At 42.0% G+C, this 261,562-nt stretch overlaps 2 protein-coding genes across 7 annotated transcripts; both read left to right on the top strand.

Annotated features, from left to right (window-relative positions):
• The first annotated feature begins 30,354 nt into the window (after positions 1–30,354).
• DENND5B (DENN domain containing 5B) lies at positions 30,355–193,439 on the top strand. Of its 5 annotated transcripts, none has more exons than XM_084617286.1 (22): positions 30,364–30,846; positions 98,211–98,276; positions 112,071–112,180; positions 120,577–121,243; positions 128,996–129,183; positions 134,531–135,067; positions 136,514–136,745; positions 140,116–140,266; positions 148,819–148,912; positions 152,488–152,619; positions 157,552–157,704; positions 158,208–158,286; positions 162,586–162,667; positions 171,193–171,321; positions 172,300–172,421; positions 175,558–175,703; positions 179,343–179,461; positions 186,782–186,969; positions 188,304–188,386; positions 188,541–188,667; positions 190,637–190,811; positions 191,983–193,439. In XM_084617286.1, the coding sequence occupies exons 1-22, from the start codon at positions 30,735–30,737 to the stop codon at positions 192,164–192,166; spliced, it is 3,876 nt and encodes a 1,291-aa protein (XP_084473412.1). In that variant the 5' UTR covers positions 30,364–30,734; the 3' UTR covers positions 192,167–193,439. The 5 variants fall into 5 exon arrangements, with proteins under 5 accessions (XP_084473416.1, XP_084473412.1, XP_084473413.1 ...); XM_084617289.1 differs by lacking the exon at positions 30,364–30,846 and adding an exon at positions 31,781–31,809; XM_084617288.1 differs by lacking the exon at positions 30,364–30,846 and adding an exon at positions 52,136–52,190.
• A 31,264-nt stretch (positions 193,440–224,703) lies between these two features.
• SINHCAF (SIN3-HDAC complex associated factor) lies at positions 224,704–245,669 on the top strand. Of its 2 annotated transcripts, XM_084642906.1 has the most exons (7): positions 224,704–224,859; positions 226,902–226,977; positions 237,438–237,585; positions 239,579–239,678; positions 240,584–240,710; positions 241,775–241,925; positions 243,051–245,669. In XM_084642906.1, exons 3-7 carry the CDS (start codon positions 237,458–237,460, stop codon positions 243,211–243,213), a joined length of 669 nt encoding a protein of 222 aa, XP_084499032.1. In that variant the 5' UTR covers positions 224,704–224,859; positions 226,902–226,977; positions 237,438–237,457; the 3' UTR covers positions 243,214–245,669. The 2 variants fall into 2 exon arrangements, with proteins under 2 accessions (XP_084499032.1, XP_084499031.1); XM_084642905.1 differs by lacking the exon at positions 226,902–226,977 and having other exon boundaries at positions 224,705–224,859.
• Positions 245,670–261,562: the final 15,893 nt, after the last annotated feature.

Raw genomic sequence — 261,562 nt, 5'->3', positions numbered from 1 at the left:
CTTTTCCCCAGCATACTTATCCAATAGCAAGCTGCCCCAAGTATCCATATAGCCAGCCAATCCAGTTCCCAGCTAGTTCCCTGATTCTCTGTATCATTTGTTAAACTATACATAAAGCTGCTTTATTCAGCATTGTTCTTCCATATCTGGCCTGCGTGGCCTTGCTTAGTTTCAGGCAGTCTGACTCTGCAACATATTGTTGCAGATTCTCAGCATAACTGCTGTGTGTGCCTCCAGGCGGGGGGGCCAAGGACACTTGGGCCTAGTACGCAGAACTGCTGCAAGTGCCTCCAGGCAGGAGGGGGGGCCAAGGACACCTGGGCCTAGTGCGAGGGGGCTTCATCGACACTCGTGGTCTTCCATCCCCTCGAGTTACCTAGCGGCCATGCCCCAGTGTCCCCAACAACAAGAACGTGTGAGGAACAGTGGGGGGAGGGAATAAACATGGGGAAATAGTTTTACTTTGTGTAATGACACATCCACTCCCAGTCTTTATTCAAGCCTAAGTTAATTGTATCCATGTTGCAAATTAATTCCAATTCAGCAGTCTCTCCTTGGAGTCCGGTTTTGAAGTTTCTTTGTTGAAGTCTCTCAACAAGCGTTCTTACAACGACAATACCCACCTGCTGAAGTGAAGAAACAGATTGACAGAGCCAGAAGAGTACCCAGAAGTTACCTACTACAGGACAGGCCCAACAAAGAAAATAACAGAACGCCACTAGCCATCACTTTTAGCCCCCAACTAAAACCTCTCCAACGCATCATTAAGGATCTACAACCTATCCTGAAGGACGACCCATCACTCTCACAGATCTTGGGAGACAGGCCAGTCCTTGCTTACAGACAGCCCCCCAACCTGAAGCAAATACTCACCAGGAACCACACACCACACTACAAAAACACTAACCCAGGAACCTATCCTTGAAACAAAGCCCATTGCCAACTGTGTCCACATATCTATTCAGCGGACACCATCATAGGGTCGAATCACATCAGCCACACTGTCAGAGGCTCGTTCACCTGCACATCTACCAGTGTGATATATGCCATCATGTGCCAGCAATGCCTCTCTGCCATGTACATTGGCCAAACTGGACAGTCTCTATGTAAAAGAATAAATGGACACGAATCAGACGTCAAGAATTATAACATTCAAACCAGTCGGAGAACACTTCAATCTCTTTGGTCACTCGATTACAGACCTAAAAGTGGCAATTCTTCAAAAAAAAAAAAAACAAAAACAAAAATTTCAAAACCAGACTCCAATGAGAGACTGCTGAATTGGAATTAATTTGCAAACTGGATACAATTAACTCAGGCTTGAATAAAGACTGGGAGTGGATGGGTCATTACACAAAGTAAAACTATTTCCCCACGTTTATTCCCCCACCCCGCTGTTCCTCACACGTTCTTGTCAACTGCTGGAACTGGCCCACCTTGATTATCACTACAAAAGGTCCCCCCCTCGCCCCCGGCTCTCCTGCTGGTAATAGCTCACCTTATCTGATCACTCTTGTTACAGTTTGTATGGTAACACCCATTGTTTCATGTTCTCTGTGTATATAAAATCTCCCCACTGTATTTTCCACTGCACGCATCCGATGAAGTGAGCTGTAGCTCACAAAAGCTTATGCTCAAATAAATTGGTTAGTCTCTAAGGTGCCACAAGTCCTCCTTTTCTTTTTGCGGATACAGACTAACACGGCTGCTACTCTGAAACCTGTCAAAATCAGAAACAATCCTTGCAGTCTAATTTACTTTTCACTCTTTGTGTTTCGCTCAACCAGGACAGTGAACGTAAACTAGTCAGTTTCATTTTCGCGTCCTCATGTCCTACCACAATGGTGCAATGTCTAGGGTGCCCATCTTTTGTTGGTTTTTTGAGACTGAAATTCTTATAATTCCATGGCCCTTCATACTTACTGATAACAAGCATTTCCCACACCAGTGTTCTAATTGGTTTTTAGTTCTGCATTTGAAAGTAAAGAACAAAATGAAACAAAAATAATTAGTGTGATCCAATTTATAGTTGATATGTTCCTGTAGGGAAAAAACCATCAATTATTAGTTATCTGTTATTTGGAAGAAATTCAACATGTGAGATAAAAACAAAGATAGAATTTGGTAACTGAAAACCATATTATTTTGAGATTGTTTTGCTATGTGAATAGTGGCTTCTAAGAAGTAAAGCGCTAAACCTCCGATCCTGCACTCACTACAACAGAACTACTCACAGGGTGAAAACCTGGCCCCATCAAAGTTAAGGGGGGTTTTGCCATTGACTTAAGGGGGGGGCCAGGATTTCAACCACAGTGCATCAAGTTAAGCATGTGGATAAATTTTTAAACGATCAGGGCCTGAATCTTCAATGGCTGATACAGGCTTTAACCACACTAATGTCATTGAGTGTAATAGGAGTTATCAATCTAAATTCCATCAAAGTGGAGTGGAAAGTGTAACCTAAATTAATGCATATGAAATATCATTGTTTAATGATATTGTATTTATTTTTGCTACTATTACTATGTTCTTGTGTTTTATAAGATATCTATATTCATAAAACTCAAACTTAGTCTCTAAGGTGCCACAAGTGCTCCTTTTCTTTTTCTCTCTCACAGATTCCCCTCTGCTTTCAAACTCTGTCTCCTCCACCTGTGTGTTTCCCTCCCAATGGATTTCCTCTGCCCCACCACCAATTTCCCCTAAAGTCCCCTCATCTGTCTTCTCCTGAGATCTGCTCTGTCCTCCCCAATCTCTCTCCCAGCACTGCCTTTGTGCTTTGAGACTGGGAAGAGGCCAGTCTCCAGGCATCCTAATAGGCACAGCTGGCCTGCAGTAGGCTGCCTGATTGGCTACATCCCCTGACTGCTGGGAAGAGTCAGCAGATCAGCTTTTCAGCCCAATAGCAAGCTGGCAGCTGCTCATAGCATTTACCCATGTCTATGATCTTGCCTGTGTGACTAGCCCTGCTTCACTCCAGATAACCTTGCTCTGACTCTTGATTTCTTACTCCAGTTCTGACTCTAGGCTCCCATTCCTGGCTACTGACTCCTGCTCTACCCACAAGGCCCAACTGCCCACATCTCAGTTACTAACAGGCAGCAGGCCTCCTCTCTTCCTTCCCCAGTCAGTCCAGCCGTGTGGTGGAGCGGCAGCTTCCATTTACCAATCCCCTTCTGTGCAACCCTAGGGTGAAAGTTGGACTCTTGTCTCTTGTTCCCCCTGCTGGCTGAATTTGGTGCTGCCTCCTTGTGTGGCTGATCAGCAAACCCCACCCCAGAGGAGAATGGAAGGAGTGGTGGTGCTGCAGCACATCAGGGCTCACTTGAGGCTGTGACCTGCCTTTTTCTACCTCCCTTCACACATGTGCATGCCCCGTGAAGCTCCCTGGTGATATGCTTTGGGAGTCTCAACTGACAGCCTGGGAATCATTGGCCTACATCATAAACTGAGTTGCTGAGTACAAAAGCACAAGTCTCTTGTTCTAGAATCCTTCTGACACTCAGTATGACATTTAGCAAACAGCCTTTTAAAGGGAGTCTTGCTTGTCCTCTGAAGTGACAACTATAAATCCCAAAGTTTTTAAAAGTAAGGCTGGTAATCGCACAATGTCCTAAACCTAGATCTGCCCGAATCTCTTAGGTTATGAGGCCATCTAGTGATCAGCTGGTTTAGTACAATTAAAGTGTCCTCTGATGTGAAAGCTTCTTACAGAGCTGGGAGTTTCATTTAAACATGGATGATCCTTTTGGATATTTTGGCAGAATGTGGCATGTCCTTACTGCACCTCACCTCTGTCTACTGTGCAGTGAAGCACAAAATGAGCAATTTACGATTGAGGCACTTCACTGTGGATGTACTTGTACAGGCAGATTTCATCTTGCAGGTCTGTTACTAGATGTGGCAAGTTAAAAGATTCAACATTCACATTAAAGCAAGAGGTTTAGCTACACATGAGATATGATCTAAAAATTCCTAAATGCATCCTTATAAGGAATAATACATTCCTACACGATATTATTCATTCTACAGCTGAAATGAAACTGCGGCGTTTTGCATCCAAACTGTTGAAGATGCTGCCTGACAATGCAGAAAGAAATTTGACAAGGAGGTCTTGCCCATTTGCTCAAACAACAAGAATAAAACAAAAAGAATGAGACAACTTCTCAGGTACAATCATCCTAAACTTCTGACATGAGGCCGCTAAGCTTCTATTTGAACCTTGGTGAAATGTTTTAACATCTAACACGCACGCTTCAATAACACGTTGTGGGAATTCAAAAATTCTTCCACAGTCACTATCATCTCTGTGATTGGTTGACTGAGGAAAAAGAGGATTGATGACACAGCTTCACAATACTGTCCAGAACTCACAGAAAGACTGTGTCTCTACATTTATAAATTTAGGCTTCTGATGTGATATAAATAAAACATCAAACACTCTAGCACATAATTTTTTAAAAATATATAAAAATCATAAGCTAACCAGCTGATGATCTCCAATAAAACTTCCCTAATGCATAAACATCATCCCCTATTAAATCTGTCCCACTCCAAAAGATCAAATAAACTGATTAGACTTTCAGGTCATGCTGAAAGACATTAGTCCTGGGTTATTTGGGACCAAGATAAGGAGCAGGTTTCAAAACTGATAGGCCCTCATTATCAGCCCCTTCTCACTTAAACTGAGATTTCATCTTGAGGGTCTCTGCTGATCACAGCTGTCACTGTATTTGTATTTAACAAATGTAACTATGCTGAAATTTGCACTAAGGATGAGGAGGACTTTGAGCAAAACATAGCACAAACTTTGTACACCAAGGGACGGTACCAAGAGACACTAAATTTACAAAAGCAATTGAAGGAGGTTTCAGAGGGATTTGTTGGATTACTGCCTGACGAGGAAATCTAGCTCAAGCTAATTAACAACAAAGAAATGGAACCACCATTAGGATGGAATAGTTCATTCCTTCTCTTTTAGAATTTAAAACTGAAGTTCCAGTTTTGTATCTCAAATCTATGTTTGCAAAGAAGGTTATCACAGTTTATTGCATCAAAATAGTAAAAAATGATGGGAGTAAAATCACAGGGGTCAGGAAATTTGAATTCAGAATGTTGCCAATTTTTAACAGACTTGCACTCTCATCCAGCCAGCTCCGAATAAGTCGATTGCGTTTTTAGCATATTAGGATCAGTTCAAATTTCATAGTTGGTTAGATGCTAAAAAAGCAGTAAATTTGCAAAACTATACTGGTAGCTAAAGGCAAATACAAAAGATCAGGGGGTAGACTAGGACTAGAGTCTTATGTTTTCTTTCATTTTACTTACAAAATTGCAAATTCCACACTTTAGACAATATGTGTCTTTCTGTGTTTTTGAGGAATTAATATACTGACATAGTGAACCACACAACACATGATGCATTTAATTTTGTGTTTCATTTCACAAAAGCTTTGTGTGTTGTCAGTATGCTTCATGCCCCCCACCCCCAAGAAAATAACAAATGAGTTCTAAAAAGTAAAGGAGTCCTTGTGGCACCTTACAGACTAACAAATTTATTTGAGCATAAACTTTCATGAGCTACAGCTCACTTCATCGGATGCATTCAGTGGAAAATACAGTGGGGAGATTTATATACACAGAGAACATGAAACAATGGGTGTTACCATACACACTGTAATGGGAGTGATCACTTAAGGTGAGCTGTTACCAGCAGGAGAACTCCTTTTGTAGTGATAATCAAGATGGGCCATTTCCAGCAGTTGACAAGAGTGTCTGAGGAACAGTGGGGGGCGGGGGGGGGAATAAACATGGGGAAATAGTTTTACTTTGTGTAATGACCCATCCACTCCCAGTCTCTATTCAAGCCTAAGTTCATTGTATCCAGTTTGCAAATTAATTCCAATTCAGCAGTCTCTCATTAGAGTCTGTTTTTTCTAGTAGATTATGAACATTTGCCTGAAAGTCTGAAGCAGCAGGGAGGGAGGGAACTTTTAGGATATGACTACGCTGCTAAAAAACCCCACCTGTGGCAGTGTCTCAGAGCCCAGCTCTCTTGGGGCTCCTGGCTCAGTGCTAAAAATAGCTGTGTACATGTTCCAGATCAGGTCCCAGAAGCCTGGTAGCGGGTGGGTTTCAGAACCGAAGCTCCAGCCCAAACGGGAATGTCTACACGGCTATTTTTAGCACTGTAGCGTGAATCCCACCAGCCCAGCTCTGTAGAACTAGGCTTGGAGATACTTCCGTGGCTTTGTTTTTTGCAGTGTAGCTGTACCCTCAGTGGGCACCAGCAGGGTCTACATGGGCCAATTAGTGCACAACATGTTGCTGTGCGTTAGAATTTACCTGTAGTGCTCATTCCTGCACCAGGTAGACCAGCTCTAAGGCACTGAGGAGCCTACATCTCACTGACAGTCAATGATATTTAGGCTCTTAAGCCACTTTTTAAAATGGAACTTAGGTTCCTAAATCCCATGGGGGCTTTAGACCATTTTATCCACAGTCCCATTCAAACTTGTGGCAACTCGCCAGCATGATTTTTGCCTCCCCTTGGGCTGACCATGGAGAGAAGAGACCACAGAAAATGATCAATCCAGGCAGCCAGCAAGCACATCCCTGGTCAGCCAGACAAGGTGAGACCTGTGTCCTTTAAAAGAGGCTGCAAAACATACTCCAACCACTCCTACATGAATTTCTTGCAGGTGTGGACTCAAAGTGCTCTCAGCTGCAGCATGGGGCTGTGGCTGTCAAGGAAGCAGCTCCAGACTGAGGCTTAGCCACTTCCATGCCACATAGCTACTTATACTACTATGCTGAGAGACATGCTGAGAGATTTCACTGGGAGAGTGAGCGCTAGGTTGCCATCTGGCTTCCCCTGAATGTACCTGTCCTAGCTGTATGGATTTCCCAGTCAGTCCTCCATTGACTCCATCTTGGTCTCCTGGGTCATTTGCAGAGGGTCCCCTTCCATCAGGCTCAGACTGGATGCAGGGGTGAAAGTGATTTAAAGGACTTACTGGTACGCAGGGCCGGGGCCCTGAGCAAGGGGGCGGGGCCTCAACCTGAAGAGGCAGGGCCTTTAAATCCCAGGGCCCTTTTAAATTGCCGGCCTGGGGAAGCTGCCCCCTGCCGGTATGGTTGGTTGTATACCAGCTTTTGCTGGTACACCATACTGGACTGGGTTACTTTCACCTCTGACTGGATGCCTATGTATCCAGGAGTTGCAGGGGCATTTAGTGTCACAGCAGTTTGCAGAAAGCAGCTGGTTGGGTGAATGGAGAAACTGCAACTCCCCCCGCCCCCACCAGATGAACATCAGTGCCCTAAACAAAGCAGCTCCAGCTGGAGCAGCAACAGATGAAGTGGAGGGGGGCTCTGGAGCTGGGCCAGGGAACGGGGGAGAAGAGCCTGGGGAAAGAAGGAGGCCTTGCAGCTCAAACTGAGTGACAGGAGGTGGCTAGTGCAACGGCTTCTGTGTAAATAGTACAGTACAATGCTGTGGCTGCAGCCACACCAATGCTTCAGCGGCATGATCTGTCCACACTGCTTCTACAAGGGGAGCTGTGCCCCTTAGGAGGCCCCTGAGGAAGGGAAAGCCTCTGGAACTTGGTGAAAGTGGGGTCTCCACGGGAAAGGAACATCTCACTGACATTGGAGCACCTCCAACTTGCCCTCCAGCCGTGGACTTGCCACCTGGCTTCCAGTTTACATCTGGCTGAAACGTTGTGAAATTTAGCCAAAAAACTTCACTATCTTTCAATCTGCTCTACTCCATGGTCTGTCACCAAGGGGTGCTCACACGGAGCACAGCCTGGCACTAACTAACCACATACTATAGGTTCCCTTGGCCACATATGAATGGAGCCACAAACTGGACTATACCAGCACCTGGTCTGCAGGAACAGGCCCACAACCACAAAGGATCCATATTCAGTGGTATACCTGCCAATGAGCCTGTAGTAAGGAATGCTTTCTAGGCCTTTGTGTTACAGATTTCCAGGCATGGCTTGTGCCTAGCAAGTTTTAAAATATTGTTGATTCTGTCTCCCGTTTCCAGACAGAACAGTTACCTCCAGCTGGCTCAGGAGGCAGAACGGAGCCTGAAGCAGTGTGGAAGACTCCATACACATCTTTGTGCAAAAGGGTTCATAGGGTTTGGGTTCATGTATGCTGTCCTTGACTCCAGGAACATGGCAAGCATCTCATGTTGTCTTTCAGAAGTTTTAACAATTCTGCACAAAAGCAGAGTTACTTCATAATTGGCCAGTGCCAGAGAAATACGTGGAATTTTTCAGTGCCTTTCTAGCTACATAGGGCCTGGCCCACAGTGGTCACCTGACCACTTGGTTTTTACCTTCACATCATAGGCTGGCAGCTATTCTGACCCTCACTGGGGCCTTCGGGCACAGAAAATGATAAAGGGTTGGGCCAGATGCAAGACAGGTGGCACCCAGTCAAAACAGAGTTACTAAGGTTACTAAGCCTTGCCCAAGGTGGCCAGTTCTAGTACAAAGTGTCTCCTTTGTAGGGCTGTGTTCACTGTTACACTGCTGGAGGCCTTTGAGGTGGGCAGGCCCATGAATCAGGGTTAGGCCATGACAGGGGCTCTGCTCTTGACTGATTTTCAGTGGAGTCCAGAAAGCATGGACTCTGATCATGCTACTCTAAAGATGGCAGAACGGCTCCATAGTGTCACCAAGCTAGCCTGCTTGGCAAATGCCTTGAAACTTATTTTCAGTTCAACCAAGCATGAAAGGGCTCCTGTTCATGCACATAGACATGGGGGTAGCCTTCTAACTTGCTCTTAATTTTCAGTGGTATTTTGCAAACCATTGACTTTTCTGGGGGTTTCTCTCTCTCTCCTGCATGCACGCCCCCTCCAAAAATTAATTTAGCACCCATTACTCAAGGATAGGGGCAGCTCCCTCAGCCTTATTAGCCCGTTTCAATGATGCACATGTTCCATATCCAAGCTAATAGGAAGTGCTTTTCAGGCTGCTGAAAGCTGATGTTCACCTAGACGGCATCTGACCGAAGCATCATATCTTATGTATGTGCCTCAAATGTTCCAGAAACTTTCATCCCAGAAAAACCCTCCAGTTCAAGTATGGATATGTAGTCACAGTATTGTTTTCTGGACATAAAAACAGACAACTGAAAGGAAGAAGGGTTCTCAATGGAGGATTTGAATTCACACTCTACATCTTCCGATGTATGCACTGGGAATATTAGATGTCACTGGTGCACCATGTGAGGTTGCATTGCATCCGTCCAGGCTACAATGAGTGTGCCTGTCAGTGAAAACCAGCAAGGAACCGGAATGAGCATCCCTTGAGAAGATTCAGTGGGAGTGTCTCAACGGCTGTACTGGTATGCTCCAGCCTTCTTCCCTAGCAAGTACAGCCACATGCCAGAAATCCAGTGGCTACTGGGAAATGAAGCTATTTGCATTTGAGCATGGGTGGAAGGTTCTGGGCCATAAGAACATTATGTTAGAGTATCTCAAGCTCTTCCATCCCAAAGGCATGCATTTGTCAAAGACTGGTTCGGACTTGTTCAACCTCAACCTTCATTCGTGGTTTAAGGAATTCTTAGCAATTGGTTTGGGAGAGGATGCACTAGCTGACTCCTGCTGGGTGTAAACCTTGCAGATTGGCCTGCTTGGGCTACACTACAAAGTCATAGGCTTGGTCTACACTACAAAGTTAGGTCAATGTAAGTTGCCTTGTTTTGACCTATGCCTGCATATGTCTAAACTTAAATTTGTCTCCAGCCAATATAATAGTCCTGTTACAGCAACACGGGAAAACCATCTCCCTGAATAGCGTAGAGCCATGGTCAACCTACTTTGGTCTACACAGTGTAAATGTAGACACTGCATGACCTATGTTGACCCCAAGAATTCTTCAGCCATTGTCTCACAATGCCGCAGTCCCATGACAGTGACAGCTCTGCTCACAGTTTTAAACTCCAGTGCCTAGGGTCATAGAAGCCCCTCCCACCCCTACATGTTTTTGTAATGCCTTTTCCTGATTGCCCACCTTGGCAAGCACTCCTAGTAGTTGAGCCTGGTTGTGTGCAACTGCCCAGCCAACTATGCTGGCTCCATGCACCAAACATGCTCCTGCCTGGAGCAGACAGAAAGTACTGGATCTCCTGAGCCTGTGGGGAAAAAGAATCAGTGCAGGCATAGCTATGACCAGCTGTAGAAACAAGGACATCTATGAGCAGATTGCACAGGGGATGCAGGAAATGGGGTCCGACAGAGCTCAGCAGCAGTGCCACATGAAAGCAAAGGAATTTTGCCAGTGATATCACACGGCAAGAGAGGGCAACAAGAAATCTGGTGCTGAGCCGCAGACCTGCCGCTTTTACAGTGAACTGCACACCACACTTGGCGGCGACCCCACCAACACCCCACAGACAAGTGCGGATATCTGCAAGGAGACCAAGACCGAGGCTCCTTGCTCTGAGCAGTGAGGAAGAGGAGGAAGGGGGAAATGCAGTGGGGGACTCCAACTGTGTTACAAACCAGGAGCTGTTTGAAACTCTGCAGGAGTCTAGTGAGTCCATCAAGCATGGATGAAACTGCTGATGAAAGAGCTTGGTTAAGGAAAGGAGCTTAGTTTTGTACATGCATTTTTCCTTACAATGTTTTATTTGTTTTTCCTTCCTCCTTCCCCCGGGGCATTTAAAGATGGTGCCTGGTCAATCTCCAAGTTTACAAGACAAAGGTATCAACCACACTGCTTTACTGGTATATTGTGAGAAACTAAAACGTTAGGAAGTAAATTCAAAACGAATTATTGACCCATAGTGACTGGGAAGTCCAGTTACACGGTCTGCATCGTTTTGATGTCCTGAGCTCAGGAAGAGGTGGAGTCAGCACTTGCTTTCCATTCCCTTGCTGGGCTTTAGCTGACGGAAGCAGAGGGCATGTGGAGCGCCGGGATGTGCCTTTTATCCCCTTGAGACATCTCCATTCAACTTCCATGGAGATACTCCGCAATCCTCTCCTGAAGCTTTCGAGGGATGGCAGCCTCCTCTTTTAGGGTAGGGCACTTTCCCGTGCCGCTCTGATGAGTTTGGCTGGCACCACTGCAGAAAATAGGCTAGCGCCACATGGGCCCAGGCAGCTTTGGTACACCAGTAGCAGCTGGATGCTCTGTGCTTTTGTGACCCCCCAGGAGCGAGAGATCAGCCAAAATCACCTCTGCCAGTGAACAATAGTGCCAGTATTCACTGCTATTGCCCTATATTTGTAGCCATGGATTGGGGGCCAGAATTTTACAGCTTCATGCAACAGAAAACCCTACCCAATCCCACCAGGCTGTGTTTACCAGGGTTGGAGCTGGAGTGTGTTGCTGTGCGGAGGTGCTCCAAAGCTGAAGTGTCAATAAGCATTTCTTGTTTAAAGTATTTAAGGGAGTACAGGCAGGAATTTTGTAACTTACTTTTCCCTTTCCGCTGTGACTATAAATCCAGTGATAAGTCTGTCTGTTTTTAACAGAAGCTTCTGGCATGGTGGCCTTGCAGAGGGCCCCCTCCACACCCACAGAATGCTTGTTCCTGATGAGGATGAGGGAGGAGAAGTTCTAGGAGTTCCTACAACCCAATGAGAAAAACAGAAAGGACAGGTGAAAGGCCTGAGAGTCCCAGCAGCACAGGAGGGGGAAACGCACCAGGACGTAATGGGTCCTCTTAGGCAGCACACTCAAATGCTGCAGACCCTGACTGACATACAGGTCCAAAAATCCTAGACTGCCCACCTGTTGAAGTCCTTGGAGAACTCCATGCTTGCTGCTCTCTATATCACCTACAGCATCACAGACTGCATCCTTCCCCTACCCTCCATGCTGGGGTGAGAGAGGGGCAACAAGGAAAACCAGAGCTTCACATACATGGACCTGTGAAAACCACAGATTGGTGCGTGTGTAGCCACAACAGACTACATTGGACTACCTTTTTGTTTACACAACTGGACATCAATATTTACTTACTTTTCAATAGGAATGTTAGAAGGTCATGACATTGTTTCTATGTACATGTTTCTTTGCACTTTGATTTTGTGCACTGAATTTTTGCTCTCAGATATCTTTATTAGTTCACAACAAATATTATAGAATGCATGGCAGCAGCCACGAAATCAAACGGTACTTATAAATGCATACCAAGTACCACAGACTTCATAGCATCAGGAAAACACCCAGCCATCTTCATAAATGTAAAGCAAGTGACCCCACCCAATTCCGGGCAGGACGCAAAGCCCCAGGCCCAGCAGTATTTATATTTTGCAGCAGGCGCAACAGAATAGATAGAGCAGGGAAAAAACCCAAAATACGTCATTTAAGTTACACAAGGTAGACACTATCTCCAGACAGAATGACTCTGGAATATGCTTTTGTAGAGTGAAGTGTTGTTAACATCGCTTACTCACTAGATTAGATCTCAGCGAGAAAAACATCCCAATGGTTTTAGCTGCATATTGTGTACTGCATAATACATTTTGCCTCTTCTGAGCCAAGAGCTGAAGCTTTCCTTGGTGCTGTCCAGATGGCCAATGCACAGCTTCATGAGAGAGTGGAGGAAGGAGTAGACTGAGTTTAGCATTTCCTCATCGCCAATTGTCATAAATATAAAGGGAAGGGTAACCACCTTTCTGTATACAGTGCTATAAAATCCCTCCTGACCGGAGGCAACATCCTGTTACCTGTGAAGGGTTAAGAAGCTCAGCTAACCTGGCTGGCACCTGACCCAAAGGACCAACAAGGGGACAAGATACTTTCAAATCTTTGTGAGGGGAAGGCTTTTGTTTGTGCTCTTTATGTGGTTGTTCTCTCTTGGGACTGAGAGACGCCAGACAGAAATCCATCTTCTCCAACCCATCCTAATCCAAGTCTCCAATATTGCAACCAGTATAGGTAAGCCAGGCAAGGCAGATTAGTTTATTTTTTGTTTTATGTGAATTTTCCCTGTGTTAAGAGGGAGGTTTATTCCTGTTTTCTGTAACGTTAAGGTTTTGCCCAGAGCGGGATCCTCTGTGTTTTGAATCTGAATACCCTGTGAAGTATTTTCCATCCTGATTTTACAGAGGTGATTTTTACCTTTCTTTTTTAAATAAAATCCTTCTTTTAAGAACCTGACTGATTTTTCCATTGTTCCAAGATCCAGGGGTTTGGGTCTTTGATCATTTTGTAACCAATTGGTTAGGATATTATTCTCAAGCTCCTCAGGAAAGGGGGTGTGTAGGGCTTGGGGGGATATTTTGGGGGGGAAGACGTCTCCAAGTGGTCTCTTTCCCTGTTCTTTGTTTAAAACGCTTGGTGGTGGCAGCATACTGTTCAAGGACAAGGCAAAGGTTGTACCTTGGGGAAGTTTTTAACCTAAGCTGGTAAGAATAAGCTTAGGGGGTCTTTCATGCGGGTCCCCACATCTGTACCCTAAAGTTCAGAGTGGGGAAGGAACCATCATTCTGGCACCAATGATAATCTGCCTGTTGGGGGAGAATGTCCCTGCATACAGCAAGCGCTCATGATGAGTACATACCGTGCTGATGCAGGCAGCCAAGTATGCACAAGCCCAAGTGATATGCCAACTTTGGTAGCTATACGCTGCTGTAGCTTGTGTCAGCCAAAGTTTGTAGTACAGACACGGCCACAATCCCTTTTTTGAAGGTCTGAGCTCTAAAGCACTGACTACTGATAACCCAATTCTGAAATCAGGGCATGAATTAAATAATCTAGTACAGAAAGTGGAGTGCAGTTTGAATTGCAATTGACAGTACTCTAGGAGAGAACACTAACCAGCAGGTATTTTCGGGCTAGTTCCCTACGAAGAGCATCCAGATGTCTTGGTATGGAATATGAATGGCTAACCTGATGGATGTTAAATTATTAGGCTATTGGCCAACAAACCATAGCTCTGATAGTAGAAGGGGGATGCGGTTGTAGAATTTATCTTGGGAGTTTTTTCTGGAAGGATTTGATGATATTCTTAAATTCCTGGGTGAATTGTGGTGTGGGGTCTTCTTTGAGTTCTTTATAGAAGGTGGTGTTGGAGAGTTGTCAATTGGCCTTGTTAACATAGTCATCACGAACCCATCCTAGGGACCTTCTAATTGCTTCCCAAGATGCACAAACACAGGAACCCATGATGACTCATCATATCTGATCATAGCACTCTTACTGAAGGAATATCATTCAAGACTCACAAAAAAAAAAATCCTCAAACCACTCATCGCACAAAGATTCAACTTCTTCCAGGACACAATTGACTTCCTCCAGAAACAACACAACATTAACAACCTTCCTCAGAATACCATCCAATCTCACCAAGCTCGTCAGGAGAAGCAAGTTTCTCACTAATCAGCACTCACTAACTCAAAGCAGCAGCAGAGCCTGCCATAACAACTGATGCAAAACCTGCAGACATAACACCACTGCTACCATGATCAGTACCCTACTGTCCCCGTCCCCCAAGATACCTTTCAAGATCCATGGGTCCTACACATGCCTACCACAATATGTGGTATACCTCATTCTGTGCACTAAATGCCCCAGTAATAACAATGTGGGTAAAACCAGACAATCAATATACTCTCAAATGACATCACACCAGAAAATTATAAAAGACACACAAAAAAAAACCCAACCAAAACCAAAAACCCAACTCTGTGGGCAAACACTTTCCACAACATGATTACTCTATATCTGACCTCTCAATCCTCGTCCTCAAAGAAACCTTTACAACCCCTTTAAAAGATGAGCCTGGGAGTTTATATTCCTAACTTTGCTAGGTTTCAGAGTAACAGCCGTGTTAGTCTGTATTCGCAAAAAGAAAAGGAGTATTGTGGCACCTTAGAGACTAACCAATTTATTTGAGCAGAAGCTTTCGTGAGCTACAGCTCACTTCATCGGATGCATACTGTGGAAAATACAGAAGAAGGTATAAAAACATCTTCTGTATTTTCCACAGTATGCATCCGATGAAGTGAGCTGTAGCTTACGAAAGCTTATGCTCAAATAAATTGGTTAGTCTCTAAGGTGCCACAAGTACTCCTTTTCTTTCTTCTAACTTTGCTAGACACTAAAAATCATGATCTTTCTAAAGACACTGAATGTATGGCTTTTTACAGCAATCTGTAACCCACTAACCTCTCCCTCCCTTTTTTGTCCTATGACTGCAGAAGTGTTAAAGGCCACTTGACTTTGAATGCTCACTTACAATATGTGAGAGACAAGGTGGGTGAGGTAACTTTTATTGCACCACTTTCTGTTGGCAGGGGAGACAAGCTTTTAAGCTTTCACAGAGCTCTTCTTCAGATCTTACAATATGTGTTAACTGCCTATGCTGAACAATCTGACAGTCTGAGTGCTTTTCCTAGAAATCATTTTGTCTCTCTCACCAACAGAAGTTGGTTCAATAAAAGATATTACCTCATCCCCCTTGTCTCTCTAATATCCTGGTACTAACACGCCTACAACAACACTGCAAATAGCTATGATAGTACAGTCAGAATAGGACGAAATCTTTAATCTGCCAGGATTATCTCTAGGTTTATAACAGTGTTGTTACAGTGATGTGAATATGTGTTTGCCAATTATGGAACACAGAATAAACAATGGCCTTCTGCCATTTGATTAAAAATACCATGTTGAGTATTCATTCCACTATGTTGTTCAGAACTTTCATTCATCTCATTTTTGTGTATTTGCTATAGATTCTGGGACTCCTTAGCAAACCTCTTGTGCTTTTGTAACTGTGCTGTGTTGCATTGTAATGTAGATGCCCGGCACTTCTCCTTGAAATCAAAGTGCACTAGTGGGAAGCCTGATCACAAATGCTGAAATCACACTTCAGTTCAATTTGCATCCAGACAGAAGGCATTGAGGTGGTCAATTTTTAAAAGTGCCTAAGGAGAACTCCTGTGTGACTCACTGATTTATTTTGTCCAAACTGCATGATAATATTCGGCTGAATGCTGCTCCCACTAAAGTCAGTGTATGCGGGATAGGAACTCTCTTTGGGGATAGCAACATGGAAAAAACATGTTTTAACCAGGTTGAAACACCATGTCTTTGCTCAGCTATACATGAAGGCTAGAATGAATTTTTTGATTTTTTAATTCCAGATATCCATATTGGCTGGCCTTATTATGTTAAACATTAGTTGTCCACAGCCAAATATAAATAGTCTGCACTTAAGCTTGGCTTAGAATACTCATTTTGATAGTGGGGATACTGCCATACTCTATTACTTCAATCTGAAAAAATATGCATGTCTTTGTTCCTGTGTCACAAGACTTCTGGCACATTACTGCTTTGGATCTTTCCCACAAAACCAATTCTGTGACATCAATGCTAGGAATGTCCTGAGGCCTTGATGTCAGAACTGTAAATGGTTATCTGTTTCCACGCCTACACCGACAGTAGTATATGTTAGAAACAAGCCATAGACAGTATACTCCTAACAGAAAACACGTGATCAGTTTCGGCCTAGATAGCCACTGGAGAGTCAGTATCATAACTAACAAACCTGAACGCATCCTAAATCCAGCAAGAGTTTACCTTCATCAGCCGGGAGCAATGCTGAAGTGCTCCTGAGGGCCCACATTGAAATGAATCAGCAGTGTCTGCCAACACCAAGGTTTAACTCAGGGGTCAGCAACCTTTCAGAAGTGGTGTGCTGAGTGTTCATTTATTCACTCTAATTTAAGGTTTTGCGTGCCAGTAATACATTGTAACATTTTTAGAAGGTCTCTTTCTGTAAGTCTATAATATATAACTGAACTATTGTTGTATGTAAAGTAAATAAGGTTTTTAAAATGTTTAAGAAGCTTCATTTAAAATTAAATGAAAATGCAGAGCCCCTCGGACGGGTGGCCAGGACCCGGGCAATGTGAGTCCTGCTGAAAATCAGCTCGTGTGCTGCCTTTGGCATGCGTGCCATAGGTTGTCTACCCCTGGTTTAACTTAATGCCAAGTAAAGGAAATGTCTGCATCATGGTAAGACAGCCGCAGGGTTCGCTTTACTAATAACTGTGCAGTGCACTTACACGGCACTTTAGCCGCAGATCTCAAAGCAGTTTCAAAGGTGGATATGCATCATTATCTTCATTTTACGGAAGGGGTAAGAACAAAGAGCTTAATGGCCTGATTTATGGGAGCTGAGCGTGCTCAATACTTCTGAAAATCAGGCCTAAGCAACTTGGCCAAGGTCACACAGCAAGTCAGTGACTCCGTCACACAGTGACGGACTCTCCACTGTGTGGGTGATTTTGGTTGATGCTCACAGAATAATGTCTCCATTGGTATGTGACAACGCTGGTGATCTGTCTAATCAGGATACTTGCAGAGGGTTTGTCTCACCGGTGGTCGCAAAGGACTTTAAATCTCCCATGACCTGAGCATAGGATGAATACTCTACCTGTCCTAGAACAGCACTTTGGTCTCCATGATTTGGGCACCAACTCTATTGGAGAAGGCCACTGGTCTCACATGGCTTCGCTCGTGAGTCCACTGTGTTCAACCGGATGGCCCAGTCCCCAGGCAGTGACAAGAACGCACTGCACAGACATATCAGATTTCATTAATCCTCAGCACAAACAAAACCTATAAGTACTACTGCAGTAGCACAAATCATCCTAACAGCAATCTCAGCTAAAGAACATCATGCAAATATTACTGGATGTGTCTGAAACAAACAAAATGCAATGAGTTCAAACTGGAACTGACTTTTATGAATTCGTCATACATGGAAAAAGCCACAGAAATTCTGGTAAGATCATTATAATGTAAGAGGTGACAATGGTAAATCACAGATAGAACAGTCATAATTTTTGAATGCATTATGTGTACCATTGCTCAATGAATAATTATGCCAGAGAAAAGCACTATGTTTCTGTTCAAGTTTAATCTTTTACAGCTATGAGGCTGGTACTGAAGATAAGCCATTCACTTGATTGGTATTATAATTTGATTTAGTTCAGAAAATATGCCTGCAGTATCTTCTTTCTCAGTAATTGTGAATTTGTGCAAGGGGAAAATCTATTAGTTGTGTGTTTATTCCTACCAACTTGGCTTATTCAGTTTTAAACTCCAAAAGCATACTGAAGTCTCCAATCTATTATTTTTAAAAAGTATGTTTGTTTCATGCACTTTGCCAACTCTTCTTCTCTTGCTACTTAATTTGTCTCCTCCCACTTTTGCCTTTGTGTTTTTCTTCATCTTTCCCCCTGTGCCTAGAATGATCTTACTCTGTCTTCAAATCCCTCCTTAAAACCAACCCACTGCTTTCAGCTAGCTTTCCAGTCGACTCCTACACTAGTGTGATCTATTTAATTTTCTCATGGTCAAATCTAAAAATCTGTTCTTTCAAGCTTTATACACATTTATTTGCATCTTATTTTCTGTTAGTGTTGTCCCTCCATCCCGTCTCTTATGGCACTATCTAAATATTTAGATAAAAATAATAAAGACTTTAAATGGAAAATCAATGTGGCCTTAGCAGATGCTGAAAATTCTATGCAAGAAATTCTGGACCAATGTGAGAGATTCAAGAGCAGTATATCACGGGGAACAGATGTCTTTCATTGAAGGATTCTGAAGCAAATGAAGTATGAGACAGCAGAGTCACTGACAAGTATGTGCAATATATCCTTACAACAGAACATTTTAAAAACCTTTCTCTGAAGCACTGGCCACTGGCAGAAGTAGGATGCAGGGCTTGACAGAGCAATAGTCTGATTCTTTATGACAAATCCTAAGAGGAAAAACTGAAAAGCGGTGTTAGCAGTTGACCCAGTTTAAAGTGACAGATTTTGAAAAGTAAGACTTGCTATGAGATTAAGGAAAGTGCAAGTAATGAAAGCAAGAAACGGTAATAACTTAGAATCCTAGAATATCAGGGTTGGAAGGGACCTCAGGAGGTCATCTAGTCCAACCCCCTGCTCAAAGCAGGACCAATCCCCAATTTGTGTCCCAAATGGCCCCCTCCAGGATTGAACTCACAACCCTGGGTTTAACAAGCTAATGCTCAAACCACTGAGCTATCCCACTTGAAACTGCTGAGAATTATCCATTGCGAGCAAACACAACTAACTGAAGAAAAGAGTAAACCTGCCCAGCCAAAATCTTCCCCTATGATGTCCCACAAATAAAAGAGCAACTGGTAGTGGGACAGAGCTGTCACTATAGGGGTGTGGATTAGATGGGGGAGGGTTCCATATTCTGCCTTGGGCCTGGTTCTCTATTGCCTTTCCCTTTGCGTAGTCATTTATGCCCATACAAAGTGGGGATAAAATGCTACTAGTGATTTGATCGTGTTGTACAGCCACTGTGCACAGGTGTAAATGACAACAAATAGTGCAAGGCAATGGAGAGCCAGGCCCAGGGAAGAATACAGACAAGAAAAGCTGGGCATAAACTGAATCTCCAGGCCAGACACTGACGTGAAAAAAGCTATTGTCACAAGATCTAAGGAAAAGCGTCTGGGTATAATTAGTACCCTGCACATTGCTAGCTGTGCTTGCTACTGAATATTTTTCTCATCAAAGATCTTCCAAAAAACCTACAGACTCCTATTAGGAGCCAGGGTAAAGAACAACGAGTAAATCACGAAAGAAAGCAACTTGCTGTGTCTCAAACTAGACGAGTCTGGAGAGAATCAGACTGGATAAGAACAACTTATATGGGGGGATTTGGACAAGAAAAATCCTGCCCAGAGGGGGCCATGTCACTACTTGCTAGTTCACAGACACTTGACCCAGTGAAGTGCTTGTGAGGCAGCTGGGTCTGCTGTGGTTACTGAGGATGAATTGAGTGGTTTTGCAAGGGACAATGTGAGGCCTGGGGATTCCTCTTTATTAAAAGAAGAAGTGAATACTCGGGTGAAACTCAGAAGGAAGTACCTGGCTCTTCTATTGGTTCTGTTGAAGCTATACTTACAACAACGGGAGGGAAGGTGTGAAGGAGGGCTGACCCTAAGGGTAGATCAGGAAGAGTACTGGTGACAGAAACCTGTGTGTGTCAAGAGAATGGGTTTGTTGGATATTTATAGTTACATTCTAAAGGGTTCTATTTTACAATTTTATATTTATTATTAGTGTGATTGAAATGTCTCTGTATATGAGTAGTATATTTGAATAAAAATTATTGCTCTGTGTAGGAGATGGCTAAAACACATCATTACAGAATTGCCCCTTACATAAGTGAAAAGTCAGAACTGAAAAGTTAAAGCTTTTGAGTACTTCTTTTGGGAGGATCTAATTCATATAGCTTTAAATATCCTGTATTTACTGCTTTTCAGGGATGCTATATAATACACTCATCTCCAGCAGAGAAGCCTGCAACAAAGGAACAAGTATTAGTATTATCTCAATAAAAAACAGTTTGGTTTGGATGAAAGTGAGGGCCTGAGTGAACTCTAGGCATGTGATCTAGAGCTGAATGGTCAAACAGAAGTAAGTTAATAAACAAACCAAACTACATAAAGTAACTTAGCTCTTGGTGAGATGTAGGGAAAATAAAAAGCCACTCAGCTAATCCTACTTAGAACTGGCAAAAATCCTGATAAACTCCATGCTGCAGACAGAGAAATGACGCGCACACGAGCAGATTTTAATTTTTTTCTGTTTATAGAAAAAAATATCTGTTGACAGTACATCAATGTAAGTAGCTTAAATGCAAAAAAAGGTGAGCTGGAATGCTCACCATTGAGAGATACTTGTGGCACCTTAGAGACTAACCAATTTATTTGAGCATAAGCTTTCGTGAGCTACAGCTCACTTATGCTCAAATAAATTGGTTAGTCTCTAAGGTGCCACAAGTACTCCTTTTCTTTTTGCGAATACAGACTAACATGGCTGTTACTCTGAAACCTGTCATTGAGAGATAGTTTGACACTGAGAGCAGATATAACTTGTGGTCATTAAAAAAGGCCACTGTAATTTGGGGCTGCTTACATACAAACATCAAATCACATCTCCACTTCTCCCTCTGCATATGGCTCTGGTGCTATCACACCTGCAATACTGAGTTCAGTTCTAGACACTTCATTATCAGAGAGAGATTGCTAAATTTGAGGGAGTTCAGAGAAAAGCACAGCAAATTATTAGGCAGTTGGAGGAGATGATTTATAAGGAAAGATTTAAATGTCTAAATGTAGAGAGCTTTTTTTTCTAAGTGAAAACTGAAAGGGGACATAGTGGTCAACAAATAATTGAAAGGTATAAACACCAGGATGGGAGAATATTTATGATGGTACAAGGACCATGAGTAATAATGGGATGAAATGAAGAAAGATAAATTATGTGTTGAGTATTGGGAGAAACTTCCTTACAAATAGATAGTTTAGATGGTGGAATGGTTGTCTAAGACACATTGTGGAAGCCTGACATTTTGAATATTATAAATTAGACACAATAAAACTCTAGAAAATACAGTGTAGGAAGCAGTCCTGCAAGGGTAAAGAGGGGGGCATATCACTACTGGATAATGGGTCCTTCAGTAGGTATTTTAATCTCTAATGTCTTTGAACCTCAGATTCCATCATCCAAAGTGGGTGAACCGAACAATTGACCTTCCTAAGATTTTTCAGGTATCATGTAATACTAAAACAAGGGGATTAAGGAAATGGGGTGAAAACCAGACTAAACTCATTCCTGGAACATGTCAGAATGACTATAAGCCTCACTGCCTTCACAGCAAAATATAAAACACTTCTTTATTCTCACTCTTCAGCAATAACAGTGCATGTAAACAAACCAAAAAATTCCCTCCTCCTAGATTCTATAGGCCAGATCCTCTGCTTTTGCAAATTGACATAACTATGTTGAAGTCAGTGGAGCTAAGTGATTAAAACGGGGTTAGGATCTGTTGCTATGCAGTGTTGCCAATCCCAAGCATTCAAAAATAATGAGTCAGGCTAAAAAAAAAAAAAAAAAAAACGTGAAATCCCGGCCTATTGAAGTCAATAGGAGTTTAAACAATCACTTCAATGGAGCCAAGATTTCATCCCATATGACTGCCTTAGAAAAATCATGAGATTTTTAAAATAGTACCATTTTTTATCCTTTTTATTTGCCTTCTGGTTTTTGAGCCTTTGGGGTTCACATGTTCAAGCTTGTCACCTCAACCATAAGGAATAAAAATGTATTTTTTTATATATTTGAATGAAAGATGAGCCTTTTACACAATCACAGGAATATAGGAACTGGGACTTTATGACAAAACAAAAAATTGTCTCATAAAATTTGTAAGGCATTCAAACAATACAGTGGTGGGCATACTATAAAACCCTAGACAAGAAAGAGAAGTTAAATAAAAATGTAGGTTAAAATCAAATGTATCAATAAACCTTAATTGTCATTTATGATCAGTGCAATCCCACAGAGGGTATATCACCATTTTTAAATGCAGTCTTTTTCAGGTGTACATGAGTACACTATCATTCTACTATGATTGCAACCTCATAATTAATGTTGTTTCTAAATTTGTACACAAGAATTTTTGCTAGCATCCTACCTAAATTTAATTTGGATAACTACATTCTACTGGCATACAGTAAATTCCTCTTTTTTCCCATATGGATATGATATTCTTCCCTTCTTTTCTTATGCTGTTGGGCTGCTGTGTGCTGCTTAGCAACTGCTACAAACTGCCACCCTACAGATGAAGTGAGCTGTAGCTCACAAAAGCTTATACTCAAATAAATTTGTTAGTCTCTAAGGTGCCACAAGTACTCCTTTTCTTTTTGCGAATACAGGCTAACACGGCTGCTACTCTGAAACCTATCTTTCAATGTTGACCTTAGTAATTCCTATATACTGTGCCACAAGGTGGGTGAGGTAATATCTTTTATTGGACCAACGTCTGTTGGTGAAAGACAGAAACTTTAGAGCTACTATTGAGGCCCAGTCTACACTACAGTTAGGTTGATGTAAGGCAGCTTACGTTGACCTACTTGTGTCAGTGTCTACACTACAGCCTTGCTCCCACCTATGTTAGTGCTCTATTACACCGACATAATAACGCCACCTCAACGAGAGGCGTAGGGCTTATGTTGGTGTAGACACTGCATTACTTACATCTGCTGTTAGCTGTCATAGATCATAGAATATCAGGGTTGGAAGGGACCTCAGGAGGTCATCTAGTCCAACTCCCTGCTCAAAGCAGGGCCAATCCCCAATTTTTGCCCCAGATCTCAAATGGCCCCCTCAAGGATTGAACTCACAACCCTGGGTTTAGCAGGCCGATGCTCAACCCACTGAGCTATCCCTCCCCCTAAAACAACTGTCATACAGAATGGCCCCCTCAAGGATTGAACTCAAAACCCTGGGTTTAGCAGGCCAATGCTCAACCCACTGAGCTATCCCTCCCCCTCATTCTTGTCAATTTCATGGCTCCCTTGCTGGAGCCCTGAAATTGACAAGAAAGACTGGTAGGCTACCTGCTGTGAACCCTAGGCCTGGCTCACAGCTCAGACTGTCACCCTGGGGACGGTGGGGGCTCCAGCTACAGCCCAGCTCTCCTTCAGGTTCCCGGCTCCCCCCTCCCAGCTGGGCTGCTGCCTGAGCTCCCTGCTAGGAGCCTGGCTGCCCCCAGTGGCTCCTGGTTCCCTGCTCCCTGCTGGGAGCCCTATAGCTGCCCAGGCTCCCAGCGGGAGTGGGGAACCAAGAGCCCAGGTGGCAGCTGGGCTCCTGAAGGGGAGTGGGGAGCCCAGGTGGCAGCGGGGAGCTGGCGGGCAGTCCAGTTCCCACCAGGGAGCTCCGCAGTGAGCTGAGAGCCCCGGCGGTAGCTGGTCTCCCAGTAGGGAGCAGAGCTGAGAGCCTAGACTGGGCTCCCAGCTGGGAGTGGAGCTGAGAGCCTGGGCAGCTTCTGGGCTCCCAGTGGGGAGCTCTGTGCGGAGCTGAGAACCCAGACTCTCAGCCCCCAAAACTGCTCAAGTCGGTGGAAGCGCTCCTAGTGAGGACGCACACCACCGACAGAAGGAGGGCAGTGTGGATATGAAAACAGCAGTAATTACTGCAGTGGCTGTAAATTGACCTAATATAGGTCGACTTAAGTTGGTAGTATAGACATGCCTGCAGAGCTCTTCTTCAGGTCTGGGAAAGGTAGTCAGAGTGTCACAGCTAAATAGAAGGTGGAAAGATTGTTTAGCATGAGGAGTTAACACATATTGTAAGAGACCATTCAAAGTCAAGTGGCCATTAACACTTCTGCAATCATAGGGCAAAAACAGGGGGGGGGAGTGGGTCACAGATTGCTGTAAAAAGCCAATAATTCAGTATCTTTATTAAGACCATGATTTTTAGTGTTTAGCAAAGTTATGAATATAAGCTCCCAGGCTCATCTTTTGAAGGTGTTGTGCTGTTTTCCTTTGAGGATAAGGACTGAGAGGAGTGATTGTGTTGTAAAGTGTTTGCCCACAGGTGATATGGGTTTTTTTGTCCTTTATGAAAAGGAGTACTTATGGCACCTTAGAGACTAACCAATTTATTTGAGCATAAGCTTTCGTGAGCTACAGCTCACTTCATCAGATGCATACTGTGGAAACTGCAGAAGACATTATATACACAGAGACCATGAAACAATACCTCCTCCCACCCCACTCTCCTGCTGGTAATAGCTTATCTAAAGTGATCACTCTCCTTACAATGTGTATGATAATCAAGTGGGGCCATTTCCAGCACAAATCCAGGTTTTCTCACCCTCCCCCCCCCCCCCCCAAACTCACTCTCCTGCTGGTAATAGCTTATCCAAAGTGACCACTCTCCTTACAATGTGTATGAAAATCAAGGTGGGCCATTTCCAGCACAAATCCAGGTTTTCTCACCCCCCCCCCCGCAAAAAAAAAACAAAACAACTCACACACACACAAACTCACTCTCCTGCTGGTAATAGCTTATCCAAAGTGACCACTCTCCCTACAATGTGCATGATAATCAAGGTGGGTCATTTCCAGCATAAATCCAAGTTTAACCAGAACTTCGGGGGGGGTAGGAAAAAACAAGGGGAAATAGGCTACCTTGCATAATGACTTAGCCACTCCCAGTCTCTATTTAAGCCTAAATTAATAGTATCCAATTTGCAAATGAATTCCAATTCAGCAGTTTCTCGCTGGAGTCTGGATTTGAAGTTTTTTTGTTTTAAGATAGCGACCTTCATGTCTGTAAATGCGTGACCAGAGAGATTGAAGTGTTCTCCGACTGGTTTATGAATGTTATAATTCTTGACATCTGATTTGTGTCCATTTATTCTTTTACGTAGAAACTGTCCAGTTTGACCAATGTACATGGCAGAGGGGCATTGCTGGCATATGATGGCATATATCACATTGGTGGATGTGCAGGTGAACGAACCTCTGATAGTGTGGCTGATCTTATTAGGCCCTGTGATGGTGTCCCCTGAATAGATATGTGGGCACAGTTGGCAACGGGCTTTGTTTCAAGGATAGGTTCCTGGGTTAGTGGTTCTGTTGTGTGGTATGTGGTTGCTGGTGAGTATTTGCTTCAGGTTGGGGGGCTGTCTGTAGGCAAGGACTGGCCTGTCTCCCAAGATTTGTGAGAGTGTTGGGTCATCCTTCAGGATAGGTTGTAGATCCTTAATAATGCGTTGGAGGGGTTTTAGTTGGGGGCTGAAGGTGACGGCTAGTGGCGTTCTGTTATTTTCTTTGTTAGGCCTGTCCTGTAGTAGGTGACTTCTGGGAACTCTTCTGGCTCTATCAATCTGTTTCTTCACTTCCGCAGGTGGGTATTGTAGTTGTAAGAATGCTTGATAGAGATCTTGTAGGTGTTTGTCTCTGTCTGAGGGGTTGGAGCAAATGCGGTTGTATCGCAGAGCTTGGCTGTAGACGATGGATCGTGTGGTGTGGTCAGGGTAAAAGCTGGAGGCATGTAGGTAGGAATAGCGGTCAGTAGGTTTCCGGTATAGGGTGGTGTTTATGTGACCATTGTTTATTAGCACTGTAGTGTCCAGGAAGTGGATCTCTTGTGTGGACTGGACCAGGCTGAGGTTGATGGTGGGATGGAAATTGTTGAAATCATGGTGGAATTCCTCAAGGGCTTCTTTTCCATGGGTCCAGATGATGAAGATGTCATCAATATAGCGCAAGTAGAGTAGGGGCGTTAGAGGACGAGAGCTGGGGAAGCGTTGTTCCAATTCAGCCATAAAAATGTTGGCACACTGTGGGGCCATGCGGGTACCCATAGCATTGCCGCTGATCTGAAGGTATACATTGTCCCCAAATGTAAAATAGTTATGGGTAAGGACAAAGTCACAAAGTTCAGCCACCAGGTTAGCCGTGACATTATCGGGGATAGTGTTCTTGACGGCTTGTAGTCCATCTTTGTGTGGAATGTTGGTGTAGAGGGCTTCTACATCCATAGTGGATTTGTGCTGGAAATGGCCCACCTTGATTTTCATACACATTGTAAGGAGAGTGGTCACTTTGGATAAGCTATTACCAGCAGGAGAGTGAGTTTGTGTGTGTGGGTTTTGGAAAAAAAAAAGGGGGGGGGGTGAGATAACCTGGATTTGTGCTGGAAATGGCCCACCTTGATTATCATACACATTGTAAAGAGAGTGGTCACTTTGGATGGGCTATTACCAGCAGGAGAGTGAGTTTGTGTGGGGGGAGGGCGGAGGGTGAGAAAACCTGGATTTGTGCTGGAAATGGCCCACCTTGATTTTCATACACATTGTAAGGAGAGTGGTCACTTTGGATAAGCTATTACCAGCAGGAGAGTGAGTTTGTGTGTGTGGGTTTTGGAAAAAAAAAAGGGGGGGGGGTGAGATAACCTGGATTTGTGCTGGAAATGGCCCACCTTGATTATCATACACATTGTAAAGAGAGTGGTCACTTTGGATGGGCTATTACCAGCAGGAGAGTGAGTTTGTGTGGGGGGAGGGCGGAGGGTGAGAAAACCTGGATTTGTGCTGGAAATGGCCCCACTTGATTATCATACACATTGTAAGGAGAAAAGAAAAGGAGTACTTGTGGCACCTTAGAGACTAACCAATTTATTTGAGCATGAGCTTTCGTGAGCTACAGCTGTATATTGTAAGGAGAGTGATCACTTTAGATAAGCTATTACCAGCAGGAGAGTGGGGTGGGAGGAGGTATTGTTTCATGGTCTCTGTGTATATAATGTCTTCTGCAGTTTCCACAGTATGCATCCGATGAAGTGAGCTGTAACTCACGAAAGCTTATGCTCAAATAAATTGGTTAGTTTCTAAGGTGCCACAAGTACTCCTTTTCTTTTTGCGAATGCAGACTAACACAGCTGTTACTCTGAAATTTGTCCTTTATAATTTTTGTATGAGTTCATTTCAGAGTGTAGTGATTGTCTGGTTCCACCCACATGGTTGTTATTGGGACATTTAGTGCACTGGATGAGGTACACCACATGTGATAGTTGTGTGTAGGACTCATGGATCTTGAATGGTGTGTTGTGGGGGGCACGGATCATCATAGTATTGGAGATATTGTCTGCAGGTTTTGCATCTGTTGTTATGGCAGAGTCTGGTGCTGCTTTGAGATATTACCTCACCATCTTGTCTCTCTAATATCCTGTGACCAACATGGCTACAACAACACTGAAAACTATTGTTAATAGACCAGAATAGTCCTGAAATGAATTTATGACAGTACTGTACACCATAGATTAATAAGTTCCTTAATTATTCATTTGGCAATGACTGTAGTAAGCAGACTCGTAGGTACTTCCAAAGGCAACCTCTTAAGGGCTTTTCTACACATACAGCACTGCCGCGACACCAATGCAGCTGTGTTGCTGCAGTGCATCTGGTGAAGACTTTCTATGTCGATGGGAGAGAGCCCTCCCAGCATAATGAAACCACCTCTACGAGTAGCAGAAGCTGTCCGTTGGAGAAGCTCTTCCGACAATATAGTGCTGTCCACTCCAGTGCTTATGTTGGTGTAACTTACATCACTCGGGGCTGGAGGGGGGTGGGGGAGGGTGTTATTCAAATCCCTGAGTGACATAAGTTCTGCCGACATAAGTTGTAGTGTAGACATAGACGGAGGTGATGAAGCAGCCATAGACTGCTAATGGTTTTGTGGAACTCTGGCTCATGCCTTATGGGTGCCAAGTGAAGGAGGACGGATAGCTCAGCAGCCACCTATTGATTTTTGACAGTCTAGTCAGAAATGTTTTTATACTGGCCAGTTTCCATAAATAGTTTATGGATTTTAAAGTAAATATTACTAGAATCCAAAATAATCTATTCCTCTTCCAATTCTAACATTATTATTCACTTTTAGTCTGCCTTACATTTTTAGAATGTCTTATAGTAGTTCTGATGGCTTCTGGTATTCTTATATCTGTGTTGATTAAATTTACTCTGGATGCCACTGGATCCTTGTATAATATAGGGCTCTCTCCAGCACTAGCAGCTGTGCAGTTGAAACAATGGTAGTACTGGTGGGAATTTTCCCTAAAATTCTCCGGATAGACAAGTCCCAAGGCAGCAATTGCATCTTCCTGTCTGTTTACATAGCATCAAACACACTGTCTGGGCTGTGCTCTGTACTCAACCCTCCCCTCTTTAAAATTCCTTCTGAACACAGACTTTTCCAGAAGCCTCACAAAAAACTAAAGCACATCAACATCCTGTGTACGCCACATAGGGGACACACACTCTGGATTCTGCAGCACTGTAGTGGAAATTCTGCAAACTAAATTTTAAAAATAAAGCTTTTATGAAAGTTGAATATTTATTTTTACATTACAATACTTTTTTAAAACACATTTTCAGTTTTTCACTATGCCAAATATTGTTACCTTTAGTTCCCGAGTCAATGGGTAAAATTCTCAAAAGCACCTAAGTTACTGTAGTGTAGACAAATCTAAGTCATCACTGAAAATGGGACTTAGGGTTTGTCTACATTACAGATGCTACAATGGCAAGCTATGGTGCAGCAACTGTAGTGCAGACACATCCTACAGCGATGGAAAGAGTTTTTCCACTGCTCTAGTTAGTTCACCTCCTCTACAGGTGGTAGCTAGGCTGCCAGAAGAACTTAATTCGCAGCCTCTGAGTGACATAGCTAGGTCAGCCTAAGACTGTTTCCTCATTAGAAACGCTGGGGTGGCACCACTGTAGCGCTTTGTTGGAGACACTCATTACAGCAATCGGAGGGATTCTCCCCATCGCTGTAACTGATCCACCTAGAAGTCTTCTGTTGACCTAGTACTGACTATACCTGTACTTAAGGCTACGACTAGACTATCGCCTATGTCGGCAAAACTTGTCACTCTTGGGTGTGAATATTCCACCCCCTTGAGCGACATAAATTACACTGACATAAGTGCCAGTGTGCACAGTGCTATGTCGGCGGGAGAGTTTCTCCTGCCGACACAGCTTCTGCCTCTCGCAGGGCTGGTTTTATTATGCTGATGGGTGAGCTCTCTCTGGTTTGCACAGAGCAGTCGTTCTCAACATGCGGCCAGCGGGTCGCTTGCGGCCCAATCAGCACAGAGCTGTGGCCCACGAGACATCCTCAGGGCCACAGAGATAGTATTGTATGTGGCCCACAATGGTAAATAGGTTCAGAACCACTGGCATGGAGTGTCTTCCCCAGATGTGCTGCGGTGGTGCAGCTGTACAAGTAGAAATTTTAAGGCTATGGCTACACGGGCAATTGAATGACAGAACTTTCGTCTTTCAGAGGGGTTTAAACCTCCTGCCGACAACACAAACACTGCTCCTTGGGGGTGGAAGTTTTTGTTGGCAGGAGTGCCGACAAACAAAGCGGCTACACTGCGCATTTTTAGCAGCACGGTTGTAGAGACACAGCCCTGTCGCTAAAAGCTGTGTAGTGTAGACGTACCTCAGTGTACACCAGGCCTTTGGCTCCAAAATCAGTGAGCTGCTTTTTAAAACGTTGCCAAAGGTCTCATTTGGCTGAATGGGACAGCTGGCACCTCCGGAGCTGAGCGCACACCCCACGCTGCATTGGCTGCGGAGCTTACGGGATTGTTTTCCCTCCCAGGAGAGCCTGCCATAGGCTTTTTCTAAAACGAAAGCTCAGACTGTGGAGCACAACCGGGCAGCCAGAGGCGAGCTCCAGGACTAGGCCGTGAACTGGGCCGTGAGTCTAAACAAACCGTGCTCCGCCTTCACCTCTCCACGGTCTGCTCTGGAGTCCTGCTGGGAGAGACCGCAGCTCCTTGGGGGCGGGGGGGGGGGCTCACGTTGTCAACCGAGACCTGCGCGCCGCGCCGCGCCGCAATACGGCAGCCTTGGGCTGGGGGGAGGGGGCCGAGGGGGCCGGGGCGGGAGTCTGCCGTGCCGTGATTTAAATGTCCCGCTGTGCCCGCCCCTTCCCCTCGCTCTGACTGGCTGCGGCAGCAGGGAGGACGCTCAGCCCGGCCGGCGCTTGCTCCGCTGACAGCGGCTGGGGCCATTGCACGCATTGCCACCGCCTGGGCGCTCGCTGCTGGCGGCGCGAGCCCTTCGCTGCGCTCTCGCGCCCGGCGGGGGTGCTGCAGGAGCGCGAGCCGCGGCCCGCGAGAGAGAGGCCGGGAGCGGCGCGAGCCGCGGTTGCTGCGCGCCGCCCCCGCCCCCAGTCGCCGCCTCCAGGACCCGCGCGAGACCCTGCCGCTGGGGATGGAGACGCCGCTGCTGTGACCAGCCGCGGGAGCGCGAGATCCCGGCCCGGCCCCCGCGCGCCGGGGCTAGCGCAGAGCAGCAGCAGCAGCAGCAGCAGCAGGGATGAGCGGGAGCGCTGCCCCCGGGGCCGGCCCGGCGCCTTGCCGCTTCGCTCACTACTTCGTGCTGTGCGGGACCGACGCGGACAGCGGGCTGGAGCCCGACGAACTGGCCGGTAAGCCGGCGGGGGTGGGCGCTGCGCCGCAGCGGGCAGGGGCCGCCGGGTGGTTCCCGGGCTGCGTTTCATTGCCCCTTCATGCCTGCTGCAGCCTTCTTCTGCCGTGTCCTCCCAGGCTGCGCCCTGGAGCCCCTTTCTCTGCAGCTCCCCCCCGGATGGCGGTAGCGTGTGTTTGCCCGCACTGTCATTGCGATGTGTTCTCCGCTCCGCAGCGTTAGCGGTCGGGGGGGGGGGCAACTGGGCGGGTGCGTTTGCGGGCTAACAGGTTAAGAGCGGCTATTAATATCCCGGCGAGAGCAGCGCACCCAGGGGATGCTGGTCCCGCGGGGGCTGCCTGCCTGTGTCTGTGCACAAGCCCCTACAGCAGGCCGGGGCACTCTCTGCCCTGCACCCCGAGGTGCACAGGCTGTTCGGCGTCTTCACTGTGTTCCTCGTCCGCTCCCGGGGAGTCGCTCTCAAGGGATTTGCCTAATAATCCGGGGGGAGGCTGCTTCTGAACTGAGATTTGGTAATGTCTCCTTGTATTGCGAGAACGCTCCCCACCCACCCAAGAAGCCTGAGTTCCAGCCACTAATTGCAGCACAAGAAACCCACTGGATGCAAAGCACGATTGCATTCACCGTTCTCTGAAAAGGCTTCCGGCTTCCCTCTGCCCACCGCCCCACTTTCAGTGGCGGTGCTTTATAGAAACCTGCTGCAGTGGCTAGGACTGGTTATGTCAGTGGGAGTAAGCAGATCACATTTAGATGTGCTGCTGTAATCTTATTACCGCTTGGACTTTATCCTTTAAGTTTAGCTGCATTTGCCTCATGCTTCAGAGGTTGCTGTGAAGATGTAATCAGTCAGAAACGTGTGCATTTCGTGGTAACTTGGGCTCAAAGAGCAGGAAAAGCTACCTTTGGACCTTCTGGCACTATGAAATATCTGTTTCTGTCCCTGCCATGGTTCTTCCTCTTGAAGGTTTGGGTTTTTCCACCATTAGTAGAAAATCAAAGTAAATTGTTTTGGAGGGTGTGAAGCACACTTGTATTTCACTGCAGGTCTGAGTTAGGAGGGGGTAAGAGAGGTAACTATTGGAGGGGGTGTAACTCATGTAGAGGGATACAGGGAAAACTAAGAGGCCTTCTCCATGGTGGTGAACCAAGAATCTTGGGCTGCAGTTGTATTTTAAGTTCTCCAATGCATTCAGCTTCAAACAGAAAAGGAAACATGTTTAAGAGGGTACTGTTAACTTACGTCAGTCCTCCTGTATCAAAAAGTTTTTCCTCTTCTCTCCTCCCCCTTTTCTTTTTTGGGGGAATGGGGGTGAGAAAGTGATTAAAAGTGTCTTTTTAAAAAGACACAACTTGTCCAGCCAGCGTGGAGGTGGTAAAATTGTGTTAGAAACTGGTTTATGTGGAACCACTTTATATACTGTTTCCATACTCAGTTTGACGGCCAGTGCAGAAATGATTAAAATGGGCTGTTTATCCATGAATCTTCCTGATGAAAATCAAAAAATCTGCATTTATTCACTGCTGGTCTGTATGTTTATAATGTACTGTGGCTGTGCTTCACCCAGTGTGGTGGGACTCCCTTAGGTGGACACAGCAAAAAGAGAATGTTTCAAATATAAAAATAACGGAATGTTCTATCAAATGTGACACCATCCCCCCTCCCATTTCCAATTTAAGTCAGGAATAAAAGAAAAAATCTAAGGGGATTGGAAATGTTGAATGGAGTAATAAAATGTTGGAGGGAGAGGGGGTTTGAAAGACTGGGTGCAATAAAGAATACTTTAATTACTCTGGCAGGATTTTCCCCACATTTTTCATAGAATCCAGGAGGGAATATCCCAGAGTAAAAGTGACAACATTTACTGCACATTTATAGAGACCCAAATTTTGACTTTCTGAAATAACTTTTGGAGATGAGGTTACTCATACTTGTTCTTAGCATTGAGTTGAATATCTTGGGAAGTTAATAGAAAATTCATGCAACTGTATTTCAGGATTGTACATTCAAATAAAGGCAGGTGAAGTTTAGGGAACAAATAATAAGAAAGAAAGTTATTAAAAATTGAATTTTAACTTTAAAAAAATACCAAAAGATTAAACCAATCACAGCTTTGTGTGAGGTTTAATTGCACATAGTCAAGAAATTCCACACTAGACCCCTAATTCTGCAAACCGTTATGCACATGTATAATTTGACTACTCTCATGAATAGTCCCCATTGCTGTCAATAGGACTATGTATTTGAGTAAAGTTACACATGTATGTAAACATTTACAGGATCAGGGAATAAGGTTGCTGTGGGAGGCTTATATCTGCCTGATGGTAAGCATGTGCTGCGGTATGGATTTTCATTATATCACAGATCTTGACATACTGGACAATAATAGAAAGAACTTTATTTTCTGAATTTTTTTAGTGAGACAACACAATTTGAATTTCATTCTCTTGATTAATGTATTTTAGACTAAGGTTCAAAATAATTGCATCTGTCCCTTTTGTATTAATGTAAATTGTGTAATCACATAATGAAAGACCCTGTGTGCTGCGCACTAGGCGAATAGCTAAGGTAATGCTGGGACTGTTAATTTAGAATTTCTTGGTTTAAAGTTGAGACTTTAATTGCACACCTTTTGAACTTTTTGCTTTTATTGTGTAGCATTGCTGTCATTTGCACATCTAAATTCTGCTCGTTTCAGTAGAAAACTCCTGGTTTATGTGGCATCTCACCACTGAAGGTGAACCGTGTACTAAATCTCTGAGTTGCATAATATGACCTTTTAAGGTTTTAACATTTGTCATTTCTTATTCCTATTTCTGAAAATAACTTGCTAGCCAACACTGTCTTTGGAAGAGTTTATCACCACCTCAGGTAGGAATTAGCTGACTTACTATGTGAAACCGCTTAAGTAGAAATTGTAAGACAAAATGAGGACTGTTCGTGGGTGAATATAAATAACATACTGTACTTCTTCGAGGTTTCACTTCATGTGTTAATTTAGTGTCTTCAGTTCACCAGTTCTAACACCACTAGTCAAACTTTTTTTTTTTTTTTTTTTTTTCAATAGGAAGAATTGGCATTGTCAGGTCAAGGACAAGATAAATATTTGTAAACAAATATTTTAATACATCCCCTATGAGTTCTTCAGGAATATAGTTGAAAACCTGAAGAACTCACAGGGGATGTATTAAAATATTTGTTTACAAATAAATGACTTGAAAACACTTTAAAAAAATACTGTCTTTACTTCTTTTGATAAAACAGGCATTAGAATAACTCCAGTTTTAAAGTAGTCCAATTCCAACAATATTGCTTGAGTAGGTGCATTACTGGTACATTGCTGTTTAACTTAGTAACAAAATGTGTAATGAAAGTAATATACTTTAACTCAATAATTATGTTTACAGTAACACTGTAAAAACATCCAAGGACTCCTTTGCCCCCCACCCCTGGCATACCATACTAAACAAAATTGTACGGCTAAGCAATAGATGTGTTGCTTATTGTGCCAAACTTGTTTGTCTCACTGTTACCTTGACCTTCCTCTGCTTATTTGTTGCATCCACCTGTTTTCTCTTGTCATGTGCTTTGACTGTAAGTTCTTTGGTGTAGTGACTGTCTAGTACATCTGTGCATAGCGCCTAGCACAGTATGTCCCAGATCCTCAGGACCTCTGAGTGCTGCAGCAATACAAAAAATGTTCTTCTGTAAACTGATCGAGGTTCTTATTGGACCCTTTGCATCTTATTATAAAGGTGTAATGAGAGCACAGTAGTAGGGATAATGTATCTTATTGCATTAAAATGTAAATTACTCTTCACATTTTTAATTAGATTTATGATATTGGAAAAATATTGCAAAGCCAGCAGCGTGGACATTAGTTTGATTACGGTCTGGGCAATGGTAATGGCTTCTTCCTTGGGTATGATTTAATGGCAAGTGAAGTGGCTTGTTGACTATTGTATGATGGAGATAGAGGGGCCTGAATAGCAACTTACTTTCTTCCTTGTTCATACAACATAAAATATGTGTGGACTGGCCTGGGGCTGTAGTGTAAATTAGACCTTTGAAGCAGTTAAAGAGAGAAATATATTCATCTCTATATGTATAGATTGTCATCTTCTGTGTGTATGTTTAAAAATTTTTTAAAAAATTAAATACTGGCGTAATGGGATTATGTAGCTTTGATCCGGTTCCTATCTCTTTGTTAAGGACTGCAATAAACCATAGGCTTCCAGGAGAAGGACAGTTACTCTAGTGACAGGAACACTGTCCCCCAATCCAGCAAAGTAATTAAGCACATACTTAACTTTAAGTATGTAAATCCCATTGAAGTCACTATTCACATGCTGTTAAGCACATCTGTAAGTGCCTTGCTGAACTGTAGCCTTAATAGAATTGAGTTATAGTTGAGAACTCAAAATATGTCAGAAATTGGAAGAGGTTAGCTCTCCTGCTATGTCAGTAGTACTGTATTTTTTTTCCCCCAAATGACTTTTGAACGGAATTTAGAACAATTCCCCCCTCCCCATGAGACTCAATTGGGATCAGCAGTGAACCGCAGACACTTCACTAAGTCATGGGGCTTACAGACTAGTTGCCAAATGAGTCAGCATTCCAACATCATCTGGAATTACATGACCTATGTGTTCCCTTCAACTAGGGATAGCCTTTGCAGTATACATTGCCTGCATTTAAACCTAAATTGGTCTTGTGTGTGTGAATTACTTGTGCTTAATTTTGTGGAGACAACCTAGTGACTTATTTTGTAAACAAGTGTTTATAAACAAGCTGTCTTGTAAATTAAATTTGCCATCACAATGCAACAATGTCTTATTTTGCTTAGTTCCTCTCTGCTCTCTTTAGTATTAGTTCAGTTTGAGTGCTTCTTTATCAAATAGGAAATGGATCCAATGCCATAATATCCAATTAATATTTTTTATCATAAGGGTAATTCTTTGGCAGTTGAACTTACTGAAAATGTGTCTCTAATTACCTGGCCTTCAATGTGTTGAACACTGGAGATGTTGCAATGTAGTATATATGTGGTTTCAAGCCAAGAAGCTACTTGGCGCTAGTACAAAACTGGTTTTGAGGCTGGAAGAAAATCTCCTCGTATTCAGAGTTTCAGAGCTAAATACAAGATTAAAGAGAGAGTTTTAGCATAACACTGTTACTTCAATCTTGTATTTAGCTTTGACACTCGGAGTACCTTTTCCAGAGCTGAAGAAGAGCTTCTTGCTGAAGAAGAGTAAGACCAGCTCAAAAGCTTGTCTCGCTCATTAACAGAAGTTGGTCCAATATGAGATATTACCCCATCCACCTTGTCTCTCAAGTATCACAATAAAACTTCAGAAAGGTTCCATTGTAAGCAAAAGAGTAGATTGTAAATAGGCCTGTCAAGCGATTTAAAAAATAAAATAATCATGCAATTAAAAAAATTAATTGCAGTTAATTGTGCTCTTAAATGGTATTCTATTATTGTTTTAATATTTTTGGATGTTTTCTACCTTTTCAAACGTTTTCAGTTACAACACAGAACACAAAAAGTGTACAGTGCTCACTTTATATTTTTGATTACAAATATTTGCACTATTGAAAAACAAAAAGTATTTTTCAATTCGCCTCATACAAGTATTGTAGTGCAATCTCTTTACTGTGAAAGTGCAACTTACAAATGTGTGTGCATATATTTTTTTTTGTTACATAACTGAAATAAAAAACAAAACTGTGAAACTTAAGAGCCTACAAGTCCATTCAGTCCTACTTCAGCCAATCGCTCAGATAAACAAGTTTGGTTACAATTTTCAGGAGATAATGCTGCCCTCTTCTTGTTTACAATATCACCTGAAAGTGAGAACAGGAGTGTGCATGGTACCATTGGAGCCGGCATGGTAAGATATTTATATGCCAGATGCACTACAGATTCATATCGGGGGGAGGGATAGCTATCGGGGGGAGGGATAGCTCAGTGGTTTGAGCATTGGCCTGCTAAACCCAGGGTTGTGAGTTCAACCTTTGAGGGGGCCATTTAGGGATCTGGGGCAAAAATGGGGGATTGGTCCTGCTTTGAGCAGGGGGTTGGACTAGATGACCTCCTGAGGTCCCTTCCAACCCTGATATTCTATGATTCTATGTCCCATCATGCTTCAACCACCATTCCAGGGGACATGCTTCCATGCTGATGACAGGTTCTGCTCGATAACTATCCAAAGAAGTGCAGACCTACACACGTTTATTTTCATCATCTGAGTCAGATGCCACCAGCAGAAGGTTGATTTTTTTTTCTTTTCTTTTTTTGGTGGTTCGGGTTCTGTTGTTTCTGCATCATAGTGTTGCTCTTTTAAGACTTCTGAAAGCATGCGCCACACCTCGTCCCTCTCAGATTTTGGATGATCCTTCAGATTCTTAAACCTTGGGTTGAGTGCTGTAGTTACTTTTAGAAATCTCACATTGGCACCTTCTTGTTGTTTTGTTAAATCTGCTGTGAAAGTGTTCTTAAAAGGAACAACATGTGCTATAACATGAAATGTATGCAGAACAGGACACCCAATTCTCCCCCAAGGAGTTCAGTCACAAATTTAAGTAACGCATTACTTTTTTAACGAGCATCATCAGTATGGAAGCATGTCCTCTGGAATGGTGGCCAAAGCTTGAAGGGGCATATGAATATTTAGTATATCTGGCATGTAAATACCTTGCAACACCAGCTCCAAAAGTGCCATGCAAACACCTGTTCTCACTTTCAGGTGACATTGTAAATAAGAAGCAGGCAGCAGTATCTCCCATAAATGTAAACAAACTTGTTTGTCTTAGTGATTGGCTGAAATAGGACTGAGTGGACTTGTAGGCTCTAAAGCAGGGGTGGCCAACCTGTGGCTCTAGAGCCACATGCGGCTCTTCAGAAGTTAATATGCGGCTCCTTGTATAGGCAGCGACTCCGGGGCTGGAGCTGCGGGCGTCAACTTTCCAATGTACCGGGGTGCTCACTGCTCAAGCCCTGGCTCTGCCACAGGCCCGGCCCTGCCTCCATCCCTTCCCGCCCCCTCCCCTGAGCCTGTTGTTCCCCTCACTCCTCACCCTACCTCCTAGAGCCTCCTGCATGCCACAGAACAGCTGATCGGGAGGTGCGGGGAAGGAGGAGGTGGTGCTGATCGGCGGGGCAGCCAATGGGTGGGAGGTGCTGGGAGCAGGGGGGTGGAGCTGATGCTGGGTTGCTGACGTATTACTGTGGCTCTTTGGCAATGTACATTGGTAAATTCTGGCTACTTCTCAGGCTCAGGTTGGCCATCTCTGCTCTGAAGTTTTACATCTGTTTTGTTTTTGAATGTGGTTATGTAACATATATATTTGTAAGTTGCACTTTCACAAGAAAGAGATTTCACTGCAGTACTTGTATGAGGTGAATTGAAAAATACTATTTATAATTTTTACAGGGCAAATATTTGTAATAAAAAATAATATAAAGTGAGCACTGTATACTTCGTATTCTGGGTTGTAATAGAAATCAATATATTTGAAAATGTAGAAAAACACCCAAAATATTTAATTTCAATGGTATTCTATTGTTTAACAGTGTGATTAATTGTGATTAATTTTTTTGAGTTAATCACGTGAGTTAACTGTGATTAATCGACAGCCCTAATTATAAGGTGAGATATTTTAGTAAGGAAACTGCCTCAATGTCTTGTAGGAATAGATGTTCAATAAACAAATGGAAAATCTTCCTTTACTCTGTGGGTTGTAAATTGAGTAGAGGGCCATTAAAATTCTCACTTAGTTTCCCAGTTTAGACACAGCCTTACTGGCCCTACTATAACATAATTTCACCATTACAGTTATGTTGGTATAATTCCTCACGTGGACCCCCACATTCAGAATAATAGTGGCCTTCTTTCAATTTGGTTTGTTGAAGTATAGTGATAATAATGCTGGTTAACTTCTTTGTGTAGACAAGACCATAGCAAGGGATCTTGTCAGAGTTGCAGTTCCTGTTCCTGAATTTTTTTTTCTTGTTAGAATTGTAAATGAACAGACAGTCCAAAGGCTTTCTTAATTCCAACTCTTTTTTTTCTTAAAATAAAGATGCAGAGTCTGGGGCCTTTGTAAATTTAACATGGAATTGTTAAGGTTAAACCATCATGATGTGACTTTGGAAAGGACAGACAGAGTAGCTTGGTTACTGACAACATACAAGTCAATTAACTTTTTCTTGCATCTCAAGAGCGTGGGGTTATGATGGAATTGTTTGGGGACTTGGAACTCCGTCAGAGCTCTTGGAAGTGATGGAGTTTTAACACCATCGCTTGAACAGAAGGGGACGCTTTCTCAAATGAAATGCTAGGAGAGAAGGTCTGCAAGAGGAGTAATGGGTGATCTCAGCAGGTTTTACTGAGTGTCACTCACACAATGGGGTGTACATTTGGATGGAGTGAATAGACTTTCTATTGCAATAGCTGATAAGGACAAGCTGGTGTTCACATAATAAAACACTATGTACAAGAAAGCATGGGGAAATATATATGGTAAACAGCGTTCCTGGTATGTTTAAAAGTTCTATCTTAGGTTTTTGTCAGTGTAGATGAGAATTGCTTTTTTTGATTTTGATCTACTTATGTGATCTGTCACCCGTCTAGTTAAAGGGAATATGGCGATACTCTTCACTTTCATCTTCTTGTGACAGTGCTACAAATAGTACATAAATGGGATCATGTAGCTCTGTTCCCCTGAAACAGCCTCCAACTGAAGGGTAGATGACGGCAGTAACACCTTGTTCTGTAACTTTTTTTTTTTTTTTTTTGCTATTAAATTACTCCTTATGCATGTGATAAGCAAATGCCCAGGCCCAATGAATCTAAGACCATCATTAATTCCCAAGTATTTTCAATCAAATTTAAAGAGACTGTCAAATACAATGAAATTAATTTGAGCCTATTCCACATTATACAGATAACAGCTCCTCCCGCCCAAAACGCCTTCCTCAAAAATGACCTGTTTTCTAACTGGCCAGTTGCCAGTAACTAATTCCAGAGTTACTGGGAGTGTCCTATGTCAATCTATTCCTGGCATAATGTGGCCGCTCATAACAAGAGTTAACAATCTCAATATCCTTTGACCCCAAAATCTGCCTATAATATATTTTTGATAGTGAGACCAATGGCCACTTTAAAGTGAAAAAAATAGGCAAGACTTTTTCTTTCAAAATACACAATCCTAGAATTAGTATATAATGGAAAGTCAGTGCACTGCTTCTTATAACTTTCTGAATTACGTAGTAAAAATATACTCCCCTAGGAAAAATCTTGATGCCAAAGGAAACAAGGGATCCTTTATTTATATTTGTCAATGTTATTGACAAGCAGAGAATCCAGCTACACTGGTCTCTAATAAGGAGACTGGCTTGTTTGGGTACCCAGCTAACTTATCACTACTGGTGTCACGATTCGTTGTACTGTATTAATTTATTCTAACCATAACAGTGAGTTCTTTATTTTCAGTTATACATACTGGGAGATGAACTCTTACTATGTTTGACCATATTTTTTCTCTGAAACAGTTTTAACCATTCACTTGCATTTGCCTATGAAAATAAATACCTCCTACACTAATAAAATTTTAAAAAGGGGAAGCTAAAAGTAACCTGGAATCATTCACACTACACAAAAGAGAACCTAATGTACTTCTCACCTGTTGGGTTTCTTTTTCAGTCTTTCTGCTTCACTCAGAACTGAAAACGAACAAGTCTAGTATCTTCAGAGTCTAGTTTAGTTCTGCTGCACTAGCACAATAGTGTAGTGTTGTGTAGAAAAATCTCATAGAAGAACCATGTGACGGACATATTAAAAGAACACTGTTGAACAGTAAAGACCTGGAATGTAGTTTGTATAAAGGCCAGGGGTGGGGGGAAACGGACTTGTAGACATTCCCACCCCAAAATTAACAATGTTTTCATAAATGGCTTTTTTTTAACTAGCTTAGGATACAGAGGTCCTTGCTAGGATTCATTTTAAAAAAAGAGAGCTCGAGGATGGTTGACAGGCTGAAAGAATGGTAAATGTTGTACCCTACCTGATATGTCTCTTTAATGTACCACTATTCAAGAGCTTGTTTACAGGGACTTGACTGCATTGGTAACATTGCTCAAGATAAGGTTATCCTTGGCACCTGCAGCAGACAGTTGGAAATAAGGATTCATCAAGCTTTTTCATAGCTGCCTTGTCAATAGTGATGTTCAGGTTGCATACCAAATCAGTGACCTAGTTGGAAACGGATGTCTCTTTACTATGCATACTAAAAACCTCTGTTATGTCACCTCTTAATGTAAAACTAAATCTTATTACTCGTGGATTTAATGTAAAAACTTCAGCACTTCAATTTGGATATTTGAAGTTTGAATTTTTGAAGGAGCATTCCCTGATACAGAAGTTACTTTTTTTAAAAATAAGCTTAAAGATCTTCTAGCTCTGAATTCACCCTGCTCTGAGTGATGGTGTAAAAGTTAATGTAACTTTTATCAGAATGTGCTTGATGGATCTGCAAAGAATATATATTTTAACACAAAAATAAGCTTTTAAAAACTCATATGAAAAGATGCTTCTGAAAACAAAACAAGAACCAATGCGAAAGTTCTCTAAAATTCACACTGGGGGGAAAAAAAAATTATTCACCTTGGAATATGTATGCTTAATTTCAGTTAACTAGCAGCTTGCTTGTCTCTTTTTTTTTTTTTTTTTTGTTTTTGTTTTTTTTAAAGGGGGACTGAAATGATAATGTGAAGTGTCTAGGGCTAGCTAATCTAATTATTTAACAGGTTTTAATTCAGCCATAAAATGCACCCTGCTTCCAGGCAACCTACATAATATTTTCAGGACTTCAGTGGACCTTCACAGTGGGGAAGCCAGAATGACTCCTCCTTGCCTCCCCCCTCCCCCCCCCTCCAGCTTTTCCCTATTCACTTGCATCCTGTAAAAGGGAGAGATGTGGGGAGGGATGAAGGATTTAATCTGCAAAGCCCTATAAGGCATAGTGACAGCCATTCTATGTTGACAATGGCAGAATTTTTTTTCTTCATCTGAGGTGTCATTTCTATACATTGGCTGCTGCAGATAGTTTTACCTGCTAGTGACATGTATATAATTTCCATTATTTTAAAAAGTAAGTATTTTGTGCTTATCTACACGTTCATGCATGTTAATATTTTCTTGCAAAAAATTACCAGCTATGTGTCTTAACTGCACACTTGTGCGTACAATTGCATGCCTGACTTCTATATGCTATTCCTACAGTCACACATCTCTGAAATTTGGGCTCTCCAGCACTAAAATGCTTCGGGATTCTTATCAATGAAAGAATAGATGTAAAGTGTTTATAGTAGTATCATGATGCAAAGCATTAATTTACTCAACTACTACTATCAATGAAATGTACTAAGATATTTATAAACTTGGTTAGGGAATGAGCTTTTAGTCTGCCCATTGAAAATTGGGAGACAGATGGAGCCTCCTGTAGTAGTGTAGGAAGAACACACATTGACCTTTTTTTCTTGATTTTTCTTGATTGGATCTTTTTGTTTTACATCATAAACTAATATAATAAGACCAATGAAAGCAGCGTGCAATTGGATAAATCTTTTTTGCTTTTAGTTGTCAGTGGGTTGCAAGAAAGGACTTGCTGCTCAATTATTTAATCATGTGATAGTATATTTTTTTTCTCTGCAGTCTCTAACTGCTAATCTTTTTTTCTTCCATACTAGGTGGTGGTATTAAACAAGTTGTAAAATGTTAGTTTTCAGAATTTTGTATTAAAATAAGGAAATTGATTTCTATCTCAGAAGCTAGCATTACAACAAAGTTATGAGTATAGCTAGTTCCCATGTATGAAGTCTTTTTTGTTAATCTGTATAAATATTAACTCTCACGACTGAGTACTGAAAGAGGGCAGAACATTCAGAAACGGCACAATACTGAGTAAAATGAGATGTTGATGGATGGAAAATGAAAGGATATTCGGAAGAAATGCAGAAGAGTGACCATTTTGACAGATTATCAGGAATGTTTTGTTTCTCATTGGTTCTCCGTGAAAATGCTGTTGCTCTACCTCTTAAAAACAAACAAATGAGTCTTAAAATTTCTAATGGTGTATTCTTGTGTGGTTTACTTATTTCATTATATTGTTAAACATGAATCATTATGAACAAGTTTTTAAATATACATAATGCACCACTTTTCATTTTGTGACCTTCGGCTGCAGTCACTACAATTATCATTCAACTAAGTGTTTGTCTACAAAGATCACAATGACTGGCAACTACTCTGCACAGATGGGTTGTGTGATCAGCCTTTTCCCAAGATAATACTACTTTGGGTGGATTGTCTACTCTACTACTGGCAGATATGTAGACTTTTTCAGGCTTTAAAGATGTGACACCAGATGTTGTGGAATTTTTAGTCCAAGCAGGAACATTCGGATTTAATATTGGATTTTTTTTAAACTGAGGAATGACTAAGATCTAAATATTCTTTGTCTAAGGAATGTTACTAAGCAGTCATATATATTGTAATTTAAATGTGGACCTCTATCTTGGCTGGCATAACTAAAAAGTGTTATGTCCTATATATAAACAGAAAGTGCCTGAAGACTGTCTCGTAAATCCTCTATCAGAGTAGTGACTTTTTAACCATATTGATCTTTAACCATAGCACTGTGAGATTCCAAGTGCATATTTGGTTGCTTGTTTCGTCTTTTCCTTTTGAAGCGCCTAAGAAAAATGTATTGTGCAGCATCCCGTGGTGTGTTGTGTACCATGAAATAGTTTTCTACTCTTGTACGTAATACAGGTTGGATGTCTCTCAGAAAAAGTTTTCCTGAACTACTCCTGTCCCCTCTTCTGTGCTCTTTTGTCCTAACCAGCAGGTGAAAAAGAGCAGAACTTTCCGATGAGGTTGCCCTAATCATAACCTCAGAAAGCTTAGTGCCCGTTTTTGTTCCTGCTGGCTGCACAACAGCTGAACTAGAGTGAGCCCATGTCTTGCATTGTGTGTTGCAGTCTGGATGTATGTGGATTTCCACACCTCTTTCCATCAGAATTAACGTGGTTGAGAGAGCTGGTATAAACTTGGAGCAGGAATAAAAAAGCATCAGTTCAGATCTCTTCTGTGGACTCTTTTTTGTGCTTCTAGGAGTTGCCAGTTCCCTTGCAGATGCTCAATTAAGAATTGGCTAAAATACGTCAGTTTGGTATTTCGAACTGCTCCATAACATTTGAAACCGTGATAATCAGTAATTTCTAGGGCTTTCAAGCAATTAAAAAAATTAATTGCAATTAATTGCGCTATTAAAAAATAGTGTGATTAATCACACTGTTAAACAATAATAGAATACCATTTATTTAAATATTTTTGGATGTTTGCTACATTTTCAAATATATTGAGTTCAGTTACAACACAGAATACAAAGTGTACAGTGCTCACTTTATACTTTTGGTTACAAGTATTTGCACTATATAAAAACAAAATAAATAGTATTTTTCAATTCACCTAATAGAAGTACTTCAGTGCAATCTCTTTATCATGAAAGTTGAACTTACAAATGTAGAATTAAGTACAAAAAAACTACATTCAAAAATAAAACCATCTAAAATTTTAGAGTCTGCAAGCCCTACTTCTTGTTCAGCCAATCGGTCAGACAAATAAGTTTGTTTACATTTGCAGCAGATAAGGCTGCACACTTCTTGTTTACAGTGTCACCTGAAAGTCAGAACAGGCGTAAGATATTTACGTGCCAGGTGCGCTAAAAATTCATATGTCCCTTCATGCTTCAACCACATTCCAGGGGACATGCGTCCATGCTGATGATGGGTTATGCTCAATAACAGTCCAAAGCAGTGCGGACCAACACCTCTTCATATTCATTATCTGAGTCAGATGCCACCAGCAGAAGGTTGATTTTCTTTTTGGTGGTTTGGGTTCTGTAATTTCTGCATCATAGTGTTGCTCTTTTAAGACTTCTGAAAGCATGCTCCACACCTCATCCCTCTCAGATTTTTGGAAGGCACTTCAGATTCTTAAACCTTGGACCAAATGCTGTAGCTATCTTTAGAAATCTCACGTAGGTATCTTTGTGTTTTGTCAAATCTGCAGTGAAAAGTGTTCTTAAAATGAACAATATGTGCTGGGTCATCAGTTGAGACTGCTGTAACATGATATATATGGCAGAATGCTGGTAAAACAGAACAGGAGACATACAGTTCTCCCCCAAAGAGTTTGGTCACAAATGTAATTTAAAAAAAAATGCGTTAAACGAGCATCATCAGCATGGAAGCATGTCCTCTGGAATGATGGCTGAAGCGGCCTACAAATGTTTAGCATATCTGGCACTTAAGTATCTTGCAATGCCAGCTACAAAAGTGCCATGCAAATGCCTGTTCTCACTTTCTGGTGACATTGTAAATAAGAAGTAGTTAGCATTATCGCCCGTAAATGTAAATAAACTTTTTTGTCTTAGCGATTTGGCTGAACACAGAGTAGGGCTGAGTGGACTTGTAGGCTTTGAAGTTTTGCATTGTTTTGTTTGAGTGCAGTTTTGTAACAAAAAAATCTACATTTGTAAGTTGCATTTTCATGACAGAGATTGTACTGCAGTACTTGTATGAAGTGAATTGAAAAATACTTTTTATCATTTTTACAGTGCAAATATTTGTAATAAAAATAATATACACTTTGATTTCAATTACAACACAGAATACTATATGAAAATGTAGAAAAACATCCAAAATATTTAATAAATTTCAATTGGTATTCTGTTGTTTAACAGTGCAGTTAAAACTCTGATTAATCGCGATTAATTTTTTTGAGTTAATTGCGTGAGTTATCCGTGATTAATCGACAGCCCTAGTAATTTTCTCCTTGGATTTCAGCTACTGGTAAATATTTTCTGTTCTAAATTCTACGTCACTGATTTTGAAGGAGTCCCGTGTATTTGTACTGTTGAATGTATCAACACCCAGTGGCTTTTAGACTAATGAATGGTTGTGTAGAAACTGAGTTATGGTAAATCTTAATTAACTTATATGGGAAACTATTTCTCACGAGACTATACTGAGTCAAGACGTATGCTCCCTCCTTTGTTTAGGAGCAATAGACCCAGTCCCATCCCCTCACAGGTGGAAAGGGTTTTACTCAAAGTATTTTCTTGTGCCAAAGGAGGATGAGAGGGCAGGGGTGCCAGAACGGGAGAGCCAGGGGACCACTGCCCTCCACTTTTTACCAGCAGTAAGGGTGAGTGACAGAGGGAGGGCATGGAGAGGAGCAAGCCCCTCAAGAGAGGAAGGAGTGGCACTGGAGGGCTGGGTCATGGTTCAAGTGCCGGTGGCCTCTCCACTTTTAGGGAGTTGCTGCTGCTCCTGATGAAGGATGGAGACCGACCTTAGATCTAAGACAACTGAGTAAATTTTTGAAGTCTTAAAAGTTCCACGTGGTGACTCTGGCAGCTATAATCCTTTCTGTAGAGGCAGGAGAGGTATCAGTCTGAAAACCAATTTCCATACGGCGATACATCCCCCACACAGGAGATACTTGCGCTTTGACATGGGCCGGAATCATTTTCAGTACAAAGTACTTCCCTTCAGCCTGTCTTCATCCCCCAGCAATGTTCTCAAAGATTTTAGTGGTAGTAACTGCTTACCTTCAGTGAGAAGCAAATTTAATCTTCCCATAATCTTGCCGGCTGGCTGCTCAAGGATCGCTGTTATAAAGAGAGACTGACTTCCACCCTGATTGCTCTCTACCTTTTCCAGGAGTTGGGTCTTGGCTAAACATGAAGTCCAAGTTAGCCCCTGTACAAAGAATATAATTCATAGGGGCATATTTGCTGGCAGCCAGGGCCTGCCTTCCCACAGATAGATTCATTACATTGTCAGATCTGGTCAGGGCAATTCAAGGAAGACCTGTATTCTAGCAAGGCACTCTTTGTGGCTTCTCGGTCATGTGACAGCTTCCACCTTCATTACTGAGCATGCAAGATTATGTCTCGGCTGGAGGACCTATTCCTCAACCAGAGATAGCTTGGACAAACAGGTTATGGTTCCGTTCCAGGTCAAGAACTCCCTTAATTGGTGGAAAGATCAATAAAATGTCTATACGACCATCCCTTTCATTCACCCAGCTTCAACAATAACTGAGACAGTGGATGCATCGCTGTTGGGGTGGGGAGCACACCTCAGCACACTCAGCTCAGGGCAGATGTTCACTTCAGGAAGCTCGTCTCCATATCAACTTGTTGGAACTCAGGGCAGTCAAGAATGCCTGCCTTCAGTTCCTACCCCTCAAGGGCAAATGAATAAGAATCATGATTCTTAATTGGCTTGTATGTTCTGTATCAACAAACGGGAGGCGCGAGATCCCACTCTGTGCACTGAAGCTATAAAATTATAGAACTGGTGTATAGCCCATCAGAATCAGATCTCAGCCTTCTACCTTCCTGGAGTCCAGAATGTCACAGCCAATATATTCAGCAGGTGAGTCTCCCAGGGCTTCAAATGAGAGATGGACTCTCCAATCCCTTCTTGGGATATTCCAGAGATAGGTTCACTTCGAGAAGTCCACATTTGCCACATCCAGTAACAGGAAGTTCCCCTTATCCTGCTCATGAGGAGGCTTAGGTCCCCTCTCTTTGGGAGACTCCTTTGTCCTTCCTTGAATAAAGGGCCTTTTCTACACATTCACTCCATCACTGCTAATTCTAAGAGTGATGAGGAAGGTCAGGCAGTATAAAGCCACGGTTATCCTTGTCATATTGACCTGACTGAGGCAAGCTTGGTACCCTGACCTGCTTTATCTGTGTGGCCAATTGGAGCTCCAGAATCTTACTGTCCCTCATCTCCTCTCCCAGGACACAGGTTGTGTGCTTCAACCCCTAATTTAGGGTGTCCTTCTCCATCTCCAAGCATGGGTTCATGGGGTTAGAATCCACCTGCTTGTCAGGAAAACAATAAGGTTATTAAACAGTAGAAGGGAGTCCACTCCAATTACTTGCCTTCAGAAATGGCAGAGGTTCAACCACTGGTGTCACCGTCACCATCTTGTGCCTGAATCCTTTCTGCTGTCAGCCGCCTTAGATTATCTGCTGGACTTAAACCTGTTTTTTTTTTTTTTTAAATATTTATTTTATTTTTAAATCCGTTAGCTCTGTTAAGGTTCATCTTGTTGCAGTATCAGCTTTTCATTCCTCACAAAAGGGTGTTTTTTGAGGTTTTTTTTTGGGGGGGGGTTGTTTTTTGTTTTTTTGTGCACACCCTGTGTCCTCGAGATTTATTAAGAGTCTGGGGAATCTTTCCCCCAGATTTAAGATCATACTCAGACTTGCGGTCTCCTCTTAAATACCTGTTTATGGGACCTCTGTTTGAGCATATGACCACCAGTTCCTTGCTCCACTTATCTGTGAAGACTTCCTTTCTAGTAGCTATCATGTTGGCTTGCAGGGATGGAGAAACTGTAGCCTTAGTGGCACACCTCCACCCCCCATTTATGATCTCTCCCCCCCCCCCCCCAACTCCCCTAGGACAGGGTCTCCCAGTGTCCACCTGCAAAGTTCTTACCGAAGGTGCTGTTGGATTTCCATCTTAACCAGTCTGTTCATTCACTGGGATTTTTTCCTAAACTATGCAAGTCTCAGCAGGAGATTTCCCTTCACATATTAGGTATATGGCAGGTATTGACCTTTTCTGAAACTGCTTGGTCCTATTAAGATAAATCACCTGGATGCTTTGTCTCCAACACAGAAAGATCCACGGGGTCCATGATCTCTTCAGAGTCTGAGATGGATCTCTGGGTTATTTACTGCTTGCTATGATGCAGCTGGTGCGTTGCTTCCCCAGAGGATTATAGCACACTCTGCCAGATCACAAGCAACTTCCACAGTATGACTCAAAAGCTTTCAAATGCCTGAGATGTTCAGAGCAGCTACATGGATTTCAGTGCACACCTTTTCTAAACACTGTGCCTTGGTCCACGCCATCAGATCTGATGCCGAACTTGGTTCTGCTGTACTGTCTTCAGTCTTGGACTTGATTCTGAAGTGTCCTCCCTGTGAGGATGCTGCTTAGGAGTTACCTGACATGGAGCACCCATAGGGACACTACTCAAAGAAGAAGAAAAGCCTACTCACCTTGTGCAGTAACTGTTTTGTTCAAAATGTGTGTCCCTATGGGTACTCCACTACCTACCCTCCTTCCCCTCTACTTCGGACTGTTCTTGTTGAATATTGGGATAGAGAAGAAACTGCGGGCGGTTCACCTATGTAGCCCTCTGTACCCTCTGAGCGTGGCACGAGGTTGTATAGAGTGCATGCGTGGGCTGAACAGATGCTGCTAAGGGAAAATCTCTGATCCCAGGCTTGAGGCACGTGTGCACCTGAAGTGGAGCATCCATAGAGGGATGCATTGGGAAGAACCACAGCTACTATATAAGGTGAGTAACCTTTTCTTTTGTTCTGGATGGTTCTGGTATAAAATTTCTAGAATTGTTTCAGAATTTTTTTTTTAAATTTGTTTTAATTGTAGGCATATGAGAGACGGAGTGGAAGGTGAGCTGAGAAGTGAGTGTTAAGAGGAACTTGAATGGTCTCACTGAGGCAGTGGTTCTCAACCAGGGGTACGCGTACCCCTGGGGGGGTACACAGAGGTCTTCCCACGGGGAAATCAACTCATCTAGATATTTGCCTAGTTTTACAACAGGCTACATAAAAAGCACTAGGGAAGTCAGTACAAACTAAAATTTTCATACAGGCAAAATGAGAAAGTAACCAATTTTTCAGTAATAGTGAGCTGTGACACTTTTTTTTTTTTTTTTGTATTTTTGTCTGATTTTGTAAACAAGTAGTTTTTAAGTGAGGTGAAACTTGAGTTAAGCAAGACAAATCAGATTCCTGAAAGGGGATGCAGTAGTCTAGGAAGACCTGAGAGCCACTGCTGTAAGGGATGGTGTGTGTGGGGGGGACAGGAGGGCGGGAAACTGGCTCAGACTTAAGTGAGGTCTGAAGGATTCAGTAAGGTGGGAGGAGATAACTGAGTATATTGCATGGGCCGAGATGAAGCAGAGAACAAGAGCGGCTACAGTGCTACTGGTGGTGCTGTGGGTGTTTATCTAATCCTGCATCTAACTCCTAACTCACTGGAAGGATTCAATAAGGTGGGGGAAGGGAGTATTGTGCTCACAGGGGAGGGTAAGTATAAGAACATACCCCTCAGTTTAATAGAAGAAATTTTATTTTCGGATAAGCTTGTGATTGGAAAACACTGCTCAAAAAATAAAACACATGGTGTAGAAATGTTTTGTGCCCTTTCCTTCAAACCACCTCCCCTCCCCCTCACCACCAAAAGCACTTTACTATAGTTTTAAATGTAGTACCTAGAAAAACTGTTTTTCTCTCAGACTCTTAAAAGATTGAGTCAAAATTAATATAATAGGAATTGCTAAAATTTCGGTAAGTGGTTTCAAGTTTGTGTTAAGTACATTTTTTGCTTTGGAAAACTGAGTTTCCTAGTAGAAAACATGAAAGTGAATGGCTAATCATGCATTATATATTTTCTAAATAAATGGCAGTATTCAACTGAATTTGTTTACAGAACTAGCCTTAAATATTACAGCCTTTTAACATTTAATCAAATTGTACTGCAGTAGGATATTGGTGATTCACATTTTTACTATCCACAAACTTCATAATGGGTACGTCCCCAAAATAAGTCTTCCCGTTTTACAGCAGAGCTCAACAGATGAGTGCCGTAATGAGCTCTCAAATTACTATGGCTACATTTAATTTGACAAAAATTTACCCCTTTTCCTACAATTGGACTGGCATAAATGAAATCTTATGCCCATGTGATTCCCTGTTGAAGCCAAGAGGACACTGTAAATGTGCAAGGGTCTACTCCATGTAGATCCAATCACGGGGATTCAGGCCTATATTGCTGAACATCTAATAGTGTAACTGAGGAATTATAAATTCAAGCTTAGTTAAGCTAGATGAATAAACCAAAACCGTGTAATTCATCAAATTTTGTAAACTGCTATGGTTGTACCAGTCTTCAGAATGAATTTGTCATGTTATTTTCAACACTTACAGTAGATCTTAATTGTCTACTCTGTTTCACTTCTTCAAAAACTTGGTTTGTATCACACAATTTGTATGTATATAGCATTGAAAAACATTTACGTATATCTTTCTTGTGAGAATGTCCCTAGCAGGCCAGCTGCATATTCTGCCTTGTCAGAGACCCTAAATTGTGGGTGTAAGCAAAAAGTCAGGGAATTCCAGTTAACAGTCTAGTGGTACTGTGCTTACGAATACTAAAATGTCTAACGCCTTTTTGAATTGATTCACCACCTCTATCTACTTGTCCCCAAGCATGGCTCTAAGGGCTTGCCTACGCTTACCGGAGGATCGATGCTACAGTGATCGATGCATCGGTGGTCAATTTAGGAGGTCTAAACCTGGTAAATCGACCACTGATTGCTCTCCTGTCGACTCCTGTGCTCCACCTGATGGAGAAGCATAAGGGGATTTGACGGGAGAGCATCTCCTGTTGACATTGTGTAATGTGGACCCCACAGTAAGTAGATCTAAGCTACATCGATTGGATTTACACTATTCACATAACTCAAATTGCGTAGCTTAGATCGACTTTTCCCTTTATTGTAGACAAGGCCTAATAGTTTCATGCTGAAGCAAAGTTCCTTAAAATAGTCTCGTAAAATAGCCCCTTTCAAATCTCTAATTGTAGCATATTTAAATTGTATAGCCTTCATCGGTGGGGTTGCGTGTTGTGGGGTGTGCTTAAAAAAACAAAAACCAACTCATTTCTCTACCTGAAAATGCAGAGTTCATCAGCTGTGAGAGACTGAGGTTACCATCTGTTGTCATTCATAGACTATTTGGAATCCTAATGGTTTAGAGAAACAAATGAACTTTCTGGAGACTTTGTTTTGCAGAATTCCTGCAAATTGTGGTAATTTTCTGAAGTGTCAGGTGCATTGAAGTAAAACAAGATCTCTCTTCTTAAAATAAATAAATAAATTTAGAGAACTTTCACTTTATGGTTATTTAAATAGATGTTTTCCCATAATAGTCCTGAAAACCTGTTATGAAGTTTTTCATGTCACCAGTTTAACCATGCTGTTTAAAATGGAAACTAAATCTTTCCTTCCGTCTACAGCTGCAGGTTTAAATAGAGCATCATTGTCATGTGATGAGCATGGATGTCAAAACATTTGAGAGAAATTGGTAACCTGAACAGTTCCTGTACATTAAATATTTATAGAAGAAAATGAACTCCAGAGCACCCTGCTGTGCAGGTAGTTATAAACTGTTCAGATACGCTGCTGTGTTGGTAATAACATGAACACCCATGTTATGGATTTAGGAGGAACATAACACACACAATTGTTCACTTGTGTTCAATTTTAATGGTGTACCTTTCATGCATCTAAAAGCTGACATATGAAAGCTTATAAAAAGGGAACTGAAAAAGATCCAAAACTGTAGAGAACCATTTGGTCTTCGCTAAACTAATTGCTAGTCAGCTGCCACAGAAATAGTCCATTATCTCTGCTTTCCAGTCCTCTGGTAGGAAAGCCATAGTAAAACCTTTAAATAAACAATCTCTTGCATGTCTAGTCCTGAGCTCCAGCATATCTCTGTTTCATGTCCTCTGGTACAAAAGAAAAGACAGTGAAGGGCAAACCATGTTAATTAAATCTAAAATTGTAATACAATAAAAATTTATTATGCTGGACTCTTTCAGACCAATGCACAATGGCCATGATTAATAAAACTTGGTTGTACGATCTTCATTTATGTAATAAGCTTGAGTTGTCAGGCAGGTAATATAATACAATGCTGTGATACAAGTGTCAAACTCAAATGTTTGATTTAAATGCCTCTAATTTCAGCTTCATTGTTGCGATTTCCTTATTAAATCAATTTAATGTGTAGGAAATCCAGTAGAGGGAGTTTAATTTCCAGATGAAATCTGTTTGCTTTACTGGAGGAGTCTGAAAAAAGGTCCAGCCAGTACATTACTGTGAAAACATGACACACTTCTTGTTTTTGTTAATATGAAAGCCCTAACTATCTCACCATTGGATCTCTTATGGCCGGGCTTATTCATGAGTATTAACAAAGACTTTCCTTTACAAATTAGTTTTTCCTTTCTGTGATACGGTTGCAACCAGTACAGATGTTTTGGGTATCCCTTGTCAGTCAAGTGGTAACAAATCCAGATAGAGCATTTCCATGCCAAGATTAGGTCTTTGTTTCTTCACCCTGCCCCCAGTCTCCGCTAGCAGGCTTCCATGTTTCTTCCTGCCTCGTTTGGAAGAAGTAATTAATGCCTTGATGAGTCACCATCTTCCTCTCCCTCCCCCCCCCCCCCCATTTTAGTCTAAGCTAAGCCAAAAAATCATGGGGAGAAAGAAAAGGAGTAACAAATTAGTCTCTAAGGTGCCACAAGTACTCCTTTTCTTTTTGCTAATACAGACTAACACAGCTGCTACTTTGCAACCTGTCATTAAGGGGAGAAAGTATTCCACATGTTAATTTTCCCTGCAGCTATTTATAAAGAACTTTTATCATATGAATTTGCTGCATTATCAGTGCAGCTCTGCTGCAAAACTGGGTGGGAGGGCAGAGACTAGATGTAGGAATGGGTCTAATGTGCTCTATAGTACACCGGGCCTTGTCTTACAGCTCTGGATGTGTATGCTTGACCAAATGGGCAGTATGGTTGACATACATTGTGCAGCTTCATTAAAGTCAGTGGGGCTTCATAGGAGGCAATCAGTTTTAAAGCAAAATAGTGTATCATTCCTGACTGGCTGCTCCTGAGAGTGAGCTTTAACTCTTCTTCAGTGAAGAATCTGTTGAGAACAATCTGCTTTGTAGTTTGGACATATAGAAAATCCTTCCCACCCTTTCCCATTAAGTCTGACTCACTTGTCTTTTTTAGCATTGTTGTAGAAATAAGCATAATGGATTTGTTAGGGTCAGTGCTTCACAATGTGACCATTGACTTCGATGGGCAATGGAACCTAGTTTGCCACTCTCTAGACAAAGGATTTGTAGGTCTTGCAGGCTGCCATCTGTTTCTGGAAACAAGTGTTTATGCCGGAGTGATGCAGTGTGCATGCAGAAAGTTTTTGCTTGAGGTATGGAGAGAACTACTGAGCCTTTGTATTCAGGCTTTTCATTTCTACAGGAAACTAATCCTAATCTATTAAGGGAGAGATTTTTTTTTTAAAGGCAAGTTGGACATCCAGCTCCACTGAATACTTCCTTAATTATTTGCTAAGGTATCTGAAATGTTTACCTTCAAATAGCTAGGAAAAGGGATAAAACCACTTAAAACAATTTAAAACGTAATGTCAGATTAGACTCAGCCTTCATGCTTTGGTTTATTGTTGAGCAGGAGCTCTGCATCCTGCTTAGAGTTTCCAGAGAGGAGGAGAGAGATTACATGCTCTGGAGAGTAAGGTAGATATTAATGATACCTAATTATGCCAATGGAAGCTTGTCGTGTTACACTGGTGAAATAACATCTCCATGTATTATAAAACTCTAATTATAAATGAATGAGGGATGCGCACAATCTTCATTTCTATTTATCAAAATGTATAGTCAGTTGTGTTGCAGCCCTCATTAGAAGCTGTGCATACCACTGAAGTTCTACTGCCTTTTTCTGAAAATAATGGACTCTGAGAAATTAAGCTACTTGGTATATTTCAACATTTATCTTGTAATCTGTTAATGTTGGGAAAATAAATGCTGATCTCCCTAATTTTAGTTTGAATTTTTTAAAATATACCAAAGTCTCTTGCAATACCATATGTTGCAGAAAATTAGACATGTGTAGTCCTTGAAAACATTGCCAATAAGTGGTGGGTTTTTTTTGTTTTTGTTTTTTGTTTTCTCTGCTCTTGGATAACAGTTGGGAATAATGTGCATGCCAATGGACAATTGGATGTGATCGATGTGTCAGTGAATCTTTGAAGTGATCCATATGCTGGGTCTTCTTTTCTACAATTGGATTTTGTCTTGTGTAAAACAAAAGAGCTGCTTTTTCTCTTACCTAATTGCTTTTAGACCTCATTCAGTTGGGATTACTTTCCTAAATTGACTTTATACTGTAAAGACTTGTTAATAAAATGGCCTGCCTATATGTAAGGCTTAAATACACTAATAAGCTAAATACAGTCCTTTCATACGACGTGTAATCTGGCTGCTAGTGGATTGCATTTCTTTGCATAGCTACACTAGATATGCCTGTCCTGCATTGTGAGGAAGACTCTGAAATCTAGGGTCACAGGACTTTAAAAGAGGACTATACAATGAATTTAATAAAGGCCCTACAATTCTTGTTCTCTCCAAATAAGAGAGTCCTGCCAGAGGAGAATGTGTCTACGGAGCTCTGGCTCTATGCATGCCCCTCTCTGTGGCTTAGCCAGTTGCTGGCCTGATGGAACCATGTGTCCAGGAATGGCTTTTTGGCCACCCGGTGGCATGGCAGAGAGGAGCTGAGATCTGGGAGAGTTGAGTCCACAGTTCAACTGCATTTGAACTGGGGCATGGATGAGGCAGGGGTTTGGAAGGTCATGCTCCTGTGCTAAAAGGAGGCGGAGCTACTCTCTCTGCTTTCCCTGATTTGGCTGAATAGAGCTTCCCCTTCTCTTTGGTCCCTGTGGTGCGAGTTTCTCCTCAGTTCAGACTACGTAACCACTGGATGTGACTCGGCAGACCTCTCTCTCATGTTTTTATCTTGTATGTTCCTTCCATGACACAATAGGAAGGAGAAGGCATTTTGATGGATAGAGGCCTTTGCTTCTCTGCTTAGCTCCACTTACGCCCCCAAGCTGCTGGTCTAGAGTTGCCTTTTCTGTCTGGTGTTCGTTACAGCAATACTGCTCTAGTCGCTTAGTGTAACAGGATGGCAGCATTGGGGATCCAGATTGGAGCTGGTTTGGGGTTGGAGATGGAGGCAAAAAGAAACAAAGGGGGAAGGTCGGGGGGGATAAATGCCAGGGGGTGTAGGGGAAGATAGCAAGGGAGATCTAAAAAATAGGGCTTCAACTTTCAGAATTGTATCTATGCTGTACAAAGTCACTTAATCTGTAACGTCCATGAGGGAATTGGATCCTTAGTTATAACCTAGTATTAAGTCAATAAGGCAGCCCCGGTACCGTTTGATTGTGGCCTGTGTACGCTCAGCAATACACATATTACAGTTGGAGAGCCGCTGACTTATGCTACAGTGCCACTTACAAGGGTTCCAATGTTTTCGACAGTACGCGCACACAGTAGACTGTGTCTGCCTCAGATACCGTATAAGCTGTACCTGTGATGAGATACAACAGGTGGATGAAATAATTAACTGGGGGATGGACAAGGTAAACCATGAAACACTGATCATTCTAATATGCAGCTGCTTACTTGGACACTAGACTCTCTTTAGCAGGTTGGGGAATCAAATTTTCCAAATAGTATCAGACTGGCAGTGGCTTATCAGTTTTAACATGTCTCTGCTATTGAATAGTTCTTCAGCTTCCTCTGAAGCTTCGAGATGTAGCATGTACAGCATTGCTCAGTTGTCTCCATACAACAGTCAGTATTGGGAGTGGCTTCTTGACACTGGTGCAATCTGCTTATCCTAAGCCCCAGAAAGAGGCGGTTGTGCAATATGTGGAGGTGGGGTACCTTGTCGGTAGAAGAACAAGCTGGCTTCTTGTGACAGCAGAATAGGACTAAGGTGCACACCCTGTCTCTAACTGGCTTTGCCATTTGTGCCCCAGCAATCTCTTTCTGCTGGGTTTGACTGGGGGGTGAGCACAAATTGTGTGAAGTTCACAACTGGCATGACTGACGTTTTCATGGAGAAGGAAATGCAAGATTGGTTTTGGGGAAGGGAGGAGGAAAAGTGTTAATGCTTCTAAAGGAGAGGCATTGTGGTCTGGAGGAATAAGCACATTGGTTGGGACATGAAACCTGAGTTCTAATCTAGTCTTGCCATTGACTTGCTTATGTGGCTTTTGACAGATGACTTTCACTCTCTAATTCCAGTTTCTTGTGCGTGAAACAGGGATTCTTGCTTCTCTGGCAGGGATATTCTGAAGGTTAATTGTTTTATATTTGTATAGTACTTTGAAAGTGTTAAGTGCAATTTAAATATTACTGTGCACACAAATTACAATACTTACTCTTTTTTTGGTAGGATGACCAGATGTCCTGTTTTTACAGGGATTTGCAGGGGTGGGGGCAGACCGCCTTTTCTTTATATAGGTTTCAGAGTAGCAGCCGTGTTAGTCTGTATTCACAAAGAAAAGGAGTACTTGTGGCACCTTAGAGACTAACCAGTTTATTTGAGCATAAGCTTTCGTGAGCTACAGTTCACTTCATCGATGAAGTGAGCCGTAGCTCACGAAAGCTTATGCTCAAATAAATTGGTTAGTCTCTAAGGTGCCACAAGTACTCTTCTTTTTCCTTATATAGGCACCCATTACCCCCACCCCCCCACCCCTGTCCCGTTTTTTCACAGTTGCTATCTGGTCACCCTATTTTTTGGTGAGGTATGCTTAAGTAAGGCACTTTGTGAGCCTTGAAGTGTAGAATACTGGGAACACTACCACAACAATGGTTATCGTTGCACACTAATCTATTGTATACGCAGAAGGCAGCTTAGTCTGGGGCTGGTATGAATGAACCCATTTAAACTGGGCCCATTTGGATTAGTGGACATAAAGAACTGATAAGTAGGGAGGAAGAGTGGCTACTTTTCTGCCTGATGAACCTATCCTACATGATAGGAAAGCAGCAGTTTGGCTCCAGGCCAGGAAGAAAGCTTTATTGATGCCTTTTAGATAAGAGTTACAAATGTGCATCTTCCACGAAAAATGTACTAAATGCAAAAGTTACCTACAATGACTACTACTGCTCTAATTTAAAGGTTAATCTGTTAATTTACTGTATGTACTGTATTCCTCAGTGTCTGAAGGAGACATTTTTGCACAGAAAAATTATATGCAGTGAAAAATGCTTGGTTAAAATTAAAAGGCTAAACCAAGCAGGAAGGGAGTGGATCTGTTCCTTTTATTCTTATATCTCTCTTTTTTTGTTTTGTTTTTTTGTTTAATTTTGTTTTGGGTCTGGGATTTGGATTCTATTTCTATGCACATTCTCACTTCCTTTGAGCATAAGAGGGAAATTATTTTATTTAACTGGCCTTCTCTGGCACTGTGAGTAATAATGTTTACTAGCAAGATTCTACTTGTGTGTGGCATTTATAATTCACTTGGTATGTTAGGAAACTGACTCAAGACGCTTTACTTTATAGTAGTAAAACAGCTTTATTTATTTAAAATAAAAAAATCCTTAAAAGCTTTTCATTTAATAAAACTGAGATCTTAAATCACTTAACCGAATATATGTGTAGACTTAAAAACTGTAAAATTATTTCCTGTCACTTGCCAAATCCAGAGATCATGCCTGTTGTGGGGGTTTTTTTTTGTTTTTTTTCCTCTGCTCTCCCTTTTCTTTTTTCTCGTACCTGGCTAATGTCATGGAATGCCTGTAGCAGTATAAGAAAATGTAGCTTTTTGGTCTATTTTTAGGTGGTAATTTCAGTTGAACAAAAAACAAATTTGAGGTGGAGAAGGAAACTTCAGGGCTCAAATTGAAGTCTTGTCAGGAAAGACTTTTCAGTGACCTTGTAAAATGCATGTTCCTTAATTTTTTTTTTTTATATTTTATATATATATATTAGAATTTTCTGGTAATATTAGTCAAAATACTTGTAGGTCAGGCACCCTGGTATTAGTGATTTGGGAAAATTTAATACTCTTATAAACCACATTTTTAGATAGAGGCATAGTAAGAGGTGGGGACCCAATTCATTTGTGGGTGAGCATGAATATGTCTGTATGGGATTCCCATTTGAATAAGTGGGAAGTATACATGGTTGGGGTCCATAGGAAAAGACTTGTTTTTTATAAGCAGTTAGCTGAAGTGAATGGGATTTTGGAGATTAAGAATGAGCGGATGTATGGAGCTCCTCTTCTAACTTGTACCGTTTTAAAAATTACTTTCAACTCCACATTCTTTGGTTTAAACTGGATAGGTGTGGAACTGAACATTTAAAGTACATTATAAAATTGGAATACAGAATAGTATTGGAGAACATTCAGTGCTTTTCAAACCGATGTCTCTTGGCCTAGGAAGTAAAACCCAGTCAGTACATAGCAAGAGGAAAAAATACTCCCAAGAATCTGGCCAGAGTTTACTGCTACCAATGGGTGTGCTATAGAGACTTTTACAGAGCTCTGTCCTTCTATTCCACCAAAGACAAATTTCAGAATAACAGCTGTGTTGGTCTGTATTTGTAAAAAGAAAAGGAGTACTTGTGGCACCTTAGAGACTAACCAATTTATTTGAGCATAAGCTTTTGTGAGCTACAGCTCACTTCATCGGGTGCATACTGATGCATACTGATGCACCCGATGAAGTGAGCTGTAGCTCACGAAAGATTATGCTCAAATAAATTGGTGAGTCTCTAAGGTGCCACATGTACTCCTTTTCTTTTTACCAAAGATAAAGGGACCCTAAAGACCATTTCTGATGTAATGAAGTTTTTGCGCGTTCTCAATATTGTAGTGGCTGAGAGATTCAAAGGGGTTGAATATCCCAACTCCTGCTTATTTTCATGTTATTTGTTTAGAAGCTCCAATTAATGGTGTGGGGGTAGAGGGACAGGAAATTCAGGTGACTAAAAATTTGCTAAATAAGTTTTAAGTTTCTTTTTCTGGAATGTATTTCTTCCAAAGTCCTGAAGCCTGAGTAACAGGACACCTAACTGCAACATTCCCCTATCAAATCTTGAGAAGATTAACATCTACCTTGGAAGAAATGGATTAGACAAGTGGGAATTTTTGTCCGGGTTAGTGGAGAAACTTCACTGTGTGGGTTTTTTGTTTTTAATTTTAAAATAAAATTTGCATTCAGATAGCAGCAAGTGAGGCTGAAGTTTTTTAGTGCTCATAAATGAGGTCCAAATGGATTTGATACTGAGCAAATAGTGGTTTATGGTCATTGGCTATTTAATTGTCTCCTTATACGCATAAGCTTACTCCACTGGAACCCTTGGATAACTTAATTTGATTTAACACCAGTGAGTGTGGAGTGGGCCTCCACAAGCAGGATTTCCAGAGACAGGTTTCCTACAAACCTTTCAGCACCTTTCACTTCCATTACTAAAGGTGTGGACATGGGTGACCAGTTTCTTCACTTTATCCCTCCATTATTAATCAAAAGTTCATGGGTGAGTTTGTGGAACAGCCAGGCATGCTGGAACAATTTGTGTAATGGGGGAACTGAGAGCCATTGACCCAAACTATGAACTCTGTATATCAGTGGTTCTCAAAGCCGGTCCGCCGCTTGTTCAGGGAAAGCCCCTGGCGGGCAGGACCAGTTTGTTTACCTGCCGCGTCTGCAGGTTCAGCCGATCGCGGCTCCCACTGGCTGCGGTTCACCACTCCAGGCCAATGGGGGCTGCGGGAAGGGCAGCTAGCACGTCCCTTGGCCCACAGCGCTTCCCGCAGCCCCCATTGGCCTGGAGTGGTGAACCGCAGCCAGTGGGAGCCGCGATCGGCCGAACATGCGGACGCGGCAGGTAAACAAACTGGTCCGTCCCACTAGGGGCTTTCCCTGAACAAGTGGCGGACTGGCTTTGAGAACCACTGCTGTATATGATGGAAACCAGTTAAAGTCAGTGGGTGCGGCAGCACCCATAGTTCCAGCACCCATGGAAACAACAGTCTTTTTTGGATCATCAAAATTTGGGCACGGCTTTTAAAATAAGACGCTGTGCCCAAGTCACTTTCTGTGTTTTTGAAACTATATTCATGGTACTTCAAGGTAACATTCTTACCTTAATTCTTCTAATACAAGATAAACATTTCTAACTTCATGCTAATAGGTGAGAAAATAAGAAAAGGCAAATGTGAAGTTGCTCTTTTCAAATGTTTCTAAGAGGATTTGTCGAGGGGTAGGTGTGGTACATGGGTTACCCCATATATTAATGCTACTTGACTGACTAATGCTAAATCTCTAGAGTAGGCTGCAATATTCTGTAAGTTGGGTTCTCAACCTTTTTCTTTCTGAGGCTCCCCCCCCCCCATATGCTATTAAAAATTCCACGGTCCCCCTGTGCCACAATAACTGGTTTTCTGCATATAAAAGCTAGTGCTGGCGTTAGCAGTTAGCAAGCAGGGCAATTGCTCGGGGCCCCACACCACAGGGGGCCCCGCAAAGCTACATTGCTTAGGCTTAAGCTTCAGCCCTGGGTAGTGGGACTCAGGGCCCTGGGCTTCTGCCCCATGCGGTGGGGCTTCAACTTTCTACTCTGGGCCTCAGTGAGTCTAATGCTGGCCGTGCTTAGAGGCCCCCCTGAAACCTGCTTGTGGCCCTCCAGGGGGCCCTGAACCCCTGGTTGAGAACCACTGCTCTAAGTGAATGTAGAATTTCCATTTCTGAATGGTATAGCATGTTTTTGGTTTTAAGAAGTGCCACAAACTTATTTTACAAAGGATTCATTTTCTGTTTCTGTGAATATACAAGTTCTACTGATCAGTATTGTACATCACCAAAATGTGTAGTAAACTTAAGAGTTCAAGGGACTCATGGTAACCTTGGCTTCTAAATCAATATATATTGTGTCATCAACCAAAAAAGTATAGCTTTTCATCTCCACGGTTATTTGTGTGTCATGGCCAGTCTCCACAGTGTGTCATATGGTTTGTCAAGACAGGCCGTCGTCGGACAAAAGTGTGGTCTGAAATAATGCTAAGGCTGCTTATGAGTTGCCTTGCTGTGGTAATCTTTGCAAAAAGGACTGAATCACCCACTGCAACATTAATGTATTGTAATGAGTGTCATGGTGGTAGGCCTAACAGTTTAGTGAGTGTAAATTATAATGGATTGTTTTAAAAAACAAACAAACAAAAAAAACACCCATGGAACTTAGCCTTCCCGTGTAGCTAGTCAGGAGTGGTCAGGCTCGTGATAGGTGGATATCATCGATGTTCAGCTAAATCAAAAACATAGCTGTTAAATCTAGCCTTTGGGAGCTCTGTATGGATTCTGACATTCTTCTGAAGGCTTGGGTTCAGAAATCAGTAAATGGATTACTTTGTTCCATAAACTTAGTCTTTAAAATACATTGACTGACCACTCTAGCCTTTTTCAGAACCTCATCCGTATTGGAGAATGTGACAAAATGGAAATTGATCGTACAAAGTGCGGGGAGATGGGGACATTGTCTTTGGACTCTCATAACATGCGGCATCTGGCTGATCTGCTTTGGAATATCACCTTGGCTGTGTCTGGCCAAAGCTTAGATGGTATTTCTTGGCCAAAACACCATGACATGAAGTGTTTTTGTGTCCCTGAGAACACATCCTAAGATACTAATCAATGTTGCAGTTTGCACTGATTGTGTGTTGTTACTGGGTTAGATGTATTTAGTAGGCTTAGTCCAAAATTAGGCTCTTATATTTAGGTGTCTGTCTGAGTCTGCAAACAATTAGGTCATGCCTAGGCTTGGAAAATAGGCTGTTTTTAAAAATCAGTCTTTGAACATGTGTGTTTACACTAATGTAGGTAGAGGTTTTTAACACCGCTTTAAAAACACATTTAGCTAGTCATGTTCAACACGTTGGCTTAGTATTTAGCAGTTTTTTAGTGCATCTGCTTGGAAAAACGTTACACTGCTTTCATTAGGATTAGCTGTGAAAGGATCCAAATGTATTCAAAACAATGGGGGTAGTACAGCTTGTTCATACGAAACAGTCGATGTTAAGCTGAGTTCACAGTGAGCTCTTTATCATGTGCGTGCACACATGCACAATATGGGCTTGATGCTAAGAAGTACTGGTTGCCCATTTCCTCAAATAAAGTCAATGGGAACTCTGGATATTCAGCACCTCTGAAAAATCAGACTCGGTGTGTAACTGTAAACCTCAAGTGACAACAGCTAGTATATTTTTACAGATGTCAGTCAAATACAAAGTTAGTTAGCTATATTCAGTTGTTTTTTTTTTCTGGCAAAAATCTGCAGCATGAACTTGCATGCTATAATTTATTCCAGAGCGCCCTCACAGAATACCAGAAGGAACTCGTTCAAATTTTAACAAAGTAACCCACCATCTGTGCACGTCCCCACCCCCCATTTTGTCCTTCTGCTGAAAGCTGCTCTTCCCCCTAAAATGGAACAACATCACATTATGCTATTTTGAACTTCTGTTTGAAATGGTACACCTGTTTCTCAACACATGATTAGTCAGCCTAAGAAGCCAGAGTCCTTCAAATATAATAGAAAACTTTTAAACCACATAAAAAAATCAGTAGACTGAAGTTTAATGTAATCACTGCGTAAATCAAAACTATCCTGCAGTTTAGCTTGGAGTTGGAGGACATCTGTATAATGACAGGGTAGCTCAGTCTGCTTGTTTTAATTTTTGATCATCCTGTGGAGTCTTCTGACAAAATGTTAAGATGGTTGCTTTTGTCAGGCTTGGATGGACATAGCGAAAACTTCCTGGGTGGCCTCACAAGACCCCTCTGGGCCATAGCAGGTTAAGCACAGATTCGATCTAATCTTTGGTTAGACATCCTGGCTAGCAGAGGGTCCAACAGAATTTTAATCCATGGTTGGGATGTGGGGTCGACCAATGTCAGAGTGAAGTCAGAGGCATCGGAACTGGGGAAGTCGCATAAACTTCCTCTCCATAGCACCATCTCCCTACTAATTTCCCTCAGAACCATTTTTTGACAACCTTCCACACGTGTATGTCCATGTGGACTACTCTATGAAGTAAGGCGCCGCTAAACAAGTGAAAGAATATAGGAATTTTGCCTTTTGTGAGGATTGTACTGAGTGTATTTTGAGAGAGGGGAAAACTTGACTTAACTTTCTGGGGAGGGGAGGAACAAAGTTTGCATTTAAACCAGTGGCCCCCAAACTGTGGGGTGCTCCCTCCCACAGGCAAGCCTGCGTGGGGGTGGGGAGGAAGCACACTCCAAGCTCTGCTCTGGCTGCAGCCCCTGGCTCAGCTGCAGCTTTGGCCCCAGCCTCGGCCCCCTTACCTCCGTCCGCGCACCCCCCTCCCTGGGGGCCACGGCACCGCTCCTGAGAGGGATGCAGACGGGGGAAAGCGGGGACATGACTGAAAAGTTTGGGGACCACTGACTGACCCTACTCTGAATTTTAAGGGATCTCTAGTATTCTCTCTACTTTTAAAGTGCACTTTAGTCACACTCAGTTTAATATGAGCATAAGCTTTCGTGAGCTACAGCTCACTTCATCGGATGCATAAAGAGCCACTTTATGCATCTGATGAAGTGAGCTGTAGCTCACAAAAGCTTATGCTCAAATAAATTGGTTAGTCTCTAAGGTGCCCCAAGTCCTCCTTTTCTTTTTGCGAATACAGACTAACACGGCTGCTACTCTGAAACCTGTCAGTTTAATATGGCTACCTACAGAAATTTTTGTTCCAGCTTTGGAATCTGTATGGCCACCTACCATGGGTGGGACTTGCACGATGTTGTACCTTTAGGGTGCATCCACACAGCAGCTGAGAGGTGTAATTCCCAGCTTGGATAAACATGCATGCATTGCTAGCACCAAAAAATAGCAGTGTGGCTATGGTGATAGGAGTCCCACCCTACCCGGGTAAGTACTCGTGCAGCTAGCCCAAGCTTCTGCCTGTGGCACCATGGCCATCCTGCTGTTTTTAGGTCCTTTTGTGAGCAGAGCTAGTGCACGCACATCTACCTGAGGTGGGAATTATACCTCCCAGATTCTGTGTTGATACACCCTTTGAATGACTGCTCTTCAAATTGCCTCGCTTCCTGTGGTCTAAGTACCCTTCGACATAATCGATATAAGAATACATCATCTTTCTTCCTAAAATATCCGCAGTCTAATACTTCTCCCTCCACTCATTTCAAAATAAATACTTAGTGCCCAATACTTAAGGCTGTATGAGCTATTCCTGAGCCCAAGAGTGTGTGAAATGACCTGAGAGTTGTGGCCTTCAGTACTAAGGTTGCTTATTGTCAAGTTTTTTGATATGTAGAGTACTGGAGATGATGCGTACAACTGAGTCTTTTATCTCTTAAACCTGAATAGTATGTTAAAATAGCCCCGGGGGAAAATGTATTGTATTCTATTACTGGCTTGAATATATCCTGTGCCTTGCATATGGAAGGCTACCTTAGGTTAAGTAGGCCAGCTTGAAGTCTGTGTAAGTACTCAATTGCATATAATTTCATTTATATAGTACACCTTAGTAGTTTTATGTGCAAATCAAGGTAATGAGAAATGAAAGGGATTAATCTTCTGACATTAGCTGCTGATAAAGAAATGGTAAATTAATTGGGCTAGTTTTTAATTACCATATATATATTCATAAGCCGAATATTTTTGGTTAAAAAAAAATGATGCATCAAAGAACAGGAGTCAGCTTATAAATGGGTCTGGCGCCACTTCCTGCAGCTCCCATTGGCTGGGAACGTCAAACCGCGGCCACTGGGAGCTGAGGGGCTCTGTACCTGTGAACGCTCCAGGTAAACAAAACGTCCCAACCTGCCAGCGGCTTACCCTGACGGGCCAGGAGCCAAAGTTTGCCAACCCCTGAAATATAGGGTCGGCTTATGAAAGGGTCATACAGTTTTTACTATTTTGACCCCCCAAGATGGATAGGTAGACTTACAAACGAACGGGCTAATGAACGAGTGTATATGGTAAGTTAGTCCTAACTTGCTTAGAGACTGAATGTGGATGGCTAAAAAGCCACAAAGCTTAGTTGTTAAGCTAGTGCATGAACAAAGATGAAAGAATGGAGAGAAGCAACATTTTCAGGTAAAACTCTGTCCTCTATCCTCCAAATACCTACACCATCTCTTCCCTAGAATGAATAGCTCTGTCAGGTGACCAGGTCTAGTGGGAACAGCTCAAAACACAAGTGATTAAAGTTCACTTTTGTCCTTTCCTTACCCCGAGTTACAAAAACTGCCAGTACAGCTAACTCAACATTCCAGGGAAGATACTGTACTCGTCGTCCAGATGGTTCTCCTTCTGTCCCTTGCTAGATACAGTGCTGTAAAGCTTAGTTGAGCATGTTCAGAAAGTAGTTGTCTGACTTCTTGATGGATATCGTTGGACAATATTACCTGCACACTGTTTTGCTCCTGAGCCTTTTCATCTTCTTTCAGTTTTCAAATGACCTTTTGTGTGTGTATCACTGTTTCTCAATGATTTACCATACCTCCTTCCTGTCCTTTGAGTCCTTTTCTGTGATGGCCCCTCAGTACTTTCTTCCATACCCTGTTTTCTCCTCATTGCAGACAAAACTGTGAGAAGACATAAGATTTCTCTTATAAACCATTACCCCATTACCTTTCTCACTGAACGGAACCCCTTCAGCTGAACAAGCTTTGTGGAGAAAAGAGTTTCCTGTGCCGCCTTTGTTGTTCACTGCTCACAAAACTGGAGAATGTTGTCTCAAATGTGAGGCTTTAGGGGGTGATCCAGGTGTTACAGAAAGAAATATCCTAGAAGGCTTTCATACAAAACTTCTTATTTGGAGGACTTTCTCAATTCGTTAATTGTATTTGCTCCTCACTGACCTTCTCCCTTAGTTCTGTTTCCAAAGGCAAAACATTCCAGTTTTATTATAATTACTCTAATCTTGTAGTAGATGGTTTTTGTTAATAGGCAGACTGTTTCAAGGATGAGTCCTTCCTATGATCTTTGGCTGCCTTTTTGGAGCATTTCAATAACTGGCTTTATAAAAAACCTTTTTTCAAGTTGGGCAAATCATTTGTTTCGTTCTGGATTCAAAAATACCTGCCATGTTTTTTCTTCAGTTCACTGGCTAGTACAGTACATTATGAAATATTAAGAGTGAGCCTAAAATCTTGTTATAGAAAAAGGTTAATTAAATTTAATTTAAAACTAGCATCGCTTGGAGCTCAGACGTTTTAATGAGGCAGCCATGTACAGTGTGCTTAATACAGATAGCAGTAGATCATGATGAAATATCCATGAACTGTCATAACCTTCCTCTTTTCTCCTCCTTTTTTTTTTTCTGGGGGGTAGGAGTGGTGAGCAATAAGAACTTGGTAAAGCATTAATAGTGCCAGTTAAAGGAATTCCACTGTTCTAGAGTCACTTAGTTATTTACATACCACATGGCATCTTCAAGCATGACCTTCTTCATCACCAGAATATTGTCAATGATCTGTTAGTGCATGAAGTAATACATAATTCCCTTACTAGAAGCTGTCAAAGACTTTATAAGAAGATTAGGCTTCACGACATCCACAGTGATGGATCCCTATTTGACAGATGAGCTGAGGCTCAGATTAAGGGTTTTGCCCATTTCCTTGGGTTAATCTCCTAGACCACACTCCCTCCATTACCTTACATTAAAGGAATCCTGCACAAATTTGGTAGGCTTCCACACATGGTGAATGGCTTTCTTGAGCAACCTAACAATAGCAGACCAATGTGTTTGTGATTTAAAGAGGGAAAAGACCTGTCTATCAAATAAGAGTTGGAAATTGAGTTAATCACACTTAAAAAAAAAAATTGTTTATATAAGGTAAATATGGGAACACCTCTAAAATATCTGGTAACTTCAAACTATTTTATTTTTTTTTAAACTTTCTCTAGAGTACTGAAAACAGACTAGTTTCCATTGTTCCTTTTTTGCTTGTGCACTAGCTTTGACGTTTTGGACTTTCAAATACTAGAAATGAATATTTGTTTACATCAAAACAAAACCGCTGTTTTAAAAACTTTTTTCTTTTTAATTAACACTTCCATTATATTGGAACTTGGACAAAATTTAAGTTTTGTCCAAAAAAAATCAGTGGTGGTTCTCTTAACAGTTTTAGGTGAACACTGCTGCCTTTTTCTCTTTTTTTCTCTCTGTATAATTCTTCGAGGTTTTAATATCAGAATTAACTCACAGATGTTTGGCATGCAAATTTAACATGCAAACCTGAATGCTGTGTGTCATTTACCATCTGTAAATATAGCAACTGGCGCTTTTCACCAGCGAGGAGACTAGTCTATCAAAATAAGTGTGAAAATGTGAATATGCATCAGATGGAAAAGAGGAGGTTCGTTCACGGAACCATTACTGGAGTAACTTAATTGATTAGTCAAATAGAAGGTTAATTGAATTATAAAATGTTTTTTTTTAGTTGAACAAGGCGTAGAATGACCATAAGAAATGGAACCAAAAAGTGAAAACTGTGGCTTTTCTGAAATTCATATTTTTTTTTGAAAACCTTGAATGGAAAAGCAAATCAAAACAGTTATTGTTAAATACAAAGTTTGAAATGTGTTCATTGCTTGGTGGCTGCCATTTTGCCTGTGGAAAAAGATAAATTGTGAGTAGGATCTTATCCCATTGACATCTGTGAGTGAAAACTCTTAAAACATTCAAAACTTTGAAGTAGTGCTTCACTAGTAACTTGTTATAAGCTTATTTACTATTGGTATTATAGTGCTACCTAGGGGCCTTGATCAGGCATCAGGGCCTCCTTGTGCTAGGCATTGTACAAACGCACAAAGGAGCTCTGAGGAAAAACTGGATTAGAACCTGTTAGTTGCAGGATAGGTGAAAATGTTACCCTTGTTAAAATGATTAATCTAGCACTGTGTGACTTTAAATGAGAATAGGAAAGTTACAAGTATTCAACAAAGCACTTTAAAAAAAATAAATTAAGGTATAGGTGGTTAGGTCCCTATTTTTTATGTTTGAATGCAGTTTTTCTCTCAGGCTAGAGAGAGCATTATCCTAGCAAAGCTCTCTAGAGCCTTCTTTGAGATAAACTTTATACCAATTGGAGGTAAATTATATTGAAGTCTATTGAACTTAGGCCAGACTTTCACAATACTCAACACTGCAGTTGGGCCAGATTTTTCAGAAGAGCTTAGCATCGAGCCATCTTTGATGGGATCTGCTGGTTGCTGAGCACTTCTGAAAATATGTCCCCTTGATTTGAGATGTTTCTAGAAGCTAGAGATAAGAGCAAATGAGTTGCAGTTACAAAGGTCAAGAATTAGTCTTAAAGTGAACCTACATGTTGGAAACAATGATCAAACAGCTGGTCTGGGCAAAAGTTTCTCACACCCCCCTCCCCCCCCGCGCAGATATCTTGGATAGTGATATAAAAATTATTAAACTAATTGTAAGCAAGATGAAAACTGATTAGTGCACTTATGCAAGGTTTAGAATACCTTGTCAAGTAATTTTTGAACAGTTTCAGAGAGATGGGTACTCCACAATTTTTTTTTTACCTTGAGAGCAGTGGTATGGATGCCAGAGACAACTGTAGCCACTTTTGCTACAGCTTCACCAGTTTAGATCCCCACCTGCTCTTAGATGCCTTGTCTCATAATGTCAAGGTGCATTACATTTTTAGAAATCATTTCAGATCTTATTTCAACACTTTTCCTTTAAATTGTTTTGCCGTGTACAAATGTGTAGATTTAAAGATGAATATAGAGTTTATCTGTATTCTCCTAGCAATCTGCATATACTGTAAATCTAGAAGTATTTGCTTTAAAGTAACTGCCATTATATTTATCTATAACCTCTGAGAATAAGGTGAGTGTTTCTAATTGACAAGCAATAGCCCTTTCTGGCAGAGACTGGCTGGGGGGCATGAATGTGTGGCCGCCTCTCTTGCACCAAAGTAAAAATGTATAGTATTTTAAAAAGCTGTTACTGGATAATCTGTATCGTGTGTCAAGTCTTAAATATGCATTTTGACAATTCTCACTGCTTTGTGTTTTAAAAATAGCTACTATAAATTCCTCTTGCTTTTGCTTACTTTTACTTTATAAATATGAACACTTTCTTCTTAAAGTCCTGTTTACAGGATTAACACACTTTTCATCCATCTACTTTATTTAGTTTTCATTAACAATGACATAAAAGTTCTAGGCTCTTCCACTGCTTCTTTATAAAATAATTGTAGATCATAGCTGGTTCCAGTTCTTTAGTGTACTATCCATTTAGTATATGTTCCTCTTGTTTTCTTTTGTAACTGGCTTCATATATCATACCCTAATTTTTGACTTAATAATAAATCCACACACCATTTTTACATGATTCCATGGTATACCTTTCTCAGTTCTGGAATTTAGTCATCTTTAAATCTTTTATCATATAACATTCAGGATTGAGTGCTAAATAGGTTATAATTGAATGTAACAGTTATGTTACCAAAACCTTGCCCTATTTGGGGTCTTGCTCTCAGTCCCCCTCCCTCCTGTCTGTAATATTTTGCAAAGCAATTAAAGGGTAACTATGGTAGTTAACAATCTCTCTCTCAAAATCAGAACTCTGTGCTGCTCACAGTTGTTTTCTATCTCTTATACAAATTGTGGTTGTATTCTTAATCTATTATTGTGCCTACTTGTAGAAACCTGTTGTGGATTTGTTTTTGGTTTGTTGGTGAAATGGCTTGAATGGGACTTGTCACTCTCCGACTCACTCTTGTGGCAGTTGATATAATGGGATAGTATGTTTGCCTTCTGTGGTATGATGAGACCTCCTTCAGTTAAGTCTGGTCTTTCTGGTGCTGTAACAGTGTTTGACTGTTAATGTTCTAGCTCAAATGCAATCTCATAATTTAACCTACCAGCAGAAGTGAAGACTCTTAAATTAGATTCTTCATTACAGTTTCTATGGTTACATTAGAGGAGAAACCTACTAAATGCAAGCAAGAAGGCCATAAAAAAATGTGCTCTGGTAACCATTGCTATCATTCTTGTCGCTTTACAGTTTCCAGTTTAATTCTTTAGTTTCTCTTTAAAATCTATTCCATTTAAGTGGGAGTCTGTATTTCTGAAGATGAGCTGCTGCTACTTCTAGAAAATATTTTTAATGTTAGGATTTAAGTTTTACAAACCAAACTGAGCATCTCTAACTAGTAAGCTATGGCAACAAAGATTTTTCTTGTGCTTTTTGAATAGATATTTCTCTAGCTGGCTCTGCAAAGGATAGTAGACTTGACTTAAATTGAGAACTGCTTTTTATGTATGATTGAATTGCTGATCTTCATTGAGAGCCAATTGTCTTTTTATGCTAGTTAAAACTGGTTTGTCATTAGTTCACATAACACCCTGTAAAAAAAAAATTAGCCCATGTTTTATCCACATATAGTTGCTTGTATTGGCTAACGTTAATATTTAATTTTTAAAAATCAGTACCTACCTCAATGCACACTATCTGCTTGAAAATTGGCTTTTTGACTCTTCTCCTGGTTACTGTTAGATGTTGCCCTCACTAAAATGACCTGTGGTGATAGGATTCTGAAGACACTCTTACAGAATGTAACCAGGCACTGATAAATAACAATAGCAAGAAAAAAATTAAAATGAAGTATTTTTCTCCCCTTGTTGCTTTGTGGATATGGGAGGAAAGAGGCCCAGTGGTTGAGGTACTGATGTGAGATATGGGAGACCCAGGTTCAGGTCCCTGCTGTGCCACAGACTTCCTGGGTAACCTTGGGCAGGTCACTTAACCTCTCTGTATCTCCATTCCCCATCAGTAAAAAGGGGGATGATAATACTTCCCTACCTCACAGGGGTCCTAGAGAAGAGATGGGCACTGTTGGGATGCTGCCCGCTGAAAGGTCACAAAATGGTGCCACTACAGCTAAGTCAATCGTGGAATTCATAAACATAGGTCTATGGCCACTTCTTGTCTGGTCTGGTCTGATCTGTTCTATCATTGGACTGTGGGGCTGGAGGGGGAGAGAGACAGATACTGGGCCATCATGGAGGAGGAGCAAAGAAAATCAAATTATTTTATGTAACATACACTTTCTGTGTGATTTTGAGTTATGAGTAGAGAATATGAATAAGCAGGTGGTAAAAATTCTAAAGCAGGAGAAAGGGGAAAAACATTGTGTAATATTATAAGGTGGTGGTGGGGGGGGAGTACAAACTGTGAATTAAGGATTTGTTTCCCACTCCTTTATTAAACTAATGCTGGAAATAATCAAAAGTGGCTGCAGACTTCATTTTAACTTGCCAGTAGTCCTTGCTTCTATTTATGTTAACATGCAAGAATAAATTATGTTGATCCAGGAGCGTAAAAAATGGCAATAAATAGCCAATGGGCAAAACTTCTATAAACCAAGCAATAGAGATGGCCAGGTCTACAGAATTCAATGTCCTTTTGAAGTTATCACTAAATATGCTGGGGGGGCACTGCTCTGTTTCTGCATTCAGTAGCATAGATCTTGATACATAAACATTATGTGGATTAATACAAATCTATTTCAATGCCTACTTCTTAACAAAGAGATGACAGAACCCTAAGCAGACTGCTAGTCCTGTATTAAATTTGAGATTTATACTTTTGAATAATATCTTTTTGGCAGAAGTGAATTTCAAATGCCATTGTAGTAAATAATGCCATAGCAACAAATCCGCTATGGAGTCAAATGTTTAATTGTGGCTGTTGACTACTAGATTAGTAACTGGGATTGGCTTCTTTCCACTCTGCAAACCTCTTCTATTTTGCATCAGCAAAATTGTCATTCTTGAAAGGTGGTCATGGTTGATTTTGAGATGGTTAAAATCTTCCACAGTACTTGCTTTTTATATAATTTATAAATAATTTGTCTTGGATATAAAGTTGGAGAGTTTCTCAGTGGTAACCACACAAAGTAGTGTGCAAACATAGAATTTAACTGAAACTTAGAGTTCAGGTAAATTTCTCTATTTCTAGGCTTTCTATACAGACACCTAGGTGCTCACTCTGATTTGCTTTGTGTCCATAACTGAACATGTGGCTTCAGATTTTGATCTTTTTAAACAAGAATTTCTTCTCCTTTCATTTTGCATCAGTGGAAGGGCTGGCCTTTTCTGTGTGAGTAATATTGTCCAGCAAGAAGGTTTGGTGGCAGAAGGTATCTTCAGCAGTTGCTAGGTCATTCTGCCCTGTCTGTGCTGCTTACTTTGGTGCCTCCAAAGCTAACTTCAGATGCCAGATTTCTTTGCTCCATAGCACCAGGCAGAGGTTCGAGGACATAGTGGAAAATGTCCCAATTCGTCTCCTTCCTTCCAAGATGCAAATTTAGGGCAGCACTATCCACAAGTAAGCAAGCAGAGAACTCTGCCAAACTCTCAGTATCAAAATTTCCAGTCATACCTTGTTAGGCTCTTGGGTGTTCATTTGTTTATAATCTATGTGACCCATACAGTTGCATTGTCAGGCTCTTGTCCTCTACCTTGGATAACTTCACCAAAGCGTGACACTCCTTCCTCCTTGGCAGACACCCAAAGGCTGGAGGGTTGAAGTAAAAAATATTGGCTATCTTTGTAGACAAGGTGGGTGAGGTAATATTTATTGGATCAACTTCTGTTGGTGAAAGAGACAAACTTTTTTGAGCTAAACAGAGAGATTCAGGATCTTGCATCAGAGTGCAGTGGATAAGACTGTATGCCTGATCCCTTATATACTGTTTTGAAATGCATTTGACGCAGCTCCTTAATTTATTCGAAGACTCTAATGGTAATGGCTCAAGAAGCATTGACTTGTCTTCAGAAATAACCCATGCCTGCTGATAGTGAGGGGGAGAGTCAGGGGAGCCAGTTTCACCAGTGTTACTTTTTCTCATAGATTCCAAGGCCAGAAGGGACCACTGTGATCATCTAGGCTGACTGCCTATGTAACACAGGTCATCGGACTTACCTGAAATTTCTGTTTGAACTAGAGCATATCTTTTTCTAAAAAGTCCAGTCTTGATTTTTAAAACTGCCAGAAATGGAGAGTCCATTCTTGTCAAGTTGTTCCAATGGGTAATTGCCTTCAATATTAAAAATTTGCAACATATTTCCAGTCTGAACTTGTTTAGCTTTACTTTTCAGCCATTAGATCTTTTTATACCTTTTGTCCGTCTGATAAAACGAAGAGTCCGTTATCAAATATTCGTACTCTTAGACTGATAGTCACCCCTTAATTTTCTATTTAAGCTAAATAGATTGAGTTCCTCAAGTTTCACTGAAAGGCCCATTTTCCAGTTCCTTTAATAATTCTTGTGGCTCCTATTCATACCTATCACTCCAATTTATTAACATCTTTCTTGAAGCATTGACCTTGGAACTGGACAAAGTATTTTGGAACTAGTGCAATCTTCGCAACCTGGAACAAAGAGGTAAATATGATTTTTCTCTATTCCTACTCAAGATTCCCCTGTTCGTACATCCAAGGATCACATTAAACGTTTTGATACAATATTGCACTGGGAGCTCATGTTCAGCTGATTTTTGGCTTTTCCTGAATACAGAAAAATATTCATTGCTTTAAATAAATAAATAAATTCAACCACTTCCATCAAGTAATGGACAAATACCATTGTTAGTATTCTACTTGTCCCTAAAAAATAAAACAAAAATTTCTTCTTGTCCTTTAACTTTATTGGCCATAGAGGTCTGTGTCCTTTTGCTTCCCTTATCAATTTTCTACAGTTACTAGCTTCTGACTTACATTTATTACTGTAAACTTCCCCATGCTTTCATCTGCTTTTTATTTTTATAGCTACATTTGCTTCGTCTAAGCCAGGTTGGTCTTCTTTCAAATCAATGTGACCTTCCTTTTTTTGGTTGTGGGATTGTGGATTTTTGGCCATCTAGTAAAATTATCATAAACCATTTCCAATTACCATTCACATACTCCCCCCCCCCCCCTCTCTTCCAGTGGATTTGTCTCAGAATTGCTGGCAACTTTGTGGAACTGGCCATTCTAAAGCAAATACACACATTACCAGTTTGAACTTTATTTCTATTTGCATATAAGTGTGATCAAGTCACAGGTACCTAAGCTACCACTAATTTTAATTTATAGCTGAAGCTATGACAACTTGTGCTTAAGTGTAATTCCACCTCTGCTAGGGGAACTTGCTATATTGTCACCTGGAATTTGTTCCATGTTGTTTCCTAAACTCTACAGATTAGATATGGATGCCTTATTTTATGTGGCCTTTGGCTACAGAGTGCATGCGTTAGTAGTCTCTGCACAGAAGGCTTAGTATGTGGTTTTTACCCAAGATTTCATTTGGTGTTACTACCTAGAGTCTAGGTCTCCATATTGAAACTTATCTTGAGTCTTCATAATTTCTTCTTCTTTGTTCCACCAATGTAAACTGTTCATGTTTTGGGTTATAACCAGTGTTTTTATATCTTTTGTGGTGTTGTGTTGGGATAGTTGATGAAATTGTTCTAACTGTTGCTAAATTAAAATTTGTGTGCGCATGTGGTGTGTGCATGTCTGGGAAAGGGAGTCCTTGTCGCACCAAATCTTACTGGTTTGTGTGCCTACACGTCTGTAGTGCAGAGCCTGGCTTATTATTGGAAGAAAACAAACCTAGGAGTATATGGCTAGACTTCCTCTTCTAAAGGTTTTTCTCAATTATTGGAAAGTGGGAAAATCTCCTTTATGATAGCACTATTAAGATTATATGTTAAGATTGCAATTACATAAAGTAAGTGTGTGTGTGTGTGTGGGGAGAGGCTCTGCTTGCTGACTTAGCAAGATGTACATAGTCTGAGGCAGGGAAAGTAGCTCATGTGGTGCATGGCTTTTTTTCTGGGTTTGCAGTTTTTTACATATGCTCAAAGAAGAACTCCTCCAATCTAATCAATTTAATGGATAAGTTCTTCAATAAAGCCTCTCTTCTCTGCTGCTTCCAGGCAGTCAGGTTCTGCTGTAACTGATTGGGAGGTATCCATATTTCTTGTCACTGGCTGAGTTTCAGCTCTGCATAATTTCTTCCAATGAAATGAGAGCGATAGGAGGAGGAAGAAGAGTCTCAAAAACCCTTTGCCTGCAAATATACAAATGACTATATTATTTGCCTAGCTATCGAAGTATGCATTCTCTCTCTGACCCCAGGAAAACTGCAGGATTACTACTGGAGAAGAGAATATGCTACTATAGTGAGCTGTCTGTGCACGTTGTACAAGAATAAAGGTTTATTGGGAAAGAGGTTACATTTTGGGGTTTTACCTTAAGCAACTAAAACTAAAGTTTTAAACTAAGTGGGTTGAGGATTTTTTTTATTTGCGGTTTCATAAATGACCTGAGCTCATGTGAAACTGGTGAATTTAAAATATTAGAGAGGAAAAAGAATAAAAATATGATGAACTATTTTTAACTAGGTCCGATACATCTGCAAATAAATATCAGTCATTTTTGTGTTCTCCACTCCACACTGGGGCCGCCTTATTGCTGATAAAGCTGTGAATAGATAGAAAAATCAGATGCAGCACATTTGGTTTGTGACTTATTGTCAGTGTGGCTCATTTTGCCTCTAATTTGATCACCCTGTAGGTGAAGGTCTCCATAGACTGAACTCTTCCTCACTCCCATGTCACACACTGTGGAGTGAGTGATGAGCAAGAATACCAGCCTCAGGGCAGATGGTTAAGAAGCCGGAGACGAGCCTCCCCCCCCCCCCAACTGGTTGTGAGTTATGTGCTTAGATTTCACCAACCAAATAACAAGTGTAAACTTTTCAGGCACCATACAGCTATAACATGGAGTCGGATGGTCTCCTTGGACATTCTGATCTATCTTGCCACCCAGGCAAGATGGATTCTGTGATAGATGGTCACTTTATGGTAAAGATCACAAAATATTCTGGTTACTCCCACCTCCAAAGGACCAGTCACTTACCCCAAGTCAATTTGCCCTTTAGAGCTCGCTCCAAAGAAACAGTTAGTTTTGTTACAGGATTGACTACAAACTAAAGATTTATTAACAAGGAGAAAGAAATAAGGGAGTTACTTACAAGGTTAAAACAGATAGGATTACATTTCATTTGTGTGTATGCTCAAGTTCAAAAAGTAATAGAAACTTCTATAACAAGTAAGCTTTTGTCCTTTGTGGCTAACCCAAGCCAAACAGCTTGGGGGTCTCTTGCTTTTGTTTAGGAATCTTTGCCCCTTAGAGTCTAAACAGCATAAAAAGACACAAATCCCTGATTAGAAGGAATCTGGATCACCAGCTCCCTAGAGCCCAAGCTGATGGGCTGAGCGTTTCTGCATATAACTTCTTCATGGGTAGGGTGGAAGGGAGCAACTGACAGAGTCTCTCTTCCACAATGGCCCGTTTGGATTCAATAGTGTTTGTGTTTTGGAGAGGCAGGAGATAACACCTTCTGTAGGAATCCAGCACTTTGCATTAGGTTAAGTTTTTTCCTGTTTGGTGAGGTGAGTTTTTGAACAAACATTTTACCATTGTAGAGCAAACACTTAAATGTTACCTTTATAGCATGGGATTCAGATACTAGAAGTAGGATTAATACCTGCAGCATCCTACAAGCATTCCATTAAGTCTAAACAGTCTTAGAACACGAATATCTATTTTAACTATACTAACCCACTGGTAAGCCAGACTGATTTCTAGCTATGCCCTTGCCAGTATTCAGTGAGGCTTGGGGCGTTAGCATGAGCTGGCACCTGATCTGCCAGCATCATATTCCCTTTCCTCCCTTCCGTTTTGAGAGTCACTTGGAGCAGTTGGGTCAATGAGATAAAGAATAACAAAGCTCATAATTGATTAATTCAACAAACACGGAACAATTTTCTACCTCCTCTCTGCAGTCTGATATAAAAATTAGCCAATGTGCTATGCAAGTTAACTCTTCTTTCCCAAATTGTTTTCAAGAGTGCTGAGGGAAAAAATCTGGGAGCTGGAAAAGTGAGGAAATGAGATGGCTACAGAGAGCCAAAGAAGGCGAATAGGAGGAAAAACAGACTCAGACGAAGCAAGTGCTCAGCTGAAAGAAACAAGCTTGGTGCTATGGGGTGGTGGGAGAAGAGGTGAGGTTGTTGGTGAACAAAGGAACAGTTGGTGGCCAAAAGGGCTACAGGGGTGTTTGTGATGAAAGGGCTCAGTGCTTTGAGCATCCATGGTCTTCTGAGCTGCTTTCAACATGATGCATTGGAACTAAAATACTCCAGTGTTGCATCCATTCAAACATGCTACAGACATTAATTTAAGATGATTAAAAGGTCATATGGTCTGGCTGTCTCATCCAGCTGCATAATCCTGACTTATTAATTGAACTATAAACTGCTGTTTGTGTCATCCCAGCATATGACTTGGGCAAACTAAAGTCCAAGTGGCCAAAATTCTTCAATCAGTTCCTCTGAAGAGGACACCAAGTTAGGATGGATTGTGCTATGGAACACACACTGCTTTGAAATTCTTATATATCGGTGACATTGTAATTGGTGTGGTGGGGGAGAAAGTTTCATTATTGGGGTCACGGATTTTAAGTTGTAGAGCACTTATGCTTTTTGAAGGGCTAAAGAGAAATGTAACAATCCTCCCGTTAATATATACTGCAGTAGACTGGGTAACCTCAATCATTTTTGTAAAGCTAACCTGGCTCATGCAATTTGGGTCTGCACATGTGGATGCATACTGTAAAGACTAAATTTGAATGCAGTAGTGCTTGAAGAGTATGATTGTAATATCTTAAAATCAAAAGATCTCTGCATCATTTCATAATTCAAATAACTATCTCAAAGGTAATATTTCATGCAACTATAACCCTTTTCAGAGCAAAGTGTATTTTTAAAAAACTAAATATTTTACCATGTTTGTTTCAACAGTCTGTATCTGTTTAGGCAAATGTCCCCTGTCACATATCTGAGTCTCACCTTCATTAGTGGCTTTTGTCTCTCAACATCCCTCTGATGGAGATCTGAGGCACAGGGTAGATTGAGTGACTTCCCCAAGGTCACATGATGAGGCCATGTCTACACGACAAACTTTCGTCTGCGGAACTTACTATGGCGGCGTTATGCTGGCGTAAGTATGTCGTGTGTGCTGCACGTAATCACGAGGAGTGCTTGTGTTGATGCAAAGCGTGGTGCATTATGGATAGGAATCCAAGTGTGTAAATCCACCACCCACCCATTGGTGCCATACAATTTGGCGTATTTTTGCAATGTGTTGTGGGGTGCACACAAGTTTTGCAGTGGGGCTGGGAGCAAGGGATCAAATTCCCATCATGGAAATTTCTTTAGCCAATAATGCCATTCCTATCCCATAACTTCCATGCCTTTTTTAAAAAAATCCCATAAACCCATATGGCACTTGTTGCTGTCTGCCATCTCTGACAGAAGCATGGAGCCAATACAGCTCTGCATTGTTGTCATGAACGTTGAAAATACAGGATGAATGATCCTCTGGTATTTGCAGAGCCACAGGAAGTACGACACAATGGGGGAACATGACCATTTCTTTGAGGGCAGATTGCTACCGGACATAGCAAAAAAACAACAAAAAGTTTGTTGGTGGCATTCACAGCGTAGTTGCACATGGTCAAGTGCTGCTTTGGGGCCTGAGAAATGAGCAATGACTGAGATCGCATCACAATGCAGGTTTGGGACAACAAGTCGTGGTTGCAGAATTTTTGGATGTGAAAGGCCACATTCCTTGATCTGTATGCTTAGCTCACGCCAGCCCTCCAGCATGTAGACATCAGAATGAAAGGTGCATTGACAATGTAGAAGCGAGACGTGATCGCACTATAGAAGCTTGCAATGCTGTTTTGCTACAGGTCAGTGGGAGATGATTTTGGAGTTGCAAAAAACACATTGAGGGCCGCTGCCATGAAAGTTTATAGGGCCGTTGATTGTTTTCTGTTCGACAAGAATGTGACACTCTGCAATGTGTAAGAAATAATGGATGGATCTTCAGTGATGTCATTCCCAAAGTGTGGTGGGGTGATAAACTGCTCGCATATCCCCTTTTTTTGGCACCAGCCCACCTTGTCACAGAGTAAGTCAACAGAAAGGGCTACTTTTCTATGGTTAATGCAAGTGTTGGTAGATCACCAGGGATGCGTCACAAAGGTCAGTGTGTGCTCATCAGGGAAGGTGCATGAGTCTCTCATCTTTAAGAACACACGACTGTTCAGGAAGCTGCAAGCAGGGACTCCTCCTCCCGCCCCGAGTGGCAGATTACCACTGGTGATGTTGAAATGCCAATAGAAAGACAGGAAAGCTATTACCAGCAGGACAGTGGGGTGGGAGGAGGTATTGTTTCATATTCTCTCTGTGTATATAAAGTCTGCTGCAGTTTCCATGGTATGCATCCGATGAAGTGAGCTGTAGCTCACGAAAGCTCATGCTCAAATAAATTGGTTAGTCTCTAAGGTGCCACAAGTACTCCTTTTCTTTTTAGGAAACGTTTAGCAAATGCAGAAAGACAGCTGAATGTGCTTTCGGCAGATTGAAGGGATGTTAGTGGTGTTTACTTGCTAGATTAGATCTCAGTGAGAAATGTATCCAAATGGTTATAGCTGCCTGTTGTGTCATGGATAATGTGTGATTCAGAGAGGGAAAAGTTGCTGCCAAAGGGAAGGGGGAGGTGGAACAGCTGTTTGCTGACTTTGAACAGCCAGACACGGGCCATTCAAAGAGCTCAACACGGAGCTATGGGGTTGAGGGAGGCCTTGAGAAGACATCTTTAATGGACAGCCACAATAACATATGGTGGACTGTGCTCTATCTGGCCCTAAAGTTTTGGAGGTTGTTAGGAATTGTACAATATTTAGTGTACATTTATGAATATCACATGATCTTTTATTAAATCTATGAACTATGCTGTGCTTACTGTACAGTTATGATTATTACATTGTTTTCTGTGATCCTGTTGTATTAGAAGCAATGCATACTTTGAGTAGCACTGGGCATTCTGCAGTATATGTTGTAATGAGTTTATTTTAAAAAAAAAAATTGCGTACCAAAAAGGTACAGAGCATTATTGTACAATTAAAAGCCCAAACTGTGCAAACTTATAAAATTAATGGAACAGAATTTTAATCTTAAAATGCTAGAGAACGTTCATGTCCATTTCAGCTAAATATAACCCTGACCTGTGAGTTCCACAGTTGGTGATGTGGTATGGAGTGGTAACTATGAAAGAACACACCCCTGTATTCACATCCTACATACTATTGCAATAATCTTTGTACAAAATATGCCTTGCGAGGGATCATCTGAAAACTAGTAACGCACTGGTCAATAATATCATGATGTGTGTAGTAACATTATATGTAAAGTTATAAACATGAGCTGAAATTAAGTTTGAAATGTGTTCAGCAGTCAGTTCTGGGTAAACCAGTTTCTCAAAGACAAGCTGATACCTCTGCCCATCAACTTTGATGACACCTGGTCTATCACCTATCAAGTGGCCCTTTTTTGGCAAGGAAGGGCCAAAGAAATGGTTTTTGGACTTTGGGGAATTTGATCAGCAGTGTTACTGGGAACATGTGGTAAGGGGCTTAAACTAGACTTGGTTCAAGATGAAGTTTTAGCACTAGGAACCATTTTCTTTGTTTCTCTTGTAACCATTTCTGACTTTAATGCCTTATACGTGTTCTTCCTTAAAATCTATCTCCTTGTAGTTAAATAAGCTTGTTTTATTCTCTAATCAAAACTAATCCAGTGTTTTGTGTGTAAACTGAATTATGTGGGTAACTCCTTTTAAAGTAGCAAACTGTTGGCTCTCAATCTATTTAGAGAGGCAATAGGCCTAACATAGCTTAACTGTCCAGAAAAGGACTAGACAGTGCAGAACACATTTTGCGGGGAAATACAGGACTAGGAGTGCATTTTTTGGGTCACCCGGCAAGTAGTAACCAACGCTGGTGGAAGCCGGTGTTGCTGGCAGGCTGCTGGGGTCAGAGCTGCTGGACTAGGGCTGCAGCTATACACAACACTCAGGCTGTGACCTGCATGCTTTTTGTGACAGACCCAGATTGGAAGCTACAGCAGCAAAGCATTGTGAGGCACCCCCGATTGCAGGGCAAGGGTGACACAGCCCCTTGCTCATCTGGATTGCACTCAGAAATGTCACAGTAGGGGTAGGGATGTGGCCCCAGGATGCCATATGGAATGTGGGGGGAGGCAGGGTGAAGGGAAATTGAGCTCTGCAAAGGGAGGTGAGCCTGTGACTGCTGGACCTGTAAGCATGCATGTGTGCTTCCTGAGAAGCCCCATTATGTCCTTGCGCACTTCCCTGCCCTTTTCCTATTGGGGCTCCTGGACCTTTCTCCTATCTGCTCTTTCCTTCTCCAGCCCATCTGCCATATTCACCCTCCAGACCCTCTTCTTCGTGGTCTGATGCAGCAGTAGCTTTCAGGATCTCAGTGAATGTCTCCCTAGCTCATGTCTTTCTCTCCCTCATCAGTGTCAGGTGTTCTCTAGTTGTGGAGGAGGCACTTCTCAAGGCTGCAATGGCAGCAGCTACAGATGTCTTATTGTATTTACAGACATAACAAAAAGTGAAAGATAAGCCTCAGAACTCCCTTCTCTTATTCCCAGAAGAGTTTTAAATAAGACATGCTTATTGACACTTCAGCCTTGGAATAGAGGAACTCCAAAGTATGCCAGACACACTAGCTGCCCCTGGAGTTGATCCAAATAATTCCCATTGGCTACTGCCAGCTCTAGGAAAACAGAAGGAAGGTGGTGTGGGCAGCCTCCCGCTTTTGTCCTTTAATATGTTAAATGGAATGCTGTGGGTTGTAAAAGGAGGTGAAGAGCTTGTATGTTTCAGCAGCTGTGGGGTTGGGTATGTGTGTTAACAAGACATTGTTGAAAGAGGGCAGTGTAAAGTTGCATGGGCAACCTTTAACTGCATTTCCAGTCTTTCAGAAGTTTGGTTTGCTCAACTCAATGTTATGCAAGGGGATGACATCCCACCTTAACTCTCTGCATTAATGTAGTTTTTTATCATTTGAATTTCTTAGGATTTTTTTAATAGGAAAAGATATGTTGCTGGGAGTTAATAGTCATTTAGGCAGTTGTACATACCATGACCTGCAATCTGCTTGTCAAGACAGCCACCCCTTTCTTCCCCGCCACATTAGCTGGGCCCCACCAACCGGTGCTGCAGCAGATCTTCCCAGCCATTCCTTGATCCATTCACTGCATTCCCCTCCCTCCAACCTGGATCCTCTCCACTATTGTACCCAGGCCCCACTCACTGCAAGGAGTAAATGCATCTCCCTGAAGTCTTTATTTTCTGGTATACAAACATTTCTCTTCCTGTTGCTTCCCCTGCCTCCTATAACCTGACTCATATGCAACACCTGGAGTGAAGGACAATTATGTTACAGCTTTCAGAGTAGCAGCCGTGTTAGTCTGTATTCGCAAAAAGAAAAGGAGTACTTGTGGCACCTTAGAGACGAACAAATTTATTTGAGCATAAGCTTTCATGAGCTACAGCTCACTTCATCGGATGCATTCAGTGGAAAATACAGTGGGGAGATTTATATACACAAAGAACACGAAACAATGGATGTTATCATACACACTGTAAGGAAAGTGATCACTTAAGATGAGCTAATATCAGTGCGGGGGAGGGGGGGAGAACCTTTTGTAGTGCTAATCAAGGTGGGCCATTTCCAGCAGTTGACAAGAACCTCTGAGGAACGGGGGCGGGGGGGGGAGATAACATGGGGAAATAGTTTTACTTTGTGTAATGACCCATCCACTCCCAGTCTCTATTCAAGCCTAAGTTAATTGTATCCAGTTTGCAAATTAATTCCAATTCAGCAGTCTCTCATTGAAGTCTGGTTTTGAAGTCTTTTTGTTGTAATATTGCGACTTTTAGGTCTGTAATCGAGTGACCAGAGATTGAAGTGTTCTCTGACTGGTTTATGAATGTTATAATTCTTGACATCTGATTTGTGTCCATTTATGTTACAGTGGAATTGTGTTCCTGCCTGTGTTTCAGAATGGCTGGAGGGTGGAATTTGTGGCAGGGCTAGCAAGAGAAATCACAAAGCATTTCTGTTCTGAACGACTGACCGTTTTGTGTTTCTCTACAAGAAATGCGGGGGGGAGGTGTCAGACATGAAACCTCAGATTTCCCCCCTCCCCCAACACTCAGTAACTTTCATACTGTTGCTGTAGCAATTGGTCTGATGCTCAGCCAAATCAGAGAAAACTATTGTAGCTCCTAGAAGCAAATCTCTGACATTGTATGAGGTGCACAGCAGGAATAAGGCCCAGATAATTTCTTCCCAAGTGAATCACCACAATGTCTGGTAGATCATAACCTCTTACGTCACCAGTTAAATGCTGCAGAGTGGGCAAAACATGACACCAACATAGGCCACCTCTCTTGACCCAAACCAGCCTGTTGTCAGCAATCCCCATGTTATGTTGTACCCCACACCTACGGGCTAGTAAAGAACAGATTTTCTCAAGCAACCAAGCCAAGGCTTGCCTACTACCAGCCTTTATTTCCCTCTTCTAGCAATCCCTCTCGCTGTCATCGTCCCCCACTCAGCTCCCACTCCTTGGTCTCCTCCACACTGATGCACCAATTTTTTTTGACTGTTGTGTTCACAGTGAACCTCCCAATAAAATAGAAACACACATTATAATCGAGACAACTTGTAGCAAGCCGTGTGAATTATTAAATCTTTGTTGCACAGGGGTACAAAGCTTCAGCCTAGAAATGGCCCTGGTGGGATGTTCACCGGTGTAGTAGTGGTTGTTTCCTTGAACTACCCATGCAAGTAGAATGGCTGCACATAAACCCTTGTGTTTTTTTCTTTATTCATGCATATGCACTGTAATCCTTCCAGACTATGCACTGTGCGAGTGAAGTGAACACGTTCTTAAATATCATTCTCCGTTTGGGTCCCCCGAAGATGTAGTGGGTGCCATGCAGTTCCTTGTGTACAACTTGACAGAATGAGACCATTTTTGACCTTCATTACATCAGTAGTTAATACCTAGATCTACGTGTATATATAAATGAAACAAAACAAACAACAAACCCCTCTCATGGAAACTTTTAAAAATGGCTCTTCTATTCAGGGCTTATATTTCTGTAACCTGTAGATGGAATGACCCCAAATTTGAGTCTCTAACAGTAGTCTTCATCTGACCTTGGCATACCAAATGTCAAAGGAATCCGACTAAGCATGTTGAATTTAGAGGACTTAGAATTGTTTGTTTAAACAGAAGTCGTGATGCAACCTTAACTACAGTGGCACTGCTGCACCACTATCATTTCCCAAGGTGTCCTGGGTCTTAAATTTTGGCATGAGACTTATTTTTGTTCTGCAGATCCCTTCAGTTATGCAAGACTCATTCTTTCTTATCCTCCCTCCCTCATCTTTAAAATGTTTTTAGTAAATATCTTGAATTCTTCAAAATCTCAGGGCAAGAGAAAGCAATCATCATATATCCTTTTAAATCAACCTTTCCTTGCATTTTTTTGCCCCAGTTGTGATTGTCCAGTTCTTTCTGTGAGCTGTCCCAGCACTTGCTAATGCTACTAACATTCTGTGTTCCACTGTCTTGGTGTAGACTCTAGTCAGCCCTGGGGCAGGGTAAAACATTGTGAAGTCTGTCTTCATTAATATGTAGTTTCATAGTTAGGTATAAAGTTTTGTGTTTTAATATTCAGGTGTATCTTTAGATAAAATACAGACTGGACGTGCCTCTATTCTTGTGCGGAAGATGCTCCGGGTGAGGGGTGCCAGTATAAAATGCTTTGATAGATGCTTTCTTAGACTGGAGCCAACTTGTAACTTCCCACAATATTTATAGTGATTCCCCCGCTACTCCCACAAGACTAGTGTGCTTATGGCGTTATGGGAGCCTGTGGTGCATGGTGGAACTAAACAACTGGGCCTATAAAGGGAAGAGGAAATAATGCATGCTTGACGTAAATCCTATGGTGGAAGTCACTCTTGCTTTGATAATTGAGGGCATTCCAACTGATAAGTTTTTGTTACTTACACTTGCAAGTCCTCTTTAAATAATTAAGGAAATAAAATTGTTCCAGCTTGAGGGTGCATTTGAAACAAAGCTTTTGAACATGCATTTTGTACTGCTTACTCTAGGGTTTATTTCAAGCCAAAAATGATCTCTTCCTCAACCATGTCTTATATCACACTTTTAAACTAAGCTAGGATAGCTGGTTTTCAGCAATTGTTTTATCCTTCTGTCTCATGCTGAGCTAATTTAGCCTCATCTTGGTAAACAAGAAAATGGTTTTCATTCGACAGATTTTGAGCTGGAGTGACTGCAGCTGTCGTCTGGCCTGTGTGCAAACCAATTTTGTTCATTCTTTGGCCTGGCAGGGAGCCTACACCAGAATTGTGTCAGGACTAATCAGCATTAATCCAATGTCAGGATAGCTGCAGAAAGCTTCCCTGCAGGGAGGCAATAGCAACAAGGCTTTTCAGACAGTATTAGTAGGAACACTGCCTAGACTACAGCTGTGTAAAAAAATCTCTGAAGTATTTCACTCATGACTCATTGTTAGGGATTCCTCGCCTGCTACAGAAATGTGGCTGCACAGTGGCTAATGCACTGAGGAATCTAGCATGATCTGTGGAAGGGAGTGAGAAATGCTGCAAGACCTATAAAATAGAGCTATTGTTTCAAAACTTGGAGCACTGGGTTTTTTTTCTTCTTGGGGAGTGAATTCAGTTCCTGGTGTCTGGCCAAGGGATGTTACTTGTAATGCTCATCCTAATCTTGTACTGGGCAGAAATACCGATCAGCTTTGAGTCAGAGATCACAGAACCTTTCCTGAACTGCTTGGATCTTGCTTTACCAGTTGCAGTTACTAAAACATACTTGGGCTCCTTCCTGACTTTGGCTGGTGGGGAGGGTTGCTCAATAAGGGCCAGATTCACAAGAGTTCAGGTCCCATCTAGGCAGAACAATGGGTAACCAAATTGTCAAAGGAAAAAAGGCGCATAGACAAAGAGTAACTTTCTTCAGTTGTGGCTGCTGGGTCCAGTTCAGTCCAAAGTGAAAAGAGACCACCTCAACAACCTGTTTCTCAAGGCCTCTCAGTCAAAAGTTAGCTCTAGTGAATCCGTCTCCACTATGCAGAAACCTACAGACTCCGCTCATTCTGGACTCCTGATTCCTATTGCAAATGGAGAGCACAGGACACTAAGACTTACTTTCTCCCTACTTGGACCAAGTTCTTTACAAGGTCTGAGCTGAAAAGTGAAAATGGTAGATCCAGTACAGAATATAGACTTTTTTCCAATGGCCTCTTGTGCTGGCAAAGCCCTCTCTACTAGAGAAAACAACTGCATACTTTCCTTGGCCCTCATGGTACTGGGTACTTGTGAGAGAGTAGTGCTTGAGAAAACGAGGGTTGGGGCTAGTTACAACCCAAATTGGGACCTTCAGGAGTGACGTGCGTAATGTGATGACAGGCTTAGGCCACGTCTACTGGGCTCTACAGTGGCATGCCTATAGCACTGTAGCTATGCTCCTCTAGCATTGTAGTATCAACTTTCTGCAGTGACAGAATGGATTTCTCTGATGTAGCTAATCCACCTTCCTGAGTGGCTGTAGCTACACAGAATTGGAAGAATTTTTCCATTGACCAAGCTGCCTCTACCCTAGGGCAGGGTGGGGTGAGGTGGGGTTGATATAACAACATAGTTATGGTAGCTAACTTTTAAATGTATACCAGGCATTAGATGCACTTTTTTTGATTCGTGGTGTTGTGCATAGTCACCTGCAATATTATGCACATTCATTCTGCCCAGTAGCTCCCCAAATTATCCTGAAACTGATGGCAACAGCTGATGGCTTACATAAGGCAGGCATGACCTTGTACCTTAATTGAGCAATTAACAAGTTTGAGGAAGGCCCTTGTGGGAAGTGCAGGTCACAGTTAAATGGGCACTGGCATGATTTCATTCTTTTTCTGGCCTAGTGGTGACCTAGGCTTTGGTCTCCCACCTGGAACTTGTTGCACAGAATCTGTTTCAACAGAGCAGAGAACAGACTCCCTTTATCCCTGGTGAAAGTGGCCGAGTTTAGTCACTGTGTGTCATTCCAATCCTAGCAATGCAGTACAGACTGAGGTTTTTACCTGCTGACTCCTGATACCCTGCCATGAGGTTATGTCCTGGGCTCCCTTCCACCCTGCATCTCCATCTGTTTACAGTGCTTTCTAGAGTCCAGCTATCAAGCATTAGGCAAGCCCTTTTTCATTCCTCTCCCCAAGCAAGACTCTTTGGTGATTAGTGGAGAGTTGCCTATTTAAAAAGGATCCTTGTGCACTGTAAACACCCATGCCAGTCTTGAAGTGAAGGGAGGGGGGTTCATTTAGGATGATGCAGGGACTAGGTCCTCTTCTAAGGAAAGAAAAGGAAGACCTGTTCATGCCCTAGAGCTCAAGACTGTGTGGAACGGGCTAGACTACATGATTGTAAAATACCCTAAGAAGCTACGGCGATGTTTACACAAGAAAGGTAAGTTGACCTTTATTAGGTCAAGGTGCATGTCCTCACTAACCTCCTTGGGTAGGTGGTGTGTGTGCTCACCAGGACTGCTTCCACTGACCTAATGGGCAGTGTAGGGAGCTGAAAACCCGGTCTCTCAGTTCCGCTAGCAGCTCCCTGCCGAGAGCCCAGCTGGCTCACAGGCTCTCGGTGAGTGCACTTGTCCATTCTGGTCACATGGAGGGAATTGTGGGGGGGCATTGGAGGACTGTCAGCACTTGAAAGACTTATTCTATGTCAACCTGCTAATTTCTCAGTGAGATCAGACCGAGGGAAAGTAGCATCAGCACTCCTAGCTATGCCAGCTACCCTGGGTTGGAAGCACCACTGAACTTGGGATAGAGGTTCTTGTGTGTGGACATACCATGACCTTATGAAAGGCAAAGCTGCAAGAGAATGTTTCCTAGTCTCCTTATCATGTGGTTACCAGGCACCAATGCAATGCCAGAGAGTTGAATGGCACATTTAATGTAGTAAGTCTGATTACTGAAATTAAGCAACTCACGTTCATCTACAAAACATAGTGATGAATGGAAAATTCAGCATTTTGAGGGTTAAAATGTACAGAATATGTAATATATATATGTAACCATAACAGTTTTATTTTTAACTGGTGTGAGGACTGTGAATTTAAAGCCTAAAAGGGAGCACTCCTTGTAGCTCTTAACAAGCAACCTCATTCAAATATTTTTTTAAAAAATATTTTACTCCGAAGCTTGACTGGTTTTGGTTCACAAGTGATAGTTTAGCTATAGAGTTTTAGTAGAACTCTAAATTCCATCAGGTCTCTTGAATTTTGTAGCTACAAGCCTTCTTTTATGTAAGTGCTCAGATTTCTTCACTATAGTAGGAATGCATGTATCCTTTTTTGATTTTTTTTTTTTTTTTTTTTGAAGTGGGAATTCTACTCCCGGTATGCACTAGCACAAATTTGCAAAGGCATCTGGCAATAACCTGATCTCATGATGTTTTTCCATATACCTGTGGAGCCCTTGATATCTTACTTTGTAACAACAGATGGTAAGCTGATGTTTAATGTGTCCCCTTCCAGTCTTTTTACCAAAGCTGCTAGCAGCCAAATAATGAAGGGATGGACGTGTTCTCAATGTCCTTTTGTCAGCTAGCCAGTTACTACTTGTTTGTCTTAAATACAACAGAAGAGTTGCAGATCTCAATCTCACAGCTGTGTGTCTGTTACAGTTGCTGTGGCTGACAAATATTTATGGTCTGAGACTTCCCTTTGATGTGCCTTTAAAAAACAAAAGGGGAAATCCCTCTGAAAATATCTATATACAGAGTACATTCATTTCCTCTTTTTACAATTTAGAAGTGTACACAGGTGTATATACCATTTTCCCTTTTTGTGTTGAGAAGAGCTGATATACGTCGGAGGGACCTTTTGGTTTCTTTGAATATTGCAGAATAATGAATAATACAGTACCAAGAAAACATGTTAATAAAATACTGTTTCCCTGCACAAATTAACTCTACAGAGTGTTATCAACTGGCTGGTAATTTATGATGTCCATATTGTAGAAGCATCCTTACTTTGCTTAATGTCTTCTCTGTTCTTTCAGAAGACTGAAGAACCTTGATTAACTGGTAAGGGTAATTTCTTGACTCGTTGAAATGTTCTATTACAGTGCCCATCTTTTTGGGAGGGATGTGTGTGTTACGTGTGCATGTAAGGTATCCCACAAGAAGTGGAAATGAACTAATTGCTTAGGAGGCGTACAAAAGAATGGCACAAGCATGCAGGGCCAAAATCAGAAAGGCTAAGGCACAAAATGAGTTATACCTAACGAAGGACATTAAAGAGCCTTCTTATTGCCTTTTAACACATTTGGAGCAAAAGAATGACCAAAAAAGTATAGTCCCATTACTTAGGGCAGAAAGAGAGCTAATGACTGACGACAGCAAGAAGAACTGGGGTGCTAATATCTCTCCTGCTCCAGTCTTCACTAAAAAGGTTAATGGTGACTAAGTATTCAACACAATTAATATTAACAACAAGAGGGAAGGAATGCAAGCCAAAATAGGAAAAGAACGGTTAAAGAATAAAACTTAAACAGAAACGTTCCAAGTCTGATACAGTACTGTGTGAGAGAAAACGTCAAGTCCACACTTACCTCAACTCTTTGTGTTTTCCAAGAGAAGCAGAGGTGGGCTTCAAAGAAAGGGAAAAAACTGCTGGACTTCTGGAAACCTGTATCGGGCATCTTTGCACTCTGTGTGAAATATTCATCTTTAAGATAACTGATTTTATTTATTTATTTTTAAGACAAAGAAAATGCAATGGATCAAATCTACCTGGGTTTCAGTAATAGTGATACAGTTGCACATGGGAAATTATTAGTTAAATTGGAGAAGATAGGGATTAATATAAGAACTGAGAGGTGAAAAAGGAATTAAAGGGGAGCCTATAAGAGGTCATGCTGAAAGGTGAGCTCTCAGGCTGGAGGGAGGTTGCTAGAAGAGTTACTCAGGTCCCAATACCAATCCCTATTTTATTTTAACATTTTTATTAATGACCTTGCCACAAAAAGTGGGAGTGTGCTAATACAATTTGTGGATAACACAAAGTTGGGGAGGTATTACTAATATGGAGGAGGACCAGAATATTATTAGAAGATCTGAATGACCTTGAAAACTGTAGTGGTAGTAGAAATGGGATGAAATTTAATAGTGCATAACTTTGTACTAACAACAAGAATTTTTGCTATACGCTGGGGATTTATCAGTTGGAAGGGACAGAGAAGAAGAAAGACCTGGGTGTATTGGTTGATCACAGAATGACTGAGTTGCCAGGGTAATGCAGCTATGAAAAAAGGCTAATGCAATCTTAGGATACATCAGGTGAGTTATTTGAAACGTCATCTGGAATACTGTGTGCAGTTCTGGTCTCCTGTGTTTAAGAAAGATGAATTCATACTGGAGCAGGTACAGAGAAGGCCTACTAGGATAATCAGAAGAATGAAAACCTACCTTATGTGAGGAGACTCAGTTTGGCTTGTTCAGCCTAACCAAAGGAAGGCGGAGAGGGAGATATGATTGCTCTCCATTAGTACATCATAGGGATGAATATTAGGGGAGAGAGAGGAGTTATTCATGTTAAGCACCAGAGTTGATACAAGAACACATGGCTGTAAACTGGCCAGCAACAAATTTAGGCTTGACATTAGATGAACAATCAGAGGGGTGAAGTTCTGGAACAGCCTTCCAAGGGGAGCAGTGCAGATGAAAAACCCAACTGGCTTCAAGATTGAGTTTGTTAAATTTATGGAGCGGATGGTGTGGTGAAACTGCCCACAATGGAATGTGACTACTAGTAGCAAATATCTCTGATGGCTGGTGATGGGGAGGGCTCTGAGTTACCATATCGAATTCTTTCCCAGATGGTCTTGCCAAAATGCGCAGGGTCCAACTGACTGCCATAGTTTGGGTCAAGAAGGAATTTTCCTCCAAGTCAGATTGGCAGATACCCTTGTGTCTTTTTTGCCTTCCTCTGCAACATGGGACACAAGTCAACTGCAGGTTTAAACTAGTGTAAATGATGGACTCTCTGTAGCTCAAAGTCTTTAAATCATATTTGATTACTTCAGTAACTCAGCCAGAGGTGATGGGCCTATTACAGGAGTAGGTGGGTGGGGTTCTGTAGTCTGCAACATGCAGGATGTCAGACTAGATGATCGCTAAGGGTCCTTTCTAGCCTTAAAGTCTGAGTCTATATCAAGTATCTGCAGGATAAGTACCAAGGCCCTTAAAATATCCAAATTAAAAAAAATACCACCAAATAGAGGTTTTCATTCTGAATGCTGGGCAGCTTTATTCCTCATTGTATAAAAAGTTCATTCTTCTACTATATTTTTTTGCTTTAGGGCTTTTTTTGTATTACAAGGAAGACATATTTCTTCTCCCTTCCACTTGCATAAAATACAAAACAAAACCCTTTCATTGTAGAAGACTTCAGCAGGATTTTCAGATTGGAGAATTCAGTAGGAAAATATTTCCTCCTATTTCCCTTTTAAAAAAAAAAATTAAAAAATGGATGCCTTCAGAAATCAGAAAAACAGATCTTGAGATAAAGCACTTAAGTAAAGCATGAACAAGTCCTTACAGAAGCTTGACTTTTAAATGTTTAGTTAGCAGCTTAAGTTTGTTGGCACTTGCAAAAAATGAACTTGGAACATTTCATTATGTTTAACCCAAACAATACAACTTTACGGTGAGCAAATCAAGTGCATGACTCATCTTTTGTTGTAAGGTAGAAACATCAAGCATCAAAGGAGTACTGTTCAGAATTCTCTTATGCGATGCAATTGTTCCGGAATGGGAAAATATAATGACGTATTATAATTTTAAAAAACTGAATCTTCTCACATTATGAAGAGCAAATTAAAAACTTCAAATTGCTTTTAAAAATAAATAAATAAAAAGTTCAAGTATAGCATGTTAATATGAAGACCTAATACTTAAATTTCTTGTGCTAGTACTTGCAGAAGAACGGCCATATTTGGTCAGACCAAAGGTCTATCTAGCCCAGTATCCTGTCTTCCGACAGTGGCCAATGCCAAGTGCTTCAGCGGGAATGAACAGAACAGGTAGTCATCAAGTGATCCATCCCCTGTCACCCATTCCCAGCTTCTGGCAAACAGATGCTAGTGACACCATCCCTGGCTAATAGCCATTGATTGACTATCCTCCATGAACTTATCTAGTTCTTTCTTAAACCCTTTTATAAGCTTGGCGTTCACAACATCCACTGGCAAAGAGTTCCACAGGTTGACTGTGCGTTGTGTGAAGAAATACTTCCTTTTGTTTGTTTTTTTACACCTGCTGCCTATGAATTTCATTTGATCATTCTTTATATTTAAAAAAAAAAAGAGAAGTACTTGTGGCACCTTAGAGACTAACAAATTTGTTTGGGCATAAACTTTTGTGGCCTAAACCCCCTTTCATCGGATGCATGCAGTGGAAAATACAGTAGGAAGATATATATACACAGAGAACATGAAAAAATGAGTGTTGCCATTCCAACTGTAACAAGACCAATCCATTAAGGTGGGCTGTTATTAGCAGGAGAAGAAAAAAAACTTTTGTAGTGATAATCAGGATGGCCCATTTCAAACAGTTGACAAGAAGGTGTGAGTAACGGGGAGGGGGAGGGGGATTAACATGGGAAAACAGTTTTTACTTTGTATAATGACCCATCCACTCCCAATCTTTATTCAAGCTTAATTTAATGGCGTCCAGTTTGCAAATTAATTCCAATTCAGCAGTCTCTCGTTGGAGTCTGTGGTTTTTGGGTTTTTTTTGAGAATTGTGACTTTTAGGTCTGACATTGAGTGACCAGAGAGATTGAAGTGTTCTCCGACTTTTTTTGAACGTTCTAATTCTTCATGTCTGATTTGTGTCCATTTATTCTTTTGCATAGAGATTGTCCGGTTTGGCCAATGTACATGGCAGAGGGGCATTGTTGGCACATGGCATATATCACATTGGTAGATGTGCCGGTGAACGAGCCTCTTATGGTGTGGCTGATGTGATTAGGTCCTATGATGGTGTCCCTTGAATAGGTATGTGGACACAGTTGGCATAGGGCTTTGTTGCAAGGATAGGTTCCTGGGTTAGTGTTTTTGTTGTGTGGTGTGTGGTTGCTGTTGAGTATTTGCTTCAGGTCGGGGGGTTGTCTGTAAGCAAGGACTGGCCTGTCTCCCAAGATCTGTGAGAGTGATGGGTAGTCCTTCAAGATAGGTTGTAGATCCTTGATGATGCGTTGGAGAGTTGGGTGCTGAAGGTGACGGCTAGTGGGGTTCTGTTACTTTCTTTGTTGGGCCTGTCCTGGAGTAGGTGACTTCTGGGTACTCTTCTGGCTCTGTCAGTCTTTCTTCACTTTGCAGGTGGGTATTGTAGTTGTAAGAATGCTTAATAGAGATCTTGGAGGTGTTTGTCTGAGGGGTTGGAGCAAATGCGCTTGTATCTTAGAGCTTGGCTGTAGACAATAGATCGTGTGATGTGGTCTGGATGAATATATTTATATTGACTCTCTGACTTGAGTTGGGAATGAAGAAGGGAGGGAGATAGTGAGGTAGAGGACAGAGTTGTAATTGATTTGGTTCAATCAAAGTGACAGCAGGTCCCTCTGTTGCTATCAGGCAACAGAAATGCTACAAGTTGAGTAGATCCCTTGCATGTTGTTTAACCTACGTATCGCAGAATAGGCGGTATCCTGTTGGAGCTGCTAAAATTCAGTGAGAAACTAATGCCTTGATTTTAATTACAGTCTATCTCTGGGTTGATTATAATTGGTAGCTTACTTTATAGTGTTGTGCAATACTGAGCTTCTAGGATTTTGGTTTTGGGGACTTTTTTGTGGTGCTTTATTTTTTGTTTTTTGTTGTCACAGCTTTGATTGGCAACAGAGTGCTGTGCAGACCCTGGGAACCTGCTAACTTACTGAACTTTCCTCACAAATTAATTTTGGTGCGCTTCTGTCCATTTTCTAATATTGGCAACAGAATTCATATATCGTTGTTTCAGCTGTGATTTTTATCAAGCTCTTTTATGTAGAGGTACTGGCCAAGACTTTACGTGACTAGTGATTTTCAGTGATTCAGTTTTAGGGTGTCCAATTTGAAACACCTTGAAGAGGCTTGACTTGACTAGGGTTCAAGTACATTCCCTCCTTCTCTTCCCCATGTCCACCAGAGGTCAGATTGTCTATATAAAGAATAATAGGCACTAGCAAGAGAAATGGAATACGTTGTCTCTACATTAACATGCTGCACTTTGGCTGTTTTCTTCCCAAGATGTCTACATCCTTTACAATATGGTAAAGAAGCTACTAAATGCTGTACCAATCCACCATACTGAAAGTGTATTTCATGCTGTATAAAGAAGGGTTGGAAAAACCTCTTTCTGCCATTGAGCAGCTACTCTATTAGCTAAGGGACAGATTTTGATGCGCCTCACTCCTGCTCTTTGATATTTCTGTTTTCCAGTCCACTTCAGTGGCACTTCTCATGGAGAAAGGTGCTATTCAATGAGAAGTAATTGTGTCAGAATCTGATCCTGTATTTATGTATGTTTAGGCTAGTGAGACATGGATGGGAGGTCGGAGTAAATATGGACTAAAGATGAGCATGGACTGAGGAAAACACTGAAGAACCAATTTAAATCCCATTGGCAAAATCAGTGGGACTAAAGCAGTGGTTCTCAAACTTTTGTACTGGTGACCCCTTTCACATAGGAAGCCTCTGAGTGCAAACCCCCCACCCACCACCACCATAAATTAAAAGCACTTTTTTATGTATTTAACACCATTCTAAATGCTGGAGACAAAGCAGGGTTTGGGGTGGAGGCTGACCGCTCACGACCCCCTCTCCCCCCCGTAATAACCTTGCAACCCCCTGTGAGGTCCCAATCCCCAATTTGAGAACCCCTGGACTAAAGCATGCACTTGAAAGCTTTTCTGAAGCAGGGCTGAAGACAGCAATCCGCATCTATTTTGGGGACTTGATCAAGTATGTAAAGAATGGGAGGCTAAATCCTTTTAGCTCAATATGCAACTACTTAAATAGCATGGTGTGCTGAAAGATGTCAGGAGAATGCATTCAATAATGGTGTATGAAGCTTAAGTTAAAATTCACTTAAATCTATCACTCAAACTCTGCTTTTCAAGCTAGTACAGATGCTTATTCTTTTTGTGGCTTCAAGGATTCAGAATGCTCACAAGCTTAAGCATAGGGGTACCTCAAAGGATAAAAGAGCAGCACTTTTTTGTTGTTGGCCTTTTAATGGGACAGACTAAAGATTTGTGTCCAGATGCTGCCTGTAAGGGTACATCTTCACTGCCCACCGGATCGGTGGGCAGTGATCGATCCAGCTGGGATCCATTTATCGTGTCTAGTCTAGACATGATAAATCGACCCCCAAGCGCTCTCCTATCGACTCTTGTACTCCAGCGCCACGAGAGGTGCAGGCAGAGTCGATAGGGGAGTGGCAGCAGTCAGTTCATCACAGTAAGTTGATTTAAGTACATCAACTTCAGCTACATTATTAACTTGTGTAGCTGCTTAACCGTCTGATTACATAAATCTTTGTACTTTGGTTATACACTCCAGGATTTAGATACATGTGTCCACAGCACATTGGGTTGCCCCATTTTCCCCGTTATCCTGTGTATCTCCATTCTTCTTGCTATCTCTTCCTGCTGAAGATAAGGCAGATAGTTTTAAAATTGTTGGTAGTTGAGAGCCTAACTCCCTTATGTCCATAGGGTATGATTTTTTTAAAAACTGTTTAAGTTAGGAGTTTTGATGGTGGCAGCCAATCAAAGCAGATACTTGTAGAGTCACTCTGGTTATTTATTAGTGTACAGTGATTAGACATCCTGGATTTAACTAAGAGAGCTTGGAGCACTGGGAATTTCATAACTGAGAGCTGACTGTGGTTATGTGTCTACTTGGACAGCCTCCTTGTGCTCTTCCCGGAATAACTGAGTTTTTAGAAGAGGCAAAGAACCCCCCCCTTCCCCCCCCCCATGGACTCTTCTGCCACTAAAGAGGGAGAACTTGTGGGCAAAAGAATCGTACGCTTTTCCTATCTGGTGGTCTCCCTAACTAATTTTTCTTCCTTTGTCTGACCCTAGGAATCCCCCAGGCAACAGGTTTTCTTAAGTCCTCTATTCTATTTAATGATTAGATTCAAATAAGTGTTGGGGTTTTTTGTTTTTTTTAAGGTGTCTCAGAACTTGGGAGTGAAATAATTTAAGGTTTCTGGAGTAGAAAACCATTGCTTTACAGGTTGTAAGTGTAACCAGTATGCTGTAACTGATGGAGAGAATTAGAACCCACTGTCAACCCGAGGAACAAGAAGTTTTCTCCTAAAAACCAAAAATTCCATTCTAGATCTCTTTATTAAAAGCACTTCTCTCAGTCATCTGCAGAGGAATGTCTTTCCAAGTGATAGACAATTAGGAGAAGCGATCATTCATGAATAAGGTTGCCAACTTGCCCATTTTTCAAAACTGAACACTACAGGCCACCCCCATTGCTCACTCTCCACTCCTCTCCCTTCCCCCCCGTTGCTCACTTCTCCCCCCCCCCCCGCCCCACCCCAGAACTCAGCTGCTGCCTGCAGAGCTGGGCTGGGCTGAGCTGATGCAAAGCCTGCCTGCCTGCCCACTTCGGGCAGGGCTGGGGGACCTCAGTCCCTGGAGCAAGGGTCTGGAGAGAGCCGGGGCCCTGGGACACTGAGAAGGTGGGATGGGCTCTCATGGGAGGTGAGCCCAGCTGCCTGCTCTGCTCCTCAAATGCTGCGTGCTGTCTGGATCCCTCCTCCTCTAGCAGCAACTGTGGTTACTCTGGTAACCAGACTTTTTTGGTGTCCGGTCAGTGGTGCTGACTAAATGCTGCACAGATCCCCTTTTAGCGGACTTTCTGATCGAAAACCGGACACCTGGCAGCCCTATTCATGGACTCTTAAGTTCCTGGTGCCATAGACAATTGACCAACAAGGAGGGCAGTAGTGCGAATCTGTTTTAATTCACTTTTTGGAGCCAGTTGAATTGCATTACAGCACTGAATTACAAGACAAATTTATATTTTGGTTTTGTGGATTTGATCTGCAGTTCATTTATCTAGTGCCCAACACATGATGATCTGTGTTCTCATCTTGATTTTTATTTCTGGGGTTGCATCTTTTTTACCTGGGACATGCTACTTACCTTTAAATATTTTTCAAACAGTTTTCTATGGAAGGGTAACAAAGCATCTGCTGGGAGAGAGAACATTTCAGTTAGACATGTTGTAAAAACTTTCAGAGAAGGGCTAGGAAGGAAAGATTTTTTTTCTACTTCACATTTTTGAGTTTTGTGTATCTTTTGTTTGTTCATACATGCTTTTTGTTTTTGTTTCTGTTATGTTATATAGTCTTATACCAGTGGCTAGAAGCAGATCGCCATGTCAAGAGCTCAGATACTGCAAACAGAACCTCAGGTAAAAAGGGGGTTTAAAAATCAGAACTCCATGCCCTCTGTGCCTTTTTTTTTTTTTTTTAAATATTCTCCATCTTATAACTTCCCTTGAATCAACTCAAATTAAGGATCAAAATTAAATATTGCACCTTTAGTCTATAACTTAACTTGAATCAATGGCTATTTAAATTTTATTCTTTCCCTAAAGCTCTCTTGGCAGATATGCTTCTCTCTTAGAAGAGAAACTTAATTTCCCCTGAAGTCTAGTTGGTGGAAATCCTTTCATGTATGTATTAGGTATATTTTGTCTGCTTAGTGACAGAATCTAAACAATTCTTTTATGTGAAGTTACTATATCAATAGATACTTTATCACAGATTCCAACTCTGCCTAATATGCAGGTATAAAGCAATGTTTTTGAGTGGTGTCTTTTCCCACTAATTCCTACTACAGAGGCTCATATGGGTTGCTGGGTTTTTTTTGTTTTTTTTTTAAGATCTACATTGAAAAATGTGCTTCATTAGATTACAGGAAATAGCATGTTTGAGGTTAACAATTAAAAATTTTCCAGACAGAGTGGAGAGTCAGATGCCCTATCAAAGAGTCGCTTGTACTCACTCAACTAGGATGTTTACGTATTTCTATTAAAAATTGGAGAGCAAGTGTTGCACTGAATATACAACCCCACCTACACACAGGCATCCTGTTGAATAAATTCATTGTATATTTTTAATTTTAGTTCTAGAACTCTTTATCGTCTGCCGTAGCCCCATCTAAAACAACTGCAAAGCAATAGTCTAACAGTAACCAGAGTATTTGATGGAAGAGGTGCCCTATAAGTATTCCTGAATATTGAATGGTTAATGACATGTCCCTAAATATAACGTTAAGAAGCTATGCACTACTGTTTTCCAGCTACATCCGCTCAGTTCTAAAACCCAGCAATTAACAGCATAGTTGCTCCCTTTCCAAGCATTACTCTTCCCTGCTTCCGCCCTCCGTTCAGCATTCTGTGTACTTAACTTCTCATGTAATGTGATACAATTGTCCAGTAGACTTTGGTTCTAAAGTTCATTCTACTGGGAGATAGCACAATCATTAGGACATGCTGAACCAATTTAATGAGAAATGACAGCTAACAAAGGTTGTCAGCATGATGTGCAGTATTGTGCACGCTCCCAGTAGGTCTCTCTAAAGGAGTTAGAATATATTTTTATTTCAGTAGTCATGTTCCAGAATTTGTAATCAACTACACAGTTAAAATTCCTCAGGCTACAGGGTGTGGAATGAGGGAACTTTGCCAATTTAATATGCATCTATGTATGCCTCCTCTAGCTGTGAGAGCTAATATTTAAATGTGTTTGTTTAAAATCCCAACACTCCTTGTTTTAGTTTGTGAGCAGTCACTCCAGAAATGAGACTGATCATGGATGACAGTCTAAAAACCTTTTGCCTTTCACCCAGGTAATTTTATCCTGCACCCTAAATGGACAATAATATTTTATGTAACCGCTTCATGGAGTCTACTTAACATTCTAAAATTAAATTAACACAGTTTCGCTTTATTTAGCAGCAGCATTCATCACCTAGCCCCTCACTTGTAAATCTGAACTAAACTACATTTAGCAGAAAAAAATTAAAATTTTATTTGTTTTAAGCTAAAAATTGCAGCATTATAATTCTGATACAAGTATCACTAAGTAGAATTAAGTATCCATTTACAGTGGAACTTAATCGGACATATTATCATTTATTAAAATATGCGAGATACTATAAATATTAATCTGATGTATTAACCTAATAGTTCAAGGGCTTAATTTAGGGCTAGATGGCTAACCTTGCTAACCTTCGTCTGTGAGTTTGAAGTAAATGGAATCTGTTGTGGAATACTGTGCAATTAATAGCATCAGTATCTGGCTCCTGGTGATAAGAAGCTGGGTTCCATTTTAAAAGCCAGGCTCAAATATAGTACCTTCTGCTAATGACAGTTTAGAGATGTTCGCCTGAGAGATTCCAAAAAAATTTACATGCTCATTCGATTAAATCATAATTCACTTAGTGCCTGAAAATACTGTCAAGGTAAAGTCTCTCTCCATGCTTGGTGTGACTCAGCAGTCCAATACCACCAATGGTGGGAGTTCCTATCATAAAGAGCATTTGTATTCAGATGGGTTTCAGAGTAACAGCCGTGTTAGTCTGTATTCGCAAAAAGAAAAGGAGTACTTGTGGCACCTTAGAGACTAACAAATTTATTTGAACATAAGCTTTTGTGAGCTACAGCTCACTTCATCAGATGCTGATCCCTCCATGTTTGCCAAGAAGGTTCTGCCTGCTGTGACTTACCTTTCCCGTTTTCTTTCCAGAGTGGATTTGATTATTCTTTCTGATTCTGTCATATCATTTGGGTGGGAGTTCCTTTTTGTAGGTTGATTAAATGATGACATTTCACCCTCACAACTAAGAGCTCTATTAGAAGGCAGAATCCCAGACATGCTTCTGCTGTGCCCTCCTCAACTTAATTGAAGTTACTTATAAATGTCCTTGTTCAGTCTCTCTGGTGCCCCAGAACAGCCTTTTGTGGAGGGTGCAATGTTCTATGCTCTGCCTTGCAATTGATCAGTCAATGAAAATGATTTTGGTGTGGCTTCTTGGCTGCTTCCTTCTGTCTTTCAATTCGTGGCTAAGAAAACTGTATGTTTTTTTTGCTTTAAAAAAACAAAAACGTTATCCTAATAAATTGTAGGCATTGCAGACTTTTTTGATAAAGGTAAGTTTTATCTGTGCCATCCATTTTCCTGGGTCATATGGCCTCAAAGTCTTCGATTTCTGAACATTTCTATGGACACTGACTTTTTGAGAAACTGGGCTTTCATACACACAGATGGCTTCAAGAAGCTCAGGTTTTGGCAGCAAAAATGCTAGGCTTCTTCATCACTATCAATATGTAAACTCTATCTACTTCCTTAATAGACTGGTTAAAAAAATCCTGAGCTTTCATGATCCACTTGGTTTGGACAGAGGCAAATTAGTGTTACCCTTCTCACTAGCTTCTGATTATGTTGGACCATTGTGTGCTTCAGACTGTGGAAAGGAGAACTTAAAAAAAAAAAAAAAAAAAAACCCTGTGGTTCATTTTTGCTGTTGAGTCCTTCAGAAGTTCATGCAAATCCTCAATGACAGAATCTCTTGGTTATTTCTGAAATAAAATTGATAGCTATATTTGTTCCCATTTGTTGGGTGGTGATGGTGGCTTGGTAAACCTTTTACCACCAGAGAAGGAAAGAATATGTGGTGTTCTGGCTTTTTGAAGGAGGAGCATTCTGCGATCATACCCTCCACCTTCAATGAAGGTCCTAGTGTGGCTCTTGCCAGCTGAGGTGTTGAATGTTGCAGTTTTGGACTCAATCAGTGCCGCTGTAAGCGTTGGCCAGAATAGGATTTTATGGTGACGCTAGGTGCCTCTACAATAAAAGCTGGGTCAATTGGATAAGGACCAGAGCTCAGATCTGTCTAGTAGGGAGTGCCTGAGGGAAATGAGTATTACAGTACATACTGTATGTGTCAGATACCTTTAAGTAGATAAATAGACACACAGGAAGCCTTCTACCTGTAAAATGTCTTGATAAAATTAGGTACAAGGTGCTTCAGAAGAGCTGTGTATTGCTCTTTGTTCCAGGACTGGCAGATGTCAATGTATCAATCGTTAATTAACATAAACCTCTTAGCTACAGAATTGGGAGGTGGTGTATCTTCTGGAGATAAATCCAGCTCTGGCTCTGTTGATATGGTTAGCCATGTGTGGCCTTTTCTTGTAAGTGACAGATCCAATAGCCTTTTGAGGATGCTTCCGAGTTACTACTCGGAATCCAAGGAATTTAAATATATGGTTCTGCAAGATACAATGGATATTAAAACGGACACTTTCTGTAGCACAGATCAGGGAAACACTGTCACAGTGCAGAGAATGGGCTGAAGCTGGCAGATATCAGGACTATGTGAGGAAAAAGTAATCTGATCCTGGCTGTGTTAATAAATTGTGTGAGTATCAGTTTAATGTGGCTTCCCTTATTCACATATTTTCATCCCCATCTTCTAAAGGCTCACTCAATCAATGGCTCAAAAGTCTCTAATTCATTCTACTTGTGGCAAATTTCCTTTATAAAAACGTTTTATACTCTTTCATTGATGACTACTACAGGAAACACTCTATTAAATGTTAGACAACTTTCTCAAAAGATACAGGGACTGATCTTTGAGGTGCTATAGACCAGTAGCTCCCATTTTGAGTCAGTGGGAACTATAAACATCCAGTACCTCTGAAAATCATGTCCAAATTTTTTTTATTAAATTGGCATAATATGGTCTGTATCTTCTGAATCATTTGGAAATCCCAGTTCAGTAGGATTGCTAGTTGTTGTGACCACAGATTTATACAACTAAATAAGTTTCCATATTCATAACTAGTTTCCTCCAAGTATTACTGCTACTTGTAAGCCCAAAAGTTTCTTTCAGCTGGAACTTAATGCAACAGGAAGTTGTAAAACAGACTTCTGCTTGTGGAAAACTGCTGTGGCTCTGTCCTCCATATACCTTATCAGGACTAACAAGATGACCCAATGCAGCATCGTAACTGGGTATTTTAGCACCCGGGCCAAGCAAACATATTTGCGTCCCTCCCTATTTTTTCCCCCATCTTTTTCCGCCCCATTTTCCCGCCCCTGCAACTTTGCACCCTGAGCAGCTGCGCTACTCATCCCGCCCTGGTTACGGCCCAATAGGAGTGGGTGCCTTCCTTTCAATAGGCATAGCCAAATGCTGACCATGTGGGAGTCCATTCCTTATCAGTGAACTGAAAGCTTAAATACAAGATATCTACAGATTAGGACTAAACTCCAGGTTTGCTTAAGGTTCCTATGACACTCTGCTCCCTGGATTAGTTATTCTGCTAGCGATGTTTCCTCTCTGGTTCTTTTCTGTTTCTGAATGGAGACATTTTTCCAGGAGTTAGTTTCTTTGTATATTTTCCCCATCTTTCACTTGCTCTTCATTCTTGTCTGTCTGATGAAATGAAGCTATGTGGCTAGATGCAGCATCACCTCTGCTGGAGGTATTTAGTGCATTGGACAGATGGGATGAAGGGACCTACAAGTGGCTACAGATGTAAAAAAAGTACATTTTTCATTCTCAAGTAGTTACTGTCAAATATACTACTAAATCTCGCAAAAAGAAAAGGAGTACTTGTGACACCTTAGAGACTAACCAATTTATTTGAGCATAAGCTTTCGTGAGCTACAGCTCACTTCATCGGATGCAATAATGAGAGCCCAATGGCAGACTACCTGGCTCCAGTCAACAGCCATCACAACCTACCTCCAGAACTCTTTCCTCACCTGTAAATTTGACTGCTTCATCTGTCACACTTACATCTTCTAAGGCTTTTTGTACACAAGTGCAGTAAATGCAAAACAAAAACTCAGGTGAAAACCTTAATTTCACATTTTTCATTGGAGATCTTGTTTTTCATGGCAAACAGTCAATTTTGTTTGCCTTGAAAGTGCTAATGAAAATAATAGAGCAGTACTGATTAACTACTCAGGGTACTTAGATGCCACTCTGAGTGTACTAGAAATGCCATTTGTCTCTGGCACACTCTTAGAAATGGGAACTTTCTGTGGAATAATGCTAATCCACATTTTTAAAATCACTCTGACAGCCCTTCCCCTCTCCATGAGCCAATTATGACTCCATGATTCTCTGCCTATCCCCTGGGACCACTCCCATTGCTTTCCCTGAGAAGTCACTGTGTCAAGGGTGGGGGGAGAGGGAGTTGTAGGAGCTGGCTATGCCAACTCTATTTGCTGGAAATCCCCCATGTTGGAGGGATTTCAAGCTAGGTGTTTGTTCCTTTTGTGCCGCCAGTGTGAGGCAAATGCAGAACAGCTGCCTCTGCCCATGCGAAGTGGTTGAGTGGCGGCAGAGCTATTTGAGAGTTGGCAGCCACCCTTGGGCCAGTTTCATCAAATCTGCAAAAATTTTAAGTGGCTGCTTTGCAATCTAGAATCCTGTCTTGACATATAACTTACACCTCGAATGCTGCATGTTGAAAGAGCTTTTTATTATATGTATAATTTTTAGCTACTTTCCCTTTTAACATTATTTCTTTAAGCTGATTCTACACCATTGTTTTAAGATAGGTCATTAAGTAGTTAATATTTTAACCCCAGTTCTGTTCTGGAGATTCATGTATGGGCTGTCTTAATTATTTAAACATGTTTCTTTCCTTGATCCATCTTAAAGGTTCCTTGTACCCTTATTCTTTTTGTTAATTAAATTTCTCTTAGTCTGAGAGAGGCTCCTTAGTATGAATCTTAGCTCTGGTCTACACTACGAGTTTAGGTCAAATTTAGCAGCATTAGATCTATTTAACCCTGCACCCGTCTGCACGACAAAGCCATTTTTGTCAACTTAAAGGGCTCTTAAAATCTATTTCCGTACTCCTCCCTGGTGAGGGGATTAGCGCTGAAATTGACATCACCGGGTCGAATTTGGGGTCGTGTGGATGCAATTTGATGGTATTGACAGAGCCTCTGAGCCATCCCAGAGTGCTCCATTGTGACCGCTCTGGACAGCACTTTCAACTCAGATGCACTAGCCAGGTACACAGGAAAAGCACTGGGAACTTTTGAATTTCATTTCGAAATTGGCCAGTGCGGCAAACTCCTCAGCAGAGGTAACTGTGCAGAGCTCATAGCACAGGTGACCGTGTGGTCCCAGAATCACAAAAGAGCTCCAGCATGGACCAAACGGGAGGTACTGGATCTGATCGCTGTATGGGGAGACGAATCCGTGCTATCAGAACTCCGTTCCAAAAGATGAAATGCCAATACATTTGAAAAAATATCCAAGGGCATGATGGACAGAGGCTAGAACAGGGACTTGCAGCAGTGCCACGTGAAAATTAAGGAGCTCAGGCAAGCCAACCAAAAAACCAAAGAGGCAAACGGCCACTCCAGGTCAGAGCCCCAGATATGCCACTTCTATGGTGAGCTGCATGTAATTGTAGGGGTTGTCCCTACCACTACCCCACCCCTGTCCGTGGACACCTGCAAGGGGGGAGTCTCACACAATAGGGATGAGGATTTTGGGGACAAGGAAGAGGAGGAGGATAGTGCACAACAGGCAAGCGGAGAAAATTCTCCAACAGCCAGGAGCTGTTTATCACCCTGGAGCCAATACCCTCCCAACCCTTCCAAGGCGGGCTCCTGGACCATGAAGCTGGAGAAGGCACCTCTGGTGAGTGTACCTTTTAAAATACTATACATGGTTTAAAAGCAAGCGTGTTTAATGATTAATTTGCCCTGAAGACTTGGATGCATTCGTGGTCAGTACAGCTACTGGAAAAGTCTGTTAACATGTCTGAGGATAGAGTGGAAATCCTCCAGGGACACTGTTAAGGGGACATTCAGAGGTGGCCATTCCTGCTGGGCTGTTTGCCTCTGGCTGAAAAGAAATCATCCCCGCTTTTAGCTGTGCAGTGGGAGGGGCCCATTCACACTGAGCTGTTCGCATTTGGCTGGCAGGGATCTTCCCTGATACTAGTCATGCAGTGGGAGGAAGAGGTGAAGCAATCATCCCAGAGAATTGGGTGGGGAGTAGGGGCGGGCATTAGTTGGGTTTGTGCTGCACGTTAACCTGAAAACCGCAGCCCTTCCTTTTAAATGGCCAACCCAATGGGTGCTTGGTATGGGAAAGGAGGGCACTGCTGTCTGAAACCATTCTGACATGTTATAAAGATTGAAGAAGCTGAAAGACTGTGGCTTACCATGGCTGCCTGCAAACTGAATTCTGTTGCCCAGCCCAGAACCAAACTGGCAGGCCCTCCATATAAGAGGCAAAATGCGACCTTATACCGAAAGCACACTTGCTATGTAATGTTAACAGCTTGGTTCACTGTGAAAGTCTACCCATTGTTCTCTAAAATGTCTTTTTTTTTTTAAATACTACTCTCTCTTTTTTCCCCTCCCGCAGCTGTAATTGTTTTAACGCTCCCCCTATCATCTCCGTCCCAGAGGCTAGCGCAGATAAGAAAGCGAAAAAACCGCACTCACGATGAAGTGCTCTCTGAGCTCATGCAGTCCTCCCGCATTGAAAGAGCTCAGCAGAATGTGTGGAGGCAGACAATTGCAAAGTCCAGGAAAGCAGAAAATGAACACGAGGACAGGACGGACGAGCAAGATGAGAGGTGGTGGCAGCATGATGAGAGGAGGCAGGATGCAATGCTGAGGCTACTGGGGGATCAAACTGATATGCTCTGGCGTCTGGTGAAGCTGCATGAAAGGCAGCAGGAGCACAGACCACTGCTGCAGCCTCTGTGTAACCACGCGCCCTCCTCCCCAAGTTCCATAGCCTCCTCACCCAGATGCCCAAGAACGCGGGGTGGGGGCCCTCCGGGCACCCAACCACTCCACCCCAGAGGACTGCCCAAGCAACAGAAGGCTGGCATTCAATAAGTTTTGAAGTGCAGTGTGGCCTTGTCCTTCCCTCCTCCCCTCATCCACCACCCCACCCAGTGCTTCCTTCCTCCCCCACCCCTCCCAGGCTCCCAGGAATTAATAAAGAATGCATGGTTTTGAAACAACAATGACTTTATTGCCCCTGCAAGCGGTGATCGAAGGGGCTGCGTGTAATCAGCGGCCAGGTGATTTGCCTCAACCTCTCACCCCACCATAAACATCTCCCCCTTACTCTCTCAAAGATTGTGGAGCACCCAGCAAGCAGCAATGGGAATGTTGGTTTCGCTGAGGTCTAACCAAGTCTGTAAACTGTGCCAGCGACCCTTTAAACGTCCAAATGCACACTCCACCACCAGTCTGCACTTGCTCAGCCTATAGTTGAACAGCTCCTGACTACTGTCCAGGGTGCCTGTGTACGGCTTCATGAGCCAGGGCATTAAGGGGTAGGCTGGGTCCCCAAGGATCACTATAGGTATTTCAACATCCCCAACAGTTATTTTCTGGTCTGGGAAGTAAATCCCTTCCTGCAGCCGTTCAAACAGACCAGAGTTCCTGAAGACGCGAGCATCATGTACCTTTCCCGGCCATCCCATGTTGATGTTGGTGAAACGTCCCTTGTGATCCACCACTGCTTGTAGCACCATTGAAAAGTACCCTTGTGGTTTACATACTGGCTGCCAAGGTGGTCTGGTCCCAAGACAGGGATATGTGTTCCGTCTATCACCCCGCCACAGTTAGGGAATCCCATTGCAGCAAAGCCATCCACTATGACCTGCATGTTTTCCAGAGTCACTACCCTTGATAGCAGCAGCTCAATGATTGCGTTGGCTACATGGATCACAGCAGCCTCCACAGTAGATTTGCCCACTCCAAATTGATTCCCAACTGACCGGTAGCTGTCTGGCATTGCAAGCTTCCAGAGGGCTATCGCCACTTGTTTGTGAACTGTGAGGGCTGCTCTCATCTTGGTATTCTGGCGCTTCAGGGCGGGGGAAAGCAAGTCACAAAGTTCCATGAAAGTGCCCTTACGCATGCGAAAGTTTCGCAGCCACTGGGAATTATCCCAGACCCGCAACACTATGCAGGACCACCAGTCTGTGCTTGTTTCCCGGGTCCAGGATTGGCATTCCACTGCATGAACCTGCCCCATTGCCGCCAGGATGTCCAAATTGCCGGGGCCTGTACTTTGAGAGAAGTCTTTGTCCATGTCCTCATCACTCTCATCACCATGCTGCCGTCACCTCCTCGCCTGCTTTTGCAGGTTCTGGTTCTGCACATACTGCAGGATAATGCACGAGGTGTTTACAATGCTCATAACTGCTGCGGTGATCCGAGTGGGCTCCATGCTTGCCGTGGTATTGCGTCTGCAGGAGAGCAGAGTTGCAGCGGTAGCAGTGGCTGATGACAGATGCCACGAAAACAGATATTTATAGAGAACGACGAGAGGACCTGCAAGGTGGATTCAGGAGAGCGGAGTTGCAGCAGAAGCAGTGGAGGACGACGGTTAGCACTGCACACATTTCCCGCGGAGGAACACATGTACCCGGGAGCTCATGACAGACCACATGGAAAAATTTGCTATTGAGACAATAGCAGCAGAACAGAGTTGCAGCAAAAGCGGTGGATGACGATGTTAGCAGTCCTACTACACCATCTGCTGAAAGTAGTATGGTGCCCGCACGGAAAAAAGGCACAAAATGATTGTCTGCTGTTGCTTTCATGGAGGGAGGGGCAACTGATGACATCTACCCAAAACCACCCACTATAATGTTTTTGCCCCATCAGGCATTGGGAGCTTAACCCAGAATTCCAGTGGGTGGCAGAGACTGCTGGAACTGTGGGATAGCTACCCACAGTGCACCACTCTGCAAGTCGATGCTAGCCACGGTAGTGAGGATCCACTCCATTGATTTAATGCGCTTAGTGTGGACATACGCAATAGACTGTGTAAAATTTCTAAAAATCGACTTCTGTAAGATTCACCTAATTTCATAGTGTATACATACCCTTAAATACCTATCTTCAGAGAATCGCTTTATGTAAATAGTTCTCTGAATGTCAAAATATCCCAGGACAAATACTGGTTGTCAAGTATACCTTGGAAAATGTGCACTCTGCTGCTTCATAGTGATTGCAAAGGACCAAATGGAGTTTATTTGGGGGGTGGGGAGAGTGTTCATACAGATTATATGCCTCAAGGTGTACAGGGTGCAGACCTGATTATTGTTGTGCCAGAAAGCTTTGAGCTGAATGTAACTCTTTAGCTGTTCATGGGAATCTTTTACCTGGGTAACATCTCATCCTCTCTGATAATGAATTTGAGCACCCAAGTCTTAAATCTAGATTATACTATCACAGTCCACAATGCCTTTGGAAAAGTCTAAGTGAAAGTAAGTAACTCCGTGTTTTCATTGCTCTTGTAGGAATAGATAGTCTCCAGTAGAGCTGGCTGAAATTAAAAAAAAATTTTCGTCCAAAAAATTTACATTTTTCCAAAACCAAACTTTTTTTATGGAAAAACATACTGTGCATTTCCCCCCATATTTAAAAACAAACTTACAAAAACAGGTTTTTGTGAAACAAAACATTTAACTTTCAGTAACTTTTTGATATTTTTGATAAATATTTTGAAAATATTGAAAAACTTCAAGATGAGTCTGTTTTTGAAGGCTTTGGAATTTAAACAACTTAAAAACCTATACTTTTTTCATTTTTCTTTCAGCCCTTGTCTCCCAGATAAGAGATTAAATAAAATATTTACCTCAATATCAAATGTTGAATGTTCATAGAATCCTAAAAATGTAGGGCTGGAAGGAACCTTGAGAAGCCATCAAATCCAGCCCCTTGTGCTGAGGCAGGACCAAATAAAGCTAGACCATCCCTGACAGGTGTTTGTCAAACCTGTTCTTAAAAACGTCCAATAATGGGGATTCCACAACCTCCCTTGGAAATGTATTCGAGGACTTAACTGTTCTTTATAATTAGAAAGCTTTTCCTAGTATATAACCTAAATCTTGCTTGCTGCAGATTATAAACCTATTACTTGTTGTCCTGCCTTCAGGGGACACAGAACAACTGATCACTGTCTTCTTTATAATAGCCCTTAACATATTTGAAGACTGTTTATCAGGTTCCTCCTCAGTCGTCTTTTCTCAAACTAAATGTGTCCAGTTTTTTTAACCTTTTTTTCGTAGGTCAGGTTTTTGAAATGGTTTTTATAATTTTTGTTGCTCCCCTCTGGGCTGTCTCCAGTTTATCCACACCTATCCAGAATTGGTCACAGTATTCCCGCTGAGGTCTCACCAGTGGCGAGTAGAGCAGGACAACTACCTCTTGTCTTACATGTGATATCCCTGTTAATACACCCCAGAATGATATTAACCTTTTTCACAATGGCATCACATTGTTGACACACATTCAGTTTGTGATCCACTATAACCCCCAGATCCTTTTCAGCAGTACTACCACCTAGCCTAGGGGTTGGCAACCTTTGGCACCCAGCCTGTCAGGGTAAAGCCGCTGGCAGGTCGGGCCAGTTTGTTTATCTGGAGCTTCCACAGGCACGGAGCCCTGCTGCTCCCACTGGCCACGGTTCACCGTTCCTGGCTAATGGGAGCTGCGGGAAGTGGTGCAGGCAGAGTGGTGTGCTAGCCACTGCTTCCCACAGCTCCCATTGGCCGGGAACAGCGAACTGCAGTCAGTGGAAGCTGCGGACGCTCCAGATAAACAAATCAGCCCGGCCCACCAGGGCTTTACCCTGACGGGCTGGGTGCCAAAGGTTGCCGACCCAGACCTAGCCAGTTATTTCCCATTTTGTAGTTGTGCATTTGATTTTTTTTTTTTCCTTCCAAAGTGAAGTACTTTGGCATTCAATAAAGACAAGTGCATCTTCTTGAATTCAGACTAATTCTCCAGTTTGTCAGTCATTTTGAATTCTAATCCTGTCCTCCACGGTGCTTGCAACCCCTCCCAACTTGGTGCCATCTGCAAATTTTATGAACATACTCTACTCCATTATCCAAGTCATTTAATGAAAATATTGAATAGTACCAAACCCAGGACTGAGCCTTGTAAAATATCACTAGATGTGACCTCCCAGGTTAACAGCGAACCATTGATAACTACTTTTTTAAGTAATCTTTCAACCAGTTGTGTACTCACTTTATAGTAATTTTGTCAAGATCATATTTCCCTAGTTTGCTTTCTGGGAATGTCATGTGGGACTTTCTGAAAATCAGTTACGTGCCAAAATATGGATTTAGGAGCTCAACTTTTTAGGCTTTTAACTTTTAAAATCTTCAAGAGCTAGGGCTAAAAATGAGAAACGCTTTGGAAGAGTTGAAAATTTCATCTGGGAAATTAGTGCTAATTTCCTCAATCATTTTCTTAATTTGTTTGATTGGTTAATTATCTGACTACAGGTATATTAACCATACTTCTGTAATGAATTAATCTTTTTTGATTCAGGAAGAAGGGAGTTTGTGGCATTAGACCTTTGACCTGATGTCGAGTTTGAGAGAGCTCTCCTGGAACTGTAATTCATAGATCTAAACAAATCTTATTTAGATGGAATTTTGTTGCTTACACAATAGCTTTCCCTGATGCTCTGCTATAACTCCACTGGCAACTACGGCATGACACTTATTTTATTTGTAGTCTGTTAATTTGGCTAGATTTTACTAATTTACTAGAGGTTTAACTTCAATTTTGATATTGATACGTATGGAAACTATAGCAAAATCTGTCACTCTGAAGTTCGACATGTAGGAAATAAAGGCTTGATCTTCGTGTCACTTGTGTGTTGGTAGGAAAAATCCTTTAAATCAATCCCTGAGTAATTTTAATAGCCTTAAGGTGCACACACTTTTCTCAATAGCAAGAGGAACTCAAGTGAATTGTTTTTTTAAGTGCTTTAGTAATAACTGTCAGGTCTTACTAAAATAGCTGTAAAAGATTGTAGGTTCAGCTGTCTTGAGGTTTTTCTTCAACAAACTCAGTTAGTAATTCTAAAAACTCTAATACAATTTGAATTCAAGGCAATAAATACTGAGTTATGTATTATGTTTGAATGTGCTATTTTTTTTCTTGTAATACAAGTCTTGATCCAAGATAATGAAGGTAAGGTTTGAGTCTCCCATTCAAAATCTCTTCTGCTTCTCTTAAAGAAGTGAGCCTATTAAAATGAATATACACTCTACTTTTTCCATAACTGTGATCATTCAATTGCCAAATAAAATGGCACAGACAAGTTATCTTGAAATGACTTTATTTCTGACAAGCTGTTGCTTCCTAATCTCTTCCAGGAGAGAACTTTGACCAGAGCCCCTTAAGAAGAACTTTCAAGTCCAAAGTTCTGGCACACTATCCTCAGAATATAGAGTGGAACCCCTTTGATCAAGATGCAGTGAACATGGTATGTATGCTGACTTTCTTCACAACCTCTGTTTCCTGATGACTATATTTAACTCTGGAACATTCCTCTCATTTGTTAAAACAGCACAGATAATATGGAGAATGCTGGGCAACAAAGAGTTTGAGAAGTAACTTGCTAAAGATGCAAAAACTAATAGTCAGAATTTTTTAAGTACTTCAGAAGCAAGAAGCCTGCCAAACAGGTAGTGGGGCCTGTACATGACAAAGGTGCTAAAGGAGCACTTAAGGAAGTCAAGGCCATGGAAGAGAAGCTAAATGGGGGATGGGGGGGGGGTGTTTTGCATTGGTCTTCACTGCAGAGGATGTTGGGGAGACATCCCAAAAGAATAGCTTTGACGATGCACAGTACTTCAGATTTGTTACCAACACTGATGTGTCAACAGAAGAAGTTTAGAACAAATGGATACATTAAACAGTAATAAGTCACCAGGACCAGATGGTATTCCCCCAAGGATTCTGAAGGAACTCAAATATGAAATTGTAGAACCCCCTAACTGTCCTATGTAACTTGTTGCTGAAATAACCCTCTGTATCTGATGACTGGAAAGTAGCTAATGTAACATCAATTTTTAAAAAGGGCTCCAGAGGCAATCTGGAGACTGGTAAGCCTAACTTCAGTATCAGGCAAATTGGTAGAAACTGTAGTAAAGAACAGAATTATCAAACACCTAAATAAACATGATTTTTTGGGGAAGAGTCAACACTGCTTTTGTAAAGGAAAATCATGCCTCACCAATCTATTAGCATTCTTTGAGGGGGTCAACAAACATGTGAACGAGGGTGATAGTGTACTTGGATTTCTGGAAAGCCTTAGACAAGGACCCTCACCAAAGACTCCTAAGAAAACTAAGTAGTCATGGGATAACGGGGAACGTCCTCTCATGGATCAGTAACAGGTTAAAAGAGAAAACAAAGGGTAGGAATAAGTGATCAGATTTCACAATGGAAAAAGGTAAATATTAGGGTCCCCCAAAGATCTGTACTGGGACCAGTGCTGTCCAACATAATCATAAATTATCTGGAAAATGGGTAAACAGTGAAGTGGAAAAGTTTTTATAGATGATACAAAATTATTCAAGATAGTAAGTCCAAAGCTGACTGCAAGGAGTTACAAAGGGATCTCACAAAACTGGGCAACAAAGTGGCAGATGAAATTCAACATTGATAAGTGCAAAGCAATGCACACTGTAAAAAATAGTCCGAACTATATATACAAAACAGTGAGTTCTATATTAGCTGTTACCACTCAAAAAATAGATCTTGGAGTCCATTGTGCCTAATTCTTTGGAAGCTTCAGCTCAGTGTGCAGCCTCAAAATGGCTAACAGAACGTTGGGAACCATTAGGAAAGGGATAGAAATAAGATTCAAGTCAACATTCAACGTTCATTTTTTCTTGAGACTATCTCAAGATTAAGAGGGATCATTGAAAATTCCCCAAATAATTTGGTACTCCAAGGACCTCTCCACGGTGATCAAAGCTCTGTAAGATTCTGTTGGTAAAGACTTCATATAGAAATGGGCTTTGATAAGAACTAAGAGTTTGTTTTTATTTGAAGCAAGCTTTCCTGTGAAAAGATGCTTCCTTCTGTTTTAAAAATAGGCACAATCTATAAGGCAACCCCTGCTTCTGTAAACTCTTTCAAGCATACTTAGCCTATAGTGTGTCATAGTCTGTAACTTTCCTGCAGAGTACTCAAGGAGTAGGGAAGATGAACAGTAAGAACATGTTCTCCCTCAAAACACGTTACCATAAAAACCTAGAGAGATCAGGGGACAACCCTTAGGAAATAAGAGTACTTTACTGTTAAGAGTAATTGTGGTGAATTAAGTTGCCATCAAATGTCAGTTTACCTTTTTATAGATGGGTTGTAGGGTGGCAGAAAATGGCTGTAACTTGGGCTCTGTGAGGCTGGATGTTGGAAAGTCAGAATCTGTCAAGCAGTATCCTGAAGAGATGTGTATAATTAACTCTTTTATTGTTCCCTACTGGTATTGTTTGTGCCTGCTAAAGTTTAGCTTCTGGAATGCTACTAGTAGCAGCAATTGTGCATTCCTTTATTTGCTTCCTCCCATACCTCCTCCCTGTCTTTTGGAAAGTAACTTAACGTATGAGTACCGTGGTAGCAGTATTGCCAACGCCAGCCATTCAAAACCCACGAGTGAAGCTACAAATTCACCTGTCTTAAACGACACTCGGTTCTCTAGAAACTTCAGCTGAATGTGCGGCTTCAGAAGGGCTAGTGGAACGTTGGGAAGCGTTAGGAAAGGGGTAGAAATGAGAGGAAATGTAATGCCACTTAATGAATCCATGGTTCACCCACACCTCGAATACTGTGTCCGGCTCTGGTTGCCCAAGAGAGATTAAAAAGTGAGGTGCAGTTCAGCTTAGAAAAGAAATGCCTGGGAGGAGGGGGTATGATAGAGGTCTATAAAATCATGAATGATGTGAAAAAAAGTGAGTAGAAAATTGTTTGCACTTTCACAAAAACCAGCGGTCACCTGATGCAATTAACAGGCATGAAGTTTAATAAAAACAAGAGTACTTTTTCTCTCAGCGTACAATTAACCTGTGGAGCTCATTGGCATCACAACATCCCATGGCAAAAGTATAACTGGGTTCAAAAAAGAACTGGATAAATTCATGGAGGATGGGTCCATCAATAGCTATTAGCCAAGATGGTCAGGGATGTAACCCCATGCCGAGAGAGACCCTAAACCTCTGCCAGAAACTGGGTGGGGAATACAGGTGGATCACTTGAATTACCCTGTTCTGCTCACTCTCCCTGAAGCTCTGGTATTGGCCACTGTCAGAAGACCAGATACTGGGCTAGATGGACCCCGTTGTAACTGGCTTTCCAGATGGACTACATGCAAATATTTTATTTAGAAAAAGTAAGAAGCAAATTCTTGATAAAGGTAGAGAAATATAGTGAAATGGCATGTCAGCCAAGTGGAGGGGAGGAATCCTTCCTAAAGGATTGTAAAAGGCTGTAAAGTAGGAGTGTTGCAGCCAATAGAATGTGAGAATTCTTAATGGCATCTTGTCACAGGGCGCACCACTCACCGTTGTCCTGGCGCCGCCTGCTGGTACTCTGGGGATTAGCTTGAGCTGTTTCCAGGTGCTGGGGTTTTAAAAAAAAAAAAAAACCAAGTGTGCAAGATGCATGATAAAATCACAGTAGTTGTCAACACTAATACCATGGTAGCAACTATCACTGTTAATACTAAGCAGATACAGACAGATATGAGACTGATGATGCTATATTAGACATCTTGCATACTGTATGTAGATTTCAATATCAGCTCAGCTCCTAAATGCAGAGCAATGGGAACAGTGCAGTAGTTACAGTAGGTCTATGCAATATCTTGCATCTGCATTAGATTGAAGGAGGCAGGACAGTTTAATGTGGTAATACCTAAGCTACTGCATAGGCCACTTCTGCCAGCCAATTTACAGGAGAGGTTGTTAATGTTCATCTCTGAGTAAGCAAAACATGCAAGAAGATGCAATGAAAAATATTTTCAGAATATAATGGGTATTCATGAGAAAGCTGTGATGGTATTAGCGTACAAAAATTGTATCCGCCTACATAATTTTTATTCTGTCTCCTTATAGGAGCCTGGTTAAAACAAAATAATTGTATGAAACAAAATCTTCTGGGGGGAAAAAGTCATTTCAGAGCATATTTACCACACATTATATGTTCTGACAAAAGCAGCAATATTTACAAATAGTAGGAATACCCGCTTTCACCTTATCCCTTGAAAACCTTTATCATTATTTTGATCTAAAATGTCACTTAAAGTAATATTTTTTCCTCCTCCTAATCACTTGAGCCAATTATCGGCCTTCTTGATCTCTCCTTTTGTTTTGTCATCCTTTGCCTCCGTCTGCTTTATATAAGCTGCAAAGGCAATTTCCTTGGAGGAGAAAATGCACAAGTCTTTGAAGGTTAATCTGAAAGTATTCTGTTATTGCTATATGCTTAAGGAATTACAAATTCTTTATGAAAATCATCTAACAAAACAAAAGCAAAAAACTCAAACTATACCATTCTGTCTTTAGATCAAGTTTCCTTTCCTATGTTGCAGTGTTTCCCAAACTTGGGACACAACTTGTTCAGGGAAAGCCCCTGGCGGGCCGGGCCCTGCCGCATCCGCAGGTTCGGCCCATCGCGGCTCCCACTGGCTGCGGTTTGCCGCTGCAGGCCAATGGGGGCTGCAGGAAGTGGCGCAGGCCTGCAGTGGCGAACCGCAGTCAGTGGGAGCCGCGATGGGCCGAACCTGCGGATGCGGCAGGGCTTGGCCCGCCAGGGGCTTTCCCTGAACAAGCTGCGTCCCAAGTTTGGGAAACACTGCTGTATTGAATAGTAAAGACATTACTTGCATTCAAATATTAAATACCTTTTATTTTTTCCATATTCACTGCTTCCTGGGTTTATCCCACCTAAAGTCATAATCTTCTCTAGCACTTCCTCAGCATCCGGTTTTGATGTTACAATCTGGTGGTTTTCAGGCTGAAGTTTTAAGTACAGAAGACAGTAAAAACTTAAGTACGTTGCTGAACTGGGCCCAAAAATAGGAGTTGTATTTCTTACGTACATGTATAGCTCCACTGAAGACAGTGGGCCTCCTGGCATGTTTCAAGTTACACATGTGCTAAAATACCTTGCTTAACTGGGGCCTTAATGTAAGAAAATATTAAGATAATAAGAAAATATAATAAGAAAAAGAAAGAGAATGAAAGGCAGAATCGCATCTCAATTATTTTGGTAGCAATGGGTACATTAAAAATGCTTATACAGATGGCAGAATTACTTGAAAACCAAGAACACGTCCATTGTTCTTTAATTTTAGATTCTTGCATTTTTGTACAGACCTGCAATAAAGATGACGTTAGTCTCCCAGAGAAGAAAGTAAAGTTATTCTGCCATATCTAGTCTGTTTACATGTCGTTGGCAGATCTTTAAACAAAGTACTTTGATTGAAAGTTTTTGTAAACGTAAATTGAAATAATTACATGGTTACAGCCTGTTCATGTACTTGCAAAAACAGTGCTTGGAAAGGAGTAGTGAGGAGCAAAGCTTTCATTAGACAGTTTCCCTTTTATCTTGTGGTGACTTGTCTCTGGTACACCAGTCATAAGGGTGTATTTCCATAGCACTGACACATCCATCTGTCAGCTGGACCTTGTTGATTGGGTGATGTTGCATTGAAACCATCTAATGCCTGGTCTCACTTTCTGGTGACATTGTAAATAAGAAGCAGTCAGCATTATCTTCTGTAAATGTAAACTAACTTGTTTGTCTTAGCAATTGGCTGAACAAGAAGTAGGACTGAGTGGACCTGTAGGCGCTGAACTTTTACATGGTCTTGTTTTTGAGTGCAGTTATGTAGCAGAAAATCTACATTTGTAAATTGCACTTTCATGACAGAGATTGCACTTCAGTACTTATATGAGGCGAATTGAAAAATACGATTTATTTTATCATTTTTACAGTGCAAATATTTGTAATCAGAAATATACAGTTTGATTTCAGTTACAACACAGAATACAATATATATGAAAATCCAGAAAAATATCCAAAATATTTAATAAATTTCAATAGGTATTCTATTGTTTCAGTGCACAATTAAAACTGCGATTAATCGTGATTAATTTTTTTGAGTTAATCGCGTGAGTTAACTACGATTAATCAATAGCCCTAGTTGTAAACTTTTGAAAGAACAACCAGAATATTTTGTTCAGAGTTAAGAACAATCTCTGTTCCCCAGGGCGGGGGGTTGTAACACTGAGGATCTACTGTATAATTAGTTGTTTTAATTCCCCCTCAGAAAGACGTAGTCAGGAGGTAGGCAGCTCAAGACTGCTGAATCATCTGGTTTTAAAAAAAAAAAAGAAAAAAGAAAAAACAAGGAAATTATTTAGGTCCTGCCTTGAGAGAGTCTTCCACAATTCTTCTAGTTCGCTCAAACCTATTTTAGAGTTGAATGTGAATTCTTCTCTTCAAGAACCTTCCTTTAGGATTTAGACTCTGCTTTGTGATCCATATGATAAACCTGGATGAGTGTATGCTATTGACTTTCAGGGTGCTTACCTGAATATAATATCCCTGTGCATCAAGACCATAACGTGTTTACGGCTTTTCTTTTTGGATTAATGCTAACACTTGGCCCCACCATTTTGGCTTATCTATAGGGTTCTGCAATTTAATAGTCCCCTGGTGAGCTCTTCCCTCATTGCAAATCTTCCTGTCCTGCCCCTCTCCTTTATCTTCTGCTCCCTTTCCTCCTATCCTGTTCCAAGTAGGGTGACCAGACAGCAAGTGTGAAAAATCAGGACGGGGTGGAGGGGTAATAGCAGTCTGTATAAGAAAAAGTCCCAAATATCGGGACTGTCCCTATAAAATTGGGACATCTAGTCACCCTAGTTCCAAGCCTAATAATATTTGCAGTGTGTTGGCACTCTGTTTTGCAACCACTGAGTTGAAGTGTTGGTTTACTGTGTGCTGTAGGGCATGCAAAAGATAATGAAGTTTAATAGGTGTTGATTGTGGGGGAAGGTCCCCTACTGGAGGATTTCAGAGAGAGACGTTTCAGAGTAACAGCCGTGTTAGTCTGTATTTGCAAAAAGAAAAGGAGTACTTGTGGCACCTTAGAGACTAACCAATTTATTTTAGTCTCTAAGGTGCCACAAGTACTCCTCTTTTTTTAGAGAGAGACGTGTGATACTTAAGTGTCAGACAGCGGTAGTCTAAACACCCTGTGGTCAGACTTAATAAAGCTATGCCCATTGTCCCCAGTGTCAAAGCCCAGTTTTCAGAATTTAACATAGTTTGGGGCAGACTAATCCAGTAAAAGTTATGGGATACGTATTATGGAGACTAAATTCAATAATTAAAACATGAAATAGAGATTTTACTCCTCCTTTCACAGAGAGTTTGAATGCAGCTGTAATGACAGAGCAACTATTAACACTTCAATAACAAAACTGCAAACCTTTTCAGTTAATATGTGGCTGCTGTTCAAAAAGTGGCTTGAGCTGCAATTTCATGGTTTATGTCAGGAATGCCCATCAATTGAATGAAATCCTTTTATTGACTCCAGGTCATTTATTACCCCATGCATTAACTTTTACAGTAACATATAAAAATAGGTCTGGATGATTCATGGGATTGCTAACTGGATGTGAAATCTGGCTTCTATGCCATTGAGCTGAATCCTGCTGAGGTCAGTAGCAGCTGAAACTTGTCGCCATGTGACTGTTCACTGGTCTTTCAATGTGAGCTGGTGTTGATTAGGAATGGACGTGTCCATGCTTATAAAATTATCCCTGTTTACCTCTTCCAAGGAGAAGTGATTACTCCTGGTCCAGGTGAGACATTGCAGGGGGGGGGGTCTACACTGTCACTTTTTAGTCAGTTCTATGTTGTGGATAGACACTGATCCTTAACCGCGCACCAAGCCAACCTTTCTCTCACTTTTCACTGTGCTCTTTGAAGGTTCCGTTCCTTTCCGTTCTTTGCACCTTCCAATTTAAAAAAGTTTTAGTTCTTGTTTTAAAAATATTTATAGATTGTTTTGAGCATAATATGGTTTCATGCTGTAGCATGATTTAAACATGTTTTGCAAAATTGTTTCACTATTTTGTGTTACATGGCTGATGGTTTTCATAAAAAATGTCTGGAAAATACCTTGGGTTATCATTCTAGGGCTACATTTCAAAGAAGTACTTATGTAAAATAGAATCATTGTAAAATAACTTGACTGATGAACCAAAAACTACGTTTACATTGAATTCCTCCCCCAATCAAAATAATGTTTTACTATTTAGGTAAGAAAATAAACTTTCTCCTGTATAAATGTATTTATTAATGGATTATCAGTTATTTATTCAGTTTATTTTTTTAAATTAAAGATAAGCATATACCATAAAGAACTTTTGTTGAATTTTGGTTTTGATGGTATGTGATTTTTTTTTTTTGCCCATTTTCATTGTGCACTTCAGCAAATTAGAAGTGATATCTCATTGGAAAGCAAAAACTGAAGGCGTTTGTCATGCTTAAATACATGTGATGTATTATTCATTATTAAGAATAATTATGTGAAGTGGTGCTTCTGAGTTGGTAAAATAAAACCAAGTCTAAAAAGATCTTTCTTTAAGCAACATTTTTTTGGGTATGAGGCCAGACTGTTCATTTTCAAATTTATTTTAAGAGTACATCTTTTAATCTAAACTGTTAGTAAATTAGAATTATTGGCATATATATTAAATTTTATTTTTTCATTGCCTGATCTGCTCATGGAAGCAAAAAATACAAAATCTTAAATGATTTCAGGTTAAATACTGATATGATTATCTTTTTCTTACACAGCTGTGTATGCCTAAAGGGCTGTCTTTCAGGACCCAGACTGACAACAGAGACCCGCAGTTCCACTCATTTATAATAACCAGAGAAGATGGTTCTCGTACTTACGGATTTGTGCTCACTTTCTATGAGGAGGTCACAAGCAAGCAAATTTGCACAGCCATGCAAACGCTTTACCAAATGCACAATGCAGAGCAATACAGCAGCGTCTATGCCTCATCTTCTTGCAGCATGGACTCACTTGCAAGCAGCATTGATGAAGGAGATGCCACTTCCCTGGCCAAGCTCCAGCAGTACAACTCATATGACATCAACAGAGACACATTATACGTATCCAAATGTATATGTCTCATCACTCCTTTGCCCTTCATGCAGGCTTGCAAGAAGTTTCTTATCCAACTTTACAAGGCAGTTACCTCTCAGCAACCCCCACCTTTACCACTGGAGAGCTATATCCATAACATTCTCTATGAAGTGCCCCTTCCACCCCCAGGGAGGTCACTGAAGTTCTATGGGGTTTATGAGCCTATCATTTGCCAGAGACCTGGACCCATTGAACTTCCACTGTCTGACTACCCTCTTCGAGAAGCCTTTGAGCTGCTGGGATTGGAAAACCTTGTCCAAGTTTTTACATGTGTTCTCCTGGAGATGCAGATTCTTCTGTATTCACAAGGTAGGCTATCTTTCTGGATTTGTGTCTGATCTAATCAGACAATTCCTGAACAACTGCAGTGCTGAAACGTCTGTGAACTATTCGATTTCAGGGGATTAGTGAGACACAGTGTAATAAAAATAAATGAGGCTTTGCTAGTGAAAGGGCTAAGTAATTTGTTTCCTCTAGGCATTCTGAGTGTCATTTGTTTAATTATGCATCATATTCATGACAGCTAGTGATAGAATTGACTTAATTGCCATCTTTAAACTGCCCTTGATCAGCTTGCAAGACAGCACAAAACTAACCCTCCCTTCTGCAGGAAATTACATTAGGTAATATGTCTTGCACAAAGCTCACATATTTTCTTTTTGATGTGACAAATTTTATTAAGATGTTTATGTTCTAACCTTTGAGGCCAAACTTTGAAATTCGTCTGGGGGTTATAAGTAGAAATGAAGTTGTCTCCTTATGGGCCTACTGGCCTCTCAAAGTAATTACTTTCATGAGGATGTAGTTGGTGGCTTCTGCTTGACACCTTGGGACTGCACTCAAAGGGCTGGTGCAGGTTAAATACGTTGGCAAAGCTGTCAGAGAGGCATCTTGCACAGATCCTGTCTACTTGTAATGTTTTAATGAGCTTTTGGGAGTTAGGTTTTTCAGGAGAGAAGGTTCAACACTTCCTATTGACTGTACAAGGACTCTGATACAGGTTTCAGAAATGTCTAGTTCACAGTACGTAGGCTGCGAGGCTTAATGCTGGATCACTGCTTCTTGTATACTACAGGGCTGCTGACGAGGGCCCAGATTTACAAAGCTATTTAGGTGCCTATGATGCAGATGGTCTCATAATGTGATTTACTTTCAATGGGAATTGGGTGCCTCACCTGCTTTGTGCGGGAGGGAGAGCTCAGTGGTTTGAGCATTGGCCTGCTAAACCCAGGGTTGTGAGTTCAATCCTTGAGGGGGCCATTTAGGGATCTGAGGCAGAAATTGGGGATTGATCTTGCTTTGAGCAGGGGGTTGAACTAGATGACCTCCTGAGGTCCCTTCCAACCCTGATATTCTATTCTTTTGTATTCTATCATTTTGTAAGTTGTACTAGGTGCCTATTTGCAACCTTAGTTGATCTGGCCCTAAATTAAAATGCATACTCTGGGGAGAAGAGAAGTCAGGGCAGGTTTTCAAATAAGAGTGAGTAAAGTTGGGCATCTAAATAGGTGTCGTATTTTTTGAAGATGCTGAATATCCACAACTGCCACTAAAGTCAGTGAGAACTCCAGTTGATCAGCACCTCTGAAAATTGGGCCATGTTTGGGTGGGCGGGGAGAGGCTGCCTGAATATGGGTATAGATGCTGAACTTCACGTATCAAGTCTGAAAATGCTGCCCTTGTCATAGACAAAGTGAAAGTTAATAAACGTTCAATAGTGACACCATTGACAAAATAGCTTTTAAGTATACCAGAAGGGGAAAAGTGACACTGTCACCTTAAATAGTTTGAAAAAGATGAAATACAAAATTTTTTTGAATTTTCTGATGGAGCATCTGCAGTGAATTTTTTTTTCTCCCCTTCCCCTCCCATCCCCACTCCCAGAAAAGTCTGAGATATCCTTGACCCAACTTTGTTCTTTGTCAAGAATTGTCTACATTAGACAGTGTGGTGGTGGGGAAGTTGTACAGTACGTTTTGTTTGACAAATGAAGCAATTGTGTAATTATACTGCATCATAATTCACATTTCTAAATGTGCAGAGTTGAGGCTAATGTGCAGCTTACATTTTGGTATGTTTGACTTTTTGTAACATAGTTTTTTCATATTTCCAAGAGTTCTTTAAAAAGAAAATGAGATTTCTTTTTTGTTTAACTAAATACCACTGAACTTCTATTGTACTAAGCGCCTGAGATCTAGCAGAGAAAGCTTCTCTCTAGTAAACTCCTGTGAAGCTTTTATCGTGAAAGAAGCTCTTGCCTTGTTGGTGTCTTCTTACAAAATAAGCAGTTACAGTGCAGTGTCATGCAGACCTGTGCACTTACCAATGCTTTTCACTGTGCAAATAAATTAAGCCACACTGTGCACATATGCATGGCTTTCTTTCATCTGCAAACTTCACAAGCTCAGCTGGAGAATCCAGTGCCAAATATACTTCATGTGCACGTGGTGCAATTATCAAGAGGACACGACTGTCAACTCAAAATCAGTTTTCACTGGAACACCTAAATGTATTTCTCGGGGAGGTTATTGGTATGTCAGAATTTACCTTTCAGCCCCCAACCATTTCAGAAGTAACGCTGCTGCTATATACCTTTAAAACAAACTGATCTTTTCCCTCTCCCACTGTTCTCAAAAATGTCTGAACCTTTTTTTGTTTGTTTTTGGTTTTTTTCTAACTTGCCAAAAAGTCAGTTCAATTCACTTCAGTTACAAGGAAACCCTGAAAACTTGAGCCTGAAAAAGGAGCTTTGGACAGTTAAGTAATGTTGTAGGGAACCTATGTAGTTGATTACTGGGCACTGTAATCCCCCCATTAATCTAACAGCAGAGAAGACCATTACCTCTAGAGTGCAGGAAAAGGAATTAGTATAACCTGAGGTCAGAAGGACACCGCATAAGAACAAGCAGTACAGGTGGAGAAGGCAACAGCTTGGGAGCTGGCTGCAGAGGGGAGGTTTGTGAACTGAAAGACGGGTGGAGGGCCTGAGAGCCCACCAGAGATACACCCAGTGTCTGGCAGAGACCAGTAGTAGCTGCGGCAGGAGGACAGAGGATTTAACAGAACACTTAATTTTGTATTGGGGGACACACAGACATACCCAGACACACACTCTATTAAAAGTTGAGACCCGATATATCAGCTTAACCATCTGAGAAACAAGTGCAGCTCTGTGTTTGCTATCATGCTGCTCCTCTGTTATACTCTGAATCCAGATTTAAACACAAGTGAAGGCTAGGGAACCAACTGTAACAATTTCAGAGTGGTAGCCGAAATCAGATGTTAAAAAAATTATAACATTCAAAAACCAGTCAGAGAACACTTCAGTCTCCCTGGACACTCAATAACAGAATTAAAAGTGGCAATTCTTCAACAAAAAAACCTTGAAAAATGGACTCCAATGGGAAACTGCAGAAGTGGAATTAATTTACAAACTGGACACCATTAAATTAGACCTGAATAAAGACTGGGAGTGGATGGGTCACTACAAAAACTAATTTCCCCATACTAATTTTCCCCTACTGTTACTGATACCTTCTTGTCAACTCTTTGAAATGGGCCACCCTAATTACATTGGCCTCATTACCACTACAAAAGTGATCTTTCCCTCCCTTGGTATTCTACTGTTGAGAATAGCCCACTTCCACTTCAGTTGAATTGTCTCGTTAGCACTGACCCCCCTCTTAATAAGGCAACTCCCATCTTTTCATGTCTTGTGTTTGTATACTTGCCTACTGTATTTTCCACTTCATGCATCTGATGAAGTGGGTTTTAGCCCACGAAAGTTTATGCCCAGATAAATTTGTTAGTCTCTAAGGTGCCACAAGTACTCCTAATAGTAACAATGTAATTTGCTATTCCCAGGCACTTCTAGCCATTAGGAACAAAGCAACTCACATGGACTCAGGGTAAGGCTTTCTGGATTCAGAGTAGCAGCCGTGTTAGTCTCTAAGGTGCCACAAGTACTCCTTTTCTTTTTACAGATACAGACTAACAAATTTATTTGAGCATAAGCTTTCGTGAGCTACAGCTCACTTCATTGGATGCGCAATTAACACTTTCAGTGTTGCCAACCCCAACCATTTTAAAAATCATAAGTAAGATCCACCAAAATCATGAGACTTAAAATAATTCTCTTATGTACCTTCTGTTGTTTTAACATTGTGCTTGAGTCACATTTTTAAGCTGTTCTCCACAACCCTGAGGACTAGAAACTTTTGATTTTAAATAAATAAAAAAAAAAATAAAGCTGAGATTCTTATGGTCACATGCCTTCAAGAGCTGGGGCTTTAAGAAGCACACCAAATATCACAAGACTTGGAGAAGAAAAAATTGAGTTGGCAACACAACTCTTCTAGCTACTGAACTAAAGACACAGTGTAACATTGTAAAATGTAACAGTATAAAATATTTTATAATACAAGACTTTATGCAAAATTTTTCTTCTTTTCTCTAGTTTAGTAAATAAGATTTGTCTCAAGACTTTTATTTTACTTTCCCTTGTGACTACAGAGAGGCAATAGTATTGTAAATGTATGGTCTTCCAACAGTTTCCAAGTAAATAACATTCTGTGATAGTTGCTATAATTTCCCAAGGATCAGTAACAAAATGCTACTGGCGTGAGATCTCTGCTGGAGAGAGATGAATTAAATTGTGGGCTCTGCAGAAACCTAGGCAATCCATTTTGTACATTTGCCTTCCAAGGGATTTAAACATGAGAACGTGTGGATAAAACAAAGATTAACTTCTTTTAGCTCAGGCTGTTTCTGCTTACTGTAATTTTGAACGTTTCCCAAGTTGTTTTTAGAGGGATTTGAGTAATTGCTTCTCAAAGATTAAATATATTTGTGTATGTTTTTTAAGCTTGGGGGAAATAATTCTGAAGACCGAACTTGTGTGTAAAACTGTTCCCTAAAAGAGATCTTGGTTCTCAGTATACTGTCTCTGTGGTCCAGCATATATTAATCTTGTGCAAGCATAAGAACGGCCATATTAGGTCAGACCAAAGGTCCATTTAGCCCGGTATCCTGTCTTCTGACTGTGGCCAATGCCAGGTGCCCCAGAGGGAATGAACAGTAGCTCAGTGGTTTGAGCATTGGCCTGCTAAACTCAGGGTTGTGAGTTCAATCCTTGAGGGTGCCATTTAGGGATCTGGGGCAAAAATTGGGGATTTGTCCTGCTTTGAGCAAGGGGGTTGGACTAGATGACTTCCTGAGGTCCCTTCCAACCCTGATATTCTATGATCCTATGAGGAGAACAGAACAGGTAATCATCAAGAGATCCATCCCCTGTTGCCCATTCCCAGCTTCTGGCAAACAGAGGCTAGGGACACCATCCTTGCCCATCCTGGTTAATAGCCATTGATGGACCTTATCTAGTTCTTGTTTTGAATGACCAAGTGACTTACATGAAAATCAGTCCATCTAGGATATAGCTTTTAGTGTGATTAAAGAAAATACTATTTTCCATTTTAAAAAGATTAAGAAAGGTCACTAAAATAAGTGACACACTGTAACTTGCTGGGTAAAACAAATTTTACATGAAACACATCTGTATAAAATATTTATCTTTTAATTCAAGAAATACCAAGAGAACAGTTTCCCAGAGGAATCTGTGAATGTTCCCTTCCATCCACCAGGCCTATGTTTTGCTGATCGGGCACTTTCATTTTTTTCCTCATGCTGCTATTCACTGGAAAATGTTGCTGACTCTGGTAATGGTTAGGCTAGTTAGCAGGTCACCTCTTTGTTTTTTATTTAAACAACACTTTGCCTCCCGATTAGTTGCATACAAAGTCTGTCCAATGGAGCAGCTGTAAGTCTATAAGACAGCTATACACCAGCAACAGAAGACAACCCAAATCCCTGAATCTGCCCTTCCCCCACACTCCCAGAGTGGAGCCAGTGGCGCTCTTCCTGTGAGGGCCTGTCATTTCACCTATCAAGCCTGCCAAGCCTGTTCACGGGCTCCGTAGATTAGACATAACCTAAGTCTTTTTATATAAAAGATTGGCATTTTCTACATCCCTTAAATTTGACCTCTAAAACTTGTATGATTATTAATAAATGTATGATGTGTCTACATAATACTGCCCTTGGTATAGAAGACTTCTTGTGATTATCAAGAGGCTTGACTGAGTTTTATTAGTAGACTAAATGTTACGAGTTACTGTTTTAAACGCTTCTTAACACAATAGACACTAGGAATAGAGGAAAATATACTACAGACATACCAATATGTATCTTTGTATAGATAGACACTCACAAATAGGTGTCTTATAAATATGCCAGCTCCAAACTTTTACTTTGAAGTGTTGGTAGGTATGGTTTTGAGACACAATTTTGAGACTCAAGCTAATAAATACTTTAAGACATTCTGGCTCTTAGCATTACGGAATGAAAATACGCTTTTGGTGAGGGTGAGCTTCAATAAACCAAGGCTATTTTTCCACAGATGTCAACAAGAGGTAGAAAACATTATGAAGTTTCAGATTGTATTCCCATGCTTATTCATGCGTATCATGCTAGTGAGCTCCCGAAACCAATGCAGTTTCAGGGTGCTAAAGTTTCTGATATAATTGTGATACTTTTCAGAGTCAGTGGTTGGCTTATTTACCAAATGGTGTTGACCAGAGTGATGGCCTGTCTGCCCACGGTCAGTCAGTGGGACTGTAGGAGAGGTTTTACACATGACTGCGTGAGATGTGAAAATTCTTTTTCTGTGAAGTAGAGAGAAGAGAAGAGATAAGAAATTAACTGAGCCTGGCACAAATCTGAGGCTGGTGGCTACAGGCTTTTTTGACTGTACACTTGAAAATATTTTTAGTTGCCTATTGTTTCCTTATGAGAAAACATGATTCTTAATTAAGTTTTGTCATGTGTTTCCATGTTAAAGGAAAAATCTCTATAGAAGTACAAAATATTTATTTATTTGGAAGTTGCTGCAATCTGGGGGAGGAGCAATAAGCCTGTTAAATATAGTTGAATGGCTCTCATGAGTTAATGGCCATTTGCCTATATTGGTAATGGACAATTTTGCAGGTGAAGATTTTCCATAAATGTGGCAAACCCTTTGATACCAACATACACTCTTTAATACATTGTGCAGCTTAGATTGTCCCATTTATATAATGGATATCTAGTGGCATTAAATTAATCACTTTGTTTGAATATTAAAGAAAAAAATAACTTACTATTGAAGTTGAAATAGTTACCAGCTTTATTTTTAAAATGTGGCCATGGATTGGTGACGTAAAATGAAATTTTACTTGTATTAGTGCACAAACATGTCTATATGGACAGTAACCGTACACGGGACTAAAATCTCTCTACTCTGACTTATGAATTTGGAAAAGGAACAGAACATAGGTGTGCTGCATGAACAGAATGTTTCTCTGAAATTTTAATTCTCATTAGTTTTATCCTCTAGGATTTTACTTGATAACTCAGCCCAGCAATTGTTCTTATCTGGAAACTACTGTTAATGTGTGATCTAGATTTCTCTCTTGGAAAATGCTTGAAAAACTTAAGCAGTTGTGAAAAAGGATCTGACAGCAATTTTTCCATACTGTTCATTCCTTTCTCCTCTTGTCCCCTGCACGAAGATTATGCTGTTATTAAACTGGACCAAATCTTTTTTTTTTCCTGCTGTACTATGATTAGGGTGACCCAGGTGTCCTGTTTTTAAAGGGACAGTTCAGTTTTTTGGGACTTTCTTATATAGGCGCCTATTACCCCACCCCCTTTCCCGTTTTTTCAGTTGCTATCTGGTCACCCTAACTATGATGAGCAGTCCTTTAGTGGACTGGTTTTGATTTCAGGTCACAGTGGAACAGATCTAGATAAAATATCAGTGTTCTGTGTGCAGCAATTGCTTGCTGGGATAATATTTTTTTAAATGTGTATTTTTACTGCAACATTTTAAAGAGTGTGATTTATTTAAAATCAAATCTGAAGTATTGCAAACTATACTTACATTGCTTTATAGCTCCCATCTCCACAAAGCTGATTTCAAATCTTAAAGCCAAGAGATACTTGAATGCCTTTTTTCTTTCTCTTTAGATTATCAGCGTCTGATGACAGTAGCAGAGGGGATCACCACACTGCTGTTCCCATTTCAGTGGCAACATGTGTATGTTCCCATCCTTCCTGCCTCTCTCCTGCATTTTCTTGATGCTCCTGTCCCTTACCTGATGGGTCTTCAGTCCAAAGAGGGAACTGACCGTTCCAAACTAGAACTTCCTCAAGAGGTAATTACTGCATGGAATTGTCAACCTTTGTGTTTTACTAACCCAACTTTAAATATTTAATCATTATTCACGCTAGTCTCCACTGGAAAGCTGCCACAACATAAACAAATGCCCAAAAGAACTTTGGCACAGGTAAGACTCTGCTTAGAGAGGCTCTAGGCTGGAATCTTGCAGGACAAAATTAAGAGATGCTATGGGAAAGCCTGCACAACAAGTACTAGTCTATGTGGGCCTGACTTCAACAATTGCTGTTAATCCTTTTAACTGCCAAACTCTTGTCTTTGCTCCTCCAGAGAGATAGATTTACTAAAGTAAAAAATCAGTAACCACAGTAGAAAAGACTGTTCTGACAATCTTTTCTCCACCAGCTTGTGGGTATGGAGAGAGTATGGAAAAAGACTTTTGTACCTCTGAAGCTCAGGAGGTTCCTCATCTTCTCTGCTTCATGTGCCACCCCTGTAACTCTTTTATCAAAGTCACAATCCTTGATGGAATTCCTTTTAGGGACAATGCACTGGAATTGATGCAAGGATTGCTGTTAAGTGGCACAGGGCCTTTATGTGCACTTCCCCCTCCCCACAACATGGAATATCCTAGCTGTTTCCGGTGTACTCCCAGACCCTACCTGCCCATGGATGAGCTTTTGGGAATTGTGGCTGGGTCTGCCACTAGACCACCTGCCTGGCCTTAAATGAGTTATATTTAAAGTTTATATTTTTAGCTAAGGTCTCTGCATGAGTGCATGTCTGAGTACTAAAGTCACGTAAATGTTTTTAAAGTAACTATTATAGGTGCTCGAGTTACACCTCTGTAGACTGAAGATCTCTCTATGCAATACATTGTGGAAAGTGCAAACTTACACCCCACTCCCCCACGGTGCCTTATCAGTGTGCCTCCTCTGACAGTGAGAGGGTAGTTGAGTCTCTACTTGCTCAGTCCTTGGCCCCTCTGAGATTGCTGGCTAGTGAGTTCTTCATTGACAGTGAGGGTAGGGATGGAGTGTCGGAGTAAGAATTGGACTACGTTCATTTCAAATAAGCCCCTGGACATCCATCGTAATGGTAGTGACTTGGGTTACTACTAGGCTGAGCCATATTTGAGGTGGTGATCAAGAAGTGAATGGTGGTAGGTTAAAGAGCCTGTCTTCTGAACTGTCGATAGGCTTTTTCTGGATTTCCTTTCACAATAAATACATTTTTCTAAAGACTTATTTGTGTTGCTGTAACCGGGATGGCGAGTTACAGGGGCCTGTGGTGCCTGGGCTCCAGCAATATTCAGGGCCAGGGCCCCAGCTCCACCAATGTTGGGAGCCGGGTCTCTCCCCCGGCCCCTCCCTGCTGCCCCCACCCCTGAGCGCCTCCCCTGTCCCCCTAGCGTCCCTGCCTGATTAAAAGCAGGCACCACTCCACACTGCTCTGCCTTGCCTGAGCTGCTGGCTGCTGCTGCTGCCTAAGGCTAGATTACAGTACAAGAGCAGGCTGAGGCAGCTGGTTGCTGCTGCACCAGAGAAGGGGAGGAGGTGCACAGGATTGGCAGCCCTCCCCTCGCCTGACACCTACCGGGAGGCGATGTCGAGGGGGTTTCCAGACGGGATACCTCTGAACCTCACTCACCTGAGCAGCTGCTGTGGGTTCCTTGAGTGTCTGACCCTGTGATCCTGCCCCCTCTCCCCATGAGCAAGGGGCAGCTTCTCTCCCTCCCGCCCCGTGAGGCTTCACTGTGGGGCAGCAGGGGAGGAAGCCACATATGATGGCAGCCCCCTCCCCCTCCAGCACCTACCCGCCACAGGGGAGGTGAGGGGGCTTCTCTGGCGTGGGGGGGGTCCTCTCTCTCCCTAGCCCCGGGGCAGCCTGTCTGCACCCCAAGCTCCTCATCCCCTGCCCTGCCCCACCCCAGAGCCTGTGCCTCGAAGCCAGATCCCTCACCCCCTGCACCCCAGCCCAGACCCCTCACCCAGTGTCCCTCCCAGAGCACATCTCCCACACCCATTCCTCCTGCCCCAGCCCAGACCCCACACCCCAGTGCCCTCCCAGAGCCCGACACCTCCCCCCTCCCACACCCAAACTTCCTCCCATACCTTTAGGGAGGTGGAGGGTGGGGGCACGACTTGGACGCATTCTGGGCACCACCAAAAATTCTACAAACCTGCTGCCCTGGCTGTAACACCTAGTCAGCACAGTGCCATTGTCCCATGTCTGTGGGGTTCCAACGGGGATGGAGCTCAGCTGTTCTCAGTGGTGGCAGATGAAAGAACAAGAAGCAATGGTCTCAAGTTGCAGTGGGCCAGGTCTAGGTTGGATATTAGGAAACACTATTTCACTAGGAGGGTGGGGAGCACTGGAAAGGGTTACCTAGGGAGGTAGTGGAGTCTCCATCCTTAGAGGTTTTTAAGGCCTGGCTTGACAAAGCCCTGGCTGACATCATTTAGTTGGTGTTGGTCCTGCTTTGAGCAGGGGATTGGACTAGATGACCTCCTGAGGTTTCTTCCAATGCTAATCTTCTATGATTCTATGTGACAAAGAGATGGTTCCTTAAGTGCTTGAGGATAAGTACTTCAGTAAGAAAACAGGCAGGAATGGGGCTGGGAAATGTTCAGTGCAGAATTTCTGCCTAGAACCAGAGGCAGAGAAACGGTGCTGGGATAGTATTGCTTTATAATAAAGATCCTTTTTCAGTGTTAGGAGGAAGTGACTTTGATTCTTTGCATATGATGATAAGGTGGTTGTCAATAAGTCTTCTCTTGAATAAAGTGTCCTAACCATGTGAAACTTGCTGTGTTTTAAACACAAAGAAGTTATCTAGCCATGCTTTTCAAAAAGGTTGTGTTAATACAGTGTAATTATTGTACTCTCTTTAGTTACCAGATAAATTTAAAAAATTACATCTTAATGTAGTGGCCTGGTAATACTAATGTTATGCCAAGTTAAATGTCTCCAATGTAGAGAAGGTAATATTTGGGAGGAAAAACTAACTGTTAATCAACTTAATAGTTGGAAAATGCCAGCAGTTATAAAAGATATTGAGTGCCAAAAACAGGTACTCTGAACAAAACAGTTGTAGAGCTATTTCTTCTTTTTTTCTAAATATGCACCACATATTCTGGGGAAGTACTATATTAAAGGGTATTTATTTTTTGATGCTTTATTATGTTCTCCCATTCTATATGTGGGCAATGGTTAATCTCATTTGAAAAGTAGCTATAGTATGTGGTTGATACAGTATGTCATAACAATTATGGGGGGGAAGAACCTTGAATTTAATAGAGAAGGTTTTGAATCTGGACTTCATGCAGATTAAAAAAATAAAAAGCAAGCAGAAAATCCTCTTAACACATGAGTGATGATGAAATACTGTTCACTTTAGCATTCCTTTATTGTTCAGGCCAAGGGACAGCTTTTCAAGCCCTTGGTCTAAATATAAACCATTTGTGCATTAGAGATAAAATTCTAACAACTGGCCATCATGCCGCCTTAAGGTTACTAATCTCCTTGCATTTACTTTAATCGTCAGATCTTTTTTGAAGAGGAAAGTGAACAGGACACCTTAAGGGATTTCTGAACCCAAATCTCATTTTAAAATTTTGTAAATCTTATGCAGAGCTGAAATTAAAAAGCCTTTGAAATGCAATATTGATAGATAAGACGGTCTTTGAGCTAAGAGCATAGAAAGAATTGTGCTACTGTGGGTCATTAACCATTTCATAAATATATATGTTAAGAAAAGCAGATTGCGCTTTATACTGAGCAATAATTTTATTTGCATGTGTTCCAACTTTATTATAGTGCATTATCACTGTTTTCTATTTTAACCAGCGCATTTTTATATCACAGAAAGGATTCATGTGTAATTAATGTCAGAAATGTCCTTGAAATTAAAGAATATTTTCTAAAACAACTCTAGGGGTTTGGTTTTATTTTTGGTTTGGTTCACTGTTGCATTGAATGTTGTCCTGCTGAAAATTAATTTCCTTAACCTGGTCTGGGGATTAGCCTATAATAATATATAATCTAATTTTGTTAGAAATGGAGTGGATATTTAGGATGCACTAGAGAAACCGAAGGCATCCTGGTAACCAATTAAATATCAGTTCAAAGCCTAACAAGGACATGTTTCTGTTACCCTGTGAATATGTAGGTCTCTTGTTCCATAGATTTTTACATCCGGCTGGAACATTTTAGAACACGGTACCCTTGAGAAACTGGTTTGTTTTAGCACTTGCTTTAATCAGCACAGTGAATTCATAGGCAGTGAATTTCAGATGCAAGCTGCAGTTCAGGAGAAAAAAATCAGTTACTGTTTTCATTGTGCCATTATTCCTTAGGGTGCACTTGCAATGTAACTAATTTATATATAGGATTTTCTCTCTGTGAAGCTTCTGAAATAAAGTGTCTACTAAAGTAGACGGATAACTGCACACAGTTTTAAAGTCCATGGTCCAAGATCATCCCTGTGTTTTTAAAAGCTGCGTGAGGGAAATAGAAAATCTCCTCCATGAGGAAATCCTCATGGAAATTTCCCTGCATGACACATTGGGAGCCAAATTTTGTTCCTCAGTGGGAATGCTGCCATTAAAATATGGCAGATCCCCAAGGGTCTGTGTGGAGGCGCTGCACTCCCACATTGTGGCTCTGATCCCATCAGGATCCTCTCCCAACCCCCACTTCTTGGTAGCCTAGCTCCAGAGGCTCCCCTGGGTGAAGTGGCTGCCAGGAAGAATCCTCAGAGAAGTTATAAATGCCTGGAGCTACGTTGACTCTTGTGGCTAATGTTCAAGTGGGCAGAGGGAGCAATGTGATTTTTCTCCCCTCACCCTCCGCCTCTTTCATAGACCCTGTGGGCGGGGGGGACCCTCCAGCAGTGTCTGGGTGGCAGGGTGAAGGGAGGTGTCCCTTTGTACCACAGACTCCCCAAGCCCTTTTCTACATAGGAGACCATGCTCACTCTGTCCCCCACCCCACATGGATCTAAGGAGGTGCAGTCTACCTCCTTGATTTATAAAGTCACACATTTTTAAGTATTGCCATCAGTAAGTCCCTAGATTTATTTCAGTAAGGCCATACACTAGTGGACTCCCTAAGTCACTTTCCTATATGGCTGCTATTCTTATCTAGCACTCAAACCCAATAAATATAGTAAAAGTGGATGTCACCAGCTGGTGACGTGGAAATAATTCCTCATTCTTGATATGTTTTTGGGGGGTTTTTTGTTAGTTCGTTTAAAAATCAAGTTGGAAAACACAAACTAAGATCTGGGATTATATTCTAGAGGTTGAGAAATAAATTTGGAGCCAATTTCCCATTTTCAAAAATGTATATGTAATTTTTTTTAATTGTTTTTGGTCTTTCAGGCTAACTTGTGCTTTGTGGATATTGACAATCATTTCATAGAGCTGCCAGAGGAATTCCCCCAGTTCCCGAACAAACTGGAGTTTATTCAGGAAATCTCTGAGGTTCTCCTTCAGTTTGGAATCCCTCCGGAGGGTAACCTGCACTGTAGTGAGAGTGCCACCAAACTCAAGAATCTTGTCCTTAATGACTTGGTCAATGACAAGAAGAACGGAAATATACCCAGCAACACCATCAACATGTACGAGTTGCTGAAAGGCAATGAAACCATCGCCCGTTTGCATGCTCTAGCAAAGAGGACGGGAGTGACGGTAGAAAAAATGACCATCACAGCTTCTATGGCAGAGAAGGAAAGGGACATAAAACTGCAGTGTGAAGAAGAGGAGCTGAGGGACTATAAACTAAATGTGCAGCTTCGTGAGGTCTTTGCCAACCGCTTCACTCAGATGTTCGCGGATTATGAGGCCTTTGTCATTCAAGCTGCACAGGATATGGAGTCATGGCTGACCAACAGGGAACAGATGCAAAACTTTGACAAAGTAAAAACAACCAGAAGCCTTTTGGTTTAGCTGACTGCTATTGGGTGAAATAGCTACATTTTAGTTATTTATTCATCGCTCATCTACTCCAGAGTCCTGTGCCTTTTGATATACAGGGTTAGAACCTCAGTTGGTGTAAATCGGCATAATTCCATTGAAGTCAGCACATGCAAATATAATTCTAGCTGGTGGCTAAGCAGTTGACGGAGCATTACCTGTGACTTTGTTCAAAGCGTAGTGATATATAAGCACTCGCGTACTGTGGGAATAGGTGCATTCATGGAACTTAAAATATAAATCCTTTTATAGTGACACTTTCTTTAAAGCAATACTTCCCTTGCTTCCATCTAGACTTCCTTTTTTTCTTACATGGCTTTGCAGTGAAACTGACCATTCTTTTTCTCTAATATCAAACTATGGAAAGAGATGTGATGTCAGAAACCTAGCATTGTAACTTTAGCTTTGTGAAGAATGAAAAGTAGGCTGTGAGAGGTTGGGGAGCCGATGAGGAAAATCTGACATGTTAGTAAAAGAAACACAGACTGACTAGTCACATCACTTGATTTCAGTGTGGCTTTTTAAAGGAAGCAGTAGTGCTCCTATAGCATCAGCTTTGTTTTTTATATCCAAATCCTACGCTAAAAATGACACAAGGAGGATTAACATCAGAGAAAAACAAAAATGATTTTATGTCAGGTTTGACAAAAAGTAGAAATGCCGCCTCTAATATGGTCTTTAGCTTATCAGTATTTGACATGAGGGTAGCCTGTTCCACTCCCCCCCTCAAAAAAGTACACGTTTTACTAGGCTAATTTCTCTAGCATTTCTACAGATGCTGTCCATTTTGGTGGCTTGTCAGGTGAAACCTGAGTAGAGGATTTAGCCACACAGCTCAATTTTAACAGAAGTTGTGTAGATAATTACCTTCGTCAGGTTTAAAAATCTCAGCCTAGGTGTCTTCTCTTTCCTTACAACCGGAGATTGCATAAATGCGTTGAGGAGCTTCATCTAACCTTTATCCATGTATCAAACAGTTGTTTCCTTGACTCTAATAGATGCAGGTAGTTAGGTGGATGCTAATTAGCCTTGTAAACACAATAGAGTGCTGACAAGGAGACAAAGGATATCTGAGGTTCCCAAACTGTATGCACTTGATAGTGGTCCAGAGGGAGATGAGATGTCATGTGATGCTGGCTCTTCCTGTTTCCAGATGCTAAATTGCACTAAAAGACGCTAAACAATACACTAAATACTTCTCCACACAAGTAATTGCTGTAGCTATCAGAAAGATGTTAGGATCCACCCTGTGAGTATGTTTGGGAACCTTTAGATACATGAACTAGTAAGTCTTTTCTGTCTCTGTTCTGTAGTATAGGAGAGGTTTGTTTAATAAGTGTCAAGACAAAAAATAACGATACGGCACTAATTATCTGTCCCTTATTGCAGGCTTCTTTCCTGTCGGACCAGCCTGAGCCTTACCTGCCATTCCTCTCACACTTTATTGAAACCCAGATGTTTGCAACTTTCATAGATAATAAGATTATGTCCCAGTGGGAAGAGAAGGACCCTTTTCTGCGGGTGTTTGACTCCAGAATTGAGAAAATTAGACTGTATAATGTAAGGGCTCCTGCACTCCGGACATCTATATACCAGAAATGCAGCACTTTAAAAGAAGCAGGTATGTCCAGAGCTGCTAATGTTCAACTTCAAAAAATAAAATTCAAGGGTACAATGGGGAGAATGAAGACCTTTAAACAAATTAATTCTCAGCCATTTGAGAGAGAGATGAGCAGCTTGTTGAAGTGAAAGCAGTACTTAGCAGTATCACTGTTTTGGCTACCGAAGCTTTTTTTGAACACTAAAGGTGTAGGGAGAGTAAGCCCAGGCCGCCCTCCTCCCCTCCCTGACTCTATTTCATGAAATTTTGGAATTTTAGAATGAGTTTCAGATTTTTGTGGTCTCTGTCTCTCTTCCTGACTTTGAACAGCTTTTGGTGTTGCTCGGATAAGCTGAGGGGCAGCTGCTCTCAGGAGCAGCACTGGGTAGAAAGGTTGAGTTCCTGGGCCAAGGTGTGTGGCAGCACTCCCCCTCCATCTACTCTCATGAGGAGCCAGTTTTGGACAGACTGAATCACAAACTCTGCTTCGGGTGGGGTGAAGGGCACAATAATCAAATGGGGAGACGTTAATAGAAACAGTCCCGAATAGAGCCTTTGGGGATGTCGTATCACTCCACAGTGTGCTGTGCACTGGAGGCTGCTTTTTAATTCTTTACGTTCACAGGACACACTTTTTCCCCTCAAAATCCTGCACAGGGATTTAGCCATGCAGCACCTGTTTGGGGAATTTGTGCAGCTGAATTCCACCGTATCACTTAGGAAATGTATCCCTAAAGCTATTAGGATGCTAAAGAAATTATTTTCAAATGTGTTTTTATTTATATAAAGCTTTTTAACTGTTGCTAAAACTCAGCATGCTCCTACCTTACAGAAGAACAGTAGGAATGTCTGTTTTGATTAAAAACCTTTCTAATTTGCAGGTCAGCTATCTATCCAACGGCTTATTTCTGTTGATATTGTGGCACCAGAACCTCATATTCTGTCTCGTGAAAGGCAGCAAGATGATAGTAATAGCAAGTCTCCTTCATGTTTTATCGGTCACATGAATTGTGAACCCAGCACCAGTCGCTTGTTTCTCTAACCAGCTATTTCTGGAACCGTCAGAGCAGGCATTTAATCTTCCATTCTTGTGCCTCCCAGTATTTTGTGCTATCAACAATAGAAGACACTAAGACTAAGTGAAACTTAATATAAAAAACCCATACTTTCTAATACAGAGGTTCTCAAACTTTTTTTGCTGGTGCCCCCCCCTTTGAAAATAATTCAGGTCATGACAACCCTCCATCCCCCAAAGTGATAGCAAATTACTGTACATGCTCGTAGGGACATACTCCTAGTATTGCCACCCTTATTTATGTGCAGCTGCTGTTGGCAGTGCTGCCTTCAGAGTTGGGTGGCCAGAAAGTGGCGGCTGCTGTCCCCGTTTCTCCCTCTTCCCCTCCCCGTGCCCCCAGCTCTCTCTGGCAATATTTTGTGTGATCTCATGAGCCCCCCTACAGTAGCCTTGGGACTCCTAGTTTAAGAAATGTTGTTCTAATAACAAAATACCAAAAGATCCGCACCCTTTCAATCACAACTCTCTAAAGTAGAATACGGGTTGTGGGATGTGCTCTTCACAAAATAGTCTAGGTCACAGCTGTAATTTCTCCATCTTTCATATTTATTCATCTTTAGAATCATTAAGACTAAAAAATCCATTTACTTTAGTGTAGTGCAGGGGTTCTCAAACTTCATTGCACTGTGACCCCCTTCTGACAACAAAAATTACTACACGACCCCAGGAGCAGAGGCCGAAGTCTAGGCCCCGCTGTCCTGGATGGAGGGGCCAAAGCCCAAGGGCTTCAGCCGCAGGGTAGGGGACTGTAGCCTGAGCCCCACCCCCCAGGGCCGAAGCCCTTGGGCTTTGGCTTTGGCCCCCACACCCGGGAAAGTAAGTCTAACACCAGCCCTTGCGACCCAGTAAAATGGGGTTGTGACCCACTTTGGGGTCCTGACACACAGTTTGAAAACTGCTGGTGTGGAGGCTGTGAAGAGCTGAATAAACCAAGTAATGTTTGGCAAATACAAATTTTCTCCACTTATGTTCATTGCTCATTGTGAATCAATAAATTGAACTGGTTTGGAATTTTTGGTCCCATTTTACTGGAGACTTGAGATGAAATCCTGACCCCATTGAAGCCAATGGCAGAACGCCTGTTGACTTCAGTTGGGCCTGGATGTCACCCTTTGTTTTCTAGTGAGTCTTTCTGCCTCCCTGTCATAGCCTTGAGGGCTCCTAGTTTTTTTCACCTTTTTTACACTCCCCACTCTTCAGGCCTCTTGATAGTCACCAACATCCCTTAATCCTCATGAGGATTGGATAGGACTTTCTTCAGAAGTGGTTATCAGTAACAGTTTATTTAGATTCAGGAGAATGACTTTGTAATCAGAGGACACTTCCAAGACCAGAGTATGGCCTCCTGCGTGCCCAAGGAAATAGACTGAGAATACAGCCTGGGCCTCTGGTGTAATAACACAGGGCACTGCTAGCCTTTAGGTGACTGAGCTAGTCTTTTTATTCTAAGTTTTAGGGATAAAGATGGTTAAATCTGACCCATTGACTCAGCTTAAGTGATCATCCTTTTCTCAACAACAAAGTGTCTTTTCCCTCAAATATATTTTTGTTGCCAGTAGTCTGCACTAAATGCCTGCTTGTTTCATTTTTGTCAGTAGTAGTTTTCCTAGATCTAAAGAATTATTTTAGCGGACCTGTTCATGTAATAACTGGTCAAGTGTGACATTAAAAATGAAATAACACCACAAACATTTTCTCATTTTTCATAAGTGAAGCATGTGAGAGAAGTTCCTGTGATCACACTGTGCTTCTGCTTGCCCCTCCCTCAAAATAAAATGTTGTCCTTAGCTGTCAGTCTGCGTATTAGTGAACTGTATTCCTGGCTTTGTCGAACAGCCAATAGGTTGAATAACCTAGTGTCGCACACTACTCTGCATTTCAGTTTTAGAACTCTGTTCATGCCACACTCTGGGCCTTAATTTTCCCCAGCTGACAGGACTGAGAAGTACTGCAGAAAGAGGATGCTTACACAGTGATGATGATGTTCCTCTCATCACTCCACTACAGCAACTCTTTCCTTTGAGCAGTCCCATAGAGTCACCTGGTAGAGGTGGTCTTGGGGGTGTGTGGAGTGAGGGAAAGGAAAATGTCTCTAATTTAGTGGTGGAGAGGGAGCTCCTCAAGATGCATGCATGTCCCTCTCGACATTAGTATGTACACATGCTTTAGAAAGTTTCCTGCTTGCTGTATCTAAAATGATCAATTAATTAATTGTAGAACTTAACCATGCTCTGATTTTGTGCAAGTTCCCTGCTGTGGCGCATGCTTCAGATTAGGACACTAAAGTAGTTACTCATTTGTCCATACCTTTTGCAGCCCAATCGATTGAACAGCGGCTCATGAAGATTGATCACACTGCCATCCACCCACACTTACTTGATATGAAGATCGGTCAAGGCAAATATGAACAAGGGTTCTTCCCAAAGTTGCAATCAGATGTGCTGGCAACAGGACCTACCAATAACAAGTAAGCCCCCTCGTTATTTCCTGGACTTCTGAAGATATTTTACTAACCAGGTTTCTCTTATGATTGACTCACTCTATGGACAGAAACCAAGAATTATTGGTATTTCTTTCCAGTCCAGTGAAATGGAGGCAGCTTTCACCATTTCTGTCTTCTCTGAAGTGACAGCTTTTGAGTTCACAGCTAGCTGACTTTATGGTGTCTCTTTAAGCTAATCCTAGTTTTTGAGATGGATACAGTGATCATTTTTTGTTTGATTCAGTCACATCATGTACTTACTGTGTCCACCTCACACTTGGCATTGTTTAGTTTTGTCCTTGATTTAATATAAATTTAAAATGCTACTTACACCATCAGTTAGAACTAAGACTACATACAAGTCCTGGCATTTAATATGTATTAATTTTTAAGGGAAGCAAAAGGTCACAAGAAGAAATCAGTGGTCGGCCAAATTAAGGTCATTAAGGAGTTTAAATATATTAGGAACAAAAGAAATTCTACTGGTCCATTACTAGATGGAAATGGTAGAATTGTCAATAATAATGCAGAAAATGTAGAAATGTTAATAAATACTTCTGTATTTGGGGAAAAGCCAGATTTTGTATTCAGAGCATAGGATAATGGTGATGAAACACTTTCCATTCCAACAGTAATTCAGGAGGATGCTAAGGAACAGCTCCTAAAGTTAGACATTTTTAAATCAGTAGGTCTGGGTAACTTGCACACTAAAGTTTTTAAAAATAGCTGTCAGGGGAGCACTCTAGACCATTAATGTTGATATTTTTCTATAAGTCTTGGAACACTGGGGGGAGGAGCGGGTTTCAGGATGACTAGAATAAAGCTAATGTGGTGCCAATGTTTTTAAAAGGGTAAATAAATACTATTCCAAGGCAATTAAAAACCTGTCAGCCTGACTTTGGTCCTGGACAAAATAATGAGATGGCTGATACAGGATTCGATCAACATAGAATGAAGAGGGTAACAGAATTGCCAGTTAACATGGGTTTATGGAAATTAAATCTTCTCAGACTAATTTACTTTCTTTTGAGAGATTACAAGTTTGGTTCAGAAAGGTAGTAGTGTTTACATAAGAGACTTCTGTAAGGCATTTGACTTGGTACTGCATGGCATTTTGATTAAGAAACTAGAAAGATCAAAGTCTACAAGGCACAAATCAATTGGATTAAAAACTGGGTAACTGATGTGTCTCAAAATAGAACTGTAGGGAATGGTCATTGAATGGGTGTGTTTCTAGTGGGATTCTAGAGTACCTGGTCCTATGCTATTTAACATTTTTATCAATGACCTAGAAAATATATATATAAAGTAATCATTGATAAAGTTGGTAGGTGGCACAAAGACTAAGGGAGTGGTAAATAACAGAGGATAGGTCACTGATAAAAGTTGATATTACTTTTGTATTTGGCACTGGTGTAACCGCTACTGGCATACAGTACCCAGTTCTAGTGTCCACAGTTCAAGAAGGAGAAATTTGGAGAGAGTTCAGAGAAGAGCCACAGGAATGATTAAAGGATTTGGGAAAACTTGCCTTCATCGGGAACAACTCAAGGAGTTGTATCTATTTAATTTATCAAACAGAAGGGTAAAGGGTGATTTAATCAGCTTGTAAGTACCTATGTAAGGACTTGTCTACATGTAAAATGCTGCAGTGCTTCAGTGAAGGCACTATCTATGCTTTCTATGGTTCTCCCATTTGTGTAGGTAATCCACCTCCCCAAGATGTGGTAGCTAGTCAATGGGAGAATTCTCCCATTCACCTAGTGCTATCTGCACCAGGGGGTTAGATTGCTTTAACTGCATTGCTCAGAGGTTTGGATTTTTTCCTGAACAATGTAGTTATACCAACCTAATTTCCTAGTAGACCTAAGGAACAGAACTATGATAAGAGAAGACTCTTCAATGTAGCGGAGAAAGTATAACAATTCTTGGAAGCAGAAGCTAGACAAATTCACACTTGAAATAAGGTGCACAGTTTTAATAATGAGGGTAATAAACTGCAGGAACAATTTTAACAAGAGTTGTAATGGACGCTCAATCACTAGAAATTTCTTAAATCCCCAGCCTGGAGCCCCCTCCTGCACCCTGAACTCCTCATTTCTGGCCCCACCCCAGAGCGCTCACCTCCTCCCACACCCCAACCCCAATTTTGTGAGCATTCATGGCCCCCCATATAATTTCTATTTCCAGATGTGGCCCTCTGGCCAAAATGTTCACCCCTGAAGTATGATGTTGATGTTCTTTCGTTTCTCTTGTTTCGTTTGAAAAGAAAACTTCCAAGTTTATTTTAAGAATTCCATAACAAGCTAGTGGCTACTCATGATCCAAACTCCTCTATCCATATCTATTGCAATAAAACAGTGGCCATCTTTAAGGAAAAGTCCATTTAATTTTGATGCTCATTGAAATCGACCCACCTACAAGATGATAGTATAAGTTTTCTGTTTCAAGATCTAGCAGGTTTTACAACCTTAATGGGACTTCTGATGTTTGCCATCTTTGTAGTAGTAATATGGTAAAAGAATCCTAATAACAGAAAACAAAGCTATGTAAATGTTTCATGCTTCTTGATTAGTCCATTGTTAAATTATAGTGAATCAAATATGCTCACAGCACAAAGTAAAACAATTTAATAAGCCCTTGCTAACATGTTCAGTCTAAATTGATTGTTGTAACTCTGTAACATGAAGCTTGATACATGAGATTAAATATTATTGAGGAAAACGTGTATCAAGGTTGGGAATGTATGAGCATCAAAGCAATTTGCGGAATGAGCAGTGAGTGCCTACAAAGAATAACTTAATGGATTTTTGCCCCAGAGACTTTCCGTCCCTGTTCTTTCCCCTAAAGAGGTTGGTCAGTGAGAAATGTTTTGCTTATATGTTAATTGTTGTTCCTCCACTCTACATGTTTGACCCTGTTTCTCCTCTCTTCTTCTGCCATATCTCTAATTCTCTTACCTTCCACCATCCTTTCCTCACTAGTCTCTGGTCTGTTTTTTCTTCCTGCACCACTTCCTGCTGACTTCATGCTCTTATCTCTGGCTCCTATTTCCTATGTTACTTTGTGCACCCCTTCTGTAACAATCTTAGACAGAGGTGTGATCCAATGGTTTGAGCACAGGCCTGGGAACTGGGATAATTTTTGTTACTGTATCAGCTTTGCCATGGTCTTACAAACTTGGTGCCTCAATTTCCCTGCCTTTAAAATAGGAATACTGCTTGCTTACTCATCTCACTGGGATACTGAGGTTTAGTTAATGGTTGTAAAGATAATGTGAATTGCTAAGTAAGTACATAAGTATTATCCTCTGTCTAGTTTCTGCTCAGTAAATGGTCTTCATTCTGGTTTTCTTAAACTAAGTTTTGTAAGCCTATTGGGGCAGGGACCATGTGTTCTGTATATCACTGAGTGCTCAAGAAATATTAATGTTTCCTTGACTTCCCTTTCCACACGTTAATAGCCACTTTAAGGATGGTGGCTTTTATAAGGCCTTTTTAAAATGACCACCTAAGCAGCCACACTGTCACTTTTTGCATAGAATGGGGCATCTTTGCACTGCATCTAAGTAAAAGGCAGTTAGACTCCATCAGCCTGAAATGCAGATCTTGCGTAACCCATACAAATAATAAAAGAATGCTTTCTTTTATTTGAAGTGTAAATAACATATATTTCAGATTTACGTTTTGTTAGCTAATATGGCAGAGCAGTGATAAGAGTAACAGGAATGCTCTATTTCAATGTTTTGTTCAAATGCTTTTCATTAAGACTAGAATTTGACTTATTCTGACTATATGTATGCAATCTGATTGAAAGTGAATCAAGGATGGTTTAGAGGATTCAAAATCCAATACTTGAGCCTTTTACTTTTTGCTCCCTTGGTCAACCCCAGTCTAAAAGCATAATGATATGGTGCCTCTTGCTCTACCCTTTGAGAAATGGCTAGATCTACATTAATAAAATGGCTTGTGAAATGTCATGCATGAAGAACTAAAGATGACATGAAAAATATGCATCCCCATTCCTACAGTGCCCCACAGCACCATGTACTTATTATGTCTATACCGTGTGTGTGGTGTTTGTCACCTTACAGACAAAGCTCCTGCCTTAAGGAGTTTGCAGGCCAAACACCACATGGGAGAAATGGTTTAGTACTAAGACGAAGAGAAAAGTGGCACCTGTGGAATTGTCATCACCACTTCCTGCAGCACTAGGTGGTTTTATGCCATTCCTCCAAATCACTTCCATTTATATAATCTGACAAGATTACAGTGCAAAACAGAATGGCTGCAGGTCATTTTACTTAGCTTTTTCTCCATATTAGCTGTTTAAAAGATCTCCTGTTACCACCAAAGCAATGAAGTCGCAAAAAAACCCAATCTGTTCTGCCCTGTAAAAACAAAAACAAAAAACACCTCAGCTCCCTTTATCCTCCAGAGAGTTGAATGTAGAAATCTGCTACAGAAATCTAGTACAGAACACACCTCAAGCCCCAAATTGTCAGCCAAACTGTTTGTTGCAAGATACTGATCTTGGTTTTGACCTTCCATTTGGTGCTACTTTGATTTGGCGGCTACTTGAGCTTTTGTTCTATTTGTTGATATTCTAACTCTGTGTAGAAGTATACTGAGCTGAGCAAATCAAATGCAGAATTGTTTACATATACATATCTCTCTCTCTCACTCTCACTCCCCTATACTGTGTGTACGCACGCATGCCTCCATTTGTTCTGAAGATGTAATAAATCTCCTTGCTAGTAAATGAATACAAAAGCTGGAGAAGTTGATTGATGGTCACCAGTTTATGGCATGATGATGCTGGCAACAAAAGATCAAGCTATTTCATGCACATGAGAGGGTTTAAAACATATGTTACTTGTGGGTAAAAGGTGAACTGCCAAGGTTTGTAGGCCTAAAAAGCAACCTACCTTGGCAGCTGCTCTTCGTCGAAGGGCTTATCTTCTATGGTATAGGTGAATGTATTTCTTGTCTCCTTCCCCTCTGTGTTCTGAGCATGTCCATCTTAGTGGTGATGATGGGGAGTTACATAAACATGTAACATTAAGTTAACATTAAATGCAGTTTCTTCATGTTCTTGTGCCCTGTCAGGATGTTGTATACGCTGCAGCACGTGCCGTAGCTATGAATCATAAACTGCTTCCACTCACTCCTCTCCCCTTTTCATCTGTTGGAAAAGAAAAATATGCCTGACTGCAATATTGAAGTTTAGTCCTTGTGTATGTGAGACAGCTGTAGAAGTATATTGTTTTTAGGCCTATCAAACTTGACGTTGGCTTTCATGCTATTTTATTAGAGAAATTAAACACCTCAGGTATGTTACCTTTAGAAATGGACATCGTTAATCCCTTCCCACCACACACATGCACACATCCATACCTAAAAATTGTTTAAAGTGCTGAAGAGTAGTTTATTTACTTTCTACCTGCCAGGACTCCCTTGTCAATAGACTTCTTTTCAGGGGCTTGCTCGTATGGTTCCCCATGTTTGAGTGGAAGAATCATTTCTCTGGCTCCTCCTCTGAAATAATACACTGACAGGAGTTCTTCCTTCATAAATACTGTGGAAGTGAGATGCCAGGAGCATACCAAAGTGGCCTATTGTTCCCTGCTCATATTTACCATCTGTTCCAGGGCATTCCACAGGACAGTCCTCAGAAGTAACCAGAACCATGTTAGTAGTAGCATTTTCTTTGAGGAAGAACAAACAAAATAGGTCACTCATAGATACACTGACCTCCATACTTTCTGTATGTATGAAGAAAAATTAATTTTAAATCTGATCTTTGCCATTAAATATTAAAACCGCTTAATTTTTCAAGCAATGAGATTTCAGGCAAGACCTATGTGGCCCAAGAAGAGAGAGGCTGAAATGTTCTAAAATTCCTTCATCTTCCCTGCTTACCTCCTGTTAATTCTTCACAAAATGTTCCAGCCAGCTCCCCCAAGAGATTCAAAATCCCAGTGGGTTGCTCAGACTCTTTCCCCTCTCCTCCCTCATTAGTCATCAAGCTACCAGGAGTTTGCATGGCAGTGGTAGAACGGTAATGGCAGCCGAGGCATAGCTGAGCCATGCAGCGTAAATACCCTCTGGTTTCAGGTGGGTTTGTACTGTGTTCAGCCCAGCTGTGCCTCGGCTACCAGCGCCACAGCCGTTTCACTGCTAGTTAGACTCGTGCTAGCTTGATGAGAGCTTGCATTAGTCTGTGCCCAAGAGAAAGGGAGTCTCACCCCTAACTTGTAGTGTCGACATAGCCTTAGATGTTCACTCAGCTCAAGCATGCACCATCTTGACCACTTTGATTTTCCAATAATTGCAACAACAACAAAAATATGAATATATGCAGGTGGAGGGGAACTAAAGCGCTGTCCAGAGTTCAGACTAAATATTAAAAATTAAGTCGGGCTAAAAAGCAAAGCCAGATTTAGATTTTTCTAAACCTATCATTTTTGCTCTCCTCTGGACTGTCTCCAGTTCGTCTACATCTTTCTTAGTGTGGCACCCAAACCTGGACACAAGCCTCCAGCTGAGGCCTCACCAGTATTCAGTAAAGCGGGACAATTATTTCTCACATGTTATATTTGACAGTCTTGAGTTTATCTTAAAAAAAAAAGAAAAAGAAAAAGCAGCAGTGATGTTAGCCTTTTTCACAACTGCATCTCATTGTTGGCTAATGTTCAATTGGTGATCCACTATAATCCCCAGATCCTTCTCTGCAGTACTATTGCCCCTCTCAACCACAGAAGTTGGTCCATTAAAAGATATTACCTCACCCACCTTGTCCCTTGTGTTGTTGCCTTGTCACTTACTCCCCATTTTGATTTTGTGCATTTGATTTTTCCTTCCTAAATGTAGTACTTTGCCCTTGTCTTTATTGAATTTCATTTTATTGATTTCAGACCAAACCTCCAGTTTATCAAGGTTGTTTTGAATTCTAACCCAGTCCTCCAAAGTACTTGCAACCTCTCCCAGCTTTGTGTCATTCATAAATTTTATAAGCATATTCTCCACAAAATTATCCATGTCATTAATGAAAATATTGAATAGTGCTGGTAATCAGGACAGACGCTTGCAAGACCCCTCTAGATACTCCCTCTAAGATTGACTGTAAATCACTGGTAACTACTCTTTAAGTATGGTCTTTGAACCAGTTGTGCACCCATCTTGTAGTAATTGCATCTGGACCACATTTCCCTAGTCTGGTTACGAGAATATCAAGTGGGACCATGTCAGAAGCTTTTCTAAACTTGAGATAAATCACATCTTCTGCTTTCCCACCCCCCATCTACTATGCCAGTAATCCGGTCAAAGTAGGAAATTTAGTTTGGTTTGGCATGATTTGTGATCGACAAATCCATATTGGCTGCTATTACCTGATTATCCTTTAGGTACTTATAAATAGTTTAATATTTTGTTCAAGTTTCCTTCCAGATACCGAAGTTAAGCCGACTGGTCTATAAATCTCTGGGTCCTCTTTATTTCTCTTTTTAAAATTAGGTGTTATTGTCTGCCCTTCACCTGTCCTCTGTGACATCACTCATTACAGAACTAATCAAATAATGAAGTTCTAATTAACTTTTAACATTACTTTGGCCCACCACTGGTTTTTCCTTGTATTTCTTTTGATTGAGGAAATGCACAATATCAGTGCCAGGAGGTTGATGTGAACTAGCGTAGTCCTGTGGGCAGTAGTAATAGTCAGTTTTTGTTTGCTAGCATTGTGAGGAGGAAACTGAATCCTGTAATTCATTATGTAAACTGCTACAGCCCCGTATATTTTATTTTAGCATGTAATCCATCTGCAATAGAAGTGTCACCAAAGATGATGATGATGATGCTACTTATATTCCTGGTTGGTTGTTTTAAAATAAATAAACCAGCAAAACTACACCAAATCCAACTCAATGAGATGTGTTGTAGAATGTTCTCCCCCCTCCACCCACCCACCCCCCAAAAACTGTAAACCTTAAATTCAGTCTGCCCTAATGTAATTTTCCTGGTGTACTGTGCTGTGTGTCCTGTATACAACATTACACAGCATTTTCATTCAACTTGGCATAGAAAGGTTGTTAAAAACATGCACAAGGACAGGTAGTATGAAATTAAACCAATGTTGAATGCCATTGTTGGCAAACAAGTTAATTACAAAGGAGTGGAATACAAATTGAATGTTCAAAAACTTCAAAAAACACACATTTTTGGTTAAGGTAAATAAATACTATTTCCGCGTGCTCTGATTTTATATACACTACTCTGTACACAATCATCAGCCAGTCACTAGTAACTTGTGCTGTATTACGTGAGACCCCGCAAGCATCCTTTTTTTGGGGGCTTTGCTGGTTCCCCATCTGCCATGAAGCCTTACCTTTAGGGTTGTCAGAAATTCATCAACACTAATACATGTTGTAATTTACAAATTTTTATGCACATGTGCTGCTTTGAAATGCATAATTCCTTCACGCTTACTGCAGCGACTGACAAAAGCTTTCTCTTCTGATTTCTCTTATTACATAATTTCAGTCGGTGGGTCAGTCGAAGTGCCACAACACAACGCAGGAAAGATCGCCTTAGACAACATTCAGAACATATTGGACTGGACAATGATTTAAGAGAGGTAGGTGATATCTGCAGGCACCAGGGGGCTTAAGTCAAAGAACATAGACTTAACCAAAGTGTATTTTGCTGCCTTCGGCAATGTTTGATGCCATAAGGTTTTCATTCATCTTTGTGACCATTACATGATGTACATATAATTTATACATCTAGTATGTAATTTTAAGATGTTCAAAATTGTGTCCATGCACTGTAGAGATTTTGTATTTTCTAAATTGAACTGTAAAGCAGTGTATTAGTGTAGATTGTTTAAACTACTACCGTAGCTGAAAATTCGTAAATACCTATACTGCAAAATGCAAATGAAAGTCAGACTTAATATTTTACACCAATTTTTCCATCTTATAACAAATCAAAGTTTTAAAATACTAAACTCTGAGGCTCTGCATCGTAATAAAACAGACTTTTGCTAATATAGACCCCAATCCTACAACTATACTTATTCAGGTAGACCCATTTGTGTGGATGGAGTTGTCAGATTTGGGCCAGTAAAAATTATTTGAGTTTTTCAGATATGTTATGATAAACACTGACCACTTGGCGACAAAAAGGAGGAGGATTTATTGTAAGCGTTCTCTTTTGTGTTGCCTAGATTAGAAACTTTTACTAGTTAGCCCATTTAAAAGGGAAGTATTTGGTGTGGATTTATTTGGGGTTTTTTTGTTTTTTGTTTTAACTTGTATCCAAAGCTTGGAAACTTCCACACATCTTGTAAACTTCAATTACTTGTGTGCTTTTTCCTGTCTCTTCAGTTTCTCCTTTTGATTGTTTAAAAAAACATTTTCTGCCACATTTTTCACTGTGACTGTATTTCTTGTGCTATTTTTATCATTAGAAAAACAAACAAAAATCCACCAAGCCTTTATACTGTTTTGCCATTGGCCTTACTGAATAAGCTTTACCAGGGTTGCTCTTTGAAATTAAAATATTAAGTAAAATTGAATTCTTCAGTCGCAACTTTAAAATTCAGTTTCATTGAAACAAAGCAAAACAGCCTTTATAAAAGTTTGTTGCTATTTTTGTTAATGTGACTTTGTAAATATAGCTTTAAACATTGCATTGTATATATCTCAGCATAACCCTTTCAGTGCTTCATCAAGTATTTAATTTTTTCTTTCTTTTTTGTTGTTGTGGATCATATGCATGCTTGTTTTGCTTTGTCTCCTCTCTTTCCTTCGGGCTTTTCTGCCATTGGTATATCTGGCTCCTCTTAGCCATCGGAGGAGCTTTTGATTCATCAGAACTCAATGGCATTCTGGGAGTGGGATCAGGGGCCACCCCCTCCTGCACGACCTCCTAAAAAATCCTTCTCTGAATGCTGCCTGGTATGTTTTTTTTGTTTTGTTTTGTTTTGTTTTTTTTGCTGAAAGCTGCTTTGAGTGGTCTTACTAGAATAAGGAATCACTCTTCAACATCACTTCAATCTCTCCTTTTTGTAGCACATACGCACACCCCTGCAGTTACTGAAGTGTGGTTACAGTCAGAAAAGTAACACTGAAAATGAAGTCATGGGATTTCATTTTAAGCCTCTGACTAAGTTTATGCTCCTAAAGTTGTTTTTTCACGGCTTAGGATCTCAAGTTCAAGCTGTGTCCTTCTGTGTTGTGATATTAGGCCACAAGTAAAGATTCGGCAGTGAAAGCTTAAGTAGTGATGGTAGTTGGTTGATACTGATGCACAGGCAGAATAGAATCCAGCTTGCTCTTTCTGTAGCAGACTTGCTCTTCTGTAGAACTTGCAGGACCAACAGAGTTAGCAGGATTAAAAATGTTTGTCGGTATGTAACACATTATGATTTGAGGACATGCTAAGGAGTAGAGCTCAGTTGTCTAAATTTTTTCACTCTTCAGACTATGACCGCACTTTGATTTATTTTCTTTATCCTTTTCCCTTTAAAGAGAAGTTTTATATCTATCCCTGTTTAGTTATTCCCCTTTCACTGTTCTCATAATGTTTATTATTTTGGCACAAATTAGATGAAACTACTATTGTGAGGCTGCCAGATGTTGAACAGAATACTTTCATTTCGTTATTGCCTAAAACAACTGTTTAATGTTTTTATTCCTTTCTCATCTTATTTATGCATAACAATGTTTTGGGTTCAATTAGAGATGATGATAACCAGGCGTATGTGCGTAATAGCTCAGATCTATTGAACAGGCTGTGAGTTAACTTGTCCAAATTTTGCATTCTGCCATGATCTTCCAACATTTTTTTTTCATGCTCAAGCAATTTTGGTCAACTCACAGCAACACAAATTTTGGAATTTGTTTTCATTAAACTAATTTAAAATTATCTCCTCTCCAGACAGGGAAGGTCTGAAAGTGCTGCAGAAACAGTCCCTGTGCATTGTCTAGCTCTAAGTAAGCCCTGCAGCCCAATTAAACAGCAACACTATATATCTCTGAAGGAAGTACCATCCAGTCTTTCTGTGGGGCCTTAAGTGCAGACAGAATTAAGTGGATGAAAACAAGTGGGAAATTCTTCAATCTTGAGACAACACCTACCCATAGCAGGAGACAGTTCATTACAATATGGGGATATGAGCATCATACTTTTAAATTGTTTTATTCAACAGCATTCCAATAGAGTATCAAACTTGTAATCATCAGACCTATTTTTAAGTACTTGTCTGCTGAGTTTAACAACATTTTATTTAAAAAATGGGTGCCTAAAGTTAGGCTTCTAACTCCACATTTAAGCACCTACATCTGTGGTCTGACTTTTAGAAATGCTAAGCACATAGCGTGCTCTCTAGTGTGAATAAATGTTCAGCACTTCTGAATATCAGACCACAGATTTAAATGAACTTTAGGCACTCATGTTTTTAAAACCTTGGCTTTACACTGTTTGTCTGTCTACCTTGCATTAATGCCATTTTCCAAAATGAGTCCAAAAATGGAGTTTTGTTTAAAACAAGTCTAAGAATTAATAAACTCCCCAGTGATTAAGAAAGCTTGTCAGTAAGGACAAGAGCCAACTTGTCCCACATCTTTTTTTTCCTAAGCCAAAATTCTTTGAAATCAATGAGTCCAGCTTCCTTCCCCTTTCCACACACTTGTTTTTCTAGTTCTTTCAAAAGTATTTTTCATTCAACTTCATGCTAACTTCTTTAGATTATTCAGTGGGCTTTTTCATCCCTTTTACTCGTGAAAATCAAATAACAATGGAAAGAAATGTTTAATGCAGGTTTAGACTTTTATGCTGACTGAAACTATCACTTTGGCTAACTCTGTAGTAGCTGTAACTCTATAATAACTCTGTAGTAGCTGTAATACTAGCTAATAACACAATCCACGGGCTAGTTCTGTTTGACGTTTTGATTGCACATACCACACTGGAGTGAGTGAGTATGTATGTTTTTATTTATTTATTCCCCTCTCTCCCCCACCCCCACCCCTCTGTTGGCCTGTGGAGTGTTACACTTCTCCACTCCTATACGTAAAGCTTCAGATAAATCACTACAGTGCATAGATTTACATGCTGAGTCCTTTTTATATCCGTGCTTAGCTGTCAACAGTTAAGGAAGTCAGGGAATCTGTCGTGTCAGACTAATGCTAATTCTGTTTCTTTTAGAAATACATGCAAGAGGCAAGGAGTTTGGGGAAAAATTTAAGGCAACCCAAACTCTCTGATCTTTCTCCAGCTGTAATTGCTCAGACAAACTGGAAATTCGTGGAAGGGTTACTGAAAGAATGTCGCATGAAGGTAAGTGTTTTTTAAAAAAACCATGTATGTTTTCCACCCTTCTATAAGCAGAATGAAAACCTCTTTGAGGAGGAGTTGCAGGAAAGATCCATAACAACCAAACTCCCATTGCTTTCACTGGTAGTTCTCTGCTTTGAGACCTCACAGAATCAGACCCTCAGTTGGTCCCCTGGTATGCAGGGCCAGATTAACCCATAGGCTACTAAGGCTATAGCCTTAGGCCCTCCTATTTTTAGGCCCTACTGGTCAGGAAGGGGCCACAGCAGGGGCTGGGTGAAGGGGAGCAAGCTTGCTCACGTACTCCTGCTGGAGCGCTCCTGCCAGCAGGAAAGGCAAAGCAGTTCCCTGTGGCTCGGCAGGAACTCAGCTCCCAGCCAGCTGGAAGCAGCAGACCCGTCTGAGTCTCCCCACGCTGCAGGAACATACTGTCAGGTATCCAGTTAACCCTGGTGACCGGACACTAAAAATCCGGTTACCACGGGAACCCGTGCCAGCCGTGGGTGTAGTTTCAGCAGGCATTGCCCCCCACCCGCCAGTTTCACCCACCCCGGATTTCTTTGGAGTTCTGCTTAGCTGTCAGGGAGGGAAGAAGCTCCCTCTGTCCCTCTCCTCGGCTGAGGCTGGCAAGCAGCTCCAGGACGCTGGGTCCTAGTGCCCATCACAGTCATCTTCTGTGTGTGCTGGGTCCCATCTCTGGACAACTGGTGAGTGCCTGTGTGTGGGCAGGGAGGGCAAAGGTGTGCCGGGGGCAAGAGGCAGTACCAGAGGGGTAGGATGGGAAGTTTGCACAGAGCCTGCACACAATCTATCCAGCTCCAGCCAAAATTATTGCCCTCCCATGTATAAGGAACCAATTCCCACACATTTGTAGGAAAAACAAAACATCCCATTCTGCTTACCAGTACTTTAACTTTTACAGTACCCCCCATCAAGGGGCTTCAGATTTATGATGCACTATGTTCAATATTGTATTGAACTGTAATAAAATCAAAGAAATCCAATTTTTTTCTGTGATGTATTTTTTGTACTGAGATGAAAGAACTTGGCTGCCTATACCTTATGCTCAGCCTAGTACAGAGGTGGGCAAACTACAGCCTGCGGGCCATATCAGGCCTGGCCCTTGAGCTCCTGGCTGGGGAGGCCAGCCCCCGGCCCCTCCCCTGCTGTTTCCCCTCCCCTGCAGCTTCTGCTTGCCTTGCCACCAGCGTTCTGGGTGGCGGGGCTGTGAACTCCTGCCGGGGAGGTGCTGCGAGAGGTGCTGGCCTGCCCTGGTGCTCTAGACTGGGAGGTGATGTGGCTCTACCCAGGCATCATGGCTCCAGCCAGGCATCGTGGCTGCCAGTCCTCGTGCTCTGAGTGGCATGGTAAGGGGGTGAGGAGCAGGGGCGTTGGATAAGGGGCATGGAGTCCTAGGGGGCAGTCGGGGATAGGGAGCAGGGCAGTTGGATAGGCATGGGAGTCCTGGGGGGCCTGTCAGGGGGTGGGTGTGTGGATGGGGTCAGGGGACAGGGAGCAGGAAGGGTTGGATAGGGGGTGGGGTCCTGGGGGGGTGGTTAGGGGCAGGCGGTCCCAGGAGGGGACAGTCAGGAGACAAGGAGCGGGGGTGGGGTAGATGGATCGGGGGCTCTGAGGGAGGCAGTCCGGGGTGGGAAGTGGGAGGGGGCTGATAGGGGACAGGGGCCAGGCTGTTTTGGGAGGCACAGCCTTCCCTACCCGGCCCTCCATACAGTTTTGGAACCCCAATGTGGCGCTCAGGCCAAAAAGTTTGTCCAACTCTGGCCTAGTTCCATAGACCAACACATCTTCGTACTTTTAAGGGGTGGCAAAAGCACTGGAGGAAGCTCAACACACAATGTTGTAGGTTTCTCCCTCCCCTCTTCAAGGATTTTAAATCCACTTCTTAGCAGGATGTGATAGAAAGACTGGCTGATTAGGCTAAAGGTGGGTTCTGTCCATTTGCTGGTTACCTAGCACTTCAATCCATCATAAAAGTACCTCACATTTGATTTCTTTTGAGTTTCATTCCAAAAACTTAAAGCTAAATAAACCTGAAGTTAATCCTAATTTTTCTGCCCCAACTCAAACTAACTTCTCTCCCAAGTGGAAAATGTTGGGTGAGCATGGAATATGTGTGATTTGAGAGGGGAATGAGAACACAGGCCAATTCCTGCTGACAGTTACACCTGTGTAGCCTTGTTGACTTCAGGGAAAACAGATTTTTGCACAAGAATAGATTTTGGTCCCTTCTGCTTTTTCACATCTGGTATAAGCAGAATCTCATTAACTTTCCTCCCCTAAACTCTGAGCACTTTAAGGGGAAAAAAAATAAGCAAGGTCTGCTTCATTTACACATGCAAATGAAACAGGAAGTTCTCCCTTCATTCTACACCAGCCTTAAACACCCAGACCTGATGTAATCAGGGTGTCACTACAGCAGCCTTGGTTGGATGGTTCTTTTGAAAGATCCTTAATGGTTCTTTTAAGATGCTGATTTTCAATGAAGTCTTTTTGTTCAGAAGGACAGAGAACACGAAGGAATAGCTCAGTTTTGTCAACTCCTAGTCATTCAAAAGGTGAAAGTCTTTAAATTAAGTTTGTTTAATGTTTGTCTAGTGATTTTGAAGAGCTAACATAGTACAGAAGTGCTAAATATTGTGACTGGGCAACCATCTAACGATTTGTGTCACTTCTAGCTGTTACCTTTTTCTTACGGACAGCTTAAAACAAACACAAACAAACTGTGGGGGCCTGGTGTACAGAGAATTCATGTTTTAAAAACGCTCATGTCAGAGCGCTCATCACAAATTCTCGAATAGTGTGATGGGGCAAGGCCAGATGGCTATAGAAAAGTAGTGGGAGATAGATATATTAGCTCCAGGATAAACAAATCCCTGGTACCAGGATAAGTGAAACGGCAGCTGCTCCAGGTCAATTAAGACACCTGGGGCCAGTTAAGAACTTTCCAGAATGCAGGGAGAATGCTTGGTTGATTGGGACACCTGAAGCCAATCAGGGGCTGGCTGAAACTAGTTAAAAGCCTCCCAGTCAGTCAGGTGGGTGTGCATGTCAGGAGCTGTGGGAGGAAGTTGTGCTGTTGGAGAGGCTGAGTAGTACACACCATATCAGGCACACGGAAGGAGGCCCTGAGGTAAGGGTGAAGTGGAGCTTGAGGAAGTGAGGGCTGTTGTGGGGGACGTAGCCCAGGGAATTGTACATGTCATGTTTCTAAAAGATCAGCTACCATAGCTGATACTATTTGGGTCCCTGGGCTGGAGCCGGGAGTAGAGGGTGGGCCCGGGCCCCCACCTTTGCCCCCTGATTAATTGCTGAGACTGGGAGACCACAGAGACTGTGCAAGGAAGGATAACTTCTCCTCACCTCCCTTGCTGGCTTATGATGAAAATGGCTCAGTAGACTGTGACCCTTGTCTCTAGAGAAAGAAGGGTTACGTGGAGGGTCACAGTGAGCCTCTGAGGCTTGCAAAATCCACCAGGAAACACGGGACCCACGGAGGCAAGGACAGAGCTTTGTCACAATAGACAATACTTAGTCCTGCCATGAGTGCAGGGAACCAGACTAGATGGCTTCTTGAGGTCCATTCCAGTCCTATGATTCTAATTGTGGAAGAGCTTGGTGACAGAATGGCCTGATATGGTGAATCTGTGGAGATTAACTACACAAACTGGGTATCATCCCACAAATAATATTTGGGTTCACTGTGAAAACAGTAATTCATTGTCCTCAGCCAGTGCAACACTGGGAGGCAGCTTTCAGAGCAAGGCAGCCTAAAATACAATGCCACCCAATGTAATTTTCCCACTATTGCTTCCTCTACTACAGTGGGTTTTACACCTGAGTGATTTTCTTTTATATAATAAAAGCTGGCTGCCTCCCAGATTGCAGACAGAGTGAGACAGGCTATATGGTGTAGAGGCCAAAGTTTGGGGGAAACACCTACAGGGCTTGGCTTTGCACTGTGCCATTTGGAGAGCTGAGGGTAGAAGCACAAGGTTGAAAGAGGTGAGTAGGATGGGGAATGTTTCAGTGTTCATCCTTCTTCAGATGAGCACTCTACTACCTAGGAGGGCTAAGAGAAGGACAGGGTAGCATCCCTCTTGGTACCTCTTACTCAAAAGTATCTGTTTGTTCTACTCCCACTCAATTCTTCAAACTTGTTAATTTTACATAAATAAATAATATGTAAATACGTACGTAGATAAATGTTTGACATTTTATTTTTTCGCAATATGTAATTCATACTTAGGCCCTTCCCTCCCATTAGGCTTAGGCCCCTCATAACCTTAAATCCGGCCCTGCTGGTATGCCAGAGATAGTTACCGGGCAGAGGACCCTCTCCCTTGGTATGTCCAGCTGCTAAATTGCATTAAAAGAAATACATTTCTTTTCCAGGCATGTTGTAGAGATTTTATGGCATTGGGAATGGGGGAGAAGAGGTGGTATGCGTGATTGCAAATTGGAAAGAAGGTGTTCATATAAACTCTATTAAAATGTTCACACACTGACAAGGTTTTGGGAGCCTCTACCAAAAAGGAGCAGTCCACAGAGTGTAGTGACCATTGTGTATGCTACCCATGAAGTCCTTGTTTCCAGTATAGAGCACCTCTTCCATGAACAATAGAAAAGCCCTCCTGTGTAGCTGAAGAAACACAATTTGTTGATGTCTAAGTATAATTGCATCAGTCGTAGTTTATGCAGTATCAAATTCCTTATGTTATACATTATATAGAAACTTATCTAAAATTAATATTATTTTGACTATAGACATTTTGTAATCAGAATTGATGTTTCCGTGGCCAGAATTCAAGGGATACTGGATGATTTTAAGCCAGTAGATGCACTCCTGAAAGTTTACTAATCTGTATATTTCACAGCTTGCTGGATATATACTCTGTAAATCTTGCTGTTTTATAGACTAAACGTATGTTGGTAGAGAAGATGGGCCATGAAGCAGTAGAGCTGGGACATGGAGAGGCCAACATAACAGGACTGGAGGAAAATACATTGATTGCTAGTCTTTGTGACCTGTTGGAAAGGATTTGGAGCCATGGTCTACAAGTCAAACAGGTTGGTAACTTGAAACTTGGTCAGGAAAAAGCACATGTACACAATACCATTTTGCACATATTAAAAGTATTTCCTATAATCCATCCCTTTAAACTACTACTTAGCTATATCATTTCTCAATAGACCTGAGGGTATCTAAATGCTTCAAGGCGCAGCTATTCATTTCCTAAACTTTTTGTGAGGCTTTCAAGAGACGCCTTTCCACAAATTGTAATAATAAAATAGTTTTTTCCATCCTCGAGCAGTGAAGGACTGGGGAGGGAACACTGAGGAGAAAAACAATGGATACAGAGAAAGCTTCATGATCACAGGAAATTACTTGTTCTGTGAGGTGGTCCTTTCCTGTTCGGTTGGTTTCTTTGCTCAAGAACAAAGAATTGAAGCAAGAACCCAAAGTTACGTTCTGGATTCACTAAATCACCAGGCTCTAATCGAGTATCTAGCTTTTTAATTTGGCTCCTTTCTCATTTATTTTAAACTTCTCCTATATGTTCTATTTTCAGGGGAAATCTGCTTTGTGGTCCCATTTGCTTCAGTACCAGGAAAGGGAAGAGAAGCAAGAACATATGACAGAGTCCCCAGGTGAGTATTCAGGAGTTTGCTTTCCATATATGGTCTCTAAGATTCAGCAGTAAGCAATCTTGGTTCTGGTTGGCCTAAGGCTGCAGAACTTTGTGGTGGATTTTATTTTGTATTTTCAATGTCCGTGATACTGACATCACACTTGTAATTTGAGTTCTTTCAAATATTTGATCTCTAGACTAAACAGATGGCTTATTTGCATCAAATGATGCCATAACTATTACCATCTTCAGGAAAACGATGGCATGTGTCATTTTGCTTAGTTTCTTCCATTTAAACTCTGACTAAGCTGCAACTAAGGTATGAAAAGTCGGTATGTTTTCTGAAGTGGTTTACAGAAATGTAGGGCTGAAAGGCACCTCAAGAGGTCAAGTGCAGCCCCTTCCTCTGAGGCAGGACCAAGTATACCTAGACCATTTCTGACAATAAGGAGCATTTTGTAAATACTAGACAATATTACAGTGTGCCAGACTTCAGTTGCGTCCAGTTGGATTTATTGAAGACATGAGGCCCAACTTGAGGCTGCAAATCTTCCATCAGTGAGAATGGTCTGTCTTTTATAGCATTCCTCAAATAAACAGATGTACAAATTTTTATTGTTATCTTCTATAAAATATTTAGAAGTCTTTAATGGATTTGTACAAAAAAAGATTTAAGCTGTTGAAACTTCAGTGCAAACATTCAAGATGCTTTCCTTGCATCAATAACCTGCTGGTTACCCATCCTCACTTGAAGATTGAGTGTATTCAGGATACACAAAGGACAGACTTTGCTCTTCTAGGATCATCAGGCTGTGATGAAACTTATTGGCCAAGAACATACCAAGTGTATGACTGAGCTTTTAATGGATAGGAGACAGATTTTGTAGACTATTTCCAGAAATGTAAGTTAGTCTTAGGAAGAGGGAATTTTGTGCATCACTTCTGAGATCTAGGTATATCAGGGCATATAAACAGGAACATTAATCTGGGCTCTCATGTGTAATGGAATTATTTTTTATAAATTTGGTATTCATGCTTATTAATCTAGATCATTATTCTTCAGACAGCAAGGTTTGAATTCCATGGCATGTGGCCTATACAAGCAATCTCAAGCTTGGAGGGAGTGAAGCGAACACTGCATTCAGTAGTTACATAGAACTGATCCTCGCTCATTGGCCCAGGCTCTCAGTTCATGCCTAGTGGGAATTCCCTTTGGTTTGGCATTCTAAAACCATTAAACTACTTTAATGTAAAGTAATGCATGATTCTTTTGGTATGGCAGTGAACTCCCCTGCACTGCAGTTGTTGCTCAGCATTGTTTCTGTAAGACTTTCAGCTGAATTAGATGGTCTTCCTGATTTGCCTCCGATTTTGTTTTTTTAATATATCAGATGTCCCTGGGTATTTCCAGTTTATGCTGATAGCAGTGTTTATGTCAGGAGTTAATTGAGGATTGTGTCTTGGACAGACATAAGGTATTTCACAAAATTCAGTGCAGTCATAATGGCATACTTACACCAAATGAGTGTGTGTGAATCTTCCCTCTCTCTCAGCAATTGGCTAATCAAGGAGAGCGTTTTGGAAAGGATTCAGCACTTTCTCAATGCCCTCATTCAGAGTTCTTGCTGAAATCCCAATAGTAGGATTTGAGAGAACTCAGCATCTCACGGGATCAGGCCCCAAGTATATATCTATGGATAAACTGATGTTTTGAGTCATGACAGCTTTGTAATAAGCATCAGTGACCAGGGACATGTCATCCTGCATTGCAAGCCCCAGAATTAAAATGTGGTCCAACTGGTGGCCCCTGAGATGATTCCATTTGGCCCTAGAACTTGCATGGGGATACCATTTTGTAGAACAAAATAGCATCTTCTGCACAGTGTGACCTTGCACACACTGTGTGCGCAAGATCATGCTGCATGGAGGACACTGTTTTGTGGAATGTCACTAAAAAGGCATGTAAGTGTAGAATTGAATACATAATGGCAAGTCCCCTTAAAACTTTATGTAAGCGAAGAGGGAAACTTCTCTTTTGCATGAGTGAGTGATTCAGTGATCATTAATGAGACATTATATCTTTGTACATTTCTGGCAGATGATTAATTTATGTGTGCCATAGATGATTAGCATAGCTCTTTGAGGTTTGCATTCTCATACCATGTATCTACTAAAATTACACACATGTGGCTAAGATCTATTAGATTATAGCTATATGGAAACATTTGTTGAGTTCTTAAGGTGAATTAACTAAGTGCATTTCTGTATGAAGAACTGAAAAAAGGCATGCAAGTGTAGAACTGAGTTGTCCATGGTAGACCAGAGCTAGCGGCTCAAACCCTTCATCAGGGTGGGAAGTTTATATCTGTAATCTAAGATGTAGTTGCATGTCTCATTAATAATGTCACCGCATGCCACTGTCTATGACTAATGGACAGCCACTAAGTAATCTGACTGGCAAGCATAAATTCCAGAGTGCAAAATATGTAATGGCAAAGTCAGATTATAATACTAGAGTGCAGAAATGCTTGACAGTCTCAATATCTAATATGCTAGTTTTACTTCCTCTAAATTTATCAAATGGGTTTCAGATTGAGATTTCAGTAAAAATAGTTTTATCAAGTGTGAAGGCCTTATGGAACAGATTTACTTCTATGTATTTCATATGCAAAGAAGGATGCATTTGATGAATCATCTGAAGTCTCCAAGTTTAGCCCTGAATTAGCTAAAGGAAAAAGGGACCTAGATTATGTATTAATGTGGAGGCAGACAAACTGAAAAACACTTTGCCTGGCAGTATTCCTGAAACTGCATGTAACTGTTGTAGTTCTCAGTGTTGTATGATTTCTTCTACAGATGTGTAGATGAATGTGTGACGGGTTGGATCACAGAAACCCCCTTGGGGCTGCCAACTGATGTGCCAAGACTACTTCTGCCCCTGCTTTCCCTGCCAGCTTGGGACTTCAGCACTCTGTCTTGTGGAGCCAGACACACCAGTCTGCTCCAACACAGACCCAGGGTCTGAACCACATGCCCTAAAGCTGCGGACTTAACTGAAAGCAAGTTAAGAAGTGTTCCTGTCTTTAACACTCAGATGCCCAACTCCCAATGGGGTCCAAACCCCAATAAATCAGTTTTACCCTGTATAAAGCTTATACAGGGTAAACTCCTAAATTGTTCGCCCTCTATAACACTGATAGAGAGACATGCACGGCTGTTTGTCTCCCCCCTCCACCCCCCCCCGGGTATTAATAGATACTCTGGGTTAATTAATGAATAAAAAGTGATTTTATTAAATACAGAAAGTAGGATTTAAGTGGTTCCAAGTAGTAACAGACAGAACAAAGTGAATTACCAAGCAAAATAAAAACACACGAGTCTAAGTCTAGTACAGTAATAAAACTGAATACAGATTAAAATCTCATCCTCAGAGATATTTCAACAAGTTTCTTCCACAGACTGGATGCCTTCCTAGTCTGGGCACAATCCTTTCGCCTGGTACAGCCCTTGTTCCAGCTCAGGTGGTAGTTATGGGGTGGCCATCATGAGAAATCCCCTTTGTTCTGTTCCACCTACTTATATATCTTTTGCATAAGGCGGGCATCCTTCGTCCCTCTGGGTTCCCACCCCTCCTTCTCAATGGAAAAGCACCAGGTTAAAGATGGATTTCAGTTCAGGTAACATGATCACATGTCACTTCATTATCCACTTGCCAGCCCACACTATACAGGAAGACTTACAAGTAAAACAGAGCAATCTACAGTCAATTGTCCTGGTTAATGGGAGCCATTAAGATTCCAAACCACCATTAATGGCCCACACTTTGCATAACTACAATAGGACCTCAAAGTTATATTTCAGAGTAGCAGCCGTGTTAGTCTGTATTCGCAAAAAGAAAAGGAGGACTTGTGGCACCTTAGAGACTAACCAATTTATTAGAGCATAAGCTTTCGTGAGCTACAGCTCACTTCCTCAGATGCATCTGAGGAAGTGAGCTGTAGCTCACGAAAGCTTATGCTCTAATAAATTGGTTAGTCTCTAAGGTGCCACAAGTCCTCCGAAAGTTATATTTCATATTTCTAGTTTCAGATACAAGTGATACATTTATACAAATGGGATGACCACCAGACTCAGTAGATTATAAGCTTTGTAATGATACCTTACAAGAGACCTTTTGCATGAAGCATATTCCAGTTACTTTATATTCACTCATTAGCATATTTTTATAAAATCATATAGAGTGCAACGTCACAGAATGTACTGCAAACTACTGTAATTTTTTATTCTTTTAATTTTATGTATTTTTTTTTCTATACAGTTGCTCTTGGCCCGGAAAGAAGGAAATCTGACACAGGAATTACATTACCTACACTGAGAGTCTCACTTATTCATGATATGAGGTACAGTATTTTACTCTTAAAGCATTTATTATGGCTTTCATAAGGAGCATTACACAGAGATTCCCATTAACGCAAATGCTTCGGATTTATTCAGGTTGAGCAGAATACATCATTCTTCTTCTATGTAAGGACCACATACTCCAATCCATGTGGTTTACCTCTTAATACATTTTATAAAACCTTTAGTTTTGCACGCTGCTTTGATTTACTGCAGCTAAAAGGTCATGAAAAGAAAATTTGTACACAGTATTGGAAATGGTTATTGCTGATATATTTTTTGCTACCTAAAAGTATTTTAATTTTAAGTAGAGTTGCGGAAATACCTGGTACGATATTTTATTTGTTGAAACAGGAAAACCTAAGTTCGCCAAGGAAAAACAGAAAAATTAGAATCCAGATGGACATAAAAATCTGCCAACAATGGCTGAGCTATATTCGTTTCTAAATGGATATTTCATCAAAAATTGCTATTCAAATGGTAATAGGACCTTGAAAACATACATCAAGCAAGCACATATTTTAGTGGTTGCTCTCAGTGAAATATTATTCCTGACATGTGGATTTATCTGTAGGTTAGGGTACAGAAAGCTATATAATATCTGCTGTGTTTTTTGAGATGCACCATATAACATTTATAAGACAAATGTTTTATTACAAAATTAATCAGCTGATAGAAAATTACTACTACTGTTGTTTTATATACTGACGGCCCAGAGGAACTTAAATCATGTTAAGTAATTTGGGGGCTTAGATGACTCGGGGATCAGTAATGAGATTTAAGACTTTTCACTGCTAGGTCACTAGTTCAATTTCAATTCAGGTTGGTAGTGACCAAAAGTTGTTACCATCTAATAGCAATTGGTCTCATCATCTCCCCTACGAACAAATATTCATATCATCAATAATGCCATTACTACTACTAACTAGCAACCTTGTTAATGTTTTTGTGTTCAGAAAGGTCAGTGGATGAATGGGCCACAGAGACTTCTACCATCTCAAATGTGGATGTGCTCCCTCCAGACCAGAGTTCAGGCACACTGACATAGACCATATGGAGGTACAGCTTAGTAGCTTCCATGCTTGCTGTCTACACTGTACCTATTCTGTGACTAAAGGGCTTCAGTCTCCAGGGCTCTCAAGCCATCATCTTTCAAAGATGCAGAATTTACATACCCTGTGTTCATGCACATGTTTGGTGTGAACCGTGAACACTTCAACGATAGCTTCAGATCCAGAGAGATCCCCTCTGCAGATGAGACAGTAGTGTTGACTCCATGGCTCATTCAGTCTTTGGCTTCTCTGAAGACACTGTCAACCAAGTTGCTAGTTACTGCCATTTGTGTGTGGGGGGAGGGTTGTGATGTGGCCATCTGTCAGTGGGACAAGGATGGAAACTAAATAACTGTGTGTGTGTACAATTGACAAAGCACACGTGTCTTTTTTTACAACTAAACCAGTTCAGCTGCTCTGGGCTTTTTGGTTTGTGTGGTGTTTTTGTTTTGTTTGTTTGTTTGTTTTTGAGACTCTTGTGTTACTGCATATGTTGGTGACTTTTAATTGCTCAGTGGATTAATTTATTTTTTCTCTGGAGAGATCAAGAGTCAAAGTAAATTTTATATCCCTAGTAATCAGTAATGTCATCACTTTAACAGGGGATAGTTCTGACCAAATGGATGAATAACCAAGATGACAAAGAGAGAGTTCTTTCTAACAAAAGTAGATCGTTCTAACATGACTTATCATTTGTTGCCATGAGGACTCAGTTGCTGCTTGTACATTTTTTTTTTTTTTTAAAGGGATCTCAGGATGGTACTGGGTTGTGAATTTCTACTGGAATCCTACTTTCTGCTCCTGGTGGATTACCACCTCTCCAAATCATTGCTTAGAAGGAAGTAGTAAAAGGTCATTCAATTTAGTTGTTGGACTGTTGGTCTTAAAACTGTCCCTTTTCTTCTGGAAGGCTTGCTGATTGACTGATCTTTGGCAGGTCAGTTGCTCTTCTAAATCATCAACCAGTCAGCAAGTCCTGAAAATTAGCCCAGCAGTGGCTACCACATGTCTTTTATGTTACTGAAAGAACTTTAAATCCATGGCACTGGTGTTTGGCTCAAGGATTTGTATAGATTGTACACTTGAAAAACATACAGCCTAGCTAAAATATAAAAAGGCTCAGTAATCAATATCAATGTTAACAAACGCAAACTGTAATAAGTAAAATAGAACATTTGTGGACTTTGCAAATGAAATTGGCAGCAACGGTGGGAATCTGACTAGCTCTTACAACTTATTAAAAATCAGTTTAAAAACGGGGATATATGTACAGCATTGCCCAGCATAAATACTGATTCCCATTATTGTCAGAAAAACACTGAACAGAAGATTTACTGTGAAGATATTGGTAATGGCTTCTAACCTACTCAGTAACATTTCAGAAACAAAAGCTACTCTTTCACACTAATTTTGGTTTACTATAAATCAACTGGTGGCAGTGGTACAGCCTATACTCCCCAACTCAGATGAGGTCTTATAGTGGGCTAGGTGCTGTACACACACAGAGAGAGACTCCTTCCCCTGCAGAGCTTACAGTCTAAGCAGACAAAAGAAAGGGTGGAAAGGTAAAGAGAAGCAAACTGAGGTGAAGAGACTTGCCCAAGGTATCACAGCAGGGCAGCGGCAGAGCTGGGAAAAGAGACCACAGCTCCTGACTCTCAATCCAGCAGCCTATTCTTTAGAGACCATCCCTACCAGATATTTGGACAATTCTCTATATATCAGGCAAGAATGGTGTATAGGTTTTTTGTAAAGCAAAATACAGTAGAAAATTGCTTTTTGCTTTGTCTCCCTATTACTTTTAAAGCACAACTTTGTGTCAGGGAGGCAGTGGGCACAATATTGGACATACGCAAGAACTATCACCTTGTTCAAAGTGATAGAAAGCAAGGCTGAATCATTGTAAGATGTTTACATAACCTTATAACTATCAAAACAGGCAATACTTAGGGCACTGCTTAATCTATTTACTATTAGTAGATTTAGGCCACGTCTACGCTACAGACCTCTATCGGTATGACTACATCGCTCAGTGGTGTGAAAAATCCACACCTGAGTGATGGGAGTGATACTGACCAACCTCCCTGTGTAGACAGAGCTATGTTGATGGCAGAGCTTTTCCTGTCGACATAGCTACTGCCTCTTGGGGAGCTGGATTAACTGTGTCCACGAGAGAAGCTCTCCCATCAGCATAGCAGCGTCTTCACTGAAGTGCTACAACCGCGCAGCTCCACCGCTGTATGTGAAGACAAACCCTTCATGCCACATGACACTCAGTAGTACTTCAACCATGATCCATCCTTTTGATGTCACCATAAACCTTTGTGTGTAGTTAAACCGTTAATCACATCTTCACACCTCCCTTATGGTGGGAGGAAAACATGCTGGAGGGTTATGTACGTTAGATTCAATTTATCATCCAGACTTTAGCTTGTGGTATGACCAGATCTATGTGTGAATATTCATGGGGGTACAGAAGTTGAAGGGGGCATTTTGCTTCAATTATTTTTCCCATGGAATAGGAAGTGATCACGTGATTCAAGCAGTGTAGCTAGGGCATGCTTTCATTAGTCAACTCTGCCACCGTTTGGAAAACACACATCCTGCGTGCAGCGTTCACCATGCTGCCTCGTATGCCTGAAATAACCTGCCTAGTCTTGTACAACACGCAGGCTTCCGTTTCAAGTCTCTTGTGCTTCAACTGCTTCCAGTAGTCATTGACTCCTTCCATGTTTGCCAACTTAACAGAACTCCATGTTTGCCAACTTAACAGAGCTACATTTAGACAAACCTATGTCAGCATCCATACTGTGACAGACGTGAACATGACATGTTGATACAAAAACAAGTAACCTTATTACTTTATATGGTGTCAGTCTACCTCCTGTTCAGCGTTCCCATTCCTTTATCGGTCCTCTTATTTCTAGGTGGCATATCAAGTTGTCTAACTTGGAACACAAACCCCTCTCTACACAGGCACATCTTTTTTTCTTTTGCTTGTAAAGCACCATACGCACCAAATGTACTGTAAATATTCCCTGCCCTCTAACATTACTGCAGTGAAACGAGACCAGGTGAGTGAGGTAATGTCTTCTATTGGACCAACTTCTGTTATTACTTCACCCACCTTGTCTCCAATATCCTGGGACCAATATGGCTACAACAACACTGCATACAAGTAGCGAAACAAGTTAACTATGTGCTGTAGGTAAGATGAAATGTGTTGTTTTGACTAAACTACGTGATCTCATCACTGGAGAGTGTTCTCAATAGTCACCTGGTAATTCATGTTGCTACTACTGTTTTGCCAAAGAAATGCAGTTAGCTAACACCCGACTACATCTTGCTTTTATATGGACAGGGAAACACTCTGCAAGACGCTTTGGTTTGCTTCTATCTGTAAATTGGTGGCAGCCCTCCAGGAAAGCCATCATCGTGTCATCTTTTTATCCTCTTTGCTATTGCACTTTTCTGACACCAGCACTCTGACTGAAGTCACCTGAAACATCAAAAGGTTGGTTTGAACTGGCAGTAAGTCAGAGCAGTCCCTGACACCTCAAATGAAAACGTTCCCTTCGGAGGAACTGCCTGGCACAGTCACCTCAACCTCCAAGCTTCCTTGTCCCCTACAGGCTTTCAAACTTTACTACATGAGTGAGACGCACTGGAGTACAGCAAGACAGTAAATGAAGTCATTTGCTCTGTTTTTAAGTGCTACCTGGGTGTCTTTATATTGTATCATCTCCACTTCAATTTCAAAGTTCCTTAAGTTTCCTTCCTTCCCCCACCCCAAATGTATGAGTATTCATGACGCAAAGCACTGCCGATGCATCTCAATCCAGACCAGGAAAGCCTCTTTTTGTTGTCAGTAGCTGAACCGCTTTAGGAAAAAAGGACTACAATTTATACCAGGCTGTGGGATGTTTAGAGTTACCTCTTGACTGGTTTTCAACTAGAGCTACTGCACACCACATTACAACAGATGAACACCATGCAGTCATTTGCTTGACTGTTGTCCCATGAGGTCAGTTTATACCACTGTACCAGAACCAGACAGCTATGATTTACAGAAGGAGAATAAATTAAGGTTTAGGGACATATCTATTTGAATTTTCTCTTCAGAAAAGAATATATTCTATTTAGTGTTTCATATTAGAGGCAATTTAAAGTGAGCACTAAAAAAGAGATTCTGTGCTATGATCTTCTCATCTCAAAGGACTTTAAATAACAGCAGTGTGCGCCTCAACATGCTGTGGAGGAATAATGTGTGCATCCTATTTCTCAAGGACTTCTGATTACATGCCCAGTTATTTGCGTTGGAAGTCCTAACTGCTAGCTGTCCGTCTGATCCAAAGAAGGGGTTTGCTTCACAAAGTGCTTACTAGTGCCAGAAGAGGGCAGGGACTCAACTGATACAAGTCGGAGTGTTAAAAGAGGGAAGCCGTGGATGTGGTAATAAAGGACAAAAACTTATATGTAACTGTGGTCTACTCTTGCAGACAGGCGGGAGTTATAATTAATCAAACAGTAAAAACATTTCGACTTGGTCTATGCTAGCAGCTTATGTTGGTATAAATACATTGGTCAGGGCTAGAAAATCCTGAGCAATGCAGTCAGGTTGGTATAACTCCAGCTGTAGACAGTGGTATGTTGACGAGCTCCTCCAGTCAACATAGCTACCACCTCTTGAGGGAGATGGAGTACCTACGCGGATGAGAGAAGCCATTCCCCTCGGTGTAGGTAGCGTTTTCACTAAGCAGCCTCTGCAGTATTCTATGTTTAGACAGGCCCTTAGTCTTGTCCCTCTTTAGAACTGTTCACATTTCATAACATGACATGTTGGGAAATTTTCTTAAAAAAATGTTTTTAAAGTGTTTCAGCTTATTGGGTTTTGCAGTCACATGGCATTGTTGTTTTTTGTTTGTTTTTGTTGCAGCACTTTGTAGGCCCCAGCCCTATTATGCTACACACTGTACATACATAACACAGTCCCTTCCCTGAAGAGCTTACAACGCAGATTTGGGGGTGGGGCTGCAGGGGCAGAATACAAAATAATAGTGAAACTATACTAGTCAGCGTAATCAGCAGCAGTTCAGAAAACTGATGAAGTTGTGCTGCAAGTATTTTGTAGAGCACATGGGACCTTCAAGGGTGTTACGTGAGTTAGAAAGCCGGTGTTAAAGCTCACTTCAGTCTTGGTGGATGAAGCTTAGAGACTTACACAAAGGGATGGAGCATTGTGAATTGCCTGTGTACTTAACATGCAAACTGAGTGAAAATTAACCAGTTTGCAGCCACTTTTTCCATGCACTGAAAACCATTATTGTAGGGTTTTGTTTTGTTTTTTTAAAAAGGCTATCTGCCATGGCAGTCGTTTTCTATTCTAAAGCTACATGTATCGTAAGATTTGCAGCCTCTAGTATTCTTTCTAAGTTGGACCATGGGAAGTTTTTAAAAAACCTGTTCAGAATAGCTCTGCTTTCTTCCAAATGGACATGTGGAAAACCTACTGGGCTTGATTATAATTTACACAAGGCCCTTTTTATACTTCTCTGGAAGTGTGAAGGGGCATTAGTGTAAATACCTGGGGGGAAACTAGCATTTTACATACCAACTGCACTGGTGAAAGCTACTTTTGTTGGAGGACTCTGTTATAACACAATAGTCTCCTGACAAGGTTAACACAGGTAGGCCTAACAGTGTAGGTAAGTCCGAGTCATGCATCAGTGCTCCTGGAACACGTCAAATCTCTGTTGGCTTTGTCTATTGTAGGCCTCTTTCTTAAATATCCAAACATTGCTACCGCCAGTGATAGTTACAATGGGGAATGTCAGTGGCAACTGGCATTTTAACCACTTTTCATTCATCTAGACCTGCTTTTAGACTATACCATAGTTTAGGAGTCAGAGTAGCAGCTGTGTTAGTCTGTGTTTGCAAAAAGAAAAGGAGTCGTTGTGGCACCTTAGAGACTAACAAATTTATTTGAGCATAAGCTTTTGTGAGCTACAGCTCACTTCATCGGATGCATGCAGTGGAAAATACAGTGGGGAGATTTTATATACACAGAACATGAAACAATGGGTGTTACCATACACACTGTAACGAGAGTGATCACTTAAGGTGAGGTATTACCGGTGGGGGAGACCTTTTGTAGTGATAATCAAGGTGGGCCATTTCCAGCAGTTGACAAGAATGTCTGAGGAACAGTGGGGGGTAAAGGGGAGAAATAAACATGGGGAAATAATTTTACTTTGTGAAATGACCCATCCACTCCCAGTCTCTATTCAAGCCTAAGTTAATTGTATCCAGTTTGCAAATTAATTCCAATTCAGCAGTCTCTCGTTGGAGTCTGGTTTTGAAGTTTTTTTGTTGAATTGCAACTTTTAGGTCTGTAATCGACTGACCAAAGAGATTGAAGTGTTCTCCGACTGGTTTTTGAATGTTATAATTCTTGACGTCTGATGTGTGTCCATTTATTCTTTTACGTAGAGACTGTCCAGTTTGACCAATGTACATGGCAGAGGGGCATTGCTGGCACATGATGGCATATATCACATTGGTAGATGTGCAGGTGAACGAGCCTCTGATAGTGTGGCTGATGTGATTCGGCCCTATGATAGTGTCCCCTGAATAGATATGTGGACACAGTTGGCAACGGGCTTTGTTGCAAGGATAGGTTCCTGGGTTAGTGGTTCTGTTGCGTGGTGTGTGGTTGCTGGTGAGTATTTGCTTCAGGTTGGGGGGCTGTCTGTAAGCAAGGACTGGTCTGTCTCCCAAGATCTGTGAGAGTGATGGGTCATCCTTCAGGATAGGTTGTAGATCCTTGATGCATTGGAGAGGTTTTATTTGGGGGCTGAAGGTGATGGCTAGTGGCGTTCTGTTATTTTCTTTGTTGGGTAGCTTTTGAGGCATACCGTATTCATTTATGCTGTCAAGGGAGCTGCTGTTGTGTAACTGGGTTTCCCAACGTGACTGTATTTCTTTTTTGAAGTGTATTATTACCTTAATCTCTATGCTATAGATTAGTGGTAGCCAGTGTTCAAACATAATTTTTTTTTTTTCTAGCAAGGTGCTAACTGCGTTCCTCTGCTCAACACAGAGAGTGCCAATGCACAGTATAAACCATTCTAAATGACTTTGCAAAACTGCTCTATACACTTTCTAATTGGTTTTAAAACTATTTTAACAAGGTTTGGCCCTGTCTCTGCTAGCTTTCAAAGACCATTTTAAAAACAGCTTTTTTTAAAATATTTTTTGACAGCTGTGTGAACTCTGTATTACTAGACTTCTCTAATTTGGGGTGGGGGTGGGAAATGTGTGTTTGCATATCTTGCAAGCAGTTTTACTTTCCAGGGATATTTTCAAATTTAAATTCAATTCTGCAACAGATTGGATGCTGCCATTTTAAATTATCAGGATTTTGTGATTTTTTTTCTTCTTCTTCCCGTCCCCCCCCCCCCCCCCCCCGGTTTCAGGCATATTCAGAACATGAATGAGATAAAAACCGATGTGGGTCGAGCTCGAGCATGGATAAGGTTGTCTCTTGAAAAGAAGCTTTTGTCTCAGCACCTAAAGCAGCTTCTCTCTAACCAAGCACTTGCAAAGTAAGAGTAACTTATTGTTCTTAAGCTTAATTATCACAATATCCTGATTAGGGTTCTAAGGTTGCCCTGTGAACTAAGCCTTATGAAAAGCTATCTGCCTCTGCAGCTGGTCTGGGCTGGAGCTAGCTAGTACCAACCAGAGAAAGGGTGTTTCCTACATGGGTCTTGGACAGACTACTTCTTGACTCCCTCTATCAACACCCTGTCAATTTTTGGGTTGCTGAGGACCAAATACCTCCCAAAGCTAGAAGATTGAAGGGGAGCCACCCAGCACCACTTGTGGACCCTGAGCAGAGAACCCCAATCAGAGTACAGAGTGGGAAGAAGGTTAGGACATCACACACTCCCCACTCCACAAAAGAGAAGGTCTGAGGAAAGCCTGAAGGATGAGAGGCTCAGATGGGGTGCCTGTACCTTTTGAATAGCATTAGTTCATATCCATTGATGTTAGCAGACTTAGCCAAGACCTCAGCTCACCTTAGCCCAGTTGGTCTTGGTTGGAAACAAATTACCCCAGTGCATTTACAAATGCTGATATGTCAGACTTCACACACACATCAACTTACAGCCAGTGGTTGAACTAGTTTGAAATAGGAGGGGAAGAACTCTGGGTCCGAGCTGCAAAGAGGGTGGAATCCCCTCTGCCCCCACGCCCCTTTATTAACCCTTCATACTGTGTATATACAATATGTATAAAAATTGGAATTGGTGCATATCACCATTGGGAGTACCTGCCTTTTTATAGGAGTTTATTTACTGGTATTAAACACGTAGGGTTAGAGGTTTAGCTGGTGTAAATCAACATAGCTGCACTGACTTCAATAGATTTCGGCCAGTTTACACCAGTGGCACATCTGGCCCAAAATACTTTTTATATATGTAGGTTAGCCCTTAGTTTGGTGTTCTGGGGGTTCAGACCTTTTAATGTTGGTTTAGTGTCTGTTTTTAAAGAGACAGCAATATTTTTGTTTCTCACAGGAAACTTTATAAGCGTTATGCTTTCCTACGGTGTGAAGAAGAACGAGAGCAGTTCCTCTATCACCTTCTTTCGCTCAATGCTGTGGATTACTTCTGCTTCACAAGTGTCTTCACCACAATCAGTGAGTTGGAGACTCAAACTTTGTCCTGAATGAAAAATAGTCACTGTCATGGTGACAGAGGAATGATGCTGAGAACACTTTGATGAATGATCAGTGTAGCTGGGCTCTTCCCAAGAAGCCTGCAGTCATGGGTACTGAGATCGGCACCTCTGGGTGTTGCTCTGGGTAACCAGCTAAGTGTAAGATCATGTGTGAGTCCTTTGGATAACAGAATGGGATAGTGGAGGAGAGTAGCATTCAGATAATATTATAGCACCTAAGTGTCCTAGTACCGTTTCCATATCTCAGTTATGTAGCCCTTCATCTATTTTTACTCCAGAAAAGTCCTCCACATCTCCAGGCTCCCCCATATTTCTCCATTATATGTACACCATCCTTATAGCCTCTGAGAAACAGATAGGACTCCTTGGGGCCTGTTAACAGCCTGCTTTGCAGGATGAGGCATTTTGTGTCTGGATGCGTACACTATGTATTGTTGCCCCTTTTGACCCAAGCAGCTAATGAAGTTTGGGGCTTTGGGAATGTTCCATTTGAAAGTAGAAATTTGGGATAATCAGGTATTTCTTCAGTTCAGTTTTGGTTATTTATGAGGAGTGTTCAAAGTTATGTGTCTCTGAATGAAGAAGGAGCCAAGAACAGAAGGAACCATTTCTTAGCTTACAGCCCCAAGCCTCTGTAGCCAACGCCAGACCCAAAAGTTCTCTCTAGCTTTTTGCAGGGTCACACTGTACTTAAAGGCTCCTGCTTGGCTTTTCTTGCCAGTTTTCTTCTGCTTCTCCCTCTGATTTCTTGTCTGTCACCTTGGTTTCTGTGTGCACGCACTCACTCACTCGAACACACCTATAACAAAGCAATACTCAGCCCCAAAACTCCTGGGTGGGTTCACACACACCTTTTGTCTTAGGTGGGGCTTAAGCATAGGTGCCGAGTTTTATTTTTCCCTGGGGGTGCTCAGTCCCCACTCTGCCCCCTCCCCGAAACCCCAGCCCATCTCTGCCCCTTCCCTGAGTCCCGGCCCTCACCTCGCCTCTTCCCACTTGCACTCGGCCCCCTCCCCCAAGGCCCTGCCCTCACTCCAACCTGTGCCCTGAGGCCTTGCCTGCCTGCCACTCGCTGCTCTCCGTCCTCCCCCAAGTGCCTCCCCCAGTCACCAAGCAGCTGATCGGCAGCAGCTGCTGATCAGCTCTGGCTGGTGGGTGCCGAGTACTGTTTTGTTTTTGTTTTTTCCATGGGTGCCCTGGAGTACCCACGGAATCGGCGCCTGTGGGCTTACGTTTATAGCTATGTTAACTGAAGGGTGAGTTCACACCTGTCAGCCACATGGACTTTTAACCCACCAAGCTGACACGGACTGCATGTGCACTTGTGCAGCACCTCTGCAGGCCACCTACAGAATTTTATGTGCAAGGTCACTCCATGTGGTGGAAGCCATTTTGTAGAGCATGTCTGCTTTGGGGGCCCAATGGAATTGTCCCTTTGGCTGCCAGTGGGACCAGTAGCCTTCCCATTCTCTTTCCTTATCCCTCCCCACGTGACTGAAAGGCTTGTTTCCCTCTTTTTCCTCCTCCTCTCCTATATACTCGAGGAGTGACAGTGGGCCAAAACCTAGACATGAACTTGTTTTCCCCTCCCTAACAGTGGGGAGTTCTACTATTAGGTTGCTGTGTTGACGTTGGTCTCTTTATTTTCACATCTTTATTTATTTCTTTAGGAGGTGAAGTAAAGTGAATCTTTACCGAGTCATCAGAGTTTGGGCTCATCTTTTAACTTTTCCTCTTCTTAAGCTTTCATTAGGGAAATGAGTAATTACAAAAGAGCGCAGTGTCCATGGAGATTTTACTGTATCTTGTTTTCTGGGCCATCAGTGTTGGCAACTTACTCTTCTGGGACGCAAGAGTGAATTTGTGGCATTGTGTGTACAATATTGAGATGATGCACACACCAGTAAAAAGGGATGATTTCCTTAATCAAAGGAAATGGCAGGTTTGCAAAACCTTAGGAAAGCAACTCTTGCAGTACAAACAAGTGTGATTCCACACTGTCCACTGCAAGTTGGGATGGGCGGCCAGCCCTGTTTTTCTCACTCAACTATGCATTAAGCATCAAGGCCTACTGAGATTCCCATAGATTTTAAGTGGTGCTGAGAGAAGTGTCCACTGAGAATCTGCTTCATAATATTTCCACTCAGCCAGAGGATGAAACCTCCAAATCTGTGTCTTCAGTCTGACAACCCTGTATTCGCAGCATTGCCAGTATTCTGATACATAGGGGTATAATGATGTATTCAAATTATAATGTTCCACTTTTAAAATGGAGATGGGATGAAGCAGGCATTTTCTGAAGTTCTTTATTGCTTTGAACTCGTTTTACTGCAAGGTGAATGCTCCTTGTTTTCATTGTGGTACAACAGCAACACCTGGTGGCTATTCAGGTTAATCTCAAGTACATTGTTTATGCACAAGTAAGGGAATTGCTCATTCTCTGACTTTAAATGTGGGAGACAATCTCAGTTTTATACTGGGGTCTATTTTCATAGTTTCTGACTTACTGGTTTAAGCATCATGTTTGGCGCATATACCCACTGGAAAATGTTGGCAGGTTTTCATTTGAGTATATTAACTCCAAATGTTGCGAGAGAACAGCAGAAAAAACTAAAGGACATTGTTTAAATTTGAAGGGCAGAATGCTCCTGGTCTCTTCAGTGTGCAGATCTATGAGAGCATTTTGTTTGCAATGGCAGAGATTTAAGGAACTGGTACTTGAGGCTGCTCTTACAGACAAGTAATAATTGGTTCCTGGGTTGAAACCGCCCAAAAGCTGCTGTGCAGATCAGCTTTATTTTAACATAATTATTCTTTTTCTATCTATAAGTGAGCTGTCTAGACTTGGAATGGTTTCATGACCTCTTCCTTTTATGATCAGAGTATCTGTTTTCATAGTTGGTACAAATACTGCATGCTGGATATTTTTATAGAATTGTCTCATTTACCTTTGGTATTGAGAAGGATTTTTACTTGTAATGCTACCGAGATACAGCACAAGAGCGAAGTCCTAATTGTACTATATTGTGTAAACCACATTTTAAAAAATGCAGTTGTTTTGATTCTGGGTTTTGTTTTGTTTCTTCTCCTTTTAGTGATTCCATATAGGACTGTGATAATCCCTATCAAAAAACTAAGCAATGCAATCACCACATCGAACCCATGGATTTGTGTTTCAGGAGAACTAGGAGATACAGGAGTAATGCAGATACCTAAAAATCTTCTAGAAATGACATTTGAGGTGAGTGCGTGCTCTTCTTTTTTCAGTACTCAATATTGAGCACTACAACCAAGAAACTTTTATTTTGCTAGTTTTTTTTTTTTTTGTTCAGAGCACAACTCTTTTTTTAAATAGCATCTGAGTGTCCAAGGTCACTGTGTAGATTTTAAATAAAAAGCAGAAAACTAGTGCTTGTAAAGTTACTGTCCTCACTGATGGACAGAACATGTCACTCTCCTGTCAGAACTTTTTCACTGGCTTTCACTTACCCACCGTGTCTAATTTATACTTCTTGTCCTCATCTGAACTCACCTCAACCTACATCCCTCATCAAATTTCTTACTGTTCCCTGCTTTCCCTTTGCTCTGCCAATGACAACAGCCTCGCCATGCCACTCCTACCCCCTCTTCCATCTTCGAGTTGCCTCCCTGCTGCCCCAAATCTATTTGAGTTCCCTGTGCTGGACACTCAAAAGGCTGCTGTGGGGAATCAAAATGCTGAATCCCACATGTCCTTAGCCTGTTGGGGCAGGGCAAAGTTTAGGCAATGTGCATGGTAGGGGGCTTCTAGGCATGCACTTCAGTCGTACATCTTGTCTGACAATCCTCTTGGCAGTGGGGACTCCGCAGTCCAGTTGCCTAGATCCTGAAACTAGTGCCATCTCCCCAGGCCTAACAGCAGCTCTTGTATGTTCCCCAGAATCTCACCAAAGATGGATGTCTGCTAGTTTACCTCTTCAGGGGGTACACAACAGTGAAAGCTACCAGAGAGAGAGAGAGACAATATGCACAGGATTCTAAAACATCATTGCTCTTCTTGTGTTATTAAATGAAACACACATCTATACAAAATAATACACCCCTATATACATTTCTCTGCCTCTGGTTCCTCACCACTCCGGAGAGTTCTTTTGTACTTGGGCAGAGTCATCTGGGGTATCTAGAATCCTTCCCCTGGGGTTCATGAGTCTTTCCAGCCCAGCTTGCTTTCCCTGACCATGGTTAGGGTGCGGTTAAACCAACCCCCCTGCTAAGAAAGTCTGCCCATCTCTTCCACACTCCTGCCAAAGCTTCCTGTCCCTTCAAAAGCCTTCCCCCTTTTGCCTTCTGAGAGTCCTTTTTAAATCCTTGCTTTGTCACTTCTGTCCCTTTGTTCTGTTTGGGGATTTTCCACACTCTCCACTTCCCCTTTCTTGAAGACAAGTTGGAGAAAGCAGCTTCTCCCAGCTCCAGCCAACTTCCTTAGCGTGCCCATTAAATTCAGAGCACAGTCATTACACTTAATGACTCTTCATTGCCCCTGGTCTGGTAAGAAGGTGCTGCAACCCAAGTCAGCAAGCTGAGGATTCCACAGCCACCTTAGGGTACTTCTACATTGCAGCTGGAGGAGTTGCAGTTCCGGTAGCTCTGGCACAAGTGGCAGCTTGGGCTAACCACCCAAGTACAATCCCTTCTGATACCCTAGGTGTGTACTCAGGCGGCTAGCCCATGCCGCTGCCGCTATGCTGCCGTTCGTAGTATACGGACTCGCTCAAAGCCAGTGTGGGTACATCTCCCCGAGCTGGAAATTACATCTCCAGGTACAGTGCAGACATACCCATAGAAACAGTGCGAGATCCAACAATTTCATAACTTCATAGCATCAGACATAATTAATACCTTGATTTCATCAATTGACAATTATGGACTGATAAAAACATTGCATTTGGTACCAAAGTGAAAATTTATCATACCAGCCTACTAGCATTATTACTCCATGTTCTGGAATCAGCTGCATTGAATTAAAGCAGAGGTCAGCAACCTTTGAGAAATGGCGTGCCAAGTCTTCATTAATTTAAAGTTTGGCGTGCCAATAATACATTTTACATTTACAGGGGCCAGCGGACGGAACCCTGGGCCGGGACCCGGGGCCGACGGCCGGGACCCGGGGCCGACGGCCGGGACCCGGGGCCGACGGCGGGCTGAGCCGCTCAGCCTGCTGCCAGTCTGGGGTTCCAGCCCCTGCCAGGCAGGGTCCTGGCCGCTGTCCCCGCTCAGCCCGCTGCCAGCCCAGGGTTCCGTTCATCTAGGCCAAAAATCAGCTCACGTGCCGCCTTTGGCACACGTGCCGCAGGTTGCCGACCCCTGAATTAAACGTCAGAAGGCTGGAGGCAATAGAAATGGAAGATTGCAGGTGTGAAGTGGAATGATTTTAAGACCAATCCTTTTTAAAAGAGAGTAGAATGTGAAATGAGGGTACTGGATTGGTTCCAGCAACAAGATTTATGATGATGGGGACACTGCAAAAGACAAACTAATGATAGGATGCCAAAGAAAATAATGCAACCACAATCAAGGTCGGTCTGACCTAGAGGCCAACCACTGATTAAATACTGAGGGCTTGTCTACAATTACCGGGGATTGATGAGCGGCGATCGATGCTTCAGTAGACCCACTAAACTGACAGCAGATTGCTCTCCTGTTGACTCCTGTCCTCTACTGGATCAAGAACAATAGCGGAAATCGCATAGCGTGAACCCTGTGGTAAGTAGATCTAAGCTACGTCGATCTGAGTTACGCTATACATGTAATTCAAATTGCATAGCTTAGATCGAATTTCACCTGTAGTGTTGATAAGGCCTGAGAGAACCTACATGGGGACATGACCAGACTAGACTTAATGGAGGAACAGGCCCTTGACAGGAATGAATGGTGATGTAGTACATTGCCCTGTGATGGCAAAGATGCTCTGGAATGAGAGACACTGATCATCCCTCCTTAAATGGAGTGATTTCCCAGTATGCCAGACCTTTTATCCTTCATCACTACAATCCCTTCTAAAGACCCCACCTCTTCTGCAGTGCTCACACATGCTTGTCCGCATCAGCTATAAAACATTAGGGTGAATAATGTATTTAACGGGGTAAGTCTTTGTTGACATCTAAGGCACTGTTCCAAAGAACACTTGTTCATGTGAGTAGTCCCATTGAGTTCAATGGGATTACTTGGGTGTAAAGCTACTCATGTATAAATGTTTGCAGGATTGGGACCTTAGATTGTAACATCTTTTGGAGAGGGACCTGCCCTTTATATGTTGTTTAGCATCTAACAACATGGTGCCTGGTCTTCACTGGGGCCACTGGTCATTACTGTAATGTAAATATTAAATAACATTGCTCTGGACTTTGCATTGTCATTTTCTACTTGTCTGTCTTTTGTGGTCATAAGCTTCTCAGGGTGGGTACTTTGTCTTATGAAGGACAGAGCACATTGGTATTTAATAATAATTTATGATAATGACTAGTTTCCTGCCACAGAATGATTCCTTATTCAAAATTACAAGATATTTTTGAGAAGCTGAACATACTGAAAACAAATTTCATAAATAAAAGCAGCTTTCTTCCCTATTTAGCTAAAAAACAGAGTGGTTAACATGACTCATAATTATGCATCATAAGCTCTCACTGCAAAAAATATACATCTGTTAACGAGCTATGAATTTTTGAGGGCCTAACTAAGTAAAATAGGAACAGAAACAGCATTTATGCTGTTTTTTAGCTGTATTTGCTTGATTAAGAATCCATGCTTCATAAAGTAAATGAAATTAAACAAGTTAGTGAACTAAACTATTGTGGGCCATCTTTCTATAAAATTGAATAAAATCTGTTTCTTTCATTTGCAGTGCCAGAATTTAGGAAAGCTAACAACTGTTCAGATTGGTCATGACAACTCAGGATTATTAGCCAAGTGGCTGGTAGATTGCGTCATGGTAAGAAATGAAATCACAGGACACACATACAAGTAAGCAACAAGTTTCAAATGTTCTAACTCCCTAAATCTGAAATCCCTGCCTGAGCCATAAAACCCTAGAGATCTCTGGTGTCCTTTTTGGGTGTGCTGAACTATGATGTATACAGGCGACTCCACTTAAGCTTTAGAGATGGAGAATTTCAGATTGAAATTCTCTAGGTTTCAAAAACTACAACTGAAGCTGAAGAATCTGATTAGATATACATGGGGAGGCTTGAAAGTATGAGATTTTATTAGTCTGCTGGGACAGGACAGACTGCATATTTTTAAAGTGCTTATCACCATTGCCTCTAATAGCCAAATGAATGGGCTTATGTCTGTCCAGCACAGCTGTATATAAAAAAAAAAATTCCATTTTTATTCCCAAAATCTTGAATGGCAGTTTTATTTTAGGTAAATCTTTGTAATGGAAGTATGAATAATTGGTTTAAAAAAATGGTAACGACCAAAAAAAAAAAGCCATTAAACGTCTGAATATTTGAACAAGAATACAGAAGTATAGCTTTCAAGAAAGAGTTCTTCAGATGACTGCAAATGTGCATACCACTCCAGTGTGCACATGCCTCGTGTACTGAAACCAGAGAACTTGCTTAAGAGTGCCCATCGGGGTGTTGCCCGTGCCTTCTGGCCATTGTAATGCCTTCCATGGCTATATGGGCTGGCACCGCCCAAAACCACTCAGGTCCTTTCCCCGTCCACAGCTTGATCTGGAGCATTCAGTGTGGTGTCTCACCCCACGTTCTTTGTCAGTGTTTGTGGTTTTTTTCTGTAAATAGTTAAGTTGAGTAGTACCTTAAGATTTAATTTAGCTTAGTATATTTAGCAGAGTTTAAGCCCAGGGTGATGCCTTCTCTGGGTTCTAAACATTGTTCATCATAGGGTGTTGCTATCCCTACTACTGACCCCCCTACAACCAATGTTCATTTTGTCTTGGTGAAGGGCACCCTACTTAAGGCTGTTCTACCAGTAAATTGTTTAAGAAGAGAGCACAGGTGGCAAGGGACTTGTGTTGGAAGGCAGTAAATTTGCGGAGAAAGCCATGAGCCTCACTTCAGCTCTGGGGATTGCCTCAGATCATCAGACCCTCCAGAGAGTGCCTGAGCTAGAATGGACAGGGGCTCCATGTCCAGACTTGGATTATTCACCCAGCAAAAAAAAATCATTCTCCTTCCTCCAGTACTCTAAGGAAGATGGACAGGGGCAGGTCCAGTGTTCAGAGAGAGTTATCCTCCCTGTCTAGGAGGAGTGCAGACTGACACCCTGAGTCTTTTGGGATGTGGCTAAAGCTGGGCCTTCAACCCACTCTCCAGTACCAATGGCTGATCAACTAGACTGTACCATCAACTCCGGTACTACTCTGGGGGCATCTGCTGAGATGGGCACTGGTGGTGGTGGTGTCCACACAGACACTCTACACACCACTGATGTATCAGGCAGCAGCAGACTTCCTGTGCCTGTCTGTTCCTGACTCACCACTTGACTGCAGTGGCTTCATCTTCGGTGTCCTCTGCATTTCCCGGATTGGTGGCTGACTTATCGTCTGCACCTCTTCATATCCAGGGTCCTGAATTATAGTCTGCTTCGTGTTCAGTAGCTATGGGACTGCTGGTACATACGCTATCTTCAGTACTGATGACTGTTCCAGCACAGTGTATATCTGCAGGTCTAGTACCCACTTCACCTTCAGTACCAGCTGTCCGGTTCAGTACCCAGTGCGATGCCTTTACCGGTACTCAAAGTGCTTTTGACTGTACCACTATTGGTGCCAATAAGGCTGTTGTGTTGGACTGCGGATGATGTGGGCCATTTATTGGCCCCACCTGGAGTGGCTCCTGCATTACTGCCAGACTACTTGGAAGGGTCTTCAAGATCAAGTGCTGAAGCATCTTACTCTGCTTTGCCTTCATAATACTGCTCTCCAAGATCGTCGAGACCTCCTGGGGGTCACCATCGGTATTGCTCCCACAATCTGCTTCCTGGCCTACCTCCTACTGGCCACCAATGCCACATCCACAGTGGCCTCCTTGGAATCCCTGGGAGGTTCCTCATTTGGTAAGGTCCCAATAGTCCTCTCCGTCCAGAGCCAGATCACTTGTTCCTCTGGTGGTTTCTCCACATGGGCCAACTGTGCTGTAGCCATGGGCTGAGGGGCTGTCTCTGACCTGGTGGAACTGAACCCTTGGTACAGTCAAATGCATTGCCACAAGAGCAGTGGTCTCAAACTTTTGTACTGGTGACCCCTTTCACATAGCAAGCCTCTGAGTGCGACCCCCCCCCAATATTTTAAAAACACTTTAATATATTTAACCCTATTATAAATGCTGGAGGCAAAGCAGGGTTTGGGGTGGAGGCTGACAGCTCGCAATCCCCCATGTAATAACTTGACGACATCCTGAGGGGTCCCAACCCCCAGTTTGAGAACCCCTGCACAAGAGATTCCGGTGGTTCCATTTCCCTCGTCTTCCTCTTCACCAGACAGTGCTACCATGTCTGAATCCTCATCTCAGGATCAAGTCCTCCTGAGACAAATGGCATCTCCATTGGATGTTCGGGCTGTGTGTTCAAGAGAACAGTTAGTGCTTAGTTAGTGGATGTTCTTCAATCCTCAGCTGCTGGGGAAGTGGCTCTCCATATAAATGAAGCAATATTGGATCCTGCCAAATTTCTGGAATACCCCAGTGTCTATAACACCCACGGCTAAGCTTACTGACTAGATATTATGTTGCCATGGAAGGGTTTGAATATTTCCCTTCCACCTCCTAATTCCCTGGCTGTGACTGCGACAAATCAGAGTAGGACAGAGGAGGTATAAATCTACTCCTAATCACAGAGTTTAAACGTTAGATTGTGAGGATAAAAGTGTATTCAACTTCCTTTTTACAATTGCACATTGCCAACCTGTAAGCATTGTTGTTTAAATATGACTGTAAAATGGGGTGCTATGTCCAAACTTACAAGTAAGTTACCAGAATCCTCCAGGGAAGAGTTTAAGGCATTTATTGCAAAGGCCCAGTTGGTGGCCAAGATGTCTCTACCGTCAGCACTGGATGTGGTGGATGCTTCGTCCAGACATATAGTTGCAGCTGTGATAAGGCCCTGATGGCTACAGAATTCCAGCATAGCTCCTGAAGTTCAGCAGACCAAAGAGGACTTAGCATTTGGTTAGTTTTTGTTTTCTGAGAAAACTGGCAACTTTACTTAAGGACTCTCAAGCTACTTCAGTCTTTGGGATTTACACAGACCACAAAGAGACATCATTTTATGGGTCATCAACAACGCCAGCAATAATTTTGCCAGTCGTCCTACGCTGCTGGGCAGCAAGACTTCTCTAGAAAGGACTTAAGTCACAGAGAAGATGATCTTCTGGGTCTAGTTTTACCCAACCAGCCCATGCTCTATACCTTCGGACAGGCAGCCTATTCGACTTTCATATCAAGAGCAGCATGCCAGCTGTGAACATTTCAAACCCATTCCCTCTGGTTTGGGGACAGGCTGTCTTGCTTCTACAGTGCAAGTTGGGAAATAACTACTGTGGATGGATGGGTCCTAAGCACTGCGGGATTGGGTTATACCATACAATTTCTGTCCATTCCCCCATCCCATTTCTTTCTAGGGAACCTCTTGTGAGCTGGTGCTGCTTCAGCGGGTCCAAACTTTTTGTGCTCTGGGAGCTATAGAGGAGGGTCCTCCTCTTCACTGGGGAAAGGGGGAAGGGATTCTACTTCTGGTACTTCGTGATCCCCTAAGTCCAAGGAAGAGGTGAGACTGATCCTCAGTTTCCATGGTCTCAACAAATACATCAAGTATATGAGATTCCACATGATTACCCTGTCTACTATTCTTCCTTCATTGAATCAGAGCAGTGGTTTGTTGCTTTCAATCTACAGGACACCTATTTTCATGTGGCAATTTTCCCAGGCCACAGGAAGTTCCTGAGATTCCCTGTCACTGGTCAGTGCTATCTGTACACAGTTCTCTCCTTTGACCTGTCATCAGCCCTACATGTCATTACCAAATGCATGACAGTGGTAATGGCCTGTCTCAGAATGAAGGAAACTGATATCTTCCTGTACCTAGATTGGCTAGTGAGGGGCAGAACCGAAAAACTAGTCTTCAATCATGTCCAGTTCACGCCGGACATCTTCAATCAACTGGGGTTGATTTTGAACAAAGCAAAGTTGGCATGGACTCCAACTCAAAAAATCAAGTTCATTGGGGCCCCATTGAACTCTACAAATTAGAGAGCCTTTTTCCCACATGAGCAATTCTGGATAACTTGGCACCTTTGACTCTATCTCCAATCTCATCCTTCACCCATGCCTGAAGATACTAGGACATATGGCTGCGTGGTTCAGCATGTGCGATTTGTCTTCCTCCTCCCCAGTCATGGTTGAAGTTGGTCTGTCACCTGAGTTGCCAATCAGTGGACCAGTTTGTCCAAGTGCTTCCAGAGATACTGGACTCTCTACAGTGGTGGGCAGAACAGAACAATGTGTGACAGGGAATTCCTTTTGCCCGTCCTCCAGCGACCAGAACTATAGTCACGGATGCCTCCAAAATAGGTGGGGAGCACATCTAGGGATGTTAAATGTTATGGGTTTGTGGTTAGATCAGGAAGCATCGTGTAATATCAACGTACTGAAGCTTTGAATCATTTACAATGGATTGGATCAGGGAGCAGCCATTCACATACTCACCAATATCACTGCAGTGTATTATGTGAACAAGCAGGGAGGAGCCTGCTTCTACCAGCTTTGTCAGGAAGCAATCAAGTTTTGGCACTTCTGCATCAAGGAAGAAATCATACCCAGAGCGACATGTTTACCAGGCTCTCAAAACCAGTTTGCAAACCATCTCAACAGGACTTTCTCCAGCAACGAGTGTTCTCTAAAAAATAGCATGGTGAGGTCCATTTTCAGAGAATAGGTCAACCAATGGGATGCCCCTTTAGCAATAAAGGACAACAAGTGCCATCATTTTTGTTGCCAAATGGGACTCAGTCCAGGGTCTCTAACCAGTGCCTTTCATTTGAACTGGGGAATGGACCTTTTCCCCCTATCCCTCTCATCTCGCAGGTTACCCTCAAACCGAAGTTGGACCATGCAAAACTGATACTTATTTTGCCAGCTTGGCCAAGACAATATTCATTCTCCGACCTTCTCAGTCTGTCGGTTAGACCTCCCAAATCTCTGCCTCTTCTTCCCAGCCTGCTGACTCAGTACCATGGCCATGTTGTTCATCCTGTACTAAGCAATCTACACCTCACAGTGTGGATAGTACATGGCTAGATAAAGAGGAAGGGCAATGCTTGGAAAAAGCTCATAGAATCCTGCTTAAAAGTAGAAAACAGTTTACTTATTTGGCTATATGGAGTTTTTTAGTTTGGTCAGTATCTAAGGGAATTCAGTCTGTCCGCTCGTATTCAGGACGTTTTGGATTATTTGTTACATTTGAAGTTCTCGGGTCTTTGAGGGTTCACTTGGCAGCAATCTCATCATTTCTCCTCTTATTGAAGGAAAGTAGTTTACCCAAACTCCATAGTAGCGAGATTTCTAGAAGGTATTGTCTATTTGTTTCTACCTGTGAAGGAAATGGTCTCTTTGTGGGACCTTAATACTGTGCTGGCCACCCTCACCCTTCCTCCATTTGAGTTGACAGCAACTTATTTGTTGTGTCTCCTCTCCCAAAAGACAGCCTTTCTTGTGTCTATAGCAGAGTCAGTGAGTTACAAGCCATTAAGGGCAGAACCTCCATATTCTCAGTTCTTCAAAGACAACGTTCTTAAGACCACATCTGAAGTTTTTGTCCATTGTAATCTCGCAGTTTCACCTTAACCAGGTTATTTACTTGTGTATATTCTTTCTTAAGCCACACTCAAATGCAGATGAGCAGCGTCTTCATGCGTTAGATGTTGAGACAGTGCTTGGCGTTCTTTTCTGGAAAGGCCTAAACCATTTTGTTCATCGCCTTGACTTTTTTTTATCTCCTGTGCGTATTGGATGAAAGGTCTGCTTGTCTCTGCAGATGGTTTCTAGGTGGATAACTTCCTGTATTACCACGGCTTATGAAGTAGCTCAGACTGTGCCCCCACAGACATTATGGACTCATTTGACAAGAGCTTAAGTGATATCAATTGTGGTTCTCTGTGACATTACACGTTTGAGGGCTACGTGTCTTCCGTGCATACTTTTACCAAACATTCTGCTATTACCGCAGCATCTCTGTCAGATGCAAACTTTGGGAAGGCAGTGCTATGGTCGCTGTTGAAGTAAACTCGTAGCTCTACCACCTGCTGGAATTGCTTGTGAGTCAACTGAATCCATGGTGGTTATAGACATGGATTCAGTTGACTCGCAAGCAAAGAAAATATAGTTATTTACTTACATTGTAACTGTTCTTCAAGATGTGGATGCAGACATTTATGCCACAACGTGCCTTCCTTCTACTCTGCTTCAGAGTCTCCAGCATTGGAATCTGGGGCAAAGGAACTGAGTAGGGTCAGGGTGGTGCTGTCCTTGCTGAGCTATGGGAGGGTATATTGGGGTCAGAGGGTGTAAGTGTACCCCGAGGGATAATGCTGAGCAAATTTTTCTGGCTTTGGTGTGCTGGGTGCATGCACACATGAGTGGAATACACGTCTGCGCCCCATCTCAAAGAAAAATAGTTACAATATAGGTAAGTAACTGTCTTCTTTGTTGGGTCTCTTAATCTGCAGTTGCAGCTTTACATGCTTTCATTTTGTATATGTAGAAACCTAAAAGAGCCCTATCAAATACTTTTGTATAACACACTTCTGTCTTCTACTGTCTAGATGCGTTAGATGTTGAGACAGTGCTTGGCGTTCTTTTCTGGAAAGGCCTAAACCATTTTGTTCATCTTTAGCTTGAAAGTTATACTATACTATACTATATTATATTCTATACTAACTTGAAAGTTATTTCCTTTTGATCTGACAAATGTAGATTTTTTTTTGTTTTGTTTTTAATGGTGCTAAAGTTAACATTGCTGTGTTTCAATTACGTTTTGCAGTCAAGAAACATGGATGGTTAGCACAGCTCTGAAAAAAGGGATGGCTTGTTGCACAATCAACAGAGAGGTCTCTCACTTTTTCTGAATCAGACATTTTTTCCATTTCTTAGAAATAGAGGGGTTTGGTTTTTTAAGTGGCAGTTTTTTACTCTGGAGATTATTTCCCACCAGCTAACAATGTTTAGGTGGGCCAGAGAGGAGCCTGAAATACTTATGTCCCTTAACTTTGAATTCAAGTTAGTGTTCAACTAGTTGAAACTTTTCTGTTGGGTGGTACCACAGGTTCCCATGTGGACGATGGCTGGGGAAGGGAGTTGATGATGGCAGTCTGGAGAGAATTCTTATTGGAGAACTGATAACTTCAGCATCGGATGAAGATCTTGGGAAGCAGTGCCGTACCCCCCCTCAACAGAAATCCCCAACCACAGCTCGCAGACTGAGTATCACCTCCCTTACAGGAAAAAATACAAGTAAGCCCCTGCCATTTCCAGTGCTCACAGCTATAACATGGTGGTAGTGACTACTCGGAAATAAAGGCATCTTTGTTAACAGGATTGTAACCTCTAAAAGCTAGGTCCAATCTGAGGGAATGATGCTTTCTAACCCTGACTCTGCTTCTATTTTGCTCTGTGACTTTGGGCAAATGACTTAATCTACCTGAATTTCCTCACCTGTCAAATGTGGATAAAACCTCTCACTCGGAGCACAAAATATTGAGGCTTATTGTAAAGTATTAAGTATTTTATTTCTGTTACCAGTGTCTGTTTCTCTCCAGGAAAAACATAATCTAGAGAGAGCAAGATGAAATCAGTGATGCTTTCCATGAGTGTGGTTCCATATCTGTGCACATGTTCGGAACATTTCCTGAAGGGTGGGCACTGCAAAGCTCAGTGATTCAGTTGCCTTTCAAGTCACATGAGGCATTACTTTTGACATGTGGAAGGCCATCAGTATTTTTAAAAACAAAAACACTGAATTGTATTATGTTGAAAAATTGGCAAGTGTTTGGTGGGGGGAAAGCTCTGAAAATGATTGAGTGTGTTAAAGTGAGAGATGAAAGAAGCTCTATCTATTTAGCTTATCAGAACAAATGTGAATAAATTACTCGATGACCTCCTGTAAGTACCTACATGGGAAGAAGATTTCTGATAGCGGAGAGCTCTAATCTAGCAAAATGCAAGGGCTGAAAACTGGAGCTAGACAAATTCAGACCAGATATAGGGCACCATTTTTTATTTTATTTTATTTTTTTTAAAGTTAGAGTAACTGACTATCGGATCAACGTATCAAGGGATGCTGTGGATTCTCAGTCACCTTGAAGACTTTAAATCTAGATTGGATGCCTTTTTAAAAGCTATGCTCTAGCTCAGCAACGAGTTGTGGACTTGATGCAGGAGTTACTGGGTGAAGTTATTTGGCCTGTGTTGTACAGGAGGTCAGTCTAGATGATTGTAATTGGTCCCTTCTGGCCTAAAACCTGTGAAGAACTCTTAGCAATAAGAGTGCTACATGTATGTGTGATGGACAGATCTTCATTAGCTGAAATAAATTATTTATAAAGGCAAGTCCTTGACCTGTGCCGTTTGTCTGGCAATTAATTTGGTTAGTTTTGATGATGTTCCCCAGTCATTTACAACTGAGGTTCGTAGATTTGCTCAATGCAAATAACTCCATGAGCTCGACTCGTATTAAAGAGAGAATGGTCCCTGCAGTTTGAACCAAGTCGGGTAGTGTGTGAATTTGATTAATGTGCATTGTCTTAATGTTGTCATATTCAGCGACTGTGCTTTCTATTAATTTACAGAACCTAATGCAGGGCAGATCCAAGAGGGAATTGGGGAAGCGGTGAACAATATTGTGAAACATTTTCACAAGCCAGAGAAAGAGGTACTCTCAATCATTAAATATACTGTAGTTAGAAGAGGAAATACATGTAAACCTTTTTATAACCAGGGAAATGGGAATCAGTGTCCCAGTAACCAGTGTTACACCTGGACTTGAAGCTGCTTGTACTTAAGAACAGTATCTTTTTGTTCCATAGAGAGGCAGCCTTACCATTCTACTATGTGGTGAAAATGGCCTGGTTGCAGCACTGGAGCAGGTCTTCCACCATGGATTCAAATCAGCTCGGATTTTCCACAAGAACATATTCATCTGGGATTTCATAGGTAAACTGGTGTGTTCTGCTGGGGTGAGAGGGGAGAAAGGGTTAGAGGGAAATGGCTACAAGTGTGCATAACTCAGATTTTAATAAGCTTGGGCTCCATTCAGTTCCTACAGGACCGACTTTCAATCTCCTGAGCTATCCCTATGTGAGTGTTTAAGTGCAGTTGTGCTCTGTGTTGTAAAAAATACAAATACACTCCCTACCCTGAGCAGCTTTGTCTAAAAGACAGGCACAGATGAGATGAAGTGAAGTGGAAAACCCAGGTGAGGTGTTAACTTGGGATATTAACCATTTTTTTTCTTTGTCACCAACACATATGTAACATTGGGTGGAGTGGGGAAGGTCTTTAACTGATGTGGATTAATTATGTATTTCAGCTTTGTAGAAGAAGCGGGTGTTAGGAGGTGTTTAAGGGGAATGACTGGCACAGTTTGGGAGATTACCCAAGCAGAGGGGGTAGCATAAATGAAAGCCCAATGACAAGAGTTGAAGAAGGAAACAATGTGAATGAGTCCAGTGTCTTTTGGCAGATTCCAGTCAATGGGATGTGGAGGGGTGAGGATGGGAAGTGTTAAGTTTGATCTAGTGGGCAGAGGTGAGCCAGTGGATGGGTTTGAGGGAGGGGAGTGATCTGGTCTGCTCAGGAAAGGATGAAGATTTTAGTGGCTGCTTTCCTTACTCAGTGGAGAGGAGTGATATGTGGCAAATGGGGAGGCAATACGGGAGTCACTTTTAATAATCAAGGGAGGGGGAGGACAAAAACGTCACAAAGCAAAGGAAGGAAAGAGGTTTGTTTGTTTTTTGTTTTTTTCCATATGTGGCAAAAGAAGCAATAGCAAGACTTGATAATAGTCTGGATGTATGAGGAGAAAGAAAAAGTAGTCAGAGATGACCCATGAACCCAAGTCTGAGCCACAGCAATGATCATGATTGTACGCAGCAATAGCAAAAGGCGGGTGTGGGGAGGGCTTGCTGGGAAAAACAAGGAAGAATTTACGTAGGATAATTCCAGAGCTACATCTTTTGAGACAGCAAAAGATAAGAGGTTTCAGAGTAGCAGCCGTGTTAGTCTGTATAAGAAATGGTTTTGGGAAGGAGGTGACAAGGAGGAAATATACAACTGCAGCGTGTGAGGAGAAACAAGCTTTGGAACTACTTTTAGAAATGGGTTCAGGTTCTGATTCAAATGAAACTTGGGTCCCTCAAATCCAAATTTGTCCACTTCACAAGAACTGCCACATATTTGACAGCCTCTTCTCAAGAGACAGCCAAGACATGAAATGCTAGAGGATTGTGTTCTCTCAGGTTGAGGCTTATTGATACAGGCATATTTGTAGGGGTAGCTTGCATGCCACCTATTAGAACTGCATTTTCCTAAACAGTAATTCACTAAAATATTTTGATAAGGAAAGAGGAAAAATCTTTGGCAGTTTCACAAGATACAAATGTAGTAAAGGAGGTGTTGGGAAATGGCTTTCAACTACAATCTGATGGAAAGCGATACTGGTTGGAGAATAGTCTTATTCATTTGATGTTCTACTGGTGATTATCTATTGGTCCACACTGCTCAGCCCTTGGGTCTCAGGAATATATTTTAAGGGAATAAATAAGTTAGGCCTCTTAGCCTGAGGGAAGATCTCACTCAGGAAATCCATAACTAGTAGCTAATGACATTTATAAAATGGGAGTAATTGAACTATTTGTAGGCATTTTTGTGGTGCTAATCACTAAACTAAGTCATGATGCTAATTTACGTTACAGTATACAGTGACCACATTTGCCAGCTGTCACCACAGACCAGTTTCTGAGACTACTACGCTTTCCCCTACATTTAGTAGGAGATATAGTCACCATGAGGTAGCTTTTGGCACATGCTGACGTTTTTTAATGGCTTCCTTTCCGTGATTGTGCTGAGGTGGCTTCAGAGTATTTTGTATTAACCATTGCATGGTTTTACTTTCTCTCCGCAGAGAAAGCTGTTGCTTACTTTGAAACCACTGACCAGTTTGGGGACAACGAAGAGGACGTCTTGCTTCAGAGATCATCCTGCAAAACATTCTGTCACTACGTAAATGCTATCAGTACTGCACCAAGGAACATTGGGAAGGATGGCAAATTTCAAATCCTGGTTTGCCTGGGGACTAGGTACAGAGCAACCTTCTTCACTGTGGCGTTCTCTAGTGTTGGAGTAGTCAGTTGAACAACAGTGTGTCACTCTTATTGGACACCTTAATTTACCAGCTTAAAATATTTTGGACATATAAATTGCCCAGTTCATGCTTTTAAATAAATGTCCTTAAGAGTGGAAGAAAAATTTAAGTTAGATATGTATTATTCCTGATGATTAGCATATACATTTCTGCAAGTCACTTTTTTTTCTGTTTTAATGAAATTCATGGTAATGCAGGGAAACTGTGTGCATGATCTTATCTCTTTATGTGATATTATACACAAAGTACAGGCCTCAGGAGTTCAGGGTGCCCTCAAAAGAGAAATCAGTCCACCTCTTCCTTCCCCAACTCTTTTAATTATCCAAATGAAAACGGGCACATGGCTATTTCTGTCTTTGTGAAACCTTGTGGGGAGAAAAAATCTGCCTTTCCTAATAGGATTTTTGAGTACTTCTATCAATATTTTTTTCCTTTTTCTCTTCCTTTGTCTTATGTATCTAGATATTTTTATTTTTAAAACTGTATTTCACCAATACAGAATTCCTGGACTTTTCTTTCCTTGCTAGTGGCCTAGGAATTAAACAGAATCTTTCCCCATGGCATTAATCTGACTTCCTTGATCTCTTTCCTGCCTTTACTCTCCTGTGTCAGTCCTCAAAAAATTGAAATTATTATGCCACCTACAGTGTGGTCAGGGATTAATACTAAAGTAGGTTCTAGAAGTTTTCTTTTCTTTTTTTTTCCTGTTGACCCAAATACAACAGTGTACTTCTGTTTCTCTGAACAGAATTAGGGAAGTAGTAAAACAAATTAATTTGTACTGAAAACTGGGGTGGGGCATCTCTTATTACATGATTGTGCAACACCTAGAACAATGTGGTACTCACCTGATTGGGCCTGTAGATGCCACTGCATATAAATAATATAAACAGGATCCCAATTATTATATGGAGAGCTTTTGAGTGCAAATGACACGTCACCTTTGCAAAAATGGACACTGTGTTTGGGGTGTGTTAAAGGCGAGAGCTCAGATTAAGCTCAAAGATTCATAGATACTAAGGTCAGAAGGGACCATTATGATTGCCTAGTCCGACCTCCTGCTCTGGACACAGCATATTGCATTCATTCCATTCTTCTCTTGGTAGGGATCACTTCCTTCCTCAATGGATTCCATTGCTAGCAGAGTGTCCTGCCATCACAAGGATGTATGAGGAGAACGCCCTTCTGCGGGACCGCATGACAGTGAATTCCCTCCTCCGAGTCCTACAGACATTACAAGATTTCAACATTATCCTAGAAGGGTCACTCATTAAAGGAGTGGATGTTTAGCATGGCTTTGATGAGAACGTCATTGTGTCTCTGCTAAGCAAGCAAACAAACAAAAACTGGGGACCTCTTAGAACTTGAATGCTGCGGTAGTGTATCACTGTAAAGTAGAGCACCCGGTTATCGGGTGGGAGTGGGAAACCCAATTTACACCAGATTCAGGACTGTCCTAAAGCTGCAGACAAGCTAGAATGCGGTATTGTCGTTTATTTGAAACAGAATAAAATAGAGTATTTTCATGTGTTAGATGTATGTAAATATGCTATCTTCTTTAAGAAATTATATTCCTCTTAAACTTTTCTTAGACAATGTTCTTGTGCTGAAAATAAGTAGCTTAAAACTGTGGGACAGCTGTGGGGGAGGGATGTTGCTGCTTGATAGCAAGGAAGAAGCCAGTCAATGTGTAAATACAGTGCAAACTCAGCAGGGCTTTTTTCAGGTGTTGCAAAAGAACACAGCAAGTATCAATATGTAGCCACTGCTGCTATCTCGTTCTTGGAAATGTTGTGAATGTGTACTGTTTACCCTACTGTACATGGTTTCCCTTATTTTATGTTTTAAAGATCCAAGCCTCTCCATGCGTATAAGCTGTGAGTCGTCCTATTTAAGATCTTTTGTGTAATTTTTATTCATCAGCACAAGATGAGGTGCAAATGAAATGTTTAAACACAGGACATGAGGAATTGTTGAGCCTTCAAGAAAACCCACCGGGACCTGATATCTGTTCTTTAAAAAAACAGTACTGCACCAGGCTATATTTGGGAAATGTCAATAGCTTGATTTGTCATTTTGTCCCTCTTCTGTCCGGGTTTTGTTCAGACGGTTTTTTTCCCCCGGTCTGCGTTTGTACTGTGGATGATGACGTATGCTTCAAGAGGTTGTCTGCTTTTATAGGTTTGTTGAAGAACTTGGTTCAGAAGATGAACCAAACTCTGTTTCTGTTTTTGAGACGCATATGTTGCTATAGAGCCACAAACACCGACTTCGCTGTGCTATAGGACTGTTTCAACCAGTTGTGAAACACTGGCAAGTCACTAGTCTTCCTTTATCCTGGGGAGTAAGTGTTCCTGGGAGACACAGGATCACTTTGGTTTTGAATAATTCAGCTATAGAAAAGAAGTGAGGCAAGGGGAATTGGTGTCAAGGCTTCTGTTTCACACTGTTTCAAACTAATAATGTGTTAAAGAAACAAAAGTGTCACAGGCACAGAACTCGGAGAAACCGGGAGCTGCTGAAGTTCCACATGCTAAAATAAAAACTAGATTATTTAAAATAATTTGGGTGATGCATCCCATATATTTGCTGCATGCTATCACTCAGTTTTCCTTCCACCGAGACTTGATTTATGCAAAGCTGGGGGTATGTTAACTCTCAGCCATTATTAGCCTTCAGAGATGGGTTCGAAATCCTTTTGTTTGTTTCACTGGTTTAATCAATTTGATTACAACTTATTCTTCAGTGGATGCCTGGGGACATCACACAGCTTGGTATAAATAGCAATCTTTGCTTTGGAGAGGCCCTTTGCTAAAATAACAGATTACATTGTAGGTCAGAACTGCAGTGCATTACAAAAGATTTTGGTTGAATGTTGAACATTGCTTCTTATGTCTAGAAAGCGAGAGAGTCCCCCAGATAGATAAATATGATGAAGAGAACAAGATCCAGGGAAGGGGCTTAGAAATAGTGTCTTTTTCCTGCTTGCACGTTGCCACCTTCAGAACAGTATTAGAAAATTGGCATTTTAGTCGCTGCCAGCTTGTAGACAAGGTTTAATATCTCCAGTGAGCTATGGTGAGGCAGAATGATGATAGTGTTCCTCCCAAGTATTGGAAAAGATTAGGGATAAGGGCAGGTTGAGGGAGATGGAGGCAAAACAAAAATTAGATAATACAAAAGTATTAAGTTTTGATAGAAAGGAGTTGGCAGCAGCTTTTGGGCATGATGGCAGTGTAAAGCGCTGTGTATGATGCCTGCAACAGAAGGATTCACTTCACAGGCTGCTGAAGCTCATACATGTTGTGACAGTGGTATACTCTCTCCTTTTATAAGCTAGTAAGAAATATTCACTCTGCTACTGCCCTCCAACTGGGCAGTTCTTGTAATAACATTCATTTTGGTGTCAGGAAGGAAGTCCCACCCCACATCTCCTGGACAGATAAGAAGCAGTCAGATGGCATCCGTCTTATTTGAAGAAAGGGTTGTAGTGTATAAATAGAAAAATGCTGACCAAAAGCAGAGGAGCCCAGGAAGATACAAGGATCTCATCTGAACTGTACTGCTCTGTGCTCAACAGAGCTATTTCAATATCTGAACATTTATGTGCAAAACCATCACGCTGTTGACACGCTATTCAGATTGCTCTCCTCAACACCCAAGGTTGTCATGGGAGGGATTCTGTGTTGCTTCCTGATTTAACCAAGGTACAGCTTTTACCAAATTGAAGCTGTTCAGAATCCATGAATCTGCTCTTGCTTGAATAGACCCATACCATCCAAAATGTTCTATGCAGGACTGCAGTATCAATATTAGAGTTGTGGAGAACAAATCTGGGGGGCTATGAACAATGCAGTGGGTGTGTACCAAAAGTTCACATCTGGGCATTGACTCTAAATTAGTCTTTACATCTTGGGAGAGGGGTGTATTTTGGGGTGGCCATGCCACTCCAGCTAAAGTCAAGAGGAGATAAGACCAACAATTGAAAATTCATCCCTAACACTTGACTTTTTGAATGAATTATAAACTGAATATCAAAAACCATACATTGCAAATCAATAATTTTATGTCCTATAATTAGTATTAATGTTCCCTCCTACCTGACCTCCCAATCTTCTAAATGATCTTCATTTCATCATGATAAATTATCCATTTTGTCATTGATCTGTTGGCTTTTTGCATGTGGATTACATTTCCTTTCCAGAGCAATCTGCATCCTGGTAGTTGTGCTTTGTTTTTCTAAAAACTTATAGCTGATGCAAGAACATAGCCGTGACACTGGGCCACAAGGAAATTAAGTGGAAAATATATGCAGCTTAGGGTAGAAATGAAAATGGAGGCATCCTTTAAGGGCAGGCATAGACGGCAAGGACTGTCCATAGAGGGCAAGTATGAGAGAAGGACTTCTTAAAGGTAGTCTCTTTAATCTAAAGAATAAATCAACACCTGACTAATTTAAGACTTTAAATATGGATTTTTCCATTCTAAACTAGATGTAAAAACCCATGGTATTTAACTTAATATAGAACGTCACATGGAAAACGTTAACTTATGGGACACATTTATTTTGGTCAAGTTTTCATACCATGTGAATGATATGGGAAGAATATTATGTCTAAAATTCCCTTGTATGTAATAAAACACTGTAGGTGCCCTAAGGTATTTTGAAGCATGGGGCAGAGCTGAGTGCCTCTCATCCCTAATACACTAGTTACTTGACATCCTTGGTGGTATGGTTCTTTGCAATGAAATTTTATTCTTTCATGTGGTTTTTGGTTTTTTTTCGTAGATTACTTTGATAATTGGAAACGGAGTATTTTTTCTGTGAGCTCTATAGAAATCAATCAGGATTCTCTTAAACTAACAACATTTATACTTCAGTATTAAAGCACCTTCACTGGTTGAAAAATGGAATCTTGGGAAAAACCTCAGCCCTCTGGCGCCTACTTTTTACAAAGCAAACTCTTTAACCAAATTTTGCCTGTTTCTAGTGTCTGAGTTCTGCATAGTATTATTACACTAACATTCAGTATACTAGCTTGAACGAGTCAGAAAATCAAATGCATCACTGAGTCTCTATAAAACATGTAGTTATAATTCTCTGAAACTAACTGGATTCCATTGTGTTCAGTGAAAATCTGTTTATTCTGAGCTGACATTTGTAATTAGTTTATCTTTGTTCAAATTATCTCTCTTTAAAGTAGTTGTGTGAAGGCATATTTAAGAAATTTCTGTCTTTCAGTCAAATGAAAGTGTGCATCTCATAGGGAAATGTTCAGTGTTACACTTGAAATGTACAAATGTGCCCTGTATAGTTTTAAAAAAAACCGTGTGTCTCCATAGTAAGTTTTTTTGTTTTTTTTCCCTTTACATTATTACTAACTGAATCAGAACTGGATTATTTTCAGAAAGAAATTAGTAAAAAGTATTGTTATATCAAGCACTTTAACATATCATAAACTGACATCAGTTTTTCAGGTTTTGAAGTACATTTAAATACAGCTTTTCATGCTATGTTCTTTACAAATAAAACTGTGAAAATAAGAATGTGTCATTTTCTCCTTGCAGAATAGCAACCAAAAGATGCCTGAGAAAACTTAATGAGCTGATTGAAAACTGGAACACAGGTTCTGTAGATAGGACAGGTTGAATATAACAATTCTAATGGTGTCTTTCTGTGACATTGTAGAGAGGAGCTCCTGGGTATTCTGTATTTCTATTCTCCTTGATATTTAGCTCCCCCCAAGCAACAAAGTGTGACCATAGTCCTCCTTTTGAATGCGTAGGCTGAAATGTTTTTCAGATCAGAGGAGAGAACCTGATCATGGTGAAATTTAACTCTTAGAACAAGAGAGACAAGGTGGGTGATGTAATACTGTTTATTGGACCAGCTTTTGTTGGTGAAAGAGACAACCTTTCAGGCTACACAGAGCTCGTCTTCAAGTCATCTTAGAACAAGGGCCTTTTTTAGATTGCCATCTGAACTGACTGCCTTGGGTTGTGTTTTCCCTTCACAGCTAGCCTCTGAATCTTTTTGGATAATGGGATGCACTTTGACTGGCAGTGTCCTAGAGTTTGTTTTGTTCCCTCTGGCACTGGGCGGCCCAAATGCTTTGATCCAAAGGTCTAAAAATCTGAAGCTGACAAAGTGCCACATGTAATCTAGCTCCATCATATATTTTGTATAAAGAATGCAGTAGTGTGTGAAAAGGGGAAGATGAGAAGCACTATGGAAAAAGGTGCAAAATAGTAGTGACAAAATGGTTCTCCTTCATTGTACTGTAGAAAAAGATTAAGGTTTGGATTTTCAAAAGCCTTCAATGTTGGCCGAACCCTGCTTCTGCTGAGATCAATGACAAAACTACCTTTTGACTTCTTCAGTGGGAGCAGTTAGTGAATTCTGGGCAGTTCTGAAAATTGTACCCTTAAAATACACCTAACAATGTCTATAATATATATAAAATTTTGCCATTGGAAATGAAGAAATAAACCCAGCATCACTAACTCTTAATTTTTTTCACAACACTAGCAAATTTGGGATTTTTTTCAGTGTCTCAAGAAAAGATCACAAAAGGCTGAATTTTCCCTTAGTCAGAATGGCCACCATCTATTATTGCCAATGGGGCAGAAAGATAGCTGCCATCTCCCTGCAGTCTGTCTGCATGTGGAAGTGAAGCTGCCCTTAGTAAAGTTGACTGCTACCTCCTACTTTCAATTAGATTGAAGCCCTGCCCACTGGCAAAATGGGTGCCACCCTAGGATTCAGGGGAGTGCATAGTGTATGGACTGTGAGGAGCAGTAAAGACACTGCAAAGTGAATGGGGAGTATGAGGTGAGCAGGCATGAGGGTGGTTCAGAAAGCTTTGTGGAAGATTGAGAGCTGTGGGGGACACAGACCTGCCCTGCCCTCATGTATGGCCCTAGGGCAGTGAAGGGGGAGGTTAGGGAGCAGTTGCTGCTTGATCTGGGTCCCAGGACCCAGTAGCAAAACTTCCCTTCTGATGGCTTGGAACGTCTCCTTTACTTGGGATCCAGGCAGCGAAGCCCCAGAGGAGGCTGGGGAAGTGGTGCTGCTGGGACCAGGAAAGGGGAGTACCCCAAGGCCAGCAGGAGACAGGGGATGTGGGGAGTCAAGTCAGTAGTAGGGGAGCTGCCACCCAATTCCTATCTTAGGGATGAAGAGCGGGTACATGGAGTTTCCATCTGAGCAGCCAGGGAGAAGTGTACATTAAAGGTGGACTTTTCAAGCTGAAATTCTCTTACACACTGGCAGAGGAACTGGTTTGACACTTTTCACTCCTGATTTGTAAGGCCAGTCTCATAGCTTTTTGGGATCAGAGTTGTGATTTTTGATCTCTTGAGGCTGGTAAAACTGCAGACCCAATGAAAGGTTGAACCTCTCAGTCGGGCCCATTTATGTGAAAATCCCCAGCAAAACACTGATCTGTGAGAGCTTAATGTTTACGTCAACAGCAGGCCTGTGCTGTACCCTCCACACCTGCAAGATCTCAAGAGGCAAATTTCAATAGAAGTGACAATATGTAATCCTGTTTTCTTACTATATGTACGTCTAAACCCAGATTGTGAGGGATCAAGGACTGCCAAAAGAGCAACATGCAGCTGGAGCTGTTCTGATGCCATGTGTTCGGTGACCTTCCTCAAAAATGAGGGAGGAGAGAATGAGCAGTAGTTGGTGAAACTGTTAGTAGCAAGAGCTTTTTGTTTTGAAGTAGGAGCATCGGTGCAAACTTTCACGGTCAGCTGCAACATTATCTTCCTTGTGGGAGACTTTCGCAATCCTCTCCAATAACGGGACCAAGAATAAGCCTTTGCCATCTGTGATATAAGTATCCAGATCACACACAGTGTAATACAACTCCCCAAACACGGTGTATTTTTTTAAGTAAAGCAGGGCTCAGCTCAGCCAGATGAAGTAGTGCAGATAATTTCTTTCCTCATATCACAGCCCATGCTGCCATCCAGACATGCCCAAAGCCCATCTATATTGTCAGCAAAGTAGATGGAAAATTCCCTGTAAGAAACTCACTCAGGGACTAGCTAATGCACCAGACACTGGTTGTTTTCCAGCACGTTGAATAATTGTACCGGTTCAGACTTTGTAAGGAGAGAGGGAAAGCACTTTTTCTCTATCTGTCACCATCACAGCATAAAAACGTAAGTTGTCTCCACTTCAGTCACTCTGACACTGTGTGAGGTTTTCTGCAGCAGCACCCTTGCTTTCTCCCTTACCGCTTCCTCAGGCAGTGATGAGCCCATTTGATCTGAGCGAATGACTAGAAGAGAATACATATTTGTGCTCCAATCTGTCATTCAGTGGTGGTTCCACTAAGCCACTGATAAAGCTGATCAATGGCAGAAGAGGATAAGCCTTTAGGAAGATCTGGCACCCAATAGGTCTGACTATATTCTACGGCCCACCATTAAAGAATAGCTCCTCCACTTCAACAAAAAGGTGGAGGGGGAGGCTAGGCCCTCACCTCTGCCAGCAGATGTGGCTATCACACTGACACAAGTTTTTTCCCTTTCCAGGTCCATCCCTAATAAAGATCTGAAATACATCCAGGAACTTTTGGCTTAAAACCCTCACAACAGCACTGTATTTGTCATGGTGCCCCTGAAGTCTCAAGTGTAATGTGTAAGTTATTCTTGACATGAATCCTGGAGATGTTACTATGATGATTTTCACATGCTGGGTGTTTTCTGTCAAAGTCTGAGCATTCCTTGCACATACTATTAAATGATGCCTCTAAGCACTTCTCTGTGCCACAATGGCCTGGTAAGACTTGGATAAATCACGTGTTCTAGGGGTAGGAATAGAACCCAAAACTCCTACTCTTTTGCCTTTAACTAGAAGACCCATTGTCCACTTCCCAGTTTGGACCCATCCTTGCCTTTCCTCCTGTGATCCATTCAGTCTGAAGTCTAACAAGAATTCCAAGTTAATGTCAATGAATCAGTGTAATGGAATGGTCTATACACCAATATTCCTGGGTTAACATTATCAGGACTCCGCCTAAATGAACATGTTGCAATGACAGGTGTCAGAGTAGCAGCCGTGTTAGTCTGTATTCGCAAAAAGAAAAGGAGGACTTGTGGCACCTTAAAGACAAACAAATTTATTGGCGCATAAGCTCACTTCATCGAATGCATTCAGTGGAAAATACAGTGGGGAGATGTGTATATATATAGAGAACATGAAAAAATGGGTGTTACCATACACACTGTAACGAGAGTGATCACTTAAGGTGAGATATTACCAGCGGGGGGGGGACGGGACCTTTTGTAGTGATAATCAAGGTGGGCCATTTCCAGCAGTTGGCAAGAATGCCTGAGGAACAGAGGGTGGGGGACGGGGGAATAAACATGGGGAAATAGTTTTACTTTCTGTAATGACCCATCCACTCCCAGTCTCTATTCAAGCCTAAGTTAATTGTATCCAGTTTGCAAATTAATTCCAATTCAGCAGTCTCTCGTTGGAGTCTGGTTTTAAAGTTTTGTTGTTGAAGAATTGCAACTTTTAGGTCTGTAATCGAGTGACCAAAGAGATTGAAGTGTTCTCCGACTGGTTTTTGAATGTTATAATTCTTGACGTCTGATTTGTGCCCATTTATTCTTTTACGTAGAGACTGTCCAGTTTGACCAATGTACATGGCAGAGGGGCATTGATGGCATATATCACATTGGTAGATGTGCAGGTGAACGAGCCTCTGATAGTGTGGCTGATGTGATTAGGCCTTATGATGGTGTCCCCTGAATAGATATGTGGACACAGTTGGCAACGGCCTTTGTTGCAAGGATAGGTTCCTGGGTTAGTGGTTCTGTTGTGTGGCATGTGGTTGCTGGTGAGTATTTGCTTCAGGTTGGGGGGCTGTCTGTAAGCAAGGACGGGCCTGTCTTCCAAGATCTGTGAGAGTGACGGGTCTCTATCAAGCATTCTTACAACTACAATACCCACCTACTGAAGTGAATAAACAGATTGACAGAGCCAGAAGAGTACCCAGAAGTTGCCTACTACAGGACAGGCCCAACAAAGAAAATAACAGAATGCCACTCGCCCTCACCTTCAGCCCCCCAACTAAAACCTCTCCAATGCATCATCAAGGATCTACAACCTAGCCTGAAGGAGGACCCATCTCTCTCACAGATCTTGGGAGACAGGCCAGTCCTTGCTTACAGACAGCCCCCCAACCTGAAGCAAATACTCACCAGCAACCACACGCCACACAACAGAACCACTCACCCAGGAACCTATCCTTGCAACAAAGGCCGTTGCCAACTGTGTCCACATATCTATTCAGGGGATACCATCATAAGGCCTAATCACATCAGCCACACTATCAGAGGCTCGTTCACCTGCACATCCACCAATGTGATATATGCCATCATGTGCCAGCAATGCCCCTCTGCCATGTACATTGGTCAAACTGGACAGTCTCTACGTAAAAGAATAAATGGGCACAAATCAGATGTCAAGAATTATAACATTCAAAAACCAGTCAGAGAACCCTTCAATCTCTCTGGTCACTCCATTACAGACTTAAAAGTTGCAATTCTTCAACAACAAAACTTCAAAACCAGACTCCAACGAGAGAGTGCTGAATTGGAATTAATTTGCAAACTGGATACGCTAAGGCTTGAATAGAGACTGGGAGTGGATGGGTCATTACACAAAGTAAAACTACTTCCCCATATTTATTCCCCCACCCCACTGTTCCTCAGGCATTCTTGTCAACTGCTGGAAACGGCCCACCTTGATTATCACTACAAAAGGCTCCCCCCCCGGCCCCCAGCTCTCCTGCTGGTAATAACTCACCTTACCTGATCACTCTAGTTACAGTCTGTATGGTAACACCCCTTGTTTCATGTTCTCTGTGTATATAAATCTCCCCACTGTCTTTTCCACTGAATACATCCGATGAAGTGAGCTGTAGCTCATGAAAGCTTTGGTAGTCTCTAAGGTGCCATAAGTCCTCCTTTTCATGTTGCAATGAGTAATATACACAAGTTTCATTTACAAAATACAAATGGGAAGAATGTACTACAGATTCATTTCTGAAGTGTTTAAATAGCTGCTGCTGAGCAGTTACTCTACAAATAAAAGGCTATAAATGAAAACTAATGAAATTTAGCAATCGAAGAGAAAATTACCAGTGGTTTGTATCTCACAGTTAGAGCCATCCAGAGAATTTAAGACAGACAACCCTACACTCATGTATTCAGCGTATTCAGCCTCAAATTCTCACATACTCGCACAACCGTCAAACCAAGTCTAAACTAATTCAAAGCAAGTCTCTGCTAAGCTCTTACCCAGATGTTAGATTACAGACTCTGCAGTCACTGCATTCTCCTTATTTCTAAGAACCCCAGACTGTCTTACAGAGTCACCTGGAGCTACCCTCTCATTGATGGAAATGGTTGCTTAGGTCTGGGATGCAGCATGCTGATGGCCTGCTGTCGTGAAGCTTACCCCCATGTCGTCTGTGCTGTGTCTGTTCTGAGGATAGACAAGTGTTTTTAGTGCCATCAATCATGCTAGACATTGAGGCTGGGGTTTTCAAAGGAGTCTATGGGCATTAGGTGCCCAACTCCCCATAAAACCCTGCCCTAAATTTTCTCATACAAGCACAGTGGTCAACATGTCAGTTTTTCTTGAAATGCAAAATCTGACAAGTCTCTGGATGATTCAACCAAATTCTATGAGCTATGACGGACTTTTACTTCACTTCATAATGTACAAGGACTCTGAACTAGAAGTCTAAAGACTTCCTCCCTTTGATGTGTCTGGTTGGGTGATGCATTGCACTCTCAAACTGTGCATTAAGTAGCTTATCACAGCCTCCAACAACTTGTGGTGTCTAGTGAGCTCTCTTTATCGTAAGCACAAAGTGATGTGAGTTTATACGCTCTCTTCCCACCCTCCCACCCCCTCAAAAAAACGCGAAGTACCAATTGGAAGGGAGTGTATCTCCATTTAGCTTCACGGGCAGGATACTGCCTTAGTCATGAATAGAAGTGACTCCTTAGTAGACATGCAGTTATTGGTTCATGTCCATTTCAAATGTACACAATTTGATCTTTGGGAAAGTCTGCTCTGGATGCACACTTTGTGGCTTGAGCTCATTTCTCCTATTCCATGGTTGACACTACTTATGTATTGGTATGTCCCTTATCCACGCCAGGGAATGCAATTTACTGAATGTTTTGCATTCGTGGTTCAGGTATTTGACAAATCGGAGAGGAAAGATGGTTTTGTGGTGAAGACACTGAACTGGGACTCAGATGATCTAGGTTCAGCTCCTGAATCTGTTAGACTTTGTGTGTACCTGTGGGCAAGCCACTTAGGCCCAGGTCCTTAGGTTCCTAAATCCCACTGAAATCAATAGGATTTAGGGACTTTAATACCTTTTAAGGATCTGGACCTTAATGTCTCTATTCCCCATCATAAAAGTCTTCCTTTTCCCCACCCTGTGTGTGTCTTATCTATTTAGATGGTAAGCTCCTCAAACTGAGAGCTCTCTCTTACTATGCATTTGTACAGACCCCTAGCACAATGGGGCCCCAGTCTTGGTTGGGCTTCTAGGTGCCACAGTGATATAAATAACCTCTAGGAAGCCTAGTACGTGGTTAATTTAGGTAAGTTGCTCAGTGCTCTGGTGACTAGCATTATGGACATGGCTATAAACAACACACACCTGGCTGCTGCTTTTGACATCATCTGAGCAGTGGGTGAGCATTACATCACATGGGCAACAAGACTGGGAGTAGGGAGAGAAAAAGAAGCCACCACTGGAGGCGGTTTAGGTAGCCCCCTGCTCCTTGGTTTTCTGGTTGCTGGCCAGGACTCTTCTAGGAGAGCAGGGGCTTTTCAAAGTCCAAGCATGAGACTATTGCTGCTGGGAGGGAGCCCCCATCATGGGGGTGTGGAGACAGGCTGATAAGACCTGATGTGCCTGGAGCACTTCCCCTGCTGGGGTAGAGATGATAGGGAGGGAGGCAGGCAAGCCCTCCCCACTGCCTTCCTCCCTGGCTGGTTGCCAAGGATGATGTAGGCACCTCCCTTGCTGCATGCTCCCATTTTAATTTGATCCTCCCTTCCCTTTGCCCCAAAACCTCTGCCCAGCTATAAAGCAAAATCTGTCATCAGTGTGCCAGGCATAGACTGTTGGTTGTGTGCTCCATGCAAAGCATAATCTCTCTACTAGTGGAGTATCTTCTGTAATACTCAGAACACCCTCAAGATAAATGAGATTTTTTTCCTTGCAAGAAACTAAGACATTCCATTTAAAACACACTGCAGCAGCATCCCACATTCTGATCATCCCACGATGACAGTGAGTGCTGGTCTAGCAGAAGTGCTGTGGTCTCAGTAGCAAGTCCCAGGGGCCCCACAGGACAGTCACATTTGGGATGTCCCCTGCCACTGTACCCACTGAGGAATGTTCTTACCTGGATGAACCTTGCCAGCTGTGCAAGATATGCAGCCTTTGAACTATCATTCTGCATTGAAATACATGTGTTTATGTTCTTCTAAATCAGACCATATAACATAAAACTAGCAGCTTGGTGTTAGAGTTGTGATTATGGGTTTGCCTGAGGTCCAGACATGCTACAGATGGGCTGTGGTTCCTTACTGTATAAATAGCACCAAGTTGGCAGAGGGCAGGTGTGGTTTATAGGACAATTTCCCCCTCTAAGTAAAATGATTTTTAAATGGATTTCAAAGCTGCCTTTGGTGAACTGAAACAACCAAGGGATTCTCTTTGCAAATACAGTGGTTGCACTTAAACTATTTCTCTTCAGGTTTCAAGTTTTTAAAGGTGTGAGAGATGTTTTGTATGTGATGGGAGCATGGTCAAATTGGTAGAAACTCTCAGACTGCTAGAATCTGTTTAAGTACATCCACTCGATGCACATTTATAGAAGAGAATTTCAGCATATGTGCGAATTAGTGTTAAATGCTGTCAGTGAGTGACTTTGGGGTGAAAGGTGTGATAACAGCACCATGCTCAATTTATTTTTAATTGGGTGCAAAATTGCAGATGTGAGAGATGGATTTGCAATAGGTGAACCTTGGATGGTCTCTCCCATGATGTAAAGCCAGGACGAAGGTGAAGGCACATTTTGGATCCCAGAGGAGGGGTAGAATCCAGCACCTGTCCTACAAGCTGCAGGCATAGCCTAACCCACCCTGGGGGTGAAATCTTGGCGCCATTGAAGTCAGTGGGAGTTTTGCCCATTGATTTAAATGGGGCCAAGATTACACCCTAGAAATGTAAAAAGAGCTATATGCACACACAGAGCCATGTATAAATTAGCATGTTTGTACTTCTCTTATCCAACCTGACTGGGAATCTCTCTTGTTGCATAGTTATGATATGATTATTGTTGCAGTCTGCAATGTGTGACATTGATTAAGCCAATCCTACTCTTAGGGCACAAGAGTTTGCAAAGCTTATAACCCGTTTCAGGATGTACTTCCTGAGCACTATTCTGCATCCTCCTTTTCTGTTCTCTCCTCCCACTCAATGGGATATTACTGTGTGGTATTAGTTGACAGGTTAGATTCATGGCACGTAACCTATAAAAGGCCTGAGATTCATTTTCCTTCGTTCCACCTGGAGAAAGAACTCTAGACTCACTTAACTGCTTTTAAAGACCGCTTGGTAGCCACGTAATAGGGTGGTTGGAACTTACAAAATAGGGGTTAAAAGTGGAGTCTTCTAGATTCAAAGCATGGATTCTCAATCTGGGGGTCATAACTATCCTGTCCTTCCAGTATGGTTAAATGAGAGGGATCTCCTGGCTCGATGAGAAGGGGATCCCAGAAGGGTCCCGGTAGGGAGAATATTGAGACTCCCCTGTTGTAGAGGGTGGGGATTCAAACCCATCAGGGAAGGGGCTAGGAGTTAGTTTGGGTGTGCTCTTCAACCCACCCCCCCAGTTGACTATGAGCTGCAGGAAGTGCCCTTAGTGTTGCTCGTTAGGCCCCAGGTGCTACAAGTTTCATTTGCATTTGGGACTTTGATCAAAAGAAGCTTTCATTTTACATTAAAGACTAAATCAGGTTGTGGTGGTGGAACTAGCTATTGCACTTACCCAACGCGTTATTAACCTGGTATCGTAAACTGAGAGACTCCTGGCTATAAAAATGAGGAGTCATATGGGGCACTCTCACATTCTTCAATCTTACCCTCTTTGCTGACACAGTTCCATGTTCTGATGACAGCTAATGCCTCTGTGCATTAGCAGGAAGGGTGTTGATGGATCATCTATTGCGGTCTTCTAATGGTAATAAAATAAAAAAATACCCTTGACCCCCTTTAGTTGCATCCCTAGTACTTGTCCACATTCCACCACAGAGCAAGGACCTATGTTAAGACTGGTTTCAGAGTAGCAGCCGTGTTAGTCTGTGTCCGCAAAAAGAAAAGGAGGACTTGTGGCACCTTAGAGACTAACCAATTTATTTGAGCAGAAGCTTTCGTGCATCCGATGAAGTGAGCTGTAGCTCACGAAAGCTTCTGCTCAAATAAATTGGTTAGTCTCTAAGGTGCCACAAGTCCTCCTCTTCTTTTTATGTTAAGACTGTAGCTGGAACACTAGATGTAAAGCCAGACTAGGCTGCCAGGTGGAATCTGTTCTGAGAGCCTCTTGTAATATCTCACCATCTCTTGTATCAGAGTCACTGACCCTCGATGAAAAGGAGTTTTTGTTCATCCTCATAAGACAGGGCATTCAGACTCATTTGCATCTTCCTACTAAGAATGGGGCTTAAGAAGGTGGACTGGAGGAAAGCTGATGACACTCATGCCTAGGGTAGTGGAATGGTTGGACCTCTGAGCAGATATGTCCATTGAAACTGTGTTGTCAGAGGATGCTTTTTGCATACAAGGAATAATAGCACCCTGTTTAGCAGCCCTAGAAGAGTGTAGGCAAAGTACTTACTGCTCAGATTGATAGACACTAGCACCCCACCCACTAGTATCCCCGCCTAAAAAGGGGGAGAGAGAGAAATCTCTCCTTAGGCTCTAGTTACTTCACCTGCTGAGAGATCAGGCATTCCACGCGGATGGCTTGGTCAGAATCAATTCTTCCACATAATTTTTATTTTCCTGGGTTTCCCCCCTAACAAAGAGTTAGCTTTCACAAATAAAGTGTTTTCCTAGAGGGGGTTGTAATATTTTCTCAGGGTTTTAGTTCCTTTAACAAATAGAAGCCTGTTGAGGAAGTTCGTTGATAATGGTAGCTGGTCTGTTTGGGACTAGGTGCTCCCTGATGCCTCACTTGCCCTGTTTAATAAACAGGAATATTTCAATAAGCTATTGAGGTGTGAAGGTAAGCAGCTCAAAGCAGTGTTGTGAAACAGAATTTCACATTACAAAGGGGAGTAGGTATGTGAAGTATAGTGCAAGCAGGTGCTTCCTTCATGAAAGCGTTAACAAGCTGTGACAGAACAAAGGTGCATCTAATTAAAAATGCATACCACGGCACAAAGACAGAGGTCAAGGGTAAGCAAACGGCAGAGACCACGTTTGTTTGTACTAAGTATGGAGGCAATCAACCTCCAATGCTAGGATGTTCAGGCCCAGGGATGCGGTACAAAAACAATCATTTTGCAAAAGTATGTTGCTCTCAGTACCCATTGTAAAGAAATGCAGAGGTAAAAATGTATGCATGACCATAAAGCTTTGATTATGTCAAAACTGAAGTTCAGCCATCATATACAGAGATTAGACATTGCCCAATGTTAACATTGAAATCTAAGCATGTTTCAGATAGCAGGCACAAAACAAACCCATGTGGCAAAGCCAGCAAGTGAAGCTACTTCCTTTCTCCATACTCTGATAGAGATTTTCCCTAAGTGCTGTAATATAATTCTGTTTGCAGTGTTATTGTAGCAGTGGTCCCAGGATCATATTAGACAGTCCAGGTGGGTGAGGTAATATCTTTTACTGGCCCAATTTCTGTTGGTGAAAGAGAGAAGCTCTTGAGCTACACAGACCAGAAGAAGAACACTGTGTTTCAGCCTTCACAAGGTTGCATGAAAACCGATTACGGCCCATCCTAAAAGTTAAGCACACTGCCCATTTCTTCTCAGAGTCTCTCTCCCTGTGAGCGCTCCCCATACCGTATGTGCAGCCCAATGCGCTCTCAGCCGGAAATTGTAAATAGCCGTGTCTAGAGATCTGCACCTGCTCAGCGCCTCATGCTCCTAGGCGTGGGCATATAAGGAGGCATGACCCTGCCAGCACTCTGGTTCCTTCTCAACTGCCTGTTGGCTCGAGCTGGAGCAACGATGCTGTCCCTGCTTCTGAGCTGCTTTCCTGCCGTCTCAGTCTCAACCTCTCAGGCTGCACCAGTGACTTCCAAAGTGGGTTCCAGAGCTGAGGTCCTCAGAAAGAAAGCTCCCCAACCCTGCATGCAGTTCTGGTTACCTCATCTCAAAAAAAATAAAATTAGCATTGGAATAAATTCAGAGAAGGGCAACACAAATGATTAGGAGGATGAAAGAAAGATTTAAAATATTGGGAGCATTCTGCTAAGAAAAGAAAGTGAACAGGGATGTGTTATTTAACCCAACACATAAAACAAGAACTGGAGCCACCCAATGAAATTCATAGGCAGCAGGTTGAAAACATACATAACAAAGTACTTCATCACACAGAGCACAATCAACCTGTGGAACTCATTGCCAGGGGATTTTGTGAAGGCCAAAGTATAAACAAGAATTAGATAAGTTCATGGAGAATAGGTCAAATCAGTGGCTATTAGCCAAGATGGTCAGGGCTGCAACCCCATGCTCTGCGTGTCCCTAAACCTGTGACTGCTAGAACTGCCTGGGACTGAGTAATGGGATGGATCACTCAGTAATTCCCCTGTTCTGTTCATTGCTTCTGAAACATGTGGCACTGGCCACTGTCAGAAGACAGGACACTGGGCTAGATGGACCACTGGACTTACCCAGTATGGCTGTTCTTATGAGATCTCACATCCCACAATGGGTACAACTAAGGCTCTGGCTGACACCAGAACCAAGACTTCCATAGCGCCTATGAAGACTGCTCAATCAGAGAAGTCTTCAACTAAGGACAAGTCTAGACTATGGCGCTACATCGGCACAGCTGCACCGCAGTAGCTTGTCTGGTGAAGATGCACTATGTGGCCGGGAGAGCGCTCTCCCGCCAGCATAATTACTCCACCTCTACAAGAGGTGGAAGCTGTGTCGGTGGGAGATGCTCTCCTGCCGACATAGTGCTGGTGTGTACAGTGCACAGGTCACTGTAACTTGTGTTGCTCGGGGGGGGGGGGAATCTTTTTCACACTTCTGAGTAACATAAGTTGCATCGATTTTAAGCCTTAGTGTAGAGCAGCCCTAAGTAGCACCAAGAAGCACCTTCCTCAGTACCATCTGCCACCTCTAGGCACTGAGACGCATCTAGGACAAGGGACTCCAGAAGGGCACTTGTATACACATCCTCTCAGAGCTGCAGAGACCATTCAGACTGATCCCTGGCTCCCTCCCTGGTACCACTCTCCTCCGCTCATAAATACTCTAAGCACAGAGATGTCATCTTGTCAGCCTTTTTGGTGCCACATGCATCTCCAGCCCTGCAACCATCCCCATTCTGGGCCTTGGTACCACCTTAGGCATCTACCACTCACTATCATAGCACTCCAGAGTCTTTCCTCCAAAGATCTCCTTATCTCAGAGAAACTGGGGTCCCTTCTCCTAAGGGGAATTGTGAGAATTTATTCCCTGGTCCAGATCACTAGTTGGTGACTGAACCCTTAGTCAAAAGAATAGGACTTGGTCTGCCACTTCTGGTACCACATTGATACTGATGCCCCAAGCTCCCAGGCAGCTTGGGGAAAGAGGCATCCCCAGACTGTCTCAGCACTGTACCATCCCACACCTCTAGGGACATACCTTGAGGAGGATTTTTGCAGAGTCCAGCAGATGTCCCAGGACGATTCCTGGGCACAAATACCCTGGGGACTGTGACAGAGTGCTGGGAACCAGCAGTTAAACCAGCCCTCTGATTCCTTAAATACCTGTTAGTTCCTCCAGAGTGGACCTGATGGGGCCAGATTATTGGATTAGAATGATCTGGGGGAAGATTAATGAGCATATTGGCCCATTATCACAGGATGTATAAGAAAGCATGGAGAGGCAGCCTAGCAGGGCCAGAACCAGGAAGACTCTCTGAGTAGAGATCGCTTCCCTATCCTCTCCTTGGCACAGAGTTCTCACCCTACTCACTTAAGGACTCGAGGGCAACACTACAGTTGCTGGAAATATATGTCCCAGCAAATTTCAAATAACACGTGCTCTCAATGGTTTCAGTACCACCTGCAATAGATCTACACTAGAACTACGATGCTCCCTAGAAGAACATCCAGATCCAGGAAAGGGGCCCAATCTCCTCCACAACCTCTCAACCTGCTCCCTCTCTAAGTGAACACTTTGACAACCTGGTTGAGGGCCTCAAACAACCTCTTCCTCCAGATGTTCTGCTGCACAATTGCAACACGTACCCTCCATTGGGAGACCACCTATCCCACTTGCTATCTGCCTGGGAGCTTATCACCACAGAGAAGTGGATCACCTGAGAGGTGTTCACTATGGGGATACTCCATTCATTTCTGTTCTATTTCCCCCCAACCCCCACCCTCACCATCCCTCTTCAGGGATTCTTCTCATGAAGATCTCTTAAAGCAGAAAGCCCAGTTTCTCCTGCTCTTGGGGTCAATTGAGCTGGTTCCCCCAAATTTGTTGGAAGAGGGATGTTTCCACATATTTCCTGGTACCCAAAGTACATGGACAGTGGAGGACTATATTAGATCTCAGGAACCTGAACACCTACGTTCTATTGCAGTACTTCAGGATGGTGATGTTAGCTACCATAATCCCATCCCTAGCGCTATGGGACTGGTTTGTTGCCCTAGACCTCCAAGATTTCATGTGGTTATTCATCCCTCCCATAAGTATTTTCTACTTTTTGTCACAGGCTTAGAACATTACTAGTACCATGTCCTCCCATTTGGGCTATCCATGGCCCCTAGCATCTTTATGAAAGTCCTCTCAGCAGTAGAGGCTCACCTGCATTGGGCGGCATCACAGCCTTTCCATATCTGGATGATTGGCTGCTCAGGGGCTTCTCCACTCAAGAGGCCCAGTCAGCAACAACCGAGGCCCAAGACTGATTTCAGTCTTTGGACCTTTGGTCAAATTGAGGGAATGGCTATCCTGATAACATCCTCATGGCTGAGACAAATGTGAGACTCAGATCTGTTTCATCTCTCTGTGGCAATACCTCTCTGCCTTCCTGAAAGGGCTCTCCTGTCACCCTGAACCACCCCCACCTCTTTTCTCTGAGCCTGAAGTCATGGTTCCTCGTTGTCACTGAGTCCCTGGGTGATGCTCTGGAACTGCTTTCCATGAAGCCAGTCAGGACTCTGGGGCGGTCGCCTTTCTGTGAGCAGCCTGTCTTCAGGACACAAAGCTCACACAGCTTCCACCTTCCTGGGTCTGACCTCGGAGCATTCAGCATCCTCTGCCCCTCCGTGCGCTTCCCACAGCGAGTCCGCTCAGGCGGGGCTCCTGGGGAAGCCAGAGGGTCCTGCACCCCAACTTCGCAGTCAGACGTGACTCTCAGCCAGCCAGTAAAACAGAGGTTTATTAAACGACAGGAACATGGTCTAAAACAGAGCTTGTAGGTGCAGAGAACGGAACCCCTCAGCTGGGTCCATTTTGGGGGGGCAGTGAGCCAGACAACCACGTCTGCCCTTCACTCCATGTCCCAGCCAGCCCCAAACTGAAAAACTCCCTCCAACCCCTCCTCCCCTGGGCTTTGTTCCTTTCCTGGGCCAGGAGGTCACCTGATTCCTTTGTTCTCCAACCCTTTAGCTCTCACCTTGCAAGGGGGGAGGGCCCAGGCCATCAGTTGCCAGGAAACAGAGTGTTGGCCATTCTGTGTCCAGACCCCTGCACACACCTGCCCTCTAGGGCTCTGCAATGATCATACACCCTTACCCCACCACCTAGATATTTAAGGACTGCCTAGGGGAAACTGAGGCACCCCCACCCTATTCAGAGGAAACATTAAGAACAGTCCCACTTTGTCACACCACCCTCACCTCTTTTCTCTGAGCCTGAAGTCATGGTTCCTCAATGGTTCATGGCCATAGAGGTGAAATGCTTGGCTAATGTTCAGTCAGTCCTTTCATGTAGCAGGAAACCTGCTACTTGTCAGACTTACCTGCAAAATTGGAATTGCTTCCATTCCTGGCCTTCTCACCTCTCTTTGCAAGCCTCAAAAGCTCCATGCTCTATGATCCTAGATTACCTGTTGCATCTAAAGGCACAAGGTCTGTCAATGAGCTCAGTTAGAGTACACCTGACTGCCATTACAGCCTTCCACTTGCCTACCAAAGGAGCTTCAGTCTTTGCTCATCGAACCATAGCCAGAATCCTTAACAGTTTATACAATGTAGTCTGTCTTGTCTGGAACCCCACACCTCCATGGCCCCTCAATCTGGTCCTCAATGCCTTGAGGATACACATGCACCAGGGTCTCCCTCTCATCACAGGAAGGACAGTTGTTGCGGGACTCCAGGAACTACGCTAACACCACACCCATTCCCACAGCTCCATATATGTAGCCTGGTTGCATCTACATAGACAGTCAAGTCAAGCATGTTAGTCTATGGTTTAATCATTGAATGGCTGAGAGGAGGGCATTGGCAAGTCCATAAGGTAGCCAGTGGGTACAGCCTGAGTTTGTAGCCTATGTCTTCTAACTGACTACAGCTGAAAAGAAGGGAATCATGATGGCCCCACTAATAGTCATTAGCAGCACATGATCACTCCACATCTGAAGTGATTGTGTTTTAACCAAAGATGGCATGGACAGTAAAAACCAGGGGCCTGGGCTTTTGGATCTGTCATGAGATAGGCATTAGCTATGTTCAGAGCTTGTTCTTGCCACCTAATACGCCACCTGGAGATGATATTAAGGTTCCTTAGGGGACCTGTCCAAACAGGATGCCTTGAGCAGATACAGTGGCTCAGTGGATTAAACACATCTTTCAACAGGGGTGGATGTGACATATCTTGCACCTGTAGGAGCATATTCTGCAAGAATGTGATGCAGAGACCCATTGGTGGTTCACTACTCTGTCAGCAACACTTGTCAGGCCTGACACACTCACTACCCCTAACACACTCTTGCCATGACATATACCCAAAAAGTGACATGTAATATGTCATTGGAAAACTAATAACTCATTGCTCATTAATATTCTTACGCGGTGTATGTACAGGGTGTGCACAAAGCATTTATAAATATGCACTGAAATTACATTCTTAAAATGTGTGCCAGGCAGGACATAAGGAACTGCACCCTAGACACAGGAATGTGGTTCCATCTCCTTGAATGTGCCTCCAAGGTAAATTGAGAGACATTGGGGTTCACTGTTTGTTACTTGCTAGGCAAGGTTTGGTCTGGAAGAGTCCCAAAGGGTTTTCTGGCAAAGCAGACAGGCTATTGCGGCAGAGAGTTGTCACACAGCTTAGCAGTAGCAAAGCTCTCGGTTGCTGATGCTGAGACAGGTAACACAGCAACTCACAATTCTGGGAACCCCAGCGGACTGTCACACTGGCAGATAGTTTTGGGGAAATTCAAGTCTGGGAGCATGTCACTGCAAAATGTAACTGGGCAGCAGAAGTCAGGGTGTGGCCTGCCTGCTTGAGTGCAGGCTGTCAGTGTCAGGGCTGTGAGCAATTGCAGTATAGCATTTAAGGCACCCAGAGTTGCAGGGCAGGTGATAATACACCCCTTACTGGCCTGGGTTGAACCCAAAGGATCACAAAGGTGATTTGTCATCTGATGTCATAAGGGGCAATGTTGGATAGGACCAGCAGCCAGGCCAGATTGGTCAGTCTCATTATACCCATGGTTTCATTTAGCTGAGTATCTACTAGTCCTGTGTGAGAAAGCTGTAACCACGCTGAGGAGCAATACTCTGGTTCAGAATAGCACAAGACAAGCCCACAGATTCTTAGTATCTGAGCATTGGCTCCCCAGGTAGAACCAGCTAGTTTGCTGATCAGGTAGTTTCTTATCTTTATTTTCAGCAAGGTCTTGGTAAGGTGTTCTTGAAAGTCAAGGTATGGTCCAGTATCAGAGGGGTAGCCGTGTTCGTCTGGATTTGTAAAAGTGGCAAAGAGTCCTGTGGCACCTTATAGCTAACAGATGTATTGGAGCATAAGCTTTCATGGGCGAATACCCACTTCGTCAGATGCATGTCGTGGAAATTTCCAGAGGCAGGTATAAATATGCAAGCAAGAATCAGGCTAGGGATAATGAGGTTAGTTCAATCAAGGGAGGGTGAGGCCCTCTTATAGCAGCTGAGGTGTGAACACCAAGGGAGGAGAAACTGCTTTTGTAGTTGGCTAGCCATTCACAGTCTTTGTTTAATCCTGAGCTGATGGTGTCAAATTTGCAAATGAACTGAAGCTCAGCAGTTTCTCTTTGAAGTCTGGTCCTGAAGTATTTTTGCTGCAGGATGGCTACCTTTAAATCTGCTAATGTGTGTTCAGGGAGGTTGACGTGTTCTCCTACAGGTTTATGTATATTGCCATTCCTAATATCTGATTTGTGTCCATTTATCCTTTTACGTAGGGACTCTCCAGTTTGGTCGATGTACATAGCAGAGAGGCATTGCTGGCACATGATGGCATATACTACATTGGTGGACGTGCAGGTGAATGAACCGGTGATGGTGTGGCTGATCTGGTTAGGTCCTGTGATGGTGTCGCTGGTGTAGGTATGTGGGCAGAGTTGGCATCGAGGTTTGTTGCATGGATTGGTTCCTGAGTTCTTGCTTGCATATTTATACCTGCCTCTGGAAATTTCCACTACATGCATCTGACGAAGTGGGTATTCACCCACGAAAGCTTATGCTCCAATATGTCTGTTAAGGTATGGTCCAGTGTACACCTAGATGCAAGGCTTTGGGTCATGGTCCAGCCTGTGTTTAGTTAGGAAAATAGCAGTACAGTTAGATGAGGTAGAGACAGAAGCAGCTTGAAACTGGGTTTAAGTCCCTATCTTGTGAAATAGTGGGTTACCTCTTTCATGTCAGAATTCAGGACTTCGAAATCCTGGTCCTATACTGCTGGACAGATGTCATCCATGAAGATAAGATAGCTGGCAGTGGTGAAGAGGTTAAAAAGTGTAAACACTAGAGCTGAGCCCTGAGGTAAATGGTTGTTTTGGGACCTCTAGGAGCTGGATTTTTGTCCAAATGAAACTTGGAACCAGCGGCCTCTCAGCAACAGTTCCACAGCCATGACAACCCACTTTGGTAGGACCAGTGAGCCTGTACAATAGGTCTGTAGGCCAGGTCATGTCATAGGCAGCAGTAAGATGTAAGAATTCTGCACCTGTCTTTTTCTAGGTCTGGAAGTTATTCTCAATGTGAGTGGTGAGTGCTAGCATTTGATCACAGGTACTGTGGTCTGGTCTGAAACCTGATTGATCTATACTCAGGCTGTCATCAACGGTGAGTGCAATTCTTTGCAGGATAAGTCTTTCAAATAATTTGTACATGCAGCTTAGCAAAGAGATGGGGCAGTAACTTGTTGTAAGTTGAAGGTCTTTCTCAGGTTTTGGCAAGTCTTTTACTTCTTCTCTGTTTCAGATCTTAGGTATTTTACTCTCCTGGATGACTCCAGACAGAAAGATAGCTAGTTTTTCTTAGGTTCTTCAGGAATTCAGGAGAGATGTTACTGAGCCTGCAGGCTTTACCTATTTTCAATGTGTTGATCATTCTATTTCATCCCTGGAAAAAGGCTGGAAGTCTTCTTCCGTTTCAGATTTGCACTGTTTGCAAAACACCATGCGGGAGCTGCCAACTTACGTGCCTGGCAGGAAGTGAAACCAAAGTCAAATAAAGGCTGGCCCACCAGAAACCTGCAACCTCCACAAATGGTAAACAGTCATGGCAGTTAGTATAAGGGTGGGACATGAGAGTGTGGCAGTGAATGGTATGGAGGCCAAGTGTGTACAGCTGTTCTTGAGGGGTGGCTCAGAGGCAGACTGGCTGGATCTCACAAAGGTGGCTCAGATGCTGTTTTGGAGGTAGCTCTGTGCGTGTGTGTGTGGTGGGGTTACTGATGGGCCCATCATCAGGAGACACAGACAGCTGTGGAGAGCCTACTCTCAGGGAAGTGTCAGAGGTAGAGGAAAGGGTGGCCTTCACCTCCTGGAGCACACAGTTGTTTGTGCCAAAGGATTGTCTTGCAGCAATTCAGGTGCCAGGATCAAGGGAGACTGGCCTATGTTTAAGGCACAACACTTGGATGGAGAGTTTCTGAAGAAAATATGGGAGAGTTCAGGGTAAAGGGGAATGGAAGTATTAGCTATTTTTCTAAGTGCCCCGGACATTAAAGAAGTGACAGCCCTCTTCAGGAACGGAGGATGGCTGAGGAACCATAGAATTATTCTAGCAAAGGGGTAAAGAACTATAGTCAGCTGGGAATCTGGATGGGGAAATACATTTTCCTGGTCAAATTGAGAAGAAGCGTGATGCACAATAGCCTGGGACATTTGCCCGGTACAGTGGATCTGGCAGGAGACAGAGCTATCTCAGCTATGTGGGTCAGCATTGGGACTGCTATAGGAACTGCCAGAGGGTACAGCAGCTCTGTGCCCCAGGAGGGCTCTACTTCGGTAAATCTAGTATTTGTAGGAAGTGCTGCCTTCACAGGCCTGTCAGCCTCAGTGTAGCTACAACACAGCTGAAGGGTGGCCTGTGGCAATGCCTGCTAATATGCCTCCACACAGACATGAAGAGATCACAGATCATTACATTCCTTATCTGCTGTTGTGGTCAGATGTCCAACACAGGTGCCAATTGCTGCAGTGGCTTCTGTGATGGGGAAACTTTCCACTAGGAACTGGACTGAGACCAATTGTCATAGGGTAGTTGGTCCTTTCTGGGGAGCTGATCTGCTGCCTACCAGCTAATGGCTTAGTCCTCATAACACCCAGTAAGGAGCTCAGCTGAGTAAAACACTGAGTAGGATGGCTTTGTAAGAGACCCTGGGACACAGGAAGGAACCCAGTTTGTGTGTGACTCTCAGGCAGACGGTCTACAGAGAGTTAGGCTAGAAAGGAGAAGGGAACAGAGATTCTCCTTGACTCCCAGGCAGATGGCCTGAGGAGTATAATCTGGTAGGTAGTAGATGGGCTCCTGCGGAAAATCCCAGGTTAGGGGAAAGGAGACAACAGTTATGTTGAACTTGCAATAAACAGCTCTATTTTGAAGAACTAAAACTGAAGTGTTGAAGAAAAGGGAACTGCAATCCTGTGGCTGGAGAGTGTTTTTTGGTGTCTGGGCTGGTGAGTCAGCCCACTGGATTACATCAGCTATGCCACGTTATTTACTGAACAGCAAACAGACCATGGGCAAAGTGATCAAAAACGCCGAAATGACTTAGGAGACAAGTTCTGTTGTCAAAAGTGACTTCAGGCCTGATGATTTTCGAAGGTATTTAGGCACCTAATGATGTTGACAGTCACCTTGGCAGTTTTCAAAAGCAACTAAGCATCATAGGCCCTAACAAAGGGAGCTAAAGGCACTGCAATAGCTAACTTCCAGGTGCCTTGAAAATCATTGAGATCCACATAGCCTGAGTTAGGGGCTTTGGCACCCTATACCACAAATGCGGAGCAATTGGCGCCTGAGAACTAGAGCCACAAAAGCCAGCATACTAGGCAGGGAGCCGCCTAAACTTGCCAATGGGAGATGCTGACAAGAGGGGTGTGTCCCTGTCCCTCTCATGGAGTTCAGCACTGAAGTCTACCCTGCAGGGAGGCACCTAACCCTGCTTGCAGTCCAGCCAGAAACACCTTTCCTGGAGACAGGCGTGGAACTGTCTAGGTGCCTGCCGGCCTCCACACATCACCTGGGTGAGGAGGAGGAGGAGGAGGGCTCTCCGATAACCTTTAGCCCAGTGGTTAGAGCATTCACCCAGGCTGTGGGAGACACTGGTTCAATTCCTCCCTCTGCCTGCTGAGGAGAAGGCGTCTCCAAGCCCTTGCTGCCCTAGCCCCTGAACTACAGGGTATTCTGATGTGGGTCTCCCTCAATCTCTCCTGTTGTAGTAATCAATTAATTAAATAATTGAATATGAATTGGGCCAGACAGAATGAGAATCACTCTATAGTCCAGTGGTTAGAACACTCACTTGAGAGGTGGGAGATATCTATTCAAATCCCTTCTCATTGGGCAGAGTGGGGAATTGAGTGCAGATCTCCCCCACTGAGCTAAAAGGGTATAAGGAGGACTTCCTCCCCCATTCGTGTGGAGCGGCGCATTCTCTGAGCACGCCTACTGGACTGGGCCCTGCAGGCAAGGTAGGTGTGGGGATGGCTATCTTTCCCCGGTTTGGGGATTGCACGGGGGTTAGGCATGAGATAGGTATCTGGCCACTTGGAGTGAAGCAGCACTGCACGTGTGCAGAGGCATAAGCTTGGGTGCCTAAGGCAGTGGGTCTCAATCATGGGTATGCATACCTTTGGGGGTACGCAGAGATCTTCCAGGGGGTACATCAACTCATCTAGATGTTTGCCTAGTTTTACAACAGGCTACGTAAAAAGCACTAGTGAAGTCAGTACAAACTAAAATTTCATACAATGATTTGTTTGTACTGCTCTACATACTATACACTGAAATGTCAGTACAGTATTTATATTCCAATTGATTTATAATTCTATGGTAAGAATGAGAAGGCAAGCCATTTTTCAGTCACGGCATGCTGTGACACTTGTGTATTTTTATGTCTGATTTTGTAAGCAAGTAGTTTTTAAGTGAGGTGAAACTTAGGGGTAGGCAAGACCAGTCAGACTCCTGAAAGGGGTACAGTGGTCTGGAAGGGTTGAGAGCCACTAGCCTAAGGGACTTGCACAGCAAAAATTGAGGTGCCTACAGGGTTAGGCGACAGCCAAGTGGCAGTAGTGGAATCTCAGTGGTGCCTAAAACTGAGGTTTAGGCACCTACATCCTTTTGTGGGTCTGGCCCCTAGTCCCTAAAGGATTTTGTTTTCAGTGCGGCATGACAGCGTGCGCAGACAAATTATCACAGAGTAAAGAGCACTTTGGGAGCCTATTAACCACAGCATATGAAAGAGGCTTTAAGGGGCTGCTGCCTTAAAGAACAGCACATATAAAATCCTTCCTGCTTCCTGTGAACGGTTACATATATTTCAATCTGCAGCAGGATGCATTTTATAAGAGTTTAAAGCTGGCCCACATTTATGTGTGCGTGATATGTGTGAGCCTGGAATTTATGCAGACCCTTATCTCTGCATGAGCATCTGGCGTGGTGTGTGTGTGGATGTCAGGCAAGCACAGAAGTGTGTGCGTGTATTCGTGAAAATGTAAAACTTTCATGTTTTAAAACAACTTGAAATTTTAGAAATATAGGATCTGCCACATTGGATCAGACCCATGGTCAGTCTAGCCCAGTATACTGTCTCTGACAGTGGCCCATACCAGCTGCTTCAGAGGAAGGTGTAGAAAACCTGCAAAGGACAGGTGAGAGATAGTCTGCTCCTCATGATAGTTAGAGAGTGGCTTAAGCCCTGAAGCAGGAGGTTTTTATCCCTTCCAGACATTTTATTAGCATTAACTATTATAGCTGGGTATTTTTATCATCCACATAAATATCCAATTCCTCTTTGAATTATGCTAAGTTCTTGGTCTCAACAACCCACATAGTGGACAGAGCTAGTTCAAGCAAATCTGGTGCTTTCTGTGAAGCCATTCAATTTGCCCTCCTAACCCATTGTGACAATGGAACTTGAGCAGCAAACATGACACCAGCCCTTCAAGCTGGAAGTTGGAGAGCCGTCTGAACCAGCCCTAAGTATTGGTCTCCTGTCCTGGGAGGTCATTCAGTCTCACTCAGCTATTGCAGGGAATTGTTTTGACAGTGCACCTAAAATAGTTCTTCAATAACCACACTGTCAGCAGCATGTAAAAACTAAGTTTGAGAAATCTGTCTTTAAATGACCAGCTCGCTATTATGTAAATAGCAATTATTTTGGCTTCTTGTTGTTAAAAGAATTTAGTGGTCATAAAAAGGACTGGCTTGATCAATCTGGAGACTACTGTGCTCGACCTTCTACATGCCAACAATAAAATATTTGAGATTTTATTTCCTTGCAGTTGGGATACAAAAGTCTAAGTCATGTTAGGTGAAGAGCCCTTCACATAAGTTCCTAGATTATCCATTAGATTATCCATTATCCCTGCATGGTTTTGTTTGGTTTGCCCACCTATTAGGTATGATCTTAATTTCACATAAGTTAAGCACATGGGTAAATGTTTGCAGAATCTGTGAGCTCTTTGACAGACATGATTCATCAGTTACCTCTTCAATGCATGTTCTCTCATAGGGCTTCATCTGAGGTCGAGGCTAATTTTTAAAATAACACTAGTTACATACAGCATGGGTAGCCTCCTGTGATGGTGTCAGGAACACAAGTACTGTATCTCCTCGGGGGTGGTGATAGCAGTGGCTGTTGTTCAGTAGCTAGTTGAAGGCATGTTATTTATTAGCAAGCTAGCCAAAAGTCAGAACCGAAAACTCAAACCACTGCCCGAGGAATTGGCTAGCAGTGCAATGTCCTCAGCAAATATCCCAGGGAAGATTGTGATATTTTAAGAATCAGATTTTTCTTCAGTTTAACTTTAAATTTGACATTTGGACTTTTGTGAATAGGAATTGTTTTCCTTTGGAGGGGTAGGGAGGCCAGAGCTGCTGATTATACAATAGCCAAAATAATACATAGGTTGAATGTTTGAATCCTCCCTAAGTTACTCCATTAATTTTTAAAGTAGTTTCTTTTACATAAAGGCTTTAATTACTTTATTGTGTTTTGGGGTTTGTATATCACCCCTTTTTAGCATTAGATTTTTAAGTTTTGCAGACATGTTTTGAGTTGAAGGGTTTGATTTGTATGATGAGGCTAACAGGACCCAATCAAAGCTGTGAGGCTTAAAATTAGACAGCTGGGCTTTGCTTTGTAGGTGACTTGACCGTCCCACCATCTGATAAGCTTTGCTTGTTCTAGCCTTGGGAAAAGGCAAGTTGTTTGAAATGCGGAAGCATTTTGCTCTTGAGGATTTTGTGCATTTCATTCCCCTGCTGGCTTCTAGGGGACCTGAGCAAGACAAGCAGTGCCCTGAGTAGCACTGACAGGTACTGGAGGTAGCCAAGTCTGGGTGGTTGGTCAAAAGAAAAGTCATCATGGGGTCTTTTAGAGTCGGAGAGAGGAAAAGTAGGGAAATGCCAAAGAATCCCTCTCCCTCAAAACTAACTCACTAAAAAAATAATATAAAAATGGAGTCGGCATAGTGGAAAGATATAGTAACATGTATGTTATGCAAATACACTGTATTGCTCTGGCTTTATTGCTGATTGGTCACCCAGTTGAGAAGTTATTTTTAGCATGTTGCAATATGCATGGTAAAGGCTGGTAGATTTTCCAGCCCTTCTTCCCCTCAACCTGGTAGAAATTTAAATGTTTTGAAGATAAACTTGATGTTAGTCAAACTCGAGTGTCCCTTTTAAGTTCTAAAATTATTGTGTTGAACTAGTTTTGGAATTAAATGATTAGAATAAAAGGGCAGGGACATGGAATATTGGTCGTTTAGAAAATTCTTACTTATTGATAAATAACCTCTTAGAAGCTTAAAACTGAAATCTCCTTACGAAAAATGGTCCCTTTCCTTGTGCACAAGCTGTTGTGTTATTTTAGGGTTGCATTTGTTTTTATGGGGGAAATGGCATCATAGAATTATCAGGACTTTGCAAATGGATGTAGAAAAACACACAGGGCATTGGACTGATGTAAAGAAAGCAAACACAAATAAGAAATATGTTAGGTCCTCCCAGTGTCCCTTTGGAGGTCTAATCCTGCTCTCATTTAAATCAGTTGAAGTTTTGCCATTGTCATCAATAGGAGCAGGGGTAAGCCCCAATTCAACAAAACACTTAAGTGTATACTTAAAGTATGTGCTTACCTTATTTGCTGAATTGAGGCCTCAATTATAATTATATTTAAAATGTCACTGGCAGGTTAAAATATATTAGTTAAAAATCCTCATTTCCTTACTAGTGTTGTTAATAATACTAGATCATTAAAAGCCAAAGAATTTTAAAAATCCAAATTATTTTTCAGATATTTGAAGTTTGTGTATTTCATCTTGGACCACAAAAGCAGGCTAGTCACTTTCACTTTTGGATCTAGTTGCTCTTATTTTTGGTTTCTGTGCACTGTAATTAACCCAATTCTGCCATGTTTGGGTTGAAAATATTGGAGGAGAGTATTTAAATCCAAACTAAAATGGTTTTGAGTGAAATAAAAAATCATAAAGTCCACGTTAGATTTTGTAATTTTAGTTTGAACAAAACCCAACTTTTGGGACCAAAATATAGGCATATATTTTTTGTAATATTCATTATGTGTCAGGATGCCTATAGCTTGGTATAAATTTTTTCCCCATTATTTAAAAAAATTAAGTAAATAAATAAAATGTTCAGTATTAGGGTTTGATTCAAGGGTAAGATTTTAAGGGAGTAATTTATAGTTGTATTTCTAATTTTATGTAATCATGATGCAAAGTGGTATATGACTGTCACACTCTGTATGGCATATAGAGCTTTCTGACGTAATAGCTATTTTTAAAATGAAATTGATTTCAACATAACTCTGCAGATATAGTAATATGGGGCAGCTGCTCCTGAGCTGTGCTAACAATGTGAATGAGGAAGATTGCAAAAAAAGTGAGTTTTAAGTGTCTCATTTGAAAGGTAAAATTGTTTTAGCTATTTTATTTTTTAAAAAAAATACATTAAAATGAATTGCACATGCAAAAGTCTTTCCTCCTCCTTCTGCCAAAGGGCATAATCTTTCACCAATGAATTTGTGTGTTTTATCACTGGTGTCAAAGGTGCAGAATCAGTCAGAAATGAGTGAGAGACTCGAGGGAGAAAACCTGGGTTACATTTTGCAAAAGGCAAAATGAGGAATAATCATCAATGTTGCTTTTTTTTAAAAAAAAAAATTCTGATGTGCATGTTTTGCCATTAAATCTTTAAAAAAGGAAAAAACAGAACACCAAAGGTACTGGAACTAGGGGTGCTAAGGATGCTGCTATACCACCTGGATTGAAGTGGTTTCCATCATATACAGGGTTAACAGTTTGGTTCAATATCTCTCAGCACCTCCACTATACAAATTGTTCCAGCACCTCTGCATAGCACACACTATTTAAATGTAATATTAATATATTTGCGCTGAGAAATTATGAGAAAAGTCATGCTCTAGCTATAAAAAAATGACAAAGGTCACAAATACATAAACGAAAAAGAGGAAGTAATTTAAAACTAAATATCTATTATTTTAGCAAAAAGGAGCTTTAAGCCATATAATAATTATTTACTAATAGTTTAAACCCATTAAAAACTCCACACTCCTGTGCTATGACTAGGGCTCTTCGGCACAATGATGCAAGTAATAATAATAACAACTGGACATATGTAGAGCCACATTTGTAGTAAAAGTAATGGAGTCCTTTTGTCAAATCTGGCTCAGTCATGGCTCACCTGTCTGACAAAGACAATGGCTTTTTATGGAAGCCAAACCTCTAAATTCACCAGAATGTTTATCACAGAAGTTGGGGCCAGAACAAACATACTGCCACACCTGACTAACCTCCAACTTTTGGACTGAGATTTTGGCATGTGGGGAATTTCTCAAAACTGTCTCCAAAATCTTGGACTTTTGGTAGTGGTGCTCAGGTTACAGGTGCAGTGCGGAGGAGGTATCCAGATCCAAATATGAAATAGATGAACGCAGAGGTTCCTAAAGTGTGCCTCTGAGAAAACCAAGTGATCACAGAGTATTTACTTAACTTTCCTATGATTACTTTCTAATGTAAGCAATTGCTTGCAACAATCTCTATTAACATGCAGTCCATTTTGCACAAAAGTTTGGGAATCCTGGGCCAGAGGTGTGAGAAGGCAGCTGAGTTCCTGTTTAGCCAGGCCCAAAGGGGGCAGACCTCATTACTGTCCTTTGAAAGAAAAAAAAAGGGGGAAGGGGGGAGGTATTATTTTAGACAGTTCAAAAAGTTCTGACACTGTCAGTTCTTTTTCAAATGAAAGTGAGTAAACTCAGAGTAGCCAGCCACGGAGTAGCAGTGGTGGCTGGTTCCTCAAGGGGAAAACCTCAGGCTTTTCCGTTTCCCGTTGTAGGCAGGTATCCACAGAGCCTCAGCAATCCCAAGTATTTCACTTGAAAGATAAGCAAAATCCTCCCGCACAGGCAGCCGTGAGATTCCTTTACCACACACACAAACGCCACAAACACAGAGCCCCGCGCTGAAGTGAGTCGTGAGCGAGCGTGACATTTGGCAGAAGGTCTCCTAAGTAACTTGCACAGGAAAGATTTGCAGCACCTGGCCCCGTCCCGGGCACAGCGCTGCCGCAGCAGCACCACTCATTGTTGTGATTCCATTTGCTACAATCTCCTCCTACTCCATTGCGAGGGGGCGGGGAGTGGGCTGTTTGCGTGAAGTCATCGCCACCGTCACAATGGGCCGCACCACCTCCGCCTCCCAGGCTTCCCGCGCGGGCCTTTCTCCCTTAAAAGGACAATGGGGCGCGCATGCAAAAGAACTCGATTGAGTAGAATTGAGCCGTGGGAACGACGCTTGCGCAGAGAGAGGGGGAGGAAAGCCAGCTATGCAAATGAGACTTGACTCTAGGAGCAGTTGCAAGCAGACCCGGGGAGCTGCACAACGAGGTTGCGGACTCCGCAGAAGAGGGGGGAGCTCATCGCACACAACACACCCCGCTATTGATTTGTTGGGGGCTGCAGTTCAGAGGTAAGTGATTTAATTTTTTTCTCTGTGATTTTTTTTCCCTCTGAACCGAAAAGTGAGAAACCTCTTTGGTTTCAGGTTTTTTTTTTTTGCTTTTGCCAATCAGCCGTTCTATTCAATAAAACAAGTTATTTTGGAGGCTGTCTTTTGCTGCGGGGAAAACACTTTCCTGTCCAAAACAGTTTTGACACCCACTGCCCTGTGTGCGGCATCGATTTTTCTTTCTTTTTTTTTTTTAAAAAATACCTTGAGAAGTATAATTTTAAAAACTAACAGTGTAGTGAACATGCCGATTGCATTGTTCCAGATCCAGCTTCGCACGGGGACTTCCCTTAAAGTGAAATCAAAATGTTCTCTTCCAAAGAGGGACGGCGAGTTTATTCCTGAAGATATCACTGGAAAAGTGATCCCAAGCAGTGCTGTTGGTTAGAGAAACTGTGTACCCAGTTCAGGGTGTTACCGGGAAATATCAGTTTAAGGGACATTCTTCGAGGAGCCGTAGTAAGGGGGAGTGTATCAAACCGTCGCTTCGTGAATGTTTTGAGTGGCTCAAGAACCCTTTCTTAGTGCTCTTTGTAATGAGGTGGAAGCTGGAAGATGTAATGTTTTTTCCAGTTTGTAGGTTCAAGTTAAGTAATTTTGAAAGAAGAACATGGCCTTGTTTGGTTTATTGGGGGGATTGGGGCTGAGATTAGCTTGGCCTGGTGTTGGTGCTGCTTCCCAGGTCCGTTGCGGCCCTTTACCGTAAGCACGCGGTTTGGTATTATTTGCTCAGCTTGGGCGAGAGATACGGATGTGATAATGAGCAAAAGAAGGAACCCGGACGGCTAAATCGCTCGGGATTCCAGAGCCCGTTTGGGCTTTGGAATGGTTACGAGAGAAACGTTCTATTTTCGAACGTTCTCCGGAACCTTGTGTATTTATGTTACTAATTATACACCTGTAGCTCTGTTTTTGAGCGCACAGAAGTTGTTGCGTCGTGAGTGGCAGGGGGCAATCATTGCAGTGTCAATGTACGTTTTCTCTCTCTCTCTTTTTTTTGGGGGGGGAGAGGAATGGGGGAATTGTTCTCTTGATTAGGCTTGTTTTCAGAAGGGATGTCGGATTTAGCACTCAAGTGACCTGAAATGGACCGAAATTGTGTGTGTGTGTAATCTGACATGACACGTGCTACTAGGTGCGCAAGTTGCAGGCTTGCTTTAGTTTTTAAACTTTTCTATTGTAAATACCTTGTTATCAATCAGAGTGGAGTCCTGTTAGCGTCAGGACAGTGTGACTTTATGGTGATGGCGTCTTGCCACTTTCAAAGCAGAGTGCGAGTGAAAGTAACTGCTTTTCTTGTCTCCTCTTTGTAGTTAAACTGTTTCCATGTCGAACGCAACGAAGTTTAACTTGTAGTTAAAGTCTCCGTTTCGTGGGGGCTTGTTTTTTCTGGTCGATCAGGAGTCTTACTCTTTAGCATAATCTTTAAATATCTTAATGCATTCCGCAAAACAGTCGACATATCCTTGGTGCTGCACGTAGGCAAAACCAGGCTGAAGGGAAAACAAAGGGCTTGCATGCGCTGCAGGCAGTGCCTGCAATCCAGTCTGCTCGCCGAAACACGGACTGTTATTAAACCACGGGGAGAGGACGGCTGGCGGGCGAGTTAGGGGGCAATTGATGCGAGAGATTCGTGTCTTGGGGAAGTTTTGAGCTTGACTTTTTGCGTCTGGAAGACTTTTGGGGGAGTTAAAGTTTCTGTGCACGCACGCTCCTGTCGGTTACCACGCTGTGTGCAGGGAGGCGGCGGCGGCGGCGTGTTTGTGTCTCTAAAAGCATGCAGGAGAGGAAGCGCCTTTCACTTTTCGGCGTAAAAACGGCAGATTATTCAAAGCCTGCAATTGCCGCTGCGCCGGTACCGAGCGCTGCTTACTGCTGGGGCTTGGTGCGGACTCTTTAAAGGGCTCTTTGCACCGGTTCCTCTGCCGTGTGTGCGTCTGTTTATGGGAGGTCTGTGGGTTTCCCTTTGAAGTCGAACTGTTGCCATGTTTGAATTACGTCAGGGTGAAGCCATGAGGAACCAGCCCCAGCCTCCCCGCAGCAGGAGCAGCAAGCGGCGGCCGCTCAGCGTAGGATGAGGTGGGTGAAGGGCCCCGCTGGCCACCACGCGCGCTGTGCCTGGGAGGGAGGGTGCACCATTCAGGAAGTGCTGCCGAGCGAGGGGGTGGCGCGGAGGGGGGGGGCGTTTTCGCCCCTTTTGTTCGGGCAGAAAACGCTGTGGAGTAACTTTCACTCGGGGGGCTTGGCCGGCGGCTGCAATTTTCCCCGCTGCCGTCACGCGCCTCTTCCCTGCCAGGGGCGCAGCCGCTAATGCACCTTTACCGCGCAGCCTGCGCCGTGGGAGACCGCGGCAAAGTAGCGTGAGAGAGGGAAGTGCGTGACTGCACGCTACGTGTCACTTTTCCATGCGTGTGTGTGTGTGTGTGTGTGCGGTCGGCTTCGGAAAAGCAGTGCCGGCGACTGTGACCTGATTTCTCTCCACCTAGATTATAGCCAGCACTCGGGAGATGGCTCGTGGAAATGTTCCCTTTCCCCAAACCGCTTTGCCGGAGCAATCCTTCCCCCCGCTCCCTGCCTCCAAACGCTGCCAGTCCTGGGGGAGGGAAGACTTTTTTTTTTTTTTTTAAACGAGTGTATCGACCGACCCAAATTTGCAGATAAAGAGTTAAAAGGTTGGGGCTGCCTGTTTAAATATCCTGCAAACGTTGCTGGGGTCTGATTCCAGTTTCCATGCTTGCCTGCTAGGGACTCGTCTGTGTTTCTAATGGCTCCCGTGTTAAATTTTGCTCCAGCCCTGAACAATTATAAACGGTGCCTTTCCCTTATTAAATGGCAAGCCTGGGCATTTTCGCTGAGTCCTCGTGACAGTGACTGTGTTTTGCAATGTGCTCTCAGGAACAGACGTCTGTCTTCCCTTAGCACGCTTCATTTTCTCCTTTTTAAAATCCTCTCGTTTACCTCTGAAAAGGACTTGGTCCTATGCCAGTGTGTGCCTGTGACCCTCATGCTTGTTGTCTACCTGATCATCATGGCCTCTTTGAAAAGTAGGTCGTCCTTGCTGAGGTGACTGGGGGTGGCTGGTCTTTGTTCCAGCAAGCTGTGCTTTTAGTGAGCCGCTGTACACTGGTGCTGAATGTCCCGCTGATAATTTTTTTCCCCCCTCCCTCTTCACCTTAACTCTAGTTCCTCCCTGGTTGGGGCATGGCTGAAAGACAAAACTTTGTTTGGCTGTTCCTTTTGGTATTGGCACTGAGCAGGCTGCAGGTTAAACATCTGCAGTGAAATCCTGGCCTCACTGATATCCATGGGAGGTCTGTCATTGACTTCAGTGGGACTAGGATTGCAGTCCTGGGGAAAAATTTTGGTGTTCGGGTTTTTGTTTGGTCTAATTTTGACGGCAAAGTCATCTTCAAATTATGTGATTAAGGACTCTGCGTTAACTGGCAGTGTTGGTCCAATAACTACATAGTTTTCCATTTTGCCACCAGTGTGTTCTACGATCGGATTTGGAGTGTCTCTTTACTGCAAGGGTTTTTTTAGGCAGAAAAATAATCATAGAACTCCTTTTTTGTGATACCCCACTCTATATTATCATGCCCATTACCAATATCTCTTCAGGGGGTTGCCAATTTAGTTGTGGGTTAAAAGCTGAAACAGAACTTCAAGTTAAACTGATTTGTTTAATACAAAAAAATTATGAAAGTGTGTTAATAATTTGGACAGGCGGTAGCATTTCCAGACAAACATATTTATGCCAAATGACATAAGTGTCTGTCTCTCTTTTTTTCTTAGTATGTTCATCCCCAGTTGTATTTCTGAAGGGATTTCTCTTATGGCTCTTCTTGTTTACTTCTTTGCTGTATTATTTAGTTCAGCACAGTACACTGGTAGTAAGCAGTGATTAAATCCTGAATTCCTTCTGTATCCAAAGCTTCCCCTGACTGTCTCACTCTCTGTGGGGGAGTGTTTTGTTGTCATTGCCCCTACACATATTTCCACCCCAACACCTAGATTTTCCTCTATAGATTGGCAGTCCTCTGGGTCCAAATTACATGATATTTGTTATGAATACAAATGAAGAAAACTCCGTAGTTTCACTTATTTAACATAGTTTGGCAAGCAGTTGGTCCATAACATGATCTAATTGCTTTGAGGATTTTAAACAGCGTAAACCAGCTGACGTATGAAGTGTTGGAAGATGGTTGTATATGCTTTATAGCATTTCATAAGCGAGTTTATTACATATGCAGTATGAGTGGCCTGATCTCAGACTTGTATGTTTTTTTTGCATTTATAGAATGTGTCTTTCAAATAGTTTCTAGGTGCATTTACAGTAAATAACTGGGGAGTGGGGGGAAAAGAACCATTAAATGTTACAAGGCCAGACTTTCAAAATTGCTCAAGTGTTTAGCATCCACAGCAGGGGCCAAAGAGTATACTAAAAATGATACAGTCAGAAATGTTTTTTCTTTTCCTTTAATTGAGTGCTAGTGAACGGTTATAGGATGACACCCATGGAGCTCACTGTTTATCCAGACAACAGCACTGCTACTGCTTGGGCTGTGCTTGGTACATAGAGCACTCCCTTCGAAAGGTGAGAGGCTGTTTGTAGAGCATGTGCAGCAGTATTGTGGCTTGTGCATAGCTAGACCTACTGTACAAGGTCTTACGGGGTTTTTTTAAGTAGTTGGAACAGATTTCGTGAGATCCAGAGTCCAGTGGCTGCATGAGGTTTCTGACTGGCTTCAGTAATGTTGACAGGATTTGGGGCCTGATCCAAAGCCCATCCGAGTAAATGGGAGTCTTTTTTTCTCCCTCTGACTTCTGTGAGCACTGGTTTAAGTCCTTGGCTCATAGATAAGGCCCTATTGTCCTCTCATTAAAGCCGATGGCAAAACTGCTGTTGAAGTTAGTTGTGCAGGATCAGGCCTTAGGTGACAAGTGGTGGAATTTGAAAAGCACCTAAAGACATTAGACCCCTAGCACCCACTGACAGTCTGTGGCACTTGTGCTCTGAAGTCCCTCTGTCACGTCTGAAAATCCCCCCCCCCCCCCCCCCGGGCATGTTAGTTGGCAGATGACTGTCACTTGAGAGCCTAACGTTTGTGGGGTTTTACAGATAAAAGTCTGTTATTTACTAGACAACTGTGTGTGAAAATGTAACTAAAATTCACGTGAATTAAAACAAACTAACGGATAACAAAACCACCTTTAAAACCGTGACAGGCTGGGGCCTTTTATGGTACATGCTGATGCTGAGCAGTTCTCCCTCTGTCACCAAACTGTTAGCAGGCAGACAAGGGGGTGGGTTCCCATGTGCTATGTAATCATTCATTTTTATCAGCACTTTGTGACTTAACACATTGTTACGCTGGATGAGATTAATAGTTACTAATATTGCCAGTTTCCTTTAAGTCTGAAGCAACGGTTGTTAGCGAGGCTTTTCACTGTTGGAAAGCAGGTGCCAGAAGAAGCAATAAGTATGTGGTTGGAAGAGGTGGTTTGAAAATTGAGGGGATAACCGGAATGGAGGGGCGGAACTCCATTTCACAACTCTCAAGATGGGCTCTCCGATTACCAGATAATATGATAGTGTTGGATCTATCAGCTCAAAGTCCAAAGGGGGGTGTGTGTGTGTGTGTGGGGGGGGGGGAATTAGATTGCTCAACTAAAAAGGCGTTTGTTTCATAAGTAAAGCCCTTTAATTTTTTTAACACAATTAAAAAAAAATCTTCACTGAGCTGCAGTCTCCTCTCAAGTGTACTACTCCTGCTGAAATAGCCACCAGATATGTAACAATCACAAGTGCTCATGACACTGATTTGTCAAATCTTAAGTAAAAGACTGCACCCCAGACACGCTGCTGAGCCATTGGTTCGTTACTGACTCAGATGAGCGTCACTAACTCCACTCATGCTGTGCCTCATGGTTTTTCTTGGAGATCTCCCATGCAAGGGTTGACTGGAGGTGACCCTGGTTAGGTTATAGGAGGTGATTAAAATCATGGCTCAAGTTGGAAGGCTGCAGATGGAAACCCCCCCCCCCCCACACACACACCACCACATTTTTTCCCTCTGAAAATCCCTGTGTTTGTGCTTTGCACAGCCCTTGCCAGCTCTCCTGAGGCAGCAACTTCTTACAAAAGCACCAAAGTGACTTAGGCACTAAGTTGCATTTTCAGAATGGCCTAAATAATTTAAGTGCCTCTGTCCCACTGAAAGTCAATGAGATGGAGACATCTAGGTAACTTTTGAAATTATTACCCATAATAGCTTTGACACAGCCAGTACACTACAGGTGACTCAACCACAGTAAAGAAATGTCAACCATTCTAATTTCATGACAGGGCCATGGGTTTTCCATTTGCATTTGGTATATGTTAAAGTTTCATTGAGTTCAGTGAAAGATCACAAGCACAGCATTGTTGCAGAGGACTAGCTGCACAGGAGTTAGCATACATGTTCTTGGAGGTAAAAACTTTCCAGGTGATCCAGTTTTAACCGTTCTAACTTTCCCTGGGCCTCATTGATCATAAAGTACAGCGTTCACAGGGTGAAGCTTCATTATAAAGTGCCGATACAGTACTGACTGCAGAGTACACTCGAAATATTCTTCATCTTTTCATCAACACATGTAGTGGGGTTTTTTGTTTTTGTGTTTTCGGAGGTGTGGGGGGTAGGTGGGCAGATATTAAAAGAATTTATATTTTTATATATATGGAGTTTCAAGGTTACACACGTCAGATCCTAGTCTCCTCATTTTGTACTGGAACACTTTTACACTGGTATCTCTCCTTATGTGAAGATAAAAATAGCATTTTTTGTTGACACTAGTTTTCTTGTTTATTTCCTTGGAGCCTTTCCACTTCAGACACATTAAAATACAACTGGTTAAGGCCCAGTTTTAATTTTACAACTCTGTAGTGAAAGTCTCCTTTTGGACGACGCACCTTTTTGGGGTGCGTGATTTCTTTATCAAGATTCAAAGGCAGATCCTCAGCTGGTGGAAATTGACATAACGCCATGGATTTTAGTGGGACTATACCAGTTTATTCCAGCCAAGGGAGAGGCCTGAAGCATTTACTAGGTAGACTGGCACCTCGGCTCATGGCATCATAGGCTGTTTTGGAAGAAGCCATTGTTAACATGTGCAGGTGTGCATTCCAGAGCTTATGATCTTTCCTTTATTTCAGTGTCTTTTAAGAAAATACTCTTGGATATTTCTCCGCTTTATCCAAGTGCGGTAGAAATCAGCATTGTGAGATTTTGCTGACCGGAGCAGTCTGCATCAATATGTATGGGCCAGATCCTCCGCTGGTGTGTACCAGCGTGATTCCATGGACTTCAGGGCAACTGTGCTGCTTTACACCAGCCAAGAATCTAGACCATTGTTGTGGGTCAGAGGAAGAAATCCGGCTAACAGCATGGTTCCTTCTTCCTCCTCTCTGCCCTTCCAAGTGAAGAATTTGGGCTGCGCAAAGGGTGAACGAGTGTAGGGCTGGAGCAGGGAGGCAGGAATGGAGCAGGTGCCGAGTGTTTAGAATGCCATCCCTCTGCCTTTCAGATAAGCTGCTTTCTTTGTGAAACAGCCAAGGAATGTTTCTCTGCAAGTGTCACAAATTTCAGGTGTTTCTTTTTGTTTGGGTATAAAAATGGAATTATATACGTTTTTGAGTTCATTCGTTTCTATTTTGGAGGTGTCTTTCCCTTCAGCCTCAGTGGTCAGGAAGAATGCGGAAGAAATCTGGAAAGGCAAAAGGAAATAGCTACCCTTTCCCTTAGAAAGCAACCAACCGAACAACAATAAATCCCTGAAAGTTAGCTTCTCCTTCCCTTGGGAAGATTAGAGTTCAGGATTCAGGGTTTATTTCCAAGTTGAGGATTTCGTGCACATCTGACACAGCAAGCGTTTCTCCGTGTTCCTGCTTCTCTTGCAGATGTTCATGTCAGCATCAACTTTTGCAGAGGGAACTCTGATCCCCAATTCTTGTCCTGAGCCGTCCATAAAAGAGGCAATAACTTTGTGTGTGGTGTAGGCTAGCTTTGTGCCCAGCCATGTATAGATGTGCAAGAAGTCTTTGCTTCCCACTTTCCCCTATCTCATGGGCTGACCCCAGATCTGTTAGGCAGAAGGGGCTCTGCTTCCTGAAAGTGTTTCTGATGATGCTAGCCTTCTGCAAAGGAGTGGGGTGTTGGCCCTGTGCTGCCGCCCCCCTTCCCCTCCCCCCCACTCAGCTGGCAGAATTGCAGAGGAGAGGGCACCCTGCATCCTTTCAGATTTTGGCTGAGTTGCTGCTGAGCAAGAATTCAAGTAGATGAAGTAGGGGGAGTGCAGCTCCATCTTCTTTGCTCAAAGCAAAGGGGGAAACTCCTGCAGGTCCCCCTCCTGTGTGGCTAGTACAGTGAGCCCTCCCACACCTGCTTCAGTCTACTTCAACCACTGCTCCTGGAGTACAAGTGTGTTTGGTTTTTTTTTGTTTTTTTTTTTCCCCCCCCAGAGATCCAGGAGGAATCCTGCCTTGCCTCTGCCAGAATTTCTTGCTGCATAGCATCCCCTTCTGACTCCCACATGGCTGGTAGATTAAAAGACGCAATCTGATGATATATACGTGGATTTAATAGAGCAGGCCAAATCCTCAGCTGGTGAAAACTGATGTAGCTTCTTTAACTTCAGGGGAGTTATACCCGTTTACAGTCATTCAGAATGGATACATTTCAGTCTGCATGTTCAAGGCCAGATCCTCAGCCAGTGTAGATGCCATGCGGATTTGCACTAGCTGAAGATCTAGCCCAAGGTTTCTCATTTGGGATCCTAAGATACAAAACTTTAAAAGATAAATCTCTTTTAAGGTCCTAGTTATGCAGTCTTTAAGCATGCCTCACTCCCATAGAAACTAGGTGTCAGCAATGACTGGGCACATAATTTATGGCTTAGAATGGAAATGAAGACACTGCTTTAAGTATAGCAATGCTGGTCAGTGCCCTTAGACTCCAATGTGATCTGTATTAGCTTTAAATTCATCAGCTGACAGTATGTTTTAGTGTATAGTGTTCAGATGGCAACTGTGTGGATTAAATGTGACTCTGCCCTGACGCCTTCCATTTATAACACTGCATTTGGACACAGTTGTCAAAGAGAAATCTGTTTTACTTGTGGTTTCTCTAGTAACTTTTTCTCAATCCAAGAATGACGTATGGTGATACTGTTGCTGTCCATTCATCAGCTGGGAAACAGATGGCACTAGTTTTCCTTCTATTGAAATTTGGTGCTGAAAGGCTGTGCCTGTGAGAATGGAAGCAACAATCCCACAACAGAATATTTACTATAAATATCTGATGCCAATCCTTGTTCAAGTGTTAATTGTAAAATGGAGATTCTTGTCCCACTACAGCATAAATACTTGGTATTAGCGAAGACATTCCCCATTTCCTAGAGACTCAAGCTTACAAATGTTCCCCAAGTGAACAATCGAGACAAATTTCCAAGACCGGTTCCATGCCTCTCCTGTAAAGATAAAGGTGTTTGCTACATGGGTTATTAGGTTCACCAGTGGGACAGAAGTACCAGCAGCTAGTGCCAGACTTTGTAAAGTAAAGCACCATGCTGGAGGCTAAATGTTGAGTTGCCATAAACGAAACCTAAAATAACTGTTACAAACTTCCAGGTGAAGATAATCGCTGACCATCTCAAAAGGCTTGTTAAATACCGTACTGTCAAGAGACTGTGTCCCTTTTTGAAGGGGCACATTGAATGGTAACAAAATACATATTTTGCATGTCTGCTTATATAACTCCTTAGTGCCTGGAGTCGTGTGTGTTTGTTCCCCCCCCACCCCGCGCCCATTAAAAAAAAAATGCATCTTGTTAATCAAGGGAGACTAACTGGACCATACTTGGCCATGTATAATGCCCATTGTCTCTACATTGTCATAATGGGAAGACAGACTAAATCTTTATTTGTGTTTTTGTCTTGCTGCCCTTCTTATCTTCACAACTCACATTTCATGGAACCAAATTTTCCTCTTTTGCCAGAAATTACCCAGTACTTCAACTGGCTAAATGCCACTGGAGACTTATTTGTGCAAGAGCTGAGTAGTAGTTTTTGAGTTCATCCAACCCTTGACAAGCCATTCAGGTCACTGGCCAGAACACTCGCCCAGTTTTCGTCAGGTCTTCATCCTGCAGAGGGCCCTCTTGCAGTGAACCTGGGTGGCTCAGACATGGTGGGGCAGGATTTTGGGAGCCTTTGCTGGAGATGTGCACATCTGTGAATGGCAGAGCCCAGCTCATGGGAGCTCCTGTGTCAGGTTAGCACACCAGAATTTGAGAAAAAGGCTGGTGGATCAGCGGCTTCTATTCTTCCTTCACAGAAGTGAGTGAATGGCTCAAAGCCAAATGCAGCCCTGAGGCTAGAGTGATGGCTATGCAATGGGCTTGGTTGGGTGGAGAGAGCAGTGGAGACTACTTTTGTTGTAACCCTGGAGGAATTCCTCAGCGTGCCTGCTTGGGCTGTGAGCAGGAAGCAGGATTTGGGCCTTAGGCAATTTCAGGCTGTCTTCCTGCAGAGTCAAGAAGGCAACACTTTGTAAGTCGCATTTGAGGACTTACCTCCTGGAGTGTAGGGGCTTGAAACCTCATCTTTGTTGAAAATGAATGCTTGGATTCTATAGGATCGAATGGTGAAGTCCCTGAGACCTGGCAGGGAGCTTCCCCTTGCCACTAATGAATGTGCAAGTGGTTTTGTCAAACCCAGCTCTTTGGAGCCTAGATCCTGTATTCCTATGTGTTTGTACAGCATCTAGCACAGAGGAAACCTGAGTCTGATTGGTGGCGTTGGGTGCTACTGCAGCAGAAGTAATTAATCTGGTTTAATGAACTACACCAAAATATAAACCACTTTGTTTAGTTTTAAGCGGCTAAAAAAAACCAGTTACTGTTTAGGTGGTTTGTGTGAGAGTGTTTTGTTTTATACAAGACTCCAAATCCTGGACTTCTCCATTGGGGTCTAGAAGTGCTGTTGGTTAGCTTAAACCCTACTGTGATGTCTTCCTCCAGATCCTTTAAAGAGAGGCATAAGAGCTGATGTGGGGCTGGAACTACTTACAGTGCGGTGAAAGCCCTCTACACACAGATCAATAACACCAGGCCTAGGCTGTCAGTGTGCAGCTCTTTCGCAGCAGCTGCTAATTCGCCTGATTTTCCTCCAAATAATCTTCTGGTTTATGATGGAGTCTCTGACAGTGTAATCACCTAGTGTCTTGGTTTGATGATGATAAAAAATGGGGGGGAAAAAAATCCTCAGACATTATCTTGTTTGTGTTACTTTTTTTTTTTTTTTCCTGGTTCTATAAATTGACTCTGTTGCAGCTGAGAGATCCTGCCTGTTGAACCTTCCTGCTACTAAGCAGCTATTCCTTTTCCGTGTATTTTGGCTGCTTGTTGTCCTTGATGATAAGCAGCAGAGGGCAAACCATGCTCTCTAAACAGGGTTGTATAAGCCACAGTTACAACACTGTTTAAAAGAGAACTCCTTTTTGGAATGGTACCTCTGTGTTTATGACAGACTAATTACAATTTTTGGATGGCCTGTAAAAATGTTTGTTTTGCATTAAGGCCCTGAGCCAGCTAATAGCTTAAGCATGTGTGTAACTTTGAGCACTGGAATGGAGCTACTCAAATGTTTAAAGTCATCATGCATGTTAAGTGCTTTGCTCGATCAGGGCCTACGTACAGTTCCACTCTGGAAAGTAACTGGGGGGGAGGGCAACAATGTCTTGGGGCTCCCCTTTTATTGTTTTGAGGGACTCCAAAAATTGAGCTTAGACATAAAAAGTTGTTTTCTAACCGGAAGCCAACAAATACCTGGGATAGCTCAGTGGTTTGAGCATTGGCCTGCTAAACCCAGGGTTGTGAGTTCAATCCCTGAGGGGGCCATTTAGGGATTTGTGGCATAAATTGGGGATTGGTCCTGCTTTGAGCAGGGGGTTGGACTAGATGACCTCCTGAGGTCCCTTCCAATCCTGATATTCTATGAATACCTCCAATTGCACATTACCTGCATCCATAATGTACTTCAGTTTTACTGGTTGTGGTATGCAAGCTAGAGAGCCACAGCTTAGTTTGAAGAGCTGGGCAGTTAGGAAAAACTTGTAAACTGAATGCATTTGCTGTGGAGTCACTGAGCATCAGTAAACGGGAAACCCCCACCGTGTCCTTTCTAGAGTGGCTCTTAAGAGTTGAAGAATTTTTTTATGTGACCTTGTTACATGTCTGGGTTTGCTGAATACCCTCTGCTTTGGGGTGCAAGAGACATCTAATTGTGCTTGACAAAGGTAAGCATATTCTGAACACCTGTCCTCCTAAGAGGCACTGCAAAATAGTGACACTGCATACCTGAGCAATTACCCCTGGCTGTTGCCTGTTCTGGACTGTGATGTAACATCCGTTTTCAAAGTTGCACATGAAGCTGCTTCTCCCTTTAAATTATCCTTGAGCTGTATCTTGAAGTGATAACACTGACAGTTTCCGCTTGTTCTACAGGCTCCAGCAGAGAAGAAAAGATGTTTGGTTTCCATAAACCAAAGATGTACCGGAGTATAGAGGGTTGCTGTATCTGCAGAGCAAAGTCTTCCAGCTCTCGTTTCACTGATAGTAAACGATATGAAAAAGACTTCCAGAATTGCTTTGGGTAAGATCCCCTGCTATTCAAAATTGGCTTTACATTTTAGTTGGTCAGGATTTCAGTCTCTAAGCATGAAAAGTTATCAGCCTCACTCAAAGCGAGGTACTGAAGGCTCTGACCAGAATCAGGCCTAGTGTAGTCTTCAGCTTCCTCATACTTCTACCATGAGGGGCAGGTAAAATTGGGCCAGATCCTCAGTTGGTGTAAATCAGCACAGCGCCATCAACTTCAGTCGACCTCAGCTGAGGACCTGGCCTATGCCATCTGGTTCTCCACTTCAAAGTGCTATCAAATCAGAGTGGAAACATTTTGCACTCGCTTTTCACAGGTGTAAATTGCTGCACAAGGTGTAAAAGAATGCAGAGGTCAGGCCCATGGAGTTTTTCTGAGATGTAAAACCTTAGATAGCTAAATAAATACTTTTATTTCTTCCCTAGTAAATGTCTTTAAAAGTCCAAACAGGTTTTGTGAGTAGCTGTCATTGTTCTGGATAATCCTATCAATCTGTGGGAATGTTGCCTCTCTCAGTGGGGAGGGGAGGGGTCTACTATCTTAATGGTAGTTTTCCAGCCCAGTGCTGTGTAAAGTAAGCCTGAAGAATTTGCTTTCCTATTAAAAAGCCATTGGAAATTAGGAAGTTTCAAAACCCTGGTGAGGGACATTGTATTACTTAAAAATAATTAATTGAACAGTAGGTTTAACAACTCTCTTTAGCATTTTGGAACTACCTTACAAGAACCGTGAAACTCTTTCTATCTTACTTTGCCTCCCCAAATTGTCAAAGAAGCAAGTTCCTGCTTGACAGCTCCTAATTATTTCTTTTATTATATTTAACACTTTTTTTTTTTTTAGTGATTTACTTTGTAATTAGCCATAGCAATTAGAATCTCTCTCTTGTTGCACTAACTCGTCATGAGTATTTATTTGTCATATTTCTCCAGCTTCCCCTTCTCCACCCAGTTTGCTTAGCTATCATGAGATTTTTAGGCCACAATCCTGGGAAGACTTATGCCTGTGATTAATTTTACACACGATTAGTCTCATTGGCAACACTGGCACTACTCACATGTTAACAATTATTCACTTGAGTGATTCTCTGTAGGACCAGGCCTCTCTTTGCTTTTCTTATATTTCTCTTTGTCTAGAAATGATTTTTCCCATGAGTCTTTATAGTGACTTCTACTGACTGCTGTCGTGTGTGTTTTTTTTTTTATGTAAAGCTGCTGCATATCGGCATGCATGCTTGCTTGCTGCTGGCCTTGGCTAAAGGGAGGCTGTGCCACCGTCCACTGCATTTTTATTTAAACTGGAGTTTTGAAGCTTGCAGTACGCTATATGCTTTTATTTTTATGCTTTACTCAGTATGTTTGGCAAGGTAGAACCTGTAGTCTTGCACTGGGCCATCAAAGAACGGCTTATCTAACCCAGACACGTCATTCACTTCTATAGTATTTCAAAGTCCTTTATTAACTATCAGATTATGGAAATTTTTTTTTCAATCTCCTTTAAATCTTTTTGGAATGATTCAACTGTAGGGGAAACATTTTTTTTTTTAATAAGCTTATTGAAAGCAAACAAGGGCAGTCTTCATGCCAATGTTTACAAGTTGTTGGGCTGTGCACAGAGCATCTATAGAGTTCAGCAGGAGTGCAGTGCATGGAACTCTTACAGGATCAGAGCTTTTATTTGAAATTATATGAAACGTTCAAGAGCTGAGTGGAGCGTTCATCAGATCAGTTAGGATTACTTCAAAATGAACTTTTAAAGGGATGAGGTTTGTTCTAATACACTTGGGCCAAGATTCTCCAAAGTGTTGAGCGCTTTTCTGTAGGGTAAGCACTTTTTAAGGTGTCTCAAGTTGGACATTCAAAAAAAGTGAGGTACCAAAAATCACTAGTCACTTTGGAAAATCTTGGTCTCAAAATCTGTTGTCTCTGTCTTTATGCTAATTGGGTTGATTACAAGAGGCTAAATAATAAACAGGGTCTTCTCTTGTCAGGCTCCATGAAGTCCGCTCAGGAGACATCTGCAATGCGTGTGTCCTTTTGGTGAAAAGATGGAAAAAACTGCCAGCAGGATCAAAGAAAAACTGGAATCACGTTAGTTGGCTATTTTTTTCCCCCCTCTCTGTAATTCATATTTCCCTTCTATCCACTCCACTAGAGAGATGCTGTCAAGTGTTCTTTCTTTCACTCCTCAGCACCTGTAAAAGCTGCTCTGAACTTTCTGAAGTGTGGCTATTCCCTGCCTTCAGCTGGCTTACTTGTGCAAGATACAAGTGATTGTTGGAGACAGTTCTCTTCTTACCCCCTCATTTTCTCACGCTCATAAATTTCTCCAGAATCCTCCCTTGAGACTAAACATTCCAGACTTGGCCTCAGACTAAAGATGATTTTGTTTTGGAAAGTTTGAACAAGCAAGGTGACTTGCTTAAGTAACAGATAAATCAGCTTGGCTTAGTGAAATATTTAAAATGACTGTGTCACACAGTCATTCCCACTCTCTGATTTGATATATTAATCTGCTCTGGCCCTGCAGTTGAAAAGAGACAGGTTTTTTTTTGTGTGGAGGGTTTGGTCATCAATCTTTCCAGGAGAGATTTTGACAGTAACAAGGGAGCTAAACCTGCCGTTCATTGCTTGGCGCTTGCCTAAGCACAGAAATTAATGTAAACTGATTTTAAAACCTGTGGAGGCACTCTTCTGTTAATTTAAATTACCTTAATTTAAAGGCACGAGCTGAACTGAAGCCTTTTATACACAAGAAAGTTGCAATTGTTTAACTAAAGCTGTTGTTTTAAACCCGTTTTACTTTCTCATGTAGACTAGGCCTGATATAAGCCAACTTGAAATGAGTGTCAACACACAAAGTTGTACAAGTGAACTAAATTGGTTTAAAATAACAACTGTAATTAGACCAGAGCAGCTTTATCTGTAGGTCAGGCCACAACTCTGATAGAGAATTGTGGGCAGAGGGAATTAAATGTATCCATGCTGTCTTTCAGGTGGTGGATGCAAGGGCTGGACCCAGTCTTAAAACAACACTGAAACCAAAGAAAATGAAAACTCTCTCTGGAAGCAGAATAAAGAGCAATCAAATCAGCAAACTGCAAAAGGAATTCAAACGGCACAGTAAGTGGACATAGAGTTTTAGGAAGGCAGTTTATTGCCAAAGTAGCTAATTGTTAATTGGCCTAATTGGATACTGTCCAATGTATCCAGGTTTTTTTAATGAGAAAATATATGGTGTTTATAACCCTTTCATCCTTGAATTTTTTGAGGGTGGAGTTAGGAGAAGTTTGGGGGGGAAAATGTGATGTACATCTGAGCTGGGTGGCTCTGGGTGCGGAAGTTGCAGATGCCAGGAGATGAGTTGGATTGAGGGAGAAAGCACTTTTATTCTAAGCCCCTGATTTCAGTGATTTGGAACTGTCCCAGAAAATAACTTCTTGGGCAGAAGTTTCATAGATGCTAGATACTGAAAAGACCTTGTAAAGTTAAGTGTCTCAAAGGATGGATTTTAGCCACTCCTAGGCAACAACCGTGATGTCAGCCCCATTGTGCTATTCACTGTACACACCCGCAGTCGGAAACAACCCTTGCAGTCCAAGGCCCAGATTGTGCAAAAACTTACCTGCACACTTAACTTTGCACATTGTGAGTAGTCTCACTGATGAGCGTAAGTCTTTGTAGGATCAGAGTCCAAATGGATAAGAGAAATGCAGGGTGATGGGAAGGAAGTATTATCCCCATTTTACAGATGGGGGGGAGGGGGGAAACAAGTCACAGAGGGCAAAATCCTGGCCCCATGAGAAGTCAGTAGTTTTGCCACTCTGTGGTTTTTGTTTTGCAGTGGGGCCTGGATTTCACCCAGGAGATTGAAGTGACTTGCCCAGGGTCGCACCAGAAATGTGTGGTGGATCTAGGAACTGAATCCAGAGCCTTCTGAGTGCCACTCCATGTCTTACCCCAAGATCATCCTCCTCCTTCATGAAACATTTCCATAATGTTGACATATGATCATCTCTGAAACTTTGAAAGTGCCAACTGAGAGAAGCAATTGTCAGCTTTTTTTTTTAATATTCTCACTGGCCATAATAGTGCTGCTTGTATCAGACTTTTCCCCAGTCTGGGGGGAGGAAAGAAGCTAGTTGCATCCAATGGATTCTTCTGTTTTTTTTTTTTTTTCTCTGTAGACTCTGATGCCCACAGCACCACCTCAAGTGCCTCCCCAGCTCAGTCTCCCTGTTACAGTAACCAGTCTGATGATGGCTCTGACACCGAGATGAGCCCTGGGTCCAGCAGAACACCAGTCTTCTCCTTTTTAGATCTCACCTACTGGAAAAGGTAAAAAGCAACAAAACACACATCTGTGCAGCCAGCAATTCATCTTAATTACAAGGCTTTCTGTTCTGTTTCCTCGGCAATTAAACAGCATTCGCAAACAGCTGGTGACAAACATGGCATTTTAAGGATGTGGCATAAGTAATTTAACAGTACAGAAAATATGAATTTGGATTTGGAGAGAAATAATGGTTTTGCCTTTTATTTGACATTTGGTCTCTGCATACCTAATGTCAGATGCAGTTAGTTCAGAATGTCTTGTTGACAGTTAGACATTTTATAACTGACCATGATTATGGTCAGAAGAAACTTGAGGGCTGGAGAAGCTGTAAGATTTTTCCCAGTGTTGCAGAGATTTTTATGGTTTTGCTTCACACTGTAAATGCAGCAATCCTTTGTTCAACTACTTTTCAAATTGAAATGGCTGTGATTTCATTGCCTAGCTAAATTCATGGAGGATAGGTCCATCAATGGCTATTAGCCAGGATGGTGTCCCTAGCCTCTGTTTCCAGAAGCTGGGGGTGGGCGACAGGGCATGGATCACTTGATTACCTGTTCTGTTCATTCTTCTGGGGCACCTGGCATTGGTCACTGTTGCAAGACAGGATACTGGGGTAGATGGACCTTGGGTCTGACCCAGAATGGCCATTCTTATGTTCTTTAAGTTGGCCTCTTACAGGTACACTTTGTCAAATACAGTTTGGCAAAGAAGCAGCTGTGCGTGTGTTTGTGTTGCTACTTGAGGTAGCAAAGTGGTAGACCTACACTTAGGCTGAGATGATTTTTAAAGCAGTCTAGTGGATTTCGCACACACAATTTTGTTTATTTTTCTTATTGGCCTTTTTTTTCTTTGTGCTTGTGGTTTTATTTTGTGGGTGGTGGTGGTGGTGGTGTTTTATGATGGAAGGAAACTTCTCCCAGAACTGAAATGGGTCTGAATCTCTTAGGCCCCATAAAAATGCTTATCACTATGATATCCAAGTGGCCCTGGAGGTTGTAAACTGTAGTGTCCTGGTCCTATTAAAATAACTTTTTGTGTTTCTGTAACTAAACTTCTGGGTGTATATGTATGTTTATATATAAAATTGTCTGCATTTCTCTTCCTACCCCAACCTTTCCCTCCCCCAGGCAAAAAGTTTGCTGTGGAATAATTTACAAAGGGCGTTTCGGGGAAGTCCTCATAGACACTCATCTCTTCAAACCTTGCTGTAGCAATAAGAAGTCAACAACTGAGAAGCCTGAACAACAGGGACCCCAATCTCCAGCCATCTCCAACCAGGAAGAATGGTGACTTCCTTGGCTAACTGTAGGAAGGTGTATACAGAGCCTCTTATTGTCCGGAAAATGCTAGAAAGTGACCCTTTGTTCACTATGGACACCTGCTATGCTGCCAAAAGACTACTCCTTTAGAACTGTTTTGGTGTTTTTACTGCTACAATTCCACAAACTCTCAAGCCAGTTTTTATCTTTTCAGGAAGACTACATAATATTTAACATACCATGGAACACTTAGCAAAGCTGAATGCTGCTGCGAGGTTGTCTTTAGGGGCTTTTTGTTTGTTTTTCTTTCCCCTACCCATCCCTTCCATGAACGAACTTTTGAGGGTGGGCTTTGTTGTATAATAAAGTGTATGTAGTTAATATTTCTGTACTGAGAGAAGCAGTGGTTGTGTCAGGCATTTTTTAAGTTGATAAACACTCTCCCCAACCAGAGAGAATATTTCATTTGATATGTGTGCTTCAGTGACATGGACTTATACATAGACGTTTTTAACTCTTTACAATATTTTCTTTTGTGTGTATTTTAAAAGGTATGGAGAGCTAAACCTGTACTACTGACATTTTAACTAAGACAAATAGTTTCATCATTCCCGTATGGCAAGGCCAGGTAATGGCAGACACCAGTAATGTGAGCAATGCTAGTGCAAGACGACCTAAATGTTAAATATTCAAGAAGAGTGGAGAGGGAAGGCACACTGTCTACACATCTGCATAGAACCTCCCAGTTCCTCCTTAGCTAAGAACTGAATGCAGTAAACCAATAAATGACAACCCAAAAGCAAGCACTGGGGCTTGTGCAGTACTGGCGTGTGATTAGATTGAGAGATGGACCATGGAGGCCGCCTAGGGTCCAGATTAGGTGTAGATTTGGGGTTGGAATTGTTAAATTCTCACGGGATGCTCTCATACATTTTCTGCCATTTCTAGGCCCTTTCCTGGTTTTGAACATGACACAGAACCAAAGCCATTGTGGGGGGGCCAGCTTTCTGTCCCAGGAATTGAAACAAAACAATCCAAGCATAAAATTCAGTGAGGTTCAGATTCCTGTTTTGGACCCTTCCGGTCTTGTGAACTTTATGCTTGTTTATACTGCAATCCCAGGGTGTGATTTAATCCAGCTAGCTCTGGTACCAGAGCAGTGAAGCTGTGGCAGCATGACTCCACAGGGCTGTCCAACTGAGTGGCTGCCCAGGATGCTGGGCAGCCTTGTACAGCCCTCACTGAAGCCCATGCTGCCATAGCTACACTGCTATTGGTACCCGAGTTAGGTAGAGCAAAGCTAGCTGGGTACGTCCATGAGCTGCAGTCACACCCTGTCATTGCAGTATAGACATGCCCTGTGTATTTTACACACACACTCACACTCACGCTCCCACTACCCAAAGCAACGCTTCCGTGCACACTGGACCTATTGTAAATTCTGTAAGTGCTGTTAAAAATTACTCCATTCTAAATAGAGGCAGCTCTGTGTGCATGTGATTGGCTAAACAAATCCTATGCACATTCCTGTAAAACTTATGTGCAAATGACTGTGGCATTGCTTTATGCTCCGACTTTGTCTTTAGGGTAAAAAAAGCTTCCTCAAGGAGTATGCTGCAGTTTTAGCTCCTAGTTGTTTCATGTTACCTTTATGAAGAAGTAACTTAAACAATGTGGGAAGTGGACTTTTTTGATCTTTGGGGATATTCTGCAATGGGCTGCTAGAAACTTGAGTTTTCTTCTGTTTGTCTTTACTATTAAATTTTGGTGGGAAGGCTGAGGGTTGGTTTGTAAGCAAATTTCAATGCAAGCTCACTTGCTGAAAGGCAAACATTCAGGGGATGAAAATAGAGCTACAGAAAGTTATTCCCCAATCCTCCCCCACCCTCAAAGCAGAAAGTTAGTGTTGGGTTTTTTTGTTTTGTTTTTTTTTCCCTTCTATTATATAAATAAAATTTCTTAGTGGGATGTCAGGGAAAATGGAGATTTGTTTTAGTCTCCCCTCTTTGTTTTTTTGTTTTTTCCCCCGTAAATACATTGACTGAAATCTAAAGGGAGGATAAAATTACGTAGTGTACCTTCACCTGCAATCAAATGGACAGTTAAAATGGCTGCTTTGCTCAGTCTGTCTCCAAAGACTCATGCAAGAGTCTCAGCCAGCTGTATCTACACACCAACTTACAATTGAGTTAGTCTCAATGATTTTATATACTTATCACTGCAGTACTGGTGGTAGGATGTGCTATAATGTGGATCATCTCTACTTCTGTATTTATTTATTTATTGCTAGACTTCAACCATAGACTGCTTCCCCTCCTCCCATCTCTTCCTTTCCCTGTAGTAATGCAAGATGAACTGTCTGTAGTCATGCACTTTGTATTAATGTATTAGAAATCTATGGAACCTGTTTTGTACTTTTTTATACTGTCCATACACTTGTAATCCAAACTTTTTTTTTACTAGGGTAATGAATAAATTTAGACTTATTTAGAAAAATAATGCATTTTTCTTCTGGATTTGTTTGAACTCTGCCCTGTAATGAGATTTCCTGACACAGCACAGCCAGTGCATGGTTCGTTTTAAGCAAGCTTACTAGAGAAGAGACTGAAAGATAATTCTCTGCTCTGAAACAAGGAAACTCTTACTGAACTTTGGAAGAAAAAAGTGGGTCAGGGAAAGGATGCAGTGTCTAGACAGATAGGGTTGGCTCAGTGCTTGACTGGCAGAACTTCCCTTCAGGGTTGGGTTTGTACTTAGTAGGAATCCCTGTGCTGGAAACTGGTGGAGTTGATAATGCTTTTGAGTTCCTAATATGCTTGCAATCTGTATTGCTCACCAGGACTCAGAGGCCAGCTGAAACAGCATTAAGGGTTTGAAGCTAAGGCCCAGGTCCTCAAAGGTATTTAGGCACCTAACTCACATAAGTTTCAATGGGCGTTAAGCATCTAAGTATGCTTGAGGACCTGGGCCTATTTGATGGCAAAACTGTTGAAACCTGGAATGTGGTGATCTCCTCTTTTGTGGGAGGAGAATTGAGAGGAGACTCTCCCAGTTGGTATGAATCAGCATGGCCCCATTTTCTTTAATGGATTTACACTGAGGGTCTGGCCATTTTGTGTCGTATTAAAAAGAGAATGATGAAAGTGAAACATTTTGAGTGAAAGTTCTTTTGGACTTGCTTGGTAACCCTAAGTAATCCCAAGGAGATGAAGACCCTTGAGGCATATACATGTGAATTTTTGAAAGGAATAAATTGACTAATTCTTACTATATTGTCAAATTAAAATTGGTAGACAAAGGGCCCAGATGCTCTCCACTCACTGCCACCCCATAGGAATTAACACATGCTAATTCCTTTCATTTTGTTTTATAAGGTGCTCCTGCTGCATCATTGTAACCTTAAATTCTATATAATCCCAAGATCCTGAGAACATCACTCTAATGAATGTTGTGTATTACTAAGAATCTAATCCCCTAGTGGAGGTGTGTCTGGGCAAAAGTAGAAGTCATTTCAGTGAGAAAACAGTGGAGACAAGGCCGCAATGAAGACAAAATGCCAAAACAGGCCTTTGGAATGAAAGGTGAAGGAATGCAACTGCATGCAAGACTAGATTTCTTGTTAAATGCCCTGGGGAAAGGGCTTTGAGACCTGAACTGTTAAAGCTATCACAATGTAAAGGGAAAGTCTATTCAAACACTATCCAATACAATAATTATACAAAACAAAAAGCCCCCACCCCCCAAAAAACACACTTTCAGGAAGTGTTTTCAAGCCTTTTTTTAAATGCACAACTCAGCCAATCACTATGTCCCAGGGGAGAGAGTTCCAGACCTAAGAATCAAGGGCTCTGACAAAATAAGGCCCTGCCCGCTGGCAGGTACATGTTATGGGGTTATTAATGCTATTACTGATTTACAATTCAGTACAACTTAACCCCCTGCTTTTACATAGCACTTTTCTAAATAGATCTCAAAGTGCTTTTTCAAAGGAACTCTGTATCTTTATCCCCATTTTACAGAGGGGCAAGCTGAGACAGTGAGAGGTGACGTGACTTGGTCTGATGCCGCCCAGCGACAGAACTGGGAATAGAACCCAAGTCTCATGAGTCTCAGTCCGCCCACTGGGCTGCACTGCCAGTGGAGAAAAAAAAAAAAATTGTATAATGATGCACACAGAGCTAGTTCTGATTTGTATGCTGCAAAGATTTTTAGATGCTAGTTACAGTACTGAGCATTTCAGGTTAGAATGCATTTATCGTGGTGTGATCCCGTCCACATTGGTGGGATCGCCATGTTAAAACCATTCTATTTATTTCAGTATGCGTTAGGAAATGGGTTGAGGGCTCAATATAAATGTGTCCCATGGTGAGTAAATTGATCACTGTATTAAGCGTATCTAAAACGTGCCACTGATCGGTAAATATCTTACCCAGTGTAGTGCAATGCCTCTCAGAGTAGCTTTTATTTTGTATTACAGTTGATACCCTTGAGTTCTGCTGATGCTATAAAGGTAGATATACTGGGTAAATCTAATATTTGCATGATGTATAAAGAGTAGATGTTAACAGGGGAAATATCCTGATATATAAAGCAGCTGCATTTTTATGAATTTAAAATATATGTACAGCGTGACAATAACATGATACAATTTATAGTGAGTTTTTTAACCCAATATATTTAATTCTGGGGTTTACTTCGGGGATTTTTTTTTTTAAAGGTATCAACTGGTTGCCATTAATAACAAATTACTAAGAAAATCACCACTCATTAGCACTGGGTGAACTTTGTTGGCTGAAACTTTTATTCCCCATAAAATGCAGGTTTGGGTCAACCGAAACGTTTCACAAATTCATGTTGAATTAACTAGATTGTTTAAAGTGGAAAACGAAAAAACCCCAAAATAAATCTGAAAAAATCAATGCTTTTTTTCACATTTTTGAAACAAATGTTTTGGTTTTACAAACAACTTTTTATTTCGAAATTTTCTTCAATTTTATTTATTTATTTTTAAAGTTAAAGCTTAAAGCATGAGAAATGTTTGACTCAGAGCAATTTTTTTTTTTTTTTTTTTTTATGTTTCAGTTTGCTGAAAGTTTTGAAAAGCATTGTTTCAGGTCAACCCAAATTATTTTTTTTGGAACAGCCAGCAACCATAAAAATCCGTTATTCTCACAGCTCTGCTTTTTACTCCCTTTCTCTTATTCTCCTGTGCAATAATAGCTGGGTTGAGATGCAGTGGCGATACCTGGATATATTTAACTGTGAATTTTGAATAAAAAAGGCCCAGCAGCTAATACTCATTTACACTGAGGCCCCTTTACTCTATCCTAGCAGTACATTTACACCCAGTTTAAGGCCCCCCTACACTATTAGAGCAGTGTAAATGAGAATCCATTCCTGTTGTCACCTCTGCGTCAAAACTGAGTAGAGAAATGGCAGAGCCTACCACTGAAATCTCATCCATAGGCTTGGCAAGTTAAAAAGGTTTTTTTTAAAAAACAGAGCACTCTCTCTTGGCAGGCTTTTCATTGGGCATCAGACATTTTGGATGTTAAGAAGTGTTTTCAAAATGAATGCAATTATTACTGATTTTCAAGTCATTGGAAGTACCCATATACTGGAGAAATCTATAACATGGATGGAGAAGATTTTGTGTATCAGAGAGTATTTCAGAATATAAGCAAAGTGCAGGTTGCCAAATAATTGACACATAAGGTAAGAGCAATAACCTCCCAGTGTGAATAGGTGCTCTTTGTGCCATCAATAACTTTTTCCCTGCAAAAAGTAATTACAAACCTGTCCTGGCCTAATATTGTCACCCATTTTCATAGCTTTTAAGTCCAGAAGGGGCATTATGATGATCCAGCCTCATCTGTTGCATAACACAGACCACAGAACTTCAGCCAGTGGTTTCTGCAGCAAGCCTAGAATTTCTGGGAACTTTTACTGGAATGGATAAATCAATTCATCCTTTACTGTGTAATTCTCTGAAGCCAGTGTGTAGATGATCTCAATAGTCATGGAAAATTAACTGGGTTCATAAAACTGCTTGGTTGGGAGGTAAATTGATAACTCTTCATTGTATGAACAGTAAATTGGGTGGCTGAGGAACAGAAGTGGGGGGGGGGGGAAGAGGTGTGAAGAAGAGGGCTTTAACTACTATGTACATATCACTGTTATGTATTTTCACTGTTTGAAAACCCACCCGTGAACATTAGACACCGTAAACTGTTAAGGGTGCAGTTCTGCTAATGACCACAAAGTGATGCTGTTCTCATAGGATCTGCAAAGTGCACCAGGGCTTTTTTATTTTTCTCCTCTAATTTCAGCAAATTCTCCCAAGTGATTTGCCACAAGGTTGTTTTTCCCCTAAAAGAGAAGGATGTGAAAAGTTGAAATCAGGGTTTCTCAAACTATTAATTCCTGCATGGAGCTTTAGAAAAAATACATAGGCTCCCTCTGATGCAACATGTCTATACAGGAAAGTGTAGGATAAGGGGAGGAGTTTTACACACACACTGATATACCCTGACTGCCCAAAAGACAAGGCATATTTTGGAAGTATATTTTAAACATGTGGACAGGACAGCCAGCCTGTTAATTGTTCTTTCTGGGTCATGACTCATTTGCATTCAGGACTTTGCAAAAGTTGTGAGTCATCTGTTGAATATTCAGTACTATATACTCTGCTTTCAATAAACAGTTCTGCTTCTGAACGAGTGAGAAATAAAACCTTCCTTTTTTCTGCCTGTCTTTTTCCTGGACTTGCCTCCCAAGGAAGCAGACTGAGCAACATTGTGTTAGAGAGCAGATATTGCAAGTGACCCATATTTCAAAGTCAGAACTGCCTATTCCTTCTGATTTCAGAGTAACAGCCGTGTAGTCTGTATTCGCAAAAAGAAAAGGAGTACTTGTGGCACCTTAGAGACTAACCAATTTATTTGAGCATAAGCTTTCGTGAGCTACAGCTCACTTCATCGGATGCATACTGTGGAAAGTACATAAGATCTTTTTATACACACAAACCATGAAAAAATGGGTGTTTACCACTACAAAAGGTTTTCTCTCCCCCCACCCCACTCTCCTGCTGGTAATAGCTTATCTAAAGTGATCACTCTCCTTACAATGTGTATGATAATCAAAGTGGGCCATTTCCAGCACAAATCCAGGTTTTCTCCCCCCCGCCCTTTTTTTTTTTTTTTTTTTTTTTACCAACAGGAGAGTGGGTTTGGGTGTGTGTTGGGGGGGGGAGAAAACCTGGATTTGTGCTGGAAATGGCCCACTTTGATTATCATACACATTGTAAGGAGAGTGATCACTTTAGATAAGCTATTACCAGCAGGAGAGTGGGGTGAGGGGTGAGAAAACCTTTTGTAGTGGTAAACACCCATTTTTTCATGGTTTGTGTGTATAAAAAGATCTTCTGTACTTTCCACAGTATGTATCCGATGAAGTGAGCTGTAGCTCACGAAAGCTTATGCTCAAATAAATTGGTTAGTCTCTTAAGGTGCCACAAGTACTCCTTTTCTATTCCTTCTGAATAGCCAGCCAGCTCAGATGGTCAGTGTATATGGAGGCAGAGCTATGGCCCTGCCTGCTCCTCTGCCCTCTGTCATCTTTCCAGATCTGCTTCCCAAAGGCCCCAATTCCAGATAGCATTCCTATGCAAGAATGAATTTAAGCACGTGCTTCAATCCCATTGAAGTCAAGTGCTTTTCAGAATAGGGATGGACATAAGCATGTGCTTTGAGTGTCTTCCTGAATCAGTGCCAAAGGGATTCACCAGCTGGAAAACGGAAATACAGCTCCAAGCCTCACTCCTTTTAAAGTCCTTTCCTCAGGGCTTGCTTGTTATCCACCAAACAATCATTTAAAAAAAAAACAACCAAATCAACAGACAATTACTGGTCAATAATTCCCAAAAGCCTTCCCTCCACTTTAGCCACTTCACAAAAGGGGGACACACCCTTCCTTCTCCTTTGAGCTAGCTTCCCCTTACTTTCATACTCCCACCAGTCAGCCAGGTGACCAGCCTGGACCTGTTAACCTTTTCTAGGCTGCAGTGCCTTTCTACTGTTACAGGGAGCAACTTGAGCATGGCCTTCCTCACTCCCCTGAACCCAGGAGCTATGATTGTGATCAGCCCTGATGCAGGCTGCTCAAGAGGCTAGGGGAGTTGTTACTCTCTTTCACCCCACCTCCTGAGTGGCCATGTAAGGGCTAACTACAGTCTATCCCTTCAAGTGTGTGAGATCCAGAGATGAACGATACTGCAAAAATACAAAGGACTGCTTTCTTTTCCTGAAGATGGAAGGGCTAGGGGCATTAGTATAGAATAGTAAAAATATGTTTTTAGAGCATGTTATCGTATAAAACTCCATGTACAGCATCAAGCCATCTCCCCCAGGTCCTGTACATCTCATTAGTAGAGCAGGTCAAAAGTGAGACTGCTGAAGCAGTGTTATTACAGCAGTGCCCCATAGCACCACATTAATTAAAGGGCCTTTTGGTGTTTCTATATAAATGCCTACATTCAGATTTTATAACCGCTGTAAAATTCACCTCTTTGCTGACACTGGGCACTTAAGGTCTCAGACGAACAGCACTTATGTCACTCAGCTTTGTGGTTCAAGTAGAATTTTAAAAATCTCCCCATATTTTCTGTTTTAAAAACACTGTTTTAAAGCTTTCAATGCACACATTATACCCAAGTATGGCTTTACACACACACACACACACACACACGAGTTCTATTGCAGTCAATACCAATTTGCACCCGCTGAGGATCTGGCCTACTGAGAATATTTGGAGACATTGAAAGAGACGTTAATTCCAGTAGGAACTTTTAGAAGGGAAGAAAGCTTAGTGGTTGATGCTCATGCCTGTTTTCTAATTCCTGTTAGAGAGTGATAGTGCTGTATGTATGATGATGGTACCAGAGACCCATGTAATCTTTTGTTCTCAGTTATGACTCTGGTGCAACTTTGCAAAACCAGCAGTCCATCTGACAGCCTCTATTGTACGTACAGTAAAATAGCAAACCATCTGTGACACAGAGGACCATTGGTGATTCAATACTCTGTTAGCAGCTCTTGTGAGGCCTGACATGCTCATTACACCTAACACACTGTTGTCATGATATATAAGTTGGCATGTAATATATCACTGGAAAGTGAATAATTCACTGATCATTAATGTACTTGCACGATGCATGTATGGGATATGTACAAAGAGGTATTGATATGTGTTAAAATTTTGTTCTTAAAATCTATGTCAGCAATGCATAAGCACAGTCTGCCTTAGACAAAAGAATGTGTATTTGTTTGTAGGATTAGCCCAGTCATCACACAGAGACAATGAAGGCACATGTGCATAAAAGGGAAATGAAGTCATCAACCTAGCAAATGCAGGAGAAAATCCTCTTAACTATAAAGAAGGTCTGAACCTTAAATGATAAGTAATTGAATCGATTGTATTCAATATTACTGTATTATAAAAGTGTATCAAGTAAGGTCTTTTCTTAATATAATTAAGATTAAAATAATTGTAAAATGTATGTATTAATAACACTATCAGAGAAAATATAGATAATTATATTTATGCTTTAAGGTCTGTGATGAAACACAGGGAGAAACAGGTTTTCTTTCAGATAGGAGGGAAGGCAGCTATTTACTTGTCTCCAGTGAAATTAAGCAAGGTGTGACCAAAAACAACGGAAGCCCCATTTATTTACAAATCCACGGGCAGAGAAGAACTATGTGAGGTCATCCTGAGTTTGGGAAGATATAAGGAGAAAGAAGAAGCAATCTTGGGATCCATGGACAGGCTGAAGGGGACAGATCTCTTGCAAACTGAAAAGGATGGGGTTGTGGTTGCCCTGGACCCCAAAAATCTCTGTGCAGCCCTTAGGAAGTAATAGAGGTTTCAGTGCTTAGAAATAAGCATGAGAAGAGGTCTAGATACTTTAGGGAAAAAACTGAATCAGTATTGTGTTTGAAGGATTAAACTTGTCAAACAGCACTAAAAATATACATAAGATCATCTTTACAGACACCTGAATGTGCAATAACTAAAATGAACAGTTAATCAATAAGGGCTGTGGGTGGGGGTGAAGAATTATGTAGCACTGGGGAACTGGCTGAATCCCTAATGTTTTAATTTCACAATATTTTATCCTTTGTGCTTCTTCTTCTTCTTCTTTTTTTTTAAGGATTGGAATTTTTTGTAAAGAAAATTTAACATTTGTTAGCTGACGCCCCTGCAAAAAAACTTCCAATCCTAGCTTTTTTTTTTTTAATCAAGTTGTTTGTGGGTATAAAGTATCATTTTTGTGTATTAAGCCACTTTTGAAGATTGTTAGCTAATGATCATACAGAAGTAAAATTTTGATTTTCTGCATTGTTGTTCTGACACTTTTTTCATGAGCCCAAAATCCACTTAATTTAAAATGCTGTTTTTAGACTACTTGCCCTAACATAATTTATTTCCTAAACAAGATTTTCATTTTCACTTTAACTGGTCTGAGTATTTAGATAACAATAGGAATTTTAAAACTATTCAATGTGCAACGTATTCATACAGTAATTATAGACATCCACTGGTCTAAAGGTACTTAAAATAAATTAAATGTACCACTGATAGCCTAGTGACTGTGCAACCAAATAAGCAATTTGGCTACAACTTATGCAATTTCTAAGCAGGCACGTTAGTACAATGTTCTCTATCTAGTTAGAAATCACTGTCATAACTCTTATTAATGTATGATTTAGAAAATAAGATTACAATAATTTCAATCAACCCCATAATTTTCAAAAACATTGCTTTTAAGCTCTCTGTTATGTGCAAATTGATAAATGACTCCTCTGCTTAAAAATGGTTTTATGTGTTACCATCAGCATCATAAATAGTTCATTGTTAAAAAGCTCTAAGAATAATGAGTTTGACACCCTTTCCCCATCTCTCTATCCTATCTGCACACTACACATTTCAGACTGTGCAGTAATTTCATAAAAGAAGTAAGTAGATACTCCTTGTTCATAGATAAGACTAGCATAGATGGGAAACTGTTTGATCTAGTTATCTTCCCATATGGACAATGGGATATAATGATGGTGAATAGAAAGGTAGACAACACAAAATTAATCAGCAAATGATAACCTATATTTTCTTAACATCGCTCTTTAATCCATGTGATACATTTTGCTTTCCCTACATGTGGGAAACTTCTGTTGACAAGCAGGGAAATTCCATGCAGTTAGGGAGAGAAAAATAACAAAGTAAAGATCCACCATATGGATTTTGCTCTTAGAGGCCCCAATTCAGCAAGATCATTAAGCATGTTTGTCTTCTGGCATGTGAGTAGTCAGTGCCACTACTCATGCACGTAAAGTTAGGAACATGTTTAGCAGCTTGCTGAACTGGGGTCATAATAGCTATATGAAATGTGATCTGCCAAGCAACCTACTCATATTTGTTCTTGGTCTACCAATGAAGAGAGTATATGCAATGAGAAAAACAACACAACCTTAGTCTCAGATTTCCTCTCCCCTAGAAATTTATGCCCTGTACTGTCCAGCCCTCTCCTGGACAATACAAATCTTTTGAGTCAATTATTCCTCTCGGGGAATAATATGCACTAACTTATCACCCCAAATGGAGTTACCCAGACACTTGAACATACTGGATTAGATAAAACAAGTTTATTAACTACAGAGAGATTTTAAGTAAGTACAAGTAATGGGGCATAAAAGTTAGAAATGGTTACAAGAAAAATAAAGCTAAGATGTTTACTAATACCTAACTTAAAAACTATATCAGATTCAAGCAAAGTTTCTCACCACATGCTTTCAGCAGTCTTACTAACCAAACCCTGTAGGTCAGGATCCCTTCTCCCAGAGTCCAACAAATGCTTCCTTTGTCACTTCAGGTGCAGTGAATGAGAGAGGCAGAGATAGAGAGTTGGAATTCTTTGGGGTGTTTGCCCCTCCTTTTTATAGTTTCAGTCCCTCTCTTGAGAAACATTTCCAACTGGGCACGAGAAGACAAACAGTCTATGTGGAAGGATGTTCCCTGATGCTTTTTTTCTCACCTATTTGAGCTTCCTTTGTTTCCCTCCCTGCTTGATGAGTCTGTTTAGTGCTTAAATGTAAATTAAGCAGAGCACAAATTCCTTTGTTTAGGACAGACCTGTTTCCCAACCTCTGTTTGGGCAGGGCTGTGGGGTTTGGCATGTGTGTTAATAATATCATACAGTGGAATCTTATAACTTCACATACAGTGTTGTCACACATCTTTTTCAGGACTATACTGACCAGAAAATCATGAGTTTTCAAATGAGACCTTACAAGACATGCCTGGTACAAAATGTATTACAATAGTATATAGGGTGTGAACACGGGTATATTTCTGTCACAGGGGGTGGGTCCAGGTTCCCCTACCAGCCATTGAGAAAATGGCACAGGCCCTGGAGATATGGAATGGAAGACTGTCTGAGAGTGTCCGGACAGCTTTTCCAGTGTGACTTTGTTACCCCAGAAGGTGGAACTATATAACGACCTGAGGGCCAAGTCACAAAGAGGGCATCATGGAGAGAGAAAGGGGCCATAGCACGATGGAAGGGAACCAATGGAAGGGAACGGCAGATGGGTTAAGAGCTAGTTCTCAGACCCAGCCACAAGAAGGCGCACCTGCCGTGAGTAGACCCCTGAACAAAGTGCTTTACATCTTCATAGTGCTGCAAAAACACCAATTAATCTTTGATCAGTTTCTGTAGCTTGAGCTCTGTTTATAACTTTAAAAAACCTATATAATATCAATAGAACAGTACAAAAAATTATTCAAAAATCTTAATGGAAGTGTTCTACTGCCCTTGTCCCATTAGCATACAGCCGCTACAGTTGGAAGCTGTCAAGGCCCTTGACCCAGCAAAACATTTAAGCATGTGCTTAACTTTCTGCACATGAGTGGTCCCCTTGAAGCCATAATTCCTGTGAGGGGGAAAAATCATCATTTTTTTTAAGCCCAGTTTTCCAAAGAAAATCAGTATTAACTCACAATAAAAACAAAAATGGTGTAAGGCAGTATCTTAATGAAGTCAATGGAATCACTCAACTGCTTCAAGTTAAACAAATAATTAAATACTTTGCTGGATCAGGGCCTGGAACAGCAGCCTATGGGACCAAATGCCATCCACACCTATTGTGGCTTCTGAATGCAATGAAATTCCAGCCCTTGTACTCCTCAGAAAACCATCAGTTTAAAACTCAAAGTTCTTAACCAAAATATTGCATTTCAAGATTGCATACTGTGGCAAAACCAATTAATATGCTAAGAAAAACATCAGATTAGTTTCTACTCAAAGAGAGATTGTAAGAGAGCCTTTGAATTTCTACTCCCAATAGATGCTGCCAGGAAATGAAAATGGGGGGAGGGGAGGAAGACAATTAAATTAATATCCATTTCATTTATTTTAATAGCTCAGAAAAATGTTAAGAACCAAGTTCTGCTTTCACGTGCTGCAGTTACTCAGATCCCATTCACCCCAGTGGGAGTTGTGTGTACTGAGGGGCTGAATGCAGCCCTAATAATTTAGAAGTGTATTAGTATTATTTTTATTGGTGATTATCTATTTAAATGATCTTTTTAAAGGACATCATTAGACTAAGTAACAGCTTCATTACAGCTGTGATTTTCTTAGACCAAACATTAACGGATATTCCTAGACTAAAAATAAAGCCCTTCATACTTTGATTTCTACAATGAGTCTTTGGTGGTCTCAAGAAACATAGGCCCTGATCCTACAAACACATGCATATGCTTAATTTCATGCATATGAGTAATACCATTGAACTTCATGGGAATACACTCATGCATAAAGTTAAGCCGAAATGTTTTTAGGATCAAGACCATAGACATCTGTGATCCCATTAAGTAGCTTAATTTGATGTGCATCACATCTGACCTCTTCTCTACTCCTGCTATACCAAACCCAGAACCTTTGGGAACTTCTTGCTAATTTATTCCAAAATCTTACTTCCAGTGACACTGATTCAACTAGATAAAGAGGATGGATTGACAGGGGGAGGGGAAGGATTGGTTTGGGGGCTTTTAAAAATCTTTCTGTACAGATATTGGGAAATAAAAATGAGAGGAGGGGACAAATAAAATATTTTTTCAGTGCAATGATAAAATAAAGCTCAGAATATGGCCTCATATTATTTTAAAAGCTTAAATAGTTGAAAGCAAGCAGGTAGGTGAATGATAATTCTAAGGCTCTGGTTATGTTCAGGAGGGGAGTATTGTCCTTTCAGTAAAAATTACAACCTTGAAGGACTCACAACTGTGCAATAGTCAGATACGCCCAATTCCATAAATTTCATTGCCTTTGTCAAAGGACTGCAGAAGACTCTGCTTTATTGTTTTGCCTATGACCAATAGCTTACTCACTGGTCCTTTATTTTAGATTCACATTTAGCTCTGTCCCACATAAATATAGTGCTATTTCACGTGTATTGTTATAAATTATTTACATGATAAAGATAGAGTCATGAAACAGATTGTAGAAGATGCTCTTTATAATAAAAACCCTGCATTGTTCAAGCTTTCTGCACTAATAATTTTGCTTTTCTCCCTCCCAGATTAACTCCCTCATTAGGACTTTGTGAGGTCACAAGGTCTGACAATGTATTCACTCAAATACCTACTGTATAAAGGAAACCTGTTTAAGACAGTGGTTTATCACATGTTGCACCTGGAATCGCTTGGATATTCATTAACGCAATGACCTTGCACACACCTTTGTGTGTGAATTAGTTTAGATGCATGCATAGTTCCATGTGCATAAAATTACTCAGGTGTGCAACAGTTTGCAGGATTGCGGGTATCTGGAATTCTGGTAACACAGCATTTCAACTAACTCTGTGTCAAGTTTGTGTTTATCATCTTATGGAGATGGTGGTGGGGGAAACACTGAGTGGGTTCTCAACCTGGGAGTCACAAGCAAGGTCCAGGCACGGCAGCCGCCCTCCCTTTCTTTGTGGTTAGATGGGAAAAGAGGGTTCTGGATTTTTTTCAATTGTAGCATCGGGTGATAGTATGGAAAAAGGTTCATGGACTGCAGAGATGACTGAGATATGGTGTCATAAATATAAAGGGAAGGGTAAACCCCTTTGAAATCCCTCCTGGCCAGGGGAAAGCTCCTCTCACCTGTAAAGGGTTAAGAAGCTAAAGGTAACCTCGCTGGCACCTGACCAAAATGACCAATGAGGAGACAAGATACTTTCAAAAGCTGGGAGGAGGGAGAGAAACAAAGGGTCTGGGTCTGTCTGTAGTCGTCTTGGCCGGGGACAGAACAGGAATGGAGTCTTAGAACTTTTAGTAAGTAATCTAGCTAGGTATGTGTTAGATTATGATTTCTTTAAATGGCTGAGAAAAGAATTGTGCTGAATAGAATAACTATTTCTGTCTGTGTATCTTTTTTGTAACTTAAGGTTTTGCCTAGAGGGGTTCTCTATGTTTTTGAATCTAATTACCCTGTAAGATATCTACCATCCTGATTTTACAGGGGGGATTTCTTTATTTCTATTTACTTCTATTTTTTATTAAAAGTCTTCTTGTAAAACACTGAATGCTTTTTCATTGTTTTCAGATCCAAGGGTTTGGGTCTGTGGTCACCTATGCAAATTGGTGAGGCTTTTTATCCAACATTTCCCAGGAAAGGGGGAGTGCAAGTGTTGGGAGGATTGTTCATTGTTCTTAAGATCCAAGGGTCTGGGTCTGTAGCCACGTAGGCAAATTGGTGAGGCTTTTTACCAAACCTTGTCCAGGAAGTGGGGTGCAAGGTTTTGGGAAGTATTTTGGGGGGAAGGACGCGTCCAAACAGCTCTTCCCCAGTAACCAGTATTAGTTTGGTGGTGGTAGCGGCCAGTCCAAGGATAACGGGGGTAATATTTTGTACCTTGGGGAAGTTTTGACCTAAGCTGGTAAAGATCAGCTTAGGAGGTTTTTCATGCAGGTCCCCACATCTGTACCCTAGAGTTCAGAGTGGGGGAGGAACCGTGACATATGGTCTGAAAGAATCATTGTTAAAATGAATCAGAACTGAGTCTGAGAGGGTAGCTGGGATCTCACTTAGATTGAAGGGGGAGACACAAGCAAGGATGCTTTCTCCAGGTCCATATGAAGGTCCCAGAAGATCAAAGCTGAGTGGATATGAATAAAAAGGAAAATGGATGTGACATTACTATTTTCCCTGGGAGTAATAAAAATCCTATCAGCTTCTTTGGAGGAGAGAGAATAGTCCCTGGTCCTAGGAGCACGTCGTGGCAGCGTCTAGGTCCTAATCCTTACAGACAGTATCTAAGATAGCCAAGTGCAGAGGGAAAGCGACCTCAGTTGTCATAGTGGAAGGTTTCTTTTGACTTTCACATTCTTTGGGCTGTGCTTTAGGAGTTTCCATACCCATGGCCATGAGGATATGGAGAGTCCAGACTGGGAGATACTGGAAGATCATCTATAGGGGTCAATTCCACAGGGGGGTCAGGATTGTGAATCTCTTCATATAGAAGAGCATTTGAACCCTGGATATCCTCCTCAAATCAGACTCTCAGAGGGAAAAGAAATGTATAGGTGGGAGCTGCACTGGGGAAGACAGGTAAAATGGGGCCCAGCCAGGGCTACCCTTCATCTGCCCTCAGTCTTTTCATTTCAGCTTTACTCTACACCTGCCCCATCCCTCTCACTTTCTCCCCTTTTTCTTTCCATCTAGCTGATGCCTTCCTAGCTGAACCCACCCTCCTAACTAAACCAACCCCAAAATAAATATATATGAAAATAAATCATGGTTCTAATATGCCATTTGCTGCCATAATATTGTTCACTCTGCTTGTGTGTTCTACCCCTTCCCCCATCCTGTGTTGTCTTATCGATTTAGACTGGAAGCTGCTTGGGGCAAGGACCATTTATTATTCTGTGTTTGTACAGTGCCTTGCACAATGGAGCCCCATTCTTGGCTGGCCTTTAGGCAGTGCCATAATAAACATGATTAATAATAATGAGGCCCAAAGGGAAGGAACTCGAAGCTTACGGATATAGTAGCTAGTACTGCTTTAATGGAGGCCTCCAGAGAGCCCTGAGAGAGAAAGGGGGAAGCATCAGGATCCCCATGGCAGGGGAGAAGGAAGGAGGGTCCACATGTGCAGTGGTTGCAGGAGCCTGCCAGGGAGCCAGGGAAGCTGGAAATAGTGAAGGACAAATCAGAGAGGAAAGAGGGGCTGCCAGAGTGGGTCTTTCCACAGTCAGAAGAGGAGGTGCGGAGCAAACTAAATCTCAGGCACTCTTGCGTCTGGTGATACTGCTATAAAGCATTGGAAGGGGAGGCAGGGAAATGCTGGCTGGGCATTGAGACAGGCATTTTCATCTTCTCTTGTTCTTTATCTTTTTGTTTCATCCTTGTACTTTGTACTTATTTATCTTCTTTCTTTTCCCTAGATTTTTTTTAAGCTGTGAGCAAGGTGAGCCTCCCAACCTAGTAGTCAGAGTTTGTGGCAGCGGCACCACCTAGCGGTCTGGGAACCTGAGTGTTCCCACTCCACCGGGTTCTGACCCAGCGGCCCCCATGAGCATCATAATGCAGGTGTCTGCTACCTGGGGGCCCAGCTAATGTTTTTCCTAGGTCTCCTCCTACTGTTCTGTCTCGCCCTCCCCGGACATATCATGTCTTGCAGTTGTCCTTAGCAAACTGCTCCATGGGTCTCAGCAAGTTAGGGGGTCCTGGATCTGTGCTGCAGACCCCACTCCCTTGGTAGTCCCTTTGCAGCAATGAGTGCAGGTGTGTCTCTCTCCACCCACCACCCTGCTGTGCTGAAGAGACTCCCTTTTAAGTCCCTCCTCCAACTGGTGCATGCCCAGCAGGCTTGGGCGGTCAGGGCTTCCCAGGCCTAGAGTTATTCCTGCACCCTTAATTCCTCAATGTGGGGTTTGTCCACCCTTTCACACAGGGACAGCAGAGGGGCTGAAGCAAAGGTTCCATGCTTCTGAGAAAAAAAACAAAACTGGAGGACAGGGGATGGACGCAAGCATACACAAATAGGGCCAGGGTCTCACAATTCTTTTGCCTCCTTGCTTCTCAACAGGTGGCAGTATAATGCTGACTGTCCTGCCTCCGCTGCGAGATGATGGAAGAGGAGGGATGAATGACAATACTTACCATGCCTGCCTCGCTGCAGCGTTGTGAGAAAAATTTAGCTCACGGCTGTATGGAATTTTGAACACGTGAAGCACTAACATTGTTGTTAGTACTAAACTCTTCAGGGTAGGGACAGTGCCTTCTTTTATATTTTGGAAGAACTGAGCCCATTTGGGGCACTACCAAAAATTAATTA

The sequence above is a fragment of the Lepidochelys olivacea genome, assembly GCF_965140295.1.
Source record: "Lepidochelys olivacea isolate rLepOli2 genome assembly, chromosome: 1".
Taxonomy (NCBI): Eukaryota; Metazoa; Chordata; order Testudines; family Cheloniidae; genus Lepidochelys; species Lepidochelys olivacea.
The sequence above is the reverse complement of the archived record's forward strand: the minus strand, read 5'-3'. Positions and strand labels throughout refer to the sequence as shown.

What these genes read in the sequence shown, in the direction of transcription:
- SINHCAF (XM_084642906.1), top strand. Translation starts at nt 237,458, where the DNA reads ATGTTTGGTTTCCATAAACCAAAGATGTACCGGAGTATAGAGGGTTGC. An exon ending in GACTTCCAGAATTGCTTTGG is followed by an intron (nt 237,586 to 239,578) that starts GTAAGATCCCCT and finishes TTCTCTTGTCAG; the next exon opens with GCTCCATGAAGTCCGCTCAG. An exon ending in AAAGGAATTCAAACGGCACA is followed by an intron (nt 240,711 to 241,774) that starts GTAAGTGGACAT and finishes TTTTCTCTGTAG; the next exon opens with ACTCTGATGCCCACAGCACC.
- DENND5B (XM_084617286.1), top strand. Translation starts at nt 30,735, where the DNA reads ATGAGCGGGAGCGCTGCCCCCGGGGCCGGCCCGGCGCCTTGCCGCTTC. An exon ending in ATCAAGATGCAGTGAACATG is followed by an intron (nt 112,181 to 120,576) that starts GTATGTATGCTG and finishes TTTCTTACACAG; the next exon opens with CTGTGTATGCCTAAAGGGCT. An exon ending in CTGGTTTGCCTGGGGACTAG is followed by an intron (nt 190,812 to 191,982) that starts GTACAGAGCAAC and finishes TTCTCTTGGTAG; the next exon opens with GGATCACTTCCTTCCTCAAT.